General features: G+C 38.9%; 1 protein-coding gene and 3 pseudogenes across 1 annotated transcript; 2 read left to right on the top strand and 2 right to left on the bottom strand.

The window, feature by feature from the left end:
* Positions 1 to 19,241: 19,241 nt before the first annotated feature.
* Positions 19,242 to 20,343, bottom strand: LOC110543477 (melanoma-associated antigen B5-like). Its single transcript, XM_021629793.1, is given in 2 exon segments — positions 19,242 to 19,347; positions 19,349 to 20,343. Coding segments are annotated over 2 exon segments (1,101 nt in total).
* Positions 20,344 to 71,002: 50,659 nt separating this feature from the next.
* Positions 71,003 to 82,275, top strand: LOC110542367 (60 kDa heat shock protein, mitochondrial-like; annotated as a pseudogene).
* An 8,126-nt stretch (positions 82,276 to 90,401) lies between these two features.
* LOC110543449 (melanoma-associated antigen B4-like) lies at positions 90,402 to 126,429 on the bottom strand (annotated as a pseudogene).
* A 295-nt stretch (positions 126,430 to 126,724) lies between these two features.
* On the top strand, positions 126,725 to 237,924 carry LOC110543094 (60 kDa heat shock protein, mitochondrial-like; annotated as a pseudogene).
* Positions 237,925 to 288,358: the final 50,434 nt, after the last annotated feature.

Below are 288,358 nucleotides of genomic sequence, written 5' to 3'. Positions count from 1 at the left end.
TGTTTGGTGCAAAGACATGGAGAGTCATACAGAAAAAGAACATATGGCCTCCATACAGAGGTGTTCATAGGAGAAGACACACCTCCTCACCCTACCCCCAACACACACACACAAGTAAATGCTGTATATATACAAATTGGAGATTTATTCAATCATTAACAAAAGGAAATTTGGTCATTTACAGGAAAATAGAGGAAATAGAAGAAACTGAAAGTTTCTACTAATTAGATATTAAGCAAAATGAACAGACTCAGATATTTCAAGCAACCCCCTTAATCGTAAATATTTATACTGTAAATATTTATATCAGAGTGATATTAAGTAAAAAAGGCACTATTTGGAGAAATAAAATGAACTAGAAGAAAAGAAGAAAAAGAAGGACATAAGGAGGTAAATATGATCAATGAAAAAGTGTATGAATATATATATTCATATATATATTCATATACATAGTATAGTATATTTAAAATAAATATTTGTGTATGTACAATTTTTTGTAAAAGTTGTATTATATGCATTACATGTTACTTTCATAACTATACACACACAAATATTAATTATATTTATGTGTGCTTTTGATATTATTTAAGACAGAAATATCAAGAACAAAATATAAAAATCATTTAATTCCTCACTATCTCATGTATTAACTTTGTGACTTTAACAAATGCAAGCAGCATTTAGTAAGTTTCATAATTTTATATCACTATAAAATCATGGAATGTCCTACTTGACTGAATACTAACCATTAACAATTTCAGTGTACAATTTTTCTATTTTCTTCTTTATCTAATATGTGCATTCTGCCAAATTTTATTCTTAGGAAAGTACACTTTTGTCACTTTTATTCTATTCTTGGCATTGATGCTTGAAAAATTTTTCCTTCATAGTTTTAACAAATATTTCTTTTACTACACTTGTATGAAAATATAATGAAATCTTTCTTGTCTGATTATTTTAGACTCAGATTTCTTCTTATGAAGGGTTTTTTTCCATCATGGGTATATTCTCATCTGTGCCAGTGTTTATGCTGTTTTTTTTTTTCTCCTACAAGAATAACATTAATTTAGGTGATCATTTCTTTGAACTGTTCTCTTTTTTCTTTTTCTTTTTTTTTTTTTCTTTTTTTTTATTTTTTATTTTTTATTTTTTTTTTATCAGTTACATTTTATTAACTCTGTATCCCAGCCATGTCCTGATCCCTCATTCCCTCCCAGTCCCTCCCTCCCTCCCTCCCTCATCTCCACCGTGCCCCTTTCCAAGTCCACTGATAGGGGGGACCTCCTCCCCATTCATCTAATCCTGTTTTATCAGGTATCTTCAGGACTGGCTGCAAAGCCCTCCTCTGTGGCCTAACAGGACTGCTCCTCCCTTCGGGGGTGGGGAGACCAAAGAGCCAGTCATTGAGTTCCTGTTAGAAATTGTTCTCTTTTTTCTAAATTATTTATTTCAGCCATGTGTTTGATTATGTCCAGCCATCTACTCCTCTTGGGTGTGTCTGCTTTATTTTTTAATGCTTTCAGGTGTGTCATTAAGTTGTTTATATGAGATGTCTCAAATTTCTTTACGAAAACACTTAGTGCTATAAACTTTCATCTAAGCACTGCTTTCATTGTGTCCATTGTGTCCCATAAGTTAGACTACATTGTACTTTCATTTTCAATGAATTCTAGGATGTCTTTAATTGACTTCAATATTTCCTCCTGACCTAGCTTGTCATTGAGTAGAGAGATGTTCAGCTTCCTTGTATGTGTAGGTTTTTTGCTATTTCTGTTATTTTTGGTGTTCTGATATGCTACAGGTTTATCATTTCTATTTTCTTCTATCTGTTGAGGCTTGCTTTGTGCCTGACTATACGGTCAGTTTTGGAGAAGTTTCTATAAGTTGCTGAGAAGAAGGTAAATTCTTTTCTATTTGGATGAAAGTTTCTGTAGACATCTGTTAGATCCATTTGATTTAAGACCTCTGTGAGTATCATTATTTCTCTTTTTACCTTTGAGAGAGTGAGGCATTGAAATCTCCCCATATTAATGTGTTGAGATCAATGTGTGATTTAAGTCTTTAGTATTTCTTTGGCTAATTCATGAGCCCTTGCATGTGGTGCATACATGTTCAGGATTGTGACATCCTCCTGCTGGACTTTTCCTTTGATAAAAATCAAGTGTCCCTATCCATCTCTTTGATTAATTTTGGTTGAATGTATATTTTATTAGATATTAAGTTGGATCCAGCTTGCCTCTTGTATCTGTTTGCTTGGAAAAGCTTTTTCCAGCTCTTTTCTCTGAGGTAGTTTTTGACTTTGGGGCTGAGTTGTGTTTCTTGGAAGCAGCAGAAGGTTAGGTCCTATTTCTGCAACCATTCTGCCAGTCTTTGTCTTTTTATTGAAGATTTGAGACCCTTGATGTTGATAGATATTAGTGACCAATGATTGTTAGTTTCTTTTATTGTGACGTTGGTGGTAATTGTGTGTTCATGTGCTTGTATTATTTTATTATTTTTCTTTTGATGGTATCTTTATCTTGTATTTTCTTGAGTGTAGTTGATCTCATCAGGTTGGAGCTTTCCTTCTAGTATCTTCTATTGGGCTTGTTTATTGTTTATATATAGTTTAAATTTAGTTATGTCATGGAAAATTTTATTTTCTCCATCTATGTTTATTTAAAATTTTGCTGAGTATGGTAGTTTGGTCTCTTAGTGTCTGCATGATAGCTGTCCAGGACCTTCTGGCTCTCACAGTCTTTGTGGAGATTCTGGTATAATTCCGATAGGTCTGCCTTTATATGTTATTTGGCCTTTTCCCTTGTTTTTGTTATTTTTTCTTTATTCTGTAGATTTATTGTTTTGATTCATATGTGACAGGAGGAGTTTATTTTCTGGTCTGGTCTCTTTGATGTTTTGTGGGTCTCTAGTAAGGGTTGTCTTTCTTTAGGTTGGGGAATGTTATCATCTATGATTTTCTCAGAAATATTTTCTGGGTCTTGGAACATGGAACCTTTTTTATATATCTATTTCTATTAGTTTTACGTTTCTTCTTTTCGTGATGTCCTTGATTTCATGGATGTTTTGTGTCTGGAACTTTTCCAATTTTATCTTTTCTTTGAGAGATGTATCAATTTATGTAACTGTATTTTCAGTGCCTCAGATCCTCTCCTCTGTCTCTTGCATTCTGTTGATAATGCTCACCATTCCGTTTCCTGATCTTTTTTCTAAGTTCTCCAACTCCATGGTTTTCTATGTGTTTTCTTTATTAATTGTAATTCTTTTTTCATGTCTTGCATCATTTCCTTCAAGAGTTTGAATATGGATTTCTGTCTATACATGATGGCCTCTATTTTTTTCTTCTTTATGTGCCTCAAATAACTATATAATAATAGATATAAGATCATTTCCCCATGTTTCAGCTGCAATAGAATATCCCTTGATTTTTGGAGATTTTTTTGAAGCCATGATTTCCTGGGGCTTGTTGCCTGTATTCTTCCACTGGCCTCTATCTATCTGGTAGTCTGTAGCCTTGACTGATTGTTCCTGAAGCCTGAACTGCAGACTGAGTCCACCTTTTTCTGGAGTCTGGAGTATTCTCTGCTGGATTCACTCTCTGCTGGCTCACTGATTGTAACCCAAATATGCCAGGTAACTAGGACATAGGCAGAAAGATCTTCAAGCCTAGTGCTGCTCCAGTGACCCACAGGTCTCCTTAAGATTGTGGTAAATGGAATTTGGGCCCCATGCCTGGCTCAGCTCTGCTGGATTCTCTGGCTGTGGTGACCATGTTGTTTCTCACTCAGGTGGTCTAGGCTGTTGAGGAGCATGCAGAAAGATCTCAGAGCCTAGAGCTGCTACAGTGCCCTACAAGCTTCCTTGGGGAAGAGGACAATGGAACTTGGGTAAGGTGTTCTCTGTGCTGTGCTGTGCTGTGCTGGTTGATTCTGATCATGGTGATCCAGCTAGGTTGGGAGCAGGCAGAATGTAACTATGCCTACCCCACAGTACCAAAAGTTGTCCCCTTCACAGTGCAGTGAGAGTGAGTGCCACTAGCTGCTGTGACCAGGAAGGTATCTGCAGGATAGTGAGTATGTGCTCCTGAATTTGGAATCAGAATCCGCTGGTCCCAAGAAGGTGCCCACGGGACTGTGAAAGTGAGCACCTGAATTTGGAGCCTCACTCTCAGTACAGGCAATGATAGTGAGAGTCTAAGTTTTGAGCTGCCAAGTGCTGGTCCCAGGAAGATATCCACAGGAAGTGAGCTTGGGTGGGTGGCATAAGGCTGAGATTTAGAAACTACACCACTGCTGATGGTTCCAGGAAGTTATCCACAGATGGTGGGCTTGGGTTGTTGGCCTAAGGCTCTGGGTGGAGAAGCCATGCACAACATGCTTCTGGTTCAGGAGGGTATCCACAGATGTTGTGCTTGAGTGGTGGTCTAAGGCTACAGGGTAGGAACTGCAGGCACCATAGTTGCTGGTCAAAGGAGGGTATCTATAGATGCTGGGTTTTCGTGTGTAGCCTAAGGTTGCAGCAGTGCAGAGTGGGAGCCCATGAAATTTTTTCGGTATTAGTTGATTGGCCTGAAGACTTACCTTTGAGTATCCCTGTCAATTCTCCTCTCACCTGATAAACACAGACATCCGGGTTTGGAGATCTACAGTACAGCCTGCCAGTCACCTTGCTCTCATTGCCAAGCTGCCAAGCTGCTCTTCAGATACACTGTGTGGTCTGTGCTGCCATCTTAGACCTCTAAAAATGCTTAATTTTAATAGGATGATGTTTTCTGTAATGGTTTCTGCCTGTTGTAATGATAAGCTTTCTTGAGGAAGGGGTAAGGACTGCATTTATTTGTACATAAAAGACAGTATTTTGGATGTAATTAGGCATTTTGCTGGTGGTAGGTTCTCCTTCAAGATTCCTTATTTCATTAGATATTGGAAATTGGCTAGGTTTCCAGTAGCAGGCATGATTTCCTTCTTGTTGACTGGACCTGAAGACAAATGATGGAGCTGTTGCTTACCTCTAGGGTATGTATGCCACTTATTGTATCCAGAGGGTTCTTTTGTCTTGCTAGTTATTGTCGTTCAAAGGTATTACAACTGGTTAGATCTGTTGGTTGTTTCATTCCTTTCCAGAATGCACCATGAATGATAGTCCTCATGGAGGAGTATTTTAGTTCAGTTCCATCTCAGGGATCTGTAAGCTCTCTGTCTGAAGTGTATGGTGTTTTAAGCAATAGATACTTAAGGTCCACTTCTGGGAGAAAACCAAGGGAAATAACAATAAGCTCTAAGTTTTTGGAGTGTCTTTGAAACCACTGACCAACAACTCAAAAGAAGTATTTCTCATCTTTGGTAGGGTGTTTGTTGTTGTTATTTGGGGAGGGGGAGGGAGCTGTATGTGACTTCTGGTAGGTTAACCACAAACCAAGAAAAAAATCAAACCCTAGAATATTTGACCACAACAAACTGTACTAAATGATGAAAGATGGGGATGGGGTGGGAAAGAGGAGGGGGAGTAGGAAGTGAAAGAAGGACGATAGAGAGAATGAATGTATGAAATGGGGTTTGTAGTGAGGTGGGGGTAGATCTGAGAAAAATTGGATGAAGGAGAGTAAACAATCACAATTCTTTATGTGGAATTCACAAATTTTATCCTCAAACATTTTTTAATCAAACAAAACAATACTGGGTGCTGTATCAAATCTATGAAATCCAATATATACTTTTTAAAGTTGACATTCTTAAGTGAATACCAGCTGCACTGGTGTAACCTACAGATTACTAAGCATCTAATATGTGACAAACACAGAACCAGGTAGTTTTGCAGCCTAGAAAATAATTTAAAATACAATTGTTTCAAGAATTTCATCCTAACCAAATGATAGTTTCCAGGACTTAAAAGCAAAACATGGACATGGAAAACTGAATGGGGAGTTATTCATTTCCTACTGTGGCCAAGAAGCAGAAGCCAAGAAGATAAAGGTGGAAAAGAATATAAACAAAGAGTATAAAGATATTCAAACATATAATTTCAAGGATCTGTGAATATTAATTTCCTTAGGGAGCCACAACAACGTCATACAATGAGCTGAGGGTTAAAGGCACAGAAGCCTATGTTATTGTATTTTAGATAAGAGAAAATCAAACTCAAGTTGTCTAGTCTCAGTTATCCTCAAATGTCTCTTAGTAAGAAGTCCTTTAAATAATACTGCATATAATTGGTCCATCTCAATTAATACTTGGAATGAGCAAATAAATTAGTGTCTCTTCCAGAAGTATTTGTAATGACAATCATCTGAACATGTCTCAAAAATAAAAAGTCCTGAGTAATCAAAGTTGAAAAAAGTATTTATTAAACTCTGAATGGAATTTCCAGAGCTTATATAAAACAGGAGAATTCTGAGACTGTAATAACATAAATAATTAATCAATTTAAAATCAGTTCTTTCAGCAATAAATGTTTTACTGAGTACAAATTTTACATCAATTGCCATAAGCAGCTTACAGGAAAATGAATATATCAAAACATTCTCAGTGTGTCCACCAGCAAATATCAACCAACAAAATAAGAGAGATAGAATTAGTAAGTCATGGAAAATAGTTATTGGTTTGAAGTAGAGTGTTATCAGTTGAAGTTTATTTTTGAAAAAGTTTTATTGATATATTTTTTTAAAAGATTTGTTTATTATGTATACAGTATTCTGCCTGCATGTGCACCTATACAACAGAAGAGGGCACCAGATCTCATTATAGATGGTTGTGAGCCACCATGTGGTTGCTGGGAATTGAACTCAGAACGTCTGGAAGAACAGACAGTTCTCTTAACCTCTGAGCCATTTCTCCAGCCCTTTATTGATATATTTAATGTCTAATTGGTGATAGATAAGATTAGAATGTCACTTGAAAGTAGTTTCCCATGGAATTAAAAGAAAAACTAAGAAGTGGCAATGGGAAGGATGTACGGTCAATGCTGTGCAACAGCTTTTATTTTTTCATAAGATAAAGGAAGATACAAAAACAGACATAGAACAACAACTGTGAAGGAGTGCAAGACTCTGAGGATGTTAGAGACAGCATTAAAGTAATTTTTAATTAGATTTTTATTTCTTCTGCTTCTGGGATATCTCACTCAGGATGATCTTTTCTAGATCCCACCTTTTGCCTGCAGATTTCATGATTTCCTTGTTTTTAATTGCTGAGTAGTGTTCCGTTGTGAAAATGTACACAATTACTCTAACCATTCCTGAACTGAGGGGCATCTGGGTTGTTTACAGCTTATGACTATTACAAATAAAGCTGATACTAGTAATGGGAACAGACACTGTCTCTGACATAAGCTGATTGGTTTGCTCTTTGATAACCTCCCCCTCGGGAGGTACAGCTTAACAGGCCACAGAGAAAGGCAGTGTATCTGCTCCTGATGAAACCAGAAAGACTAGAATCAGATGGAAGTGGAGAAAGACCTCCCCTCTTAGTGGACTGGGAGAAGGGCATGGGTGGAGAAGAGGACAGGAGGGTAAGAATGGGAGGGGAAGAAGAAGAGAGCTACAGGTGAGATACAAAGGGAATAATTGTAATTAATAAAAATAAAATAAATTACAGCAAGAAACCCAGAAGCAGGGCAGCTGTCTCCAGGACTTCTCCAGGTAAGAGGAAAGTCCTCTTGACTAACAAGGATGACAGTTACCACTCAGGTCTGTACACCTGAGGTGAGCTGTGGCAATTCCTGAAACATATGGGCCATTCAGTGACCATACCCAAAAAGCTGAGGAGGCTTCCTTCAGGAAAAACCATCTTTCTGCCAAGGGGGTTCTCTCCACCACAGGATTCCAGGAATCACCAGAAACAAACACCCAACACCTAAGATAGCCCAATGGGTAGAGACCAGCGTAAAAGCTCAACCAACACAAGACAGAGCAATATGGCATCTCCAGAACCCAGTTATCCAGGGGCAAGCAGCCCTGGACACCCAAGCATAATTGAAATTCAAGAAGATGACCTAACATCTATGCTTATGAAAAGAATAATAGAGGAAACAAAATGTGTAAAGAACTAGAGGAAGATAAAGTCAAACAGATTATGACCATCCGTAAAGAAATACAGGAAGCTGCAGCCAAATAGTTTGTGGCCTTTAGAGAGGAAATACGTAAATCACAGAAAGAAGTAAAAGAAACAGAGGATTGTTCAAACAAACAGCTGAAGGAATTGAAGGAAAAACAGGAAAATACAGTCAGACAGAAGGAAATCAACAAAATGACTCAACATCTGAAGATAGAATTGGAAAAATTAAAGAAAACACAAATGGAGGAAATTGTGGAGAGAAACAACTTAGGGAAGAAAACAGGAAATACACAGGTAAGCATAACCAATAGACTACAAGAGATGGAAAAAAGAATCTCAGGTGTGGAAGATACAATTGAAAAATTCAATGTATCTGTCAAAAAATGTTAAATCTAAAAAATCCCTGACACAGACCATCCAAGAAATTCAAGACATCAAAAGACAAAACCCAAGAATAACAGGAATAGAGGAAAAAGAAGATTCCCTCCTCCAAGGCCCAGAAAACATTTTCAACAAAATCATTGAAGAAATTTTCCCCAACTTAAAGGAGAGGCCAATAACAATACAAGAGGCAGCTAGGGCAGAGCCAAGATGGTAACTAGGACACAAAGTTTCTGAGCTGCTGGAGAGCTGAACGTCTGAGTTGGTGAGTGGAAAAACATCTGAAGCAAGGCAAATGACGGTGAGGCTTTCTAAACAACAGGGAATATCTCACAAGGTGAGAACTTTGGTCTTGGGTCACCTGGGGACTTGTTTGGGAAAGGAGAGAATCCATTCTTTGATCTCCTGGCACTCTCCTTTCTCAGACCTCCCTTCGCCTCATCACAGCCGACTCACCGAGATTCTCAGCTCAGACCTAACTGCCTGGGGTCTGCAGCAGCTGAGGCAGAGCTCCTAGCTGCTTAGCGGCAACTGCCAGTGGTACTGGTCTTGGAGTCCCAGACCCACAGCACCATCCTCCCAGGGTTCCAGGTCTACTGGCTGCCATACTGGCTCCGAAGGGCCTCTCAGCAACTGACTGTATGGCCAGCCCAAACCATCAGTGACAGATAGTACGCTATATACCTCACCAAAGACAAGCAGAAATGCCATACAAGGTAGGCACACCAAGCGCTGGGACTCCCAGGCCTGGAGAGCACAGTGGAGGGCCCCCAGGACTTCCAGAAGGCATCTGGACCAACATCCCAGTCTCCAGCTTCAGCTGGACTTCCTAACCTGGCAGCTGCAGCAGCACTGAGCTGGTGGGGCATGTCAGTCCTCCTGCATAAGACCAAGCAGGGCCATCCAGAGAGCAGAGATCCCTGATACCCCTATCCCTGCCAATGTGTCCTGCTTGAGAGTGAATGCACACCTAAGTGTCTGCAGAGCCCCAGATCGAAGGTCCTTTTAAAATAGAAGCCAGACATTGGACCCCTCCCACCCACATACCCACTGTGGGTAAAAGAGGGTCACTTGGGATGTTGAAGCCCTGCTCTGCAGGTCCAACTGAGGAGTTAAGGTAGTTAAAGCCAGAAATTACACAGTGACCATCACCAGCACCTGCTTTATACAAATAAGCACCTAGAAGCCTGCAAAGCAGAGCTCCTCTCACATACTAAGGGTTCAACATTCTCTATCACTCTGTCCCTTGAGACACACCTTCACACACACTTCCACACACACACCTGCATTTGCCCTTTTGTGCTCACGTACTTCCCTCCCACAGGTACAGCTATTGCACCAACAAGCATGCTGAGGCACAGGACCTCTCTCAGCTTCCTGAAGAACTGACCAGATGCCTGAGAGAGACGGTACCAGTCTGAACTGCAGAATCCAGAAACAAACAGGGAAGGTTTCAGATAAGCCAATGGCCAGGGGTAGGCGAAAGAACACATCCAACATAAATCAGGACATTATTACTTCACCAGCAACCCCCAAATTGATGGATACTCCAATTCATCATAAGCACAGGAAAAGGACTTTAAAGCTATACTTACCCATTTATTTGAGGTTCATAAAGAGGAAGCAAACAATTCTCCCAGAGCAATAGCCATGCAAATTCAGACAGTTAAAAAAGATATGAACAAATCTATCAAAGATTTGGCCAGTCAATTGGAGGTAAAGAAAGAGGAAATAGACAAAATTCTTAAAGAAACACAGACAAACATAGCCAAATAGAAGCACAAGTAGAGATACAATTAGTGACATACAGAGAGGAAATGAACAAAAAAATAGAGAGCATCATAGAGAGACAGGAATCCACATTTAAACAGATGAAAGAAACAGTGCAAGGCATGAAAACAGAATTAGAATCAATAAAGAAAACACAAACTGAGAAAACCCTATAGCTGGAGAATTGGAGAAAAGATCAGGAACCACAAAGTTAAGCATCACCAACAGAATAAAAGAGATGGAAGAAAGAATCTCTGGTGCTGAAGATACACTCACAGAAATTGATACTTCTCTAAGAGAAAAAGCAAAATCAGAAAAGTCCCAAACACAAAATATCCAAGAAATCAAGGATGCCATGAAAACATGAAATCTAAGAATAATAGGAATAGAGTAAAAAGAAGATTTAAGATTTCAAGACCCAGAAAATATTTTCAAGAAAATCATAGAAGAAAACTTTCCCAACTTAACGAAAGAGATGTCCACAAATATACAAGAGGCTTACAGAACACCAAGTAGACTAGACCAGAAAAGAAATTCTTCATGTCACATCATAGTCAAAACACTGAACCTACAGAACAAAGAAAAAATTCTAAAAGCAGCAAGGGAAAAAGGCCAAGTAACATATGAAGGTAGACCTATCAGAATCACACCGGAATTCTCATTAGAAACTATGAAAGCCAGAAGGTCCTGGGTAGGTGTCATGCAGACTCTAAGAGACCACAGATACCAACCCAGACTAATATACCATGCAAAGCTTTCAATCAATAAAGATGGAGAAAACAAAACATTCCATGACAAAACTAAATTTATGCAATATCTATACAGCAAACTAGCTGTACAGAAGTTACTAGAAGGAAAACTCCAATCCAATGAAAACAACTTCACCCAAGAAAACATAGTCTACAGATAAAGTCACAACAAAAATTAAAATAAAACAAGTAATAAAAAACAGTAAGACCATCAACTCCAATAAAAAAAGAATGAACATTCATTGGTCACTATTATCTATCAACATCAATGGACTCAACTCTCCAATAAAGACACAGACTAACAGAATGGGTGCAAAAACAGGATCCAACATTCTGCTGCATCCAAGAAACTCACCTCTGCAACAAAAATAAACACTACCTCAGAGTAAAGGACTGGAAAAATGTCTTTCAAGCAAACAGACCCAAAAAAAAAGCTGGGGTAGCTATCCTAATATCCAATAAATAGACTTTCAACCAAAATTAATAAAAAACGATGCAGAGGGGCACTACATTCTCATAAAAGGAAAAATCCATCAAGAGGACATCACAGTTCTGAACATCTATGCCCCAAATAAAAGAGCGCATACATTATTAAACATTATGAAACATTATTAAAACTTAATTAACACATCGATCCCAACATCTTAATAGTGGGAGACTTCAACACCCCACTTTCACCAAGGGACAGATCATCTAGACAGTAACCTAATGAGAAAATAAAGGCACTTACAGAGTTTTTTTAAATCAAATGGACCTAATAGATGTCTACAGAACTTTCCACCCAAACTCAAAAGAGTATACCTTCTTTTCAGCACCTCATAGAAGCTTTTCCAAAATAGACCATATAGTTGGGCATAAAGTAAGCCTCAACAGATACAAGAAGATTGAAATAATCCCTTGCCACAGACCGGCCCAGTCGGGCTCCTGTTGTCCGAGGGAAAACAAGGGTTTGGACAGGAAGACATGGTTTCGGCAAAGAATTGACAGACAGAGACACCTTGATGGTTTTGACTCTGCTGCAACTTTACTGAAATCAAGCTAGTATTTTTATACAAAAGGCACCTTAAAATTGGCATACTTCCCAGAACATTCAGACTTTTTACCAAGAATACAAAGTTTACATTTTAACTCAAAATGCAGTCAAACAAAAAGCAGTACCCACAAGTAATCTTGGCCTAAAAACTTTTTGATCAGAGCAAACAAAGGAAAAGAAACCTCAAATATAGTTTCATTATTGCTAACCAGTGAAGTGGAAAGTCAGGAGCTAAGTCAGATGCCTGCCAAAGTCCCTCTCTATATAAAAATCTAACTACACCTTTGTTAACCCTCCTCCCATATGTCCTGCCCAAGATTTATGATCTTCCCTAGGAACAAGGCACTGAAGGGAGGGGGAAATTCCCGCCAGCTGCACCTCCCATGCTATTATTTCTTAAGAAGGAGCCTATTATTATTTCACTATTCTTAATGCCTATTAATATTAAATCTAATTCATTACCTTTCTTAAACTTGTAATTTTATTAAAGCCATTAACAATCTACTAATAATAAATTTCTTTATAAAACTAGTTGTGCTGTTTCAGGTGCCACAGAGAAAGATCAAAGAATTCATTATTCCAGCCCCAGAGACACAACTGAAGAAGTGTAGAAATCTCAGAACACGTCTCTTTTCTAAGTGGGATGAGTTTGCCAGGGACCTTCCAGGGGGTGAATTTCCAGAGAAATCATATCGCCCACCCTGTAGCTTATGCTACTATGGCGACACTGGCATGGGTGTTGGCAATCCCTGGTATTCTATCTGACTACAGAAGAAGAAAACAACAAGAAACAACCTAGAAACCGGCCACAGAGGGCCTCTGAAAGGCTCTGTCCTGCAGACTATCAAAGCAGACGCTGAGACCTATGGCCAACTGTTGGACAGAGTGCATGGAATCTTATGTAAGAAGTGGGAAATAGTAAGATCTGGAGAGGACAGGAACCCCACAAGGAGAAAAACAGAACCAGAAATTTTGAACACAGGGGTCTTCCCAGAGGCTCATACTCCAACCAAGTACCAGGCATGGAGATGACCTAGAACCTCTGCAGAGATGTAGCCCATGGAAGTTTAGTGTCCAAGTGGGTTACATAGTAATGGGAAGAGGGACTGCCTCTGACATAATCTGATTGGCCTGCTCTTTGATCACCTCCCTCTGAGGGGGGAGCAGCCTTACCAGGCCACAGAAGATGACAATACAGCCACTCCTGATGTGATCTGATAGACTAAGATCAGAAGGAAGAAGAGGAGGACCTCCCCTATCAGTGGACTTGGGGAGGGGCATGTGTGAAGAAGGGGGAGGGAGGGTGGGATTGGGAGGGGAAGAGGGAGGGGCTTATGGGAGGATACAAAGTGAATAAAGTGTAATTAATAAAATACAATTTAATTTAAGAAAAGAAGGTATATTCTTTTGAGTTTGGGTGAAAAGTTCTGTAGACATCTATTAGGTCCATTTGAATTAGGGCTTCTGTAAATGCCTTTATTTTCCTGGTTGGCTTCTGTCTAGATGATATGTCCCTTGGTGAAATTCGGGTGTTGAAGTCTCCCACTATTAAGGTTTTGGGATCGATGTGTAATTTAAGTTTTCATAATGTCTCATTTACGAATATGGGCACTCTTGTATTTGAGGCATAGATGTTCAGAATTGTGATGTACTCTTGGTGGATTTTTCCTTTTATGAGAATGTAGTGCCCCTCATCATCTTTTTTTGATTAATTTTGGTTGGAAGTCTATTTTCTTAGATATTAGGATAGCTATTCCAGCTTGTTTTCTCCGTCCATTTGCTTGAAAAAAAAATTACAGCCCTTTACTCTGAGGTAGTGTTTATTTTTGTTGCAGAGGTGAGTTTCTTGGATGCAGCAGAATGTTGGATACTGTTTCTGCACCCATTCTGTTAGTCTGTGTCTTTTTATTGGAGAGTTGAGTCCATTGATGTTGATAGATAATAGTGACCAATGAAAATTAGATCCTTTTATTGTGGAATTGGTGATCTTACTGTGTTTCATTGCTTCTTTTCTTTTAATTTTTGTTGGGAAATTATCTGTGTTCTATGTTTTCTTGGGTGTAGTTGTTTTCGTTGGATTGGAGTTTTCCTTCTATTATCTTCTGTAGGGCTAATTTGCTGTGGATATATTGTTTAAATTTAGGTTTGTCATGGAATATTTTTTTTCTCCATCTATGTTGATTGAAAGCTTTGCATGGTATAGTATTCTGGGTTGGCATCTGTTTTCCCTTAAAGTCTGCTTGAGATCTGCCCAGGCCCTTCTGGATTTCTGATGAGATGTCTGGTGTGATTCTGATAGGTATACGTTTATATGTTACTTGGCCTTTTTCCCTTGCTTCTTTTAATATCTTTTCTTTGTTCTGTAGATTTAGTGTTTTGACTATGATGTGACATGATGTGTTTCTTTTCTGGTCAAATTTATTTGGTGTTCTGTAGGCCTCCTGGAAATTTATGGACATCTCTTTCTTTAAGTTGGGAAATTTTTCTTCTATGATTTTCCTGAAAATATTTTCTGGACCTTGGAGCCTGGAATCTTCCTTTTCATCAATTCCTATAATTCTTAGATTTTGTCTTTTCATGGAGTCCTTGATTTTTTGTGTTTCGGACTTTTCCGATTTTAATTTTTCTTTGAGGTAAGTATCAATTTCTGCAAGTATATCTTCAGCACTAGAGATTCTCTCTCCCATCTCTTGTATTCTGTTGGTGGTGCTTACTTTCGTGGTTCCTGATCTTTTCTCTAAGTTCTCCAGCCCCAGGGTTTTCTCAGTTTGTGTTCTCTTTATTGATTCTAATTCTGTTTTCATGCCTTGCACCATTTCCTTCATGTGTTTGAATGTGGATTCCTGTCTCTCTATGATAGTCTCTTTTTTTTTGGGGGGGGGGTTTCTTCTTTACATTCCACTAATTATGCCTCTAATTGTTTGGCTATATTTACTTGTGTTTCTTTGAGAGCTTTGTTAATTTCCTCTTCATTTGTTTCTATTTGTGTTACTGTTTCTTTGAGAGATTTGTTTGTTTCCTCTTTTGTATCTCTACTAAATGGATAAGCATAGCTTTAAAATCATTTTTCTGTGTTTTTGATGAATTGGAGTATGTATTGTTTTGGGAGGCTGCTGGTGATGCTATGATGTCCTGATTTTTGTTGGATGTGTTCTTAAGCTGACCTATGCCTGTTTGCTTTTGTGTATCCTTCACTGTTTGTTCCTGGATTCTGCAGTTCAGACTGGTACTATCTTTCAATGTTGTCTGGAGAATTCTTCAGGAAGAGGGGAGAGGTCGAGTGGTTTGAAACTGCATTGGTGATTCAAGTTTACCTGCAGAAGGAAGAATCTTGGGTGCAGAAAGACAAATGCAGGATTGTGTGTGAGTGTGCATTTGTGTGTGAGTGAAAGGGTGCCTTGAAGGACAGGTATTAGAGAATGTAGGTGACTGAAGTATGTGGCAGTGACACTGTGAATGCACCAAAGAGATTGCAGATATTTGAAGTCTTTCCTTTTGCAATTCGCTTGTGTAGATTCCCTGAATACCTCAGTGACCTTCAGGCCACTGGTATTCATGTCTGTCTGAGTTCCAGGAGTTATTTGCCTGAACTCTACAGATAGAACCACAGAACAGGGGCTTCAATGTTGAGAACACTGTCCCTCTGTTTCCTACAGTGGGTGTGTAAGTGGGAGGGATCTGCTGTCTGGCTGCTAGCTTAGAAGGACCCTGTATTTGGGGCTCTGCAGGCACTTGAAGGGGCACTCACTCTCTAGCAGGTCAAATCCAAAAGCACAGTGGTTCCCCCTATTCTCTACTCTCAGTTTTGTCCCAGCTGGCTCATATACAGGTGTAGGAACTCCTTCAGTTCAGTTCAGTGTTGCTGCAGCCGCCTAACTTGACAGTCTAGCTGCAGCAGCAGGAACTAGGTGGCAGGTCCAGGTGCCTGCTTGGAAGTTCTTTGGAGCCCCAACAGTGGTCCACACACCTAGGTGGCCTGGTGCCTGGTGTACCTGGATGGTTTATTGAGTCTACTGGACTTTGGTGGCTGTACAAACAGCTGTCCGCCACTGAGGGATTGAGCGGCCCATACAGTCACTGGCTAGTAGGCCCTGCGGGGTCTGTACAGCTGCTCGCAGACCCCAGACCCGAAAGGATGGTACTGCAGATCTGGGTCTCAGAATACTGGTACAACTTGCAGGCACTGCTGAAGAGCTAGGAGACCCACCTCTGCTGTCTAGTTCCCTAGGCAGTAAGTTCTGTGCTAAGAGTCTCTGGAGTCTCTAAGAGTCTCTAAGAGTCTCTGTGGTCTGGCTCCGTGGAGGAAGAGGGAGCCTAAAGCTTCTCCTGTGCCCCACAGGCTTCCTTAGGATGGTGGAGATTGGGATCTTTGTCTCATGCCTGGCTCTGCTTCACTGAATTCACTGGCTATGATGGGCTCACTGTTTCTGACCCATGTGGGCGAGGCTGCTGGGGAGCAGGCAGAAAGATCTCTGAGCCTAGATCTTCCCCGGTGTCCCACAGGCTTCCTTTGGGAGGAGGACAATAGAAACTGAGTCCAATGCCTAAGCTTTGCTGTGTTCACTGTCTGTGTTGTGCCAGCTGATTCTGAACTGGGTGAGCCAGGCAGGTGGGGAGCTGGCAGAATAGAGCAGTGCCTCACCAACATTTCCCCTTCACAAGATGGTGAGGGTTACTGCCACTTGCTGCAACAACCATAAAGGTTTCCAAGAGATGGTGAGAGTGGGCTCCTGAGTTCGGAACCAGGAGCCATTAGTTCCCAGAAGGTGTAAACTGGACTGTGAGTGTGGGTACCAGATTTTTGAGCCTCACCTTCAGTACAGGAAAGAATTCATTCCACAGGCAGTGAGAGGGAGTGCCCAATGCAGAGCCACCAGCAACTGATCCCCTGAAGATATCCACAGAAAATGAGATTAGGTGGGTGGCCTAAGGCTGTGGAACCAGAGCTGTGTGAGGGGCTCTCAGCAAAGTGTCCACAGAAGGTGAGATTGGTCAGAGCCATACCCTGCTGGTCCCAGGAAGGTGTCCACAGACAGTGGTGTTGGGCAGGTGGCATAGGGCTGTGGCAGTGCTGGGTAGGAGCTCTGGATTTTTTTTTTTTTTTTTTGGTATTAGCTGGGTGGCCTGAAGATAGATCTTAGAGTATCCCCATGTATTCTCCTCTTACCTGAGAAACACAGATATTAGGGTTTGGGGGACCACAGTATGGCCCCCCTGGTCACCCTGCTCTCACTGCTATTCAGATACCCTGCGTGGTATCTGAACACCATCTTGAATTCACTCAATGTTCCATTTAAGGCTCTTTTCTCTCAACATTGGAATACATACCCCAGAAGTCTGTCCTCTTTTAACCAATCCCTTAGCCTCATATAGCTTACCACATATCATAATTTCAAATTATATCACAGCGTATTCCCTCAAAATTTCCCAAAATTGAAAATTCAAGCTTATTTGCTTTAAAAATTTAACATTATCACTATTCCTTCCCAATACCTTGAGGTTGTAGAGGAATATCCAATCCTTTTTCTCATAGCTCCTGCCCGTAATATTATATGGGTAGAAATTAGACTAGCTTGCCACTATATCAAAAAGAAGATACACTGTTGATACTTGAGCTTAAGAAACATAATGATTAAAAAACTTAATTTTCCTATTTTTAATTGCTGAGTAGTATTCCATTGTGAAAATGTACCACAATTTCTGCATCCATACATCCAGTTGAAGGACATCTGGGTTGTTTCCAAATTCTGGCTATTATGAATAAAGTTGCTATGAACATGGTTCAGCAAATGTTCTTGTTGTGTACTTGAGCATATTTTTTATATTCTTGAGGAAGCACTATTGCTAATTGTCTGAGAAAGCAACATATTGATTTCCAAAGTGGTTGTACAAGTTTACATTCCCACCATCAATGGAGGAATTTTCCCCTTTCTCTACATCCTCTACAGCATGTATTGTCTTTTGAGTTTTTGATCTTAGCCATTCTAATGGCTGTAAGGTGAAATCTCAGGATCGTTTTGATTGGCTTTTCCCTGATGCCTAAGGACATTGAGCATTTCTTTAAGTGTTTCTCTGCCAACCAATATTCCAAAAGGTAGAACTGAGAAAAGATCATCCTGAGTGAGCTATTCCAGAAGCAGAAAGACACATATGATATATACTCACTTATAAGTAGATAGTAGATATATAATATAGGCTAAACATACTAAAATTTGTATATCTAAAGAAGCTAAGCAAAACGGAAGACCCTGGGTAAAATGACCAATCCTAACTAAGAAAGGAAAATGTGGCAGACATTGGAAGAGGGAGAAAATGGGAAACAGAACAGGAGCCTACCACAGAGGGCCTTTGAAAGACTCTACCCATCAGCGCATCAAAGCAGATGCTGAGACTGTTAACCAAACTTTGGGCAGAGTGCAGGAAATCTTGTGAAAAGAGGTGGAGATAGTAAGACCTAGAGAGGACAGGAGCTCCACAAGAACAGCAACAGACCTGAAAATTCTGGGCACAGAGGTCATTTCTGAGACTGATACGCCAACCAAGGGCCATTCATGGAGATAACCTAGAACCCGTGCACAGGTGTAGCCCACACTCAGTGTCCAAGTGGGTTTCCTAGTAAGGGGAACTGTGACTGTCTCTGACATGAACTCAGTGGATGGCTCTTTTATCACCTCCCACTGATGGGGGTGGGGCAGCCTTACTAAGCCAATGCAACCAGTCCTGATGAGACCTGATAGGCTAGGGTCAGATGTAAGGGAAGTAGGACCTTCCCTTATCAGTGGACTTGGAGAGGGGCAAGGGAGGAGATGAGAGAGGGAGAATAGGTCTGGGAGGGAATGACAGAGTGAGCTACAGCTGAGATACAAAGTGAATAAATTGTAATTAATAAAAACAAATTAAAAAATAAAAAACTTAATTTCTTGCCAGGCAAAGTGGTATATTCCTATTATTCCAGTACTTTGTAGGCACTGGCAGGCAAATCTCTTTGAGTTCAAGGTCAGCCTAGTCCAAAATTAGTCCAAGACAACCAAGGCTGCCCAGAGAAAAATTTTGTCAGAAAACAAAAGCCTAATTTCTTAAAACTCAATGGCTCTTACATATTTAATAATTTAATCCTATCACTATGTAAAATATTTAATTTTATTTAACAAAAGACTAAAACAGATGATCAAAAATTGGTCATCCTTTATTACTTGATATTTAATTCTCTTGTTCTTTGTTATTTTTTTTCTTGCTTTGAAGAAAACCTCAATTATGACATCATGGTTTTTTTGCCAGAAGGCAAAGACTCATAATATACTGAGTTGTCAGCACCCTCTGGATGTGGTGATGGTTTTGGCCTGGCCACTGATTTAGTGCCAGGAGTGAATCCAGATTTTTCCTTGATCTTCTGATTTTCTTCTCTTAAAGCTTCTGCATATTGTACTGGGAAAGTAGTAGGTTCAGTGTCACTGCCTCTAGCCATAAATTCTAGGACTTTCATCTTAGTAGTTTCAGTGTAAGCTTGTGGACCCCATAGAAACTCATAGTGTGGAGGATCACTATTGGGTATCTGCCGGTATTCCAGGTACTTCAGTTTCACCAAATCTTGAGTGATGAGTTTCCGTGGCTCTCTATAGATGAAATGCTTCCTTCCTGGGAACACTTGCATAATTCTCAGGAATTTCCAGATCTCTTCCTCAGTAATAGAGTTACCTTTCATAAAAATCATAGCCAGGAGAGTCATAAGAAGACCAGTTTTTGGTAAACCCCGGCCAGCACTAATCCTTCCCTTGTTAGGGAGTTTTAGCTTGCTGACTAAGTCATAAAAGTGATTAGTTGAGTCAATTTCAATCACATTAACTGCAAACACAATTTCAATGTTCTCAAAAGCTCTCTTAAATATCTCATCAAATCTATATTGATATTTTGGGTCAATAACATTTAGCAAATCTTCTCTGGTAATGGGTTGTTTCATTTTAAATGTGTAGAGAACACATTGTTCCACTAAAACCACACACATATCTAGGCAATTTTTGCATGGATTTTCATGGCAGGTTCGAGATTCTGAGTAAAATGTGTTCCCTCCACAACGGCAGTAATTACTTTCATCAAATGCTATATGATCTTCAGAAACAGTGACGGCCGATGGTACACAGGTAGACCACTCAGTATCACTACTTGATTCAGAAGCAATTGGATTCTCAGGAATCTCCTCAAGCACAGAGGAGGAAGAGCAAAGAGCCATTTCTTCTACTGCTACACTATCCTCGGAGGCTTCCTTGTCATCCTGAGAACAGTCTCCTTCACAACAGCTTTTCTCTTGATTGTGATTCTTATTCTTTGCACGGTTGCGGTGCTTATTCCTTTGACGCCTAGGCATGCTGGCTGCAGTCAGACGGAGTTGATTGGAGAGGTAAGAGAACAAGGGATGAGTATCTGATATATGAGAGATATTGAAAGGATCTATAGACCTTTAGTATGTAAATTCTACCAGAGCATTAAGGAATATGGCATTTGCAGTTTCTGTGGTGAGTCTTAACCAATCTAGTATTCCTGTCCTCCCAATCACCCTGATGTGTTCAGAAACCTACAAAGGAATGCAAATTAGAGTGATGTGTGTAGGTACTGCCTCAGTCATTGGCTGACAGTAAAACATAGGAACTATTTATTCTTCTCTTGCTGACATGACAATTCTACTTGGATACCAAGACAAGGAAAGTAAAGGGACTCTTCAGTTTGTCATTCCCATTCTGAACTCTGCAGTGCTAGCTCAGGAGAAAAGAAATTTTTTCTTGGGCTCTCTGGGGTGACTAAAACTTTTCCATGGTCCCTATATGAGCATATAATTCTTGAGGACATATGTACCCTAATTTCAATTGTGGCTTCATATTTAGTTTAATGATATCACTTCACCTCACTTGCTATAATAAGTAGTAGTTAGGGGAGGAGCTTCACAACCCTGATCTGAGTCTTCACGTTTAGAACCGGGAGCAAGGTTAGATTGTTATACCATGTCTTTAGCTACTGTAAACACTCCCTTTAGTCATTCCTTTCGTGGCTGGTAGGGGTTTAAGCTCATTTTAAACACTTCTATCCTGTGGTCTATGTTCTCATAGTGAAGACAACACTACACTTAGCTTCCAAGACTGGGGTACTAAGAGGTCATTCACTAACTATTCCTTTCCCATCTCTCCTGAGGCTGAGAATAAAAGAGTCTGTGAAATACTCACTGTTAAGAAGTGTTTGATTCTCCTAATAGCCTTTAGTATATTTAGTGGTCTTTAGACAAACCTGGCAGTATGTCTAAGATGAATTGGTACCTTATATACATGTAACATACAGGAGGCCAAACTCTAAGTCCACTTTTGTCATAATAGGAGAAAGTATGTCACATCATGTAAATAATGCTCAGGAATTCTGAGACTGCTAGGAGCGGTGGGACTCTATGTGGTCCTATCAGTTCCTTTTATTAAAAAGGTATTTAATTGTTGCTTTGTTTCTCATTGATAAGAATCCTTTAACTATCCTCTTTGCCTTTCAGGATGAGTATTGAGCGTTTTAGTTAGGGTCCTCTCTCTTAATCAGTTTCTTTAGATGTACAGGTTTTAGTAGGTTTATCCTATGTTATATGTCTATATGAGTGAGTATATACTGTGTGTGTCCCTCTGCTTCTGGGATGGCTCACTCAGGATGCAGAAGAAGAAGAAGAAGAAGAAGAAGAAGAAGAAGAAGAAGAAGAAGAAGAAGAAGAAGAAGAAGAAGAAGAAGAAAACAGGAAACAACCTAGGAGCCTGTCACAGAGGGCCTCTGAAAACCTCTGCCCTACAAACTATCAAAGCAGACACTGAGACTTATGGCCAACTGTTGGGAAAAATGCAGGGAATCTTATGTAAGAAGTGGGAAATAGTAAGATCTGGAGAGGACAAGAACACCCAAAAGAGAGCAACAGAACCAGAAAATTTGAACACAGGGGTCTTCGCAGAGACTCATACTCCAACCAAGTACCATGCATGGAGATTTAATAGAACCAAGGATAAGTTTAATCTTGTGGACTGAACCTTAAATGTTAATATAAAGTGGTGGATTAGTTTCATTATATTCATGCCACTACTGAACTACTGGATATATCTTGCCAGGCCAATCATTATTCACATTCAGAGGGTTTATAGCTGGGGAAGACTGTTAATATTTTTGTCTCCCAGTAGCATACATAACACTTTCCAGTTCTCTGAAAGTTAGCAAGAAGAGATGAAGCTTCCAGGTCAGTGCCAGTTTGAATTTTCCATGTGCTACAACTTAAGTATGAGGTGTCTTCACAGTCTTACCAACAATTTCTGGAGGGCAACCAAGAATAATGGCAGTAGTTTGTAATGTTTAGAGAGGTCTATATGACCTAATTATCCAATAACATAGTACTCCATGCATGGCACTAGGCTTTTTATTTGTTGTCTGGGAAAGGCATTGTGATACTTTTCCTGATAAAGGCAGGTAAACTATATATGTGTGTACAACAATAATTACTAAGTTTCTGCACTGGTAGGTTTCCACATGACTTTTTAAAAGGTCTTTATTGTTAGTTATCCCTCACTACACTTCCTCATATACTCTGTCCACCCATCTCCACCTCATTTAAACCTTCCTGTTCTTTTATTTCCTTTTCCCGTTTATACCATTTGTGTTCTATTCCCCTTCCTTGATCTCCTCTACAAAGTCCCTTACTAGTTTTCCTGATTCTATGGTCACCCTAATTTAAACAAACATATTTAAGTTTCCAATCTCGCATCCATATCTGAGATAGAACATGTAGGGTTTGTATTCTGGGTCTGGGTTACATTATTCAGAATGCTTATATCTAGCTTCAATTTACCTGACAATTTCTTAATTTCAGTTTTTTTTTCTATATAGATGAATAAAATTCCATTTTCCATATGTGTGGCACTTTCATTTTCTATGTATCAGTTGGTATACATATAAACTGTTTCTATTTTTTTAATTTTTAATTTTTATATTAATTGCAGTTTATTCACATTGTATCCCACCTATAGCAACCTCTCTCATTCCCTCCCAATCACACCCTCCCTCCCTCATATTCTCCCATTCCCCTCTCCAAGTCCACTGATAGAGGGAGTTCTCCACCCCTTCCATCTGATTGTAGCCTTTTAGGTATCATCAGGACTGGCTATATTGTCTTCCTCTGTGACATAGTTGGGCTGCACCCCCCTCAGAGTGAGGTGATCAAAGAGCCATCCACTCAATGAGGACACCTTAATAGGGACACCACTTGGATACTGAACTGCCATGGGCTACATCTGAGCAGAGGTTCTAGGTTATCTCCATGAATGGTCCACAGTTGGAGTATCAGTCTCAGAAAAGTCCCCTGTGCCTAGCGTTGTAGGTTCTGTTGCTCTCCTTGTGGAGTTCCTGTACCCTGTAAGTCTAACTATCTCCCCTTTCTTTCATAAGATTCCCTGCACTCTGCCCTAAGTTTGGTTATGAGTCTTGGCATCTACTTTGATACACCGGTGGGTAGAATCTTTCAGAGGCCCTCTGTGGTAGGCTCCTGCCAGAGCCCACCAGCAGAGTCGAATGGTTCTTGAGTTGGGAGGGAGGATTAAAATTAATAAACTAACACACAACACATGAGACCTTTTCGAGAGGTTCTAGTGGAGACTAGACTCTACCAGCTGGCTGGCTTTATTGCAGAGAGCTTTTAAGCCAGAGTAAAAACAGCTCAGCACAATGGGTTAAATTCACAAGGAGGTGAAACAACAGGCTCCTGTCCTGTTTCCTGTTTTCACCTTCTTCCAATGTCCATCCCATTTGTCTTTCTGAATGAGGATTTTTCATCTTACCCAGGGTCTTCCTTCTTGCTTAGCTTCTTTAGACATAAAGATTTTAGTATGTTTATCCTATATTATATGTCTAATATCCACATATAAGTGAGTATATACCATGTGTGTCATTCTGCTTCTGGGAAACCTCACACAGGATCTTTTCTAGATCCCACCTTTGCCTGCAAATTCCATTATTTCCTTCTTTTAATTTCTGAACAATATTCCATTCTGTAAATGTAACACAAATTCTGTATCCATTTATTCTTCAGTTGAAGGACATCTGGGTTGTTTCCAGGTCCTGTCTATTACTAATAAAGCTGCTATGAACATGGTTGAGCAAATTTCCTTGTTGTGTACTTGAGCATATTTTGTATATATGCCTAAGAGTGATATAGCTGGATCTTGAGGAACCGCTATTCCTAATTATCCGAGACAGCACCAGACTTATTTCTAAAGTGGTTGTACAAGTTTACATTCCCACCAGCAATGGAGGAGTGTTCTCCTTTCTCCACATCCTCTCCAGCATGTACTGTCACTTGAGTTTTTGATCTTCACATTCTGGTCATCTATCAGCATTTAACAACAACAACAACAACAACAACAAACAGTGGACATTCTAAATTTCAAGGTTTTTTAATTAGTGTTTCCCTCATGGGTGAGCATGTTAATATTTTTTATTCTTCTCTCATATTACATCTCAACAACATTTTCCCATCTCTCTATTCCTCTTAGCCTCTCCTCACCTCACCTATACCCTGGATCCACTCTTTCTCCATTTCCCTTTAGAAAAAGTGCAGGTCTCTCAGGAATATCAATCAGACATGGTATAATAAGTTACAATAATATCAGGCACATACACTCATATCCTGAGAACGCAACCCAGGAGAAGGAAAACAATTCCAAAAAAAAAAAGGCAAAAGGGTCAGTCAGCCCCTGCTCCTATTGGTAGGAGTCCCACAAGAAGACAGAGCTAAACAACCATAAGATATGTGCAGAAGACCTAAGACATTCAAGTTCCCTGATTGTCAATTCAGTCTCTGTGAGGCCTTATCACCCCAGGTTATTTGATTCTGTGGGCCATTCTCTTGTGATGTCCTTGACTCCTCTGGATCCTTCTTACTCATTTTCTGCAGGATTCTATGAGCTCCACCTAATTTTGGGTTGAGGGTCTTTGCATTGGCTACCATCAATTTCTGAGTGAAACCTCTGTGATTATGATTATGCTAGGCTCTTATTTATAAGTATAGCATAGCATCATTAGGCCTCATTTCATATGTATATATTTTGCCCCACATGTTTGGTTCTACCCTAGATCTCTGGGCTATCCAGACTCTGGTACCTGATCTTCTAGGCAATGTCAGGGTTAGGCTAAAATATGTAGCTTGAGTCTAAAGCCAGACTACTCACTGGTTTCTCACTCTTACAATTTATGTTCCACCTTTACAAGCACAACTGGCAGGCAGGACAATTTGTAGGTAGAAGGTTTTATGGCTGAGTTGGTGTCCCAAACCATCCACTGGAAAACTAGCCTGGTTAGAGATGATGGTCTGTTCAGGTTCCTTATCGCTCATTACTAGGAGTTTTTACTAAGGTCACACTTATATATTCATGGGAGTTTCCATTGTACAAGGTTTCTACATTGCTCCTGAAAGGTACCACCCCCATTCCAGTTCTGTCTCCCTGTACTCTCTCCCTCCATCTTACTGTCGACCTGTTCCCTCTTGTTCCCATCCCAACTACCCCCAGTCCACCAGCAAAATCTCTTCTATTTCCCCTTCCCAGGGAGGTATGTTAAATATTTTAAAATATTTATTAGTATTATTTCTTTTGAGGATTTTGTTTAGGTTGCCTTCTCAACTAGCTTGCTTATTTTCTTGGTGTTTATTACAATTTATTTTCTAATATATTTTGAGTAATCAAATTCAAGTCAATTTCAATTAGCATTATATGAAAGAGTAAATTATAACTATTTTGAATAACTCTTATCACTTTTGTTTCACCACCAAGCAATTTCACATTTCTAGGAAAAATCACTGTTCCAATACCACATTAGTATTTTAAAGATTTCTCAGTTTGCTTCAAAACAGCCAAACTCATTCTCTTAAACATGAAAAACTGGCAGTAGATCCAAGATGGCAGCGTGGTGAGGAATCTTTGTCTGACTAGTAGGACAGCAGTGATTGCACAGTGACCAACAGACTAAACTGTGGGCCCTAAAACACCAGAAATTGTGTTTTCCAGGTGAGAGGAAAACCCATAGTGTTGGAAGCAATCAGGTACATTCTCAGGTCATCCAGTTAAACAACTGAAGAGTTCCTGGGTTCTAGCAGGCCTGCCTTCAGTCACCAGCCCAGAGACACATTTAGTGTGTTCTCTGATAACCATCCCAGACTGAACTGTGGGCCTACAACACCAGAACCTGGGTTTTTTTTTTTTTTTTTTTTTTTTTTTTTTTCAGTTCAGAGAAACCCCAATGGTGAAAGAAGCAACAAAGGCCAATAGACCTGAGGTCACCCAGACAATCTCTGGAAAAGATCCCAGGATCAACAGGCAATGATCCACCTGAGTGCCCAATAACACCATCCCAAACAGAACTATGCACTCCAAAACAACAGAAAGTGGGTTACCCTGTTGGGATGAAAATCCATGTTGAAGCACACATCAGGTCTGACCTCATGATACCCAGTCGAAATCCCACCCCCCAAAAGTTCTCAGGAAAAGTTCCCGGGTTCCTCAGTCATCAACAATGAGCCACTAACCAGGCCCTGCATGCTCTACTCACCATCACAGACTGAACTGTTGGACCCAAAACACCACAGACTAGGTCACCCTGTCAGGAGGAAACCCCACAGTGAGCAAAACATCAAGTCCAATCTCAGGAAACACAGCTAATCCCCCCAAAAGTTCCTGGGTTCTCCCAGGTTCCTGGTTCTAGCCTCCTGCCCAGTGCCTGAGTGCTGATCTCACCTTACTGGAGAACAGAGCTCCAATTTCACACCTACAGACACCTTGAACTCATAGGATCAGGCACCAGATGCTGCTCCAAAGCTCAACCTATGTTTGGAGCTAACCTGACCAAACCTTGTGGTTCTCTGGTTCTTCAAGAGGATTGTACCCAGAAAACACAGTGTAAGAACAGCAGCTGCAACAGGGCACTAAACTTAGAGGAAGAAACCCAGTGGCAGGGCAGCTTTCTCCAGGATGTCTCATGGCGAGAGGAGAGGCCCCTGACAACTAGCAACCACAGTTAATGCCACAGACCATACACCTGAGGTGAGCTGTGGCAATTCCCTGAGAAGCACCAGTCATTTGGTGTGACCACACCCAAAATGGTGAGGAGGTCCACTTCAGGAACAAACATCTTCCTGCCAAGTGGATTCTCCCCAGCCCAGGAATCCAGCAGGCCCCAGAAACAAACAACCACTCCTGAGACAGCCAGATGGGTAGAAGCCAGTGTAAAAGCATAACCGACAAGAGCCAAAGCGATATGGAATCTCAAGAGCCCTGTTATCTAAGGGCAAGTAGCCCTGGACACCCAAACATAAGTTAAATTCAAGAAGATGACCTTACATCTATGCTTATGAAGAGGATAGTGGAGGAAACAAAATGCGTAAAGAAATACAGGAAGATAATGTCAAACAGAGCATGGCCATCAGTAAAGAAATACAAGAAGATGCAGCCAAATAGTTTGTGGCCATCAGAGAGGAAATAATTAACTCCCTGAAAGAAATAAAGAAAGATGAATGTTCAAACAAACAAGTGAAGGAATTGAAGGAAAAGCAGGAAAATACAGTCAGACACGTGAAGGAAACCAACAAAATGGTTCAAGATCTGAAGATAGAATTGGAAAATTTAAAGAAAACATAAATGGCAGAAATGGAGATAGAGAACTTGGGGAGGAAAACAGGAGATGAAAGGAAGAATTTCAGTTTTCGAAGATACAACAGAAGAAATTGATGTATCTGACAAAGAAAATGTTAAATTAAAAAATTACTAACAAACCTCATCCACGAAATCCAAGAGAACATGAAAAGACAAAACCTAAAAATAATAGGAATAGAGGAAAAACAAGATTCCTTCCTCCAATGCACAGAAAATATTTTCAACAAAATCATTGAAAAAAATTTCCCCAACTTGAAAGAGAGGCCTATAAGAATACAAGAGTCCTGTAGGACACCTAATAAATTAGATCAGAAAAGAAAATCCTCCTGCCACAAAATAATCAAAACAGTAAGTATACAGAATAAAGAAAAAATTCTAAAAGTGGCAAGGGAAAAAGGCCATGTAATATACAGTGGCAAACCCATCAGAATCATACCTGACTTCTCAACAGAGACTATGAAAACCAGAAGGGCCTGGATGGATATCATGCAGACCCTAAGAGAACACAGATGTCATCCCAGGCTACTATACCCAGCAAAAGTCTCAGTCCTCATAGATGGGGAAAACAAGATATTCAAGGACAAAAATAAATTTAAACAATACCTACATACAATCCAGTCTTACATAATCTACTAGAAGAAAAAAATACAACCCAAGAAAGCTGACTACATTCAGAAAAACACAGGAAATAAATAAAGAGATGGTGAAGGTAACTTCATACTCATCAAAGGAAAATTCCACCTAGATTACATCACAGTTCTGAACATCTATGCCAAAAATACGAGGGCACCCACATTTGTAAAAGAAACATTAATAATACTTGAACCACACATGAAGTATAGGACTTTTATTGACATTTATACCTATTTATTGAGTGTGTATTAAATTTAGTTGCCAATTCATTTATTGCATTATTTATTCTTTGGAGACACTTTTTCTAACTCGTTATATACTTGGTATAGATATATAAATAACTGGAAATGTTTTCTCACATTTTGTATTGTTTTTATCCTTGTAATTTTTCCTTTGCTAGACAGAATCATTTTTATATCTTATGATCCGCCTTTGCTGATGCATGCTATTATTTCCACAGCTTTTAGACTTTTATTGAGAAATGTCTTCCCAAAACCTATTTCTTTAAATGTTTTTTTTTTTTTTTTCCTAAGACTTTTCTAGCAATTTCAATACAAGACGTATTTCCTTGTGGTCACTGACTTATTTGGAGTTTATTTTTGCCCAGTGTCTGAAATGGAAACCTAGTTTCAGTGTTCTACATGTGAACATCTGTATTTCCCAACACCAGTTTTTTCAATATGTTTTAATCAATTCTATAAAGAACCAGATGTTATATTGATTCTTTTATTTAAAGAATAACAAGGTCATATTACTATTAGTATTGCTTCTTTTCACTATACTAACCTCTTTACTTTTATATCCTGGCACTATTTGAGTACTAGTTATGCATTTTCTCTTACTATCGATGTTAAATTTGAAGTTACGCATGAATTAATTTTGACTCTATCCAAATATTTGTAGTGTCTAACTATTTTATTACATTCATTGTATATTTCTGAAATGAAAATTGCCTCCTAACAAAAGTTTGCTGAATATTTTATCATGAATTTTTTTCAGAGATTTTCAAATAATTTAAAAATATTTTACCATTGCACATTGTCAAGTGAATTTTCATAATTTTTATGGCACTCATGATCTGCTTTTTTCTAATATGTTGGCATAATTTTATTCTTGGACACTATCCATTTTTCATTAATGCGCTGATACATTGTACATATTATACACTTTTGGAAGGTATTTGACTCTATGTGTCAGTGTTTTTAAATCATTGTGCACTCATCCATTGTTTGCACGTATTAAAATGAACAAGTAATTTTTACTGCTTGTTTATGATTTGTAAGAATTTTCAGGAAATGATCATCCCTTTGTTCACATTGATTATAATGATCCATTAAACTTGCCTTGCTTAGGACATTTTTTTAAGTTCATAAAAAATTCTTTTCTTGATTATTCATAATTCAATTATCCAGGTGACATAGTACACATCTTATAAATCTTTCTCCTTTGTTGTAATTTCGTATATAATCTTTGCCCATCTGTCCCTCAGTAAATGCAATATGAGAATTCTGATTCTGAATTTTTTTTAGTTTATTATATGAAATTCTTTAGATAGATCCTTTATATTGACCATCATTTATTATTTTGATATATTAATTATATTTTAATACTTCCTAAGTAATGTTAAATCTTTTCTATGTTGAATACTTATGTATTTTATTTCTAGCATTATTTATTTATATTATAAAATTTACAAAAATCTTTTCAAATAGCTGGCTTCAACTATTTCTCTCTACTCTTTTGTAACTCACAAACATCTACTTATTTTATAATTTTCTGCCTGCTACTTTTATGTATTTTTTTTTTAAATTTTGATACCATAATATAATTGAACCATTTCCTCCTTCCCTTTTCTCCCTTCAAGCCTTCTCATATACCACTTTCTTTCAAATTCATGGTTCTCTTTTCATTAATTGTTATTATATGCACATATGCACATAGATATACAAATATATCTTCCTAAACTCAGCTTGTTCAGTCCTAAACTCAACTTGTTCAGGACTGATCATTTGGTCTTGGATAGCCAATAGGCATGGTTTTGCCTGGGGAAAACTATTCATTTCTTCCCCTCTTTGCATTCCTATTTGCTTATTGTTCTTTGTTTAAGGTTAAAGCCTTGTGATGTGAGGCTTTCCTTGTCCAATTTTTGTATTTATATGATATTTGCTCTCAAGATTCTTAATTGATTGGATATGCTAGACATTTTTTTTTCTTATATACACTTCTCAACTCCTTTAATTAATTAATTATTTTTACATCCTGGTCATAACTCCTCCCTTCTCTTCTCCCCTTCCCACTCTCCCTCACTATTTCCCTATCACCCCTCTCCTATTCCTCAGATAAGGGGAGGCCCCTCATCACTGACCCTAGTTTATTAATTCACATCAGACCTGGGAGCTTCCTCTTCCCCTGTGGCATGGCTAGGCAGCCCAGCCAAAGGAGAGTGATCAGAAAGCAGGCAAAAGAGTCCATGCTAGAGACAGTTCCCACTCTTCTTACTAGGCGACCCAAATGAATCCTGAACTGCCCATTGGCTACATCAATGTAGGGGGGCTTAGGTCCAGTTTATGCATGGTCTTTGGTGCTTCAGTCTTTATAAATCCTTTTGGGCCCTGGCTAGTTGGCTCTGTTAGACTGTTTGGATACAAGAGAGCTACTGAATTTTTTGAATTAATATTTTATCCAGCCACTTTGCTGAAAGTGTTTCTCAGCTGTAGGAGTTCCCTGGTAGAATTTTTTGTACTTATGTATGCTATCATATCAACTAGGAATAGTGATACTTTGACTTCTTCCTTTCCAATTTTTATCCCTTTTATCTCCAATAGATGACTTATTCCTCTAGCTAGAATTTCAAGTCCTATGATGCATAAATATGGAGTGAGTAGAGAGCCTTGTACTGTCCATTATTTTAGTGGAATTGCTTTAAGTTTCTATTCCTTTAATTTGTTGTTGGTCCTCAGCTTGTTGTGTGTTGCTTTTATTGTGTTTAGGTATGAGCCTTTTATCCCAAAGTCTCCAAGACTTTTAATATGAAGGAGTGCTGGGTTTGTCAAAGGCCTTTTTAGCATCTAATGAGATAATCATGTATTTTTTTTATTTCTTTCCATTTGCTTATATAGTGGAATATGTTGATGGATTTTTGTATATTGAAGCCTAATTGATCATGGGGATGTTTTTGATGTGTTCTTGAGTATCTTATTTTCTTTTTATTTATTTATTTTATTGATTATTACTATTTATTTACTTTGTATCCTAGTTGTAGCCCTCTCGATTTTCCCTTCCAGATTCCACTCTCCCTCTTTCTTCCTCTCCCATACATTTCTCCCAGTCCATTGACAGGGGAGGTACTCTTCCCCTTCTATCTAAACATAGCCTATCAGGTATCCTCAGGACTGGTTGCATTGTCTTCCTCTGTGGCCTGGTACAGCTGCACTCTCCCAAAGGGAGAGGTTATCAGAGAACCAACTACTGAGTTCATGTAAGAGAGAACCCCTGTTCCCCTTACTAGGGAACCTACTTAGAGGCAGAGCTGCCATAAGCTACATCTGAACAAGAGGTCCAGGTTATCTCCATGCATGGCCCTTGGTTGGAGGATCAGTCTTTACAAAGACCACTGGACCCAGATTTTTTTTTATTCCTTTGGTCTCCTTGTGGAGTTCTGTCCCCTACAGGTCTTTCTATCCGACCCCTTCTTTCATAAGATTCCAAGCACTCTTCATGAAGTTTGGCTATGAATTTCATCATCTGCTTTGATACTCTGCAGGGTAGAATCTTTCAGAGGCACTCTGTGGTAGGCTCCTGTCCTGTTCCTTGTTTTCTCCCATTTCCAAAGTCTATCCCATTTGTTTTCTGAGTAAGGACTGAACAACTTCCCTAAGGTCCTCCTTGTTTAACCTCCACATGAGCATAGATTTTAGTATGCATATCTATAGTATATGACTCATATCCATTTATAAGTGAATATACACCATGTGTGTCTTTCTGCTCCTGGGATATCTTACTTAGGATGACCTTTCTAGGCAATGTTGGGACATTTGCCTCCAAATTTCAAGATTTCCTTTTTTTAATTGCTGAGTAGTATTCAATTGGGTAAATATATATATGTAAGAAAAATTCTGTAATTCTGTATCCATTTCTCCACTGAAGAACATTTGGCTTGTTTCCAGATTCTGGCTATTACTAATAAAGCTGCTATGAACATAGCTGAGCAAATATCCTTGTTGTATCCTTGCACATACTTTGGATATATGCCTAGGAGTGGTATAGCTGGATCTTGAGGAAGCACTATTCCTAATTGTCTGAGAAAGTGCCAGGTTGATTTCCAAAGTGGTTGTATAAGTTTGCACTCCCAGCAGTAATGGAGGAGGGCTCCCCTTTCTGCACATCCTCTCCAGCATGTTTTGTCATGTTTTTTTTATCTTAGCCCTGATGGGTGTAAGGTAAAACCTCAGATTCATTTTGATTTGCATTTCCCTGATGACTAAAGCTGATGAACATTTCTTTATGTGTTTCTCTACTAGTCAATATTCCTCTATTGTGACCCTTTGTTTAGCTCTGTACACCACTTTTTAGTTGGATTACTTAATTTTTTAGTGTATAACTTTTTGAGTGCTTCATATATATTCCAGATATTAGCCTTCTATCAGATATAGGGTTGATGAAGATCATTTCCCATCTGTCATTTGGTTCTGATGACAGTGTCCTTTGCTTTACAGTAGCTTTTCAGTTTCATGATGTCCCATTTATTGATTGTTGATCTTAGAGCCTGTGCTGTTTGTGTTCTCTTCAGGAAGTTGTCTCCTGTGCCAGTGAGTTCAAGGCTCTTCCCCACTTTTTCTTCTAACCGATTTAATGTGTCTGGTTTTGTGTTGAGGTCTTTGATCCACTTGGACTTTAGTTTTGTGCAGGGTGATAAATATGGATCAATTTGCATTTTTCTATGTATAGATATCCAGTAAGACTGGGACCATTTGTTGAAGGTACTGTCTTATTTCCATTGTATTGTTTTGGCTTCTTTGTCTAAAATCCAGTATCCTTCTGGGTCTTCTATTCAATTCTATTGATCTACCATTCTGTTTCCATGCTAGTACCATGCAGATTTTATTAGTGTTGCTCTGTAATACAGCTTGAGATGAGGGATGGAGCTACCTCCAGATGATCTGTATTTGTACAGGACTGTTTTAGCAATTCTGGGTGGGTTTTTTTTTTTTTTTTTTTTTTTTTTCTTACCATTTGAAATTGAGAATTATTCTTTCAAGTTCTGTAAAGAGTTATGTTGTTATTTTCATAGGAATTGCATTGAATCTACAAATTGCTTTTGGTAAGACAGCCATTTTCCCTATGTGAATCCTATGGATCCATGAGCATGGAAGATCTATCAATTTTCAGATATCTTCAATTTCTTTCTTAGGAGACTTGAAATATTTCTTTTTTTCATACAGGTCTTTCACATGCTTGGTTAGAGTCACACCAAAATACTTTGTTATTTGTGGCTATTGTAAGGGTGTTGTTTTCTTAATATCTTGCTCAGGTACTTTTTTCTGTATACAGTAGGATTACTGATTTTTTTGAGTTAATTTTGTATCCAGTCACTTTGCTGAAGGTGTTTATCAGCTTAAGGAGCTCTCTACTAGAGAGTTTTGGGTCCCTCATGTAGTATTATCACGTTATCTGCCAACAGTAATACTTTGACTTCTTCTTTTCCAATATGTATTCCCTTTATCTCCTTTAGTTGTCTTATTGCTCTACCTAGGACTTCAAGTACTATGTTGAAGAGATATGGAGGGAGTGGGCAGCCTTTCTTGTCCCTGGTTACAGTGGGTTTGATTTAAGTTTCTCTCTGTTTAGTTTGTTGTTGGCTATAGCCTTGCTGTATATTGCTTTTACTATGTATAGGTATGTGCATTGTATGCCTGATCTCTCCAAAACTTTAAGTATGAATGGGTGTTGAATTTTGTCAAATGCTTTTATGTTGTCTAAGGAGATGTTCATGTGATTTTTTTCTTCTGTTTGTTTATGTAATGGATTGCATTGATGAATTACATTGAACCACCCTTACATGCCTGGGATGAAGCCTACTTGATCATGGAGGATCAAGTCTTTTATGTGTTCTTGGATTCAGTTTGGGAGTATTTTATTGAGTATTTCTGTGTTAATATTCATAACAGTCTGAAAGTCTGAAATTCTCCTTTTTGGAGGAGTCTTTGTGTGGTGTATGTATCAGGGTTACTGTGTCCTCATAGAATGAGTTTGGTAATATTCCTTCTGTTACTATTTTGTGGAATAGTTTGAAGAGTATTGGAGTCAGCTCTTCTTTGAAAGTCTGGTTGAATTCTGTGCTGAAACTGTCAAGCCCTGGGTTTTGGGTTGTTTTCTTTTTGTGGGGAGGGGAGAGACTTTTGATTACTGCTTCTATTTTCTTGGGGGATACAGGATTGCTTAATATATTTACATAATCTTTTGTAAATGGAATTTATCAAGAAAATTGTCCATTTCACTCTGATTTTCAAATTTTTTTCCGATACAGGCTTTTGAAGTAAGACCTAATGGTTCTATGAATTTCCTCAGTGTCTGTCATTATGTCTCCCTTTTCATTTCGAATTTTGCTGATTTGGATAGTTTCTGCTTTTTAGTTAGTTTGGCTGTTAGTGTATGTTGTTGATTTTCACAAAGAACTAGCACTTGGTTTCATTGATTCTTTGAGTTGTTTTATTTGTTTCAATTTTATGTTTTTATTTTTACATTTTTTTTCTTTATTAATTATACTTTATTCCCTTTGTATCCCCCTGTGGTTCCCTCCCTCCTCCCGTCCCAATCCCTCCCTTCCTCCACCCTCTGCATGCATGCCCCTCTCCAAGTCCACTGATAGGGGAGGTCTTCTTTTCCTTCTTTCTGATCCTAGTCAATTGATTTCAGCTTTGAGTATGATTACTTCAAATCATCTACTCCTCTCAGGTGTATCTGATTCTTTTTATTTTCCCTAGGGCTTTAAGTTGCTTGTTTGAGATCTCTCAAACTTCTTTCTGAAGTCAATTAGTGATATGAACGTTCCTCTTAGCACTTCTTTTATTGTGTCCCATAAGTTCGTATAAGTTGTGCCTTTATTTTCATTGAATTTTATGAAGCATCTAATTTCTTTTTTTTAATTTCTTCTCTGATCCTGCTGTCCTTGAATAGTGAATTGTTTAGTTTCCATGCATGTGTAAGCTTTTTGTTATTTATGTTGTTATTGAGGTCTAGTTTTAGGCCATGGGGATCTGATCAGATACAAGTTATTATTTCTATTTTCTTGTATCCATTGACACTTGCTTTGTGTCCAACTATATGGTCAATTTTGGAAAAGGTTCCTTGGGGTGCGGAGAAGTAGGCATACTTTTTCTAGTTTTGGGGAAAAATTCTTTCGATATCTATTAGGTTCATTTGATTTGGGACATTTGTAAGTGTCATTATTTCCCTATTTAGCTTCTGTATAGATGATCTGTCCCTTGGTGAGAGCGGAATGTTGAAGTGTCCTACTATTAAGGTGATAGGATCAGTGTGTGATTTAAGCTTTGATAATGTTTCATTTACTAATGTAGGTGCTCTTGTATTTGGGGAATAGATGTTCAGGATTGTGATCTACTCATGGTGGGTTTTTCCTTTGATGGGAATGAAGTGTCCCTCCTTTTAAAATTAATTTTGATTTAAATTTTATTTTATTTGCTATTAGGATAGCTACTCCAGCTTGTTTTCTAGGTCCATTTGCTTGAAAATCCTTTTTCATCCCTTTATTCTGAGGTAGTGTTTGTCATTGTTGCAGAGGTGTATTTCTTCCATGCAGCAAAATATAGATCCTGTTTCCACAACTGTTCTGTTAGAAATGATGTTGATAGATAATAGTGACCAATAAATGTTATCTCCTTTTATTGTGGAGTTGGTGGTGACTGTGTTTGTGTGCTTGTTTACTTTTGATTTTTTTTTGTTGTGAGGTTACCTATATCCTGTGTTGTCTTCCCTGTAAGTGATTTTGTTACACAGGAGTTTTCCTTCTCTTGTAGGGCTGTGTTGCTGTGCAGATTCTGATTAAGTTTAATTTTGTCATGGAATATTTTGTTTTTTCCATCTATGTTGATTGAAAGCTTTGCTGGTTATAGTAGTCTGGGTTGGCATCTGTGTTCTCTCAGAGTTCATCTGCATGACACCTGTCCAGGCCCTTCTGGCTTTCATGATTTCTATTGAGGAGTCTGGTGTGATTCTGATAGGTCTATCTTTGTCCATTACTTTGCATTTTTTACATTGCTGCTTTTCTTGGTTCTGTAGATTTAGTTTTTTGACTATTATGTGATGTGTGGAGTTTCTTTTCTGGTCTACTCTATTTGGTGTTATGTAGGCCTCATGTATGTTAATAGACATCTCTTATTTCAAGTTGGGAAAATTTTCTTCTACGATTTTCTTGAAAATATTTTCTGGACCTTAGAATCTGGAATCTTTTTTGTCGTTTATTCCTCTTATTTTAGATTTTTGTCTTTTCATGGCATCCTTGATTTCTTGGATGTTTTATGCTTGGGAGTTTTTTTGTTTTATTTTATTTTTTCTTTGAGAGATGTATCTCTCAATTGCATCTTCAGAGCCTGATAATCTTTCTTCTGTGTCTTATATTTTGTTGGTCATGCTTTCCTTTGTTGTGGTTACTGATCTTTTCTCTAAGTTTTCCAGCTCCAGGATTTTTTTTTTCTGTTTATCTCTTCTTTATTGATTCTAATTCTGTTTTCATGTCTCACACCATTTCTTTCATCTGTTTGAATGTGGATTCTTGTCTTTCCATGAGAACATCTATTTTTTTTAAATTTGTTAATTCTTTATGTGCCTCTATTTGTGTGGTTATTTCTTTGAGAGTTTTATTCATTTCCTCTTTATATGCCTTTAATATCTTGATTAGCATGGCTTTAAAATTATTTTCCTGTTTTTTGATGAATTAAAATATCCGTTGATTTTTGATTTGCTGGTGAAGCCATGATGACCTGATTTTTGTTGGATGTGTTCTAATGCCTGCCTCTAGACATCTGAAGGTCAGTAGCCTCTACTGTTTGTTCCTGGAGCCTGTATTGGAGACTGGGTCCATTTGTCTCTGGAGTGTGGAGTATTCTTAAGGAAGATGAGAGAGATCCACCAATGTGCAGGTGGGTTTGCAAAGTGCAGAGGGCCCACGAACTCATTTGAAAGCATATGCAGTAAGCTCAGAGTGCCATTAGTTTTCTACTCTCAGATTTGGGTCCCCTGTTTGGGCATTAGTATAAGGAGGCACCTTGAACCTGCGGTTATGCACTCTCTGCTGCTTATGTGCTGCTGGACCAAGAGGTGCAAGGGAAGGTACAGCTGAAAGTTTTGGAGGTCAATATTTCACCACTCTCATACCCCGGAGAAGTCCACGGGGTGCCTGAATCCATTCTGTCTCAGCACACAGGTTGTCTTCTCTAGCCCAGGAACAGCCAAAGTCAATGCTCTGGCATCAGTTTCCCATCCACTCACTGCTTTTGGAGTTTCATATCTTCTGCCCGTCAGAAATGGTGCACACTGGTTGCTACCATCTTGGCACTCTTCTTATCAAGCCACTTTGCTGAAGATGTTTATGAGCTGCAGGAGTTCTTTGGTTGAATTTTTGGGGTCACTCATGTATACTATCATATCATCTGTGAATAGTGATACTTTGACTTCTTCCTTTCTAATTTGTATCCCTATGATCTCCGTTAGTTCTCTTACTGCATTATATGAAGAGATACAGAGAGAGTGGGCAGCCTTTCCTTGTCCCTGATTGCAGTGGGGTTAATTTAAGTTCTCTTCTTTTACTTTGATGTTGGCTATAGGCTTGCTGTATATTGCCTTTACTGTGTTTAGGTAAGAATCTTGTATCTCTGATCTCTCCAAGACTTTAAACATGAACAGGTGTTGGATTTTGTCAAATGTTTTTTCAGCATCTAAGTAGATGACCATGTATTTTTTTTAAATTTTCTTTCAGTTTGTTTCTATGGTGGATTACATTGATGGATTAGAGTATAACTTCTTCTCATCACCTCAGCGAACCTTCTCCTACTTGACCATATAGTTGAGCACAAAGCAAGCCTCAACAGATACAAGAAGATTGAAATACTCCCTTGTATCATATCAGACCACCAAGGACTAAAACTACACCACCACAACAACAGAAAAAACAAAAAACCTACACACAGTGAAACTGAACATCTTCTTACTCAGTGACAGCTCGGTCAGGAAAGAAACAAAGGAAGAAATTAAAGACTTCCTATAATTCAATTAAAATGAAGGCACAACTTACCCAAACTTATGGGGCATAATCAAAACATTGCTAAATTCTTAATTTTCTTGTTAAAAATTATTTTCTTGTATGGATGTTCTAAACTGTGTCTTCGATTTTGAATTTTCAAAACATTTGTCTTTACTATAAAGAATATCTTGGTTTACTTCATGTTTTGACAGTTGGAATGAAGGTGCTATATTCATTTGTATGTAGTTGTTGTGGGGCTGTAATTTTCAACTCATTTAGCTAAATAGGAAAAAGTCTAATCAGTGGGTAAAGTGGTAAGCAAATGTAAAATTTTGTGATGGTGTAGCATTTTGTGTTCCTCTGACGATTAATTGGGAGTTCTACTGTTCAACAATTCTAACTGGCATTTGCTCCTGCCAGTATTTTGGAATTTGTCCATTCTTATAGATTTTAAATTATTTTTCATTTTAGTGATCTGTATTGTCCCAATGGCATGTGAAATTAACCATCTTTTCCTGTGATTGTTTGGTGACAACTAATATCACTCCTTTTTAGTATTTAGTAGAATTAATTATTGAGCTGCTTTGGGCAGTTGCTTTCTGTTTAGAATATATCACTGATTTAATTTCTTTTATGAATATAAAAGTATTTATACATACAAATACTTATGAATATAAATACATCTGTTCTACCTATTCGCATATTCATCCATATGTTTTTCAAGAAATGGGTTCTTTTCACCATTTCATCTACCAAATTTGTGGGAACACAGTTCTTCATAATAGTCTCTCATAAATTTAATTTTCATAGAAATATTATAGGTTCCCCTAAATAATTTTTCTTATCAGAAATTTGTGTTATCTCTTCTTAATGTATCTATAAGTTTATCAATTTAATTAATCATATTAAAATAATGTATTATATACTTACTGTTTATTGTATTGTTTTTAAGTTCACTAATTTTTACTCTAATATGTATTATTTTATTTATTTTTAATGAAATATTATGTTTAAAATAACAAAGTAGATTTGTTGTTTTTTTGGTTTCATGAGTTATAAAGAATTTTGTAACAATTGACTTTTGTTATATATAGTCAATGCTGTAAATTTCCCTTTAAACACTCCTTTCACTAAAATGTGGGTATTTGAATAATCTTTATTTTCATTTTCTTTAGTTTAAAGTACATTTACTCCATTCTTTGCTTTTGTGCTATGCTATTGAGAAATATTTAGTTAATTTCAAAATATTTAGTTATTTTCCTGTTATGATATATTTCTGGCAATTTCTATATTAGTTCCATTGTGTGGTTATAGCATAATTTGTAAGATTTCCTTTAAATTTTCTGATTATTCTACTTTTATTTCTGGTGCTGTGATAAAACACTCTGAAAAAGAGGTACTTAGGGGAGAAGGATGTTCACTTCAGCTTATACTCTATCATTGTAGAGAAATCAAGAGAGAAACTTTGAACAGCTAATCACTTCACTTTCACAGAAAGAAATGAATGCATATACATATTTGCTTGATTACTTGTCCTCCTGTTTTATCCCCACTTTTCCTATTTAGGTTTTTCATGACAGAGTTTCTCTGTGTGTCAAGCCCTAGCTGTCTTAGACTTGCTTTGTAGACTAGGCTGGTCTCAAACTCGCAGAGATCCACCTGGCTCCACCTCCCAAGTGCTGAGATTTACCACCATGCTTGGCTTATTCCTCCACTCTTAAATAGTTCAGGACCCCTTCCAAGGAAATGGTTCTTCACATAGTAATCTGAATCTTTTTACATCAATTATCTTAAGAGACTTATGCACTGACATATTCACAGAACAGTCTAGTGTAAACAATATGGAGACTCTCTTTTCAGATAATTCTAGGTTTTGTCAAATTAAGAATCAAAACTGACCATCACAAATAGAATCCATTAAATGTGATATAATATGGTGTATCTTTGTGTATCTATGCTCCATGTGAGTGAGAAAACATATCTTTAATTTTTATGATATATATTTTATAAGTCACAACAAATTAATGACATTTTGACTACATGCTTATTAATTTGCCATAGCGTGTGTTTACTACTCATAGAAGGATGTTGAATATTTCAACCCTAATGCTGAATTTGTCTCACCAATATTTTTCTTATACTCAAATTGATATTGCATTTTAGTTACTATACAACAAAATTCTGACTCTGGATCTCTTTCACATAGCTGGGCTGCCTTGTCTGGCCTCACTGAGAGAAAATGCACTTAGTCCTGCTGAGACCTGATGTACCATGGTGAGTTGTTACCTTGGGGAAACGCCTTTTCTCTGAGGAAATAATGATGGAGGAATGGGGGTTGGTGATAGTTAGACTAGAAGGAGAGGAGGGAAGAGGTTGTCAATCAGGCTGTAAAGTGAATAAAAAAGAAACAGAAAAATGTTAATTAGGTGAAGGTTTATATTTCCTGATTAGAACTTGGGTTATTTTATTATACTCGGGGATGACAGGGGCTAAAACTTATTAAGGTATTTTGTGAGATTAACAGTTCTGCCTACTGCATCCATTGTTGTTAAATTGGAGTCATTTTTTTGATGTGTTATGTTTGAAGTGTTTGATGTGATGTGTTCTACAATTTTATTATTAGGCTTCAACATGATAGTGGGCTTCTTCTACTTGACAATTTCATGAAAACTTCTAAACATCTTTACCCTTTAGATAAAAGAGAAATCCAAAAGGACTGTATAATATGGATTTTCACCTCCCTTGATTTGAAGCCAAAGGATCTGGACACTGGTATTTCCCTTCCTCAAATTGTTTTAGGCTCTGATGAAACCTGTATCTGTTGGACTAAGGTTGATAAATTGATGTCTATATTATTCATATTATTTTGTGATTGTAATATAATTACACCATTTACCTCTCTCTTTCCTCTCTTCAAACTCTCCCACATTCCTCTCCCTTCTTCTTTCAAATTCATGCCCTCTTAATGTATTCCTCATCTCTCATCAAGAAAACTTATGTTTGCAACAAAGATCATTACAGTATACTACAAGCAATCTAAATGAAGAGTTGTGTAAACATGTCCCAAAAGATACATCTACAAAACATTTCCACTGCTTAGGTTCATGGAACATTTTGAAAAACAGGGCAGAAAGATTATAGGAGTCATAGAATTAAGGAGCTTTTTGTAACACTGTATCTCCTAATAATGTCAGAAGCTGCCAATAAAGTCTCACAATATTAGCTGAACAAGAACAGAAAAAATAGACATCATATGGTGGACATGGGAAGGTTCATGAGACCTGAACCATAAAACAAGAAACTATATGCAATTAATGGATGCTGAGAATCGAAGTATTATTCCTCATGGGAGAGCACACTAATTGGTTATCCAATTGGTTATCCAAATGGTCAGCCATGAAAACATACATAAATGTAAAAGTATGCATAATAAAAAGGGTATATTTAGGAAAATTTATATACACTTACGCATGTATGAATGTAATATTCATTAAGTAATTTCCTTTTAGACACATTTTATTTGGAAGGACAGGTTTCTCTGTTCATATATCGTTATAGTTTGGGTCTCTTTCTCAGCTTGAAGGACATGAACATTTCTCTAAAATGTTCAATCCACATTTTGGGAGCCTGATAAATTTCCTGAAGGTAAAACTCTTCAGGGAAGAGCCCATAGCAGCATTCCTGAGTGATAATACCTGTGGATGACCTTAGGCAGGGTTTCCACAGCCTAGGAAGGTCATCAGTTCCCAGTAACAGCAATAGCAGTTAAAAATAACAGCAAAAGTTAAAATGAGGTTAAAAAAAACAAAACAAACAAACAAAAACTGTTGTTCCACTTTGCAGAAAAGACAAAAGGGAATTAATTCTGCCAATAGTTGCTCTGTATTTAGGCTCTTGTATTATACTGGACACCACTTGAGTCCTAGACTCTGAAGCAAGAGTACACTGAGAACTCACCATTTATCCAAGCACCAACTCATTTCTTTTAATTTTTATTTTTCTTCACAATTTATTCATTATATAACCCAATTGAATCCTCCTCCCTCAACTCACACAGTCCCATCCTCCCTCCTTCTTCCCCACAACCCCTTCCCCTAGTCCACTGAAACATGGAGTTCTCCACTATTGCCATCTACCCATAGCTTGTTAAATCTCATCAAGACTGCTTGGATCCTCTTCCTCCAAGGCCTGGCAAGGATGCATCATCAGGGGCTAGCGATAGCAAAGCAGCCAACAGAGTTCATGATAGAGGTAACCCCTGATCCCTTCACTCAGAGATCCACATGGAGACTGAGCTGCCAAATGACCAGATTTAAGCAGGGGGGTCTAGGTCCTCCCCATGCATAGTCTTCCATTGGTGCATCAGTCTCTGCAGGAACTGCTAAGCTCAGATCTTCTAGTTTTGTTGGTCACCTTGTGGGGCTCCTGTCCTCTCCATGTTGCTCTATTCCTACCCCTTTCTTCCTCCATTAGACTCCCTGTGCAATGCCCAAAGTTTGGCTATGAGTTTGAGCATCTGCTTTGATCCCCTGTTGGGTGAATCCTTTCATGGGACCCTCTATAGTAGATTCCCATCCTGTTTCCTCTCTTCCACTGCTTATAATGTCTATCCTGTTTCACATTCAGAATGAGATTTAAACATCCTCCTTGGGGTCCTCCATAGGATTTGGTTTCTTTAGGTCAGTAGATGGCTTTCCTATATCATACTGCTAATATCCACTTATTAGTGCATGAATTCCATGCCTGATCTTCCTTCTAGATCCATTCAGTTGCCTGCAGATGTCATTGTTTTTGATTGCCTTGTTTTTAATTTCTGAGTAGTATTCCATTGTGTAAATGTAGCAAAATTTCTCTATCCATTCCTCTGCTGATGGACATCTAGGTTGTTTCCAGGTTCTGGATATAATGAATAAAGATGCTACGAACATGGTTGAGCAAGTGTTATTGCTGTGTACTTGAGCATCTTTTGGATATATGCCTAGGAGTGATATAGCTGGTCTTGAGGAAGCACTATTCCTAATTGCCTGAGAAAGCATTAAACTGATTTCGAAAGTGGTTGTACAAGTTTACATTCCCACCAGCAATGGAGGAAGGTTCTCTTTTCTCCACAACCTCTCCAGCATGTGTTGTCACTTGAGTTTTTGATCTTAGCCATTCTGATGGGTGTAAGGTGAAATCTCAGGGTCGTTTTGATTTGCATCTCTCTGATGACTAAGAATGTTGAGCATGTGTTTAAGTGTTTCTATGCCATTGTGCTTAGCTCTATACACCATTTTTAATTAGATTATTTGGTTAGTTGGTGTTTAATTTCATTAGTTCATTATATATTCTGGATAATATCCCTCTATCGGATGTAGCGTTCATGAAGATAGTTTCCCACTGTGTAAGCTGTATTTTGGTTATACTGACAGTGTCCTTTGTTTTACAGAAACTTTTCAGTTTCATGAGGTCCCATTTATTAATTGTAGATCTTAGAACCTGAGCTGTTGGTGTTATATTCAGGAAATTGTCTCCTCTGCCAATGAGTTCAAGGCTCTTCCACAATTTTTCTTCTAACATATTTAGTTTGACTGGTTTTATGGTAATGTCTTTGATCCAACTCGACCTTAATTATATGCAGGGTGATATATATTGGTCTATTTGCATTTTCTAACATGTAGACTTTCAGTTAGACCAGAACCATTTGTTGAAGATGCTATCTTTTTTCCATTGTATGGTATTGACTCCTTTGTCAAAAACAGGTGTGCAAAGGTTTGTGAGTTTATTTCTGGACCTTCTATTTGATTCCATTGATCCACTCTTCTGTTTCTATGCCAATACCATGCAGTTTTTATTACTGTTGCTCTACCGTACACCTTGAGATCAAGGATGGAGATACCTCCAGAATATCTTTTATTGTAGAAAATTATTTTAGAGATTCTGGTTTTCTTGTTAATCCATATGAAGTTGAGAATTGAATTGTTCCTTCAAATTCTGTAAAGAATTGTGTTGGTAATTTGATGAGAATTGCATTGAATCTGTAGATTGCTTTTGCAAGAATGGCCATTTTTATGTTAATCCTGCTGAACCATAAGCATGGGAGGTCTATACATCTTCTGAGAGCTTCTTCTATTTTTTTCTTCAGAAATTCTTTGTTTTTTTTTCATACAAGTCTTTGAACTGCTTGGTTAGAGTTACACCAAGGTACTTTATATCCTTTGAGATTATTATGAAGGGTGTTGTTTCCCTAATTTCTTTCTCATCTCCTTTGTCTTTTGTATACAGGATAGCTACTGATTTTTTAGTTACTTTTGTATCCAGCCACTTTGCTGAAGATGTTTATCAGTTGTGAGCATTCTATGATAGAATTTTTGGGGTCACTTACATATACTGTCATATCATCTGCAAAGAGTGATACTTTGTCATCTTCTTCTCTGATTTGAATCCCCTTTATCTCTTGTAATGATCTTATTGCTCTAGCAAGGACTTCAGGAACTATGCTGAAGAGACAAGTAAAGAGTGGGCAGCTTGACTTATACCTGTTTTCATTGGGATTGATTTAGGCTTCTCTCCATTTAGTTACATGTTAGCTAAAGGGTTGCTGTATATTGCCTTTACTATGTTTAGATAAGTGTCATGTATCCCTGATCTCTCCAGGATTTTAAACATGAATGAGTGTTGGGTTTTTCAAATGTTTTTCAGCATCTAAGGAGATGATCATGAGGTTTCGTTTTTTCTTTCAGTTTTTTTTCATGTTTTATTTTATTTTATTAATTACACTTTATTCATTTTGTATCCCCCATAAACCCCTCCCTCCTCCCCTCCCGATCCCACCCTCCCTTCCCTTTCTGCATGCATGCCATTCCCCAAGTCCACTGATAGGGGAGGTTCTCCTCTCCTTTCTGATCTTAGTCTATCAGTTCACATCAAAAGTGGCTGCATTGTCCTCTACTGTGGCCTGGTAAGGCTGCTCCCCCCACAGGGGGAGGTGGTCAAAGAGCAGGACAATCAGATTATGTCAGAGGCAGTCCCTCTTCCCATTACTATGTAACCCACTTGGACACTGAACTGCCATGGGCTACATTTGTGCAGAGGTTCTAGGTTATCTCCATGAATAGTCCTTGGTTGGAGTATGAGTCTCTGGGAAGTTCCCTGTGTTCAAATTTTCATGTTCTGTTGCTCTCCTTGTGGAGACCTTGTACTCTCCAGCTCGTACTATTTACCACTTCTTACTTAAAATTCTATTGACTCTGCCCAACAGTTGGACATCAGGCTCAGCATCTGCTTTGATAGTCTGCAGGGCAGAGGCTTTCAGAGGCCCTCTGTGGCAGGTTCCTAGTTTGTTTCCTGTTTTATTCTTCTGGCTTTCAGAAGCCCTCTGTAGCAGGTTCCTAGGTTGTTTCCTGTTTTCTTCTTCTTCTGATGTCCATCCTCTTTACCTTTCCAGATGGGAATTGGACATTTTAGTTAGGGTCCTCTCTCTTGCTTAGTTTCTTTAGATGCACAGGTTTTAGTGGGTTTGTCCTATGTTGTATGTCTATATGAGTAAGTATATACCATGTATGTATTTTTGCTTCTGGGACAACTCACTCAGGATGATCCTTTTCAGGTCCCATCATTTACCTGCAAATTTCATGATTTCCTTATTTTTCATTGCTGAGTAATATTCCATTGTATAGATGTACCACAATTTCCGCATCCATTCTTCAGTTGAGGGACATCTGGGTTGTTTGCAGCTTCTGGCTATTACAAATAAAGCTGCTAGAGACATGGTTGAACAAATGTCCTTTTTGTGTACTTGAGCCTTTTTTGGATATATGCCTACCAGTTGTATGGCTGGATCTTTAGGAAGCACTATTCCAAATTGTCTGAGAATGCACCAGATTGATTTCCAGAGTGGTTGTACAAGTTTACATTCCCACCAGCAGTGGAGAAGGGTTCCCTTTCTCCACAACCTCTCCAGCATGTGTTGTCACTTGAGTTTTTGATCTTGGCCATTCTCATGGGTGTAAGGTGAAATCTCAGGGTTGTTTTGATTTGCATTTCCCTAATGGCTAATAAGGTTGAGCATTTCTTTAAGTGCTTCTCGGCCATTCGATATTCCTCTACAAAGAATTATCTGTTTAGCTCTGTTCCCCATTTTTTAAGTGGATTACTTGGTTTGCTGCTTTTCAGCTTCTGTAGTTCTTTATATATACTGGATATGAGTCATCTATCAGATAAAGGGTTGGTGAAGATTCTTCCCCAATCTGTAGGCAGTCACTTTGTTTTGATGACAGTGTCCTTTGCTTTGCAGAAGCTTTTCAGTTTCATGAGGTCCCATTTATTGATTGTTGTTCTTAGAGCCTATTCTGTTGGAGTTCTGTTCAGGAAGTTTTCTCCTGTGCCAATGAGTTCTAGGCTGTTCCCCAATTTTTCTTATAACTGATTTAATGTATCTGGTTTTATGTTGAGGTCTTTGATCCACTTGGACTTCAGTTTTGTGCAGGGTGATAAGTATGAGTCTATTTGCATTTTTCTACATGTAGACATCCAGTTGGACCAGCACCATTTGTTAAAGATGCTATCTTTTTTCCATTGAATGGTTTTGGCGTCTTTGTCAAAGATCAGGTGTCCATAAGTGTGTGGGTTTATTTCTGGGTCTTCTGTTCGGTTCCATTGATCCACCATTCTGTTTCTATGCCAGTACCATGCAGTTTTTAAAACTGTTGTTCTATAGTACAACTTAAGATCAGGAATGGAGATACCTCCAGAAGATCTTTTATTGTAGAGGATTGTTTTAGCAATTCTGGGTTTTTTGTTATTCCATATGAAGTTAAGAATTTTTTTTTCAGGTCTGTAAAGAATTGTGTTGGTAATTTGATGGGAATTGCATTGAATCTGGAGATTGTTTTTGGTAAGATGGCCACTTTTTACTATGTTAATCCTGCCAAGCCATGAGCATGGGAGATATTCCCATCGTCTGATATCTTCTTCTAATTCTTTCTTCAGAGACTTGAAATTTTTTTCATACAAGTCTTTGACTTGCTTGGTTAGGGTTACTCCGAGGTACCTTATGTCATTTGTGGCTATTGTGAAGGGTGTTGTTTCCCTAATTTCTTTCTCAGCCCTTTTGTCTTTTGTATACAGGAGTGCTATTGATTTTTTTGAGTTAATTTTGTATCCGGCCACTTTGCTGAAGGTGTTTATCAGCTCTAGAAGTTCCCTTGTAGAGTTTTTGGGGTCACTCATGTATACTATCATATCATCTACAAATAGTGATAATTTGACTTCTTCTTTTCCAATTTGTATCCCCTTGATGTCCTTCAACTGTCTTATTGCTCTAGCAAGGACTTCCAGCACTATGTTGAAGAGATATGGAGAGAGGGGGCAGCCTTGTCTTGTCCCTGATTTCAGTGGGATTGCTTTAAGTTTCTCTCTGTTCAGTTTGATGTTTGCTATAGGCTTGCTCTATATCGTCTTTACTATGTTTAGATATGTGCCTTGTATCCCTGATCTCTCCAATACTTTAAACATGAATGGCTGTTGGATTTTGTCAAATGCTTTTTCAGCATCTAGGGAGATTATCATGCGGTTTTTTTCTTTCAGTTTGTTAATATGGTGGATCACATTGATGGATTTCCATATATTGAACCACCCCTGCATACCTGGGATGAAGCCTACTTGGTCATGGTGGATGATATCTTTGATGTGTTCTTGCATTCAATTTGCGAGTATTTTGTTGTGTATTTTTGCATCAATGTTCATAAGGGAGATTGGACTGAAGTTCTCTTTTTTTTGTTGGGTCTTTGTGATATTTAGGTACCAAGGTGACTGTGGCTTCATAGAATGAGTTTGGTAATGTTCCTTCTGTTTCTATTTTGTGGAATAGTTTGAAGAGAACTGGAGTTAGCTCTTTTTTGAATGTCTGGTAGAATTCTGCACTGAAACCATCAGGTCCTGGGCTTTTTTTGGATGGGAGACTTTCGATGACTGCTTCTATTTCCTTGGGGGATATAGGACTATTTAATTGATTTACCTGGTCCTGATTCAGCTTTGGTAATTCAAATCAATTAAGAAAATTGTCCATTTCGTTTAGATTTTCAAATTTTGTGGCATATACACCTTTGAAGTAAGTCCTAATGTTTGTTTGGATTTCCTCCGTGTCTGTAGTTTTGTCCCCCTTTTCATTTCTGATTTTCCTGAAGGAAGCCTTCTCAGCTTTTTGGTTATAGTCAGTGGATGGCCAGTGTTTTTCAGGAGTTGCTACAGCTCACCTCAGGCATAGAGACCTGGATGGTAACTGTGGTCCTGATTAGTCAAGAGGGCTCTCCTCTCGCCGGGAGAAGTCCTGGAGACAGCTGCCCTCCTTCTGGTTTTCTTGCTATAAATTTAGTGATCAGCTGTGTGTCCCCTGGTTTGATCAGTTTTGATTGGGATAACTGGTTGCCCCTTGGAGCTGTTTCTGGGGGTTGATCTCAAGGTTCCCAGTCTTTTGTAGTTCTAAGGTTGGGGCTCTGTGCCCCAGAACCCAAGAGGTAATCTGTGGCGGGTGAGTACTGCTCTTCTGGTAATAGCAGGTTATCTGGGGTACAGCAGTCCCCTGGGTTGGGCCAATCTGTGGGACCTTTTCCGGGGATATACTGGGTTGCCTAAGTCAGTCCCCTTTGCTTCGTTCCTTGTTCCTTGTGAGGGTTTCTCCAGACAGTGACTCTAAGACTCTGGTGTCTTGGACCACACAGTTCTGTCTGTAAGTAGTAGTTCGTACAAAGCAGGCCTCTGGGCTGGTGGAGCATGCGTCTGCCTGCTATCCTGCGGGGGCTGGCTTCCCAATATCTCTGTGCTCTCTGCTTGTGCCCGGATCTGTGATGGCTGGGTGTACATGCCTGTTTGTGATCTGCGGTCTGCTAGACTTTCCCCAGGCACAGCCTAGGTGACCCCAGCAGCACGGTTTCTTCCTTTTCTGTGGGGCCCTCTCTGGGCATGGGTTCCCAGTCCCTGTTGCACTGGGGTGCTCCGCTCGTCTGTACTGGTGAGCTGGGAGTGCAGCTCTCAGTGCGGAGAAAGATCAGTTGCTATGGCGGCGGGTACCCGCAGTCTGTGAAACCTTCCAGGGAAAGACTGGGTGACCCGTGATCAGACTCATAACTTTGCTCCCTCATGAGGTTTTCTTGCGACTGGGACTCCCAGTCTCAGGCACCCTTGTGCCCACCGATCAGCCTGGGAAAGTGATCAGGCCACAGAGGCTTGTGGCTCCAGCCCAGAGACACAAAGCCCGCTGTACCCAAGATTTCTTCTGGGTTCTGGCTGGGCAGCTGAGAGTGGACCAGACCGATTCCCATGCCGTGGGAGCCTCCCCTCACCTGGGAAACATGATCGCTGTAGTTTCAGGGCCCAGAGTTCAGTCTCCTGGTCGCTGCACAAAGGGTGCTGTCCCGCTTCTCAGACGCAGTTTTTTTATATGGTGGATTACTTTGATGGATTTTCAAATATTGGACCATAACTGTATATGTTGGTCATAGTGAATGATATCATTTATATGTCCTGGAATTTGGTTTGCTAGTATTTTGTTGAGTATTTTTGTACCAATGTTCATAAAGGAGACTGGCCTAAAATTCTCTTTCTTTGTGGGGTCTTTGTGAGTTTTAGGTACAAGGTATCTACGGCTTTATAGAGTTAGTTAATTTAGTAATGTTCTTTCTGTTTCTATTTTATGGAATGGTCTTTCACTTGCTTGGTTAGAGTTACATCAAGGTATTTTATGTTATTTGTGGCAGTTGGGAATGGTGTTGTCTTCCCAGTTTCTCAGTCTATTTGTCATTTGTGTACAGGAGGGTTACTGCTTTTTTCTTAATTTTTATTTTTAATTAATTTATTTTTATTAAATACAGTTTATTCATTTTTGCATCCCAGCAGTAACCCCCTCCTAATACTACATTCCCTTCCTTTTCTCTTCCCTTTCCCATCCTCCATTCAATTTATAAGTCCTGTCCTCCTTCTTTTCCATCTCACCCCAGCCTATCAGATCTTATCAGGACTGGTACATTTTCTTCCTCTGTGGACTGGTAAGGTTGTTCCCCCTCAGTGGGAGGTAATGAAAGAGCCAGCCACTTAGTTCATGTTAGAGACAGCCCCTGATTCTTTTTTTTTTTTTTTTGAGTTAATTTTGCATCTAGTCATTTTGCTGAGAGTGTTTATCCAGGTGAATGTGTTCTCTGGTTGAATATTTGTGTCACTCATATTTACTATCATATCATCTGTGAATAGTGATACTTTGACTTCTTTCTTTCCAATTTGTATCATTTTGATCTCCTTTAGTTGCCTATTGCTCTAGCTAGGACTTCAAGAACTATGTTGAAGAGATACAGAAAGAGTTGTCAGCCTTGTCTTGTCCCTGATTTCAGTGAGATTGATTTAAGTTTCTCTCCATTTAATTTGATGTTGGCTATAGGCTTGCTGTATATTGCTTTTACCAGGTTTGGGTATGTGCCTTTTATCACTGATCTCTCCAAGGTTTTTAGTATGAATGGGTGTTGAATTTTGTCAAAAGTTTTTTAGCATCTATAGAGATGATCTTGTGTGTGTGTGTGTGTGTGTGTGTGTGTGTGTGTGTTTTAGTTTGTTCACATGGTGGATTATATTGGTGGATTTTTGTATGTTGAACCACCCTTGCATGCCTGTTATGAAGGTTACTTGGTCTTGATGGTGATATATTTAATGTTTTCTTGGATTCAGTTTGCAATTATTTTATTGAGTATTTTTGTGTCAATGTTCATAAGGGAGATTGCTCTGAAGTTCTCTTTCTTTTTAGGGTGTTTGTGTAGTTTAGGTATCAACATGACTGTGACCTTGAATAAGGTTTGTAATGTTCCTTCTGTTTGTAGTTTGTGGAATAATTTGAAGAGTATTGGTGTTAACTCTTCTTTGATGATCTGGTAGAATTCTCTGCTGAAATCATTCGGCCCTAGGCTATTTTGGATGTGAGATTTTGATGACAACTTCTATTTCCTTAGGGGATATAGGAGTGTTTAGTTTATTTCTCTAATCTTGATTGAACTTTGTTAAATGAAATATATCAAGAAGAATGTCCATTTCATTTACATTTTCAAATTTTGTTGCATATAGGGTTTTGAGGTAGGACCTAATGGTTCCTCGATTTCCTCAGTGTCTATTGTTATGTCCCCCTTTTCATTTCTGATTTCATTGATTTTATAGTGTCCCTCTGCCTTTTAGTTAGTTTGCCTATTGGTTTGTCTATTGTGTTGATTTTCTCAAAGAACCAGCTCTTGGTTGCGTTGATTCTTTGAATTATTTTTTGGTTTGTAATATATTGATTTCAGCGATGAGTTTGTTTATTTCCAGCCATCTATTCTTCTTGGGTTTGTCTGCCTTTTTTTTTCTATTGATTTCAGGTGTGACATTAAGTTGTTTGTATGTGATGTCTCTAATTTCTTTATGAAGGCACTTAGTGCTATGAACTTTCCTCTTAGCCCTGTTTTCATCATGTCTGATAAATTATAGTAAGTTGTACCTTCATTTTCATTAAGTTCTAGGAAGTCTTTGATTTCTTTATTTCCTCCCTGACCCAGATGTCATAAGTAGAGAGCTGTTTAATTTCCATATGTGTGATGGCTTTTTGTTATTTCTGTTACTGTTGAGGTGTAGTTTTAGACAATGGTGGTCTGTTATGATACAAGGGGTTATTTTAATATCCTTTTATCTGTTGAGGCTTGCTTTCTGTTCGACTATATGATCAATTTTGGAGAAGGTTCCATGAGGTCCTGAGAAGTAGGTATAATCTTTTGTGTTTGGGTTAAAGTTTCTGTAGACATCTATTAGATCTATTTGATTTGAGACCTCCGTAACTGTCATCATTTCTTTGCTTAGCTTCTGTCTCATCATCTATCCCTTGGCAAGAGTGTAGTCTTGATGTCTCCCACTATTAAAGTGTAGGGATCAATGTGTGATTTAAGCTTTTCTTTTTAAAGATTTATTTATTTTATGTATATGAGTGTTCTATCTATATTTACATCTGCCAGAAGAGGGAATCAGTTCACATTATAGATGGTTGTGAGCCACCATGTGGTTGCCAGGAATTGAATTCACATCCTCTTAACCGTTGAGCCATCACTGCAGCTTGTGATTTAAGCTTTAATAATGTTTCTTTAACAAATGCAGGAGCCCTTGTGTTTGGTGCATACATGAAGTGATGGCCTCCTGGCGGATTTTTTCTTTGATGAGAATGAAGTGTCCCTTTCTACCTCTTTTGATTAATTTAGGTTGAAAGTCTATTTTATTACATATTAGGATGGCTACTCCAGCTTGCTTCTTGTGTCCATTTGCATGGAAAACCTTTTTCCAGCTCTTTACTCTGAGGTAGTGTCTATCTTTGTTGCAGGGTTGTGTTTCTTGAATGCAGCAGAATTTTTGGACCTTGTTTCTATAATCACACTGAGTTTCTGTCTGACTAAGTAATAACATCTTGTGCTAAAACCAATACAAGGTGGTGGCACCAACCGTGTAGTTTCTGTATAGCGGCTCAGCACTGAGAGCAGGGTGACTGGCAGGCTGTACTGTAGACCCCAAAGCCCTGATATCTGTGTTTCTTAGGTGAGAGGAGAATCCATGGGGATACTTAAAGGTCCATCTTCAGCCCACCAGGCTAATACCTCCCAAAATTCCAAAATTCCAGGGCTCGGGCCCAGCACTGTTGCAGCCCTAGACTACCTGCTCAATCCCATCATTTTCAGATACCTTCCTGGGACCCAGCTCTCTGGGTCCTCACCCTGCATCTGTAGGCCACTTGCCCAAACTCAGCATATGCAGATATACTCATACTCCTGGGATCAGCAGTGACAGCTTATGCTGGGGGATGCAGTCTCCTACCCTGCAGCCTTAGATCACCCACTCTAACCCACCAGCACCAGCAGCATCACCATGGTTGGATCTGACCCCACAGCCCTAGGCTAACTGCCATCCACATCTCTATTGGCTGCTGACAACAGCAGATATTCTGAAAATATCTTTATTGAATGACCAAGAAATTTTACAGTCAAAATGACTACACAGAATGAAATACTTCCCATCTTTTCCTGATTTTCCTATTTTCTTTTCAAGTACATTATGTTCTTTACTTTCTTCATTTGTATTTTACTAAATTAATATGCATGTATTTTCTAATTCTCATTTGGTGCCCACTGTTTAATGAGATTTACTTAGTAATTTAGTTAGATTATGCAGAGCTATCAGTTTTATTGTTCTTTTTGTTGTTCTTCCCTCTCTTCTGTATCACTGGCCTGGGATTCATGAATTGTTTTTGTTTTATTTTTCTCCTAGAAGATCTTTATTCATCTTTTCATTCTGAAGAATAATGTTGTTAAAAAATAGTAAATTGCACATACACTTATTTTGTTTCACAACTTGAAATGTATCATTACTTTCAAACTGTAAATACCTTGGCTGGTATTATTATTATTATTATTATTATTATTATTATTATTTCCTTTCTTTATTGAGCACAATTTTCTTTCTCAACTTTCATTAATCTTCCTTGGTTCAGTTATTTTAATAGTTTAACTGTAATATTTTGTGTTGAGAGCCCAGTAATCCTTCCTGTGACGTTATACCCCTGTATTTCCTAATATTTGAGAAATTTTCTGTTGTCATCTGACTGAAAGTTTCTTACAATTTAACCTAATTCCTCTAATGCTTCACCAAGAAATATTATTTATATGTTTTATTTTTTAGTCATGTCTTCAACACTTTTATGTTGGAACATATTTATATTTTAGACATATTTATGTATTAAAATATTTAAAACAAATATATATATATGTTTTTTTTAGATATAATGTATTTATTTGAATCTATTTGAATCTGACCTTTTATCATGTCTTATCCTTAAGTAGAGCTAGAGTGCAACAAAAATTTTTACTTTATTTTTGGAATGTTTCATTTCCAAATGTTTTACTTGGTGGTTCATGAGAATACCAACCTGAAGTACTTTAAATACAGCCATGAATTCCTAGGAAGGACACTCATTGTTACTAGTAGATAACCTGTACTATTATTTTGCTAAATTGATACGATAGCATACTGCTTTTTAAATATCTATATCAACAGATTTTATCTCTATATCTATAGATCTTATCTCTATATCCATAGACTTAACCAACTCTCAGTCTTCATTATAGAGCTTTCATTTTGTTGTGAACAACAATAGATTATAGCCATCCATAAAGAAATAGACGAAGATATAGTCAGTTTGTGACCTTTAGAGATGAAATAATTAAATCATTTAAATAAAAAAATAGAGGAAAGTTCAAACAAACAGGTGAAGGAATTGAAGGAAAATACAAACACGCAGGTGAAGGAAATGAATAAGAGGGTTCAAGATCTGAAGATAGAAATGGAAAAATTACAGAAAACATAAATAATGAAATCATGCAGAGGTATAATCTAGGGAAGAAAACAGGAACTACAGAGGTAATCATAACCAACAGAATTCAAGAAATGAAAGAAAGAATTTAAGGTTTTGAAGATACAATGGAAGAAATTGATGTATCTGCCAAAGAAAATGTTAAATCTAAAAATTTCTTGACACAAAACATCAAGAAATCCAAGTCAACATGAAAAGACAAGACCTAAGAATAATAGGAATAGAGGAAAAGAAGATTCCTGTTTCGAAGGCCCAAAAAATATTTTCAACAAAACCTTTGAAGAAAATTTCCCCAATTTAAAGGACAAACTGATGAGCACACAATCGGCCTACAAAATACCTAATATATTAGATCAGAAAGGAAAGTCCTCCTGCCACATAATAATCAAAATAGTAAGTATGCAGAACAAAGAAAAAAATACTAGAAGCTGCAATGGAAAAAAAACAGGTAACATATAATGGCAAAACCATCAGAATCACGCCTGACTTCTCAACATGGACTATGAAAGCCAGAAGGGCCTGGATGGGTATCACACAGACTCTAAGAGAACACAGATGTCATCCCAGGCTACTACACCCAATAAAACTCTCAGTCATCATAGATGGAGAAAATAAGATATTAAACAACAAAACATTTTTTCAGTAGAACATTATTATTCTTTTCTTTTTTTGTATTAATTTTATTTTATTTTATTTTAATCACAGGTCATTCACTTGTATCTCAGCCATATCCACAAATCCAGCCTTACAGAAAATGCTAGAAGGAAAAAAATGCTAACTACATCTAGGAAAACACAGGAAAAAAATAATTCCACTACTGCAAAACTAAAAGTAGCTAAGCTCACAAACACACTACCACAACCAACATCCAAATCAAAGGATCTAAGAGCCACTGGTCATTAATGTCTCCCAACATCAATGGACTCAACTCTTCAATAAAAAGATACAGACTAACAGAATGGATGTGTAAACAAGACTATGGTTTTAATTTTTTAACACTGAAACTTATTCACTTCTCACAAATAAAGCAGATCTTCTGCCTTTGAAATGATTACTCTCATTATTACAAAATGATTCCCAAATAACAAAGAAGTGTTAGTAGTTAAAGTAGTAAAAACAAATCAATAAAGTTAAGGAAGATAATAAAAATAAATAAAAATCAAGTTGTTGCCCTTAAGATTTACTTTTTTTAAGAGCCTGCAACATCTAGGCCCATGGTACCAAAAAGTGAACAGGATGCAGGAGCTGGTACTCTGCCCACTGCATCTCTCTGGACCATTACAACACCCTTCTTCTGAGAATTCCTCAGTGTGCACTTCTTACAACCTTACCTGCAGGATGGATCTTCACTGCATGTTCCGGTCGAGCCTTCTTTCTGTTCTCATTGGGTCAGACAGCCCCTGCCATATATCCCTGATTGAGAACAACCTAACTCTATGGTGGTGTCTCTTTCCACAGATTCATATAATTTTTCCATTCTAGTATACATCACACATCATCTCTCCCTCTTTCTTTACATTCTGCACTCAGTATTTTCTTTTTTCAGTTATTTGCAAATCTATTAAACATCCTTTCCACTAGATTTTTTCAAGGGTACGGATTGATTTTATAACACTTCTGTTTTTCAATTTTCACTTGACTGTTTTTTTTATTACCACCACCCCCCCACACCGTGATGCGGCCTTGCCAGGCCACAGAGGAAGAGGATCCAGTCAGTTCTGATGAGACTTAACAAGCTATGGATTGATGGCAATGGTGGATAACTCCCCATTTCAGTGGACAAGGGGAAAGGGATGGGGGGGGGAAGAGAGGGAAGGTAGAACTAGGGGAGTGGTAGGAATGAGGCTTCAATTGGGATATAAAATGAATAAATTGTGAAAAATCCAAGTGCAAAAGTAAGAGTTCAAATGTTCTGAAATAAAATTTGAAGCTTGGATTCTAGTCTTTCAGTTTGGAACAGGATAAAGTGCTTAAAGTGCTATGGAAGTAATTGGGTTTTGCTAATATGGTGATAATCAATACTGAGAATACCAAATAGAAGAATAGACTCCTTCTTCTCTCTTCTCCTATCCTCTCCTTTCAATTTGTGCCTCTCTGCATGTCTCCTTCCTTCCTACTTTCCCTGTTTTCTTCCCCTATCCCTTTGCCATCTCATTCAAAGCAGTAAGAGTTACCCCAGTTCCTCAGGAACTGAATCCATATCCACCTTGATCTTGTACTTCCAAAGCTTCCAAACTGTGAAAATTAAATATCTTTAAGGTGATCCTCTGCAACTTCATGAATAATATTTTATGGGAGTAGCAGCATATAATTACAGGATTTTGTTTCTCAACCCTCAGGTACTCCATCTGAACACATGTCCTTACTCAATACTCTCATCTGTCCAACTATCTTCCTATCCAAGACAAATTACAAATAAAAATTACATCCCATGGGAATTGCTTTTTCATAAATGCCCAATCTGCTGTGATTAGAATATTTCCACTTAATCACTCTCTTTAGAAAAATACCCTCTTACCCAGTCCCTTTTTTATTTATTTTATTTTTTATTAATTACACTTTATTCATTTTGTATTCCCCCATAAGCCCCTCCCTCCTCCCCTCCCGATCCCACCCTCCCTCCCCTTTCAGTATGCATGTCCCACCCCAAGTACACTGATAGGGGAGGTTCTTTTTATGAGAACTGATAGACTAAGATCAGAAAGGAGAGGAGAGCTTCCCTTTTTAAATTAACATAACTTAGAGTAATTCAATATCTTACTGATATAACTTCTGCCCATATGCTAAAAATTATATTAGAAAGACCTATTGTTAGTACTTAGGCACCTGCTTGGGTTGCCTAGCATCCTATGATGTCATAACGTGTTGCTGGCCAGGTGGCCATACCTGGAAGACATTGTTACCTTGCCACTTAAAGGGACAACCTGCCAAGTGTTTTCTCTCTTACCTCTTGCTCTCTCTTGCCCTCTTGGCCTCTTTTGGCTCCCTGCCCTCTCCCCTTTCTCTGTCTGGGCACCCCTCTCTCTTTCCCCCCCATCATGTCCTGCTCTCCCTTGTCTGTCTCTCTTAACTTCCATCTAATAAACCTCTTTCATATAAAATCATTTGTGTGCCTGATTGTCATTATTTAATGTGTTCTATCATCTATGTCTTTATCTAAGCATCTTAGTATCACCACAAGGAATTGCAGTGCTCTGTGATATATGCTAAAAAATATTCAAGAAATACAAAGTTTAATTCATCAACATTTAATTTTTCTACATTCTTGTATAACTATGAAAAAGCAGCATTTCCCTAATCATATCCAAAATAGTTGGAATACAACTCTAGAAACATAGGTTTCAGTATGTGTTCCCTCTTCCACCTCTTCAGTGTACAATCACATTTATAGTGGGTCTAAGAATATAAGAATTCAGCAGGGATACAAAGTAAGTAAACTGTAATTAATATAAAAAAGGAGAAATCAGCTTCTGCTCATGCTTCTATACAAGATGCTGACAGGAACCTTACTGCTTGGACATTGTTTTTGAGCCCATTGCTAGCAGACTTCTCTGTACCAGAGTATACATAAAAGCGAGGATACAAAAGGTGAGCCATATTCTCTTTCTTTTTTCTTACTACAGAATGAGGAGCCTGGTTGCAGAGTTTCACTCTGAACTTTTCCCATCCCTTAAATATGTAAGAAATGGCTATCTCTTCTGCCACACAAGCCCTGAGCCCCTTTAGGGAGCTCACTATGCAGAGGCCCTGAACAACTTCTCAGAGACCATGCCCTACTTTTGATCTTCTATCTGCATGATCATCCATTCATTAATTCTTCTTCTAATACACTCCTTGGTGCCCAGTGTCCTCATGAGACACCCAGTCCCATCAAATACCTCATATTAGTAGGTTTTTGTTTATGTAGTTTTGGAATTTTGTTTCTTTTGTTTTAGAGAAAAGAAAACACACTTTGTGGTGTTCTAATTCTTATGCACATGGTGGAGAAAGCCTCAGGTGTCAACAAAAGTGGGAGAAGCCTGACAAAATCATTCTAGCTAGATAGCAAACTGCAGGAGTTTGCCAGTAGCATCAGCATTCCTACTTCCATTCATATTACTTCAAAGCTAAGGAAGTGCAGCACTGTGAAGTCAAGAGGAATTCAGAGCCAAAATCTAGCCCTACCTTATTATATACAAGGTTTTCACATCTGGGGTCATTGCAAGTTCCCCATGTTTGAAGTAAACTTGATAAGGCTTATCTTGTATGATGTAGCTACAGTAAGGAAGAACATCAGCTGACACACCATAGAGGGAAAGAATGTTTGTCTTAAATAAATTGCAGTTTTTACTAGTGATATTTTAACTGAAGATAAAGGCTTCTTGCACAGATTTTTATTTGCAGAATATATTTGAGAACATTCAAGCCTGAAAAATTAGACATTCAAAGAACTGCTCAACAAATAAAAATAAATAATGTTTCACAGCTAGGTAATGATATTTAATTTGAAGATTTTTCTTTCTTCAGTTTGAAGCAATTCATTATTCCTGTTTTGAATCAAGGGCCAACACCTTCCTGCACAAGTGCTTGTATTGGTATGACTCTTTTAGGGATTGATTAGATGATTGAGCAATAGGAAAAGCATTTGACTCCAAGTATGATGACCTCACTAGAACACATGTAATAGAAATGTAATGTTGTAGGACATTAAATAATAACGATTAGGCATACAGCAGATCTTTTATATGAAAGAGATTTATTAGGTAGATATGAAGAGAGGGAGAGAAAGGAGAGCAGGACATGACAGGAAGAAAGAGAGAGGGGGAAGAGAGAGCGAGATGGTGCACTTTGATAATGAAAGGGGAGAGGGCCAAGAGAGGCCAAGAGAAGGGGCCAGGAGCAAGAGAGACCAAGAGGGGCCAAGAAAGAGACCACTTGTTGGCTGGTCCCTTTAAGGGGAAAGATAACCACGCCTTCCAAGAGTGTCCACCTGGCAAGTGACACATAATGACATCATAGGTTACTAGGCAACCCAGAAGCTGGTATAGTTCCAAAATCCTAACATTCCTCCCTTTTTCTATAATTAAAAAATGAGGAACTTGGGCTGCCTCTCATGTAAGGCAAGTTAAAGTATATAAATTTAGGTTCATTGGAAGCAGCTCTTGGTTGCCATTCAAGGGGTTAAGGGAGAGAGAAGAAATAATAGCAACAAAATGGTCAGATTACATGGTCAAGAGAAGGAAGGGAAGCCTCTGCCCTGGAAAATTTAGGGTAGAGGGTTGCCAGTAGAGAGTTTCAAGCCATGTAAGGCAGCAGGTAGGGACTGGGGAATGCTGGGAGAACATGGAGCTGTTTGTCCTGGTCCTGAAGCACACCATTCCAGCCTTTTGTTAATAATAAGTCAATAACAGGCTTAGATTCTCTTCTGGCTACTTATGGCTGACACTGGGAGGGGGGAGGCTGTAGGGAAGTCAAAAGGCTGAAATGCTGGCTGCTTTGATGCTGTCCAGGGTCTGCAAGAACATCCATGGCAGGGAGGGAAGGTGCAGGTCCAGCTTAATGGAAGTCTGTGAGGTCAGAGTTGAACACCTATAGCTGCTTTGGTGCTGTTGTGGCTAGAGGAAACATCTGTGTCTGGCAGGACACTGAAACATATATATAAACAGAAGATAAAGTGAAATAGGTTATGGAGAAAATCCTTTAGGTGTACATTGAAAACTTTTGGGAGAGCAAACAGAGGTGGAATTTTTGAATCAATGAGACTTAAACATTGAAACCTCTGTTTACCTGGGGGGACCTTTATTTACCCAATCACTGGCAGTAATTAAAAAGACTTTGCCCTGGATCTGTAATTGAGGTGAGGTTTGGTTACAGAAGTGTGTAAACTTAGAGGCCCTAGTGCTGGCAGGCACTAGGTATAGAAACGTGAAATTCTTCAGAAGATGTCCCAGAGGAGAATCTGGAGGAACAGGCATCTGGGCATTTCCCACTGGGAAGCAGAGAAGCCAGTGACCTTCATGCCAAAGGCAAGGTATGACTCAGTAGAGATGGTCCTGCCTGATCCAATAGCTCAGAGATCAGAGGCACAGTTGCCAGAGAGAGCACAGTCCACCTTGTGCTAGGATTTTCCTGTGCGAGTGGGGAGGGGGGGACTGTGCGTGGGAGGCTCTCCAAAGTGAAAAGTAGCCCTAAATGGAGGTCACCAGAGGGTCAACCATAGGCAGTGAAGAGTATGTTTAGGGGGTCCTTACATCTCAAAAGATAATGGGAAGTTGCTGGATGTCAAACAGTCAAGCTTTCCCTACCAAGAGAGGCATTTTATGCTGATAAATGAGTTGAACTCACCAATCCAGTGGCTGGTCAATGAGGAAAACTCACCAGTTCAGCCTGTGTTGCATTCAGCAAATAGCAATCTGGTAGCCAGGAAAGAGAAGTCCCAAAACCAGGAAAAGGGAGGAGTCCCACCTTCTGAGATAGGCAATAAGTATAGTACTTATCTGGAGCCCAATTGACCTAAGAGATAGATTCAAGTAGACGTCCTGAAGCTTACAAGAATTATTTTTAAGTTTTAAAAAGGAGATAATACTTTAGACATGTTAACATTATTACTGTAATCTGCACTGAAATATACATTGTAGAAAAAGCAGTGGAAATGCACATTTGTGTTAATAGCATAAGCATTCTTTAAGATGAGCTCTGAAAAGGCAGAAGCTTTTCATGAATTAGAAGTGGAAGCTCAGGTGGAAGCTTAACTTTTAGTATAAGTAAGTACATATTATGGAGTCTTACAATCTTGAGCTTAGAACCATAATAGTATGTGATATATAGTAGAATGTTTTGTATTAGAGTTAGATTAATAAATTAGAGCTCTATTCATAAAGGTCAGAGTTCTAGACAGTCAATATTACAGCAGCATAGAAACAGGAAGAACTAGTAAGCATTTTTATCTATTTAGGATATCCTAAATCACCTTACACCTTGCAACATTTATAATTTGTATTTACCAACCTTAAAACATTTTTTAGACATTTAAATATTTATAACTTGCATTTGCCAACCTTAAGATGCTTTCTTAGACTCTCAGTTATGCATAACTTATGTTTACCAATCATAAGGCATTTTTTAGATTCTCAAGCATGTATAACTGGTGTTTATCAATCTTAAGACACTTTCTTAGACTCTCAAATAATATATTTTTTGAGGGGAGCCTTTGTATCTAGTTATTTACCATGAGACATAGGTGAGACTCTTATGAACATTTATTGTCCTTTAGCTAAATAAAGGGATGGTAAAAGGTTACAGTTAGGCCTGTTTTTTTGAGTCTGGCAACAAGGCATACTGTATCTAGGCCTGACAATAGCTACTTCAGGATTTAGGCATAAGGCCTGGTCTCCTGCATATGAAGAGAATGGGGAAGGCATCTGAAGTCTCCCAGCACAGAAGTTGGCAATATGTCCGTGGGACTCCACTGTGAGGCTAAAATAGACCTGTAATGTTACTCTGGGCTAGGCGAGAGTGGTGGAGGTTGCTGAACCAAGGAGCCATATATTTGTCCTGCACCAAGCCAAAGAGTTAGAAGGCTGGAAGTGTCTATAGCTCTTGTGCTGGTTGAACCTCCATGTCTGGGCACAGAAGACAAACCTGCATGGGAGCATTTTGACTTCTAGAGGCCAGTCTGCCAGCAGGCAGTGTGTGGCTTGCTGAGGCAGCAGCAGTACCAGTGTCTCCTTTGGCTACATTTGAAGCAATCACCTCACAGTGTTGACTTTTGGCTATACCCCAGAGGGATGGGACACTGCAGACCTCTTGTCTTTTGTGCTGGAAGGCCAGCAGCCTCAGAGTAGCAGCTAAGGTCTGGATCACAGTTATTGCTCTGGATGAGCCTGTGGAGAAGGTTTTTTTTTCTTTCTTTTTTTTTTTTTTTTTTTTTTTTTTTTTTTTACGGGCTCCCATATGATGATTCAAGGATCATTCCCAGCTGTTTATTAAAGATTGCAATGAGATCATGTTTGCATTTGTAGAACTATAAATATATATTCAGACATCTATGAGATAACTATTAACTTGCATTTGTTAACAATTAAATATTAGGACTTTAGGTTTTATCCCTGCTAAGTTGGAGCCTTTAAAAGTCATAAATGTATATGACTTTAAAGTGAGAGCACAAGAGTTTTTTGTATGGTTTCATATATAAAAAGTTTATAGCTTATAAAAGTGTAAGGCTGTACTATAGATTAATAATAATACCATTAAAAAATAAGACCATATTTTAATCTTTTGATAGTAGAGATACAGCAAAATGACCAAGTTTTAACATAAATACATCTAAAATTAATGGATCTTAATTTAGAATATTGGTAGAAACCTGTATTTAGTAACCCCTGAGTTATGAGTTTTAAAACCAACAATATAGCAGAACAGTATAAAGCAATTTTAAAAGTACATTTGAATTTATTACAGCAAATTTATTAGCCAGAAAGCCTAGTTGTGAATCTCCATCATAGGCAGCACAAAGCAGGAGAAACGGCAACAGCATTTATTAACCCAGGAATTGAAAGGACATAGGCATTTCAATGCACATTTTAAAGCAACTTAATTTGAATAGATATATATGTAACTTTTAAATTTTGTTATTTTAAAATTTATTTTGAAGCAGGGTTGAATCATAGATAGTAAAACGTAACTTTGAATTTTTATAAAAATCCATACCAATTTAAAATGAGGCTTGTTGTTGAGCTCTAGTCTAAAAGATAAAATAAACAGTTAGTTATGATTAAGGAAGTCTTACAAATGTAAACCCAATGAGAAAATTATATATATCATTAGATAAGGAATTGAGAGCATTTTAAATATATAAATATGTATTTTTTTAGGAGCAGAATGTACAGAAATTAGGAAGAACAGATTTTTTTAAAGCTTGGAAATAGCCTCTTAAAGTAGTCAGATTTTTTTTCTTTTTTTATTTTATTAATTACATTTTTATTCATTTTGTATCCCCCCATAAGCTCTTCCCTCCTCCCCCCTCACTCCCACCCTACCTCCCCTTTCTGCATGCATGCTCCTCCCCACATCCACTGATAGGGGAGGTCCTCCTCTCCTTCCTTCTGATCTTAGTCTATCAGATCATATCAGGATTGGCTGCATTGTCTTCTTCTGTGGCCTGGTAAGGCTGCTCCCCCCTCAGGGTGAGGTGATAAAAGAGCAGGCCAATCAGTTTATGTCAGAAGCAGTCCCTCTTCCCATCGCTATGTAACCCTCTTGGACACTAAACTGCCATGGGAGTTCTAGGTTATCTCCATGAATAGTCCTTGGTTGGAGTATGAGTCTTTGGGAAGTTCCCTGTGTTCAAATTTTCTTGTTCTGTTGCTCTCCTTGTGGAGTTTCTGTCCTCTCCAGCTCTTGCTATTTCCCACTTCTTACATAAAATTCCATTCACTCTCCCTGTCAGTGGGCCATCAGGTTCAGCATCTGTTTTGATAGTCTGCAGGGTAGAGGCTTTCAGATGCCCTCTGTGGCAGGTTCCTAGGTTGTTTCCTGTTTTCTTCTTCTGGCTTTCAGAGGCCCTCTGTAGCAGGTTCCTAGGTTGTTTCCTATTTTCTTCTTCTTCTGATGTCCATCTTCTTTGCCTTTCAGGATGGGGATTGAGTGTTTTAGTTAGGGTCCTCTCTTTTGCTTAGTTTCTTTAGATGTACCAATTTTAGTGGGTTTATCCTATGTTGTATGTTTATATGACTGAGTATATACCGTGTGTGTCTTTTTGCTTCTGGGAGAACTCACTCAGGATGATCGTTTCCAGGTCCCAACATTTACTTGCAAATTTCATGATTTCCTTATTTTTCATTGCTGAGTAATACTCCATTGTATAGATGTACCACAACTTCTGCATCCATTCTTCAGTTGAGGGGCATCTGGGCTGTTTCCAGCTTACTGCTATTACAAATAAAGCAGCTACAAACATGGTTGAGCAAATGTCCTTTTTGTGTACTTGAGCCTCTTTTGGATATATGCCTATGAGTGGTATGGCTGGATCTTGAGGAAGCCCTATTCCTAGTTGTCTGAGAAAGCACCAGATTGATTTCCAGAGTGGTTGTACAAGTTTACATTCCCACCAGCAGTGGAGAAGGTTTCCCCTTTCTCCACAACCTCTCCAGCATGTGTTGTCACTTGAGTTTTTGATCTTGGCCATTCTGATGGGTGTAAGGTGAAATGCTCTGTTCCCCATTTTTTAAGTGGATTAATTGGTTTGCTGCTTTTCAGCTTCTTTAGTTCTTTATATATACTGGATATGAGTCCTCTCTCAGATAAAGGGTAAGTGATGATTCTTTCCCAATCTGTAGGCAGTCGCTTTGTTTTGATGACGGTATCCTTTGCTTTACCAAAGCTTTTCAGTTTCATGAGGTCCCATTTATTGATTGTTGCTCTTAGAGCCTGTGCTGTTGGTGTTCTGTTCAGGAAGTTTTCTCCTGTACCAATGAGTTCTAGGGTATTCCCCACTTTTTTTTCTAGCCAATTTAATGTGTCTGGTTTTATGTTGAGGTCTTTGATCCACTTGGACTTCAGTTTTGTGCAGGGTGAGAAGTATGGATCTATTTTCATTTTTCTACATGTAGACATCCAGTTAGACCAGCACCATTTGTTGAAGATGCTATCTTTTTTCCATTGTATGGTTTTGGCATCTTTGTCAAAGATCAGGTGTCCATAAGTATGTGGGTTTATTTCTGGGTCTTCTGTTCGGTTCCATTGATCCACCATTCTGTTTCTATGCCAGTACCATGCAGTTTTTATAACTATTGCTCTATAGTACAGCTTAAGATCAGGGATAGAGATACCTCCAGAAGATCTTTTATTGTAGAGGATTGTTTTAGCAATTCTGGGTTTCTTGTTATTCCATACGAAGTTGAGAATTTTTCTTTCCATGTCTGTAAAGAATTGTGTTGGCAATTTGATGGGAATTGCATTGAATCTGTAGATTGCTTTTGGTAAGATGGCCATTTTTACTATGTTAATCCTACCAAGCCATGAGCATGGGAGATCTTTCCATCTTCTCATATCTTCTTCTAATTCTTTCTTCAGAGACTTGAAATTTTTTTCATACAAGTCTTTGACTTGCTTGGGTAGTGTTACACCAAGGTACTTTATGTCATTTGTGCTATTGTGAAGGGTGTTGTTTCCCTAATTTCTTTATCAGCCCTTCTGTCTTTCGTATACAGGAGGGCTACTGATATTTTTGAGTTAATTTTATATCCAGGTACTTTGCTGAAGGTGTTTATCAGCTGTAGGAGTTCCCTGGTAGAGTTTTTGGGGTCACTCATGTATACTATCATATCATCTACAAATAGTGATAATTTGACTTCTTCTTCTCCAATCTGTATCCCCTTGATCTCCATCAACTGTCTTATTGCTCTAGAAAGGACTTCCAGCACTATGTTGAAGAGATATGGAGAGAGGGGGCAGCCTTGTCTTGTCCCTTATTTTAGTGGGATTGCTTTAAGTTTCTCTCTGTTCAGTTTGATGTTGGCTATAGGCTTGCTGTATATCGCCTTTACTATGTTTACATATGTGCCTTGTACCCCTGATCTCTCCAATACTTTAAACATGAATGGATGTTGGATTTTGTCAAATGCTTTTTCAGCATCTAGGGAGATTATCATGCGATTTTTTTCTTTATGTTTGTTAATATGGTGGATCACATTAATGGATTTCCGTATACTGAACCACCCCGCATACCTGGGATGAAGCCTACTTGGTCATAGTGGATAATATCTTTGATGTGTTCTTGTATTCGGTTTGCAAATATTTTATTAAGTATTTTTGCATCAATGTTCATAAGGAAGATTGGCCTGAAATTCTCTTTCTTTGTTGAATCTTTGTGAGGTTTAGGTACCAAGGTGACTGTGGCTTCATAGAATGAGTTTGGTAATGTTCCTTCTGTTTCTATTTTGTGGAATAGTTTGAAGAGAATTGGTGTTAGCTCTTCTTTGAAGGTCTGGTAGAATTCTGCACTGAAGCCATCTGGTCCTGGGTGTTTTTTTTGGATGGGAGACTTTTGATGACTGCTTCTATTTCTTTGGGGGATATCGGACTATTTTGTTGATTTACCTGGTCCTTATTCAGCTTTGGTAAGTCAAATCAATCAAGAAAATTGTCCATTTTGTTTAGATTTTCAAATTTTGTGGCATATAAACTTTTGAATTAAGTCCTAATGATTGTTTGGATTTCCTCAGTATCTGTAGTTATATCCCCCTTTTGATTTCTGATTTTGTTGATATGGGTGGTGTCTCTCTGCCTTTTAGTTAGCTTGGCTAAGGGTTTGTCGATCTTGTTGTTTTTTCTCAAAGAACCAGCTCTTGGTTTCATTGATTCTTTGAAGTGTTTTGTTTCCAATTGATTGATTTCAGCCCTGAGTTTGATTGTTTCCAGCTGTCTACTCCTTCTTAGTGTGTCTTGTTTTTCTTGTTTTTCTATGGTTTTTAAGTGAGCCATTAAGTGGCTTGAATGAGCTGTCTCAAATTTCTTCTTGAAGGCACTTAGTGCTATGAACTTTCCTCTTAGCACTGCTTTCATTGTGTCCCACAAGTTTGGGTATGTTGTGTCTTCATTTTTCATTGATTTCTAGAAAGACTTTAATTTCTTTATTTCTTCCCTTACCCTGCTGTCTTTTAGTAGCAAGTTGTTCAGTTTCCATATGTGTGTAGGATTTTTGCTATTTCTGTTATTGTTGAGGTCCAGCTTTATTCCATGGTGATCAGACAAGATACAAGGGACTATTCCAATCTTCTTGTATCTGTTGAGGCTTGCTTTGTGACACACTATATGGTCTATTTTGGAGACGGTTCCATGAGGTGCTGAGAAGAAGGTAAATTCTTTTGTGTTTGGTTGTAAAGTTCTGTAAATGTCTGTTAGGTCCATTTGATTCCTGACCTCTGTCAGAGACATTGTTTCTTTGTTTAATTTCTGTTTTGTTGACCTGTTCTTTGTTGAGAGTGAGGTGTTGAAGTCTCCCACTATTAATGTGTGTGGATCTATATGTGCTTTAAATTTTATCAATGTTTCTTTCACAAATGTGGGTGCCCTTGTATTTGGGGCATAGATGTTCAGGATTGTGATGTCTTCCTGGTGGAATTTTCCCTTGATGAGTATGAAGTGTCCTTCCCGATCTCTTTTGATTAATTTTGGTTGAAAGTCTATTTTATCAGATATTAGAATGCCTACTCCTGCTTGCTTCTTGGGTCCGTTTGCTTGGAAAGTCGTCTTCCAACCCTTTACCCTCAGGTAATGTCTATCTTTGTGTCTTAGGTGTGTTTCTTGTATGCAACAGATAGCTGGGTTTTGTTTATGCATCCATTCTGTTAGTCTGTGTCTTTTTACTGGAGAGTTGAGTCCATTGATGTTGAGAGAGATTAATGACCAGTGGCTGTTAGATCCCTCGATTTTGATGTTGGCTCTGGTCATCAGGTTGTGTTCTTGGTTGCTTTTTGGTTTACTGAATTGAGGTTACTTATTTCCTGTGTTTTCTTGAATGTAGCTAGTTTTCCTGGGTTGTATTTTCCCTTCCAGTGTCTTCTGTAATGTTGGATTTGTTTGTAGGTATTGTTGAAATTTGTTTTTGTCATTGAATATCTTGTTTTCTCCATCTATGAGGACTGATAGCTTTGCAGGGTATAGTAGCCTGAGCTGACATCTGTGTTCTCTTAGGGTCTGCATGATATCTGTCCAGGCCCTTCTGGCTTTCATAGTCTCTGTTGAAAAGTCAGGTGTGATTCTAATGGGTTTGCCATATGGCCTTTTTCCCTTGCAGCTTTTAGTATTTTTTCTTTGTTCTGTATGCTTACTGTTTTGATTATTATGTGGCGGTAGGATTTTCTTTTCTGGTCAAATTTGTTGGGTGTTCTGTAGGCCTCATGTATTCTAATTGACCTCTCCTTTAGCTTAGGGAAATTTTCTTCAATGATTTTGTTGAAAATATTTTCTGGGCTTTGGAGAAGGGAGTCTTCTTTTTCCTCTATACCTATTATTCTTAGGTTTTGTCTTTTCATATTGTCTTGGATTTCTTGGACGGTCTGTGTCAGGAATTTTTCGGATTTAACATTTTCTTTGACAGATACATCAATTTCTTCCATTGTATCTTCTACACCTGAGATTCTTTCTTCCATCTCTTGTAGTGTGTTGGTTATGCTTACCTCTGTAGTTTCTGTTTTCTTCCCTAGATTCTTCCTTTCCATTATTTCCTCCATCTGTGTTTTCTTTAATTTTTCCAATTCTATCTTCAGGTCTTGAGTTGTTTTGTTTACTTCCTTCACCTGTCTGATTGTACTTTCCTGTTTTTCTTTTAATTCCTTCAACTCTGTTCCTTTTATTTCATTCAGTGCTTTAAGCATTTCCTTTCTGAAGGCCGTAAATTATTTGGCTGCAGCTTCCTCTATTTGTTTACGGATGGCAATATTCTGTTTGAGTATATCTTCCTCTATGTCTTTAAATATCTTATTGGTTTCTCTGTTATCATCTTCTTGAGCATAGTTGTTAGGTCATCTTCTTGGATTTCAGTTATGGTGGGGTATCCAGGGCTACTTGCCCCTGGGTAGCAGGGTTCTGGAGATGCCATATTGCTCTGTCTTTTGTTGCTTGAGCTTTTACGCTGGTCTCTACCCATTGTGCTATCTCAGGTGTTTGGGGTTATTTTCTGGTGGTTCCTGTGGATCCTGTGGTGGAGAGAATCCCCTTTGCAGAAAGCTGGTTTTTCCTGAAGGATGCCTTCTCAGCTTTTTGGGTATAGTCCCTGGATGGCTGGCGTTTTTTCAGGAGCTGCTGCTGCTCACCTCAGGAATAGAGACCTGAGTGGTAACTGTGGTCTTTGTTAGTCGAGAGGGTTCTCCTCTCACCCAGAGAAGTCCTGAGGCCAGCTGCCCTGTTTCTGGGTTTCTTGTTGTAAATTTAATGATCAGCTGCTGTGACCCAGTTGGACATCAGGCACACAGCAACTGTTTGTGACTGTGTCTGGAGCACAGCTGAGTGATGGCGCCTCAGCCCCACTGGTCTGCTAGACTTTTTTCTAGGGAAGGATTGGGTGATTTAAGTCAGTACAGGTTCTTTCTTTCCCTTTGGATTCTCTGGAGACATGGACTCCCAGTGTCTTTTTTTGCCCTGGTGCACACTGCTCAGTGTCTGCCAGCTGGCTGGCCGCAAAAACTGCCTGTGCCTGGAGCACAGCTGAGTAATGGCGGCTCAGTTCCCGCCAGCTGTCTGGTGCTCAGAAACTGCCTGTGTCTGCCTTTCCGGCCTTTGGGAGCCTGGGTGCCTCCCTAAGCTGGGTAATTTTTCCGAGGACCTTTTCAGGCTTTGGGTGTTGGCTGAGTGCTCTGAGATCAGACCAGCCATTTCCCTCCCTGTGTGTTTGCACCAGACAGTGACATTCACTGGTGCCCTGGTGCCCACAGTTCTATCTCAGGCGGCGAATCAGGCGCACAGGCAGGCAGGGCTTTGTATCAGAGCCTGGATCCCTGGCTCTGGCTCTGGGCTGGCTCCTGGGGCGCCCGTGGAACCCGAGTCTTTTCAGGGGATGTCTGGTGACCTAAGGTCGGTCCCAATCGTTTCCTGCACCGTGGGGTTATCTCTCAACTGAAAATTCCAGTCTCTGATAGTGTGGTACCATGGTTCAGTCTGGGACCATGACCAGAGCACTGGCTTGTGGCTCTGGGCTGGGGCTGGGGCTGGCGGCCAGCAGCCAAGCGTCTGGCGGAACTGGGATCTCTTCTGAGGTTTAGCTGGGTGAGTTAAAAGCTGATTGAATCCCCCACCTTGGGGTATCCTCTCACCTGGGAAACACAATGACTGTGTTTTATGGCCGTGAGTTCTGATTGCTGTCGCTGTGCTGATCCTGCTGTCCTGCTGCTCAGAATGAGAGTCCTCCCGGCGCCACCATCTTGCCCCTCAAAAGTAGTCAGATTTTTGAAAAACACAGGAGTGGGGGTTGGGTAAACACATGCCAAGGCTTGGAGTTCTGCATGAGTGAGGGAGGGCAAGCACATAGCAAGGCAGAGCCAAATTTCCCTGAGTCAAAATGGCGGCAAAACAAAGAAGCAACATGGAGTCGATAGTGAAGCTATGGTTCTGCTCATTTCCTCCCAAAACCAACATGGCGGCCATAGTGGAAGATTCAAAATCTCTTTCAAGGAAGCTCAGGCAGCTGTGCAAATCTATGTATGAGTGTCCCAGTGATATTTTACCGAAAGCAGTGACCCAAGCAGATTTTTCTCAAGCCAATTTTGGCTGTCCCCAGGGTCTGGAATGTTGGCACTGAACAAGTCCACAGGTACCGCCTGTGGGACTGCCTAGGGTCCATGGTCCAGGTGGTGCAGTAGCCACCGCAGGGAGCCAGTACCTCTGCTGCTGCAGATGGACCATGGCAGGCCTCGGGACCACTGCAGGCTGCATGCAAATGTGCCCTGCACAATAAGATAGTTGAATAAAAGTAAAGATTTTTAGGCATAGATAGAGCAGAAAATATTCTGTTGTAGCCATTGGAGTCCAAGAAGGGTTTTTTGGCTAGGCCAAGATAACCCATCTGAGTCACAGCACCAATGTAATGTTATGGGACATATTACATAATAACGATTAGGCATACAATAAATCTTTTATATGAAAGAGGTTCATTAGACTGATATGAAGAGAGGGAGAGAAGGGATAGCAGGACATGATGGGGAGAAAGAGAGAGGGGAGGAAAAGAGAGACAGGGGACACTCTGATAGCGAAAGGGGAGAGGGCCAAGAGAGGCCAAGAGAAGGGGCCAGGAGCAAGAGAGACCAAGAGGGGCCAAGAGAGAGACCACGTGCCGACTGGTCTCTTTAAGGGGGAAGGTAACCACGCCTTCCAGGTATGGCCACCTGGCAGGCAACACATGATGACATCATAGGTTACTAGGCAACCCAGAAGCAGGTTTGGTTCCAAAATCCTAACAAGAAATGATTCCTGAAAGTTGTCCTCTGAAATCTATATATACACTGTGATGTGTTTATATGAATGTGTGAGTACTAGTATGCAGTGTGCAAATACACACAAATAAATGCATGATTCTATATTAATTTTTATTTCATTTTTTAAGATTGTAATATAATTACATCATTCCTGCCTTCCATTTCCTCCCTCTGAACACCTATGTGCCCTCATTTCTGGCTCTCTTTCAGTTTCAACACACACATGTACATGCACACATACAGATAAAGACACAGACACACACAATTTGTATTTCTAATACATAATCACTTCCTGATAAGTCAGTATGGTGTTTCCTAGACTATATAATTTCAGGTCTGACCATTCGGCATAAATAAACAATTTGTGTGTTCTTTCCTGTGGAAGGCTATGTCTCCCATTTTGAGCATTCTTTGGTTTACATGTAGTTCTTTTTATAGGGCTGAGGCTTCTTGGGATTTCCCCCATTCTCCTTAACATCTTAGCATATCTATAATTGCTGTTCTTTTTCTGTTAAACCTTGGGCTGCCATTTTGATGACACCATGTTGTATAGCTTCAGACATTACTAAGAGTCACAGTCCTACAACAAACTTCCTATTCCTCTCACTCTTACAGTCTTATGACTGATCCCCTCTTCCACAATGATCCAGGATCCTTAGGTGTAGGAGTTGTACTGTAGATGTACCCATTGGGACTGGGCACCACAACTCTACATGTGGATTGGTTGTAGTTCTCTGTAATAGTCTCCTTCTGGTGAAAAAGTAATTTCCTTGACAAGGAACAAAGGTTACACTTATGGAAAAAGTAAGAGATAGAAACAACTGGAAGGGATAGGAGCTCCACAGTGTGACAAACAGAGTGAAGAAATCTGGTCCCAGGGGCCCTGAAGAGACTAATGGATCAACCAAGGACCATGCATGGAGAGGATCTAGACCTCCTGCTCAGATATAGCCCATAAGGTGTTTCTAATAAAGGGATCAGGGACAGTCTCTGGCATGAACTTAGTTGCCTGCTCTTTGGTCACCTTCCACTGGTGAGGTGGCCTAACTAGGCCACAGAGAAAGAAGATCCAGGCAGTCCTGATGAGAACTGGTAGACTAGGGTCAGATAGTAGGGGAAGAGAACTTACCCTAACAGTGGACTAGGGGAAAGGGATAGAAGAAGAAGGAGGGAAGGAAGGTGGGACTGGGAGGAGATGATGGAGGGGCCACAATTGGGATACAAAGTGAATAAACTGTAAAAAGTAATTCTAACAAAAGAGATTATAGACATGAGATTGGAAAGAAAAAGAAAAGATTACACTTATCTGTGAATATACGAATACAAATTTAGAATGTAGTTAGTAATGATGCTGATTTAATAAAATGACAGTTTTAAGTTCTCCTCTAAGATATATGAGTTCACTAGACTTTGGTAGTTGGATAGATTTCCAGTACCAGACTTGATTTCCCCCATTTTGAGAAGGTCTTAAGTCCGACTGGAGGGATGTCAGTTACTGCCAAACTTTGTATTCTACTCCTGTACCCTTAGGATTATTGTGTCATTCTGGTTATTGTTGAAGTCCATAGACGTAAAAGTTGGTTAAAACTTTTGTTTGGGGAATCTAAGATGGCGGCTACCAGCGCGCACTGTATCTGAGAGACAGAGGATCTGAAACTCCGAAATTGGTGAGTGGAGGGACAGCTGAAGCCAGAAAACCAACACTGAGGTTTCCTGAAAGAGAGGGGCCATCACATGAGCTAAGACCATTTAGATTCAGGCCACCCACTGACTTCTCTGTGGATGGAGAGTGGTGAATGCTTGAACCTGTTGCACTTCTCTTTTTCAGGTCTCCCTCTTCCTCAGCAGAGCCTGCTCACAGTGCCAAAGACTCTTAGCACAGAACTCACTGCCTGGTGACTGAGACAACTGAGGTGGGGCTCCTAGATTCCCTGCAGCAGCTGCTAGCTGTACCAGCCTTCTGAGTCCCAGATACGCAATGCCATCCTTTCCGGTCCTGAGTCTGTGAGTAACTGTATGGACTCCACAGGACCTCCCAGACAGTAAATGTAAGGGCAGTCCAATCTCTTAGTAGCGGACAGCTGGCTATACAGCCACCAAAGTCCAGTAGACCTGCCAAATTACCCTGATACACAGGACCGGCTGAGTTACCTAGATCTGTTTTCCTCATTGGGGTGTTTCCTCCTGATGGAGAAACCCTGCAGCCCACAGTTCTGTCTAGGATGTTGAGTTTAGCATGCAGGCAGTTCTCTTGGCTGGCATCTGAATGCCTGCAGGACACTAGGACCTTTTCCAGGGATTGTCTTGGTGACCTGAGGATGGTACTGATTGCTTCCTTCAGTGTGGGGTTTTCTTTCAACTGAAAATTCCAGAATCTGAAGTTGTGGGGCCCACTGTTCTGTTTTGGATGTTTATCAGAGCACACATGTGTGTGGCTCTTGGCTGGAGACCAAGTGCCTGCCAGGATCCAGGAACTCTTTCAGAGTTTATCTAGGTAAACTGAGAACAGATAACATTGCATCCCACACCATGGGGGTTCTTCTCTCAGGGGGAACACAATTGCTGGTGTTTTAGGGGCCAGAGTTCCATTTGCTGGTTGTTGTGCAGTCACTGTTATCCTGCTCATCAGACACAGTGTCCTCCCAGCACCAGCATCTTGGATCTCTGAAAAACAAGGTATTTCAAAAGAACTGTTCTAATAATGGAATCTAATTTCCCCAGTCTAAGATGGAGAGGAGCACACAGTAGTTTCTGGGCATGACATTTTTACCATATTTCTCAGATTCTACTGAATACTAATATGCATAGATTACCTGTTTTGAAAGCTGTATTGTGATCAGTTTTGTTTTTTTTTTTTTTTTTTCTTTTTTTTTTCAGTTTTGTTGGTTTCCTGATAGAGCACTTACCCCTCAGGGTTCTTCTACCATCCCATCCCTTCTTCCATAATTCTGCCTGTGCTCTTCCCAATGTTTGGCCATGAGTCTCAGCATCTGCTTGAATCCCGTATTGTGTGGAGCCTTTCAGAGAAACCTCTATAATAGGCTTCCTTCCTATTCCCTCTTTTCCACAACTTCTGGTGTCTATCCAGTTTGCCATTCTGAATGAGATTTGATACTCCCTAGGGTATTCCTTAGTGTTTAGCTTCTTTAGGTTTGTAGTTGGATATCCTATATTATGGATAATATTTGCTTATAAGTGAATATATACCACGAGTGTCTTCCTGCTTCTGGGTTACCTCACTCAGGATGATCCTCTCTAGCTTCATGTTTTCTCCTGAAAATGTTATGATTTCCTTGTTTTTAATAGCTGAAAATCGGAACCCTGGGGTACTGCACCAACCAAGGAGAGGACCTAGACCCCCTGCTGAGATGTAGCCAATTGGCAGCTCAGTCTCCCCATACAGGTGTCCTAGTAAAGAGAGCAGGAGTTGCCTCTGTCATGAACTTGGTTGCTTGATCTTTTATTACTTCCCCCTGGTGATGTGGTCTTGCTAGGCCACAGCGAAAATGGATGCAAACAGTCCTAAAATGTTTTGATAAGCTAGGGGTAGATGGCAGGAGAGGATTCCCCCTTTCAGTGGATTAGGGGGACTGGATAGGAGGGAAAAAGGAGGGAGGGTGGTACTGTGAGGAGTTCAGGGGGGAAGCTACAATTGGGTATAAAATGAATAAATTGTAAAAAATAAATAAATAGCTAATTCAATAATAAAGAAAAAAGAAAAAGAAAGCTGTATTATGTACAACAGTGGAAGAAGAACTGACAACTATATCCCTACCTTTCTAGGTAGAGAGTTCTCTCTCACAGTCTCCATTTGTCAGAGTAATTGACACATGGACTAGAATGAGTTTCCCTGCTCATTAATGATGAAAATCTATTCCATAATGTGATGGGATTAGTAGAAAGACTTTGAAAGTAATTAGAGTCTAATGATTATAAGAGTATGGACTCCCACTTTGAGAATATTGTGTATATAAGAAAAGAGAAAATGCAGCTGTCTCACCCATTCACTCACTCTCTAATCTCTCATCCTCTTCCTCTCCCTCTCATTTTCTCTGTTGCACTTCATCCCACCCTCTCTCCTTCTCTCTTTTTTGTTGTTTTTTGTTTCCATGTCCTCTTCCCCTTTAAATATCTCCAAACCTGAATATTACCCTTCTTAAAAACTGAATCTGTTTCTACCCTCATCTTGTACTTCTAGAACTGTGAAAATGAAATATTATTCAAGTGATGCTCCTGTAATTCATCATTTATTATAGTTTGCAGTAGCAGTCAACACTGTCTTAAAATATTTTGTGTCACAATTCTGGCACACCCTGAATGTAAGGAATTTACTTGCCATATCCAGAAGTTCCATTGGTTCATCACCCACAATAAATGAAAATTTTCAACCACTAGGGAATTGTTGCTTCCTAAGATGCCTCCCCTGACTTGCTCATATTCTGTGAAATTTTCTGGATAGAGGTGCACAAATATCTATAAACTTCAAACAGGACACCTACAATACACTGAAAAGTTTTCACTCTAGTACAGCTTACTGAACCAATAAGTTTATTAAGAATACTTACAGATCAGCATATTTGGTGGGTTGGGGACAATATCGTGGATGACTCAAGGGCAGAATACCACCAAAGCATGAGTAAGACTGCTTAAATGAACATGCTGGGAGTTCCCTGCACTACTCCAAAGCTGCTCAAATGGCAGAATGATCCCCTCCACCACTAAATGTTACTGCTTATTTAACTGTGGTGAATGACCTTGTAAATCTTGTAAGTTTCAGTTTTCTGAAACATGCAAATTTTGTTACTGATATTTATGACTTTTTTTCCTCCCACTTGGAAGAAATATTTTTTTTTTGAAAAAAATTACACTACATGGAACAGGTAGAGCTAAGAATGGGTAGTGGAGAAATTGATGTAATTATATCATAATAAAATTATTATGATATCTATGAAAAATGATATTTAATTTGAGGGTAAGGTTTTGTTCTCCTCTAGGTGTAGGCAGCTAAGTTTCTGCTGTTTCAAAGTTCGACAACATTAATCCGTCCAAATTAAGCTTTGGCATTGCTTTTATCACCAGCAAATTAAGACTGTCCTTGAAATTTAACAAAGCATGTTGTAAGAAACCTGGTGTAAATACACTTTAATGAAAGAGAATTTGGCTCTATCAGTCCATTCTGTCTGATAGAAAAATGTATTCTTGGAACCTCTTCTCAAGTGATTATCATCCATTTTTTTACAGAAGATTCCTGCACCTCACTGGCTTGTGCATGGTATTCATGTGATGAATACAAGGTGTGTTTCAGGGATCCATAGCCAAGCTCAGGGAGTTTTGTGGAATAGTTGGAGGAAAGGTAAAGGGTGTCAGAGGGGTTAAGGATATCATGATGAGTAAACTTACAGAGTAAACTAAACAGGGCCCATGACAGCTCTTGGAGCTTGAAACACCAACCTAAAAGCAAGCAAGGACTGGACCTAGGCCCCCTACACATATGTAGCTGATGTGCATCTCGGGAAACATATAGGTCCCCTAACAATTGGAGTAGGGTCTGTCTCTGGATCTGCTACTTGCCTCTGGATCCCTTTCTCCTAGGTGGATTGCCTTGTCTGGCGTCAGTGGGAGAGGATGTGTTAAGTCCTGCTGCAACTTTAGATGTCAGGCTATCTTGGTACCTTTGGGAGCTTCCTTCCCCCTTATCTGAGAAGAAAGAGAAAGGAGAATGGAAGTAGGTGTGGTGTAAGGGTTGGACTGGCAGGAGGGAGGGCTGGGATCAGGCTGTGAACTGATTAAAAAAAATAAGTAAATAAAAACAAAAACAAAGAAACCCCCTCCCCTCAAATTATAACCTATCTTTACAGACAAATATTGAAAATTTCTTGCATTGAAACCTTGGTATCTCGACTTTCAGAAGGTACAACAGAAGGGGATTACACAACAAACACTTTTTAATTATAACACAGGAAAAGTGATGGCATAGGGATTTTTAAGGGATGAAAAAGGTCTAGAGTGAAAGGTAACTTAGTATGGTGTAGTGGAAAGTATTTTACCATGGTAATTAGAAACGATAAATATAGATTCCAGCTTATACATGATATTCATGTTGTATTACCTTTTCACCTGATCTCTAAAATTAGTAAGGAAGATTAAGATTTGGACATTTAAATATGCATAGGATAGGTATGATTGTGTTCTTCTTAGATGTTCTACTCTCCTGAGGGAATTTATCCAGTTTGATATTTTGGTAGGCTATATCTTCCTTTTTCTCTTTTTTAATTTATTTTTAAATTTTTACAATTTATTCACTTTGTATCCTAACTGTAGCCTCTCTTTCATTCCACCCCAATCCCAACCTCCCTCATCTCCTCCTATTTCCCTCTCCAAGTCCACTGATAGCAGAGGCCCTCATCCCCTTCCATCTGAATTTAGCCTACAAGGTCTCATCAGGGCTGTCTACATTGTCTTCCTCTGTGGCCTGTAAGGCTGTTCCACCACCTCACGGGTAGGTGAGCAAAGAACCAGCCACTGAGTTCTAGCAGAGACAGCCCCTCTTCCCCATACTACAAAACTTGGAGACTGATCAGCCATGGGTTATATCTGTGCAGGGGTTCTAGGTTATCTCCATGAATTGCACTCGGTTGGACTATCAGTCTCAGAAAGGACCAGTATGCTCGGACATTTGGTTCTGTTGCTCTTCTTGTAGAGCTCCTGTCTTCTCCAGGTCTTTCTATCTCTCCCTTCTTTCATAAGATTCCTTGCACTCTGCACTATGAGTCTCAGCATCTGCTTTAATATCCTGCTGGGTAGAGTCTTTCAGAGGCCCTCTGTGGTAGGCTCCGGTCTTGTTCCCTGTTTTCTCCATCTTCCAATGTCCATCCCGTTTGCCATTCTGAATGAGGATTGAATATCTTACCCAGGTCCTACTTCTTGATTAGCTTCTTTAGGTGTACAGATTTTAGTATGTTTATCCTATATTATATGTCTACTATCCACCTACAAGTGATTATACACCCTGGGTGTCTTTCTGATGCTGAGATACCTCACTCAGGATGATCTTTTCTAGTTCCCACCATTTGTCTCCAAATTTCATGATTTCCTTGTTTTTAATTGTTGAGTAGTATCCTTTGTGGAAATGTACCACAATTTTTTCTATCCATTCCTCAGTTGAGGGACATTTGGGTTGTTTCCAGATTATGGCTATTAAAAATAAAACTGCTATGAACATGGTGTAGCAAATTTCCTTGTATTTTCAGTATATTTTGGATATAGTCTTAGGAATGGTATAGCTGGAACTTGAGGCAGCACTATTCCTAATTGTTTGATAAAGGACCAGATTGATTTCCAAAGTGGATGTACAAGTTTACATTCCCACCAGCAATGGAGGAGGGTTCTCTTTTCTCCACTCCAGCATGTGTTGTCACTTGAGTTTTTGATCTTAGCCATTCCGATGTGTAAAGTGAAATCTCAGCATCATTTTGATTTGCATTTTCCTGATGACTAAGTACTTTCAGCAGATATTTATGTGTTTCTTTGCCATTCGATATTCTTCTGTTGAGAATTCTTTTTAGCTCTGTACCCCATTTTTCTAAAATGGATTACTTAATTTGTTGCTATTTAGTTTCTTTGGTTCTTTATATATTCTGGATATTAGTCCTCTTTGTTTGAGGGACACCTGGGTTGTTTCCAGTTCCTGGCAATTTTGAATAAGTCTTGGAGAGCTCAGGAATACAAGAGACATACTTAAATACAATAAAGGCGATATACACCAAGCCTATAGCCAACATAACATTATAGGAAGAGAAACTTAAAGTAATCACACTGAAATCAGTGACAAGACAAGGCTGCTGACTCCCTCCAAATGTCCACAATATGGTACATGAAGTCCTAGCTAGAGCAATAAAATAACTTTGGAGAACAAGTAGATATAAATTAGAAAGGAAGACGTTAAAGTAACGCTATTCACAAATAGTATCATAGTAGACTTAAGTGACTCCAAAAGTTCTATCAGAGAACTCTTACAGATGTTAAACACCTTCAGCAAAGTGGATCAATATAAAATTAACTAAAAAATTCAGTAGCCCTCCTGTACACAAATGAAAAACTGGCTGAGAATGAAATTAGAGAAACAACACACTTTACAATAGCCTCGGGTAATATAAAGTATATTGGCATAATGCTAACAAAGCAAGTCAAATACCTGTAGGACAAGAACTTCAAGTCTCTGAAGAAATAAATTGAAGAATATATCAGTTCTACTTCCATTGTGCAGCAACAAACATTTTTTAAGCAGCCTTTTTGGACCAATGTGGAGGTGACATGAGCTCTGGGTTAGCCAACCATCCCACTGTTACTAAAAGGAGGTGCCAGGCCTGCCAACACTTGCTGAAACTTCCATGTAGACATGGAAAGCAGCCTCTGCCCTGTTCTATGCCCAATTGGGGGCTCTACCAGTTTTTAGAGGTCCTCCATTTGTGTCATGTGGCTTGCCAGTAGACATGGAAACTTGTACTATTAAGTGGTATGGAAGCCTCCCTCACAGTCCACTAGGGCCCACAAGGGGACCAGACCACCCATCCAAACCTAAAATGGAGGACAGTGAATTGTGAAGTGGAGGTCAACCTGGATTATATAACAAACTCTGTATTAAATAGAAATAAATGACCTCCCTCTCTTAGGGTCCACCTCTCTGAGCCTATATTTCCACCACCCACCCATGCCCCTCAGAAACACTTCAACTAACAGAATTTTTAGCCACAAAAGACCATTCTTCATCTCATTCAGACTCATGCCTGGGGTATAAACTTTGGTGTGAATGCCCAAGCCTTAATCTTTCAAGATGTGGATCATTTTGCTAATGTTAAAGCTGTTACAATGGGGCCAAAGAGAATAACACTGGTAATAGAACAAATTGTGGAAGTACAGAAGTAACAAAAGATAGGGTGACTGTTGCAAATCAATTGATTTAAAGTACAAATATAAAAATCTGAGCGTTAATTGTGTTAAGTATGTTGCCAGTAACACAAATGAAGAGGCTTGCAGTGGCACTACCACTGCTCCTATTCTGGCATGTTCTATTTCCAAGTAGGACTTTTACTAGATCAGCAAAGGTGCTAGCCTGGTGGGAGGTAGGGAGGTGTGATGTTACCTGTTGATGTTGACTGTTGTTACTGTAATTGCTGAACTTATAAACAGTCTAAACCTGTGGCAAACCCTGAAGTAATTGCTCAGCTTTTTGTACTTTGTATAAGTGTCTACAAATGTAGACAAAGACATTATATTTCTGATGTATTAAAAATGAGTGGAAGAAAGTCCCTTACCACAGTGAGGTATGGAAAATCCATGAATGATGAATTATAAATTATTGAAGGAATGCAATTTGATGCAGGATATATTTTCCCATATTTGACTAACACATCAAAGTGTCAAAAAGGTGAGGCATACATTCTGTAGAGTTAAAAGAAAATTTCTAGTATTGACTCTATTGTACCTACTTGTGAAATTGCCAGTGCTCACTGGAAACCCTTGGATATAATCTCTGAATCTGCTGATGGAGAAGCTCTAAATTCAGTATTACTGAATGGGCTAAAAGTTGGTCTTTAGGTTGTAGCATCCAAAACTCCAGGGTTTTGAAACAATGAGAAGAACCAGCATAAAGATGTGACTATTGCTTTGTATGGTACAATATTTAAAGAAGAGTGATGTGATCTAAATTTTGAAAATGTTCAAGCTCATGACTTAGCAAAGTTAGGAGATGTCATTGACATCACCAAAGACAATGCCATATTTTGGAAGGAAATTAAAATTGAAAAACATGTTCAAGAAATCACTAAGAAGTTGCAGATGACAACTAGTGACTCTGGAAGGGGAAAGATGAATGAGAAGCTCTTTAAAACTTCAGATGAAGTAGCTATTGTCATGTCTGGAGAAACAAGTGTTGTTGAAATAAAAGTGAAAATGAAGTTACAAATGTCCTCAATTCTACAAGAGCAGCTGTTTAAGAAGGCATTGTTCTAGGAGGGCATTTTCTGCTTCAATGTATTCCAGCCTTTGATTCAGTAAACACCTCTAGTGAAGATCAGAAAATAGGTATAGAAGTTATTTAAAGGGCACTCAAATTTCCTGCAATGACTATTGCTAAAAATGCAGGTGTTGAACAATCTTTGATAGCTGAGAAAATTCTGCAAAGCTCCTAAGAAGCTGGTTATAATTCTTGGTTTGGAGATTATGTAAAGACAATTATGTAGACAAGGGAATTGTTGATCCCATAGTGTTTGGAAGAACTGCTTTATTGGATGCTGCTGAGGTAGCTTAACTGTTATGTATAGTGGAAGCTGTAGTGACAGAAATCCCTGCAGAAGAGTAGGACGAATGGTAACAATGAGTGCAATGAAAGAGGGCATGGGAGATAATATGATCTAAGTCCTAAAATAGTGTTTTGTCACTATTAATGAATTGTGACTGAAATTTCAAGATATATGCCTCACCAATAACTTCAGAGAAGTCTCCTGAAGAGAATGACTGAAGAAAATATTTCCTAATGACTATAACTATCAGTTACTGTTTTCAGTTGACAATTTACATTATTTACTACTGTCACTGTGCATACATAAATATAATTTGTTTTATATTTTTGAATGAAGAAATGTAAATAACCCTAAATGAGTAACAAATGAAATAAAAACTAAACATAGAAAATGTAAGTTATTAAAAGATAAGTAATAAGACTAATAAGGACAAATGAAATAATTCTCCTTCTTATCATGTTTGGGTTTAAGAAATGTCTTTCCAGGTCACAGTATACTAGATAGGTCAGGAATTGTTCTTAAGAAGAGACTAGTGTAATTTTTGTCTGTTTCTACTAAAATACACATACAAGCTAAGCCTCAGGCCCAATCCAAAATGTAATGCCAGTGATAAGGCAGCATTCACTCAAAATACTTAACTTTCTGGAAAACTAGTAACTACGTATGGTGTTAATTAGCTTTCGAGGTTTTGAGCTAAACATGGTTGTACTTACTGCAGAGATTCCCAAGCTGTGCTCCCCTTGGTATATCAATTGTCAGTTCTAAGGTTTATTCTCAATATGTGTTGAAGAATTAAGGGTATAAAAGAATCACTCTTTTTACTCCTTAGAGTGAGAGTTTTCATTAAACAAAACAAAACAAAAAGAAAAGAAAGCAAACACAACTTGTTGGCCTATGGCTCTAGGCTAAGAAGCCTTATTTTAACTAAATCAAAGGTGGGTAGTCTTTTTTTACCACAGAGGTTATAGGCCAGCAACATTAATGTACTTTACAATAAAATTCCTTACTGTGTAACTCCTTAAGTGGGTTTATATCAGAGACTCCCCATCTCTATGAGTGTATTTTATTTCAGGCTTCCACAGAGACACTTTGACAAAATGTTCTTGAGTTCTGTGACTAGTGATTATTGTGATTATTCCATATATTTATGTGTACAGAGTGGCTTATATTTGAACGTTAAGCTCTGTTTCAAGATTTCCACTCGTTATAGCACTCCCAGATATTGGAAATATTAGGCTGTAAGCCTTCAATGCAAGAAACAGTATGTCACTACCACATTAACTACATGTGCTGAATGTAAGACCTAAAAGTGGCATGGGTTTCTTTTATGACCAGGACCAGCAATCTATTGTCACTAGGGTTGGCTGACTATCTCCAGGTTTTATGCATGAGACTTTGCAGCCCCTTTCTCCACGAGGAGCTTTCAGTCTAAGTATTAAGTATGAACTGTTTTCTGCTTCTTTCTGGCCTGCCTTTAAGATTTTCCATGAATTTGAATTTCCTTGCCTCTTCTACCTGAGTTCCTGATATTATTTTTCTTTTTTTCCTTTAAATTATTATTTTTTTACAATTCATTCATTTTAAATCCCTCATCTCTTCCCCTAGTCCATTTAAAGGGGTAACCCTCCCCCCCACACCCTGCCATCTGACCCTAGATCATTAAGTCTCATCAAGACTGCCTGGATCCTCTTCTGTGGCCTGCCAAGGCTGCCACACCAGGAGGAAGTGATGAAAGAGCAGTCAACAGCTTTATCATCTTTCAGAATGTACTTTCTTTGAGTATACTCATTGGTAGACTCAAATGGAAAAATCAGGTAATTTCCCATCTTACCTACGATTCCAAGGACTGGTGGCTTAAAAAAGAAAAACCTTGAGCTTTGATCATCTCTTCTGATCAATCCAAGGAAGTCAGAAGTGGGTGATACTTAATGTCCTGTGAAAATGTCTGGGCAGATTATGTTTCCTGATCCTAACAAAGTGAGCTATTTAAAGCTATGGAAGAATATAAGCCTTAATTTCTTCAAATTTCCTTAATCCTCACTGAAAAACCTGCCTGCTCTTATGCACACAATGTGTTTAAATCACTTATGTATATACAAGTAATCCATTCCCCAACTGATCCTACTTCCCCAAGCCTTTAGATCTCTTTAAATAAAAAGTCTTCGAAATAATGCAAATTTGTATGAATATATAAGCACTTTTGTAGAAGATTTTTAATTCAGACCATAGCTGCTCTTGGCAAGAGATCACATCCAAAGAACTTTTAGTTCTGTGTGATCTGGCAGACAGGCTGGATGGTGATGGTGAATGCCTTTAATTCCAGGAGACAGGGGCAAGCAGATTTCTGAGTTTAAGGCCAGCCTGGTACAGTGCAAGTTTCCTGGTGCAACATGACTGTGTTCCTGGGTACAAGTTTAGACAAAGTAGACAAAGAAGTGGACAAGTTGAGACAGACCCACCCTGGTGCAGAAAAGTAACCAGACTTGAGCTTGAGAGATACCATTGCCTGGCAATCCACCCAGATAGCCCTTAGCTAGTGACCAAGATCACATAATCCTCCTAATAAGAAAACAACAACAAAAAAAAAAAAAAAAAAAAAAAAAAAACAAGATGTGCTAATCATTCTCCCTCCCTAACAGGAGCATATACTCTCCAGATGGATGGGCCAAGACTTTTATGTCTAAAATAAACCAAGGCTTGGAAAAGGCTTGGAAATTCCTTGCTTGCGGTTTTGCCCTTTAAGAACCCTGTTCCCCCAGACCTCAGGACTATATACTTCTCTGTTTTCACAGGGAACTTGCTGCCCAAGCTTGAACTTGTATCAAATGAACCCTCATGTATTTGCAGTGGAGTCAGTTACTGGTGCTTTTTTTTTTTGGGGGGGGGTGTCTCAAGAAGTGGGCATAACAATATCATTTCCTCCTTAAAATACAGATATTTATTTCATGGTTTTTATATAACATAACAGAGAATTTTGTCCTGTGAGAGTTTATATTTTATTGTAAAGAATTATTTGTACTGCCAGAAAAATACTGGGAAACCAGAAACTTTATTATGCTCTTATGCTCGGTATCTTGTATGTTTGGATTCTGAGATAGATGTGGACATATTCCATTGGAAAAAGATAAGTCATTTGATTTCTTTTCATTATGATTTTTTAAATATAGTATCTTCTTAAGTTTCGTTTTCTCATACTTTCTGTCTTTCATTAGAAAGAAGCTTCTAAGTTATAAAAATAAAATAAAATAAATTATAATAAGGTAAAACAAAAACTAACACACTGGATTTGAACAAAACAAACAGAAGGAAAAGAAGAAAAAGAACCAAAGAAAATGCATAATAGATTGGAAAATATACATTATATAATTTACATATAATACATATAAATTGTGTGTGTGTGTGTGTGTGTGTGTGTGTGTGTGTGTGTGTGTGTGTGTGTGCAGAGGACCCATTCAGGCTTGTGCTTGCTGCATCAGTCTCTGTAAGTGCTTAGGGGCTTTGATCATGTTAATATAGAAGGCTTTGCTTTCTTGGTGTCCTCCATCCCCTCTTGCTCCTATTGTCTTTTGAAATTGGCTTCCACAGGATTCTCTGAGTCTTGAGGAGAGATTTAATAGAGACAACCCATTTAGGGCTGAGTGTTTCAAGGTCTCTCATTCTCTGCAAATACTTCTGGCTGTGGGTCTCTATACTTGTTTTCAACAGAAAGAAGCTTCTCTTTCTGAAGAGCAGAGCACTACTCTATGAATAAAGCAGAATTTTATGAGGTATCATTGCTACTTCTTTTGGCAGTAGTATTTTCTTTTGCATTATTTCCTTGGGATACCTAGTTTCTGGTTCTTGGTTAGATAATCAGTGCTGTATTTTGGTGTTGATGTTTCTCTTTTGGTAGCCGTTAGGGTACCTTCCCATACCAAAGAAACTACAAATTTAGGGTAAAGGGTCTATTTAGGCACACACTCATCTTCTCTATGTTTTATGGTTTGTATAGGTATTGTCTTCAGCAATTGTGCCTTGCCATCAGTTTGTGGAGAACAACCAAACAGTCTTGGGAACAGCCTGAGTCATTTGAGGAACCCTTTTAGAAACTTTTGAGCAACAATTCACCTAGATGTAAACCAATTCAAGTAGTGGATCCTTCATTTGTGACAAAAGAGACTCTGTATCCCCATTATTTGGTGAATTCCTTTGGTTTACCTTTATATATGTATATATTTTATGAGCTTCTACTGCACTTAGTTTTCCTACTACTCCTCATATGGCCCATAATTTTGTCTATTCATATATTCACTTCCTCTTTCACATCCCCCCTTCATTTGTTCCACCTCATGTGATGCTAAAGTTATAGTTACCACTTTGATACGTAACTATTCTATTTCCCCTTTTTAATAAGATTTATCTATCCAATAATCTCTTAGTTTATAACTAACTTCTATACCACAGATTGTATTTTTGTTATATTCACCAGACAGGCCAAACTATACCATATATTGATTTTTAGTTCTGGTACACCTAGTTCCATCCATTTACCTGAAAGTTTTAAAGTTTCACTCTTTTTAATGGCTGAGTACAAAATATCTCATTGAGTAATTTTACCACATTTACTTTATCCATTCTTCTGTTGAGAGACATCTAGTTTGTTTCCAATTTATGGATATTATTAAGAGAACAGCAGTGAGCATGGTTGAACAAATGTCTCTGTGGTAGAATAATGTATCTTTGATTATAAGACCAAGAGTGGGATAGCTGTATCTTGGTGTGCATAGATTGCCTTCTTCTTGAGGAACTAACACAGTAATTGGTATAATGGCTGTACAAATTTGTACTTCCACCAGCATCCTTGCCCATGTGAACTGTTACTTTTTTATTGATCTTAGCCATTCTGACTGGTGTAAGATAAAAACCCAAAGTTGTTTTGATTTTCATTTGTTAAGATATGTGAGCTATTTTAATTTGATTATTTGTTTTCTAAATATTTAATTTTGAACTTTTTGTAATTTTTGGATATTGTCCCTCCATTGGATTCGTTCCTGGTCATTTCTTTTCATATTATATAAGCTGCCACTTTGCCCAAATGATGAAGAAGAATCTTTTCAGGTTTATGAGGACTCCTTTAATGATATATTCTGATTGGTGTAAGATGGAATCTCAGAATCATTTTGATTTTCATTTCTCAGATAACTAAGGATGTTGAACATTTCTTTAAGTGTTTTTCCACCATTTGATATTCCTCTGTTGAGAATTCTCTGGTTAGCTGTGTACCCCATTTTTAATTGAATCATTTGGTTTGTTGGTGTCTTATTTCTTGAGTTATTGATATATTCTGTATATTAAGAACAAGGAAAGGACAGGAGCCCCACAAGGAGACCAAAAAGAAGCTAAAAAATCTGATCCCAGGGTGTTCTGAAGAATTGATGCACCAACCAAGGAATATGCATGGAGAGGACCTGGAACCCCTGTTCAGATGTAGCAAATGGCAGCTCAGTCTCCATGTGGGTTCTCAAGTAAAGAAAACAGAGGCTGCCTCTGTCATGAACTAGATTGCCTGTTCTTTGTTTTTAAAGAACCTGTTATTCATTTCATTACCCTGTCTACTGTATATTTTTATTTGTTTCTATTTTATGGATTTCAGACCTTGTTTTGATTATTTCTTGCTGCCTACTTATTTTTAAAAGTGATTTCTTTTTGTTTTAAAGATCGGATATGTGCTGTTAAATTATTAGTATGAGATCTCTCCATTGTTTTCAAATGTAGACAGTATTATGAAAGTTCCTCTTAGAACTGAACTGCCTCCATTGTACCCTGCTTTTTGTTGGGCATGATTTTCTCAAAAGTCTTTAATTTATTTCTTAATTTTTATCTTGACCCTTTGTTCATTCAGTAGAGAGTTATTCAGTTTCCATGAGTTTGTTGAAACAGCCTTCTGTTGTTTCTGTTGGTGGCAGTGTCCAGCTTTAATCTGTAGCAGTTCAGAAAACTGAAGTTTACATTGTTAGGTATTATAATGTCTACACCAGCTTGCTTCTTAGCTCCATTTCCATGGAATATCTTTTTCCAACCTTTTACCCTGAGGTGATATCTATCTTTGATGTTAAGGTGCCTGTGTCTTATTATTGAAGAATTAGGATAATCATCTTGAAAGTTATCAATAACTTTTTTGTTGTTGTTTTTAAAATTTCTCTTATTGTGATGTTGTTGTTGGTAGTGGAGTGTGTTTGTGTGTGTGTGTGTGTGTGTGTATACATGTGCGTGTACTTCCCTTTACTGCTCTGGGGTTATTTATTACCTATGTTTTCTTGGATATGATTAACTTTCTTAGGTTTACTTTCTAGTGCCCTCTATAGGGATGAATTTCAGATAGATATTGCCTAAATTTTATTGTGTAATTTCTCTGTCTGTTGTGATTGAAATATTACTAGGTGTTGTAGTCTAGGCTAGCTGGCATCTTTGGTCTCTTATAGTTTGTAGCTCATCAATCTAGTCCCTACTGGCTTTTAAAGTCTTCGTTGAGAAGTCATGTGTAATTCTACTAGGGCTGCTTTTATAAATTCCTTGCTCTTTTTTCCTTTCAGCTTTTAATAGTGTTTTGTTCTGTATATTTAGAGTTTGGATTGTTATTTGTAGAGGGGACTTTTTGGGGGTCATTCTATTTGGTGTTTTGTAAACTTCTTGTACATTAGAGGCATGTCCTTTTTTAAGTTAGGAAATTTTTCTTCTATGACTTTGTTGAAAATATTTTTGAGCCTTTCATTTGGGATTCTTCTCTTTCCTCCTTTCTTATTATTCTTATATTTTTTCTTAGTTATTCCAATTTCCTGTATATTTTGTACCGGGAAATTTTTAGATTTAACAGTTTCTTTGAATGAGGTATTCATTTGTTTTATTGTTTCTTCAATGCCTGAAATTCTCTCCTCCATCTCTTGTATTCTGTTGGTGAGGCTTGCATGTGTAATTTCTGGTTGCATTCTTAAATTTTTCACTTATAAAATTTCCTCAGTTTGTGTTTTCATTTTATTTTCACCTTTTGGTCTTAATATGTTTTACTTATTTTTCTGCACTGTTATCTTGTGTTTTCATAGATTTCTCTAAGAAATTAATTTATATCTTCCTAAATGACCTCTATTACATTCACAAAGGCTATTTAATATCTTTTTCTTGTGCCTTAGTATATTGCAATTCTCAGGGCCTATTGTGGTAGACTTGCTGGCTCTAGGGTGCACTCCTTACACATCAGCAGGTGGGCTATGTATATTCTCTCCAAAACTTTTCTAAGAAATAGGGAGAAAGATACTTCATTTAAGATTAGAAATAGAAAAGTTACTACATTGGATTTTTTTTTTGTCTTGGACTGAAAAGTAAATTTGAGTACATTAAAAGGGTACATAAAAAGAGGTTATTTTGCTTGTAGTTTTGCAAACTTTAACTTTAACTTTATGGGCAAATTATCAGTTAAGGTGATGCATATATCCCATTTATTGCATATTTGTTGTAGAAGCCATCACATGCTTGCACAGTTCTGCTCCTTGACTCTGAAGCACATCACTTGAGGTTATCTATTTACTCAAAATTTTGATTAGAGCACCATCCACATAATGGAAATTATATTTCTTCTTATGTTACTTAATCTTCCCCCAATATCCCATGTTCTTTACTCAGTGTATTTCCACTTAATAACTTTCAAAAGAAACACCCTCATCCATATCCCTTCTTTTCACTCTATCTTAACCAATAAAAGAGAATTCAACATCATAGTGATTGAGCTACACTTCATATACTTAACAATCTAAAAGCAGAAGATAATGGTTTATCTTAACATCCCAGTTAGACCATTGACTTATAAAGAATATTTGGTGAATGACAGTTAAGAAGAACAAATTCTAAGTCATAAACATTTAATATTTTTACTTTCTTGTACAATGAATAAAATTCAATTGCATGTAACTTTACCAAACCACATAGTAAAAAGAGTGAGAGAAAACTAAGTTTGACCATTTTTAATCCTTTTAATGGTAAAATTATTTTATATAGTCAAGAAAATTCCTTTTCTGATGTTCTGTCTTTTTATCTGGATGAAAAGAAAAGTTCAAGTGTAAACAGGGATGGAAGAAGCTGCTAGTAACTTTACTGGAGAATCTTCACTAGCTTGGTCAGTAGCACTGCTATTGTTTTCACCTATGGTTTCAGCTCACTCTTGCTCCTCTTTTAAAGCCTCTTTGAAAAGACTGAGATGACAAGAAGTCCTGTTTTGTTGATCTTGGCCAAAGATTCCAGGACTTTCATTTTTATTGTTTCAGCATGGGCCTGGGGACCTCATAGGAACTCATAGCGTAGAGGATCGCTGTTGGCTATCTGCCACTACTCCAAGTATTTCAGCTTCACCAAATATGGGGTCAGGAGTTTCTGAGGCTCATCAAGGATGGGGTGTGTCTTCTCTGGATAGACTTGTTTGTTCTTCAGGATTTCCCACATGTCTTCTTCAATGACTCAATTGACCTGAATGAAGATGATCCCCAGGGTCTTCATCAGGGAACCAGTCTTGGGTAAGCCTTTGCCAACACTAATCCTCTCATTGTTTGGGAGCTTCAGCTTGCTGATGAGGTCTTATGAGGGATTACTGGAGTTCATTTCCCTCACTTCCACTGCACAAGCATCTTTGAGCTTCTTGAAGGCATTGTTGAGGGTCTCAGGAAAATCTTTTTCAAACTTCTTGGTGATAACCCTCAGCTTTTCTTCCTTGATAGTAAGCTGCTTCAAATTGTAGTTGGGGAGTACATACTCTAAGAGCTCTACTACCTTTCTTGTTATCAGTTCTCTGTGCGGAACGATAGTGTATAGGTTGGCCTCTGGAGGTCCCTTTTGCATAATTTGCTCACTTTCCTCACAGGTACTTTCATCTGTATCAGAGGAAGAAATACTCAGTGTAATTTTGGAAGATGGTGTTGCACCTTGGGAGTGCTGGAAGACTCAGCTCCAGGCTGGATCTGAGAGACAGCAGAGGACTCTGGTACTGCCTCTGGTGTTTCTTCTGCTGTCCCTGAACATTTCAACAATCCGGAGCCTCACCTCAGGTCTGGCAGAATTTCTTGCAGGTATGGAGCTTACTCTTCTGACCTCGAGGCATTATTATCTGGCTAAGGTCAAGAACAGAAAGTTTGGAAGTGTGCTGGGACTGCAAACACATGTAAGAAACAGAAGGACAGTGTGATGCAGCCATGATCATTCAGGCCTTTACAGCCATTGAAGCAGGACATTCTCCCCTAGCATGGTTGGATACCATAAAAAGCTAAAATGATACGCTCAGGATGCGAGGCTAAGCACTGCACTCAGGGTCAGCCGCTTTCGACCCAGAGAAGAGCATGTCTGATTGCATGCGGGTTGATGCCCCAGGTCCCGCCTCTGAGAAAAAGGTATTGGACGGGTCTGATGCTCTTTGGGTGGATGACACCTAAATGAACATCTGTACAAAGTCCCAATTTATTTCTAATATCAGAGATCAGACCTCTACTCTTGCCTGATGCATCTAAAACAAAAAGGGGGAACTGTAGAGAGCTGCGGAATGCTATGCCTTAAAGATGGAGCTGGTTTCCGCCTTCCACCTTCCCGATGGTGAGTGCTCTCTGTCACGAACAACTCCACATTTGGCTAAGGCCGAGGATCTGGCTTGCTTCCATGTATGTGGACCTATCTGCATTGCCCACGTGGCATGCCTGGGTTGGCTACCCAGAGGCTATTTAAGCTGTGGGCTGGCTTTCCCCAGGGTCCGAGGATTGTTCAAGGTTCCTGAATAAAAGAAACAGAAGGAGATGATATGAACATTTAATCAGAAAGAGAAAACCTTGTTTTTAACTAAAGTTGCTGCTTCAAGTTTCTGTAAGTGCAGTGCTTTAGGAATCCAACATGCCGCTGTTATAAAAAAGCATATTCCCTGAGTAAAACAGTATATGTTTTTTTTGTTTGTTTGTTTATTTTTGTTTTTGTTTTTTTAGTGGGACTTCTCTATCTTGCTTGTATTGTACTTGTGTAATGAGTAGCAGCAGTGGAGGAGTTCTGTTATGAGATTCTGGGAACCTCTGATTTCCTCTCAGTTAATATCAGCAGCTGAAAAATATTGAGGCTATTTCCTTTTCTACTCTGAGGCTGCCATTCCTATGAAATTCTAGCCACTGTTTAGAAAGTATTCTCCATCTTAGCTTCCTGAAACACCTGGAAATAATTCTACTGTATGTTTAGTACATGTGCTTTAAAACACACACACACACACACACACACACACACACACACACACACACACTGTGGAGAACACTTGGATAAAGAACTGCCCTAGGCTACCTATGTGCAGGGGTTCCAGGCCATCTCCATGAGTGGTCCTTGGCTGGAGTATCAGTTTCAGAAAAGACCCCTGTGTCTAGACTTTTAGGATCTGTAGCTTTCCTTGTGGAGCTCCTGGCCTCTCCAAGTCTTACTATCTCCCACTTCTTTCATAAGATTCCTTGTACTCTGCCCAAAGTTTGGCTGTAGTTATGGGGACAGGGACTGTCTCTGACAGGAACATCCGCCTGCACTTCTGTCACCTCCCACCAAGGGAGGAGCAGCCTTACTAGGCTATAGAAGAAGACAATGCAGCCACTCCTGATGAGACATGATAGACTAGGAACAGAGGGAAGGGGAGGAGGACCTCCCCTCTAAGTGGGCTTTGGGAGGGACATGGGTGGAAAAGTAGGAAGGAGGGAAGGAGCTACAGGGGGGGATACAAAGTGAATAAACTGTAATTAATAAAAATAAAAAATAAAACACTCGCACACAAGGGGCAGAGCCAAGATGGCGACTAGCACACACAGTTTCTGAGCTGTGGAAGAGGTAAACGTCTGAGTTGGTGAGTGGAAGGACCTCTAACCCAGAAAAACAACGGTGAGGCTTTCTAAACAACAGGGAACATCACAGGAGGTGAAAACTTTGGTCTTGGGTCACCTGGGGACTTGTTTGGGGAAGGTGAGAAACGATCCTTTGATCTCACAGCACTCCCCTCCCCCAGACCTCCCTCCTGCTAGGCACAGCAGACTCATCCTTCTCAGTACAGATCTAACTGCCTGGGGTCTGCAGCTGCTGAGGTGGAGCTCCAAGTCTTTTATTGGCAAAAGTCAGCAGTACCTGTCTCAGAGTCCCAGATTCGCTTGGTGGCTGCACCATCCTCCCAGGGCCCGAGTATGCTAGACGCCATACTAGCTCCACAGGATCGCAATCACTGGCAGTACAACCTGCCCAATCCCACAGTGAAAGAGAATAAACTATATACTCACCAAAACCAGGCAGAAACGCCATACAAGCTAGGCACACCAGGCGCTGGGCCTCCCAAGCTTGGAGAGCACAGTGAAGAGACCCCAGGACTTCCCAGAAATCATCTGGACTAGCAACACAGTCTCCAGTTACAGCGGGACTTCCTAACCTGGTGGTGGAGCAGCACTGAACTGACAGGGCACATCAGCCCTCCAGTTTAAGACTAACCAGGGCCAAACCAGAGAACAGAGAGCCTGGTTACCTCGGTCCCTACTGACATGACCACCTTGAAATCTCCAGCTGCAGCAAGACCTCATAACCTGGCAGTTACAGCAGCACGGAGCTGGTGAAGCACATCAAAGAAGCAGGGCCAAACCAGAGAGCAGAGAGCTTGGATACCCCGATCTCTGCCAAGTGACCTGCCTGTACAGCTAGTCCTCATCACATGCTGAGGACAAGGAACCTCTCTCAGCTTCCTGAAGAACTCTCCAGACGCCAGAGGGAGACATTACCAGTCTGATCTGCAGAATCCAAAAACAAACAGGGAAGGTTTCAGATAAGCCAATGGCCAGGGGTAGGCGAAAGAACACTTCCAACATAAATCAGGACATCATGACTTCACCAGCAAACCCCAAAATTGATGGATACTCCAATTCATCAGAAGCACAGGAAAATGACTTTAAAGCCATGCTTACCCAATTATTTGAGGCTCATAAGGAGGAAATGAACAAATCTTTCAAAGAGTTGGCCAGTCAATTGGAGGTAAAGAAAGAAGAAATAGACAAAATCCTTAAAGAAACACAGGCAAACATAGCCAAACAAATAGAGGCACAAGTAGAGATAAAATTAGTGGCATATAGACAGGACATGAACAAAAAAATAGAGACCATCGTAGAAAGACAGGAATCAGAATTCAAACAAATGAAATAAATGGTGCAAGGCATGAAAACAGAATTAGAATCAATAAAGAAAACACAAATTGGGAAAATTCTTGAGCTGGAGAAATTGGAGAAAAGATTAGGAACCAAAAAAGTAAGCATCACCAACAGAATTCAAGAGATGGAAGAGAGATTATCTGGAGCTGAAGACACACTTGCAGAAATTGATACTTCTCTCAAAGAAAAAGTAAAATCAGAAAAGTTCTAAATACAAAATATCCAAGAAATCAAGGATGTTATGAAAAGACAAAATCTAAGAATAATAGGAATTCATGAAAAAGAAGACTCCAGGCTCCAAGGTCCAGAAAATGTTTTCAAGAAAATCATAGAAGAAAATTTTCCCAACTTAAAGAAAAAGATGTCCATAAATATACAAGAGGCCTAAAGAACAGCAAATAGACTAAACCAGAAAAGAAACACATCACATCACATCATAGTCAAAACACTAAATCTACAGAACAAAGATAAGATATTAAAAGCAGCAAGGGAAAAAAGGCCAAGTAACATATGAAGGTAGACCTATCAGAATCACACCGGACTTCTCATCAGAAACTATGAAAGCCAGAAGGGCCTGGGCAAGTATCATGTCGACTCTAAGAGATCAAAAATTTCAACCCAGACTACTATAACCTGCAAAGCTTTCAATCAACATAGATGGAGAAAACGAAATATTCCCTGACAAAACTAAATTTACACAATATCTATATAGCAAGCCAACCCTACAGAAGATACTAGAAGGTAAACTCCAATCCACCGAAAACAACTTTACCCAAGAAAACAGGGCATACAGATAATATCCCAACAAAAATGAAAAGAAAACAAGCAATGAAACAGGGTAAGATCACCGACTCCATTACAAAAGAAACTAACATGCATTGGTCACTATTATCTATCAATATCAATGGACTCAACTCTCCAATAAAAAGACACAGGATAACAGAATGGTTGCGGAAATAGGATCCAACATTCTGTTGCATCCAATAAACACACCTATGCAACAAAGATAAACACTACCTCAGAGTAAAGGGCTGGAAAACTGTTTTTCAAGCATATGGTTCCAGAAAACAAGCTGGAGTAGCCATCTTAATATCTATTAAAATAGTCTTTCATCCAAAGTTAATCAAAAAAGATAAGGAGGGCCACTATATTCTCATCAAAGGAAAAGTCCACCAAGAGGACATCACAATCTTGAATATCTATGCCCCAAATACAAGAGCACCTACATTTGTAAATGAAACATTATTAAAGCTTAAATCATACATTGATCCAAATACCTTAATAGTGGGAGACTTCAACACCCCACTCTCATCAAGGGACAGATCAACTAGACAGACACCAAATAGGGAAATAAAAGCACTCACAGAATCACTAAATCAAATGGACCTAATAGAAGTCTACATATCTTTTCGCCCAAACTCAAAAGAGTATACCTTCTTTTCAGCACCTCATGGAACCTTCTCCAAAATAGACCATATAGTGGGTCACAAAACAAGCCTCAACAGATACAAAAGGATTGAAATAATCCCTTGTATACTATCTGACTATCATGGACTAAACCTGGACATCAACAACAACAGAAACAACAAAAAGCCGACACACACATGGAAACTGAACAACTTACTACTCAAGCTGGGTTAAGTAAGAAATAAAGAAAGAAATTAAAGACTTCCTAGAATTTGATGAAAATAAAGTCCCAATTTGATGGGACACATTGAAAGCAGTGCTCAGAGGAAAATTTATAGCACTAAGTGCCTACAAGAAGAAATTTGTAGCATCACATACAAACAACTTAATGGCCCAACTGAAAACCCTAGAAAAAAAAGAAGCAGATACACCCAAGAGGAGTAGACGGCTGGAAATAATCAAACTAAGGGCTGAAATCAATCAATTAGAAACTAATAAAACTATTCAAAGAATCAATGAAACCAAAAGCTGGCTCTTTGAGAAAATCAACAAGATAGACAAACCCTTAGCCAAACTAACTAAAAAGCAGAGAGAAACTATCCAAATCAGCGAAATCAGAAATGAAAATGGGGACATAACTAGAGACACTGAGGAAATCCAAACAATTACTAGGTTGTACTACAAAAGCCTATATGCCACAAAATTTGAAAATCTAAATGAAATGGATCATTTTCTCGACAGATTCCATCTACCAAAATTAAGTCAAGATCAGGTAGAAAGACTGAATAGCCCTATATCTCCCAAGGAAATTGAAGCAGTCATTAACAGTCTCCCCTCCAAAAAAAGCCCTGGGCCAGATGGCTTCAGTTCAGAATTCTATAAGACCTTCAAAGAAGTGCTAACACCAATTCTCTTCAAACTATTCCACAAAATAGAAACAGAAGGAACACTACCAAACTCATTCTATGAAGCCACAGTCACCTTTATACATAAAGCACACAAAGATCCAACAAAAAATCATAACTTTAGACCTATCTCTCTTATGAACATTGATGAAAAAATACTCAATAGAATACTTGCAAACTGAATCCAAGAACCACATCAAAGATATCATCCACCATGACCAAGTAGGCTTCATCCCAGGCATGCAAGGGTGGTTCAGTATCCCGAAATCCATCAATGTAATCCATCACATAAACAAACTGAAGGAGATAATCCACATGATCATCTCCTTAGATGCCGAAAAAGCATTCAACAATGTCCAACACCCATTCATGTTTAAAGTCTTGGAGAGATCAGAGATACAAGGCACATACCTAAAGATAGTAAAGGCAATATACAGCAAGCCTATAGCCAACATCAAACTCAATGGAGAGAAACTTAAATCAATCCCACTGAAACCAGGGACAATACAAGGCTGCCCATTGTCTCCATATCTCTTCAACATAGTACTTGAAGTCCTACACAGAGCAATAAGACAACTAAAGGAGATCAAGGGGATACAAATTGGAAAGGAATTGGTCAAAGTGTCACTATTTGCAGATGATATGATAGTATACATGAGCGACCCCAAAAATTCACCCAGAGACCTCCTTCAGCTGATAAACACCTTCAGCAAAGTGGCAGGATACAAAATCAACTCAAAAAAATCAGAAGCCCTCCTATATACCAAAGACAAAAAGGCTGAGAAAGAAATTAGGGAAACAACACCCTTCACAATAGCCACTAATAACAGAAAGTACCTTGTGTGACTCTAACCAAGCAAGTGAAAGACCTGTTTGAGAAAAACTTCAAGTCTCTGAAGAAAGAAATTGAAGAAGATATCAGAAGACTGAAAGATCTCCCGTGCTCATGGATTGGTAGGATTAACATTGTGAAAATGGCCATCCTGCAAAAAGCAATTTACAGATTCAGTGCAATTCCCATCAAAATACCAACTCAAATCTTTACAGACCTTGAAAAAAAGATTCTCAGCGTCATATGGAGAAACAGAAAACCCAGAATCTCCAAAACAATCCTGTACAACAACAGATCATTTGGAGGTATCTCCATCCCCGATGTCAAGCTGTACCAAAGGGCAACAGTAATAAAAACTGCATGGTATTGGCATAGAAACAGAAAGGAGGATCAATGGAACCACATAGAAGACCCAGAAATAAACCCACACACTTATGATTACTTGATATTTGACAAAGAAGCCAAATCCATTCAATGGAAAAAAGACAGCATCTTCAACAAATGGTGCTGGAGAAACTGGATGTCTACATGCAGAAAAATGAAAATAGATCCATATTTATCACCCTGCACAAAACTAATGTCAAAGTGGATCAAGGACCTCAACATAAAACCAGAGACTCTAAATCAGTTGGAAAAAACAGTGGGGAACAACCTAGAACTCATTGGCACAGGAGACAAATTTCTGAACAGAATATCAACATCACAGGCTCTAAGAGCAACAATCAATAAATGGGACCTCATAAAACTGAAAAGCTTCTGTAAAGCAAAAGACACTATCATCAAAACAAAATGACTGCCTACAGATTGGGAAAGAATCTTCACCAACCCTTTATCTGACAGAGAACTAATATCCAGTATATATAAAGAACTAAAGAAGCTGAAAAGCAGCAAACCAAGTATTCCACTTAAAAAACGGGGAACGGAGCTAAACAGAGAATTCTCGATACAGGAACATCGAATGGCAGAGAAACACGTAAAGAAATGCTCAACCTCATTAGCCATTAGGGAAATGCAAATCAAAATGACACTGAGATTTCACCTTACACCCATCAGAATGGCCGAGATCAAAAACTCAAGTGACAACACATGCTGGAGAGGTTGTAGTGAAAGGGGAACCCTTCTCCACTGCTGGTGGGAAAGTAAACTGGTACAACCACTTTGGAAGTCAATCTGAAGCTTTCTCAGACAATTGGAAGTAGTGCTACCTCAAGACCCAGCTATACCACTCCTAGGTATATACCCAAAATTTGCTCAAGTACACAACAAGAACATTTGTTCAACCATGTTTGTAGCAGCTTTATTTGTAATAGCCAGAACCTGGAATCAACCCAGATGTCCATCATCGGAGGAATGGATATAGAAATTGTGGTATTTTTACACAATGGAATACTACTCAGCAATCAAAAAGGAAGAAATCATAAAATTTGAAGGCAAATGGTGGGATCTAGAAAAGATAATTCTGAGTGAAATATCCCAGAAGGAGAAAGACAAACATGGTATATACTCGCTTATATAGACCTACAAGATATGATAAATATAATGAAATCTACACACCTAAAGAAGATAATCAAGAAAGTGGACATGGGAGAAGATGATCAATCCTTATTTAGAAAGACAAATGGGATGTGCATTGAACGTATGACAGGAGTCTATCGCATAAGACTTCTGTAAGACTCTACTTAGCAGTGTTTCAAAGCAGACACTAAGACTCATAACCAAACCCTCTGCAGAGTGCAGGGAATCATATGAAAGAAGGGGAGTTAGTATGATATGGAAAGGAAAGGAGCTCTACAAGGACCAAATATATCTGGGCACAGGTTCTTTTCTGAGACTGACACTCAACCAAGGACCATCTGTGAATATAACCTAGAACTTCTGCTCAGATATGGCCCGTGGTAGCTCAGTAACCATGTAGTTTTCCCAAGTAAGGAGAACAAGAACTATTTCTAACAGGATCTCAAGGGCAGGCTCTTTGACCTCCCCCCCCCCCCACCAGAGGCCACAGAGGCCACAGAGGAGGACTTTGCAGCCAGCCCTGAAGATATCTGATAAAACAGGGTCAAATGAAAGGGGAGGAGGTCCTCCCATATCAGTGGACTTGGAAAGGGGCAGGGAGGAGACCAGGGAGGGAGTGTGGGGTTGGGGAGGGAATGAGGGAGCTGGATACAGCTGGGATACAGAGTTAACAAAATGTAACTAATAAGAAAAATAAAATTAAAAACACACACACACAAAACAAAAGAGCAACAACAAACTGTCCTTTCTATTACTATAACCACCAGGCACCTAATAGCATCAAAACTGCCTAGTCAATGAAGCTGCCATTAATGGAGGGCTTACATAAGTTCACCTGCATCCTTACCTTGATTTCTGGTGAAATTTAAGGTTCTTCACTATGCTGATTTGAGGGCAGTTTACCCACATTGAGTTCCTAATACCCCCATGTAGAAGTAGGCCAATAGATTTTCTTGGGGACTCTCAGGATTGATGGCAGAGATAGGACTTTCGCTAAGGATGGAGTCTCTCTAGGATGGGAGGTTCCTTCAGAACACAATGTTTTGCCTTTTAATTTCCTATAGAACATAGTACTCCTTTTGCTTAATAGAGACAGCTCTAATTTGTGGTTAAGCTCCATATCCAAGCCACATGTTTGGGATTCTCAACTACACATATCTTATCTTCACTGGTATCTCCAACTCAGTTAAATTTCTTTGCATTTTCTGTTCTTTAACATGGGGTTTTCCTAGCTCTGCTCCCAAGTTTTATTTACTGTCTCATTCCAGAGACCATAGAAGGAAAATGAGTGTGGATCTCTAATGGCACACTCTCCTCAGGACTTCTTAGTACCTAGGACAATGTAGCTCATAATCTTCACTAACTCGAGCTCCAGGTTATTTAGCACCCTCTTCTGGCTTCTGCCACCAGCTGCACTCATGTGCATATACCCATACAAAGATATAAAGAAAAATAAAATAAATTAAAAAAAAAAAAAACGTGTACATTGATGGAACTGGTGGTAGTTGCTTTTTTATGAGGAGTCCTTCAGCTGAGAGTGAATACAAAGCTTTCTGGAATGGAAGATTCAACATCCTACCATGACCAAAACAGAGAAAATGACCGACCAACACTCTACCCACCCCCCCTCCATTCCACTCCCGACTGCCACTGCTGCTCTGCCCCACTCTCGTTTGCGGAGATAGGGCTGTCTTCTAAAGCTGGCAGAAGTGGGAAAAGGTCACTTAAACAAGGGTGTAGCTTCTGGGGTTGAAGGAAACAGAGCAGGGGCACTATTCTCTGACACTGGCCATGGGTAAAACAATGGCATGGGTAGGGATGAAGGAGAGGTGCAGCACAGTGAACAGGATGTCTTCTGAGGTAAATCTATGAGAACCGGTTGCCTCTTAATTGTTGAGAATGCAAGGCTCTTTTCAGTAGGCACAGATCGATAATTAAATCAAAGACAGTGTGTCTATGGCAGAGTGTTTTCATCTAAGGTCATCCAAGCCTAATACCAACACTGCAGCTGAATCATGTGAGGACTGAGGAAACCGAGATCACCCCCTTTGTTCCCTCATTGAACTCTTGGGAGCATGAGCACTCTTTTCAGCTGACTGAGAAAGAAAAATAAAGCTTTAGGGGTCTCTGGTCTATGCTGGGCGTTTCTCAGTCTCCTTCACCTCCTCTCCTAGCTGAACTTAGACCTGTTTCCTGTTGCTTCTACTGAAGGAGGGGTTATCTTTGGCTAGCCCTCTAGAAAGGAATATGTATTCTCCAGCCTCGCACTAGGTTTTAAAGCTCTGAGGAGGAAGTGACTTCTGTCATTGAGGAAAGAAAGCAAAAGGAAGAGAGTCTCATTGTGGTGTGAGTGGGTTTCCTCCGCCTTATCAAAGTCTGAATATTTGATACTTCGTAGTGCTTTAGGTTGACTCGGTTGCCACTCATGCTAGGAAGACTTCAAGACATTTATTTCTGCAATCCTCAGTAGGGAAGTCTACTTGATAAATGAAACTTGTTCCTTTTGGACTAAGTGCTGGTAATAGAAAATGTCTGTGTGAACCTTTATGATTTACTATTCTTACAAATTATCTCAGTCAGCCAGGTGTGGTGAAACATGCCTGTTCCAGCACTCAGGGAGGCAGAAGCAGGCAGATCTGTGTGAGTTTATGGCCAGCATGTTCTATGAAACTAGTCCAGGACAGCCAAAGCTACATAGAGAAACTCTGTCTCAAAAAAACCAAAATCCAAAACAGAAAAAAAGTTCTGCACATCATGGGTCTTTTGAATTATTATTTAATTTTAATTTTTTAAATAAATGGTTTCTTCACAAACAGAAAATACCTGCAGCATACTCTTTAAAAAACTGGAGTAAGGTTTTTTATCAAGAGTCCTGGGTTATATGGAAGCTAAAGAATACAGTGTTGAGCTTGGTGCAGAAAATGTCATTCAGCATACATAATGATTATTTCATTTTCTCTATCATGCACTCTCAATTTTTTAAACTTCTGTTGTTAAACTTCATTTACTGCAGGAAAATGATGAGTTATTTTATTAAATTCTGTTTTTTATGATAATCAATATATTTTATTATTATTTTGATTTGATCCATTGGAAAAAGAGGAGCATTTCAAATGAAACAGTGTTTTCTGCAGGATCATCACTGAATTAAATTCTGACCAAAAAGAACACATGAATAAAGTGGCTTATGGAATAAATCCTGGCTGAGATTAGAGTATAGATCTTTATATGTTTTTAAAAGATATGACAAATTGAATCCAGTTATTGTATTATGTAAATATATTCATGCTTTCATGTTTGAGAAGATAGAACTATACATAAAATGTTCAAAAAATTTATTTTTAATTTAAATTTAATTTTAGAATTTAATAGCATAAATAACATATTTATGTTATTTCCACCTCTGCATCTCCTTAATCCTTTGAAACAAATTAACATCAACTTGGATATTAATTTTTATTATGAAATATTTTATGAAATAATATTGCTCATTATTTACTTACCTTGTTTATTTTGCTTCTCTTTTTCTCTACTATGGATCCAATTTCAATACTTTCAGCAAAAATATTCCTAATGAATCATTGAAATATACTGAACAGGACAGCAGGAAACATACTTAGAAGAAATATACTTATATTTGGGCAGAGGAAGAAAATGAAAAAGATCAGTATCTACATTTATCTCTGGATGTAGTGGAATAACAAAACACTTATTTATCAGATGATATTTATCAGATGTTATTTTCTGATTAGTAATGTATTCTTGCTTCGTCCTCCCTCACTACCATACTAACATGAGAATCTTGTGATTTATAATTTACTTATCATCCAATTGATTTTGATGAACCTTTTTATACCATCAGCATTTACTTTCCTTAAAACTCACATATTGGGATGTGTTTTCCTTCTTTACTCTTTTTGTTTCCTCATGGTACTGGGGATTCAACCCAAGGAAATCTCACATTTATTCTCCAGATACACATATTTGACAATTAGAAGCTGAGATCGACATAGAGAGAACATATAATATTAGTCCTTCTTAATTTGTGTTATACCACGCAGTATGTTTGCCAGTCCCATCTTTTGGCCTGTAAATTTCATTTTTTAATTAAATCACTAGATTTATTTTCTGTGTTTCTGTGTGTATGTATGTTTGTATGTGTGTGCATGTGTGTGTACATGTTCCTGTGCATGTGTGTGTGAGTATGTGTGTGCGTTCACTGCAAATGTATCTGCACCATGTGCACACCTGGTGCCTATGGAGGTCAAGAGATAGCATTGGATCCTGTGGAACTGAAGATAAAGATGGTTGTGAGCTGCCATGTGGATGCCAAGACTCACACACAGGTTGTTTGCAAGAGCACCAAATGCTCTTAACTGCTGAGCCAACTTTCCAGCGCCAGTAATTTTAATTTTTATACATTAATAAAATTCTGTTATATATATTAATCATATTTTCATTATCCCTTCATCTGTTGATGGATATCTAAACTGATTCTATTTCTTTGTTATTGAGAATACAGCAACTATAAATCTGAATGCATGAGTATTTATTTAGATGTAGAATCTTTGGGGTACATGATTAGGAGTAATGCAACTTAGTCATCTTTTCCAGTAGTACTTTTGTGGCCTAAGTTTCTCAAGCTGATCTTTAATTCATTAGGTACTCAAAACACCCCACAAATGTATGGTTTTATTGACTTAGCCTCTTATGCAGATTGAATTACATTCTTGCACCAGCATTTTCTACGTTCATAAATTGAATATTGATTGTAATTTGGCGGTATTAGGAAATAGAGACTTTGACAGATAATTGTGCAAGTTGAAATAATGTGGGTAGGATTTCTATAAAGTTATTATAGTGTCCTTATAATAACAGGCCAGAAAAGTTTTACTTTTCCTATTGCCACCATATGAGGATAAAAATTTACATTTGTCTGAAAAGGAGATCTCACCAGATACCAATTCTGCCAATCACATTAGTCATGCATAGCCTCCAGACTAACAGGAAAATATTGTTTTTAAACCCAAATAGGATAAGATGTTCTGCTATAAAAAGCTTTATTATATCCAGTAGTGTAAGATCATTGGAATATACATCCTGTAGTAAATCCTTGTCATTATGAAGGCCAGATATTTTGTGTTTCATTAATTTAAAGTGTGAATATTTTTCTACTCAGATAATATCACCATCATGTCTGAGAATTTATTTTTTGAATCAGAGAAAAGTAACAAAAATTAAATAATCTGAGGTAATGCTAAAAGAGCCAAAATATGTTTTTACTTTTCAGGAACTCCAGTTGAGAGTACACATAGTACAGCTCTTTGGTTATGTTATACTACATTTACACTACTAATTCTTGACTATTGAGTACTGAATTGTAACTCTCTCTCTCTCTCTCTCTCTCTCTCTCTCTCTCAACTTCATCCTGTAGAATATTCAAACTCATTAAGTCAGAGACAACTGTATTGTGCACACAAGATATTAGTGCACACAAGAAGGCACAGAGATGATGCACTATTTGAAGAGACAAGAAAAAAAGATGAAGATAGAGGTCTCATAAGAAGTCTATAATGATGACACCTTGATCTTGATATGTTAGCTTCCTCATCTGTGAGAAAACAAATTTGGGCCTTTAAGCCACTGAGTCTGTGGTATTTTTATGATAGGCTAAACAAGTGAATAATTTATCCTTTATAGAGGTTTATTTCTAGATTATGTCAGATCTTAAAACAATTCATAGGAACTCACTTTAATGACCTACTCCATTTATGAAACAGAAAATTTCACAGAATTTTTTTTGTGGCAGTCAAAAAAAAGACACTCTATACATAAAATCAGTGGTTACTATTTCACCATGACTGACAGCTGTGGTGAAAATCATTCTAGCTCCCACCATAGGGCCCCATCAGGATTGGTAAAAATGAATAGACAAGGTCTAATGGGAGGCAGGATTTACAGATCGTGGCATAGTTACATTTAATTCCAATGAAAGGATGACTTGCTTGTTTCAGTAATTGTAAAGGGTGGTGGAATAGAGAGGCCCAATGTATAGGAATAAACAAGATGGGTTCTTGGTCCTCCAGATAAAGACCATTGTTTATCAAGGAGCACTTACTTGTAATTAAAGTATAGGAAAGACTTATAATTATTTCATTTGCAGTTTTCAATTATATTAAATGCTCAGCATTGCATAATATTTCAGCTTAATTTTAGGCTCTCCATTACAGTGTGGCTCCCCATTCAAATTTCTCCTTCAACACTGCTTCTGCATGACTTCTGCTCAAGAGTCCTATGCCTCATATAGCTCACATGTAACTTACTTCCAATTGCATCCATATTGACTTGACATTTTCTTAAGTTCTTTGTTTTTAGGTTTCCAATTTTTTGTTTATTTTGTTTTGACAGCATTTCTCCATGTAGTCTTAGTTATCCTGGACTTGATTTGTAGACCAAGCTGCCCTAGAAATCAAAGAGATCTCCCTGCCACTGCCTTCTGAGTGCTCTGATCACAGGTGTGCATACAGTGTTGGCTACATTTCCTTAAGTTCTAACTAATTTTTCTGAGAAAATACACTGTGCTTCTTACTGATTTTCCCTATTTTCCTGTAACCCACAGGAATTATCTTAACATTTGCCTCATATTATAGCAGACTCTAGATTCTAAAATTCTATGAGAAGAATATGGACAATTGAATATTTTCATCTTCATCTGATATGAACAAATAAATGCCTGTAGAACAAGAATTTAATGTTTTGGACTAGATGGACCTTGAAGAAGAAGTCTGAGATATTAAAACATAATGTCCTCAAATCATTACAGCAGTCTTAGCAGATGACATTATAAATCATTTAGTTTTCCTGGTATTGTGGCAAACACCTTTAAACCCAGTACTTGCGGAGGCAGAGCCAGGTGGATCTCTGTTAGTTTGGAGCCAACATAGTCTACAAAGAACATCCAGGATAGCCATGGCTACACATGGAAACTCTGTCTTGAAAAACAAACAAACAAACAAAAAAAAACAAATTAGTTTTATGTAACAAAACGTGAAGAAAAATAATGTTACGGAGAAAGAACGACTCCCCCATTTCCTCCGAGTGGTGGTATTTTTTGTGTTGACATCAGAGGAGCAGAGGCTGTTGAGGAGGAGGAGCTTACTGAAAATGTGAACGGTAGAAATGTTAACCAAGAGGATTCGGACTCATGTGCTGACAGGGTGGTCATTAAATAATTTGGAAGATGAAATACTCAAAGTCTAAGACACAAAAATTTTATTTTCCGTTATTTTTCTTAGCTTCTTGATTTGACTATAGGCCGCATTCATACATATATGAATGTGTATATATGTGTATATATGAATGTGTATATATGAATCTAGGGTGAGCTGAGCTGAGCTGAGGTGGGGTAAGCTGGGGTGAGCTGAGCTGAGCTGGGGTGAGCTGATATATATATATATATATATATATATATATATATATATATGTGTGTGTGTGTGTGTATGAATGTATATTCCAACTTTATTCATATTACATGAATATCTACTTATGGAAAGACAGATATTATTAATGTATTGTTTTATTTTGTAATTATTCCAATAATTGATTTCAATCATAGTAAACAATAGAGTTTATTTGTCATCTTTGTAACCGCATGTAAGGAAATATATCTATAAAGTATTAAGTGTAAGTGTCTTAGTTATGCTTCTATTGCATGATGAAAACCAAAAATAACTTGGTAAGGAAAGGGTTCATATTGCTTATGCTTTCACATGACAGTCTGTCACCTAAGGAAATCAGGGCAGGAAATCAAAGTACAAGCCTGGAGGCAGGAGCTGATGCAGACACCATGGAAGAACCGTGTGAAAACTCTGCTTACTGCTTTGCTCCTCCTACATTGTTCAGTTTCTTTTCTTATACTGCAGGACCACCTGCCTAGGGGAAGCACCACACATAAGGGCCTGGGCATTTCCATACTAATTATTGGAAAAGGATCCCCACAGGCTTGCCTACACTTTTGATATTATGGTGATATTATCTCAGTTTAGTTTCCCTCCTCTCAGATGAGTCTGGTGTGTATCATGTCAAATAGTACAATATCCAGCAAAATATCTTTAAAGATTTTTCTTCTGTGGTGAATAAATGGTATATGTTTCTATTTGTGAATCATTGTAATCTGTATAAATTTTTACAGTTGTCTTAAAAATGTATACATTTCTCTTTTTTCTTTTTATTTATTCGTCTATTATATATTACATCCCAAGCACAGGTTCCTCTCTCATCCACAGATCCACCTCCTGTGTTTTCTTTCAGTAAAGGGGAAGATTCACACATTTATCAACCAATCACAGGATAACAAAATGCAGTAAGACTAGACAAAAACCCTCAAAACAATGTTGGGTGAGGCAACCCAGGAGGAGGAAATAAATCCCAAGATCATGTAAAAGAATTAGAGAGACCCACAGTCCCACTTCCACTGATAGGAGTGCCCACCCCATAAAAAAAAAAAAAACAATCTAAACAACCACATCATATATGCAAAGTACCTAGCACAGATCCATGCTGATAGTAGCTGCAGTCTCTGTGAGTCTCTATGAACCCTGTTTAGCTGATTCTATGGATCTTGCTATTGTGTTGTTCTCTCTGGTTCCTAGTATCATTCCTCTTCCTCTTCTTCAGGGTTCCCTGAGTGCTGCCTAATGTTTGGCTGTGGGTTTCTGCATCTGTTCCCATCAACTGCTGGAGGAAGCCTCTCTGATGAAAATTGGGCTAGGCTATGATCTATGAGTAAAACAAAGTATCATCAAGAATCATTTCATTGACTTTTTTTTTTACCCAGTCATGTTTGGTTCTACCTAAGGATTATGGGCCATCCAGACTCTGAGTTATACCACTAATTGTTTGCCCACTGCCACAAGTATTTCAATATCCTTATCCTAGCACATCTTGTAGGCAGGACAGGTTGTGGTAAAATTTTGTGGCAGGGTTTCTCTTCAAACACCACAACTGGACGCTTGCTTGGCTATGGAAGATGGCCAGTTCAGGCTCCATTTCCTCCATTCCAAGGACACCTGCTTATGTTCACCCTCAGAGATTCCAGGAAGATTTTACTGCACTAGGTTTCCACAGCACTCCCAAATGTCCCTCATTCCAGTCATCTCTACCTGTACTGTCTCTCTCTTTCCTCAACCTCAATCCCTCCTGTTCCCATCTCCACTTGACCCCAGTACACCCACATAATCTGTCTATTTTCCTTCCCATGGAGATCCTTATACACTCCATGCAACCACTCAAAGCCTTCCTTGCTGGCCTCTCTGGGTCTGTGAATTGCAATGAGATTATCACTTACTCAACAGCTAATATCCAGTTATAATTGAATACTTATGTATTTCTTTCTTGGTCTGGGTTATTTTTCTCAGAATGATTTTTTCTAGTTCTTTCCATTTGGTTGTAAATGCCATGATGTCATTGTTTTAAGAGCTGAGTAATACTCTATTATTTAAATATTCCACATTTTATTTATCCATTCTTCATTTCAGGTACATCTAGGTTGTTTCCAGTTTCTGGCTATTATGAATAAAGCTCCCATGAACATACTTGTGCAAGTGTTCTTCTGGTAAGATGGAACATCCTTTTGGTATTTGCCCAGGAGTGGTATAGCTGGGTTTTAAGTAGAATGATTCACAGTTTTCTGACAAAATAATCTATTGATTCCCATAGTGGCTGTACAAGTTTATACTCCCACCATCAATAAATGAGTATTCCTCTTCCTCCACATCCTCACCAGAATGAGCTGTCAACTGTGTTATTAATCTTAGTCATTCTGGCAGGTGTAAGATGGAATCTCAAAGTAGGTTTGATTTGTGTTTCCCTGATGACTATGGATGTTGAACATTTTTTTCAGACTCCAACAATTTTATTTTATTTTCTCCCACAGCTTATTTATCCTAGAAAAATCTTTCAAGCATTACAAAAATCAAAATGAGGTTACATTCTATTTTTCTTTAAGTGAACGATAAAAACAAAACAAAACAACAACAAAAAAAACATGTTCCCCAATACCCTCACATGATCAAACGTTTTATGTATTATGGCTGATAAACAAATGTGAAAAAAAAGTTATTCACAAGAACCCACATACATTTGCAAGTATGCAACTTGGTGTAAATTAACAAAGTGTAAGCAAGCAAGGTGACTTTTCCCAGCCAGTTTCATTTTATTGGCAGGGTGCAATTTATGGTTACAAAGACTCAATTATCTTAAAAAGTGATATTATAAAAATCTTAAAAGAATCACAACTCTAAACTTTCATATAGGAACAATCAGCCATTTCTATTTTAAATCCGCAAGGACTATTCATTAGTAATTTTTATTAAATTATACCAGGAGGCTGAGGGCAAAATGGATATGAGAAATAAATCACCTTGAAGCTCAGCTTCAGCAAGAGAGTCATATCAGCTGGTGCTAACTGGGATATTGTTCTCACTCCCTAACCTCAACAAGTTCATAGCTCAGCTATTAAGAGTGGACTTTTCTGAACTTCAAATTGTTCCCTAAGATTTTCTACATGAAATCCACTAGTAAAAACATCTTAAACCTGACCTTACTCAAAAAAATCTATTTTTCCAATTCTTTCTACAGGTGATGATCATTGCTAATAATCTACATCTCTATGTTCTTTCCAAGGGTGCTGACTGAATCATCAATCTGCTTCACCAGCAATGCTTCAAGTGATCAGGCATTATTATTGTGAGTGCCAGTGATACTGTGCAATGAAGAACTGGAAGCCCCAGAGAGTGTTCATACAACTCATGTATTCTGAGGGATGTAGTGACCACAAGGGCAACAAGCAGAGCTATGCTTCATAACAGTGTGAAGTCCTCAGGACAGGGAGTCCTCAGGGATATGCCTCCTGACATACACCCATGTTGGTTGTGCTAACCAGTGAGCCACATTCCATGAATTCTAAAGCTGTTTTGCACAGCCCTTGACAACCCTTGCTTATTATATTCTGAATTTCTTTTTTTAATTTTTTAACTTTTTTTAATAATTACACATTATTTAATTTGTATCCCCCCCTGTAGTTCCCTCCCTTAGACCATCCCAATCCCTGCCTTCCTTCCCGTTCCCCACATATGCCCCTCCCCAAGTCCACTGGTAGGGGAGGTCTTCTTTTCCTTCCTTCTGATCCTAGTCTGTTAGGTCTCATCAGGAGTGGCTGCAGTGTGGCCTAGTAAGGCTGCTCCCCCATCAGATGGAGGTGATTAAACAGCAGACCAATCAGCTCATGTCAGAAGCAGTCCTGTTCCCATTACCATGGAACACACCTGGAGACTGAACTGCCATGGGCTACATCTGTGCAGGGGTTCTAGGTTATCTCCATGTGTGCTACTTGATTGGAGTATCAATCTCAGGAAAGACCCCTGTACTCAGATTTTTTGGTTATGTTGCTCCCCTTGTGGGGCTTCTGTCCTCTCCAGACCTTACTATTTCCCACTTCTTTCATAGGATTCCCTGCATTCTGCCGAAAGGTTGACCATAAGTCTCAGCATCTGCTTTGATAGTCTGCAGGGCAGAGCCTTTCAGAGGCCCTCTGTGGCAGGCTCCTGACTTATTCCCTATTTTCTTCTTCTTCTGATGTCCATCCTCTTCGCCTTTCTGGATGGGGACTGAGCATTTTAGCTAGAGTCCTCCCTCTTGATTAGTTTCTTTAGGTATACAATTTTAGTAGGTTTACCCTATATTATATGTCTATATGAGTGGGTATATACGATGTGTGTCTTTCTGCTTCCAGGATAGCTCACTCAAGATGATCTTTTCCTGTTCCCACCATTTACCTGCAAATTTCATGATTTCCTTATTTTTTATTGCTAAGTAGTATTTCATTGTGTAGATGTACCATACTTTCTGTATCCATTCTTCAGTTGAGGGGCATCTTGACTGTTTCCAGCTTCTGGCTATTACAAATAAAGCTGCTACAATCATGGTTGAGCAAATATCCTTGTTGTGTACCTGAGCCTCTTTTGGATATATGCCTGGAAGTGGTATAGCTGGATCTTGAGGAAGCACTATTCCTAATTCTCTGAGAAAGCGCCAGATTGATTTCCAAAGTGGTTGTACAAGTTTACATTCCCACCAGCAATGGAGGAGGGTTCCCTTTTCTCCACAACTGTTCCAGCATGTGCTGTCACTTGAGTTTTTGATCTTAGCCTTTCTGATGGGTGTAAGGTGAAATCTCAGGGTCCTTTTGATTTACATTTCCCTGATGACTAATGACGTTGAGCATTCATTTAAGTGTTTCTCTGCCATTTGATATTCCTTTACAGAGAATTCTCTGTTTAGTTATGTTTCCCATTTTTTAATTGGGTTACTTAATTTGTTGCTTTTTAACTTCTGTAGTTCTTAATATATACTGGATATTAGTTCTCTGTCAGAGACAGGGTTGGTGAAGATCCTTTCCCAATCTGTAGGTAGTCGTTTTGTTCTGACTACAGTGTCCTCTGTTTTACAGAAGCTTTTTAGTTTCATTAGGTCCCATTTATTGATTGTTGATCTTAGAGCCTGTGCTGTTGATGTTTTGTTCAGGATGTTGTCTCGTGTGCCAATAAGTTCCAGGCTCTTCCCCACTTTTTCTTCTCACAAGTTTATTGTGTCTGGTTTTATGTTGAGGTCTTTTCTTCTCACAAGTTTATTGTGTCTGGTTTTATGTTGAGGTCTTTGATCCACTTGGACTTTAGTGCGCAGGGTGATAAGTATGGATCTATTTGTAGTTTTCTACATGTAGCCATCAGTTAGACCAGCACCATTTATTGAAGATGCTATCTTTTTTCCATTTTAAGGTTTTGGCATCTTTGTCAAAAATCAGGCGTCCATAAGTGTGTGGGTTTATTTCTGGGTCTTCTGTTTGGTTCCATTGATCCACCAGTCTGTTTCTATACCAGTACCATGCCATTTTTATTACTGTTGCTCTATAATACAGCTTTAGATCAGGGATGCAGATACCTCCAGAAGATCTTTTATTGTAGAGGACTGTTTTAGTAATTCTGAGTTTCTTGTTATTCCATATGAAGTTGAGAAGTTTTCTTTCCAGGTCTGTAAAGAATTGTGTTGGTAATTTGATGGGAATTGCATTGAATCTGTAGATTGCTTTCGGTAAGATTGCCATTTTTACTATGTTAATCCTGCCAAGCCATGAGCATGAGAGATCTTTCCATTTTCTGATATCTTCTTCTAATGCTTTCTTCAGAGACTTGAATTTTTTTTTCGCTATTGTGAAGGGTAGGAATCTATGTGTGGTTTCAGTTTTATTAATGTTCTTTTTACAAATGTGCGTGCTCTTGTATTTGGGGCATAGTTGTTCAGAATTGTAGTGTCTTATTGGTGGAGTTTATTTTGATGACTATGAAATGACTTTCCCCACATCTTTTGATTAATTTTGGCTGAAAGTCTATTTTATTACATATTGGAATGGCTACTCCTGCTTCCTTCTTGGGTCCTTTTGCTCAGAAAACTGTCTTTCAGCCCTTTACCCTCAGGTAATGTCTATTTTTGTGACTTAGGTGTGTTTCTTGTGATTGCTGGGTTTTGTTTATGTATCCATTCTGTTAGTCTGTTTCTTTTTAGTGGAGAGTTGAATCCATTGACATTAAGGGAGATTAATGACCAGTAGCTGTTAGATGCTTTAATTTTGCTGTTGTTTGTGGTAGTGTGTTTGTGTGCTTGGCTACTTTTGGTTTTGCTATAGTGAGGTTATTTTTTTCCTGTGTTTTCCTGAATGTAGTTAGTTTTTGTTGGTTCTATTTTTCCTTGTAGTACTTTCTGTAATGCTGGATTTGTGGGTAGCTTTGTTGAAATTTGTTTTTGTCATTGAATATCTTGTTTTCTCCATCTATGAGGACTGAGAGTTTTGCTGGGAATAGTAGCCTGGGCTGACATCTGTGTTCTCTTAGGGTCTGCATGCTATCTGTCCAGGCCCTTCTGACTTTCATAGTCTCTGTTGAAAAGTCAGGTGTGATTCTAATGGGTTTGCCATTATATATTACTTGACCATTTTCCCTTGCAGCTTTTAGTATTTTTTCTTTGTTCTGTATACTTACTGTTTTGATTATTATGTGGCGGGAGGATTTTCTTTTCTGGTCTAATTTATTAGGTATTCTCTAGGCCTGTATTATACTTCTCGGATTCTCTTTGAAATTGGGGAAATTTTCTTCTATGATTTTGTTGAAATATTTTTGGGACCTTGGAGACAAGAATCTTCTTTTTCCTCTATGCCAATTATTCCAGATCCAAAAAGTCTAGGCACAGTATTCTTTTCTAAGAATGATATTCCAATCAAGGACCATTCATGGATATATCCTAGAACGCTTGCACAGATGTAGCCCATGGCAGCTCAGTCTCCATGTGCGTTCCACAGTAATGGGAACAGGGACTGTCTCTGACATGAACTGATTGGTCTGCTCTTTGAACACCTCCCCCTGAGGGGGGAGCAGCCATACCAGGACACAGAGAAAGACAATGCAGCCACTCCTGATGAGACCTGATAGACTAGGATCATAATTTAAAAGAAGAGGACCTCCCCTATATGTGGACTTTTGGAGGGACATAGGTGGATAAGTGGGAAGAAAGGTGGAAATGTGAGGGAAGGAGGGAGGGAGCAACAGGGGGATACAAAGTGAATAAACTGTAATTAATAAAAATTAAAATTAAATTAATTAAAAAATAAAATAAATATGAATTAAAAAAATAATTAGAGCCTGAAGAATACTTTCCCTAGCTATGCTGGAATTTTGTGGGGCTTTATCTTGTACAACTATTGTGTAGGCAACCATAGCTGCTGTAAGTTCAGGGTGAGATAGTCATCTTATGACCATAAGACAATATTTCACAGCACTCTCAGCATCATGCAGCTCTTTCAGCTTTTCTAATTCTTCTTTCATTGTGTTTCCAGAGTCTTGGTTTGGGATTGGTCACATTCAGGGATGAGCATTCAGTTTCTTACTGTCAGTACTTTTTCCAGTTGTTTGTCTGTGCACTGACTGCTGTCCATTGCAACAAAACCTTTTCTGAAGAAAGAAGGTGAAAACTTTCAATCTATTGGCATAAACATAAATATTTGGAAGGCACTTTGAGAGCATGCCCATTTATCAAAAGTAATAATAGTAGGTTCTACCTAGGACTACAATATTGCCACACATAAGCTTTTGGCCACTATTACATTACCAGACAATTGCCTGCTCTTGCAGAGGATTTAGGTTTAATTCCCAACATACACAGGCTGCTTACAACCGTCTGTAAGTTGCAAGCCATGAGATTCATAACCTTTTTTTGGCCTCAGTAGTTGTAAGGCTTGCATATGGTGCACATAGATACATGCAGGCAAAATACACATTCATATACAATAAAAATAAAGATTTTTAAAAAGACATAGAAACTGTGGCACTTAAGTAGTGTGATTTATTCTTATTTTAACATTAGGTGATGCTGCCAGCAACCATGTCTTTTTAATTATTTTTTTTATTTTTATATTAATTACAGTTCATTCACTTTGTATCCCAGCTGTCATCCCCTCCTTCATTTACTCCCAATCCAACCCTACCTCCCTCATCTCCTCCCATGCCTCTCTCCATGTCAATGGAGAAGGGAGGTCCTCCTCCCTTTCCATCTGACCTTAGCTTATCAAGTCTCAACAGGATTGGCTGCATTGTCTTCCTCTGTGGAATGCCAAGATTGCTCGCCACTCAGGGGTAGATGTTCCAAGAGCCCCTCATTGAGTTCATGTCAGAGATAGACCCTGTTGCCCTGACTAGGCAACCCACTTGAGTTACTGAGCTGCCATGGTCTATATCTGAGCAGGGATTCTAGGATATATCCATGAATGGTTCTTGGTTGAAATATCAGTCTCAGAAAAGACCCCTGTGTCCAGATATTTTGGTTGTGTTGCTCTCTTTGTGGAGCTCCTGTCCTCTCCAGTTCTTACTCTTTCCCTCTTTTTTCATAGAATTCCCTTCACCTTGCCCAAAGTTTGGTTATGAGTCTCAGCATCTTCTGTGATATACTGCGGGGTAGAGTCTTTCAGAGGCCCTCTGTGGTAGGCTCCTGTCCTGTTTCCTGTGTTTCCCTTCCAATGTCTATCCTGTTTGTCTTTCTGATGGAGGATTGATCATCTTACCCAGGGTCCTCCTTTTCTCTTAGCTTCTTTGGGTATACAGATTTTAGTATGTTTAACCTATATTATATGTCTAGTATCCACTAATAAGTGAGTATATGCCGTGTGTGTCTTTCTGCTTCTGGAATACTTCACTCAGGATGATCTTTTCCAGATCCCAACATTTGCCTGCAAATTTCATGATTTCCTTGTTTTGAATTGTTGAGTAGTATTTCATTGTAAAAATGTAAAATTTCTATATCCATTCTTCTGTTGATGGACATCTGGGTTGTTTCCAAGTTCTAGCTACTACAAATAAAGCTGCTACAAACATAGCTGAAGAAATGTCCTTGTTGTGTACTTGAGCATAATTTGGATATATGCCTAGGAGTGGTATAGCTGGATCTTGAGGAAGCGCTATTCCTAGTTGTCTGAGAAAGCCCCAGATTGATTTCCAAAGTGGTTGTACAAGATAACGTTCCCACCAGCAATTGAGGAGAGTTCCCCTTTCTCCACATCCTCTCCAGCATGTATTGTCGCTAGAGTTTTTTATTTTAGCCATTCTGATGGGTGTAAGGTTATATTTCAGAGTCATTTTGATTTGTATCACCCTGGATTAAATACATTGATAATTTATTTATTTGTTTCTCTGCCACTTTATATTCCTCTACAGAGAATTCTCTGTTTAGATCTGTACCCCCTTTTTTCAATTGGATTACTTGATTTGTTGCTTTTTAACTTCTTTAGTTCTTTATACATTCTGGATATTAACCCTCTGTCAGATATAGGATTGATGGAGATCCTTTTCCAGTCTGCAGGTTGTCATTTTGTTCTGAAGACAGGCATTTGCTTTACAGAAGCTTTTCAGTTTCATGAGGTTCTATTTATTGATTGTTGATCTTAGAGCCTTTGCTGCTGGTGTTCTACTCAGGAAGTTTTCTCCTGTGCCAACAAGTTCTATTCTCTTTCCTACTTTTTCTTCCAACTGATATAGTGTGTATGGTTTTATGTTGAGGTCTTTGATCACCTTGGACTTTAGTTTTGTGCAGGTTGATAAATATGGATCTATATGCATTTTTCTACATGTAGATATCCAGTTAGACCAACACCATTTGTTGAAGATGCTGTCATTTTTCCATTGTGTGGTTCTGGCTTTGTCAAAAATCAAGTATCCTTAAGTGTGTGTTTATTTCTGGGTCTTAGATTTGGTTCTATTTATCCACCTTTCTGTTTCTATGCCAATACCATGCCATTTTTATTAATATTGCTCTGTAGAACAGCTTGAGATCTGGGATGGTGATACCTCTAGACAATCTGTTGTTGTACAGGATTGTCTTGACATTTCTGGTTTTTGTTTTGTTTTGTTTTATTTTTCCATATGAAGTTGAGAATTTTTCTTTCAAGGTCTGTAAAGAATTGTGTTGGTATTTTGATGGGAATGGCATTTAATCTGGTAGATTGCTTTTGGCAGAATAGGCATTTTTATTATGTTAATCCTACCGATCCATGAGCATGGGAGATCTTTCCATCTTCTTATTTCTACTTCAATTTCTTTCTTCAGAGACTTGAAGTTGTGTTTTCTTTTTCTTTTTTTTTTTTTCAAACAGGTCTTTCACTTGCTTAGATAGTGTCACACCAATGTACTTTACGTTATTAGTGGTTATTCTAAGGGTGGGTGTTGCCTCCCTAATTTCTTTCTCAGAACTTTGGTATACAAGAGGGCTTCAGATTTTTTGAGTTAATTTTGTATCCACCACTTTGCTGCAAGTGTTTATCAGCTGGGTCACTCATGTATACTGTCATATCTGCGAATTATGATACTTTGATTTTTTCCTTTCTCCACCATGACAAATAGGCTTCTTCCCAGGCATGCAGGAGTGGTTCAGTATATGGAAATCCATCAATGTAATCCACCATATAAACAAACTAAAGGAGAAAACCACATGATCATCTCCTTAGATGATAAAATAGCATTTGACAAAATACAACACCCATTCATATTTAACATCTTGGAGACTTTAAAGACACATACTTAAACATAGTAAAGACAATATACAACAAGCCTATAGCTAACATCAAACTAAATGAAGAGAAACTTAATCATACTGAAATCAGGGACAACACAAGTCTGCCCACTCTCTACGTATCTCTTCAACATAGTACTTGAAGTCCTATCTAAAGCCATAAGACAACTAAAAGATATCAAAGGGATACAACCTTGTCTTTTTTTTTTTTTAATGACAGTATAGATAAAAATTTTCAACACTTGGCAAAAATAAAAGAGTTGAAAATATGTCTACTGTAATTTGTGTTGTGTAAGTCTGTTATTTCACAAATTTTGGAGACAATCTACACACTTAAAAAAAAAACACCTCAAAAGTTATATTTTTACATCAAGATACTAAAACTTACCACCCAGATACCTGGAGACATCCAGGTGGTAATCATATGATTACCACCAAAATAAAGTTCTTCCTTAGACTTCAGCATGTTGTGCCCAAGGTAATCTAATCATTAACATGCCCTTTTCATGAAATAGGCTCTAACCTCTGTGTCCAGTGCAGAGTACAATCATCACGGCTTTGTGGCTTCTCTCATAGGAAATTATCACACTTCTTTCAGAAACATCTTGCGCTGTGATACCCTTTTCCTGCTCTGCACACTTGTTTATGAGGACTAGAAAACTCATATTCTTTGCCCAAGTGGATATGCCCTCTGGTTTACCCACACATCAGGCATTGGAAGTAGGGAGGTTAGGAGGGGATGATTTGTAAGAACCACAGGAGATGTGAGCTGGGTTGAGAGAAGATTGAAGCTGGTGTTCTGTTGCAGTGCTATGGGAAAGACTGGAGTATTGTTTCTGGGAGGACAGAGAGAAGGTCTGAGAGCATCCCACATTTTAGGGGGGAGGAATGGGGCCTGTGGTTCAGCAGGTGTGTCTGTTGGAGTTGCAGTCTGGAACAAAACATCCAGTTGGGGAGAGAGGTTAGAAGAGGATTATCAGTGGGATCCACTTATGTTGTAAGAGTTGGAGTAAGACCACAGCTTGTGCTGTCTTGCAATACTTGGGATGAGACTGGGGGATTGAATCTTTGGCAAGAGAAAGGGGAGTTCTTCTGCAGACAGCCTACTAAGTTTCCTCTAGTCTTCTTCTTTTTTTTTAAATAATCCACTTAGTCCAATTAATTTTGTCCAGATATGCATAGGTATAGGTGTTAGGTTTTAAAATGGGAAAAATAGCTGAGATGCTTATTTAACTCCTCTCTCTTCCCCACTTCCCATCACATCACATGGCACAGCTCAGTCTAGTCATGTCTGCTTTAGGCTCTTCCAGATATCTCTGCCTCTATCTCTGCTCTTCCTATTATCTATAATAAAATTTCCCCGACAACATACCTAAGAGCAGTCGTATCCTTTACTTTCTATTTCTTTTCTTTTTCATTCACTATTACCATCCAGTGAAGCATGGTCAACCTACCAAGGGATACAGCCATGAAGAAAACTGACTCTCTCTCCCTCGGTACCATCAGTTGCCAATAGTTCTTCACCTGGGAATGAGACCTTGTGAGTCTCTCTGTCATCTCTACTCGAATGTTCATGTAGGAAAACTTAATCTGTGTCCTATTTTTTAATTGCCTGCATCTCCTGAATCTTTGTATTACTCTAACCTTTTCTATCAAACCCCATTGTACCAGCCTTTCCCAGTTTGTTCCAGTGCACATGGTTGAATCAGGTTCTATACCAACTTAGATTGCTGGAGCTCAACATGCTACAATTCTTCCTGGAAAGACAGTGAGAAGTTCTCTCCACAAGGGTGAGTGACATCAAATTCAGGCTTCTTGCAGTTCTTTCCTATCTACCTTTAGTCCTCCCTCAAGTCCCTAACCTTAAATGTTTAGAGACTCAGGCTTTCATCTTTACATGTTATATTTATTTTACCTTTTAAAAAAGATTAAGCATATTACTATGGTACAATGTTGTGGGTGCTGTGGCTCCTAGGTGGGGCCCCGTGGATGGTGAAGAAGGCTTCCATACCACTCAGTTAATAGTATGAGTGCCCATGTCTGGTGGCAAACTGAATAACAGAAAAGGATGATCTCATCAACTGGTAGAGCCTCAGATTTGGCACAAAGTAGTGTGGTGGCCTCTTTTCCCATCTGCACAAAAGTTCCCTAAAGTGCTGGCAGGTCAGGCACTTCTCCATAGTAAACATGGAATGGTTGGCAAACTTATGTCAATTCCCCATTTGTCCAAATGCTGTATAAAATGATTGCTTCTGCACAATAAAAGTAGATCTGCACTCAGTACTGTCTCTGGAGTCTGTTTCCCAAATTGGTGACTATCTTCCTCATCCCATCTGCCTGCGAATACCCACACCATATGATATTTCATTATATGTGTACATTGTGTAATGTTAAAGTTTGACTAACTGTTTCCTAAGCATCATTTCTCTGTAGTGAAAATATTAATCTTTTCTACTAGCATTTTGAAATTACAGAATATTGTCAGTAGGAGTTACCGAATGGAGCGAGAGCATGAGGTATTTGTCTTCCAACTGTAGCTTAATATACAGCCACCAACTTTTCCCAACACTTCCCTTCCCTTCTGCTCCTGAGCCTTGAACTCTTAGCATTCAGCTTTCATCTCGTTAGATCTCAAGTGTTTTACACTAGTTATATGAGTAAGATCACACAATCCTTAAGGGAAATATGCCACATGTAGAAAGACTCTTCCTCTCAGGTCACCTATGTAAAACATTGTTCTTCTGTAATTTGGACAACCAGGCATGGAGAGATTAAATATCAGCCATAAAACTCATCTCAGTATTGTAGGTCTGAGAGCAGATCCCCAGCTGGTATCTCTGTGATTCCTTATGTTGAGCAGCATTTGTCTCTTGGAATGCTTCTAGGCAATAGCTCCATCACTCCAAGCCCTCAGTTATTTCCCTTCTGCAGACCATATAGGGGAAAGACATGCTCCAAAAATGATAATCATGGCCAAGCTGAAGTAGTATATAGTGAGCCCAAGACAATTGTTGTGTTGTTATACATGAAGAATGGTGAACTATGCCTACTTTTTTCATCCAGCTATGACCTGTTGTGTCTTTCTGTATATGGAAACTTACTTTCTACAGGAAAGCTTAAAGTTGGGATTTGTGAACCTCTTATCTTTTGAGGTTATTTTTATTGAGCTTTAGGCAAATATCACTAAGTATTCATTTCTTATGGGTCTTGCTATGCATTCCAGGAGGTCCTGCAGGCTGACCTCAAGCTCCCAATTCTCCCCCATTAGTCTCTTACATTCATCATTCTTCACTTTTTTTTTCTATTTAATTGCAATTTCCATGGACTAGTACTGCAAAATAATACTTTGGGTTAACAATACATTTATTACAAAAAATATAATTTTGAAATGATAGATAAAAAAATGTGTCAGTGATACAAGGTCTGCCATTGGCCTGGCGAAATGCAATGCTGTATTCCTTCAGAAGTATTCAGAGCAAGGTACTAGTCTAACAGTTCATTGTACTATTCTTGTTAACTTCAGAAACTGTAAGTTCTCTGACTGCATTTTGTATCTGATAAAGGTCACAAAGAACAGTGTAAGGCAAACACTGTGTTTTTAAACAAATGGTAGTTATCATTAAGCGTATTTATTTGTATTGTTATGTGTATGACTGTTTTGCCTGAAAGTATATCTGTGCCTCACATGTAAGCAGTACTCACGGAGGCCAAAAGGCATTGGATCCTCTAAAGATAAAGCTACAGATGTTTGTGAGCCACCACATGGGTAGTGGGAGTTGAACCTCAGGCTTTGAAACTCAGTGTTCTTAGCCAATGAACCTCTCTTCATCCTCGCTGAATTTGTTTGGATTGAAGGTGATAACTAAAATTCCTTCTTAATGAAAGAGAATCTGGCTTTATCTGTGTATACTCAAAGTGAGCATTTGGTGGCTTCTTGGTACCTTTTCTCAAGTATCACCTGTACTTTTCAGAAAATCTCTATAGATATTTATATATATTGTGTATTGTATAGTGTATTCATCTGTACTGGGGCAGTGAACTGACTGTCCACTCTTGCACTAGGTAGAAATCATTTTAGTGGCACACTCAAATTCCAAAAGAACATTCAAAGTTTATTCCTTGATTTAGGCCTGGTCTCTTTGCCCTCAGCTATATCATGAGTCTCGTCCTAATCACTCTGGCTGCTCATCCAGACCACCACACAGACACACTCAAATTACTGAACATTGATGAAATTGCAGTTACCAAATGTCTTGGATTATAATTTGTGACACTCTAAAGGAGGGCTCAATATCTAGTTGGTAAAAATATTAAAAATCCTAATTTGGATAGTTATCATTTAGTGAGGCTTTTAGCACTTGACTCAAAACACAAACTTTGTCTACTTACAGACAATGCCAGATGCAGATTAAAAATTACACAATTAGTAAATCATAGCAACGCCAACATAGCATTTTGGTTCATGTATGCCCTTTGAATTGCCTATTACAATATATTCCATAGTGATTTATATATAGCTTTCACGAAAATTTCCAGTTTCTCATATCATCTTTCTATATGCCCTTTCAATAGTATGTTACCCTCTTTCTTATATGTAGCTGCTGCTACGCTCTGACAGTGCATTGTTCGTGGCTATACTATGTTTTTCTAACTAGATTCAGTGCTCTTAGAGGGAAGGGGGAACTTCCAGAGAAGCCATGCTTAATTAATACTTGACCAAAAAAAGTAATAAACACTTACAGTTTACTTTGTAATGAATTTGAATAAAGTCATCAAATCCAACTTTATTTCACTTAGCATAATACCAGAAGAAAAAAGTATACAGCTAAGAAATGACACTCATATATAACATTTTCAAAAATGACTTTCAAAAATGACTTTTACTGTTGTTTCAACATTGTATGGTATAACATCTCCATGAAAATCTCTTTTCCACTGTAATGTTACCTAACGTTTTATTAAAAACAGAATACAGTTTTCCAGTTTGTTTCAATGGATTGAAACAAGTCCTAAACTGACAAGTGGTTACAATCCCTTTATGCAGTTAACAAAGAGTATGGCACAAATGACTGCTTAGTTAAACATTCAAAAAGTAACAAAACTACCTACATTTTACTAATGTATAACAGGTCAAAAATGCATTCATTTTTCCTCTGGTATTCTATGAACTCTCCACTAATTTGGAGGCTGACTGTTTTTCAAATACAAGGTAGAGACCATAAAAAGACTCATTACATGTGAGAGGACTTGTAAGCTAGGACCGTGGAATGAACAATGGCTTTGGACACACTGCCAGCCCTACCTTGAGCTCTTCTTCTTGGTACCCTTGCTTGATCTCTAAGAGCAATCTGCTAGAGATTAGGGAAGACACTAGGGAAAGTGCCATTGACCTTAGCTAAAACTTCCATGACTTCATTCTTGGTGGTTTCAACATGCACTCTGGGACCTCACGTTTCTCCTTCAGGAAGATCACACCTAGGATGGACATCAAAAGACATGTTCTGGGCAATCCCCAATTGCAACTCAGACTTCCCTCAGTAGAGAGACCCAGTTTTCCCACCAGCAAATAGGAGTTGGCATCTATTTCCTTCAACTCAAGAACAAAGACTAGTCCTGGGTATGCAGAAATTCTCAAGATTATCTCAGGGAACTGTTCCCTATACTTCTTGTTGACGATTGCCAGCATTTTACTGCTTATAACCATCCCTTTCATATTAAACAGTAATTCTATCAGCACATTAACCCTCCTCATGGAAGGATCTTTAAGTGTGTGCTGAATGGAGGTCCCTGCCTGAGTAGCAACTAAACTTTTCTTATCAGCAAGAACAGTAGCTCCCTTAACAACTACACTAGAGCCTGAGCAGGACACACCCACACCAAGGATTACAGGGCTTTTAACTTCCTGAGGAGAAGAACCACCAGGAAACCTGGATCCATCACTCTGGTCAACAGGAGGAAATGCTGCTTCCTCTGCAGTGGGCTGAACTGCTGGGAGACCCTTGCCCTCAGTGCTTGTCTGTTGTTGTTTAGCTCTGGAGAGGCTCTTACTCTTGGGCTTAGGGCTGAATCAGGAGCCCTGACAGGAAGAAATCTGGAAGAATCAGAATGATAGCCTGTAAGAGCCACAATACTACAGGGTACAGAATACCATGGATTTAATGAAGATCTGTTTTTGCAGCTTTCCACGACATATTTCTAGGAACATACCAGGACTCCTGTATTGAGAATCAACCTCTTTTAGGCAAACCATGTGGAGAAAATGAAAACTTGTCAGACCTCTGCATGAAAGTCTAATTTCAGGTTTCTAATTTTAGGTCTTTCACTAGGTTTCCTTGCAAGGGCTGTGCAGATGGACCCACTTAAGCCACCATACAGGTGCAGAGGCATATAAACGAATATCCACTCAGGACTGCCATACATTAGCACAGATCTGTGCCCTTACAACCCTACTTAGGCCTAGGACACAGGAAACAGGTGGAGACCTTTGCACATTCAGATTCACTTAGGCTGCCAGGTAGGTGCAAAGGCCTGTGCAGACAGACCCACTTAGGCCACCACACATGCGTAGAGACCTGTGTCCACACAAATCCACTGATCCTGACAAAAAGGCATGGCGGCTTGAACAGACAGACCCACTTATCCTGCCAGAAAGGCGAGGAAGCTTGTACAGACAGACTCACTTAAGCTCTTATACAGAATTGAGGTCAGTATAGGCTGACCCACTTAGGTGACAATACAGCATCAGAGGTCTGTTTATGTCCACCCCAGCCTCAGACCATGTAATCTTAAAGACTGCCTTCTCTAGAGCCTGTTAAAGCCTCACATTTACATTTCTGTTGTTTAAGTCAAACAGCATCCCACCAAGGTCCTCATTCCATGAGACCATCAGTAAAGCACATAGGCTTTGTTTATAACTGGCACTTCCACTGGCTGAAGGCCTATAGGGGCCTTTCTGTGTTAAAGAACTCTCACAGGAGTGACAAGAAGGGTAGGGAAAGTTGAAGTTGTGACCATTTTAAGGGAGTTTACCCAACCAAAACACCCAGCAATATCTAAGATTGATCTCTGTGCTAACTGGATTCCAAGCCTCTTCTTCCTGAAACTGCAGGTGCAAACTTCCAGAAAGTGAAATGACCTTCAACTTTTGGCCCTCCCACTGTGTTCCTGTAGTTTTCTAAATAGAACTCTCCATGGGTTCCTGTGGTCTATTAAACAGAACTCCTCACCGGTGGATTCCCATCTCTTTTCTCTTGTTCCAGAGGAAGAGGTTCCCTGGTATGAGTGTTTGTCTTTCTGAGCTTGGTCTTATTCATTTATTAGGCCTTGTCCCACCTTCACTTTTCATGCCTCTCCTTATGCTCTTAGATTTTCTTCTGCCATCACCACTCCTGCTTTCCCTTCCCATTTCTCCCTCCCCTACTGTTTTCCCCAGTCCAGTGATCTCATCTCTCCCTCCTATTACTAACTTCCAGTCACCTCCCTTCTCTCTCCTATCCTGATCCCCACCTTCTTACCTCCTTTAGCATAGAATATCCTCACCCTCCCACCCTCTTCCCTTCTTTCTCACCCCTCTTAACCTTTCTCCTCCTCTCCTTTAAAATCCCCTCCCTTTCCTACTTCTCTCCATTCTTTTTTTCTAATCTCCCCTCATCATCTCACTCCCCACCTTCTCCACTCTCCCCATTTGATTAAACTCTACCCTTATTTTGCCTTTTCCTCTCTTCCCTACTCCACATCTCTCCAGTTTCCTTTTCCTCCTCTTTTCTTCTTTCTGACACTATTTCCTCTCTCCTCCCTTCCCCACCTATCCTCATTTCTCTTATTTTTTCCACTCTCCTTCCATCTCCACCCACTGCTCCTCTCACTTTTACTGCTTTCCTCACCTTTCTTCCAATCTTGCCCCTTCCTATCTTCTCCTCCCCACCTACCTTCCCCTCCATTCCTTTTTTTCTCCTCTCCTCTCTTTCTCTTCCCCAACTCTTCCCTCACCCTCCCTTCCACTCCAGTCCTTTGAATCAGTGTGCTCTGGCTGCCCTAAAAATATTTTTGTACAGTTGGGCTTCAACTCTCAAGTCTCTGGATTGCTGGGAGTACAAGTGTACAACCATTCTTGTTTGTTCCCATAGAATCAGAAACTGCCTTTCTCAGGGGTGATATTTCTCAGGCAGTAGTTTGGTTGTAGCATATATTAGACAAACTGACAATCAGCCTGCCTCAGCTTCATGACTTCTGAGATTACATGTCTGTGCCATCATACTAAAATCTCATTAAGCTTTTCATCTTCATTGTTTGTAGGTACTCAGCCACTTCCTTTCCAAATGATTTGTGGCAAACCCTCAAACTAAAGACATTAATCACTGTGAGTGCTAATATAAAGTACTAGTATGCATCATCCAGCCACTTCTGCCTGATCTGGTTGAGAAAGGTAGGTGATGGTAGAGAAAGGACAGGAGAGTGAGGTCTTGCATAATTTGAAATACAGCTCTACTCTGTCCTCCCTTCACTTCTTTATGCTGCTGTCTAGGACTGGAAATAAAACCTTTTCTCATATGAAATCATGCCCTTCCTCCAACCGTGGCCTGGCAGTGTCTCTAAGGGGAAAGAGAGGGAGCTCTTTAGCTAGACAGCTATGGCTGGATCCTTTGCTGGCAAATATAATGCCATGTTCAAAAATTTTAGGGTGAACTTGTATCCTTTGCAGATGTTAGTACTGATTATATTTGCTGTTACATTTTGATCCTCATAGGCATTTTCTTTTAGTATCATAATGAATTTCTGACTAGATCTCTTCCACTAAACTGATTTCAAGTAGTTTGCTACTATCATTGGACTCAAAAACTCAAATATTTATGCTACTTAATGTCTCCATGTACAATAGCAGGTGCAGTTGCTTCCATACATTCCTTCACTAAGAAAGTTAGTGAAACAGGCCAAAGTTGAAAATATTCATTTCAGTTAATTTTGCCATCTTATACCACAGTCTACACACCTGCTTCTGTGGTTCCACGTCTCTAGCCCTGTTTCCCTATCGCTGCTGCTGCTGTTTCTGTTTCTGTTGTGCACACTGATGGAATTGCACCCTTCTCTGGCAGAAATATGAGCACTATAAGCTGCTGCTGCTGCTGCTGCTGCTGCATGCAGTACCAAGAGAATACATTTCTCTGGCAGAAGTCTGAGCATTTTGAGTGATAAGAACCTCACAGGTTACCCTGTTTAGCTGGAAGTGTGGAAGGCAGATTTTCTTTACAAGTTTTACTGCTCTTTTTAAACAGCCTCTAGCATCAAAGGTTACAGCTCTTTTTGTAAAGTAGTATTTGTGGCAGATGGCAGATGAATAACTGCGCTTGATCAGGTTACAGACTGAATGCTGATTCCAGAGTTTAAGGCTTCAAGACAGAGTTAGACATCTGCTTCATGAACAGCCAGTAGTGTGAACACCCCCAGTGATGGGCTCTGTGACATGACTCACCGATAAATGGTGGCCAGCAGCATACTCTCACAGATAATGGGGCAAACTTCAGCTGTAGCTGCGGTGATTCCACTGTGGCTGCTGCACCAGCAGTCAAGCCCAGGAGTCCTATGGTGAATTCTTCAAAGAGGAGGGCACCCCTTCTTACCCCAGAATAAACAGTGAGTCTCAGATGGTTATTGATGAAAGAGATGGTGCTAGCCTGTTTATTTCATGTGAAACAGGGACTTATAAACCTTGAGCAGTAGGAGGGACTTGAGGATGAATGCATGCCATTGGCAGGGACAGGGTGCTGGAAATGTTGTATTTGCATAGGGAAAGAAAATAGGAGATAAGGCCATGTGACTGACCACCTGTAACCTTGAGGATGTTTCCCGTGCTCCTGAGGCAGGCACAGAAAACAGAAAGGGAGCTTTGCTCCACAGTTTCTGTTCTCAGGATGAGATTTTTAAGTCTCAAATGTGAGATTTCTAGGGTTTGAACATTTTCTGTCTCAGCATTTCCTTGCCATTTCTCCTGGAGGCATGGGCCCTGAGCCCCACAGCTTCCGTTTTATGCCTCATTTCTTCATAGATTCTAGTTCCACACAGAATGAGAATTTGAGAGGTTCTTCTCCTTTATTCCTTTAATTGTTCCATGATTGATTTCAATGATGAAGGGAGCAGGCTGAGCTTTGTTAGCATCTCCACAGCCAAAAGTAAGGCAAAAAGTAACAAAAATGTAAGGTTAATTGATATATTTTCTTTGGTGACTAAACGGTAATTCTACTGAAGATTAAGTTATCATATTTTTGCATTGACTAATAATTCCTTTTTATTACAAAACTTTATTAGCCTTTCAATTTGTTGTAAAAAATTTATCTGGGAGAAAACACATGATACTCTTCCTTTTGGATGTTCCTGACTCCTTTTGCTTTACATTATGATAATCTAGTTACACCCATTTTCCAGCAAATAACATAGCTTTGTTCTTGAAAGTTGAGTAACACTTTATTGTGTATGGTTATATATATATGTATGCACATTTTATTCCTGTGCATCTGCTGATTACCTAAACTTATAACTTGGTCATTGTTGAAGTGTCATGATAAACATAAAGATGTAGCTTTATGATAAGCTTGCTTAAATTTTTTATTATATATGTAGAATTCACATAAGTGTATCATACAATACCTCCATTTTATGGATATGTTAATCTGCTTTTGTGATTTTCGTTGTGCTTAGACTAACTTACATCCCCATCAGCATTGTATCAGTTTTATGTTTTTCTCATATATTTGCCAGGATTTCTTGATAAGATTCTCACTGAGCTAAGATAAATAATAAATATGGTATATTTATTTGTGCTTTCCTGATAGGTAAAAATATTCAAATTGTTTCACGTTTTTATTGCATTTGCATTTCTTTATTCAATTGCCCTCTTACTAGTAAAATTGTTTGTATTTTGGCATGTGTACTTTTTAGTTTTTAAAGTATTTTCCATTCTACTCGACTGTAATATGAATTATTGGCAATAAAAATACTCCTAACATTTTGTGATAATGGCATTCTAGTAGTCCAATAAAGATAAAATTTTCTACTAAAAAATTCTATACAACTAAAAATTTCTTTGCTTGTTGATCACTAGTTGTGTTCTGCAGTTAGCTCTGTGGAGTCCTTTACGAAGTACCATCTTGTCTCGTTCATTTTGATGTTGGCAGCCTTCACCTTTATCAGTTAATTTTTTAGGGTGGACAGTATTATAATTCTTTAATTTTAAAACTTCTTTGGTGCTTAATTGTTGAAATTATTTAAGTCAACTATTTTCATTATCCTTTTTAAATATTTTTTTTGCTTACTATCTTGACAAATGATAATATCCATAATATTTTCTTATTAATGTGAACTTCCTTCTGGATGTAAGACTTGTGCATTTTATTTTCTTAGTATTATTTATTTTTTTATTTCTTTACCTGTTATTTAAAAATATTTATGAAAATGTTTGTCTTTAAAGAACTGTTTTTTACATCTCTTCTTTTATAAAATTATTTTTACACTTATTTTCTAGTTGCTCCTTCTCTCTGCTTAATTTGTCATTCAATCTCCAATATTGAAAATGGCTGACTCTATCAAATATACTACTCAGCAATTACAAACAAGGAAATCATGAAATTTGCAGGCAAATGCTGAGATAAAAGATCACTCTGAGTGAGGTTTCCCAGAAGCAGAAAGACAAACATGGCATATACTCACATACAAGTGTATATTAGACATATAATATAGGATAAACATACTAAAATCTATACACCTAAAGAAGCTAAAGAAGAAGGAGGACCATGGGTTATATGAACAATCCTCACTCAGAAAGGCAAACAGGATGGACATTGGAAGGGAAACACAGGGAACATGACAGGAGCCTACCACAGAGGGCTTCTGAAAGACTCTACCCAGCAGTGTATCAAAGCAGACACTGAGCCTCATAACCCTTGGGCCCAGATAGATTGGCTCTGTTGTTCTCCATGTAGAGTTCCTGTCCCCTCCAGGTATTGCTATCTCCCTCTTCTTCCATAAGGATTCTGGCACTCTGCCCAAAGTTTGGCTATGATATATATTATCTTCTTAAATACCCTGGTGGGTAGAGTCTTTCAGAGGTCCTCTGTGGAAGGACCCTGTCCTGTTACTTGTCTTCTCCTACTTTAGAAGTCTATCCTAGTTGCCCTTCTGAATGAGGATTAAGCATCTTCCCTAGGGTGCTCCATGTTGTTGAGCTTCTTTAGGTCTATAGTTTTAGTATATTTATCCTATATTACATGACTAATACCCACTTACAAGTGAGTATACATCATATGTGTATTTCTGATCCTGGGTTACCTCACTCAGGAGGATCTTTCCTAGTTCCCACCATTTGCCTACAAATTTCATGATTTCCTTGTTTTAAATTGCTGAATAGTATTCCCTTGTGTAAATATACCACAATCTCTGTATCCATTCCTCCAATGAGAGACATCTAGGTTGTTTCCAGATTCTGGTTATTACGAATAGGGCTGCTATGAACATAGTTGAACAAATGTCCTTGTTTAATGTTGGAGCGTATTTTGGGTATATGCCTAAGAGTGGTATAACAGGATCTTGAGGTAGCACCATTCTGAACTGTCTGAAAATGTGCCAGATTGATTTCCAAAGTGGTTATACAAGGTTACAAGCAATGGATCGGGTCCCCTTTCTCCACATCCTCCCCAGCATGCATCATCCCTTGAGTTTTTGATCTTATTCATTCTGATGGGTGTGAGATGAAATCTCAGGGTCTTTTTCATTTCCTGAATGACTAAGGATGTTCATAATTTCTTTAAGTGTTTCTGTGCCATTCGATATTCTTCTGTTGAGAATTCCCTGTTTAACTCTGTAACCTATTTTTTAATTGGATTACTAGGTTTGTTGGTGTTTAACTTCTTCACTTTTTTATATACTCTGGAAATTAGCCCTCTGTCAGATGAAGGGATGGTGAATAATTTTTCCCAGTCTATAGGTTGTCATTTTGTTCTGATGACAGTGTTCTTTGCTTTACAGAAGCTTTTCAGTTTCATGAGATTCCATTTATTAATTGTTGATCTAAGAACCTGTGCTATTTGTGTTCTGTTCAGAAAGTTGTCTCCACTGCCAATGAGGTCAAGTCTCTTCCCTGGTTTTTCTTCTAATAGATTTAAAGTGTTTTGTTTTATGTTGGGTTTGTGGATCCACTTGGACTTTAAATTCTTCCAGGGTAATAAATATGGGTCCATTTGCACTTTTCTACATGTAGACATCTAGTTAGACCAACACCATTTGTTAAGATGTTGTAATTTTTCTGTTGTATGGTTTTGGCTTCTGGGTAAAAAAGTTATGTTTCCATAGGTTTGTAGGTTTATTTCTGGGTTTTCAATTCTACTCCATTGGTCCAACAGTCTGTTTCTATGCCATTACTACGCCATTTTTATTATTGTTCCTCTATTACACATCTTAAGATTTGGGCTGACAATACCTCCAGAAGATCTTTTATTTACAGGATTGTTTTAGTTATTCTTGGTATTTGGTTTTTCCATGTGAAATTGAGAATTGTTCTTTCAATGTCCATAAAAAATGTGTTGGTATTTTGATGGGAATTGCATGGAATCTGTAGATTGCTTTTGGTAGGATAGTCATTTTCACTATGTTAATCTTACCAGTCCATGAGCATGGGATACCACTCCATCTTCTGATATATTCTACAATTTTTTTCTTCAGAGACTTGCAGTTATTTTTCATATACATCTTTCATTTTCTTGGTTAGAGTTACAACAACATTCTTTATGCTACTTTTGGCTGTTGTGGATGGTGTTGTTTCCCTAAAAAGTCTCTGGTAGAATTTTTGGTGTCATTCATGTATACTATCATATCATCCACAAATAATGATACTTTTATTTTTCCTTTCCTATTTTAATCCATTTGATCTCCTTTAGTTGTCTTATTGCCCTAGCTAGTACTTCAAGCACTATGTTGAAAAGATAAGGAGAGAGTGGGCAGCCTTGCCTTGTTCCTGATTTCAGTGGGACTGCTTTAAGTTTCTCTCCATTTAGTATGATATTGGCTATTGGCTTGATGTATACTGCTTTTAATATGTTTAGGTATGTGCCTTGTGTCCCCAATCTCTCCAAGGCTTCAAACATGAAAAGGTGTTGAATTTTTTCAAAGGATTTTTGGCATCTAAGCACATTATCGTGTGTGGGTTTTTTTTTTTTTTCTTTTTACATTGATGGATTTTCATATGTTGAATCAACCATGCATGCCTGGGATGAAGCCTACTTATTCATGTTGGCTGATATCTTTTATGTGTTCTTGGATTCGGTTTATGAGTATTTTATTGAGTATTTTGTGTTAATCTTCATAAGCAAGATTGATCCAAAGTTCTCTCTCTTTGTAGGGTCTATGTGCAGTTTAGGTGTCAATATGACTGTGCCCTTATGGAATGTATATTTATGGGCATCTGTTTATCTTTTAATTTTAATTTTTATATTAATTACAGTTTATTCACTTTGTATTCCAGCTGTATCCCCCTACCTCATTGTCCTAGTCTGTGGCCTGGTAAGGCTGATCCCCCTCAGGGGGAGGTGATCAAAGAACCAACCACTGAGTTCATGTCAGAGACGGTCCCTGTTCCCCTTACTAGGGTATCCACTTGGATACTGAGACGAAATGGGTTACAGCTCTGTAGGGGTTCTAGGTTATCTCCATGAAATGGTCTTTTTTCAGAAAAAAACCTTCGGCCCAGAATTTTTGGTTCTATTGCTCTCCTTGTGGAGCTCCTTTCTCCTCTAGGTCTTACTATTTCCCCATCTTTCATAAGATTCTCTACACTCTGCACAAAGTTTGGTTATAAGTCTCAGCAGCTGCTTTGATACACTGCTGGTGGAGTATTTGAGAGGCCTTATGTTGTAGGCTCCTGACCTGTTTCCTGTTTTTCCCTGCCAATGTCCATCCTGTGTATCTTTCTGAGTGAGGATTGATCATCTTACCCAGGGTCCTCCTTCTTGCTTAGCTTCTTTAGGTGTACAGTTTTTAGTATGTTTGTCCTATATTATTTGTCTAGTATCCATTTATAAATGAGTATATACCGTGTGTGTCTTTCTGCTTCTGGAATACCTCACTCAGGATGATCTTTTCTAGATCCCACCATTTGCCTGCAAATTTCATGATTTCTTTGTTTTTAATTGCTTGTGTCTGGTGTATTCTTCAGGAAGTTGAGAGAAGTCCTCTGGTTTGAGATTGGATGTTGGTGTTTCAGCTGTAGCTAAGGGAGGAAGGTGGCAGGCTCAAGTGAGAGCGAGCAAGTGCAGGGATATGATTGGAAGTATGCCCTTGGGATAGGGTGTTAGAGCTTGTAAATGTCTGGAATGTGGAGTTTAAGCACAGAAGGGGGTGTGGTTGCTCTTCATGGGTGCACTGTGCATGTGCAGTTTCCATGAATTCCTCAGTGGCCTTCAGGCCTGTTTTTCTGTCCTCTTGGTATTCAAATCTATCTGGGCTCAAGGAATTGTTTGCCTGGACTCCACTGGTAGAACCACAGAACAGGGGCTTGAATGTTTAGAACACTGTCCCAAGAACCCCTGGGTTAGCCACATTAAGTGTGTGGATGGGAGTGATCTGATGACTGGCTACTAGCGTAGACGGTTCCTGATCTGGGTCTCTGTATGCATTCACATGAAGGTGCACTCACTTGCTAGAAGGCCTGCTTGGAAGCACAAGGGTTCCCCCTGTTCTCTGCTCTCAGATTTGGGCCTGCAGGGCAAATTAGAGTGTAGGAGATCCATCAGCTCAATGGTGTTCACTGTTTGTCTACTGGGCAAGGAGACCCTTACTTGTGGTGGTCACTTTGGTTGTCTAAGTCACAGAGCATGGAGGCTCCTGTTAGGGCTGTCTGCCACTATGCTGTCATCAATTGAGTCCTGGGAGGCCTATACAGTCGTTCATTGGGAGGCCCTGGGAAGCCTGTACAGCAGCCTGCATAACTGGGAGTTTGGTACAGCTGCCCATTTTGGCGACCACACAACAGCCCTCCACAGCTCTAGAACTGGGAGACCGATACAAATGCCCTGTAGGAGACTCTGGGGAGCCTATACAGCTACCAGTGGACCTTAGAGCCCTGTACAGCAGCCATGCTGCTGCCTGCCCCTGCTGTATCAGTTACCAAGCCTGGCTTGGAGCAGTGGGCACTGCAGGCCACCTCCAAGGAGAGAGAAAGGAAGCAAGTCAAGGAGAAGAGCAGGGGGGTTGAATATTCTCTCTCAGTCGGTGGAGATGTTCCAGTGACCTGAGTCCAAAAGGTCTCAGGTCATGGGTTGTCCCCCTCACTTAGGAAGCCTCAATGTCGATGTTCTGGCTTAAGCTGCCCCTCCACTCACTAATTTCAGAGTTTTGAATCCTGTGCCCTTAGATATGGTGCACGAAGGTAGCTGCCATCTTGGATCCTCCAGGTACCTCTTTCTTTATTTCTCTACTTCAAAGCTTCAAATTTTATTCAAGGTGAAAGAACACTTACATTACAATTCTGAGTCCTAAAGAAGTATTTTTAAATGTATTTTTTATTTATTACAATTTATTCAGTTTTTATCCCAGCTATAGCCGCACCCTTGTTCCTTCCCAATCCTGCCCTCCCTTTCAGTTCCCATACCCCTTCCCCAGCCCACTGATAATGGAAGACCTCCTCCCCTTCCATCTCACCCTAGCTTATCAGATCTCATCAGGACTGACTTTCATAGTCTTCCTCTGTGGGCTGGTCAGGCTGCTCCCCCCTCAGGGGGTGGTCATCAAAGAGCCAGCCACTAAGTTCACATCAGAGACAACCCCTGCACCCATTATTAGGGATCCCATTGGGAGACAGAGTTGCCACGGGCTACCTCTGTCCCTCTGAAAGACACTACCTATCAGGGTATTTTTTATTAATTTATTTATTTTTTATATTACTCACAGGTTATTTACTTTGTATCCCAGCTGTAACCCCCTCCCTCCTTCCCTCCCAATGCCACCCTCCCTCCCTCATCTTCTCCCTGCCCTTTTTCAAGTTGACTAATAGGGGAGGACCTCCTCCCCTTCCATCTGACCCTAGTTTATCAAGTCTCCTCAGACCTGGCTGCAATGTCTTCTTCTGTGGCCTAGCAAGGCTGCTCCTCCCTTGGAGGGGGTGGAAGAGCTTGCCATTGAGTTCATGTCAGGAATAGTCCCTGTTCTCCTTATTAGAGAACACATTTGGACATTGAGCTAACATGGGCTATATTTGATCAGGGGTTCTAGGTTATATCCATACATGGTCCTTGGTTGGAGAAACAGTCTCATGAAAGACCCCTGTGTCCTGATATATTTGGTCCTTGTGGTGCTCCTGTACTCTCCAGGTCTTACTAACTCCCCCTTCTTTCATATGATTCCCTGCGCTCTGTGGAAGGTTTGGTTTTGAGTCTTAACATCTGCTTTGATATACGGCTAGGTAGAGTCTTTCAGAGGCCCTGTGCTATAGCCACCTGTCCTGTTACTTGTTTTCTCTAACATCCCATTTCCATCCCATTTGTCTTTCTAAGTGAGGATTGATCAACTTACTCCAAGTCCTCTTTCTTGTTTATCTTCTTTAGGTGTATAAATTTCAGTATATTTATCCTATCTTATAGGTCTATGTAATTGAGCATATACCATGTGTGCTTCCAGCCGGGTATTACAGCAGATTCTGAGACTCATAGCCAAACTTTGGGCAGAATACAGGGGATCTTATGAAAGGAGAGGGAGATAGAAAGACCTGGAAGGGTCTGGAGCTCCACAAGGAGAACAACACAGCCAAAAATTCTGGGGCTAGGGGTCTTTTCTGAGACTGATACTCCAACCAAGGACCTTTCATGTCACCTTTTTCTTAAGGCTGTGAAAATTTTCTATGATCCTCTCAAAAATATTTTCTTGACCTTGGAGTCTGGAATCTTCTTTTTCATCTATTCCTATTATTCTTTGGTTTCATGGTGTCCTTTATTTCTTGGTTGGTTTGTATTTGTAACTTTTCTGAATTTATTTTTTTCTTTGAGAGATGTATCAATTTCTACAATTGTTTCTTCAGCACCTGAGATTCTCTATTCCATCTCTTGTATTCTGTTGATGATGCTTAACTTTGTGGTTCTTAATCTTTTCTCTAAGTTCTTCAATTCTAGGTTTTCTCTGTTTATTTTTTCTTTATTAATTCTAATTTTCTTTTAATACCTTGCACCATTTCCTTCATCTGTTTGAATGTAGATTCCTTTTTGTCCATGATGGCCTCTATTTTTGTTCATTTTCTCTTTATTTACCTCTATATGTGCCTTCATTTTTTTTTTTTTTGTTCATCTCCTCTTTGTGTGCTTCAAATAACTTCACAGTTATAGATCATTTTCCTGTGTTTTGTTGCAACATAATATCCAATGATTTTTGGAGATTCTGGTGAAAACATGATGTCCTGGTTTTTGTTGCCTGTATTCTTTTGCTGGCCTCCAGCCACGTGGTTATCTGCAGCTCTAACTGATTATTCTTGGAGCCTATACCCCAAAGTGGATCCACCTATGTCTGGAGTCTTGAGTATTCTCTCATGGTTTCTTCACTGTGTCAGCTGGCTCATTCTTTGTGAGATGAGTAGCTGAGGCACAGGCAGAAAGGTCTCTGGATCTACAGCTGCTCCAGTGTCCCAAAGGCTTCCTTAAGAAGGTAGAGGATGGGATTTGTTTTCCAGGGCTAGCTCAGGGTTCACTGGCTGTGCTGGTCTTGTTTTTGTTTTTTGTTTTTTTTCCGAACTGTGCAGGCTAGGGTGCTGGGTAGCAGGCAGAAAGATCTCAGAGTTTACAGCTGCTTCAATGTCCCACAGTTCTTCTTGGGGAGGAGGACAATGGAACTTGGGTCGGGTGAGTAGCTCCTCTCCACTGGGTTCTCTGTCTATGCTGGGCTCACTGATTCTGGGCTATGTAAGCCAGGCTGCTGGGTCACTGGAGGATAGATCTCTTGGTATAGAGTTGCTCCACTGTCCCACAGGTTTCCCTTAGATGGTGGGGAATGGAACTTGGGTCCCAAGCTTAGCTCAACTCCACTGTGTTCCCTGTATGTGCTGACCTGGGTGAGCCAAGCTGATGCGGAGCAGGCAGAATGGAGTCTGAACCTCCCTACCCTGTTCCCAGAATGTATCCTCTCCACTGGGCAGTGAGAGTGAGTGCCATTAGTGGCAGTGACCAAGAACATATCCACAGGATGTTGAATGTGATCTCCCTGGTTTGTAAACAGGAGTCTCTAGTAGCAGAAGGTATCCCCAGGACTATGAGAGTGGGCCTCCAGGTTTCAGAGTCTCACCCACAGTATAGGAAGTTATTCACTCCACAGGCAGTGAGAGTGAGCACCCAAGGTCAGAACTGCCTTTCTCTGGTTCCAGGAAGTTATTCACAGAAATTGATCTGGGGTAGTGGGTGGCCTACGGCTTAGGGGTCAGAACCTTTCAAACCCTGCATCTGCCTTCCCAGGAAGATATCCATAGATGGTGTGCTTGGGCTGGTTTGTGGCCTAAGGCTGCAGAGTAGGAGCCCCATGTGCAAAATACAACCCCCAGGAAAGTATCCACTGATAGATAGCCTAGGGCTTCAAGGTCAGAGCTGAGAGAGCTGCTGCCATTGGTCCTGGTGGGTTCTGGCAGGTAGTCTAAGGCTGCAGGGTAGGAGCCTCCTCCTGTGTGCATCATTTTGCTGGTCCCAGGAATATTATCACAGATGGTGATTTTGGATGGTTTTCCACCATTTTCACAGATGGTGAAGTGGCCTAGGGCTGCAGGGTCAGAGCCCAGAGAGTTGCTGCCAGTCTCAGGAAGTTATAGGCAGATGGTGGGGTTGGCAGGTATCCTAGGGCTGTGGCAGCGCTGGCAGGAGCCCAGGAATTTTTCCTGGTATTAGCAGGTTTGCCTGAAGATGGACCTACAAGTGTCCCTATGGACTCTCCTCTCACCTGAGAAACACAGACATCTGCGATTAGGGGTCCACAGTATGGCATGAAGATCACTCTGTTCTCACTCACTGCTGAGCTGCTGTTTAGATAACCTTTATGGTCAGAGCTGCTGTCATGGATCCTAAAAACTAAATTTATGAAGTCTGTATATGCAAAAACTTCTAGGGAATATTGAATTACTTTTTAGGTCAGAAGATTTTTTTTTAAATAAGTTTTGAAATGGATGGGTTGTTTTCATATTATATTGTGTTTTCTAATAATATTAGAGTTGAACACATTTAACTTCTAGAGACAGATAATTTTTTTTCCTTTGGTTAAATCAAATGAGTTTACTTGAGATAAAGCAATAAAAACAAGTGGACAACTCTAAGAATAAATACAATACACAAGAAAATAGAATCCCTTTTTCACAGCTATCTCATAACTATTCCATTTTCTTCTCTCATTCTATACCATCCAGCCACATCCTCCCTTCCTTCCCCTCCTTTCAGCACCCCCCACCTCCACTTTCCTTGAGATCTATTGCTCCTCTGGTTGCCTTCAGGAAAGAACAGGTTTCCCAGGAATATCATCCAAACATGGCATGACAGTAAGAATAGGCACAGACCAATCAAGGATGGATGAGGACACCCAGGAACAAGAAAAATAGTCATAGACATCCCCACTCCCAGTCTTAGGTGTCCCATAGGAATAACAAGTTACACAACCATAACATATATGCAGATGACCTTGCAAGGACCCATGCAGGTAATGCTTAGGTGATTCTATGGTACTCTTGGTGTTCTTGACACCTCTGAATCCTACACTCATTTATCTCCCTCTTCTGCAGGGTTCCCTGAGCTTTGCATAATGTTAGTCTGTGGGTCTCTGAATCTGCTACCATCTATGATGATGATTGAGTTAGGCATTGGTCTATTGGAATAGCAGAATATCATTGGGAATCATTTCATTGACTTTTTTCTCAATCGTATTTGGTTATATCCTAGGTCTCTGAGATATCCAGCTTCCAGATTCTGGTCACACAGGCAGTGTTGAGTAAGGGCTCCTCCCTGTTGTAGTATGGGCTTCAAGTTAGAGCAGCCATTGGCTGGCTGCTCCCATAAGTTCTGAGCTACCATTGTCCCAGCACATCTTGCAGGCATGTCAAGTTGTGGATTGTAGGTTTTGTACCTGGGATGGTTCCCCTGTCTGACCAATGGGAGCCTTACATGGTTGCACAAAATGGATAGTTCAGGCTCTTTATCCTCCATTATGAGGAGTCATTGTTTAAGTCATACTCATAAGTTCTAGGAAGTTTCCACTGCAGTAGATTTCCACATTGTACCCTAAGTACCCATGTATTCAAGTTGGCTCTCCCTATACTCTCTCCCTCTGTTCTTTCTCCTCTCTACACGATCCCTCCTGTTCTCCCATACCACCATGAACAAACCTAGTGCTGTTTGATCTCAGATGGACTTTTAATTAATAGATACATTCACAGTCATTTCACATTTATTAAAATGTTAGGAGAAATTGTCAGGTAGTCTTTACAGATTGTTACAACTCTTTCTACATAGTCATTTTTGATACTGATTCCTTTTATTAGGATAGCATTTATGTTAAAATAAATGAGCTAATATTGATGCATTGCTATTAAGTAGAATGTGTGATTATATTTAATTATTCTGTTATATATATATGTGTGTGTGTGTGTGTGTGTGTGTGTGTGTGTGTGTGTGTGTGTATGATAGGGCTGGAAAGATAATTTAAAGTATTTGATCTACTGCAGAATAGCTGGATTTTGTTCCCAGCACCTGGAAGCTCAAAACCACCTGTAATTCCAGTTCTAGAGAATCCAGAGCCCTGCATTTTCAACATATAGTAGATTTATATGAATGGAGCCAAATCACTCATACGACTGAAATGAGAACAAGAAAACATCTTTTAGAAAAATACTGTGGGATATGAATGTTGCTGTAAAGAATGCCTTTAGTACACTAAGATTCCTCTTTATTGACCTGTTCACCCCTATCTGCATACCATTGAATACTTTGTCTTTCTAAATGGCTTTAATAATAGTTTTGCTTTTTCTAGAAAGTCATATACTGTGAAACATCTATCATTCAGCCTCTTTTTTCTCTCATTTTTATTTTTTATATGAATTACAGTTTATTTACTTTGTATCCCAGCTGTAGCCCCCTCCTTCATTGCTTCCCAAACCCACCCTACCTCCTTCATCTCCTCCCATGCTCCTCTCCAATATCACTGATAGGGGAAGTCCTCTTCCCCTTCCATCTGACCCTAGCCTATCAGGTCTCATCAGGACTGGCTGCATTGTCTTCCTCAGTGGCCTTGTAAGGCTGCATTTAGCCCCTTTTAAGTAGGCTACTTTCACTTCTCTATATGCATAGCTTAGCAGCTTGTTTCTTTTTATCACTAAATATTATTAATTTTTATGGATGTTACAGACATTGCTTATTCATTCATCTGTTGAAGAACATCTTGATGCATTCTATAATTTAACAACTATGAATAAAATTGCTATCATCATGGAACTCATGTTTTTATGACTATTTTATGTTTTAAATTTCATTTAATTCCAAATGTTTCTCTTTTAATTTTCTTCTGAGTAATTGTTCGATCTATGTACACTTTCATAGTATTTTAGCTAATCTCAATGTATTTTAAGATTTCCTTCCTTCCACATTTATCATTTAATATTTAAATTCCAATGTGTCCTTGTAGCATATTTTCTATGATTTAACATCTTTAAGTTTTATGATATGTATGTAATGGGACAGTATGTTATCTATCTTTGTATATATGTAAGTCATATATATACATTTTAATACAGCTGTTATTTTTAATTTTTAAATCAAGTAATTTACAGACACACATAGAGTTTTTTAAAAAAATATTTTTTCATAGAGTATATTCTGATTATGTTTTCCTCTCCCCCAACTTCTCCAAGATTTTCCCACTTCCCCTTGCATTGAATCCACACCTCCTTTTCTCTTTTGAACATACATAGGTATCAAAATAAAAATAATAAAGTACAATGAACTAAAGATAAAAAACAAACAAATTGTAATAGGACAAACATATACATCAACAGAAAAAAGAGCCAAAATAAAAGCACATGAAAAACATGTAAGTACAGGTAGACACACATTTGCACACACAAAAATTCCAGAAAGAGATATCAGAAACCATAATGTATATTGGAAAAACCTGGAAGGTGTGAGGGAAACTCAGAATAAGTACAATGAGACCAACACACACACACACACACACACACACACACACACACACTCACACACCATCAATAAAATACCACTGAGCATATTTTCTGTTGGTTTTCCACTGCTGGGCATGGGGTCTACCCTTAAGTATAGTTGTAGACCCAATGAAACTCCTTTGGTGAAAACTCAATTTTCCTTTGCAAGCAGTTATCAATGGGAGATAGTTTCTTGTTTAGTAATAGGGGTCTTGTGTCCATTTTTCTCTCTCAGAAATGAGACCCCATCTGATTATACATGCTGCTACAGTCTCTAAGTTCACTTATGCATCAATGTTAAGTCTAGAAGGCTTTGCTTCCTGGTTGCCTTGGTGAGCCAATGGTAATGAAACACTGAGAAAACAAGGCCTTTTAAATACACATATAGATCAAAATAGTCAATGGTAGTTTCTGTTCAGCAGTAATGTGGTCATTTTAGATTTTTTAATAACATCTTTGAGATTATAAGTACACCATTTTCCCCTTTCTTCTTTTTAACCCTCTATGTATTCATTACCCATTTTCTGTCTTTCAATTTTTAATTATTGTTACATTTGTTTGTATATATGTGCTTGGAGATGCTAGTCTGCCAGCTTGTTTTAATATTTAGATCTCAATGGAAAGACTACTTTCACCCTGGCCTTCACTGGAGTCAGTGATAAATTTCCAAGTCTATCTCATTTTTTTGAGACAGCAGGTGGGATGTCTTGTCAAAGGTACACCTTTAGCTTGACTTCCTTGTGAATTTACTCACTGTGTGGAGTGAGAGACCAAAAGATTAAAAGCAGCTATTAATTAAGGCCTGAACTAGGTGGGTGGAGAAGTCCAATAAAGCCCTGAGGGGAAGGACTGCCTTACTGCATTCTATCCCCACCCACTAGAGATACAGTTGCTAGGAAACTGGTCCATCCCCCTAGGGAGGGACACCAGGTCATTATGGTCTGGGGACCTTCTTATAGCCAATCAATGCAAAATGTAACATTTTGACCAATAGATGCTTGCCAGGCAGGAATTGCCCTGCCTTGGGCATGCTGGGATGGACCAGAATCTTAAAATCACCCAACTAACCTGGGCACGGAGCACTCGGTTCCCACCATTTCAGCGGTGGGGGTGTGGGCCCAAGCTGCAGCTTGTAATTTACAATAAAAAGAATCTCATGTATTTACAGTGGAGTCTGTTTATTCCTGGTCTTTTGGGGTTCGTGAACTGGGCAGAACACTGAGGTGCTTTTGCTCTGGCCTAAAAGGATTCTGGAATAAAGCAAGACTTCCACTAGAGCCTCTTGGAAAGGTCCCATGTTTTGTGTGTTGGTTTATGAATTTCAGTCCTCACTCCCGACTCAAGAACAGTTTGACTCTGCAGGCCGGCACCATCATATATGTATATATATGTACATACATATGTACATGTCCCCACAAACATAAATACAATTTGCTCAGTGTAAATAGCATTGTGTGTATATGTTTTCAGTGATGACCACTTGATGTATATGTTTTTAGGGATGACCACTTTGTTATGATTGACTTGTGTACCACAGTGTGCCTGCACAGATAATATGACAGTCTGTGGGAGTTGGTTGTCTCCTTCCCACATGTTGTTTCCAGGAATTGAACTCAGGTTCACATTTGTGATATAATTGCCTTTACACTGAGAGCTATCTTACTGGCCCCATTCTTTTATTATTATTATTTTCCAGATAGAGCAAGACAGCACTCACCTAGTGGATTAGTGACAATTCCATTTCAGTATCAGCTCAAAATTCAAGTTTCATTATTTAGTGAAATGTCTGCCAAATTAAGATGTCCTAGGGGTGATGGTGTAATAATGAATACCTACAGTGCCTGCTATACCTCTATATCCTTTCTATATGGATTTGAGAAAGGAAAGGTCATCTATCCCACATTCAAAGTTCACCACTAAGATAATTCTATGCTAAAGGTTGTGGAGAGCTGCTTGTTTATCAGGATGCTTTATTATTGAGCGCTCAGTAAAAAACATGTTTTCACCCTGGCCTTCACCTAGAGATAAGGATAGACAGGATGTTTTGACAAGTTCACTTTCTTTTATTTGTGACAGTATGCAGGATACTTTTGTGAAAATTAACTTCCTTTTGTTTGTGTGAGGATCACACAGACAGGTGGTAGTGGTAACCATCTTTGACTTTTCTTTTTTTAATATTAATTTTTATTTTTTAAATATTAATCACAGGTTATTTACTTTGTATCCCAGCTGTAGCCCCCTCCATCATTCCTTCCCAATCCCACCCTCCCTCCCTCATCTCCTCCCTGTCCCTTTCCAAGTCCACTGCTAGGAGAGGTCCTCCTCCCCTTCCATCTGACCCTAGCCTATCAGGTACCTTCAAGACTGGCTGCAATGTCTTCCTCTGTGGCCAAGCAAAACTGTTCCTCCCTCTGGGAGCGGGGGTATCTTTGACTTTTCAATGAACTTCATTCTATAAAAGTGCTTTTCTCTGACTATAAAAAGTGACTGTGAAATAAACTGAGTGCCTAGTTTCTACTAGAAACCTTCTCAAACAGATCCCATGTGGAGTGTCTTGGCATTTTTAACTTTCTTTCAATCCTCACTCCCCACTCAAGTACTGTTCAACATTGCCAGCAGGATCTGGCAAATGGCTATGATTGAATATATAATATCTGTTGGAAAACCAGACAATATTAGTTCTTAAATCCTTTTAATTAGTGTAGACAGTTCCTTGGTAAGATTTCATAGCCTAAAAGCAATTATGACTAATGGTTCCATTATGTTGTGTAGATCAATACTGATTTTCCACTGGGTAGAATTTAGAATCATCTAGGAGACAGCCTTACAGAAGGAGAAAAGTAAGCCTCTCAGATGTCTCTAATGAATTATCTGGATAACTGAAGGTTAATTGTAGTGGAGTAACCAAGCTTACCTATGGCATCATCATTCCACTGGCTTGGGTCCTGGATTACATAAAAAGGAGAAAGCAGACTGAACATTAGCATCCACTACTTTTTGTTTTCTGAGTGCACATGCAATGTGAGCATCTGGCCTCTTGCTTCTTCCATCATGTTTTTCTCACTTACTGATAAGCCTCTCCAGTCTCCTCAAACTGTAAGCTAGTATAAATCTTTTCCTCCCTTAAATTAATTCTTGTTATGTTTTTAATCACAGAAATGAGAAAAATTACAAATCAATTGTCTTTTCTTGTTCATGGAAAGTAATACAGTTTTGCAGTGACAGATACAAAAAGATCACTTATAAACACTAACCAAAATGAACCAACTCCAGTACATGGGAGTGCTGTCTTGCTTTCCATGGTAGAAAGATTTACTTCAGAGAATCGTGCTGTCTTGCTTTCCATGGTAGAAAGATTTACTTCAGAGAATCTGGGATTTAATAATAACAGTTAATATCCTTATTTTGTTCTTGCATTGGTTCTTTAATACAAGTTGTGAGGCTCTGGTGCCATTTTACTGCTTTACAGTGTTCCCTCTGAAAACCTCAGTTGTCTTGAATATTATTATTCCTAAAAATTTCATCTTCCAGATGGCCAATATATATATATATATATATATATATATATATATATATCAGGACATTTACATTTTACACAGACTTACTTTGTCATACCTTTCAAATGATAGCTCTAAATGCCCACAAAACCCCAATAACTTCCAAATCTTAGAATTACAAGACTAGAATTTTATTTTCCCCTCAAAAATGTCAAATATCCAGTCAGAGCTTATAGATAAAAGGAACAAAGGCAAAATGGTATTGACTCGGCAGCAATGGGAACAAATGCAGAGACTCACTGCCAGTCATTCAACAGAGAGAACGAGACCTTGGAACACTCATTCCTAAATGGGATGTCTTCATAAAATCCCTCCCCTCAGCACTCAGGATTCCAGATGGAAGAGGAGGCAGACAGAATGTAAGAGCCAAAAGGGGTGGTGGACACCACGAGAACAAGGCTCACTGAGTCAACTAAGCAATGTGCATATGTACTCACAGAGCAAGCAAAAGGCCTACACCAATCTTGCTCACCATCCCATCTAATCTAAAAATCATCTCTATTGTAGATATAGTGCAGTACCTCAGTTCTTCAAGCAGCCTGGCTTCAGGTTACTTACATTTGACAGGTTATGTCACGGGATTTCTTAGGCTATCCCCATCACATCTTTTTTTTTTTAATTTAATTTTATATTTTTAGCTTTCTTTTTTTATTTTATTTTTTCTTATCAGTTACATTTTATTAACTCTGTATCCCAGCTGTATCCTGCTCCCTCATTCCCTCCCAATCCCACCCTCCCTCCCTCATCTCCACCCTGCCCCTTACCAAGTCCACTGATTCCCCATCACTTCTTTATACACACTTGTCATTTACTGAAATTTAGATCTTCACTATTTTTCTGTAATTTTTTTTTATTTTTCTTTCAGAAGACACTAGAAACCTATTCTATGATCAGTGGCTTGGGATTTTGTTGTTATCATCCTTCCAAAACAGATGCTAACTTATTGTGTAAAACCTAAGAAAGAGAGACAATAAGTAGTTAATTTAATTCATTAAAATGTAGTTCTTTATTAATTCTTAAATTACCTGACAAAGTCTGTTACACACACATTTGCAAATACTAAGGAATTAATAGAATGAATGCAAAAGGAATTAAAAAACAATTTACTGTTGTGTAATTTTCTGTTTTCACATATTTTTATCCCTATCGCTATACTTTTGGGTTCTGCATCATTAAAAATAACCACATATTTCTATGTTTCTTTTGGGAATTATCAAAACTGTCATGGAAAAATGCAATACATAGCAACAACTAGGTGACCTATATGATTTACCTACTTAGCCTTTTTAATCTAGTAAATATTTAAAGAAAAATTAGGAGAAAATAAGGAAAAACATTTTAGCTGCCATAGCCTATTTTAGACCAGAAAAACACCTGAGTGGTGCTCCAGATGCAGCACCAACCATTCTAAATTAAAATTCAGTAGGCATAGAGAAAGGGAGTTTGAGCATGAAGGTGGATGGGTAAGGGGACAGGGAGGATTTAGGAGAATTGGAAGGAATGGGAGGAGGAGAGAAAATATAAACAAAGTATATTGTACTAAAAATATAAAACTATGTAAAAAATTTATACTCCATTAAATAAAATATAAAGGGCCACCAGAACCAGGGGTGAGTGTGAAAATTCGAAAATAAATGACTCTTATGGCCTAACATTTAGAAATAGGCAGTTGGATTTAATATTCAATATTTCTAGATTCTTAGGCACTCCAACACTTCCTCATAAGGGAACATGGCAATGTATTAATTGTGATACTAATTGCCCTATACATTCCTGTTCATGGGTATAAATGTAGGCACTTCAATTCCTTGAGAATGTTGAGTTAACACACTGTCTCTGTGGTTTTCCTCCCCTTAGTATCTGATTTCTTCCCTCCTAGTTTTACCTATTTACCAAATATGATTCATTCACTCAGCTGAAAGGCATCATTTTTCCTCATAATCTTAAAGATCTCTCTGCCTGTGCCCCAGTTACATAGCATACCTGGGTCAGAAACAGTAAGCCAGCAAAGACAGTGAATCCAGAAGAGACTACTCCAGACTCCAGAAACAGGTGGATCCAGTCAGCAGTACAGGCTCCAGGAACAATTAGTCAAGGCTACAGCATGCAACAAACCGCAGGACAACATGACTTCACTAGAATCTGCTAAAATCAACAGATAATGTGTTGCATCTGAAACACAGGAAAATGATCCTAAATACATGATTATGCAGTTATTTGAGACACATAAAGAAGAAACAAACAAAAAATAGAGACACTTAAAGAGGAGACCATCAAAAAATAGAGGCTATCCTGGACAGACAGGCATTCACTTTGAAGGTAATGGTGCAAACCATGAAAATGGAATTAGAATCAATAGAGAAATCCCTGGTGCTTGAGAACTTAGAGAAAAGTTCTCCTTTGTGAAGGAGAGGATCACCAACAAAATACAAGAGATGGAGGAGAAAATCTCATGCACTGCAGATATACTTGCAGAAACTGATACATGTTTCAGGGAAAAAAATAAAACTGGAAATGTTACAGACTCAAAACATCCAAGAAATCAAGGACTCCATGAAAAGATGAAGCCTAAAAATTATAGCAATAGACACAAATCATCCAGGAAATCAAGGACACTATGAAAAAAATAAAACCTAAGAATAACAGGAATAGAAGAAACAGAAGATTCCAGGCTCCAAGACCCAGAAAATATTTTCAAAACAAATCATAGAAGAACATTTCCCCAACCTTAGGAATGAAATGCCCTTAAACGTACAAGAGGCCTACAAAATACCATATAGGCTAGACCAGAAAAAAATTTTTCCTGCCACATAATAATCGAAAGAGTAAATCTAGAGAACAAAGAAAAATATTAAAAGCAGTAAGGAAAAATGCCAAGTAACATATAAACGTAGACCTATTAGAATCATACCGGACATCTCAACAGAGACTATCAAAGCCAGAAAATCCTGGGCAAATAGCATGCAGATATTAAGAGACCACAGATATCAATTCAAACTACTATACCCAGCAAAACTTTCAATAAACATAGTGGGGAAAACAAATTATTCTCTGTCATAACTAAATTGAAACAGTATATACTCAGCAAACCAGCCCTACAGAAGATACTAGAAGGAAAACTCCAACTCAAGGAGATCAACTACATCCAAGAAAACAAAGGATAAAGATACCAACACAACAAAAAAGTAACAGAACACAAGCATAAAAACATAAAATCACCACCAACTGCAAAATAAAATTAATTTATCATCATTCGTCACTAACATCTATCAACATCAATGGACTCAACTCTCCAATAATAAGACATAAAATAACAGAATGGTTGTGGAGAAAGGTCCCAACATTCTGCTGCATTCAAGAAACAAACCTCTGCAACAAAGATAGAAACTACTTCATAGTAAAGGGCTGGAATAAAGTTTTCCAAAAAATGGACACAAGAAAGAAGCTGGAGTAGCCATTCTAATAGCTAATAAAATAGACTTTCAACCAAAATTAATTGAAAGAGGTAGAAAGGGACATTTCATTTTCATCAAAGGAAACATCCACTGAGAGAATATCACAATCTTGAATATCTATGCACCAAACACAAGGATTCCTATGTTTGTCAAAGACCTTATTAAAGCTTAAATCACACATCATGCACAACACAATAACAGTGGGAGAATTCAACATCCCACTCTCACCAAGGGAAAGATCACTGAGACAGAAGCTAAATAGATGAATAATAACAGTTATGGAGGTCTTAGATCAAATGGACCTAATAGGTGTCTACAGAACTTTTCACCCAAACACAAGAGAGTATAAATTATTCTGAGCACCTCATGAAACCATCAACAAAACTGACCATATAGTGGAGCACAAAGCAAGCATCATGACTGAAATAATTCATTGTATCATATCAGACCACTATAGCTTAAAACTAGACCTCAATAATAACAGAAAGCACAAAAAGCCTACACACACATGGAAAGTGAAAACCTCTCTATTCAATACTAAGTGGGTCAAGGAAGAAGTAATGAAAGCAATCAAACACTTCCTAGAATTCAATGTAAATGAAAGTACAACCTACCCAAACTTAAGGGACACAGGTAAAGCAGTGCTAAGATAAAAGTTTGTAGCACTAAGTGTATTCATAAAGAAATATGAGACATCTCATATGAGGTATTTAACAGCACACCTGAAGCATAGAGAAAACAGAAGCAGACACACACAAGAGGAGTAGATGGCTGGAATAATCAAACTTAGGGCTGAAATAAATAAATTAGAACCAAAGAGAATAGTTCAAAGAATCAAAAAAAATATCTAGTTCTTTGAGAAACTCAACAAGATTAGACAAACCCTTAGCCAAACTAACTAAAAAGCAGAGAGAAACTATCCAAATCAACAAAATCAGAAATAAAAGGGGGGACATAATGACAGACACTGGAAAAAAAAAAAGAGTACTTAGGTCCTACGTCAAAAGCTGTTACAAAACAAAATTTGAAAATCTAAATGAAATGGAAAAGATTCCATTACCAAAGCTGAATCAAGATCAGGTAAATTAATTTAATAGTCTTATATTCCCTAAGGATATAGAAGTTATCATCAAAAGTCACCAATCCAAAAAAAGCCCACTGTCAGAAGGCTTCAGCACAGAATTCTACCAGTCCTTCAAAGAAGCACTAATACAAGTACCTCTCAAACTATTCCACCTAATAGAAATAGAAGGAACAGTAACAACATCATTCTATGAGGCCACAGTTACTTTGATACCTAAACCACATAAAGACCCTACAAAGAAAGAGAACTTCAGATCATTTTACCTTATGAACATTGATGCAAAGACACTCAATAAAATACTCGCAAACCAAATCCAAGAACACATTAAAGACATCATCCACCATGACCAAGTAGGCTTAATCCCAAGCAATATATGGAAATGCATCAACGTAATCCACTATATAAAGAAACTGAAAGAAAAATAAAATGATCATTTACTTAGACATTGAAAAAATATTTGACAAAATTCAACACTCATTCATCTTTATAATTTTGGAGAAATCAGGGATAAAAGGCATATACCTAAACATAGTAAAAGCAATATACAGCAAGCCTATAGCCAACATCAAACTAAATGGAGAGAAACTTAAATCAATCCAACTGAAACTGGGAACAATGCAAGGCTGCCAACTCTATCTCTTTACCATAGTACTTGAATTCCTAGTTAGAGCAATAAGACAAATAAAGGAGAGGAATTGGAAAGGAAGAATTCAAACTATCACCATTTCGAGATGACATGATAGTATATATGAATGATCCCAAAAAATTATCTTCAGCTGATAAACACCTTCACAAACTGGCTTGCTATTATATTAACTCAAAAAGTTTGAAGCCCTCCTATATACAAAAGTCAAATGGGCTAAGAAGGAAATTAGGGTAACAGCACCCTTCACAATAGCCACAATTAACATAAAGTAACTTGGTGTGACTTTATGCAAGCAAGTGAAAGACCTATATATAAAAAAAATTGACTAATAAAAAAACATAGTAAGACTAAAAATAAGTAAACAGCACACTGGTCACTTTGACATTTTAAAAGAAATATTTTAAACAGTTTCATAATGATACGATTTATAATAAAATTATGTATGTTCAAAACACTTTATATTTTCAAATAACAAAATATTTTTGTGTGTAATTTCTGCATCTGTTTTATTTGTTCCTTCACAAGTAATGTCTCCAAACACCATCAGATTTTAAAGATATGATAAATTGTGCTAAGAATCTCTATTGAAATCTTTCATGAATGTGAAGAGAAATGCATCTGACAATTGCAAAATCAGTTAACTGACTGAAATACAAGCTACATTTCCAAGACTTTCCTCTTTATCTTAGAATTTTCTTTGTTTTTATTTTTTATTTATTTTTTATTTTTTTTATCAGTTACATTTTATTAACTCTGTATCCCAGCCGTGTCCCGATCCCTCATTCCCTCCCAGTCCCTCCCTCACTTCCTCATCTCCACCATGCCCCTTTCAAAGTCCACTGATAGGGGGGACCTCCTCCCCATTCATCTGATCCTGTTTTATCAGGTATTGTCAGGACTGGCTGCAAAGCCCCCCTCTGTGGCCTAACAGGACAGCTCCTCCCTTCTGGGGTGGGGAGACCAAAGAGCCAGTCATTGAGTTCCTGTTAGAAATAGTCCCTGTTTCCCTCACTTTGGGAAACCAATTGGTTACTGAGCTACCACAGGCTACATCTGAGTGGAGGTTCTAGGTTATATCCATACATGGTCCTTGGTTGAATGTCAGTCTCAGAAACGACCCTGTGCCCAGATATATTTGGTCCTTGTGGAGCTCCTATCCTTTCCCCATCAGACTAACTCCCCTTCTTTCTTATGATTCCCTGTACTCTGCCAAAGGTTTGGTCATGAGTCTTTGCTTTGAAAACACTGCTAGTTAGAGTCTTTCAGATGCGCTCAGTAGACTCCTGTCATACATTCAATGCACATCCCATCTGTCTTTCTAAAAGAGGATTGATCATCTTACCCCATGTCCGCTCAATTGATTATCTTTTTTAGGTGTATAGATTTCATTATGTTTATCATATCTTATAGGTCTATATAAGTGAGTATATCCCATGTTTGTCTTTCTCTTTCTGGGATATTTCACTCAGAATGATCTTTTCTAGATCTCACCATTTGCCTGCAAATTTCATGATTTCCTCCTTTTTGATTGCTGAATAGTATTCCATTGTATAAAAATACCACAATTTCTGTACCCATTCCACCGTTGATGGACATCTGGGTTGTTTCCAGGTTCTGGCTATTACAAATAGAGCTGCTATAAACATGGTTGAGCGAGTGTCCTTTTTGTGTACTTGAAAAAACTTTGGGTATATACCTAGCAGTGGTATAGCTGGGTCTGCAGGAAGCACTATTCCTATTTGTCTTAGAAAGCGCCAGATAGCTTTCCAGAGTGGTTGTACCAGTTTACATTCCCACCAGCAGTGGAGGAGGCTTCCCCTTTCTCCACAACCTCTCCAGCATGTGTTATCGCTTGAGCTTTTCATCTTGGCCATTCTGATGTGTGTAAGGTGATATCTCAGGGTCGTTTTGATTTGCATTTCCCTGATGGCTAATAAGGATGAGCATTTCTTTAAGTGTTTTTCTGCCATTCGATATTCCTCTGTCGAGAATTTTCTGTTTAGCTCTGTTCCCCATTTTTTAATTGGATTACTTGGATTGCTGCTTTTCAGCTTCTTTAGTTCTTTGTATATACTGGATATTAGCCCTCTGTCAGATAAAGGGTTAGTGAAGATTCTTTCCCAATCTGTAGGCAGTCGTTTTGTTTTGATGACGGTATCCTTTGCTTTACAGAAACTTTTCAGTTTCATGAGGTCCCATTTATTGATTGTTGCTCTTAGAGCCTGTGCTGTTGGTGTTCTGTTCAGGAAGTTGTCTCCTGTGCCAATGAGTTCTAGGCTGTTCCCCACTTTTTTCCCAATTGATTTAGGGTATCCGGTTTTATGTTGAGGTCCTTGATCTACTTTGACTTTAGTTTTGTGCAGGGTGATAAATATGGATCTATTTTCATTTTTTCTGCATGTAGACATCCAGTTGGTCCAGCACCATTTGTTGAAGATGCTGTCTTTTTTCCATTGAATGGAATTGGCTTCTTTGTCGAATATCGAGTATGCATAGGTGTGTGGATTTATTTCTCGGTCTTCTATGCGGTTCCATTGATCCTCCTTTCTGTTTCTATGCCAATACCATGCAGTTTTTATTACTGTTGCCCTGTAGTACAGCTTGAGAAAGGAATGGAGATACCTCCAGCTGATCTGTTGTCGTACAGGATCGTTTTGGAGATTCTGGGTTTTTTGTTTCTCCATATGGAGCTGAGAATCTTTTTTTCAAGGTCTGTAAAGAATTGAGTTGGTATTTTGATGGGAATTGCATTGAATCTGTAGATTGCTTTTGGCAGTATGGCCATTTTCACAATGTTAATCCTACCAATCCATGAGCACGGGAGATCTTTCCATCTTCTGATATCTTCTTCGATTTCTTTCTTCAGAGACTTGAAGTTTTTCTCAAACAGGTCTTTCACTTGCTTGGTTAGAGTCACACCAAGGTACTTTATGTTATTAGTGGCTATTGTGAAGGGTGTTGTTTCCCTAATTTCTTTCTCAGCCTTTTTGTCTTTGGTATATAGGAGGGCTTCTGATTTTTTTGAGTTGATTTTGTATCCTGCCACTTTGCTGAAGGTATTTATCAGCTGAAGGAGTTCTCTGGTTGAATTTTTGGGGTCGCTCATGTGTGCTATCATATCATCTGCAAATAGTGACACTTTGACCTCTTCCTTTCTGATTTGTATCCCCTTGATCTCCTTTAGTTGTCTTATTGCTGTGGCTAGGATTTCAAGTACTATGTTGAAGAGATATGGGGACAATGGACAGCCTTGTCTTGTCCCCGATTTCAGTGGGATTGATTTAAGTTTCTCTCCATTGAGTTTGATGTTAGCTATAGGCTTGCTACATATTGCCTTTACTATGTTTAGGTATGTGCCTTGTATCCCTGATCTCTCCAAGACTTTAAACTTGAATGGGTGTTGGACTTTGTCAAATGCTTTTTCGGTGTCTAAGGAGATGATCATGTGGTTTTTCTCCTTCAGTTTGTTTATGTAGTGGATTACATTGATGGATTTCCCTATGTTGAACCACCCTTGCATGCCTGGAATGAAGCCTCCTTGGTCATGGTGGATGATATCTTTGATGTGTTCTTGGATTCGGTTTGCAAGGATTTTATTGAGTATTTTTGCGTCAATGTTCATAAGAGAGATAGGCCTAAAGTTCTCTTTTTTTGTTGGGTCTTTGTGTGGTTTAGGTATTAAGGTGACTGTGGCTTCATAGAATCAGTTTGGTAGTGTTCCTTCTGTTTCTATTTTGTGGAATATCTTGAGGAGAATTGGAGTTAGCACTTCTTTGAAGGTCTTGTAGAATTCTGTGCTGAAGCCATCTGGTCCAGGGCTTTTTTTGGAGGGGAGACTGTTAATGCCTGCTTTGATTTCCTTGGGAGATATAGGGCTATTCAGTCTTTCTACCTGATCTTGACTTAGTTTTGGTAGATGGAATCTTTCAAGAAAATTATCCATTTCATTTAGATTCTCAAATTTTGTGGCATATAGGCTTTTGTAGTATGACCTAATAATTGTTTGGATTTCCTCAATGTCTGTGGTTATGTCCCCATTTTCATTTCTGATTTTGCTGATCTAGATAGTTTCTCTCTGCTTTTTAGTTAGTTTGGCTAAGGGTTTGTCTATCTTGTTGATTTTCTCAAAGAACCAGCTTTTTGTTTCATTGATTCTTTGGATAGTTTTATTTGTTTCTAGTTGATTGATTTCAGCCCTTAGTTTGATTATTTCCAGCTGTCTGCTCCTCTTGGGTGTATCTGCTTCTTTTTTTTCTAGGGTTTTCAGTTGGGCCATTAAGTTGTTTGTATGTGATGTTACAAATTTCTTCTTGCAGGCATTTAGTGCTATAAATTTTCCTCTGAGCACTGCTTTCAATGTGTCCCATCAATTTGGGTATGTTGTGCCTTCCTTTTTATTGAATTCTAGGAAGTCTTTAATTTCTTTCTTTATTTCTTCCTTAACCCAGCTGTCATTGAGTAGTAAGTTGTTCAGTTTCCATGTGCGTGTCGACTTTTTGTTGTTTCTGTTGTTGAGGTCGAGCTTTAGTCCATGGTGGTCAGATAGTATACAAGGGATTATTTCAATCCTTTTGTATCTGTTGAGGCTTGCTTTGTGGCCCACTATATGGTCTATTTTGGAAAAGGTTCCATGCGGTGCTGAAAAGAAGGTGTACTCTTTTGAGTTTGGGTGAAATGATCTGTAGACTTCTATTAGGTCCATTTGATTTAGGGATTCTGTGAGTGCTTTTAATTCCCTATTTGGTGTCTGTCTAGTTGATCTGTCCCTTGGTGAGAGTGGAGTGTTGAAGTCTCCCACTATTAAGGTATTAGGATCAATGTATGATTTAAGCTTTAATAATGTTTCATTTACGAATGTCGGTGCTCTTGTATTTGGGGCATAGATATTCAAGATTGTGATGTCCTCTTGGTGGATTTTTCCTTTGATGAGAATATAGTGGCCCTCCTTATCTTTTTTGATTAACTTGGGTTGAAAGTCTATTTTATTAGATATTAGGATGGCTACTCCAGCTTGTTTTCTGGAACCATTTGCTTGAAAAACAATTTTCCAGCCCTGTACTCTGAGGTAGTGTTTGTCTTTGTTGCATAGGTGTGTTTCTTGGATGCAACAGAATGTTGGATCCTGTTTCCTTAACCATTCTGTTAGCCTGTGTCTTTTTATTGGTGAGTTGAGTCCATTGATATTGATAGATAATAGTGACCAATGCATGTTAGTTCCTTTTGTAATAGCGTCGATGATCTAACCCTGTTTCTTTGCTTGTTTTCTTTTCATTTTTGTTGGGACATTATCTGTATGCCCTGTTTTCTTGGGTGAATTTGTTTTCATTGGATTGGAGTTTTCCTTCTAGTATCTTCTGTAGGGATGGTTTGCTGTGTAGATATTGTATAAATTTAGTTTTGTCATGGAATATTTTGTTTTCTCCATCTATGTTGATTGAACGCTTTGCAGGGTATAGTAGTCTGGGTTGATATTTGTGATCTCTTAGAGTCTCCATGATACTTGCCCAGGCCCTTCTGGCTTTCATAGTTTCTGATGAGAAGTCCGGTGTGATTCTGATAGGTCTACCTTCATATGTTACTTGGCCTTTTTCCCTTGTTGCTTTTAATATCTTTTCTTTGTTCTGTAGATGTAGTGTTTTGACTATGATGTGACGTGATGTGTTTCTTTTCTGGTCTAGTCTATTTGGAGTTCTGTAGGCCTCTTGTATATTTATGGACATCCCTTTCTTTAAGTTGGGAAAATTTTCTTCTATGATTTTCTTGAAAATGTTTTCTGGACCTTGGAGTCTGGAGTCTTCTTTTTCATGAATTCCTATTATTCTTAGATTTTATCTTTTCATAGCATCCTTGATTCCTTGGATATTTTGTGATTGGAACTTTTCTGATTTTACTTTTTCTTTGAGAGAAGTATCCATTTCTGCAAGTGTGTCTTCAGCTCCAGAGCATCTCTCTTCCATCTCTTGTATTCTGTTGGTGATGCTTACTTTTGTGGTTCCTGATCTTTTCTCCAAGTTCTCCAGCTCAAGGGTTTTCTCATTTTGTGTTTTCTTTATTGATTCTAATTCTGTTTTCATGCCTTGCACCATTTCTTTCATGTGTTTGAATTTGGATTCCTGTCTCTCTACGATGGCCTCTATTTCTTTTTTCATTTCCTTCTTATATGCCACTAATTTTTCCTCTACTTGTGTATCTATTTGTTTGGCTAGGTTTGCCTGTGTTTCTTTAAGGATATTGTCTATTTCTTCTTTCTTTGCCTCCAATTGACTGGCCATCTCTTTGAAAGACTTGTTCATTTCCTCCTTATGAGCCTCAAATAATTGGGCAAGCATGGCTTTAAAATCATTTTTCTTGTGCTTCTGCTGAATTTGTGAATCCATCGATTTTGGGGTTTGCTGGTGAAGTCATGATGTCCTGATTTATGTTGGAAGTTTTCTTTTACCTACCCCTGGCCATTGGCTTATCTGAAACCTTCCCTGTTTGTTTTTGGATTCTGCAGATCAGACTGGTGCTGTCTCTCTCTGGTGTCTGGAGAGTTCTTCAGGAAGCTGAGCACTCTCAGCGTGTGCTGAGGACTCGCTGTATCTGTGGGAGGAAAGTATGCAGGCGCAAATGGGGCAAATGCAAGCGTGTGTGTGCGCGCGCGTGTGTGTAAGTGTGCGTGGATGAGTTTCTCGAGGGACAGAGTGATGGCTAATGTTGAACCCTTGAGTGTGTGGGAGGGGCTCTGCACTGTATATGTCGCAGGCGCTAATGATGATTGCAGCGCAATTTCTGGCATTAACTGTCTTAGCTCCTCAATCAGGCCCACAGGGCAGGAACTTCATGTCCCTAGTGCCCCTCTGTTTCCCAAAGTGGGTATGTGGGTGGGAGGGGGGTTCGATGCCTGGCTTCTGATTTAGAAGGACCCAGGATCTGGGGAACTGCAGATTCTCAGGGGTACACTCACTTACAGGCAGGTCTCTTGGCAGAGATCGTGGTATCAGGGGCTCTCTGCTCTCTGGTTTGGCCCTGCTTCTTTGATGTGTTCCGCCAGTTCTGTGCTGCTGTCACTGCCAGGTTCTGAGGTCTTGCTGCAGCTGGAGATTTCAGGGTGGTCACTTCAGCAGGGATGGGGTAACCAGGCTCTCTGTTCTCTGGTTTGGCCCTGGTTAGTCTTAAACTGGAGGGCTGTGGTGCCCTGCCAGTTCAGTGCTGCTCTGCTGCCAAGTCCCGCTGTAACTGGAGACTGGGTTGGTAGTCCCAATGCTTTCTGGGAAGTCCTGGGATCTCTTTGTTGTGCTCTCCAAGCTTGGGAGGCCCAGCGCCTGGTGTGTCCAGGTTGTATGACGTTTCTGCCTGGTTTTGGTGAGTATATAGCATATTCTCTGTCACTGTGGGATTGGGCGGGCCGTACCATCAGTGATGGCGATCCTGTGGAGCTAGTATGGTGTCTAGCAGATTCGCGCCCTGGGAGGATGGTGCAGCCGCTGCGCGAATCTGGGACTCCAGGGCACGTACTGCTGGCTTTTGTCTGCAGCTAAAGTGCTTGGGGCTCCATCTCAGCGGCTGTATACCCCAGGCAGTTAGGTCTGCGCTGAGAAAGATGAGTCTGCTGTGCCGCTGTGCCGAGGAGGAACGTGGTCTGGGGGAAGGGAGTGCTGCAAGAACAAAAGATCGTTTCTCTCCTTCCCCAAGCAAGTCTCCGGGTGACTGAAGGCCAAAGTTTTCACCTCCTGAGATGTTCTCTGGTGTTCAGAAAGCCTCGCTGTGGTTTTCCTGGGTTGGGGGTCCTTCCATTCAACTCAGAAGATCAGGTATCCCACCGCTCAGAAACTGTGTGTGCTAGTCGCCATCTTCTATCTTAGAATTTTCAATCCCAAAAGAATATCAGTCTTCAATAAAAATGGTCTAAGAAAAAACAAAAAAACACCTTCACGACTCTGGAGAAAGAAATTGAAGAATAAGACGATAGAAAGATCTCCCATGCTCATGAATTGGTAGAATTAACAAAGTAAAAATGGCCATCTTATTAAAAGCAATCTACAGATTCAATGCAACTCCTATCAAAATACTAACACAGTCCTTGAAATAACAATTCACAATTACAAATGGAAAAAAATGATACCAGAATTGCTAAAACAATCCTATACAATAAAAGAATTCTGGACCATTTCCATCCTTAATCTCAAAAATGGACTAAAGAGCAACAGTACTTGAGCATATTTTGGATATATACAAAGGAGTGGTATAGCAGGATCTTGAGGAAGCACTATTTCTAATTATCTGAGAAAGCACCAGATTGATTTCCAAAGTGGTTGTACAAGTTTAAACTCCCACCAGCAATGGAGGAGGGTTCCACTTTCTCCACAACCTCTCCAGCATGTATTGTCATTTGAGTTTTTGATCTTAACCATTCTGATGGGTATAATGTGAAATCTCAGGGTTATTTTTATTTGCATCTCCCTGATGTCTAAGGACATTGAGCATTTCTTTAAGTGTTCCTCTGCCATTCTCTATTCGTCTACAGAGAATTCTGTGTTTAGCGCCATACCCCATTTTTTAAATGGATTGCTTAATTTGTTGCTTTATAACTTCTTTATTTTTTTATTTTATTTTATTTTTATTTTTTTACTATTAATTACACTTTATTCATTTTGTATTCTCCCATAAGCCCCTCCCTCTTCCCCTCCCAATCTCACCATCCCTCCCCCTTCCTCATGCATGCCCCTCCCCAAGTCCATTGACAGGGGAGGTCCTCTTCTCCTTCCCTCTAATCTTAGTCTATCAGATCACTTCAGGAGTGGCTGCATTGTCATCTTCTGTGGCCTGGTAAGGCTGCTCCCCCCTAGGGGGAGGTGATAAAAGAGCAGGCCAATCAGATTATGTCAGAGGCAGTCCCTCTTCCCTTTACTATGTAACCCACTTGGACACTGAACTATCATGTGCTACATCTGTGCAGGGATTCTAGGTTATCACCATGAATAGTCCTTGGTTGGAGTATGAGTCTCTGGGAAGTTCCCTGTGTTCAAGTTTTCTGGTTCTGTTGCTCAACTTGTGTGGTTCCCTTCCTCTCCAGCTCTCGATATTTCCCACTTTTTACATAAGATTCCATGCACTCTGCCCAAAAGTTGGCCATAAGTCTCAGCGTCTGCTTTGATTGTCTGCAGGGCAGAGGCTTTCAGAGGCTCTATGTGGCAGGTTCCTAGGTTGTTTCCTGTTTTCTTCATCTTCTGATGTCCAGCCTCTTTGTCTTTTAGGATGGAGATTGAGCATTTTAGTCAGGGTCCTCTCTCTTGCTTAGTTTCTTTAGATGTACAGTTTTTAGTAGGTGTATACTATGTTATGTCTATTTGATAAAGGACTAATATCCAGTATATATAAAGAACTAAAGAAGCTGAAAAGCAGCAAACCAAGTAATACAATTAAAAAACGGGGAACAGAGCTAAACAGAGAATTCTCTGTAGAGGAATATCGAATGGCAGAGAAGCACTTAAAGAAATGCTCAGCCTCATTAACCATTAGGGAAATGCAAATCAAAACAACCCTGAGATTTCACCTTACACCCATCAGAATGGCCAAGATGAAAAACTCAAGTGACAACACATGCTGAAGAGGTTGTAGAGAAAAGGGAGCCCTCCTCCACTGCTGGTGGGAATGTAAACTTGTACAAGCACTCTGGAAATCAATCTGGCACTTTCTCAGACAACTAGGAATAGCGCTTCCTCAAGACCCAGCCATACCACTCCTAGGCATATATCCAAAAGAGGCTCAAGTACACAATAAGGACATTTGCTCAACCATGTTTGTAGCAGCTTTATTTGTAATAGCCAGAAGCTGGAAACAGCCCAGATGCCCCTCAACTGAAGAATGGATGCAGAAATTGTGGTACATCTACACAATGGAGCATTACTCAGCAATGAAAAATAAGGAAATCATGAAATTTGTAGGTAAATGGTATGACCTAGAAAGGATCATCCTGAGTGAGCTGTCCCAGAAGCAGAAAGACACACATGGTATATACTCACTCACATAGGGTTGTTTTTTTTTTTTTATGTATTCTAGATACGAGCCCTCTGTTAGATATAGGGTTGAAGATTCTTTCCCAGTCTGTAGGGTTTTGTTTTGTTTTGACAACAGTGGTCCTTTGCTTTACAGAAGCTTTTTAGTTTCATAAGGTCCCATTTATTGATTGTTGCTCTTAGAGCCTGTGCTGTTGGTGTACTGTTCAGGAAGTTGTATCTTCTGCCAATGACTTCTAGGCTCTCCCCCACTTTTTCTTTTAGCAAATTTAGTGTGTCTAGTTTTATATTGAAGTCTTTGATTCACTTGGACTTTAGTTTTCTGCAGGTTGATAAATATAGATCTATGCTCAGGTATACAACAAGGACATTTGTTCAACCATGTTTGTAGAAGCTTTATGCATAATAGCCAGAACCTAGAAACAACCCAGATGTCCCTCAGATGAGAAATGGATACAGAAATTGTGGTATTTTTACACAATGGAATACTACTCAGCAATCAAAAAGAAGAAATCATGAAATTTGAAGGCAAATGGTGGGATCTAGAAAAGATCATCCTGTGTGAGGTATCCCAGAAGCAAAAAGACACATACAGTATATACTCACTTATAAGTGGATACTAGACCTATAAGATAGGGTAAACATACTAAAATCTGTACATCTAAAGAAGCTAAACAAGAAGAAGTACCCGGGGTAAAATGCTCAATCCTCCATTAGAAAGACAAATGGGATGGACACTGGAAGTAGAAGAAAACAAGAAACAGGATAGGAGCCTACCATAGAGGACCTCTGAAAGATTCTACCTAGCAGTGTATCAAAGCAAATGTGGAGACTCATAACTAAACCTTGGGCAGAATGCAGGAAATCATATGAGAGAAGGGGGAATTAATAAAACCTGGAGAGGACAGGAGCACCACAAGGAGCAAATATATCTGGACACAGAGACTGATTCTCCAACTAAGGACCATACTTGGAAATAACCTAGAATCAATGCTCAGACTTAGTCCATGGCTGCTCAGTATACAGGTGGGTTTCCCTAGTAAGGGGTACAGGGACTCTCTCTGACATGAACTCAGTAGCTGGCTCTTTGACCTCCTCCACTTCCCGAGGGAGGAGCAGCCTTGCTAGGCCACAGCAGAAGACAATGCAGCCAGCCCTGATGAGACCTGATAAACTGTGGTCAGATGGAATGGGAGGAGGACCTCCCCTATCAGTGGACATAGAAAGGGGCAGGGAGGAGATGAGGGATGCTTGGTGGAGATGAGGAGGGAATGAGGGAAGGGCTACAGCTGGGATACAAAGTGAATAAACTGTAATTAATATAAAAAATAAACCATTGGGAAGGGATACATAGTGAATACACTGTAATTAATATAAAAAATAAACCATTGGGAAAAAAGAGCAAAAATAAAACAAAAAACGGCATAGTACTGGCATAGAAACATACCAATGGATCAATGAAATTCACTCAAAATCCCAGAAATAAACCCACAAACCTATGGAAAGTCAATTTTTGAGAAAGAAAATACAACTATACAATGGAAAAAAGATAGCATCGTCAACAAATGGTGCTGGTCTAACTGGATGTCTACATGTTCAAAAATGTAAAAAGATCCATGGTTTGCACCCTGTACAAAAGTAAACTCAAAGTGTATCAAAGACTGCAACATAAAAGAAGACACACTTAATTTGCTAGAGAATAAGTGGGGAACAGCCTTCACCTCATTGATACATCAAACATCTTCCTGAAAAGAACACTGATATCACAGGCTCTTAAATACACATTCAATAAATGAGACTTCATGAAACTGAAAAACTTCTATAAAGCAAAGGACACTGTCATCAGAACAAAACAACAGTCACACACAGGAAAATGATCTTCAATAAACATCTGACAGAGGCCTAATATCCAAAGCATATAAAGAACTCAAGAAGTTAAACATCTGCTAACCAAGTAATCCAATTAAAAAATGGGGTACAGAGCTAAACAGAGAATTCTCAAGAGGAATAATGAATGACACCGAAACACTGAAAGAAATGCACAATGTCCTCAATCATCCAGGAAATGCAAATCAAAACCACCCTGAAATTTCACCTTATTCCCTTCAGAATGGCTAAGATCAAACACAAGGGATGACACATGCTGGAGAGGATGTAGAGAAAGGGAAACGAACCCTCTTTCTTTGCTGGTGGGAATGTAAACTTGAACATCCACTTTCGAAATCAATATGGCTCTTTCTCAGACAGCGGTGGAACAGCGGTGCCTCAAGATCCAGCTATACCACTTCTGGGCATATAACCATCATATACTCAACCATACAACAAGTACATTTGCTCAGTTGTGTTCATAGCAGCTTTTATTCAAAGTAGCCATAATCTGGAAACAATGTAGATGTTCCTAAGCTGAAGAATGGATAAAGAATCAGTAGTACATTTTCACAATGGACTACATCTCAGCAATTAAAAGCAAGGGAATCATGAAATTTGCAGGCAAATGGTAGAAAGACACATGTGGTATATACTCACTTCTAAGTGGATAAATATTCTCAAATCCATAGTCCAAAAGAAGGTAAAAAGCAAGGAGTAATCTTGAGAGGAGGCTTAATCCTCCTTCAGAAGAGGAAACAGGATAGACATCAGAAGTAGGAGAAGAAGAAAACAGGACAGGAGCCTTCCACAGAGATCCTTTGAAAACACCTACCCATGAGGGTATAGAAGCAGATGCTGAGACTCATGGCCAAACTTTGGGTACAGTGCAAGTAATCTTATGGAAGTAGGGCCAGATAGAAAGAACTGGAGGGGTCAGGAGTTCCACAAGAAGACCAACAGGGCCAAAAATATGGGCTCATGGAATTTTGCAGAGATTGATGAATCAACCAAGCACCATTCTTAGAGAGGACTTAGACCTCCTGCTCTGATTATTTTACATTAATAACTCAATATAAAAAATTATATCATTGAATTCAATAAGCTCTTTCAAATTTCTAAGACCTTGCATCATACCTTTCCTTGGATTAATTGTCCATTCCTATAAACTGAAATACAGGAAATATTATCCTATATGTTTAGTTGGGAGCAAATCAGCTGCTACTATATATAACAGAATCCTGAATTTAAGGATAGACAACAAAAGAGGGAGAAAACAGGGAACAGGACAGGAGCCTACCACAGAAGGCCTCTGAAAGACTCTACCCTACAGGGTATGAAAGCAGATGTTGAGACTTATAGCCAAACTTTGGGCAGATCACAGGGAATTTTGTGAAACAAGTGGGTAAGACCTGGAAAGGACAGGAGTTCCACAAGGAGAGCAACATAACTAAATAGTCTGGGCACAGGGGTCTTTTCTGAGACTAGTATTCCAACCAAGGACCATTCATGGAGATTACCTAGTACACCTGCATAGATGTAGCCCATGGCAGTTCAGTGTCCAAGTGGGTTACATAGTAATGGGAACAGGGACTGTCTCTGATATGAACTGATTGGCCTGCTCTTTGATCGTCTCCCCCAAAGGGGGGGCAGTCTTACCAGGCCACAGAAGAAGACAATGCAGCCATTCCTGATGAGACATCATAGACTAGGATCAGAAGGAAGGGGAGGAGGACTTCCCCTATCAGTGGACTGGGCAAGGGGCATGGGTGGAGAAGTGGGAGGCAGGGTGGGATTGGGAAGGGAGGAGGGAGGGAGCTTCAGGTGGAAAACAAATTGAATAAACTATAATTATTAAAAATATAAATAAAAAAGAAAACAGAAAAAGAAGAATAACCCCCCAAAAAATAACAATGCTAGAAAAAATTCTAAGAAAATAACAGAAGAATATTCTGTTGACAAAACCAAGGTCTGTAAAAGTGAGAAGAGATTAGGATAGGACTTGAAAAATGAATAAAATGATTTATATATAAAAAGAAATACAAATAAAAATTAAAATGTAGCTGGCTATTTTGGTACACATTTTTTAAATATTTCTTGATTTAATCATTTATTATTTTGTATGTGTGAGGGGCATGATTGCAGATATTTGCTTATGTATAGAGGTAAAAAGCACAAGTGGAAGGAATGAAATTTTCCTTCCACCATGTGCATCTTGGGGATACCCATTGAGTCATATTACTGGTCATATATTTAAGCTTATTTAAGGATTTCCATGATAGCTAAAAAAATATAAGATCTCACCGCATTTGTTTATTTCACTTTTTTGCCCAAATTCACTCAAGAAATTGTTAATCTTGTTAATTGTTAATCCTTGATCTGAGTTATTTTAACTGGTGTAAAGTAAGTTCTCAAAGTTCTGTTTTTCTTTTTTTCCCATTTACTAGGTATTTGTACTTCTCCACTTGCAAATTATTAGCACTGTTTACCTGTCTATTTATCTATTGGATTTTTCAGATTTTAATCTTTTAGTGTTCAGGTTTTTTTTTTTAACCTCTCTATTCTCTGTAATAGCTTGATATCAGATTAGATGAAAGGGGAGGAGGTCCTCCCCTATCAATGGACTTGGAAAGGGGCAGGGAGGAGATGAGGGAGGGAGAATGGGATTAGGAGGGAATGAGGGAGCGGGTTACAGCTGTGATACAGAGTTAATAAAATTAAACTAATAGTAAAAATAAATAAAGAAAAAATTAAAATGAATGTAATAGAAGTACTTGTAAAAAACAGCTTATAAAAATTTCCTACTACTTCTCTCTCTCTCTTTCATTTGTTCTTTCTTTTTTTACTGTGTAGAAGTGAAAGGTTTAGACTAACTTTGTAACCTGTATGTCTTCTAAAGCCTATAGTTTTGAGTTTTAGGTTCAGGTTAAGCTAAAGCCTCTTAGTATCTTTCCAGAGAATAGAAAAATGTGATCCTATCTATGAGGACAGATAGAAAAAAGGCAAGCAAGCAATGACCTTCACTCAGCAAAAAGAAGGACCAGACCCTTGTCTTTGAGGTAGTGTTTCTTAGCAAAGAACCCAGACTTTTTCTGAGTAGCTTTTGACCTCCAGCCAAAAGTCTGCAGCCCCTAATCTTCAAGGATGAGCTAACAACCCCCACCTTAAATTGCAGCTGCATCCACACTTGGCAAGACTGGCCAAGTTTGAGCACCTAAGACTAACCAATTATCTTACTTTATAGCTTTCTCATCCAAACCTAAGTTGCCAAAACTGCAACTTCAAATTTCCAGCAATTTTTCTTTTAAAAACCTAAAGGCCTTTGTCTCCCGGTGCTACTCTTTGCTGACCAGCAGGGGTGACCCCATTGCGCAATGGTTAATAAGCCTCTTGCTTTTGCAATGAGTTTTGGTCTGGGGGAGTTTCTGGGAAGGGCGCGATCTTAAACTCCTGAGCTGTGAGACCCCAGGTCTTGTTACAGAAGCTTTTTGGTTTCATTTTGATCTTTCAATGTCTGTAAATTTTTCAATTGAACTTTTCTTTAAACAATTTATTTCTAAGTTTATGTCTTGAGTTGCTGCCACTATATTTTCCTTTAATGGCTTCAAAGTAGTCTTACTACTAATAAACTGTTGATTTATTTTGAGTTGATTTTTGTGCATATTGTGAAACACAAATGTAGTTTTCATTTTCTTACTTTCCTTTCCCCTCATCTCCTCCAGGACCTGCCCTCCTACAGTCTTCCCCATTTCCTTCTCCCCTTATTCTCAGGAAAGGGGAGTTTCCCACCACCACCAACTTTCCCAAGCTCATCAAGTTGCATCAGGTATAATTTCTTCCTCTTCCATTGAAGCCCAACAAGACAGCAAACTAGCTTAACTATCCTATGAGAGGCTTTACCCAGCAGTGGAAAGCAGCTGATGCAGAGATCATTATTCAAACATTAGACTGACCTCAGAGAGTCTTGTGGAAGAATTGGAGGAAGAATAGAGGAACCCAGAGGGGTCAAGAACTCCACAAAGAAAGGTACAGAATTAACTAATCAAGGATCATGGGAGTTCAGTTTTCTTTTTTCTTTTATTTTCTTGGTGTTTTCTAACTTTGTCTTTTATTTTTTCATTATCATCATCACCATCAGTAGTAATAATTACAATGTATTCAGTTAACATCCCAGCTATAGGCCCTTCCTTCATCTCCTCTCAGTCCCACACTCCTACACTCTTTTCCCCACATGCCCCTCCCCTAGTCCATTGATAGGAGAAGTCCTCCTCCCCTACTATCTGACTCTAGGCAATCAGGTCTCATCAGGACTGGATGAATCCTTTTTCTCTGTGCAGTTAAGGCCATGTCACCAGGGGAAGGTGATGAAAGAGCAAGCAACCAGTTCACGACAGTGAATTACCATGCCCTGCTTACTTAGGAACCCCAACATAGAGACTGAGCTGCCCAAGCTGTATATCTAACAAGGGGATCTAGGTCCTGTCCATGCATTGTCCTTGGTTGATTCATCTGTCTCAGCAGGATTGGAGGGAAATTGATGGATCTCGAAAAGATCATTTTGAGTGATGTAACCCAGAAGCAGAAAGACACACATGGTATATACTTTCTTATAAGTGGACATTACACATATAATATAGTATGATCATACTAAACTCTATAGTCTTAAAGAAGATGAACAAGAAGGAGGACTTTAGGCAAGACGCTTAATCCTCATTCAAAAGGGTAGACAGGATAGATATCAGAAGTAGGAGAAGACTGGGAACAGGACTGGGGCCTTTGACAGGGAGCCTCTGAATAAATCTACCCAGCAGTGTATCGAAGCAGATGCTGTGAATCAGAGTTCAGTTTTCTTTATGTGGATGTCCTATTTTTTTATTCCCAGATCTGTTTGTTAAAGAAACTCTCTTTCGTCCAATAAACACTTTTGATGTCTGTAAAGGGTCACATAGCTTTAGCTGTATTTCTTCATTTATTGTTCTCCTCTGTATTCCACTCCATTGTCCTACCTTTTCTAGTATATAATATTAATATGCTGCTTTGGTATGTCTATTTCTAAAATATATCTTGAAGCGACCCCAAAAATTCAACCAGAGAACTCCTCCAGCTGATAAACACCTTCAGCAAAGTGGCAGGATACAAAATCAACTCAAAAAAAAAAAAAATCAGAAGCCCTCCTGTATACCAAAGACAAAAGGGCCGAGAAAGAAATTAGGGAAACAACACCCTTCACAATAGCCACTAATAACATGAAGTAACTGGGGGTGACACTAACCAAGCAAGTGAAAGACCTGTTTGAGAAAAACTTCAAGTCTCTGAAGAAAGAAATTGAAGAAGATATCAGAAGAAGGAAAGATCTCCCATGCTCATGGATTGGTAGGATTAACATTGTGAAAATGGACATCCTGCCAAAAGCAATCTACAGATTCAAGGCAAATACCATCAAAATACCAAATCAATTCTTTACAGACCTTGAAAAAAAGATTCTCAGCTTCATATGGAGAAACAAAAAACCCAGCATCTCCAAAACGATCCTGTACAACAACAGATCATCTGGAGGTATCTCCATCCCTGATCTCAAGTTGTACTACAAAGCAATAGTAATAAAAACTGCATGGTATTGGCATAAAAACAGAAAGGAGAATCAATGGAACCGCATAGAAGACCCAGAAATAAATCCACACACCTATGAATACTCGATTTTTGACAAAGAAGCCAAAACATTCAATGGAAAAAAGACAGCATCTTCAACAAATGGTGCTGGTCCAACTGGATATCCACATGCAGAAAAATGAAAATAGATGTATATTTATCACCTTGCGCAAAACTAAAGTCCAAGTGGATCAAAGAGCTCAACATAAAACCAGATATTCTAAAGCTGTTAGAAGAAAAAGTGGGGAACAGCTTAGAACTCATTGTCACAGGAGACAACTTCCTGAACAGAACACCAACAGCACAGGCTCTAAGAGCAACAATCAATAAATGGGACCTCATAAAACTGAAAAGCTTCTGTAAAGCAAAGGACACTGTCATCAAAACAAAATGACTGCCTACAGATTGGGAAAGAATCTTCACTAACCCTTTATCTGACAGAGGACTAATATCCAGTATATACAAAGAACTAAAGAAGCTGAAAAGCAGTAAACCAAGTAATCCACTTAAAAAATCGGGAACAGAGCTAAACAGAGAATTTTCTGTAGAAGACTCTAGAATGGCAGAGAAACACTTAAAGAAATGCTCATCCTCATTAGCCATCAGGGAAATGCAAATCAAAATGACCCTGAGATATCACCTTACACCCATCAGAATGGCCAAGATGAAAAAATCAAGTGACAACACATGCTGGAGAGGTCGTGGAGAAAGGGGAACCCTTCTCCACTGCTGGTGGGACTGTAAACTGGTACAACCACTCTGGAGAGCTATCTGGCACTTTCTAAGACAATTAGGAATAATGCTTCCTCAAGACCCAGCTATACCACTGCTAGGTATACCCAAAGTTTGCTCAAGTACACAAAAGGGATACTTGCTCAACCATGTTTATAGCAGCTTTATTTGTAATAGCCAGAACCTGGAAATAACCCAGATGTCCATCAATGGAGGAATGGGTACAGAAATTGTGGTATGTTTACACAATGGAATACTACTCAGCAATCAAAAAGGAGGAAATCATGAAATTTGCAGGCAAATGGTGGGATCTAGAAAAGATCATTCTGAGTGAAATATCCCAGAAAGAGAAAGACAAACATGGGATATACTCACTTATATAGACCTATAAGATATGATAAACATAATGAAATCTATACACCTAAAAATGATAATCAAGAGAGCAGACATGGGGTAAGATGATCAATCCTCTTTTAGAAAGACAGATGGGATGTGCATTGAACATATGACAGGAGTCTACTGAGCGCATCTGAAAGACTCTAACTAGCAGTGTTTTCAAAGCAAAGACTCATGACCAAACCTTTGGCAGAGTACAGGGAATCATAAGAAAGAAGGGGAGTTAGTCTGATGGGGAAAGGATAGGAGCTCCACAAGGACCAAATATATCTGGGCACAGGGTCGTTTCTGAGACTGACATTCAACCAAGGACCATGTATGGATATAACCTGGAACCTCCACTCAGATGTAGCCTGTGGTAGCTCAGTAACCAATTGGTTTCCCAAAGTGAGGGAAACAGGGACTATTTCTAACAGGAACTCAATGACTGGCTCTTTGGCCTCCCCACCCCCCCAAGGGAGGAGCAGTCCTGTTAGGCCACAGAGGAGGGCTTTGCAGCCAGTCTTGAAGATACCTGATAAAACAGGATCAGATGAATGGGGAGGAGGTCCCCCCCTTATCAGTGGACTTGGAAAGGTGCATGGTGGAGATGAGGGAGGGAGGGAGGGACTGGGAGAGAATGAGGGATCATGAGGGATTGGGACACGGCTGGGATACAGAGTTAATAAAATGTAACTGATAAGAAAAAAATAAAATTAAAAAAAAAGAGAAGAACAACAACAACAACAAAAAATCAGAAAGGAGAGGAGGACCTCCCCTATCAGTGAACTTGGGGAGAGGCATGTATGCAGAAAGGGGGGGAGGGTGGGACCGGAAGGGGAGGAGGGAGGGGCTTATAGGGAGATACAAAAGGAATAAAGTGTAATTAATAAAAGTTAAATAAAAAATTTAAAAAGATTATCAAAATTAGAAATAGTTGTCTTATTATTGATTTTGGAGAATATAACTTTTGTTTTTAACCAAGCAATATGATGTTGACTATTGATTTGTCACATTTAATCTTTATTTTATTTATTCATGTTCATTACAGTACTATTTTACGCAAAGACCTCAACATGAAGCAATGTATTTTTTTTCCCAGAGCATTTTTCTAGTTTGTTTAAATGACTGTGAGTTTGATTCTTGGTTATGTTTATGTGATGGGTATGGTTCAATATAAGTTAAATGATTTGATCACACTGAACAAGGACTTTTGCATGTTACCATAAAGAATCCTTTATTTCTTATTCTGTCTTCATCTGATTAATGCATTATAATGATTATGCCTTCAAAGAATAAGTCTGTGGTTGTTCCCTTTCTATTACTTGGTATACTTTAAGGAGCAATCATATTTTATTTGCAGTGTCAATTTATTAGTACTTCAATCACGTTGCTTGATAGAGATCTGTTTAGGTTATTTGTATCCTCACATTTCAATTTTCAATTTTGACAGGTCATATGCGTCTAGAAATGTTTCTATTTATTTTTCTATTTCACTGTATTAGAATATGAGTTTTAAAATATGTCCTAATAGGTGCCTGGATTTCAGTGGTTTTTCTTGTTGCAAATCCATTATATAATCCTTAATTTTATTAATTTGGAAGTATTTCTCTCTTTTGTATGATTCCTTAATAATTTCTAAATATTGTTTTTTTATTTAAGAAACCTAAATTTATATTATTTATTATATGTAATAATAAATTATAAATATGAATAAATTATAAAGAAAGCTCTAATAATTTCTTTTTATTGTTTTCTATGTCTCCAGGATACACAACTAGGTTCTTTATTCAGGTTCTTCTGAGTTTTTTTAGATGTAACCCTTCATCATCTCTCTAAGAAATTTCTTCTCACATCTGTCTTAATTATATTCAGCACATCCTGATATATTGTTTTTATTTTCATTTTATTCTAAGAATGTTAACAGTTTTCTCTATGATTTCTTTAAGGGTCAGCAGGTTTATAAAAAATAGCAGTTTTTGAGTTTGTATAATTTTTGTACTTTCAGCATTGATTTCTAGTTTCATTCCATCCTGATCTTAAATAATGCAATGAACCCTTTTAATCTCTTTATACTTGTGACATGTTGGTTGGTGATATAGCATTCTCTTTTTATAAAACATTTCTTGTTTTCTTGAGAAGAATATGTATTCTTAAACTGTTTGCTGGACTGGACAGTGAATCAAATGACTGGACAGTTCATTTGCTCTACCATGTACTTAAAATCTTTTTTTTTTAATGTTTATTTGGACTTCTTATGTATTTGTAAAAATGGAGTATTTGACACTATTTAGTATTGGTTTTTATTGGAGGTTATATCTGGCTTTATGATGAATAGTGCTACTGTTATGAAATTAGATGCCAATTATATTTATAAATATTGTCTTACTGCTGGATTGTTATCTTCATCAGTATATAGTAAGCATCTTTTTTTGCTGATTAAATTTGGCTTGAAATCTATTTTTTTTTTCAGACACAAGTCTGTTTGGTCTTATTTGCTGCAAGATTCCATTTGCTTGGAATATCACTGTTGCCAAATTTTCAGACTGTATTTTTTTTCAGAAAGGAAAACCTGGTAAATATTTTTCTTTCTAACTAGGCAATCTATATCTTTGAATGAGAGAAACTATGATTGTTTACATTCAAGATTACTACTGAAAAAAAAGCATCAATCCCTGTTGTTTTGTTCATTTCTTTATTCTATAACACTATTTGAAATTTGATGACTTATAGGGCTAAAGTTTGAATCTCTTCTTATTTTCACTTATGTCTATTCTTCAAGTCAGATTTCTATTTTGTGATAATGAATGACACTGTTTTTTTTTTCTTTTTATCTCTTCCGTGTGTAAGATGAATTTGTTATTTTATAATTGGTTTTCATTTGACTTTTAATTCTGAGTAGAAGGTTTGATCTAAATAGTACCCTTGTTTGGCACATACTTACTTTACCTGAAATACAGCATTATTATAGTCTTCAATATTTCATATTTTCTGCTGAGAATTCTCACGTTCTGTCATGGCTTCCCCTCAGAATTCATTTTGTGTTTTTCCCTAATTGCTATCAACATTGTATCTTTGTTCTGTAGCTGTCACATGATATGTAGAGGTTTCTTTCTGATTATGTCTGTTTAGATTTCTAAATGCTTCCTATTACTTAATGTTTATTAACATTTATAAGACTTGAGAAATTATCCTTTCATATTTTACTGAATAAAATTTTTGTGCCTTCACATAATATAAATTAGTCTTAACCTCGATTTGTTCTCTTAATATGTCTCAATTGTTGTATATTCTGGTCCCATGGTCCCATGGTTCTTTAGAGTCTCAAAATGAATTCTTTTTTTTTTTTTTCAATGCAGTTTATTCAGGAACATTGAACAATCCTCGGACCCCGGCGAAAGCCAGCCCACAGCTTAAATAGCCTCTGGGTAGCCAACCCAGGCGTGCCACGGGGGCAATGCAAATAGGTCCACATGGAAGCAAGCCAGATCCTCAGCCTGAGCCAAATGTGGAATTGTTCATGACAGAGAGCACTCACCATCGGGAAGGTGGAAGGCGGAAACCAATGAAAGTATGCGGGACTTTGTGTCACTAGCATACAACATGAGAATTTTTCCTGTGCTGCAAATCTGTCTAAACAATTGTCGAGCTATATTTTAGGTAATTGGACTGGAGAATTCGATACTACGATGGAGCAGCTGAGAGTGGCCATTGTCACAGTAAATTCTACCTGAGTGGACGCAGGACTAGCCACAGGATTATCAACATGGATTGCTGCAGCCATGAATCAAAATGAATTCTTGGTAGTCTTCTTCTCATAATAGTAAAAGCCAGTAATGATTTCAGGAAAACTTTTACTTCATTTATTCAGATTTTAATTTCTGTTATTATAATCTCTGCTTGTTCTTTTTTTAAAAAATAATTTTACTCTCAAATGTCTTTGTTGCATCTTTAAATTACTTAGATGTTTAGTTATATCCACTTTGATGTTAAATACATATTTCATACTGTATTTTTGTTATCCTTTTCTGCTATTCAATGTACTTGAATACCTCTGAAATGAATTTCTGAAGATTTATGGACTTTTCAATGAGGTATACTGCTTCATCACATATGTTAAGTAAAATTCAGTATTACCTTTTCTTCATTTATTAGGATAGATATCCCTCTCTTTAGTTTCATATTTTTTACATTTTCTTGTTTATTTGTGTGTGTGTATGTCTAGAAATCAGAGGACCACCTGTAAGAGTTCCACCATGTGAATTCTAAGGGTTGAACTCAGTTTCTTAAGCTTGGCAGCAAGTGTCTTTACTTACTAAGCCATTTTACTGCCTCGTTTCTCTGGTCGTTCTCACTGGCTCATCTCTTTTTCATACTTGTTAAGCAACTTATATAACCTTGAATTCCCAATCTTTCAACCTTGCTGCCACTACCTCCCAACTCTTAGAGTTCAGGTATGTGGCACTACACATACCTGACTCTGTTAAATTTTTATATACTCTTCTTCCTAGCAAGTACCCTTTTCCTGTGTGCTCATCTTTTAATGCTACACATAGGAAAGAGTACAGAGTAAAAATAATAAACACAAAGCAAATTAAGCATTGTAATACAATTTAAAAGTTGTGGAGAACTACAACATAAATAATGACCATGAAAGTGAAAGATAATATAAGATAAAATTAAGTAAAATTTATTCAAAGTGAAGGTCAACAAAGTAAAGATTGATAAGGAATGTGGAAAAGTATGAACAAAAAGGTTAAAGTATACAGAGAAATGGGAAAGATTAAGAAAAATGGTAAGATATGAGGTCAAATCCAATTAAAACCTAAAGAAGCCAAACATACTAGTGCAGAGTTCTAAGACAAGTCCTCCAGAGACAGGGGAAATTATAGTTTCTTTAAGTCCCAGTAAGTGTTGCTGGCTCCAATGAGCTTTGAAGATTATAACAGGACAGGCAGTAATTACTCCAGAGATTCCAAGTCTGTGCACACACAGAGAGTAGGCAAAGATTAACCTCACATGCGTTGGAAAACTGAAGTGAAAGCATCTCTGAATTTTGTGTTGTAGGTGACAACTTTGAGAACCAAAAACCTGACTTGCCTTGGAATCCAGGTTATCAACCTTCATCTTATCAAAACACTAGAAGTGGACATTCTCTCTTCTCACTATAGAGTATGGACCACTGACAGTAATGCCATATATAATTAGATTTCCTAATGGCTAGCCCATTTAGAAGGTTTGCATCAAAATTTCACCCTCCCTATGATTACACTTTGTGTTACTTTTTATTTTATATTTAACTTTTATTAATTACACTTTATTCATTTTGTATCCTCCCCATTAGCCCCTCCCTCCTACCCTCCCAGTCCCCTCTCCCCCCCCCTTTCTGTATGCATGCCTCTCCCCAAGTCCACTGATAGTGAGGTCCTCCTCTCCTTTCTGATCTTAGTCTATCAGTTCTCATCAGAAGTGGCTGCATTGTCAGGGTTCTAGGTTATCTCCATGAATAGTCCTTGGTTGGAATATGAGTCTCTGGGAAGTTCCTTGTGTTCAAATTTTCTTGTTCTGTTGCTCTCCTTGTGGAGTTCCTGTCCTCTCCAGCTCTTACTATTTCCCACTTCTTACATAAAATTCCATTCACTCTGCCCGACAGTTGGCCATCAGGCTCAGCATCTGCTTTGACAGTCTGCACGGCATAGTAGAAAAATGAAAATAGATCCATACTTATCACCCTGCACAAAACTGAAGTCCAAGTGGATCAAAGACTTCAACATAAAACCAGACACATTAAATAGGCTAGAAAAAAAAGTGGGGAATACCCTAGAACTCATTGGTACAGGAGAAAATTTCCTGAACAGAACACCAACAGCACAGGCTCTAAGAGCAACAATCAATAAATGGGACCTCATGAAGCTGAAAAGTTTCTGTAAAGCAAAGGATATCGTCATCAAAACAAAGCGACTGCCTACAGATTGGGAAAGAATCATCACCAACCCTTTATCTGACAGAGGACTCATATCCAGTATATATAAAGAACTAAAGAAGCTGAAAAGCAGCAAACCAAGTAATACACTTAAAAAAATGGGGAACAGAGCTAAACAGAGAATTCTCTGTAGAGGAATATCGAATGGCAGAGAAGCACTTAAAGAAATACTCAACCTCATTAGCCATTAGGGAAATGCAAATCAAAACAACCTTGAGATTTCACCTTACACCCATCAGAATGACCAAGATGAAAAACTCAAGTGACAACACATGCTGGAGAGGTTGTGGAGAAAGGAGAACCCTTCTCCACTGCTGGTGGGAATGTAAACTTGTACAACCACTCTGGAAATCAATCTGGCGCTTTCTCAGACAACTAGGAATAGCGCTTACTCAAGATCCAGCCATACCACTCCTAGGTATATATCCAAAAGAGGCTCAAGTACACAGAAAGGACATTTGCTCAACCATGTTTGTAGCAGCTTTATTTGTAATAGCCAGAAGCTAGAAACAGCCCAGATGCCCCTCAACTGAAGAATGGATGCAGAAACTGTGGTACATCTATACAATGAAGTATTACTCAGTAATGAAAAATAAGGAAATCATGAAATTTGCAGGTAAATGGTGGGGCCTGGAAAGGATCATCCTGAGTGAGTTGTCCCAGAAGCAAAAAGACACATGCGGTATATACTCACTCATATAAACATACAACATAGTATAAACCCACTAAAATTCGCACATCTAAACAAACTAAGCAAAAGAGAGGACCCTAACTAAAATGTTCAATCCCCACCCTGAAAAGCAAAGAGGATGGACATCAGAAGAAAAAGAAAACAGGAAACAACCTAGGAACCTGCTACAGAGGGCCTCTGAAAGCCAGAAGAAGAAAACAGGAAACAACCTCGGAACCTTTGTGTTACTTTTACAGAAATGCTATGAGAGGGTGTTACATGTCTCCGTGAATTGTGATAATTCCAAGGATTAAGGTCCCCAAGATATCTTACTTTTAAAAGCTAGGCTCCTACAGAAGCCCCTTGATCAAAGCACTGTCAGATAGAGTAGATGAAGTAAGAAAATTCTCCCATGTTTTTCTTTCATTCAATAGGATTCACTATCACATAAAAAACCTACATTGAATTTTGGACATAGGAAAGCCATGGTTTTCAGCTCTGGATAGAACCACCAATCTTTTGTCATGAACTTTACTTGTTCCTCCCAAGCTTTTGTGCAGGAGACACTTTTTTGCTCCCCCAAAAGGAGATGCAATACTGCATGTAGTCTGTGATTTACTTTTCTAAGGTGCCTGCCTATTTCTCCATATCTTTTAGCTTTCTTTTTTCCACTATCATTGTTCCTGATGTGTTGCCTTCCTGTTGTTCATCAGAATCTAATTTCTCTCAGCACATTGACTATCCTCACTGACAGACTCACATGAAGCATTCTTCTAAACTTCCATTTTATCCTGAGATCAAAGGACCAATATTTCATTTTGTTTTGTTTGAAGTCTGGCTCTCTATGGATTCTTCAGCTCAATATGGATAATTGAATGAAGTTATAAAGTAACTGATCTGCCCCCTTGTACACCAACTTGATATGATCCAGTCATTGTATGAATACAAAAAACCCAATCTCCAAATAATACTCCTTTCTACAATCCAAACCTTCTTTAAATGAAAGTTTTATACAAAATATAAGTCTTTCTCGCGATCCCTCTTCTTTACTGAACATCCTCTTTTGCACAACAGGACCTTGGAATAAATATATATCTCATTTTCCACTCTGATACATGTCTCTTTGTGATATTTTTATATTCAAAAGAGTACTTTATCTGATAAAATTCCATGGCTAAACCCAACAAGATTCTTACACTAAGCTTATCTAAAAGGAATCACCAAATAATAGGGGAGAGTCAGCCCTAGGTGGTCAACACTTTTGGCCAAATGAAGAATCTAGTTCCATGAATGGGTTACATTTAATCAAGTTGTTGGTGAAAAATACCCCATAGAAACACCCAAAGAACCCAAGCTATTGAGAGAGCTATTTGTTGTTCTTGACAACGTAATGAGAGGCTCTGTTGCTGAAGACAATACCCATGCAAATTATTGAACATGCAGAAGTTGATCTGGTGTCGACCTACAGCCTTCATCACTACCAAATTCTTTTCAGGGTACCAGAAGGTGCTCGAAATATGACCAAGAAGAACAGTAACTATCACCTAGCTACAAACCCTTCTGTGTTCAATGATGATCCACATGCAAGATCCATGTACAAGAGCAACAGTGGCCTAAATCTTGTGGGAATAGCCAACCAATACTTGCTTGGATTTAAGATCTACTCCATGAGAAGAAACTCATCCTGTATACCCCTTAGGTAGCTAAGAGGAAGAAGCTATATTGGACATGGCCATAAGGGAAAGCCAAATAATGTTGTCTTATAACACAGTGGTTTTCAAGCTGTTGGTTGTGACCCTTGAACCCTGTCTTAGTTTGAGATATATTGTTGTGATGAGACACCATGACAATGGCAACTCTTATAAAAGAAAACTTTAATTGGGATTGGCATATAGTTCGTAAGTTTAGTTCATTATTGTCAGAATGAAAAGTATGGTGGCATGCAGGCTGACATGGTGCTGAAAAAGAGACTAAGAGTTCTACATCTTGATCTGCAGAAATCAGAAAGAGACTGTGCGTCACACTGGGTGTAGCTTCAACATAGGAGACCTGAAAGCCCACCTCCACGATCACACACATATTCCAACAAGGCTAACCCAACTCCAACATAGCCATGTCTCCTAGTTGTCCTACTCCCTATGGCCAAACATTCAAACACATGAGTCTATGGGGGCCATAACTAGTCAAACAACCACAAAGTCACATATCAGATATCCTGTATACCTTATATTTATATTATGATTCACAAAGGTAGCTTCATTCAGCAATAGATGGAAATAAATACAGACATATTTCCTCCTCTCTTATTTCAGCAATTTTTCTGAGATAGGTGAAGCCATTTGTCTAAAACAAAATACTACTAATAACAGAAAATGGAAAAATGCACTCTAACAAGAATGTTTATAATCTTTATGTCTGCCCCCAGCAGTGTATTTCTTCCAGCAGGGCTGCACTATCTAAACTTGTCCACATACTACTACCAACTATGAATCAAGTGTTGGAATATTCAAGCCTATGGGGAACATTTCTAATTCAAACAACCACATTCCTTTCCCTGGACAATATGAACTTGTTCCCATAAAATGATATAAATTGATATTAGCCTAGCTGTCTATTTCTGTTCCGTGTCTAACTTAAAGGCAAAAATTTTTATCTATTTTCCTCATGGTTTGAGTCCAAGAATCTGTCAACTATGTGCCTAGAAGTGAGAAAAATAGATGTCTCTCACATGTGAAATTAATGTGTTTTTTTTTTTTATTTTAAGTAATACTTAAAACTTATACTTATTTTTTTTCTCTTCAATGTTAATAAAATTGGCCTTGAGCTTCCTTCTGGGTCTGTTTCTAAATTCTTTACTTGAGGAGATTAAGGACCTCTCCCCAGGTGTGAACTCCACCCTTTTAATTCTCTACTCCCTCACCTACCTGGTTCCATCTCTTCAGCCACTACATCTATTTTATTTCTCCCTCCAGGTGGCATTTATGCACCTGCCCTTGAATCTTCCTTGTTACTTCTCTTACGTCTGTGCTTTGTAGTATGCTTACCTTATACTTTATGGCTAAAATTCTCTCATAAGTGAGTACATATCATGTGTCTGTCAACTGAAGAATGCATAAAGAAACTGTGGCACATTTAGAGAATGAAATAATTCTCAGCCATTGAAAACAAGGAAATCATAAAATTTGCTGGCAATTGGACTAAATTTGAAAAGATCATCCTCAGTGAGGTACCCCAGACTAAGAAAGACTATGTGCTTTAAGTGCTACTTGGCCATTCAAGATTCTTCTGTGTAGCCCAGGCTGGCCTCGAACTCGTGATCCTCCTGCCTCTGCCTCCTTCAGCAAATCCTACCGGTGTGCGTATAGATGGCTGTGAACCACCATGTGGGTGCTAGGGATTGAACTCAGGACCTCTGGAAGAGCAACTCGTGCCCTTAACCTCTGAGCCATCTCTCCAGCCCCTCACGCTATGACTCTCTTCAGACAGAAAAGGGATCTTGGAACTACAGCCACCATTGTTACTACCATCTCATTGACGGCTGTTGGAGCTACCACCAGGGCATTAGCCATGAGTCATACTGGGCAGACTGCTCAGACCCTGAATAATCATTTAGCCAATGTAGCTCATGCCTTAGTTGTACATAAAGGAATTAATGCTCAACTAAAAGGAAGCTTGATGGTGTTCAATCAGAGGATTGACCTCTTGCAGGAGCAAATTGATACCCTATGGCAAATCGCTCAACCTGGCTGTCAATGGAAGTATGCTGGAGTTTGTGTCACTAGCATACAACATGAGAATTTTTCCTGTGCTGCAAATCTGTCTAAACAATTGTCGAGCTATATTTTAGGTAATTGGACTGGAGAATTCGATACTACGATGGAGCAGCTGAGAGTGGCCATTGTCACAGTAAATTCTACCGGAGTGGACGCAGGACTAGCCACAGGATTATCAACATGGATTGCTGCAGCCATGAATCATCTGAAGGAATGGGCGGGCATGGGAGTATTAGCAGGCCTTCTGGTGTTGGTCTCCTTGGTTTGCCTGTGGTATATATGCAAGATTAGAGTCTCACAAGAGTGTGATGCAGCCATGATCATTCAGGCCTTTACAGCCATTGAAGCAGGACATTCTCCCCAAGCATGGTTGGATACCATAAAAAGCTAAAATGATACGCTCAGGATGCGAGGCTAAGCACTGCACTCAGGGTCAGCCGCTTTGGACCCAGAGAAGAGCATGTGTGATTGCATGCGTGTTGATGCCCCAGGTCTCGCCTCTGAGAAAAAGGTATCAGACAGGTCTGATGCTCTTTGGGTGGATGACACCTAAATGAACATCAGTACAAAGTCCCAATTTATTTCTAATATCAGAGATCAGACCTCTACTCTTGCCTGATGCGTCTAAAACAAAAAGGGGGAACTGTAGAGAGCTGCGGAATGCTATGCCTTAAAGATGGAGCTGGTTTCCGCCTTCCACCTTCCCGATGGTGAGTGCTCTCTGTCACGAACAACTCCACATTTGGCTAAGGCCGAGGATCTGGCTTGCTTCCATGTATGTGGACCTATCTGCATTGCCCCCGTGGCACGCCTGGGTTGGCTACCCAGAGGCTATTTAAGCTGTGGGCTGGCTTTCCCCGGGGTCCGAGGATTGTTCAATGTTCCTGAATAAACTGCATTGAAAAAAAAAAAATGGGGGGAGAGAGTCATTTCTCCAGAAATTTCAAAAAAAAAAAAAAAAAAAGATTCTTCTGTTGAAAATTCTGTTTAGTCTTGTGTCCTCCTTTTTAAAATTGGGTTATTTTGTTTATTGGTGTTTGATTTCTTGTATTCATTATATTTATATCTTTTCAATATTGGCTCTTTGATAGATGTAGAATTTGTGAAGATCCTTTCCAAATCTGTAGACTGTCATTTCATTCTATTGATAGTGTCTTTTGCCTTAGAGCAGCTTTTAAGTTTCAAGAGGTCCCATATATTAATTGTTGATCTTAGAACCTGAGCTGTTAATGTGCTGATCACTCTGTCTAGTCCTCTACCCTCTTCCTGAGGCCTATAGTGTTTTTTCTTTTTTTTAATTTTATTTTTTTCTTATCAGTTACATTTTATTAACTCTGTATCCCAGCCGTGTCCCAATCCCTCATGATCCCTCATTCCCTCCCAGTCCCTCCCTCCCTCCCTCATCTCCACCATGCACCTTTCCAAGTCCACTGATAAGGGGGGGACCTCCTCCCCATTCATCTGATCCTGTTTTATCAGGTATCTTCAAGACTGGCTGCAAAGCCCTCCTCTGTGGCCTAACAGGACTGCTCCTCCCTTGGGGGGTGGGGAGGCCAAAGAGCCAGTCATTGAGTTCCTGTTAGAAATAGTCCTTCTTTCCCTCACTTTGGGAAACCAATTGGTTACTGAGCTACCACAGGCTACATCTGAGTGGAGGTTCTAGGTTATATCCATACATGGTCCTTGGTTGAATGTCAGTCTCAGAAATGACCCTGTGCCCAGATATATTTGGTCCTTGTAGAGCTCCTATCCTTTCCCCATCAGACTAACTCCCCTTCTTTCTTATGATTGCCTGCACTCTGCCAAAGGTTTGGTCATGAGTCTTTGCTTTGAAAACACTGCTAGTTAGAGTCTTTCAGATGCGCTCAGTAGACTCCTGTCATATGTTCAATGCACATCCCATCTGTCTTTCTAAAAGAGGACTGATCATCTCACCCCATGTCTGCTCTCTTGATTATCTTTTTTAGGTGTATAGATTTCTTTATGTTTATCATATCTTATAAGTCTATATAAGTGAGTATATACCGTGTTTGTCTTTCTCCTTCTGGGATATTTCACTCAAAATGATCTTTTCTAGATCTCACCATTTGCCTGCAAATTTCATGATTTCCTCTTTTTTGATTGCTGAGTAGTATTCCATTGTGTAAAAGTATCACAATTTCTGTACCCAATCCTCTGTTGATGGACATCTGGGTTGTTTCCAGGTTCTGGCTATTACAAATAAAGCTGCTTTATTTGTAATGATTGAGCAAATGTCCTTGTTGTGTACTTGAGCAAAGTTTGGGTATATACCTAGCAATGGTATAGCTGGGTCTTGAGGAAGCACTATTCCTAATTGTCTTAGAAAGCGCCAGATAGATTTCCGGAGTGTACCAGTTTACATTCCCACCAGCAGTGGAAGAGGGTTCCCCTTTCTCCACAACCTCTCCAGAATGTGATATCTCTTGAGTTTTTCATCTTGGCCATTCTGATGGGTGTAAGGTGATATCTCAGGGTCGTTTTGATTTGCATTTCCCTGATGGCTAATGAGGATAAGCATTTCTTTAAGTGTTTCTCTGCCATCTGATATTCCTCTGTCAAGAATTCTCTGTTTAGCTCTGTTCCCCATTTTTTAAGTGGATTACTTGGTTTACTGCTTTTCAGCTTCTTTAGTTCTTTGTTTTTTTCATAGAGATGAAATTCTGGTCTTTCCTTAACACCTACACTTAAAAGCATTTGTCTTTATGAAAGCCTTTGAACTTTCTTTGTCTTTCTTTCATACAGTTGTGTATTTTCATTTTTGATATTTTAATTTAATTGCATTTTTCCCTTCCCTTCCTTCACTCTAGATCCTGAAAAGAAAATTCAAACATCTGTAAATAATTCAACAGATTCCCTGATGCAAACGTTTTAGAGACTGGCTTCTCATCTCATGGGAGATGGACAAGTAATAGTAAAAGTCAGGCAGTTTAGTCCAGATGATTATGCTATCAAAAAAGCAAAATAAAACAAAAACCTGTTGGCCATTTCATTTGCCTCTCTAATTTAAGCTAGTTTATTATAAGATTTTGAGTAGCTTTGCTTTCCTCCAGGATAAGGCATCACAGTATGTGTCTTATAGCACTTTTGATATTTTCACAATATCTAGTATTACAAATGTAGATGGTTATATTGCCACTAATATTTTTTATTTTTATTAATTACAGTTTATTCACTTTGTATACCCCCTGTACGTCCCTCCTTCCTCCCCTCCCAATCCCACTCTCCTTCCCCCTTCTCCACCCATGTCCCTCCCTAAGTCCACTGATAGGAGAGGAAGCTCTTTGATCACCTCCCCCTGAGGAAGGAGCAGCCTTACCAGGCCACAGAGGAAGATAATGCAGCCACTCCTGATGAGACCTGATACACTTCCACTAATATTTTTATATCATGCAAATTTCACATTTATTCAGTATTATTTCAGCTTCAGGCATGTATCTATAATGAGTTCGTATTCCTATCTGTTGAGATGTATATTGAAGTTATTAAAAGATAAATGTACTACAAGCTGGAGAACTTAAAGACTAAAGTGTCAAGACAAACCCAGTTGAAGAATGTATCAACTATGTGCCTAGAAACCTGAGAGACATGCAAGTTATTCTTCTGTGAAGTGAATCTTTATAACTTATGTGCCTTATATACATTTATACCTTCAGTAACTCTAGAATGTGTGTACTAAATTCAAATTGCATGGGATACAGATTATGATGTACGCATTACATAGAGTTTATTTAATCCATCATCCTTACCAAAAAAAAAATGCCTTTTATTTTGACTTTAATTTTCTTAATGATATAATTACATTTCTTAATATTAACTTAAAGTGAGGCCACTCATCTTTCTACTCAGATTTTTCTATTTATTTTTATATTTTGGTTTATAGCTTTTGTGTTTGGGTAGACAGTTACTACTATAGTATATGCATTATGTGAGAGTAATACACTTAACTGAACTAAATAAATGCAAGTATCTTTCACTTATAATACAGGAAATATGACAAACAACAATGATAACTATGACTTCAACACATTTCCCATTTTATTTTTACTTTTTACCCTTTATTTATTTTATAGTGGGTTTATATCACACTGTCTTTCCACTACTATGTTACCAGTTCTGGATTGTAAAAGAAATGTATTTTGTGAACTTTTTAGTAAGTGCTGAAAATGTAACTTGCAAATTCTCTCAAATAGCAATGCATGTGATACAAAGTAAATCTTCACCTAAAAGGAAAACAAAAAACCTAAAACTCAAAACTTAGAATGGATACCACTGTGACTTAAAAGGAAAAAAAAGAAAGACATACATTTTTGTTTCTCTGTCTCATTGACTCCATTTCTGAAAAAAAGCTGAATGTACTCTGCAAATACACCTCAAATAAACATGGAGGGATTTATTAATATGCATGATACAATTTTCATTTGATACTTTATTTCCTTTAAAATTTAATTTTGACAGTTCATACATGTATACCATATATTAATGATTACTTGACCACCCAGAATCACTGGACTTTCATCTCATCCATTAGCACTTAAAATCTTCCCCCCACTTTTCTGTGATATGCACTGACTCTTTAAGGATCTGACATAGATGGCTCATTTATTTGTAGCATTTTGAGAAGTTGTAATTTTCTCTTTTAACCATCACTAACTGAAAAAAAAAAGCTTTTCTAGTTAAGGTGGATAAGGTGGAGAGATGCATCAACATGAAAGTAAACATATAACTATTTCAAAGGCAGTTTGGCTACATTTCTATTTAGGTTAATATAAGTATTAAGTTATATTCTAGAGCCTGTGACATCCCCCAATCATAGATTTTTGCTCAGACATACAGTACCAGGTATATATCTCTTCCTAGAAAATCTTAATTAGACTTCCTCAAGTCCAATTAAGAAGCAATTCATTAACCTGAAAATAGTGGTGCCATTATTGCACCAGTAGGAATATCTTGCCAGACATATCAATATGGTAGTACCAACGTCCACAGCTTATTAGACACTTGAGGTCTTTTCTCACCCAAGCAGCATGTATACACTTTCTAGCACTGCTATTTTTTTTTTTTTAAGATTTGTTTCCTTTTCCAGATTTCCTCTCTTAACTTTAATATACACCACCTGATTGGTCCTTGCTAACCATTTTTTTTTCACTAATCTCACCTTGCAGCCTAAATGAAATAGCCTCCAACTGATAGAATTGTACAGTTAAAAGTAAATTAATGCATGCATGTTACCTTAATCAGAAGTTTTACAATCATATCTGAAATTATTGTCTTCCTTATCTCACCTTATTCTTATTTATTTTTCCTGTTCAAGATAGCATATCATTGTTTTTCTTACTTGCAGCTGCTGCCAAACTGTAAAATTCCTATAAGCAATGGCTGGACCGTCTTTTGCTTAGTCATCTTTAGTATCCTTAAGTGGGAGGGGGAAGGAGGCTTCCAAAGAACAGATAAACAGTCCATAGTGGCAGAAAATAATGTAGTGACTAAAAGAATGAATTTCTGGTTTAATTAGTTAAAGTTTACTTTTTTGATACACTGTGAGTAATCAATAAAATAGTTCATAGAAAAGGAAATCTGTGGGGGCGGTGAGAGAGAGTTTTTCCCTGGTACACATAGCTATGTTTACAGATATTGTCATTATGCAGATCTTGTTTAGGTAACTTTATTGCTGAAAGTTCATTGGTGCAGCATCCCTGACATGTTTAGAAGACATTGACTTACAGCAATCCTTCTGGTATATGTTTTCATTTTACTTTACATGTATATACCATATAAATAGAAATTCCTTTGAAAGTAATGAATGTTGTACAACACTTTAATTTTTATTTTTATGTAGGTGAATGTTTTCCTTGAATATATGCTTGTGCACCATGTGTGTTCAGTGCCCAAAGGGATCAGAAGAGGGGAGGATATCAGATCCCCTGGAACTGGAGTTACAGATGTTTATGAGTTACTGTATGGGCGGTGAGGATAAAACCTAGATTCTCCAGAAGAGCAGCAAGTGCTCTTACCCACTGAGCCATCATTTTAGCCTTTATGATTTGTTTAAAAAATTTTTCATCATAAATTTGACAATAAGTCATAAATTTACTAGACTTCATGGTAGTGAAGGAGAGGCAACTGTGAAGACCTGTGTTTATTGTGAAGTGAGAATCCCATCTGTGCTCATTTAATTTCTCTTCAAAGACTATAAATACAGCTTTTTACAGGAAATCATCCCCACCTCCAGTTGTAGCTGAAAATCTTACTTTCTCTGCATCCATTGATTATCTGTAGGCTATTACCTAGAGTTCAGGCACTGTGAAATTTGCCTTTTACACATTGTTATGTTAATTGATCTCATTAAGCAGGCCTAGCTTAGGCAAAATTATTGTTGAGATTTCATGAGTGCAGAATCCTTAACAAGTGTAGAAGACACTGTTTAACAAATGTAATTCCGGTTCTCTGGTTTGGTCTTAGTCAGTGTTCAAATGCTATGAAGAGACACCATGACTGCAGCAACTCTTAAGAAGAAAAGCATTTATAAATGAGTATATACCATGTGTGTCTTTCTGTTTCTGGGTTACCTCACTCAGGTTGGATGTTCTTTTCTAGTGTCCACCATTTGCCTGCAAATTTCATGATTTCCTGTTTTTAAAATTTCTGAGTAGTATTCCATTGTGGAAATGTACCAAAATTTCTGCATCTATTCTTCAGTTGAGGGATATCTGCATTCTTTCCAGATTCTGGCATTACGAATAAAGCTGTTGTGAACATCGTTGAGCAGCTACCCTTGTTGTATGATTTACAACATACATTTACAACATCTTTCTGATATATGTTTAGGAGTGGATATTAGCCATATAGTACCGAATAAACACACTAAAATCTATAGCCCTAAAGAAGCTAAATAACAAAAGGTCCTCTAGAGAAGAGCTTAATCCTTATTCACAAGGGCAAACAGTATAAATATGTGAAGAAGGAAAGGACAGGGCACAGAGCAGGAATCTACCACAGAGTTCCTCTGAAAGAACATTCTCAATAGGGTATTGAAACAGATGCTGAGTCTCATAACCAAAGCTTGGGCATAGTTCAGGGAATCTTATGGAAGAAGGGGAATGTAGAAAGACCTGGAGTTGACAGGAGCTCCACAAGGAAATCAACAGAGCCAAAAATTCTGGGCTCAGGGGGTCTTGCAGAGACTGATGCTCCAACCAAGGATCATGCATGGTGAAGACCTAGAACCCTTGCTCAGATGTAGCCCTTAGGCAGCTCAGTCTCAATGTTAATTCCCAATAAGGGGAGCAGGGACTGCCTCTGTCTTAGAATCAGTGACAGGCTCTTTGATCACATCCCCCTGGAGAACAGGGGAAGCCTTGTTAGACCACAGAGGAAGACAATGCATCCAGTCCTGATGAGACCTGATAGGCCAGGATAAGATGGTAGGGGAGGTGGACCTCTGCTATCAGTGGACTAGGTGAGCACCATAGTGGAAAAGGAAGGAGGGCTGGTGGGACTGGGAGGAAATACGAGAGGGGGTTAAAGCCAGGATACAAAGTGAATAAACTGTAATAAATAATAAAAAGTAAAAGTAAAGCACTACATTGGAGCTTGCTTGCAGTTTCAGAGGTTTAGTCTATTGTCACTATGGCAGGGAGCTTAGCCACATGTCGACATAGTGCAGGAGAAGTAGCCGAGAGGAATTCAATATCCAGACCCAGAGGAAGCAACAGAAAGAGAGAGAGAAAGAGAGAGAGAGAGAGAGAGAGAGAGAGAGAGAGAGAGAGAGAGAGAAAGAGCAGGCTTGAGCTTTTGAAACCATAACCCACTTCTTCCAACAAACCCACATCTAGTCCAAGAGGGCCACACTTCCTAATCCTTTCAGATAGTGTCACTCCCTGCTGACCAAGAATTTATATCTATGAGCCTTTGGGGGCCATTCTTATTCCAACTACTAAAGGCTCTTAATAACTTTTTTCCACCTGAGCCTTAGATGTGGAGATTGTGTTGCAGATGTATCAACTGTGGCTAGACAAACCAATGTTAGTTATTCTCTGTATTTTGACCAGTTCTTTGTTGTAGCAGCCTTAATCTGTTGAAAAACAAACGTTTTTATGAGGGGTGAGAACTACACTTACCTGTTGGTAAGCTTTATGGATTTAGGAAAATAGCAATAGAACTCTCCATTCATAGATCCTTGGGTGGTTTTATAGTACATGACATGAATTCATGCTTACAGAGTGGCCTGTAAGTCCAATTAGACAGCTGTTGTTCATTTCCAAAATGTGTTATTATCCACTCCATATTGGCCATTGTTGTGTTTCACAGGCTTTACAGGCAAATAGTATTGTTGATAATTTTTCTTACTTGGCAATGTCCTATTACCTACTGATATTATGGAAACAAGAACTGAAGAAGGAGGCTTCCAGTAAGCACCATCATGATTCTTCCAAGTTGTGACCAAGGTAAAAGTACAAATATATTGAGATTTCAAATTACCCAAGTAAAAAGGTTTAGCAACAAATACATTCTGGTGAATGCACAAGAAAAACATGAACAAAAATATTTTCCCCAAGAATATGAGTTAGTCTAGCTACTATAGACCCCTGAACCATAGCATCTCTAAAACATACAAAGAGAAATAGCCTGCGATGCATTTATACAGGTTTGGGGTATAAAAACTTACATAAAAAATTAAAGTCACGTTATGCTAGAGATACTTGCATACTCATATTTATTGTGCCACTATTCACAATAACCAACTAATAAAATCAGCTTTACTATCCATCAACTGATATATTGATTTTTAAATATAAGTTATGTATATACCTACAATGGAATTTTATTCAGTATTAAAAAGAGGAGCAAAATAATATAATTTTCAGGAAATTGAATGCAAGTAGGGGTAAGCATGCTAAGAAAATTAAAGTCAGATTAAAAAGAATAAGTAATACATACTTCTACTTAGGTAGAAATGTTCTTAAAATATATGAAAATAAAAGTATACTACTAGCTATCAGAAAGGAAATAAGATATTAGATGTTATTAGAGGGAATGAATATGATCAAAATATATTCAAAGATGAATATTTCACATTGAAAGCTATTGCAGTGCATAGTTAATATGTTTTACATGTTATGCTTACAAAAAATAATTGGCACAAAAATATGTAAGCATGTAAGGCAATTTGGAGAATGGACACATAGAAGGACACTGTAGTAAAATCAGGAAAACAGTCAAATTAAAGAAGTGACTAATTGGAGTATTTATACACAGCATACTTTAAAAACAACAACAACATTCAAAATATACCAAACAGAAAAACAAAAGAAATACACAATTTCTTTATAAAAACAATTTCTGATAGACTCAAGAAAAATAAGTATCCCATAGAGATGTGCACTGTTTACACATTGAAAAGAAAAATTTAGGAAGATGTCAAAGATTTTCATATTCTTTAAAAGAATTTCTTTGCACATGACTGTGAAGATGAGAGTGACACTCAAGTTGATATTTTTTGTGGCTTAACTCAACTGTTAAATAACATAAAGGTAAATAATGACATTGTAAATATGAAAAAAACAGAGTTTAATCTGTATGGAACTAGAACCTATATATATTTCCTGAACTGAATGCAGATCTGTAGAGCACAACATAATGAAATAGGAGAATTGGATAAAGACAAACTGTTGTTGAATATTAATATTTACTATTGATTTATCTTTTAGTTAATCAGCAGTTATTCCTAAACCAGCTGTATAACCAAATCACCACACAGAGACTAGGATTTATTTAATTAACCTAGAGCACAATGCTGGACAATAGTTTCTCCATCCTAAACCTCCAAGCCCGCATAGTTTCTTACCACTCAGATATCACCCATGATACTTGCTTTTAGCCATACCATATCATAGGTCTGGTTCATCTCTCCCCATGGTTCCAAGTCCTGTCCTGTCAATCTCAGCTCTCCGACACCCCCCAGACTTGTTTCCTTCTCTCCCCCTCCAGACAAGATGTCCCACCCTTTTCTCTCCATTGCATAGCAGTGGCTGGTTGTTTTATTGACAACACAGAGAACAAATGGTAGCATGTTTACACATACTTGAGACAGGTGATACTTAGAATAAGCACCACAATACAATGTACAGATTGAAACTAGATACCGAGGTTGAGAAATGAGCATTTGAATGAACAAGGATAAATTGTATGCATTCCACAAGAATGTTACACAAACATTTTCCCCTTTAAGTCCAATAAAAGGCTTCTTTTATTTCAATACAATATTATAAAATTATGAAAACTATTAGGTAAAATTTGCATGTGCAATGTCCAGTCCTTGAGTATTTAGCAACTTAGGAGAAAGTATCTGATTATCCTATCTTGACAAGTTTTGAGGTCTATACGTAAATTACCTTTTTTTTTTTTTCAATGCAGTTTATTAAGCCAGCCCACAGCTTATATAGCCTCTGGGTAGCCAACCCCAGCGTGTCACGTGGGCAATGCAGATAGGTCCACATACATGGAAGCAAGCCAGATCCTCAGCCTTAGCCAAATGTGGAGTTGTTTGTGACAGAGAGCACTCACCATCGGGAAGGTGGAAGGCGGAAACCAGCTCCATCTTTAAGGTGCAGCATTACGCAGCTCTCTACAGTTCCCCCTTTTTGTTTTAGACGCATCAGGCAAGAGTAGAGGTCTGATCTCTGATATTAGAAATAAATTGGGACTTTGTACCGATGTTCATTTAGGTGTCATCCACCCAAAGAGCATCAGACCTGTCTGATACCTTTTTCTCAGAGGCGGGACCTGGGGCATCAACCCGCATGCAATCAGACTTGCTCTTCTCTGGGTCCAAAGCGGCTGACCCTGAGTGCAGTGCTTAGCCTCACATCCTGAGCATAACATTTTAGCTTTTTATGGTAGCCAACCATGCTTGGGGAGACTGTCCTGCTTCAATGGCTGTAAAGGCCTGAATGATCATGGCTGCATTACCTATAAGCCCACACCTGTTTGTTTATATCCCCCATTTTTATTCATTATTAGCCAGATAGAGCCAAGTAATTGTGGTGATGATACTTGCTTTTTTGCCCAATGCAGGAATGCTAGTGAATTTAGGTATGCCCTGGTTACTCACATGCCTTGCTGGGTGCCTATGCCCGTTGATGCCCCTCACGCTATGACTCTCTTCAGACAGAAATGGGATCTTGGAACTACAGCCGCCATTGTTACTGCCATCTCATTGGCGGCTGTTGGAGCTACCACTGTGGCATTAGCCATGCGTCATACTGTGAAGACTGCTCAGACCCTAAATTACCTTTTTTTTTAAATTTTTATATTAATCACAGGTTGTTTACTTTGTATCCCAACCATAGCTCCCTCTCTCATTCCTTCCCAATCCCACCTCCCCTTCCTTATCTCCTCCCTGCCCTTTTCCAAGTCCACTGTTAGGGGAGGTCCTCCTCCCCTTCCATCTGACCCTAGCTTATCAGTTATCTCCAGAACTGGCTGCCATATCCTCCTCTGTGGCCTAGCAAGACTATTCCTTCCTCAGGGTGAGAGAAGGTAAAGGAGCCAGTCATTGAGTTCATGTCAGAAATAGTTCCTGTTCCACTTACTAGAGAAACCTACTTAGTTTGAGCTACCATGGGCTACATCGGAGCAGGGGTTCTAGGCTATACCCATACATGGTCCTTGGTTGGAGAAAGAGTCTCAGAGAGGGCCCCCATGCCCTGATATGTTTTCTCCTTGTGGAGCTCCTGTCCTCTCCAGGTCATACTAACTCCCCCTTCTTTCATATGATTCTCTGCACTCTGCCCAAGGTGTGGTTATGAGTCTCAGCATCTACTTTGATACACTGCTAGGTGAGCCTTTCAGAGGACCGAAATTAACTTTTATCTTTATTGATATTACCAATATGAAAACATTTCCTTAAATCCTAAACAACTTAAGCTTAATTGTGGAACTATAACTATTTGGTCTTCAACCCCATCAGAAACTTGAGACGAAAAAAAACAAGTTACTTGAGTAAATAAAAAATGCATGTTAGCAGCTTCCAAAAAAAAAAAAATGACAGAGACAGATTGCTGTCTGAACAGTCACTATAACTTTCTATAGTGTTGCAGCATCATCTTTAGGCTTCTGGCTCAGTATATTTTGATAGACATATATATGAAGCAGGAACTATTTAGGACTTGCTTACCCAGTCTTGGCAGAGTTCAGCAGTCAACTTGTCCTGCATTTAAGCTTGCCCATTTTTGGCAGATTCTGACAGAGAATTGAGAGCCATGCAAGAGGGTATTTTCTTTACCTGAGTGGCTCATTTGCCATATTTGAAGCCATTTCCATATGGATGTTACCTTTAGGGTTACTTCCTGCAAGTAGTGGAGTTTGGGTATATAAAGAACAAGTGGGACATTTTCTCACAATTTCTTTGGCTTGTTGCCAAGTGATAGAAAAATCTCTTTTTAAACCTTTGTTGTTAACATGCTGGGTTTTTGTTTGTGTGTGAAATTCTGAGGCCTCTAGCATACTTCCTATCAATAGCTGATCAATTTCATCCTTGCCTTGTGCTGAAGGACCTGGTAGACCCGTAAGAGATCCTGATATGTGTTATATACAATGTATTATTTCTATTTTTGATCACTTGTTGTAATTAAAGAAACAGTAAAGTTAAGTCCGAATTATCCTGAATTAGATCAGCAGTTTCTATATGCAGAACAATTCTTTCTACATATTGCGAGTCAGTGACTATATTAAGAGATTATTGAAAATCTGATAACACCAATAGAATTGCATATAATTCTGATTTTTTTTACTGAATCATAAGGACTCTCCACCACTTTACTCACATTTTCTGACTTAAAACCTGCCCTTTTTGATTTATGGCATCCATATAAAGTGTAGGAACTCCAGAAATTGGAGTTCCTTTTATTATACCAGGGAGAATCTAATCGGTTCTTTTGATAAACTGAAGTCACTTGCTTTTTGAGTATCTGTTGTTGATTTCTCCCAAAAATTCACAGCAAAGAGCTCTTTGTCTGCCCATAATGATGCAATCTCAGCAGTAGTAAAAGACACCACAATTTCAGCTGGATCTATTCCAGCTAATTGACGAAGTCTCATTTTTCCTTTTAGGGTCAGTTCAGAAAGTTTTTCTATATAGGTTTTTAACTTTTAATTTTGTTTGTGTCCCAAAAATATCCATTCTAAGGCACAGTCCTAGCTCTGCATAAGAATTCCCGTGGGAGAATGAGTGGAGGGCAAGATAACTAAAATACAGGCCCTCTTTGAATCAATGCAGTCTACATATGTATTTCCTTTCTACCAGAGCCAATTCCTTTTCAGATTCAGTTGATAACATTCTTGGACTGTTTAAGTCCTTATTACCCTGTAAGGTTTGAAATAAGTTACTTAGCTCTTGAGTAGCTAAACCAGTAGTAGGCCGTAGCCAGTTAATATCTCCCAGCAATTTTCGAAAATCAAGAGTTCTTAGTGGGTTTCTTCTAATTTGTACCTTTTATGGTCAAATTTTCTGAAGACATGTTTTTTATCCTATGAAAGTAAAAGAATCTCCTCTTTGTATTTTTTTTGGAGAGCAATCTGTAATCCCCAACAAGGCAAAGTTCTACTTATTTCATCAAAAATTTTTCTAATGCTTTCATATCTGAATCAGCCTGTAAGATATTATCCATATAGTGGTAAATTATAGACTGAGGAAATTGCTTACAAATTGTCTCCAATGGCTATTGTACAAAATATTGGCACAAAGTAGGACTGTTTAAAATTCCCTGTAATAAAACCCTCCAGTGGTATCTCTCTTTACTGGAGAGCTTCTATTCAAAGTGGGTACTGAGAAAGCAAACCTTCCCTATCATGTTCATGTAAAGGAATTGTGAAAAAACAATTCTTTAGATCAATCACAATAATAGGCCATTCCTTAGGTAACAAGGAAGGCAATGGTATTCTGGATTGTAACCTTCCCATTGGCTGAATAATTTTGTTAATTGCTCTGAGCTCTATTAACATCCTTCATTTATCAGATTTCTTTTTGATGACAATACAGGAGAATTCCAAGGGCTGTTGGACTCTTCTATACGTTGAGCCTTCATCTGTTCCAGGACTAGCTGTTTTAGTGACAGTAATTTTTCTTTACTCATAGACCATTGTTCAATCCAAATAGGTTGGTCAGCCAACCACCTTAGTGGTAACACTGTGGAGGTTTTATTAGCAGTGGCTTCCAAACACGACGTTGAAAAGACTATTCCTGCTCTATTTTGTTTATTGACAGTCTAGACTGTCTGTAACTGTTTTTGATGGCATTTTAAAATAATTTTAACTTCGTTATCAAAAGTATTACCTGTTTGTTGGCTTGCCTTTGAAATTGGGGGTGGGTATTAATCTGGGCTTTCCATTGTTGTAACAGAGCTCTTCCCTATAAGTTTATTTCAGCCACATATTGTTAGGATCAACTAATGAATGGTCAGGAGCACAGCAGATTTTATATGAAAGATGTTTATTAGATGGAGATGAAGAGAGAGAGAAGAGAGGGAGACATGATGCGGATAAGAGAGGAGGTCAGCGCCCCGACAAAGTAGTGGGTTGATCCTTTTAAGGAGCAAAGTAACCATACCTGCCAGGTGTGGCCACCTGGCCGTGACACATGATGATATCATAGGTTGCTAGGCAACCCAGAACCAGGTGCCTAAATACTAACATTCCTCCCTTTTTCTTTAAGAAATGAGGAACTTGGGCTGCTTCTCACATAAGGCAAGTTAAAGTATATAAATTTAGGTTCATTGGAAGCAGCTCATGGCTGCCATGCAAGGGGTTAAGAGAGAAAGAAGAAATAATAGCAATAAAAGGAACAGATTACATGGTCAAGAGGAGAAGGGGAAGCCTCTGCCTTGGAAAAATGAGGGGAGGGGGTTGCCAGTAGAGAATTGAGAGCCATGCAAGCCAGCAAGTAGAGACTGAGAAGTGCTGAAAGAACCTGGAGCTACTTGTCCTGGTCCTGAAGCACACCATTCCAGCCTCTTGTTAATAGTAAGTGAATAATCGGCTTAAATTTTCTTCTGGTTACTTCTTTCTGACATTTGGGATGCTGTAGAGAGGTCAAAAGGCTGAAATGCTGGCCAAATCCAGGAAAAATAGGCTGTTATGATGTTGTCCAGGGTCTGTAAGATCATCGGTGGCTGGGAGGGAAAATGCAGGTCCAGCTTCGTAAAAGTCTGAGGTCAGACTGGAATACTTGTGGTAGCTGTTTTGGCGCTGTTGTGGATATAGTAAACACCTGGGTCTGGCAAGATACTGAAACATATACATATAGAGAAGACTAAGTTAAGTATGTTATGGAAAAAATTCTTTAGGTGTACATTTAAAACTTTTGGGAGAGTGAACAGAGGTGCAAGGTTTGGATCAAAGAGACTTGAACATGGGAACCTACACTTACCTGAGGGAACCTTCATTTACCCAATCATTGGCAGTGAATAAAAAGGCTTTGCTTTGGATCTGTCATCTAAGGAAATTGAGGCCAAGTCTGGTTACAGAAGCCTGTAAACTTAGAGGCCCTTAAAGCAGGCACTAGGTGTAAAACCTAAAATTCTCCAGAAGACATCCCAGAGGATAATCTGGAGGAACAGACGAATGGACTACCATTGGAAGGGTAGGAGTCAGTGACGTGTCAAGGCATCCTAAGAGCAAAGTTTAACCCAATAGAAATGGTCCTACCCAATCCGACAGCTCATCAGCTTTGGCCAGAGACCAAGAGCACAGCTGTCCGTAGGAGGCACAGTTTACCTACCGAGCGCCAGGATTTCCGTAGGCAAGTGTGAGGGAGAGAAACTGTGCATGTAGATCATAATTTAGAATCTTGATAAAAACCTATACATAGTAACCCCTGAGTTATGAGTTTTAAAAACAACAATATTATAGAAGAGTATAAAGTATTTTTTTAATTTTTTAAATTTTTTTACTATTAACTACACTTTATTCATTTTGTATTCCCCCATAAGCCCCTCCCTCCTCCCCTCTCAATTCCACCCTCCCTCCTCCTTCCTCACGCATGCCCCTCCCCAAGTCCACTGATAGGGGAGGTCCTCTTCTCCTTCCTTCTGATCTTATTCTATCAGATCACCTCAGGAGTGGCTGCATTGTCAACTTCTGTGGCCTGGTAAGGCTGCTCCCCCCTCAGGGGGAGGTGATCAAAGAGCAGGCCAATCAGATTATGTCAGAGGCAGTTCCTCTTCCCATTGCTATGGAACCCACTTGGAGACTGAACTATCATGTGCTACATCTCTGCAGGGGTTCTAGGTTATCTCCATGAATAGTCCTTGGTTGGAGTATGAGTCTCTGGGAAGTTCCCTGTGTTCAAGTTTTCTGGTTCTGTTGTTCTCCTGGTGTGGTTCCTGTCCTCTCCAGCTCTTACTATTTCCCACTTCTTACATAAGATTCCATGCACTCTGCCCAACAGTTGGCCATAAGTCTCAGCGTCTGCTTTGATTGTCTGCAGGGCAGAGGCTTTCAGAGGCCCTCTATGGCAGGTTCCTAGGTTGTTTCCTGTTTTCTTCTTCTTCTGATGTCCAGCCTCTTTGCCTTTCAGGATGGGGATTGATCATTTTAGTCAGGGTCCTCTCTCTTGCTTAGTTTCTTTAGATGTACAGTTTTTAGTAGGTGTAAATGATGTTATGTCTATATGAGTGAGTATATACCATGTGTGTCTTTCTGCTTCTGGGACAGCTCACTCAGGATGATCCTTTCCAGGTCCCACCATTTACCTGCAAATTTCATGATTTCCTTATTTTTCATTGCTGAGTAATACTCCATTGTACAGATGTACCACAATTTCTGCATCCATTCTTCAGTTGAGGGGCATCTAGGCTGTTTCCAGCTTCTGGCTATTACAAATAAAGCTGCTACAAACATGGTTGAGCAAATGTCCTTTCTGTGTACTTGAGCCTCTTTTGGATATATGCCTAAGAATGCTATGGCTGGATCTTGAGGAAGCGCTATTCCTAGTTGTCTGAGAAAGCGCCAGATTGATTTCCAGAGTGGTTGTACAAGTTTATATTCCCACCAGTAGTGAAGGAAGGTTCTCCTTTTTCCACAACCTCTCCAGCATGTGTTGTCACTTGAGTTTTTGATCTTGGCCATTCTGATGGGTGTAAGGTGAAATCTCAGAGTCATTTTGATTTGCATTTCCCTAATGGCTAATGAGGTTGAGCATTTCTTTAAGTGTTTCTCTGCCATTCTATATTTTTCTACAGAGAATTCTCTGTTTAGCTCTGTTCCCCATTTTTTTAATTGTATTACTTGGTTTGCTACTTTTCAGCTTCTTTAGTTCTTTATATATACTGAATATTAGCCCTCTGTCAGATAAAGGGTTGGTGAAGATTCATTTCCAATCTCTAGGCAGTCATTTTGTTTTGATGAGGTGTCCTTTGCTTTACAGAACCTTTTCAGTTTCCTGAGGTCCCATTTATTGATTGTTTCTCTTAGAGCCTGTGCTGTTGGTGTTCTGTTGTTTCCTGTACCATTGAGTTCTAGGGTCTTCCCCACCTTTTCTTCTAATCGATTTAATGTGTCAGGTTTTATGTTGAGGTCTTTGATCCACTTGGACTTTTGTTTTGTGCAGGGTGATGAGTATGGATCTATTTGCATCTACATGTAGACATCCAGTTTCTCCAGCACCATTTGTTGAAGATGCTATCTTTTTTCCATTGTATGGTTTTGGCATCTGTGTCAAAGATCAGGTGTCCATATGTGTGTGGGTTTATTTCTCTGTCTTCTGTTCGGTTCCATTGATCCACCATTCTGCTTCTATGCCAGTACCATGCAGTTTTTATTACTGTTGCTGTATAGTACAGCTTAAGATCAGGGATGCAGATACCTCCAGAAGATCTTTTATTGTAGAGGATTGTTTTAGGAATTCTGGGTTTCTTGTTATTGCATATGAAGTTGAGAATTTTTCTTTCCAGGTCTGTAAAAATTGTATTGGTAATTTGATGGGAATTGCATTGAATCTGTAGGTTGCTTTTGGTAAGATGGCCATTTTTACTATGTTAATCCTGCCAAGCCATGAGCATGGGAGATCTTTCCATCCTCTGATAGCTTCTTCTAATTCTTTCTTCAGAGAATTCAAATTTTTTTCATACAAGTCTTTGACTTGCTTAGTTAGGGTTATACCAAGGTACTTTATGTCATTTGTGGCTATTGTGAAGGGTGTTGTTTCCTTAATTTCTTTCTCAGCCCCTTTATCTTTTGTATTTCTTTACAGATCGCCATACTCTATTTGACTTTAGCTTTCTCTATTTCTTTATTCATTTTATTTGTTTCCTCCATTATCCTCTTCATGAGCAAAGATGTAAGGTCATCTTCTTGAATTTCACTTATGTTAGGGTGTCAAGGTTATTTACCCCTGGATAACTGGGTATCAAAGCAGACGCTGAGACTCATAGCTCAACTTTGGGCAGAGTACAGGGAATCTTATGAAAGAAGGGGGAAATAGGAATACCTGGAGGGGACAAGAGATCCACAAAGAGAGTAATAGAACCAAAAAGTCTGAACACAGGGGTATTTTCTGAGATGGACATGCCAAACAAGGACCATTCATGGAGATACCCTAGAACCCCTGCACAGATATAGGCAATGGCAGCTCAGTGTCCAAGTGGGTCCCTAGTAATGGGGGGACTGTGTCTGACATGAACTAATTGTCCTGCTCTTTGATCACCTCCTTCTCAGGGGAGGTGCAGCCTTACTAAGCCACAGAGGAAGACAATGCCGCCACTCCTGATGAGACCTGATAGACTAGGATCAGAAAGAAAGCAATGAGGACCTCCCCTATCAGTGGACTGGGGGAGGGGCATGGGTGGAGAAGAGGGAGGAAGGGATTGGGAAGGGAAAAGAGAGGGAGCTACAGGAGAGATACAATGTGAATAATGTTTTTAAAGATTTATTTATTATTTATACAACATTCTGCCTATACACCAGATCTTTCTATAGATGGTTATGAGCCACCATGTGGTTCTTGGGAATTGAACTCAGGACCTTTGGAAGAAGAGTGAGTGTTCTTAAGCTCTGAGCCATCTCTCCAGCCGGAATAAATTTTAATTAATAAAATAAATATTTTTTTTAAAGTAGAAAAGTCTTTGAGAGAGCTCAGTGATTAGACCAGCATGTAAAGAGGCTCAGTAATGTGGGAAATCAACTTAGAAAAGAGAATGAAAATGGCAAGGCCGGTATATGTGGGTATTAGCCAATACATAAATGATAATCAAGCAACAATCCCAAGACCAAGAGATATAAGTATAGAAGAAGGGGTACATATAGTTTTCTGTAGTTGTGGGAAAGAATAGACTTCACGGGTGGACTGGTGACCTGGTTTATGAGAACATTAGAATCAGGTGAGAAAGTTAGAGATAATGAGTTTGAGGGAGAGAGAATATGGGTAGAAAGACCTAGAATTGAGGGGCATTTGAAGTATGGTATGGAAACCTAGTGCAGTAGAAAATCCCTAAAATAAATGAAGGTGATCATAATGAAGTCTCCAAATAATGAGGAAGACTGAGTCTCAACTTTTGATCTCATATCACCAAACACAGCTTCCAGTATTCCAGTACTGGATTACATCTTATTGAATTGTAGGTGAATTTTTAATTCTCTGGCCACTCACTAGGCTAGACCTTGGAAGGTTATATGGAAATAGGAAGTCCTAGGTGGGCTGGTTGAAGCCTAACAGAAAAAGCTGGTGATGGTGAGAGACCAAAAGAATTAGAAACTAGGCTTTTGGGATACTGAACCAAAATGTTTAAAACATATCTGGCCAGCTGACAAAATAAGAGATGTTTAAAATTGTTATTCTTCTAGCATGTAGGACTCTTCACAGCCCTCAAAGAAGAATGTTGTTTTTACACTGACTTCTCTGGAATAGTCAGGGATAGAGATTCCTTGGTTAAGGTTAGAGAAAACCTGGCTAACCAAGAAAGAGAATACAAAGCAAAAAAAAAAAAAAAAAAAAAAAAAAGATGTTTTGAATCTTGGTTTAGTGCTTCCCCTTGGTTTACTATTTTGTTGTCTGCCTTAATGAGACCCTTGCTGATATTGTTACTTATGCTTTCCCTATACTCCTGCATATTAAATAGATTGAGTGCCTTTATTAAACAAAGATTGGGAGCAATCCAGATAATGGTCATGAGGACTCAATATCAGGCCCTCTATCAGATCACTAAGAATTCAAAATTAGTTTTTTGGGGTACTGAGCTAAAAAGTTTAAAACATATCAGGCCAGTTGACCTTGCTGTTTCTAGGCAGATCCAGCCAACCACAGCAATATCACTTCTTTCTGCAGTATTGTTGCCAGGAAACTGGCCTAGATGGCCTTGCTCCTGGAAATAATCACTGTCTCTCCCCTAGCAGAAGTCTAACAGTCCTGGACAGGACTGAAACCCAAGGTCATCACAGGACAGTACTGAGGCCAAGGCCAGCCATTTCCCCTCCACACGCCACCCCTGCAAAAGGGGACAAAGAAAGCTGGAACTGTTCATGGTCCTGGCACTTTCCCATAGCAAACAGTTTATGAAATGTAGCATCCGTTTTTTGTTGTTTTTTTTTTTTTTTTTTTTTTTTTTTTTTTTTTTTTTTTTTTCTCTATTAACCAATAGAAGCTTGCCAGGCTACAATCCTTTACTTTGGGCTCACTGGGAAGGACTGGGACATATAAATCACCCACAATCCTGAGCTCAAGGCTCTCAGATGCATGCTAATGTCTTGGTGTCTATGAGAGTCCAGCTAGAGTTGTAAATAAAGATCCTCATGTGTTTTGCTGTGGACTCAACTCCTGGTGGTCTTTTGGGGATCTCACAAATTGGGTGCAACAATGATTTTAGGTAGGGCATGTCTTGGTAGACCTAGAGGTTATGTGCAGGCATTGGTGGTAAGACTAGGCTGGGCAAAGGATGTAGGATGATGTAGAAGCCAAGAGGCTGCCTGTGGAGCAGGTCAGGGTATAATACTAAGCCAGGCCACTGCTTCTGTGACCCAGCATACATATTGTTGGTTGGGGAAAACGAGTAGATGGGGAAATCCAGTTACTTACCAGGTTTTACTCTGGAAAAAGATGTGGTAAATCTGGGTATTTAGTGGAGTGGGGGTAGTAGAGGCAACACTGAAGGGACCTATTGGTGGTTGTTTTTAGGGTCGGTCCTGGGGGAAGTCAATATTTTGGTGGCAGGACAGATGAGAGTGGACAAATTGGGTAGGTGGTGATAAGCTGTGAATGAAGATGTCCAGAAGACTCATGCACCGTACTTGATCCTGGAGGAGTGCATAGGATGTTTGGGTACTTAGGGGGTTGTTAGATGCTGTAATGAAGGGATCTGTAGATGGTTTCAGGAAAGATAGGTCCTGGCTGATACCTAGAACTTAGCTGCATCAAAGGTATAGGTATTTGGCCTAGGACAATGCAATTGATGTGGGACACTGAAGAGGCCTAGAGTTTGGCTGTGGCATAGGGAAGAGTGGGCAGAATAATCAGCTGCACAGGTTGTGCATCTGGACAGCATATGGCAGGTATTGGAAAAGATGATGATGAGGAAATCAGATGAACTCACTATGTAAGATCCTGGGGGAAGACTAGAGTAATCTGGGTATCAAATGGGGTAGATGGAATTAGTGTAGAAAGGACATACTGGTGATTGCACATAGAGCAAACCATAGAAAAGGCCTAGAGGTTTGCTTCACCACAGAGAGAATGATCAGACCATGCCAGGACAATGGATGTGGGACCCTGGGTTGAAGTGTAAGACATAGTGGATAAACTCAGCCTGGGCAGTGCTTGTGAAGCCTGGGCTACACAGGTCAGGTTACTGAAAAGGTATTGATGGGAGCTCAGGGAAACTCTCTAGGCTAGACCCTTGAGAAGGAAGTGATAAATATGAGTAAATGAAGGTTTGGAAGAAGCAATTTAGAAATGGGACCTGTGAGTAGTTTCATATGGGCAGAACCTGGAGGAAATCTAGGGCTTGGTAGAGGGGCAGGAGATTGTGGACAAACTAGTCAGAGACAAGGAACATGGGACCTTCTGGAAGTTTAATAATTGGCTGTAGTACATGTTGGTGCTAGCTAGAGTAGGTTGGGGCACAAGCTGTATGGCAAGGGCTACATCTTGCACATTGAGGAAAATAGGAGTTCCAGGAAGTAATTACCAGACTAGAACCTAGAGGAAGTTATGAGCAATCTGTGTTCTGAATGGGATGATGGAAGCAATGGAAAAGGGACCTGTTGGTGGTTGCAAGGCAATAGTTTAAACAGTGGCCACAGTGATGGCAGGGCTGGTCAGGCTATACCAGGGTAAAGGCTTCTTAGGAAGTCAAGAGCCTGGCTGTTTGAGCATAGGAGGCTGGCTAAACCTCTGTTTTGGGACCAGAGCTTGGTGGGTTAGAATTGGAAGTCAGTGTGCTTATCAGGTTATTGCTGGAGGTATACATTAAAAGTCTGGGTACCTACTTCATGCTGTACAGGAAGCAAAGGGGTTATAGTTAGGACAGGTTGTGGTGGAAGTCTAAATGTTCTCAGTGGAATAGACAGTGATGGTAAGACTAGGACAAGGCGGGGGATATGGGAACACGGAGAAGCGAAAATGTTTGCTGGAAGGCAGGTAGGGATGGTAGACTAGGGCAGGGCACTGGTTGTAGGATGAATATTAGTTCTGCCAGGTTGCAAAATCCTGTGGATGGGAAAAACAAGTGTACTCACCAGACTAGATCCTACAGGAAGTTGTCAAAATTATTTATTCTAATTAGGGGTGGTCGATATGGGGCAGAAGGAAACTAGAGGTGGTTGTAAGTAGGGTAGGTACTTTCAGAAATGTAGAGGTTACCTGCATTGCAACTTCTAGTGTTCAGACTGTGCCAGAGGGAGAGATGTGGTACCCTGTGGAAACCAAGAGTTCAGCTGTGTTGTGTGGATGAGTGGTCAGATTAGACTGGGACAGACTGTGAGATCTGTTCACTACATCTGACTGGTTCTGGCAAAGGTGTGGATGGGGATGTCTTGGCCCTTGCAGAAACTGTGAGGTCGCTGTGGAACCAGGAAAAAACAGGAAGGTTGTTGCAAAGGCATGGACCTAGAGATCAGGTGTAATTACCAGGCTAGACTCTGGTGGAGGTAAGTCTAGGTAAGGAGTTGTTAGGTAATGGAGGGGAAACAGAATATTCCTGTAGGTGTTTTCAAATAGTGAAAGTTCTATCTGGAGCTGAGGGTCTGTTAGCTGCTGGGCAGACTGGTGTGACCAGAATAGGCCATGGCAAGAGGTATGGGACCCTATGGAAGCCAAGAAATTTGCTATGGTTCAAATGGGTATACTCAGACTATTCCTGCTTGTGGGACCCTGAAGAGATCTGGCCAATTTTGGGAAAGACATCAATGGGTAGATAAGTTTTATTTTCTAGGCTGGGTGCTAGGCAAGGATGTGAGAAGTCTAGATACCAGCTGTGGTTGGAGGAGGATTAAAAGGCTCTTGAGATGGTTTTAGAGTAGGCAGGTCGTGGTGGAAGCCTAGGATCATTTTTTTTTCTTTTAATGGTTTAATTCAATGACACCAGAAAGAATAATAAAACATATATCTTATTCATATTAGTCGTGAACTAATCACTGTTGTTTAAAATCCTATCATTTGTTATGTCATATTTTAAAACCTTTTTCCTTAAGCCAACTATGTTGGAAATTTTTCCACTCCTATTTTAAAATTTTGATTTGGTACACATGTTCAGAAGCATTGCACAATTAAAGCAGCTAATGTCATTTCTTTTTTTTTTTTTTTTAGGAAGAATGGGTTTATTTGGCTCAAAACTCTAGGTTACAACTGATCATTGTGTGGAAGTCAAATTGACATTAATTTGAAGCATATGGTCACACTGAAATCCACAGCAGATAACAGAGACTGAGAAATTAATGCATTTATTCTTGTGGTGGGCTCACTTTCTCCACTTGTAAAATCTATGATGTTGTCCAGGGAATGATATCACCCATGGTGGCAGTACATGTATCTTTGTACTAATCAAGATAATACTTCAGGAAGCCCATAGGCCTGCCTAAACCTACACAATTCCCCATTGTTCCTACCTAAGTGATTAATTTCCAATGAAAGCTAATCACCGCAATTAAAAAGATACCTCTATGCTCAATCTTTAGTTGCCTATTTTTTTTATTTTATTCAACTCTTAATGAAGTACATTAATTAGTAATTTAGGTTATTTTTGCGGTTTTAGGCATTTAACCTAAGCCCCCACACATGCAAAGCAAACACTATACTACCAAGGTACATCTCCAGTCTTTTTTTAAATTTATTTTTGTATTAATTATAGTTTATTCACTTTCTATCCCAGCTGTAGCCCACTCCCTCACCCTCTAACCAATCACAACCTCCCTCATTTCTTCACATGTCACTCCCCAAGTTCCCTGATAGGGGAGGTCCTCCTCCCCTTCCCTCTGACCCTAGGCCATCAGGTCTCATCCAGACTGGCTGCATTGTCTTCCTCTGTGGCCTGGTAAGGCTGCTACACAATCAGGGGGATGTGATCAAAGAGCCAGCCACTGAGTTCATGTCAGAGACAACCCCTGTTCTCATTACTAGAAAACCCACGTAGACACTGAACTGCCATGGGCTACATATGTGCAAGGTTTCTATGTTATCTTCATGCATGATCCTTGGTGGCATATCAGTCTCAGAAAAGACCCCTTGGGCCCAGATTTTTTGGCTGTGTTGGAAATGTTGTGGAGCTCCTATCCCCTGCCGGTCTTTCTATCTTCCCTTTCTTTCATAAGATTCCCTGCTAATTCTTTCTTCAGAGACTAGAATTTTTTTTCCAAACAAGTCTTTGACATCCTTGGTTAGGGTCACATCAATAGCCAGAAGCTGGAAACAACCCAGATGCCCCTCAGTTGAGGAACAGATACAAAAATTGTGGTACATCTACACAATGGAATATTATCAGAAATAAAAAACAAGGAAATCATGAAATTTGCAGGCAAATGGTGGGAACTGGAAAAGATCATCATGAGTGAGCTATCCCAGAAGCAGAAAGACCCACAGGGTATATACTCACTCAAAAGTGGATATTAGATCTACAATATAGGATAAATGTACTAAAGTCTGTACACCTAAAGAATCTAATCAACAAAGAGGACTCTGGCTAAGATGCTCAATCCCCATCCAGAAAGGCAAAGAGGATGGACATCAGAAGAGGAGCCTAGCACAGAGGGCCTCTGAAAGGCTCTACCCTGCAGTCGATCAGAGCAGATGCTGAGACTTATAGCCAAGCTTTGAGCAAAGTGCAGGGAATCTTTTGAAAGAAGGTGTAGATAGTAAGATCTGGAAAGGACAAGAATACCACAAGGAGAGCAACAGAAACAAAACATCTGGGCACAGGTGTCTTTTCTGAGATTGATACTCCAACCAAGGACCATTCATGGAGATAACCTAGAACCCCTGCACAGATGTAGCCCATAGGCAGTTCAGTGTCCAAGTGGGTTCCATAGTAATGGGAACAAGGACTGTTCCTGACATGAACTGATTGCCCTACTCTTTGATCACCTCCCTCTGAGGGGGGAGCAGCCTTACCAGGCCACAGAGGAAGACAATTAGCCACTCCTGATGAGACCTGATAGATTAGGATGAGAAGGAAGGGGAGGAGGACCTCCTCTATCAGTGGACTTGGGGAGGAACATAGGTGGAGAAGGCAGAGGGAGGGTGGGATTAGGAGAGGAAGAGAGAAGGAGCTGCAGGGGTGATACAAAGTGAATAAACTGTAATTAATAAAAATAAAAATAAAAAAGAATAAAAAAATGATTCCCTGCACTCTACCCGAAGTTTGGCTATGATTCTCAGCATCAGCTTTGATACCTTGCTGTGGAGAGCCTTTCAAAGGCCCTCTGTGGTAGGATCCTGTACTGTTCCCTGTTTTCTCCCTCTTCCTATGTCCATCACATTTGCCTTTCTGAGTGATTATTGATCATCTTACCCAGGGTCCTCCTTCTTGCTTAGCGTTTTTAGGTGTACAGATTTTAGTATGTTTATCCTATATTATATGTCTAATATCCAATTATAAGTGAGTATAGTCCATGTGTATCTTCCTGCTCCTGGGATAGCTCACTCAGGATGATATTTTCTAGATCCCACCATTTCCCTGTAAATTTCATGATTTCCTTGTTTTTAATTACAGAGTAGTATTCCATTGTGTAAATGTACCACAATTTCTGTATCCATTCCTCAACTGAGGGACATCTGGGTTGTTTCCAGATTCTGGCTGTTAACAAATAAAGCTACCACAAACATAGTTGAGGAATTGTCCTTGCTGTGTACTTGAGCTTACTTTAGATATATGCCTAGGAGTGGTATAGCTGGATCTTGAGGAAGCACTATTCCTATTTGTCTAAGAATGTGCCAGACTGATTTCCAAAGTGGTTGTACAAGTTTACATTCCCACCAGCAAAGGAGTAGGGTTCTCCTTTCTCCACATTCTCTCCAGCAAGTGTTGTCATGTGAGTATTTGATAGTAGCCATTCTGATGGGTATAAGGTGAAACCTAAGGATTGTTTTGATTTGCATCTCCCTGATGGCTAAGGATGTTGAACATTTCTTTAAGTGTTTCTCTGCCATTTGATATTCCTCTATTGAAAATTCTATGTTTAGCTCTGTACCCCATTTTTAAATAGGATTATTTGGTTTGTTGGTGATTAACTTCTTAAGTTCTTTATAAATATTTCAGATATTAACCCTTTGTCATGTATAGGGTTGGTGAAGATCCTTTCCCATTCTGTAGGCTGTCGTTTTGTTCCAATGACAGGGTCCTTTGCTTTACAGAAACTTTTCAGTTTCATGGGTCCCATTTATTGATTATTGATTTTAGGCCTTCTGCTGTGGGTATTATGTTCAGGAAGTTGTCTCCTGTGCCAATGAGTTCAAGGCTCTTCTCCACTTTTTCTTCTAACAGGTTTAGTGTGTGTGATTTTACATTAAGCTCTTTGATTCACATGGACTTTAGTTTTGAGCAGTGTGATAAATATGGATCTATTTGCATTTTTCTACATGTAGACATCCAGGTAGAACAGCACCATTTGTTGAAGATGCTTTCTTTTTTCCATTGTAAGCGTTTGGCTTCTTTGTCAAAAATCAAGTATCCGTAGGTGTGTGTGTGTGTGTGTGTGTGTGTGTGTGTGTGTGTTTATTTCTGTGTCTTATATCCTTTTTCTTTGATCCACCATGCTGTTTCTATGCCAGTACAATTCAGGTTTTATTACTATTGCTCTGTAGTACAGCTTGATATCAGCTATGGAGATACCTCTAGAAGATCTGTTTTTGTACAGGATTGTTTTAGTAATTCTAGGTTTTTTGTTTTATTTTGATTTTCCATTTGAAATTCAGACTTGTTCTTTCAAGTTATGTAAAGAATTATGTTAATATTTTGATGGGAATTGGATTGAATCTGTAGATTGCTTTTGGCAGGATGGCCATATTCACTATGTTAATCCTTCAGAACCATGAGTATAGAAGATCTTTCCATATTCTGGAATATTTTTCTATTTTTTTTTGTCAGGGACGTGATTTTTTTTTCAAACAGGTCTTTCACTTGCTTTTTTAGAGTCAGACCAAGGTACTATATTTTATTAGTGGCCATTGTGAAGGGTGTTGTTTGTGTAATTTCTTTCTCAACCCTTTTTTCTTTTGTATAAAGGAGGGCTACTGATTTCTTTTTTGAGTTAATTTTTATCCAGCCACATTGTTGAAGGTGTTTATCAGCTGAATGTGTTCTCTGGTTGAATTTTTGGGGTCACGCATGTATACTCTCATATCATCTGTGAATAGTGATACTTTGATTTCTTCTTTTCCAATTTTTATGGCTTGATCTCCTTTAGTGGTCTTATTGCTCTAAGTAGGACCTTAAGTACTATGTTGAAGAGACATGGAGACACTGGGCAGCCTTGCATTGTCCCTGAGTTTGGTGGGTTTGATTTGAGTTTTTCTCCATCGAGTTTGATGTTCACTGTAGGCTTGCTCTATATTGCCTTTGGTATGTATAGGTTTGTGCCTTGTATCCCTGATCTCTCTAAGACTTTAAACAGGAATGGGTGTTGGACTTTGTCAAATCCTTTTTCAGCATCTAAGGAGATGATCATATGGTTTTTCTCCTTCAGTTTGTTTATGTGGTGGATTACATTGATGGATTTTCATATACTGAACCACCCTTGCATGCCTGGGATGGGGATGATATCTTTGATGTTTTCTTGGATTCAGGTTTGCAAGTATTTTATTGAGTATTTTTGTGTCAATGTTCATAAGAGAGATAGGTCTGAGGTTTTCTTTTTTTGTTGGATCTCTGTACAGTTCAGGTATCAAAGTTACTGTGGCCTCATTTGAGATTGTTAACATTTCTTCTGTTTCTATCTGGAATAGCTTGAAGAGTATTGGTATTAGCTCTTTGATGGTATGGTAGAGTTCTGCACTGAAACCATCTTGCCCTGGGCTTTTTTTGGAAGGTAGACTTTTGATGACTGCTTCCATTTCTTTGGAAGAATTATTTAATTTATTTAACTGATCTTGATTTAATTTTGATTAAGTTGAATCTAACATGAAAAATGGCCACTTCATTTAGATTTTCAAATTTTGTGGCATACAGGCTTCTGTACCAAGGCCCAATGATTTTCTGTATTTCCTCAGTGTCTGTCAGTATGCCCCGCTTTTCATTTTGGATTTTACTGACTTGGATAGTTTTTCTCTGCCTTTTAATTAGTTTGGCTAAGGGTTTGTCAATCTTGTTGATTTTCTCAAAGAACCAGCTCTTAGTCTCAATGATTCTTTGAATTGTTTTCTTTCTTTCTAATTCATTGATTTGATTATTTCCAGTTTTCTACTCATCATGATTGTGTCTGCTTCTTTCTTTTTTTTTCCCCTAGGGCTTTCTGGTGTGCCGTTAAGTTGCTTGTATGCGATGTCTCAAACTTCTTTTGTGGGGCACTTATTGCTATGATCTTTCCTCTTAGCATTGGTTTCATTGTGTCCCATAAGCTTACATAAATTCTACCTTCATTTTAGGAAGTGTCTAATTTTTCATTTCTTCCATGACCAAGCTGTCATTGAGTAGGGGGTTGTTTAGTTTCCATGTGTATGTAGGCTTTTTGTTATTTCTATTGTTGAGGTCTGGTTTTAGGCCATGGTCTTCTGATAGGATAGAAGGGATTATTTTGATCTTGTATCTGTTGAGGCTTACTTTGTGCCCGACTATGTGAGGGCTATTTGTATGGACTCTTTTTGAAGAAGGTACATGAGGTGCTGAAAAGAGTTTATACACTTTTAACTTTTTGCGAAAAGTTCTGTAACCATCTATTAGGTCTAGTTGATATAGGACCTGTGTGTCATTGTTTCCTTATTTAGCTGTCTAGATAATCTGTCTTTTGTTGGGAGTGGAGTGTTGAAGTCTCCCACCGTTAAGGTATTGGGATCGATATATGTTTTCAATCTTTAATAATGTTTCGTTTATAAATACACGTGCTCTTGTATTTGGAGCATAGATGTTCAGGATTGTGATATCCTCCTGGTAGATTTTTCCTTTGATGAGAATGAAGTGTCCTTCCTCATCTTTTTTGATTAATTTTGGTTGAAAGTCTCTTTTATTAGATATAAGGATAGCTTCCCCAGCTTGTTTTCTTGTCCATTCGCTTGAAAAATATTTTTACATCCCTTCACTCTGAGGTAGTGTTCATCTTTGTTGCAGAGGTGTGTTTCTTGGATGCACCAGAATGTTGGATCCTGTTTCTGTAATCATTCTGTTATTCTGTGTCTTTTTCTTGGAGAGTTGAGTCCATTGATGTTGGTAATAGTGACCAATGAATATCAGTTCCTTTTATTGTGGAGTTGGTGGTGTTACTGTATTTCAATGTTTGTTTTCTTTTAATTTTTTGTTGTTGTTGTTGTGAAGTTATCTACATCCTGTATTTTCTTGGTTGTAGTTGATTTCGTTGGATTTGAGTTTTTTGGTTTTTTTTGTTTTTTTTTTCTAGTATCTTCTGTAGGACTGGGTTGCTGTGTAGATATTGCTTAAGTTTCGTTTTGTCATGAAATATTTTGTTTTCTCCATCTATGTTGATTGAAAGCTTTCATTCTGTCCCATAAGTTTGGGTAAGTTATGATGTTATTTTCATTGAATAGTCTAGATTCACATCTATGGTCTCTTTTAATCTGCAGGACATAGGTCCAGGACCTTCTGGCTTTCATAGTTTCTGTTGAGAAGTCTGGTATGATTCTGATAGTTCTACCTTTACATGTTACTTGGCCATTTTCCCTTGCTGATTTTAATATTTTTTCTTTGTTTTGTAGGTTTAATGTTTTGACTATTATGTGACATGAAGAGTTTCTTTTCTGGTCTAGTCTATTTGGTGTTCTGTATGCCTCTCGTATGTTTATAGACGTCTCTTTCTTTAAGTTGGGAAATTTTTCTTCTACAATTTTCTTGAAAATATTTTCCGGATCTAGGATCCTGGAACCTTTTTTTTTCTGTCTAATCTTATTATTCTTAGATTTTGTCTTTTCATGCCATCCTTGATTTCCTGGCTGATTTGTGTTTGGAACTTTTCTGATTTCACCTTTTTTTGTGTGTGAGATATATCAATTTCTATAATTGTATCTTCAGTGTCTGATATTCTCTCCTCCATCTCTTATACTCTGTTGGTGATGCTTAATTTTATGATTCCCGATATTTTCTCTCAGTTCTCTAGCTCCGGGGTTTTCTCTGTTTGTGTTTTCTTTGTTGTTTCTAATTCTGTTTTCATGTCTTGCACCATTTCCTTCATCTGTTTTAAGGTGGATTACTCTCTTTCCATGATGGCCTCTACTTTTTGTTGTTGTTCATTTTCTCTCTATATGCCACTACTTGTGCCTCTACTTGTGTCACTATTTGTTTGGCTGAATTTGCCTATATTTCTTTGATTGCTTTGTTTGTTTCCTCTCTAGATGCCTCTACTTGTGCCTCTACATGTGCCTCTATTTGTTTGACTGTATTTGCCTGTATTTCTTTGAGAACTTTGTTCCTTTCCTTTTTATATGCCTCTAATATCTGGATAAGCATAGATTTGAGATCATTTTCCTGTGTTTCTGATGAATTAGTATATCCATTGATTTTGGGGGCTGATGGTGAAGCTATGATATCTTGATTTTGTCTATCCATAGCCTTTGTTGTTTTTTTCCTGGAGACTATACTTTAGACTGGGTCTGCCTTTCTCTGATGTCTGGAGTGTTTTTCAGGAAGATGACAGAGGTCCACTGGTTTGAGAATGGATGTAGGTGTTTCAGCTGTAGCTAAAGGAGGAAGGTTGCAGGAGCATATGCTCAAGCGGGGGCATGTGCTTGGCAGTTTGCCTTGAGGGAGAGGGTGCTAGTACATGTAGATACCTGGAAGCTTGGAGCTTAATCATTGGAGAGGCAAGTGTGCTGGTGCTGTGCATGGACTCCATGAACATGTACAGGTGCCCTGAATCCCTCATTGTTCTACAGGCCTGTCATACCGTCCTCCTTGTATTCAGGTCTGTCTGAACTCCAGAAATTTTTTGCCTGGATTCTACTGGTAGAACCACAAAACAGGGGCATCAATGTTGAGAATGCTGACCCAAGGATCCCTATGTTGCCCACAGTGAGAGTGTTGGTGTGAGGGATCCAGTGTCTGGTTGGTAGTGTAGAGGGACCCTGGACCTGCATGCATTCACTTGAAGGTACACTCATTCTTTAACAAGCCTACTTGGAAAGCAAAGAGTTTCCCCTGTTCTCTTCTTTCAGATTTGGGCCCGCAGGGGCAACTGAAAGTGTAGGAGAACCATTAGCTCAGTGGTATCATTGTTTGGCCTCTGAGCTGGGAGGCCTATACTTTGGGTCACTACTGTTTAAGTCACTGAGCACAGAGGCTCCTGCTTGGGCTAGCTGCTGCCCCTCTGCAACCACAGCACTGGGCCCGTGCCATTTCAATCATGGAGCATAGAGGAACTTGTTTGCTGAAACCATTTTAGCCTCTGCAGTGCAGGGAGGCTCATGCTTGGGACAAGGAGAAGGGCAGGGAGTTTGAATATTCGCAACTCTCAGTCCCCAGAGACACCCATGCTTGACCTGGATCCAAACTGTTCAACCTCACAGGGTGTCCACTCTTGCCCATGAAGCCTTAATATCGATGTTCCCTCAAATAGGAACTTATGTCATTTCTGTACAAAAATAATTTGCTAGAGTAGAATCTGAGGAAATTTTACGTTTTTCCAAAAGTATGTTAACTTGAAAAAATTGCCCTTGTTTTCTCATTAGAATAGAACCATCTCCCCATAACTTAGATAAATTTAATCTCAGTCTTACTACTGAACTTGGCCATTTGCCAAATTCAAGTACATTTTGGAATTTATATTTTACTGCCAATCTTTTTGGAAAAAAATGTGTGACATCTTGTTAGGGACAATCATGTTTAAAGTCCCACTCTAATGCACCATATATTACTGTGTTCCTTCTGATTTTATGGTTTTCACAAACGAAATAACATCATTCTTTTTGTTATTGTGTTGTTCATTTAGTTGGTTGTTTTTCTTTTTTCTTCAGTGGGACCAATGCCACAAAAAAAAAAAGTAAGGAAATCACCTATCTAGTGTAATGCATTCTATTGTAGATTGCAAAATTAGAGTTAAACCTTCCTAATGTATTATACCAATATAAAATCTCATATTTATACAGATATACAGCAATGAACATGTGAATAAATGATTCATATAAAGGATATCATTGAATGATCTAATAAAATGACTAATTGGAAAACAAGTGAAATGGGAGAGAATTGATAGACTCACACTGTCAGGGAAGAAGAGGAAGAGGGAGGCATGATGTGTGATGTAAACTAGAATGCGCATCTGTAGAAAGAGACAGCTTGATAGAGCTAGTGTTCTCAGTCAGGGATACCTGGCAAGGGCTGGCTGATCCACAGAGAACAGAGGGAAACCTCCAAAGGAACATGCAGTGAAGAGCATGTAATGGTAGTGTAGGGAATGTACACTGAGGAAGTCTCAGAGGAAGTATGTTTTAATGGTTCAGAGAGATAGAGTGAGCAGAGTACCAACTCCTGCATCTGTTCACTTTTTGGTACCATGAACTTACCCGTATGTAGCAGACTCCTCGGAAAGCAAATCTGAAAAACAATTACTTAATTTGTATTGTTTATTTCATATATACATATGAAATTATATATATATATATATATATATATATATATATATATATATATATATAACTGTAGGGCCTGTTGATTGCCTGAGAATCATGTTGTAATAATGATTAAAATATTTTTAAAGACAAGTTCTGCCTCAGCTGGGACAATCATGATTATATGAGTGCTAGACATAAAAAAGTAGAGCTGTTAGCATTTTGTCCTTGAGAAATTTTCAAGTTTAGTGTTTGATAAGTTATGCTTTATAGAAATAGATGAATTACATACACAACAATAAAGAAATTGACTAGAAAACAATCTCCACCATATTTTGAATTGAGTTATTATTTTGGACACTGATGAAGCTTCTATCCACACAAGGGAAATTCTTAATCTAACGTATGTCCTACAAAGCATGGTGAATCAACCAAAATTTCTCCATAGTAAATTTTGCCTCAGGACAAAATTTTCCTCAGGACAGGAATGACTTAAGTATTTGTTGGTTTTCTCTTGCTAGGTGGACTTGTTGTCAAGACACAAATACTTTCATCACTTCTACATTCCGTCCCATCCACCTGGTCTCTATTTATATTCATGATTGTCATAACAAAATGTACTTCTCAATTAATGCTGGCCATTGAAAAACAACATATTTTAAAAGGACTGTTCTTATAATAGAATATAATTTTCCCAGTCTAAGATTGAGAGGAGCAGCATAGTAGCTTCTGGGCATAACAGCTTTTACTGTTCTTCTCAGTTACTCCTGAGCAAGAATATGCACAGATTACCTGATTTGAAACCTCTATTGTGCTCAAAATTTTTAGCTTTGTTGGTCTCCTGGTTGAGCTCCTGTCCCATCAAGGTCATTCTTCTCCCCCACCCCTTCTTCCACAAAACTCCCTGTACTCTGCCCAAATGTTGCGCATGAGCCTCAGCATCTGCTTCTATCACTTGTTGTGTGGAGCCTTTCAGAAGATTGTCTATAGCAGGATCCCATCCTCTCCCTTCTTTTCCACCACTTCTGTTGTCTATCCAGTTTGCCATTCTGAATGAGATTTAAAGATCCTCCCTAGGGTGCTCCTTAGTGTTTAGCTTCTTTAGGTCTGAAGGTGGCTATCCTATCTTACATGGCTAATATTCTCTTATAAGTTAATATATACCACAAGTGTCTTTCTGCTTCTGTATTACCTAACTCAGGATGATATTTTCTAGTTCCATCCATTTCCCTGTAAATTTTTATTATTTCCTTGTTTTTAATGACTGGAAATCTGTGCCAAGGGGATTCTGTATCAACCAAGGACTATACATGGAGAGGACCTAGACCCCCTGCTCATATACAGCCAATAGGCAGCTCATTCTCCTTGTGGATGTATTAGTAAAGGGAGAAAGATCTGCCTCTGTCATAAACTTGGTTGTCTGATCTTTTATCATTTCCCACTGGAGATGTGGCCTTGCTAGGCCACAAAAGAAAAGGATCCGGGCAGCCCTGAAGATACTAGATAAGCTAGGAGCAGATGGCAGGAGAAAACTCTTCTTTTTAGTAGACTGGGGAAAGGAGAAATGGGGGGAAATGGAGGAAGGATGTTACTGGGATGAGTTGACAGAGGAAGCTACAATTGGATATAAAATGAATAAACTGTAAAAATTAAAATATAAACAGCTAATTCAATAATAAAGAAAAAAAGCTGTGTTGTGTACAACAGTGGAAGGAGAATTAGTGAATATATTTCTAACTTTTTAGGTGAAGATTTCTCTCTCACTTACAGTCTCCAGATGTCAGAGTCATTGACACATGGGCTAGAATGAGTTTCCATGCTCATTAATGGTGAATATCTATCCCATATTGTGATGGAATTAGCAGGAGGACTTTGAAATTTAATAGATTCCAATGATAATATGGGTACTGACTCCCACTTTGAGAATATTGCATATATAAGAAAAGAGAAAATACAATGATATCAGCCATTCACTCACTCTCTAATCTCTTTTCCTCTTCTTCTCCCTCTCACATTCTGTGTACCACTTCATCCCTCCTTTTCTCCTTCTCTTTCTTTGTTGCTTTTTCCATGTCCTCTTCCTCCTTAAATATCTCCAAACCTGAATATTACCCTTCTTAAAAACTGAATCTGTTTCTACTTTCGTCTTGTACTTCTATAACTGTGAAAATGAAATATTATTCAAATGATGCTCCTGTAATTCATCATTTATTATAGCTTGTAATAGCAGACAACACAGCCTTAACATATTTTGTCTCTCAATTATGGCACACCCTGAACATATAGAATTTAATTGCAATATACAGAAGTCCCATTATTTCATCATCCAGAATAAAAGAAAAATATCAGTCAGGGGTGAATTATTGCTTCCTAAAATTCCTCCACAGCCTTTTTCATATTCTGTGAAAATTCCTGGATAGAGGTGAGCAGATATCTATAAATTTCGAACAGGAAACCTACAAATCACTGAAATTTTTTCATTCTAATCCAGCTTACTGAACCAATAAGTTTATTAGGAATACTTATAGAGGGGTTAGGGACAATATCATGGAAGACTCAAGGTCAGAAAAATAACTGAAAATCCCACCCAAGCCTGAGTAATGACTGCTTAAATAAGCATGCCTTGAGTTCCTTGCATGAACCAAGCTACTCAGATGGCAGGATGATCTCCTTCACCACCAACTGTTACTGCTTATTTAACTTATTTAATTAATTTGACCTTCTAGATAATCTAAGATTGAATTTTCTGAAACATGCAAATATTGTTACTGATTTTTATTAATTTTCTTCCTCCCACTTAGAAGAAATATTTCATTACGTAAAAAGTTGCTCTACACACACAAACACACACATCATATTTTGTCTATATAATGTTGCCTGTGTAAATATGAACACCAGTTTTTTAAAAAATAAAAAGAGGCTAAGAATTTTAGAGAGGGGGTAAGTGAATGGGAGGGGTAGATCCCAGGACAGGGAACTAGAGAAATTGATGTAATTATATCATTATAAAAATCATTGTTTTCTATGGAAAATTATATTTAATTTGGGGGTAAGTTTTTTTTTTTCTCCTTAAGGTATGGCAGCTAAGTTTCTGCTGTTTCAAGTTTTGGCAACATTAATCTAAAGCACCTTCCGTCCAAATTAGGCTTCAGCATTGCTTTTATCACCAGCAAATTAAGACCTTGTCCTTGCAGTTCAACAAAGTATATTCTAAGAAACTCATTTAAATACATTTTAATGAAAGATAATTTGTCTCTATCAGGCCATTCTGCCTGATAGACAATTGTCTTCTTAGAACCTCTTCTCAAGGGATTATCATCCATTTTCACAGAACATCCCTGCACCCCACTTGTGCACTGTATTCATGTGATGAATACAGGGAGTGTTGCAGTGATCCACAGCCAAGCAGAGGTAGTTTTTTTGGAAGAGTGAGAGGAAAGATAAATTGGAGTCAGAGGGGGTAGGGACACCACAAATACACTTACAGAGTAAACTAACCTGGGCCCATGACAGCTCACGGAGCCTGGTACACCAACCTAAAAGCAAGTATAGAATAGACCCCTACAAATATGTAGCTGATGTGCAGCTTGGGCAACATATAGGTCCTCTAACAATTGGAGTAGGGTCTGTCTCTGAATCTGCTACTTGCCTCTGGATCCCTTTCTCCTAGGTGGGTTGCCTTGTTTGCCCTCAGTGGGATAGGATGTGCTAAGTTCTGCTGGAACTTTAGATGTCAGTGTGGCTTTGTACCTTTTGGGAGCTTCCCCACTTCTTTGAAAAGAAAGAAGATCAAACGGGTGGATGGGGTGTAAGGGTGGGACTGTCAGGAGGGTGACTGGGATCAGGCTATAAACTGATTAAATAAATAAGTAAATAAAAAAAAACTAAGAAAAACCCTCCCACCAAAATTATAACCTACCTTTACAACCAAATGTGTGAAAAGTTCTTCAATGAAACCTTGGCATCTCAAGATTCAGAAGAAGGTACAGCAGAAGGGGGTTTATACACACACACACACACACACACACAAACTTTTTAAGTATAACACAGGAAAATTGATGGCATTTTTTACAGGATAAAAAAGTTCTAGAGTAAAAGGTAGCTTGGTATGGTGTAGAGGAAAGTATTTCACCCTGGTAATTCTAAATGATAAATATAGTTTCCAGCTTATACATGACATTCATGTTTTGTTACCTTTTTTCCTGATCTCTAAAATGAGTTAGGAAGATTAAGATTTGGACATTAAAATCTATATAGGATATGTGTAACTGTATTCTTCTTAAAAGATCTACTCTCCTTAAGGAATTTATCCAGTTTGATGATTTGGTAGGATATATCTTTCGATTTGACTGTATACTATTAGAGTTCATTACATCTGTTTTTCCAAATTTTGCGTTCTTTCATAAATTTCTTTGTTTCCAATGGCATACTTTCTCAGCCTTCCAAATTTAATACCAATTTTGACTACTGACTAATCCTATTACTAGAAAACAAAACAAAACAAAACAAAACAAAACAAAACAAAAAACAACAAGTTTGCCTAAACCAATGCAGTGGTTTGCATTGAAGCATGATTGTAAGGACGAGGTCACAGAGCTCATGACTATTTGAAGATGGAAAGTGTTTCACAGACTGATGGAACTAATTCTGAGTTGTCATTGCTAAGAGAATTCAAATATGGGGATACATGACTAGGCCTAAATCACTCAAAGACCCTAAATTTCATTTTACAGGATCATTTCAAAACATGTCTCTGTTGTTATTGTTTCATTTGCTTTTAATCGTAGTATTTTTAGCTTTGTGTGGTTTTAAAAGTGCTAATATAGAGCTGGAAAGATGACTTAGGGGTTAATAGAACTGGCTACTCTTCCAGGGGCCCCTTTTTCAATTCCTAACACTTAACATGGTAGCTCATAACCATCTGTACCTTTAATCACAAGGGACTAAGGGGACTTGACATGCATTACATGCGTATGGTGCATAAACAAAGAAACAAGCAAAGCACCCATGCACATTAAAGAAAAGTACTAATGGCTATCTGTAGAATGATTTGCTTTCAGTAAGTCAAATGTAGTTTGACATTCAAGGAAAGAATGAAAATGTCAACAATATAGCCCATGGCCCCTAAATGTACATATCTACAATTTGTGCTTTTAATATTTTAGTTATACCCTTAGGATTTAACCTCATGTAAGCGAGATTCTGTAGAAAGCCTTTCATCGTTTAGTTGTAAAATGTAGTCGAACTTTCACACATTGCTGATCAAATATCAGACCTTTGGCCATCTTTGTGGGTGTGTGTCTGTGTTTGTGTGTGTTTGCATGTGCTGTGTGTATGATTGCCTTGAGAACATTTAAGGACTGCTAGTCAGGAGTGGAAACATTAGATTGTCCCCAGAAGAAATGCTTAAACAAATTTTTTGGTTTCTTCTTTTTTTTACCCTTCAGCCCCAACTAACCACGACATTTATTTTATTTACTTATCTTCATGCTTGCCAAAATGCCTATAGAGACAGTTTTGCTGAAAGTTGCTCTCTACATGTGAAGCAACTATACCAGACAGTTTGCACAGGAAAAAAAATAAATGGATGCTAAATGTGCAATTGTAACAACTGTCTTGCCTTTTTATTCTTCCTATGTGCAATATAAGATCATTTCAAGGAATCTTTCTTTTTTGCACTCCATATTTTTTTATTGTTCTTTCAAGAGGCATTACCTGTACTTAATATTTTTTGTTTTCAATATAGCAAGATCTCAGGAAGTCCTATTTCCATCCCAGTGTCACTGATTTGAATATATTTCCATGTTGACATTGGCATCCTGGAGTTGAATATTTAAAATTGCTTTAACTCCTTTAAACAGATGCTGCAGCTGAATTCTAGCATAAGAAAACCAAACCAAGACAGCATGAACACTCTTTGCCTCTAACGGCTGATTATTATATCAGATGCACTGATTTATAAGTTCAGTCTGACTATACCTAAATGTCTAGCTATTTAACAGCTGTCATGAATCAGACAGAGAGAGAATTAATGGGGGCGGGTGGAGGTAAGTAGGTGAAAAAATAACAGTTTAATCTTGCTCTTCAATGGAGGAACAAGTTAATTTGGGCCTCCTAAGGTGATTTTGGTGTTCTTATGCTTTTTAAATGGGAGCATTGTTTAAATGGAGGTGAAGTAGATTTCCTAGACCACTGGCCTTTGTTGGTGTTCACCCTGTCAATGAAGAAGGAAGTGCTGGGTATATGTTAGAAAACAGCACATCAGAATACACTGAATATTGATCAAAAGAATTTAAATTATCTTAAATAGTTCTCTGGAGAAGTTTAGGTGAGAACATGAAAATTTATGAACATGTACATGATAGCACATAGGTGCCATACAGAAATTCAGGCAGTATTTGGTTGAAACAGTTACTACACAAAATACATGTACCATCAAAACCTGTTAAAAATCATCCTGCCACCTGAGAGAATATTTGTTAGGACTATCTTGGCTGTGAATGACATAAACCAACATCAGCTCGTTTTAGAATAAGAAGATACAAGCTATCATAGGGAATGTGTTTGCATAGATGTGGTACCTATGGCAGCAAAGCCTAGAAGGTCATTGACAATCTGCACTTCATTTCTTTCCAAGTCTACACAATCTTTCATATTGCTCCCTATTAATTTGTTCCCTTCATGTATCAGACATTTCTGGTTTAGCAAATCCATTTTGCTTTGCATATGGGAGATATGAAGACATATTGGGATCACATGTCCTACTAAGGTAAACATGCAGTTACATTCTGGCTTATACTACTTCAAGGCCTGGTTCAGAAGCACATAGTACCCCTCCCCACTTCTACCTGCACTTTCCATTTGCTGCCATGATGATGAAGACTGAGACCTTGAAAGACGTTGCCTGGAAAACAAAATCTCAATTCTATACAGTGCAACCCCTACCAGGAAGCTCCTCCCTCTTCAGCATACTACCATTAAGCTCCTCCCCCTCAGAATATACCAGTAATTTCCTCACTCTTCAGACTCTACCAGGAAACTCCTCCCATTTAACCATGTACGTGATGTGAATGAGAAGTCATGTATCATAACTTATCCCCTTAAGATATTAAAAATTAATGTTCACCCTTAAAAAATAGCAAGATCGAGACAGGAGAGAAGACAGAGCAGTGAAAAGCACTGTCTCCTCTTTCTCAGTTCCTGAATTCAATTCTCAGCTACCACATGGCTGCTGAAAACCATCTGTATTGACATCTGATTCCCTATTCTGGCATGCAGTTGTATATGCAGATAGAACCCGCATCTAAATAAACAAACAAACAAACACAATTTAAGATCATGTTCTAAAATTCAAAAAATATCAGTTAAAAATGCAGTCAATTTCTTTAAGTGCTTCTCTGCCATTCGGTATTCCTCTACAGAGAATTCTCTGTTTAGCTCTGTTCCCCATTTTTTAAGTGGATTACTTGGTTCGCTGCTTTTCAGCTTCTTTAGTTCTTTATATATACTGGATATGAGTCCTCTGTCAGATAAAGGGTTGGTGAAGATTCTTTCCCAATCTGTAAGTGGTCGCTTTGTTTTGATGATGGTGTCCTTTGCTTTACAGAAGCTTTTCAGTTTCATGAGGTCCCATTTATTGACTGTTGCTCTTAGAGCCTGTGCTGTTGGTGTTCTGTTCAGGAAGTTTTCCCCTGTACCAATGAGTTCTAGGGTATTTCCCACTTTTTTTTCAAGCAGATTTAATGTGTCTGGTTTTATGTTGAGGTCTTTGATGGCAGAGAAGCACTTAAAGAAATGCTCAACCTCACTAGCCATTAGGGAAATGCAAATCAAAACAACCCTGAGATTTCACCTTACACCCATGAGAATGGCCAAGATCAAAAACTCAAGTGACAACACATGCTGGAGAGGTTGTGGAGAAAGGGGAACCCTTCTCCACTGCTGGTGGGAATGTAAACTTGTACAACCACTCTGGAAATCAATCTGGCGCTTTCTCAGACAACTAGGAATAGCGCTTCCTCAAGATCCAGCCATACCACTACTGGGCATATATCCAAAAGAGGCTCAAGTACACAAAAAGGACATTTGCTCAACCATGTTTGTAGCAGCTTTATTTGTAATAGCCAGAAGCTGGAAACAACCCAGATGCCCCTCAACTGAAGAATGGATGCAGAAATTGTGGTACATCTACACAATGGAATATTACTCAGCAATGAAAAATAAAGAAATCATGAAATTTGCAGGTAAATGGTGGGATCTGGAAAGGATCATCCTGAGTGAGTTGTCCCAGAAGCAAAAAGACACACATGGTATATACTCACTCATATAGACATACAACACAGGACAAACCCACTAAAACCTGTGCACCTAAAGAAACTAAGCAAGAGAGAGGACCCTAACTAAAATGTCCAATCCCCGTCCGGAAAGGCAAAGAGGATGGACATCAGAAGAAGGAGAAAACAGGAAACAACCTAGGAACCTATCACAGAGGGCCTCTGAAAGCCTCTGCCCTTCAGACTATCAAAGCAGATGCTGAGCCTGATGGGCAACTGTTGGGCAGAGTGAATGGAATTTTAGGTAAGAACTGGGAAATAGTAAGAGCTGGAGAGGACAGGGTCTCCACAAGGAGAGCAACAGAACAAGAAAATTTGAACACAGGGAACTTCCCAGAGACTCATACTCCAACCAAGGACTATTCATGGAGATAACCCAGAACCCCTGTACAGATGTAGCCCAGGGCAGTTCAGAGTCCAATTGGGTTACATAGTAATGTGAAGAGGGACTGCCTCTGACATCATCTGATTGGCCTGCTCTTTGATCACCTCCCTCTGGGGGGGAGCAGCCTTACCAGGCCATAGTAGAGGACAATGCAGCCACTTTTGATGTGAACTGACAGACTAAGATCAGAAAGGAGAGGAGAACCTCCCCTATCAGTGGACTTGGTGAGTGGCATGCAAGCAGAGGGAGGAGGGAGGAGGGAGGGTGGGATTGGGAGGGGAGGAGGGAGGGGCTTATGGGGGGATGCAGAATGAATAAAGTGTAATTTAAAAAAAAAGAAGTAAAAAAAAATGCAGTCAATTAAAAAAAAAAAAAAACAGCAGTCAGTAAAAAATGCTGTCAAAGTTATTTGCCCAAGAAAATACAGTAAAAATGAAAATCATTTCCAGGGGTTTTGATGGACATGTGTTCCCAGAACTCTGTATATTGTCCTTCTGGAAATGTTCTTACAGCTTTTTTCTAATTCTAATGCACAGGACTCCACTTAACATTTTCCATATGCTCAGTTGGCTACCTGTTATGCCTGGGTCATTATGATTTTTATTTCAACCTCATCTGAAAAAAATTATACTCAATTATGAGAAATCTGCTTTGGCATTTCGTAGGACTTATCATAATTACTAATAGGCACTACTACTACGTTCCCTAATGACTATACATTTGTTGCTTGTTACTGAATTATGGGATTAACATGTTCCACATTGTTTTCCAAAGGGCTGAAAATTGTTCTTGGTAAGTCCATTATTTCCAGTTGGTTTCAAAATGCAATTCTTTCTTTTCCCAGGGTTCACCATTAATTTCCCTGCCTCTTCACCCACTTCCACTGTCTTATACTTCATTTTGCAGCATTTTTCCTGTTAACATTTTTCACAGAATACATTTTGATTATGTTTTCCATCCCCCACCTCCAGATTATCTTCACCACCCAATCTACCCAAATTTATTTTCTGTCTCTCTAAAACAAGCATAAATTAACATAAATAAAATTAAAAACAAGACAATGCAGCCACTCTTGATGAGACCTAACAGACTAGGATCAGAAGGAAGAAAAAGAAACCCTCCTCTACTAGTGGACTTGGGGAGAAGGGGGAGGAAGGGAGAGATTAGGAGGGAAAAAAAGAGAGAGAAAAAAATTAAAAACAAAAAAGTGCCAAAAAAAAAAACCAAAATGAAACAAAAAGCACACACACAGAAAAAAAAAACAAACTTGGTTTTATTGTTGTTGGCCTGCCCTAGTGTGTGGATAATATACCCAGTGAAAACTGCACTGAAGAAAACTTCTTTTCCTTTTCTAGCAGGCATCAATTGCAACACAGTTCCTTGCTTAGAAGATGCAGTGTCTACTTCCTCATCTCACTGTTGGGAACCTGCCTGGTTTTAATCTATGAAGGTTCTGTGCATGCTGCCACTGTCCCTGAGAGTTCATATGTACACTAGTTATGATGTGCCTGGAAGACACTGTTTCATTGGAGTTGTTCACTGCCTCTGGTAGTAAGATTTAATGTTTGTCATCTTCCTAAATTTAAAGAAAACAATTTCAGTTTTCCTATAATCAGTATGTTTACTTGCCATATTTAGTGTTTTATTTTGTTTAAGCATGTTTCTACTATTTCTAATTCCTTTAGGATTTTTATTATGAAGGCAAGTTGAATTTTCTTGATTTTTCCTGCAGCTGTTGAAACAATCATATGATTCTTATTTTTTCTGTTTATGTGTTTATATGATTACAGATTTCCCTACAATGTGCAATTTACATATTCCTGCAATGGAACCAACTTGATCATGCTGTATGATCTTTCTAAATCATTGCTGCATTCAATTTTCAATAACTTCATTAAGGATGTTTGCTTCTATAATCATCACATGTGTTCGTGAATAGTTTTCTCCTTGCCCATGTCTGTATCTAGTTTGGTTACCAGAATAATTATGGCTTCATGTGGGGTCTGCTTAAATCCAACGATTTAATAATTTCAGAAGTGTTTCTTCCCTTTCTGTTATATGGCACAGTTTTTGGAGCATTAATGCTAGGTTATATTTAAAGGTCTGTTATAACTCAACAGAGAATTCATTAATTTTCCTAGGATTTTCTTCATTTGAACCAAAGCAACATTCTGTGCTTTATATAGAACTACTCATATTTTTATATTCTCTGTGTTCAATTTTGGCAAGAATTAATATAGATAGAAAATTTTCAATTTAGATTCTTCCACCATACTTGGATATAAGTTTAATATATGTATACATGTTTATGTTTATATCTAAATTAACACACACACATATAGAAAATATTCAGCTAAAAATAAAAAAAATTTCAGATAATAATATGATATACCTGTGGTAGATAATTTTAATTGTCTATTTCACATACCTTGATACCTTGCATTATATGGCACTTTCCTTCAAAATGAAACATTCTTTCTGAAATGAAACTTTTTTTTTTTCTAGGAGGGAGGCCTGTGACACTCAGGAGGTAAATAAAATGTTACCAGTTAAGGAAGAGAACCATGGAAGATTCTTCAGAACCTGGTATATAAAGGAATGCTGAGGGAGAAGATTATGGCCATCCAAGTTAAAAAAAAAAAAAAGTAGATATTCAGACTATCAATTTGCCTGCAAACTCTGCAGAGACTGCACTGTTGCAGCATTCCTGAATCTTCACCCCAGTGGAAGTGGATTGTGTGTGTGTGAAAGCTGCTTGTGAGTAATTCTTGCTTCTTTTGACTAACTCCTGCCCTATACTTCTGTTACTAACCCTAGTAAAAATTTGTTGATTCAACAAGTTGAATATTACTGAAATTGTTACTTTAGTACATCATGGGTTCTTTTTGTATAGAGACATGGGTTGTTTTCTTTGATGTGTTTGTGTGTTCTTTTGCTCTAGGAAAAAAAGTATGGTACAACATCTGGGAATAAGGAACTAAGGTTGGGGAATTGCCATATTGGATTGGCCTGAAGAGGCATTCTTGTTGGCTAATTGATACAGGGAGGCTCCCACATGCACTGTAGTCAGTTGTATCCTTATGTAGGGTGGACCTGAGCTATATACCAAAGGCATCTAAACATGAGTCTGGAAGCATGTCAGTAAGCAGTATTAATTACTTCATGGTCTCTGCTGGAGTTCCTGCCTCCAAGTTCTTTCTTGAGCTCCTGACCTGGCTTCTATTAGCTACTTCCCCAAGTTGCTTTTGACCATGATGATTTTCATTCAAAAGCAAATAAAGAGAGTAGTATCACATGTTCATTATTGATTTTCAATTGGTAGACATATTGGCTGCTTCCATTTCCTGGCTATTGTGATCAGAGTAGCAATAAGTATAGAGAAGCAAGAATCTCTGTAGTAAGATATAGATTCCTTTAGAAATATGTCTAGGAGTGATGGAGCTATTTCTAGCTTTTTGATGAAACTTCACACTGATTTCTATTGTAGCTGAATCAGTTTGCTCTTCACTAACAACTAATCGGTTTGTCTCTTCCCACAACCATGCCAGCACTTGTTTTTCTTTGTGTTGTTGCTGTTGTTGTTTTATCTTAACCATTTTGACTATGGTAAGAGGAATCTCAAAGTAGTTTTAATTTGTATTTCTTTTTATCATAGCTCTGTTTATTTCTGTAACCAATTTAATTAGATGGTTTGTTTTCTTGGTGTTCAGCTTTTTGAAATTTTTTTTTATATATAGCCTAGACACAAGCCCTCTGTCAAAAGTATATTTGGTAAAGATTTTTTTCCTATTCTGTGGGCTGCCTTTTCACCCAAATGATGGCATATTTTGCTATATAGAAAATGTATGCTTGAAATTCTCAAACTATAAAATAATAAATGTTTTATATTCTGCTTTGGGGAAAGTTTCATTAGCTTTTAAGAAAAAAAATTTTTTTTTCTGTAGCTTTTCTGTAGAATTTTTTTAGTCTGATTGGTTCATAGCATAACTAAAATTTGATGCTTCTTTTTTTAGTTTTTCTCTGGATGGCCTATCAATTGGTGAAAGTTAGATGTTGACATGACCCTGAATTATTGTATTAAGACCTATATGCTCGAGGGGGTGGAGCCAAGATGGCGACTAGCAGACACAGTTTCTGAGTGGTGGAATACCTAAACTTCTGAGTTGGTGAATGGAAGGACCTCTAACCCAGGAAAACAACAGTGAGGCTTTCTAAACAACAGGGAACATCTCAGGAGGTGAAAACTTTGGTCTCTGGTCACCCGGGGACTTGTTTGGGGAAGAAGAGAAATTATCCTTTGATCTCGCAGCACTCCCCTCCCCCAGACGTCCCTCCTCCTCCACACAGCAGGCACAGCGGACTCATCTTTCTCAGCACAGACCTAACTGCCTGGGGTATACAGCCACTGAGGTGGAGTTCCAAGCCCTTTGGTGGCAGGCAAAGGCCAGCAGTACGTGTCCCAGAGTCCCAGATTTGCGCGGCAGCTGCACCACCCTCCCAGGGCCCGAGTATGCTAGACGCCATACTAGCTCCACAGGATCGCTATCACTGCCAGTACGGCCCGCCCAATCCCACAGTGACAGAGAATATGATATATACTCAGCAAAACCAGGCAGAAACATCATACAACCTAGACACACCAGGCGCTGGGCCTCCGAAGCTTGTAAAGCACAGTGAAGAGACCCCAGGACTTCCCAGAAAGCAGTGGGACTAGCAACCTAGTCTCCAGTTACAGCGGGACTTTCTAACCTGGCAGTGGAGCAGCACTGAGCTGGCAGGGCACAACAGCCCTCCAGTTTAAGACTAACCAGGGCCAAACCAGAGAACAGAGAGCCTGGTTACCCCAATCCCTACTGCCGTGACTACCCTGAAATCTCCAGCTGCAGCAAGACCTCAGAACCTGGCAGTGACAGCAGCACGGAGCTGGTGAAGCACATCAAAGAAGCAGGGCCAAACCAGAGAGCAGAGAGCTCGGATATCCCGATGTCTGCTAAGTGACCTGCCTGTAAGTGACTGCACCCTTTAGAATGTGCAGATCCCCAGATCGTAGGTCCTTCTAAAACAGAAGCCAGGCATTGAACCCCCTCCCACCCACATACCCACTTTGGGAAACAGAGGGGCACTAGGGACATTGAAGTTCCTGCTATGTGGGTATAATTGAGGAGTTAAGGCAGTTAATGCCAGAAATTGCGCTGCAATCATCACTAGAGCCTGCGACATATACAGTGCAGAGCCCCTCCCACACACCCAAGGGTTCAACATTAGCCATCACTCTGTCCCTCAAGACACACGTCCACGCACACTTACACACACGCACAAACTCTCTTCCATTTGCCCCATTTGTGCCTGCGTACTTTTCTCCCACAGGTACAGCTAGTCCTCAGCACACACTGAGAGTTCTCAGCTTCCTGAATAACTCTCCAGATGCCAGAGAGAGAGAGTACAAGTCTGATCTGCAGAATCCAAAAACAAACAGGGAAGGTTTCAGATAAGCCAATGGCCAGGGGTAGGCGAAAGAGCACTTCCAACATAAATCAGGACATCATAACTTCACCAGCAAACCCCAAAATTGATGGATACTCCAATTCAGCAGAAGCACAGGAAAATGATTTTAAAGCCATGCTTGCCCAATTATTTGAGGCTCATAAGGAGGAAATGAACAAATCTTTCAAAGAGTTGGACAGTCAATTGGAGGTAAAGAAAGAAGAAATAGACAAAATCCTTAAAGAAACACAGGCAAACATAGACAAACAAATAGATACACAAGTAGAGGAAAAATTAGTGACATATAAAAAGAAAATGAACAAAGAAATAGAGGCCATCGTAGAGAGACAGGAATCCAAATTCAAACACATGAAAGAAATGGTGCAAGGCATGAAAACAGAATTAGAATCAATAAAGAAAACACAAAATGAGAAAATCCTTGAGCTGGAGAACTTGGAGAAAAGATCAGGAACCACAAAAGTAAGCATCACCAACAGAATACAAGAGATGGAAGAGAAAATCACTGGAGCTGAAGACACACTTGCAGAAATGGATACTTCTCTCAAAGAAAAAGTAAAATCAGAAAAGTTCCAATCACAAAATATCCAAGGAATCAAGGATGCTATGAAAAGACAAAATCTAAGAATAATAGGAATTCATGAAAAAGAAGACTCCAGACTCCAAGGTCCAGAAAACATTTTCAAGAAAATCATAGAAGAAAATTTTCCCAACTTGAAGAAAGAGATGTCCATAAATATACAAGAGGCCTACAGAACTCCAAATAGACTAGACCAGAAAAGAAACACATCACGTCACATCATAGTCAAAACACTAAATCTACAGAACAAAGAAAAGATATTAAAAGCATCAAGGGAAAAAGGCCAAGTAACATATGAAGGTAGACCTATCAGAATCACACCGGACTTCTCATCAGAAACTATGAAAGCCAGAAGGGCCTGGGCAAGTATCATGGAGACTCTAAGAGATCACAAATGTCAACCCAGACTACTATACCCTGCAAAGCGTTCAATCAACATAGATGGAGAAAACAAAATATTCCATGACAAAACTAAATTTACACAATATCTACAAAGCAAACCATCCCTACAGAAGATACTAGAATGAAAACTCCAACCCAATGAAAACAAATTCACCCAAGAAAACAGGGCATACAGATAAGATCCCAACAAAAATGAAAAGAAAACAAGCAATGAAACAGGGTTAGATCACCAACTCCATTACAAAAGGAACTAACATGCATTGGTCACTATTATCTATCAATATCAATGGACTCAACTCACCAATAAAAAGACACAGGCTAACAGAATGGTTAAGGAAACAGGATCCAACATTCTGTTGCATCCAAGAAACACACCTATGCAACAAAGATAAACACTACCTCAGAGTAAAGGGCTGGAAAACTGTTTTTCAAGCAAATGGTTCCAGAAAACAAGCTGGAGTAGCCATCCTAATATCTAATATAATAGACTTTCAACCCAAGTTAATCAAAAAAGATAAGGAGGGCCACTATATTCTCATCAAAGGAAAAATCCACCAAGAGGACATCACAATCTTGAATATCTATGCCCCAAATACAAGAGCACTGACATTCGTAAATGAAACATTATTAAAGCGTAAATCATACATTGATCCTAATACCTTAATAGTGGGAGATTTCAACACTCCACTCTCACCAAGGGACAGATCAACTAGACAGACACCAAATAGGGAAATAAAAGCACTCACAGAATCCCTAAATCAAATGGACCTAATAGACGTCAACAGATCGTTTCACACAAACTCAAAAGAGTACACCTTCTTTTCAGCACCGCATGGAACCTTTTCCAAAATAGACCATATAGTGGGTCACAAAGCAAGCCTCAAGAGATACAAAAGGATTGAAATAATCCCTTGTATACTATCTGACCAACATGGACTAAAGCTAGACATCAACAACAACAGAAACAACAAAAAGCTGACACACACAGGGAAACTGAACAACTTACTACTCAATGACAGCTGGGTTAAGGAAGAAATAAAGAAAGAAATTAAAGACTTCCTAGAATTCAATGAAAATGAAGGCACAACATACCCAAATTTATGGGACACATTGAAAGCAGTGCTCAGAGGAAAATTTATAGCACTAAGTGCCTGCACGAAGAAATTCGTAACATCACATACAAACAACTTAATGGCCCAATTGAAAAACATAGAAAAAAAAAAAGAAGCAGATACACCCAAGAGGAGCAGACAGCTGGAAATAACCAAACTAAGGGCTGAAATCAATCAATTAGAAACAAATAAAACTATCCAACGAATCAATGAAACAAAAAGCTGGTTCTTTGAGAAAATCAACAAGATAGACAAACCTTAGCCAAACTAACTAAAAAGCAGAGAGAAACTATCCAAATCAGCGAAATCAGAAATGAAAATGGGGACATAACCATAGATACTGAGGAAATCCAAACAATTATTAGGTCATACTACAAAAGCCTATATGCCACAAAATTTGAAAATTTAAATGAAATGGATAATTTTGACAGATTCCATCTACCAAAACTAATTGAAGATCAGGTAGAAAGACTGATTAGCCTTATATCTCCCAAGGAAATTGAAGCAGTCATTAATAGTCTCCCCTCCAAAAAAAGCCCTGGGCCAGATGGCTTCAGCGCAGAATTATACAAGACCTTCAAAGAAATGCTAACTCCAATTCTCCTCAAGCTATTCCACAAAATAGAAACAGAAGGAACACTACCAAACTCATTCTATGAAGCCACAGTTTCCTTGATACCTAAACCATACAAAGATCCAACAAAAAAACAGAACTTCAGAACTGTCTCTCTTATGAACATTGACGCAAAAATAGTCAATAAAATACTTACAAACCAAATGCAAGAACATATCAAAGATATCATCCACCATGACCAAGTAGGCTTCATCCCAGGCATGCAAGGGTGGTTCAACATACAGAAATCCATCAATGTAATCCACTACATAAACAAACTGAAGGAGAAAAACCACATGATCACTTCCTTACATGCTGAAAAAGCATTTGACAAAGTCCAACACCCATTCATGTTAAAAGTCTTGGAGAGATCAGGGATACAAGGCACATACCTAAAGATAGTAAAGGCAATATACAGCAAGCCTATAGCTAACATCAGACTCAATGGAGAGAAACTTAAATCAATCCCACTGAAATTAGGGACAAGACAAGGCTGCCCATTGTCTCCATATCTCTTCAACATAGTACTTGAAGTCCTAGCCAGAGCTATAAGACAACTAAAGGAGATCCAGTGGATACAAATCGGGAAGGAAGAGGTCAAAGTGTCACTATTCGCAGATGATAGGATAGTATATATGTGCGAACCCAAAAATTCAACCAGAGAATTCCTCCAGCTGATAAACACCATCAGCAAAGTGGCAGGATACAAACTCAACTCAAAAAAATCAGAAGCCTTCCTGTATACCAAAGACAAAAAGGCTGAGAAAGAAATAAGGGAAACAACACCCTTCACAATAGCCACTAATAACATAAAGTACCTTGGTGTGACTCTAACCAAGCAAGTGAAAGACCTGTTTGAGAAAAACTTCAAGTCTCTGAAGAAAGAAATCTAAGATGATATCAGAAGATGGAAAGATCTCCAATGCTCATGGATTGGTAGGATTAACATTGTGAAAATGGCCATCCTGCCAAAAGCAATCTACAGATTCAATGCAATTCCCATCAAAATACCAACTCAATTCTTTACAGACCTTGAAAAAAAGATTCTCAGCTTCATATGGAGAAACAAAAAACACAGAATCTCCAAACACAGATGATCTACTGTTCAACAATAGATCATCTGGAGGTATCTCCATCCCTGATCTCAAGCTGTACTACAGGGCAACAGTAATAAAAACTGCATGGTATTGGCATAGAAACAGAAAAGAGGATCAATGTAACCGCATAGAATACCCAGAAATAAACCCACACACCTATGAATACTCGATATTTGACAAAGAAGCCAAATCCATTCAATGGAAAAAAGACAGCATCTTCAACAAATGGTGCTGGACCAACTGCATGTCTACATGCAGAAAAATAAAAATAGATCCATATTTATCATCCTGCACAAAACTAAAGTCCAAGTGGATCAAGGACCTCAACATAAAACCAGAGACTCTAAATCAGTTGGAAAAAAAGGGGGAACAGCCTAGAACTCATTGGCACAGGAGACAACTTCCTGAACAGAACATCAACAGCACAGGCTCTAAGAGCAACAATCAATAAATGGGACCTCATGAAACTGAAAAGCTTCTGTAAAGCAATGGACACTAGCATCAAAACAAAATGCCTGCCTATAGATTGGGAAAGAATCTTCACCAACCTTTTATCTGACAGAGGGCTAATATCCAGTATATATAAAGAACTAAAGTAGCAGAAAAGCAACAAACCAAGTAATCCAATTAAAAAATGGGGAATGGAGCTAAACAGAATTCTCAATAGAGGAACATCGAATGGCAGAGAAACACTTAAAGAATGCTCAACCTCATTAGCCATTAGGGAAATGCAAATCAAAACGACCCTGAGATTTCACCTTATACCCATCAGAATGGCCAAGATGAAAAACTCAAGTGACAACACATGCTGGAGAGGTTGTGGAGAAAAGGGAACCCTCCTCCATTGCTGGTGGGAATATAAACTGGTACAACCACTCTGGCAATCAATCTGGTGCTTTCTCGGACAACTAGGAATAGTGCTTCCCCAAGATCCAGCCATATCACTCCTAGGCATATATCCAAAAGAGGCTCAAGTACACAAAAAGGACATTTGCTCAACCATGGTTGTAGCAGCTTTATTTGTAATAGCCAGAACCTGGAAACAACCCAGATGTCCAGCAATGGAGGAATGGATACAGAAATTGTGGTATTTTTACACAATGGAATACTACTCAGCAATCAAAAAGGAGGAAATAATGAAATTTGCTGGCAAGTGGTGGGATCTAGAAAAGATCATTCTGAGTGAAATATCCCAGAAGGAGAAAGACAAACATGGTATATACTCGCTTATATAGACCTACAAAATATGATAAACATAATGAAATCTACACACCTAAAGAAGATATTCAAGAAAGTGGACACTTGTGAAGATGATCAATCCTCATTTAGAAAGACAAATGGGATGTGCATTGAACGTATGACAGGAATCTACCGCAAAAGGCATCTGAAATACTCTACCTAGGAGTGTTTCAAAGCAGACACTAAGACTCATAACCAAATCCTAGGCAGACTGCAGGGAATCATATGAAAAAAAGGGACTTAGTATGATGTGGAAAGGTTAGGAGCTCTACAAGGACCAACTAAATCCGGGCACAGAGTCTTTTCTGAGACTGACACTCAACCAAGGACCATCTATGGATATAACCTAGAACTTCTGCTCAGATGTGTCCCGTGGTAGCTCAGTAACCAAGTAGTTTTCCAAAGTAAGGGGAACAAGGACTATTTCTAACAGGATGTCAAGGGCAGGCTACTTGACTCCCCCCCCCACCCAGGGGAGGAGCAGTCCTGTTAGGCCACAGAGGAGGACTCTACAGCCAGCCCTGAAGATACCTGATAAAACAGTGTCAAATGAAAGGGGAGGAGGTCCTCCCCTATCAGTGGACTTGGAAAGGGGCAGGGAGGAGACCAGGGAGGGAGGGAGTGTGGGGTTGGGGAGGGAATGAGGGAGTGGGATACCGCTGGGACACAGAGTTAATAAAATGTAACTAAAAAGAAAAATAAAATTAAAAAAACAATAAAAAGACCTATATGCTCCTTTATGAATAATAGAGTTACTTTTATGAAATTGAATAGACCAACATTCAGTCTTTATATATTTAAAAGAATTGTTTCTTTTTTGTAAATTGTCACCTTTATTCATAAACACCTTTATTTATTACGACAGCATTTTTACTAAACTTGATTTGGATTCTGCTTTGTCAGGTAAGAATAAAGCTAGTTTTGTTTTTCCTTTGATTCTGTTTGATTAAATGTACTTTTCCATTTTTCCATTCCTGGTCTTTATCCAATTTTGTAGAAAAGGTGAGTTTCTAATACTTATGATTTTCTTTCTAATCAGACAGAATATGTCCTTGTGAGAGTTCCAAGGTTTAAATATTAGAATTTTAGGGCAACATGGATAAAGTCCCCTGTACAAGTTTAGGCAAAGGACCTTGTTAAGACAGACACACCCTCCCTGCCCTGAGAGATACCATTGTTTGGTAACCAGACCAGATGGCCAGTAGTCTCCCACCCAGATAGCCCCTATCTCTGCTTCTCAGAAAAACCATGAGATGTATTAATCACTTTCCCCTTCCCTAACTGCAGCCTAATCAGCATGTAACAGGACATTCCGGACATTGCTCACGAGTAGATATCCTCCAAATTGCTGAGCCATGGCCGTTATGAACTTGGCACCTAAAATAGACTAAGGCTTGGAAATTGCCTGCTTGAGATTTTTCCATTTAAGAACCCTGTTCTCCTAGAGCTGGGGGATACATTTCTCTCCTGGTAAGCCAGAGAGGTTTGCTGCCCAAGCTCAAGCATGTATTTTATAAACCCTTGTGTGCTTGCATCAGAGTTGATTCCTGGTGGTGTTTGGAGTCTTATGAACTGAGCACAACACTTGAATGTGTGAAAATTAACACCATTTATACTCTAAGGGTTATCTCAAACAAGATACTTATTTTGGAGGGTTTTATGTTTTTGTTTTGTTTTCTGTGTTTTCGAATACATGGTATTCTTTCTTTCTCATAAGTGTGATAGCTATTGGATTAATAATGTTTGCATGTCTTAATTAGCCTTCTGTATTTAATCTTCAAGTAAGATTTATGTTTTTCTGAGCTCTCATGATTGTGCTTTATATTCTTCCTCATTTACCTGTGTATAACATTACCATGAGCATTTTCTGTAATGTTAGTATAGTTTTCATGAATTTCTTAGTTTGTGCTTATCTTGAAAGATTAATTTTTATTTGATTTTGAGGGCCAAATATGCAGGAAATAATAAACCTTGTAGGCAGTTATAGTCTTACAACACATAGAAACACTACTTCAAGATTTCCTAAGGTTTTATAGTTTCTACCTCGAAATCCAAAGTTACCAGGGTTTCCCTTCATAATTGAGTTGGCATGTCTCTTTGACAGCTAGCAACATTTTGTTTTTTGAAATCTTGGCAGTATAAATGAGATATCATGTGGATATTTTTTTTCTGGTTATGTCTGTTTTGGATTCTAAATGGTCCCAGTACTTGATGTTCATAACTCGTTAGAATTTGAGTTTTATTTTTTTCAAGTATTTCACTTAATAGGTTTTATACAATTTCAGTATATGTGTATCTTCAATCAACTGCTTTGATCTTAAGATTGATCTCTTAGTGTTATTTCAAAGATCTTCCTTCTTATAGAGATAAGTTATTTTTGTTTTCAGACTTACTGTCAGATGAAAATTTATCAACATTATGATAAATGTTTGTAGTCTTTCTCCTTGATTTAGAATTCTGGTCATATTATCAGTTGATTTTTTACTTGAATTATTTAAGTTCTAATTCTAAAAAATATTGTTTGTAATCTGAGAAGACCTAAAACAGAAGCAGGTGCATTGTAAATTAAAGGCCAATCTGGGCTATATCACAAACACTGTGTCAAAGAGAAACAAATAACATGAAAAATGAACAAAGAAGATTTAGGTGATAAAGCAAAAAAGAAATTAACATTATCAGATATAGATGTGTTTTCTGAATACATTTTACAGCTTCTTATCTTTGCTTAATTCATCATGTTTGGAATCTGGATTTCAGGACCAGATGAGGGAGCGTCACCAACTGGGTAACAAACTTTGGAGAATAGCATGAAGTACAGATCTATATTTGCTTGTCTGTCTGTCTGTTTGTTTGTTTGTTCATTCACTCTACACTGTGATTGTAGGCTCTTCCCCTGTCTCCTCCTGTTCCCACCTTCCCTCCAATTCCCCATATTCCCCTACCTTACCTTTCAGGAAAAAGGGAGCCCTATCCCCTACCAACACACCCCAGCACATCAAGTAGCATCACAATTAAGCTCTTCCACTGAGGCCAGGCAAGGTAGCCCTACCAGGGAGAAGTGATCAAAAGTAGGCAGCAGAGTCCAAGTCAGAATCAGCCCCCATTAAACTTACTTGGGAATCTCTATGAGGATCAAGCTGACAATTAACTGCATCTGTTTATTAACTGGAGGTGTAGGTCCAGTCCATGAATGGTCCTTGGTTGGTGCTTCAGTCTTCACAGGCACACCTGTGCCCTGGTTAGTTGGCTCTGTTGATTTTCTTATGGATCTCCTGTCCCCTAAAGGTCTTTCTATCCTTGCCCCTACATTTCCACATGATTCCTGCCCTTTGTTCAATGTTTGGCTGTGAATCTCTGCATCTGGTTCAATCCACTACTGGGTGGAGCCTCTCAGAGGACAGCAATGATAGGCTCCTGTCTGCAAGCATAGCAGAGTGTCATTAGTAATATCATTGGTTGGATATTCCCTCAACCTCTGCTTTATGTTTGTCCTTGCCTATAGGCAAGATAAATTTTGAGCCAATATTTTTGTGGGTGTGTTAGTGTCCCCCTCCTTTCACTAATAGTGGTATCTAGTTAGATGGTAGCCTCTTCAATGTCCATGACCCTTGCTACTAGGAGTCTCAGCTAGAGTCACCCCCATGTCCTAAAAGGCGGCTACTCTGTCTTAGGTCTCCAACTTGTCTCAGAGATGCCCAACCCACAGTTTCTTTTCTTTCTGTAAGCCTTTTGTCCTCCAAACCCCTGTTCTCTCCAGGTCTGATCTCCACCATCATTTCTCTCAACACTCCCTCTCCTATTCGGTTCTCTCTCTTCAACAGCTTCTGCTGTCTATTCTATTTCCCCTTCTGAGTCAGATGTAAACATCCTCCCTTGGGTCTTCCTTGTTACTTATCTCTTTTGGGTCTGTGAATTGTAGTAGGTTATCCTGTGCTATATGGCTAAAATCTGTTTATAAGAGAGTATACATACCATTTGTATCTTTCTAGGTCTGGTTTATTTCATTCAGTATGATCTTTTCTAGGTTCAATCCATTTCCCTGCAAATTGCATGATGTCCTTGTTTTTGATAGCTGAGTAGTGTATTCCATTGTGTAAATGTGTCACAGTTTCTTTATCCATTCTTGGGTTGAAGGAGACTTGAGTTATTTCCAGTTTCTGACTTTTATGACTAAGTCTTGGAAGAATCAGGGATACAAGACACATACTTAAATACAATAAAAGCAATATACAGTAACAACAAACTAAAGAAAGAGAAACTTTAAGTAATCCCACTGAAATCAAGAACAAGACAAGGCTGCCCACTCTCTCCATATCTCTACAATATAATACTTGAAGTCCTAACCAGAGTAATAAGACAACTATGAAGATCAAGTGGATACAAATTGGAAAGGAAGAAGTTAAAGAATCACTATTCACAAATGATATCATAGTATACTTAAGTGAATCTAAAAATCTTATCAGAGAACTCCTATAGCTGATAAATACTTTTAACAGAGTGGCTGGATACAAAATTAACTCAAAAAATCAGTAGCCCTCCTGTATACAAATGACAAACTGGCTGACAAAGAAATTAAGGAAACAACACCCTTCACAATATAAAGTAATATAATGAGTAATATAAAGTATCTTGGCATAACTCTAACAAAGCAAGTCAAAGAACTGTAAGAAAAGAACTTCAAGTCACTGAAGAAAGAAATTGAAGAAGATATCAGTTCTATTTTTATTTTGCAGAGACAAGCATTTTTATACAGCCTTTGGACCAATGTAGAGGTGACATGAGCTCTGGGTTAGCTAATCATCCCACGGTTACTAAGAGGAGGTACCAGTACTGACAGCCCCAGAGGGAACTTCTCTGTAGACATGGAAAACAGCCTCTGTCTTGTTCCATGCCAAATCTGTGGCCCTACCAGTTTGTATGGATCCTCCTTTAGTGTCACGTAGTTTGCAAACAGACATGGGCATTTGTACTAAGGAGTGGTATAGGAGCCTCCCTCACAGTTCACTAGGCCCCACAAGGGGACAAGAGCACCTATCCAAACCTAAAATGAAAGTCAGTGACTTGTGAAGTAAAGGCCAACCAGGATTATATAACAAACACTGAATCAAATAGAAACAAATGACCTTCCTCTCTCACAGCCCATGGCCAACGCCTCTGAGCCTGTACACCCACCACCCACCCATGGCCATCAGAAATACTTCAACTACCAGAATCTTTAGCCACAAAAGACATTCTTCATCTCATTCAGGCCCATGCCTGAGGTATAAACTTTGGTGTGAATGCCCAAGCCTTAATCTATCAAGATGTAGATGAAGATCTTTTTGCTAATGCTAAAGCTGTTACAATGGAGTCAAAGAGAATAACACTGGTAACAAAACAAATTGGGGGAGTACAGAATTAACAAAAGATAGGGTGACTGTTGCAAAATCAATTGATTTCAGGGCAAATATGAAAATCTGAGAGCTAATTGTGTTAAGGATGTTGCCAGTAACACAAATGAAGAGGCTAGCAGTGGCACTCCCACTGCTCCTATTCTGGCATGTTCTATTTCCAAGTAGGACTTTTACTAGATCAGCAAAGGTGCTAGCCTGGTGGGAGTTAGGGAGGTGTGATGTTACCTATTGATGTTGAATGTTGTTACTGTAATTGCTGAACTTATAAACAGTCTAAACCTGTGACAAACCCTGAAAAATTGCTTAGATTTCTGCACTTTCTACAAATGTAGACAAAGACATTATATTTCTGATGTATTAAAAATGACTGGAAGAAAGTCTCTCATTACAATGAGGTATTGAAAAACACTGAATTATAAATTATTGAAGGAATGAAATTTGATGCAGGATATATCTCCCCATATTTGACTAGCACATCAAAGTGTCAAAAAGGTGAGGCTTACATTCTGTGGAGTTAAAAGAAAATTTCTAGTTTTGAGTCTATTGTATCTACTTTTGAAATTGCCAGTGCTCACTGGAAACCCTTGGATATAATCTCTGAATCTGCTGATGGAGAAGCTCTAAATTCAGTATTACTGAATGGGCTAAAAGTTGATCTTTAGGTTGTAGCAACCAAAACTCCAAGGTTTTGAAACAATGAGAAGAATCAGCATAAAGATGTGGCTATTGCTTTGTATGGTACCATATTTAAAGAGTGATGTGATCTAAATTTTGAAAATGTTTAAGCTAATGACTTAGCAAAGTTAGGAGATGTCATTGACATCACCAAAGACAATGCCATATTTTGGAAGGAAATTGAAATTAAAAAGATATGTTCAAGAAATCACTGAGAAGATACACATGACAACTAGTGAAAATGGAAAGGAAAAGCAGAATGAGAAGCTGGTTAAACCTTCTGATGAGACCTGATAAGCGAAGGTCAGATGGAAGGGGAGGAGGACCTCCTCTATTACTGGACTTAGAGAGGGGCATGGGATGAGATGAAGGAAGGTGGTTGGAATTGGGAGAGAATGAGGGAGGGGCCTACAGGTGGGATACAAAGTGAATAAACTGTAATTAATATAAAAAATTTAAATAAAAAAACAGACGAAGTAGCTATTGTTAAGTTGGGAAACACAGGTGATGTTGAAATGAAAGAGAAAATGAAGTTACAAATGTCCTTAATTCTACAAGAGCAGCTGTTTAAGAAGGCATTGTTGGGGGGGGGGGGGGAATCCAAGATGGCGGTAACCAACATGAACCCTATCTGAGAGGCAGAGGTTCTGCAACTCTGAAATTGGTGAGTGGAGGGGCAGCTGAAGCCAGAAAATTGAAATTAAAGCTTCATGAACGAGAGGGGACATCACATAAGCTGAGAACATTTAGATTCAGGTCACCCACAGACTTCTCTGGGGACACAAAATGGAAAACCTTTGGTCCCCCTTCACTTCCCCATTTAGGACCCCGCTTGTCCACAACAGAGCCAGCTCACTGTGCCTGAGACTCTTAGCATAGAACCCACTGCCTGGGGACTGAGACAGCAGAAGAGGGACTCCTAGCTCCGAAGCAGCAGCTGCCAGCTATAAGAGCCTTCAGGGTCCTCATTCCACGATACCAGCCTTTTGGGTCCCAGGTTCACGTTACCAGCCTTCCGAATCCAGGGTCTTCGCTACCAGCCTTCCAAGTCCCGGATCCATGGAACCAGCCTTCTTGTTTCTGGATCTGCGCTACCAGCTTTCTGGAGCCCAGATTCACAGTACCAGCCTTCTCAGTCTCTGTTCTACTAGCAGATGTATGGACCTTGGAGGGACTCCCAGCCAGTAACTGTTTGGGCAGCCCAATCCCTCAGTAGTGGGCACCCAGTGGTACAACCACCGAAGTCAGCCAGACTCTCCAAAACACCCTGGTATACAAGGCCCGCCGGGACACCTAGGTCCGTGGACCACTGTTGTGGCTCCCTAGGACTTCCCAGCAGGCAATTGTGCCAACCTCCCAATTCCACTGCTGCAGCTGGACTCCCAAGTTTGGCCGCTGCAGCACCAGTGATCTGACAGAAAAACTTCAAGTGTCAACACGGGTGGGAGGAGCTGCTGGGGAATCTTCACTAGCTTGGTCAGTAGTATGACTATTATTTTGGTTTCTGGCTTCTGATTGCTCTTGATACTCTTTTAAAGTCTCTTTATAAAAGACTGAGAAAACACAAGGGTTGTTTTGTTGATCTTGGCCAAATATTCGAGGACTTTCATTTTCCTTGTTTCAGCATGGGCTAGGGGAACCCACAGGAACTCATAGTGTGGAGGATTACTTTTGGCCACTTCCTGGTACCCCAGGTACTTCAGTTTCACCAAATACTGGATCAGGAGCTTTCGAGGCTCACCAAGGATGGGGTGCTTCTTCCCTGGATAGACTTGTTTGTTCTTCAAGAATTCCCACAAGGCTTCTTCAGTGACAAAATTGCCCCTAACAAAGATGATGCCCAGGGTACTCATCAGGAAACCAGTCTTGGGTAAGCCTTTGCCAGCATGAATCCTCCCATTGTTTGGGAGCTTCAGCTTATGGATGCGGTCATATGAGGGTTTACTGTAGTTGACTTCTCTCATTTCCACTGCAATGGTATCTTCCAGCTTTTGGAGGCTTTCCTGAAGATCTCAGGAAAGTTGTTTTCCAACTGCTTGGTGATAACCCTCAGCATTTCTTCCTTGGTAGTAAGCTGCTTCAAATTGTAGTTGTGGAGCAGGTACTGTAAGAGCTCCACCACATTTCTTTTCATCAGTACTTGGTACAGAATGGTAGGGGAGTGTATAGGTTGGCTTCTGGAGGGCATTCCTTTTGCTTGCTTTGCTCACTTTCCTCACAGGAACTTTCATCTGAATCAGAGGAAGAAAGAGTGTAATTCTGGCAATGCTGTTTCTTTCTGTGGCACCTTGGGAGTGCAGGAAGTCTCAGACCCAGGCAGGATCTGTGAGGCAACAGAAGACGCTTCTACTGACTCTGGTATTTTTCTACTGTTTCCTGAGCAACTCCACAAGTCTGAGGCTCACCTCAGGTCTGGTGGTTTTTCTCCTAGGCATGGAACTAACTTTTCTGACCTCGAGGCATGATGATTCTGGCTAAGGTCAAGAAGAGAAAGTGAAAAATTGCATAGTCCTATTGCCCCCAAGGAAATAGAAGCAGTCATCAACAGTCTCCTTTCCAAAAAAAAAGTCCTGGGCCAGATGGATTCAGTGCAGAATTCTACCAGACCTTCAAAGATGTGCTAACTCCAATTATCTCCAAACGATTCCACAAAATAGAAACAGAAGGAACATTACCAAATTCATTCTATGAAGCCACAGTCACCTTAATATCTAAACCACAAAAGGACCCAACAAAAAAGAGAACTTCAGACCTATCTCTCTAATGAACATTGATTAAAAAAAATACTCAATAAAATACTTGCAAACCGTATCCAAGAACACATCAAAGATATCATCCACCATGACCAAGGAGGCTTCATCCCAGGCATGCAAGGGTGGTTCAACATACAGAAATCCATCAAAGTAATCCACCACATAAACAAACTGAAGGAGAAAAACTACATGATCATCTCCTTAGATGCCGAAAAAGCATTTGTCCAACACCCATTCATGTTTAAAGTCTTGGAGAGACCAGGGATACAAGGCAAATATCTAAACATAGTAAAGGCAATATACAGAAAACCTATAGCCAACATCAAACTCAATGGAGAGAAACTTAAATCAATCCCACTGAAATCAGGGACAAGAAAAGGCTGCCTACTCTCTCCATTCCTCTTCAACATAGTACTTGAAGTACTAGCCAGAGCAATAAGACAACTAAAGGAGATCAAGTGGATACAAATTGGGAAGGAAGAGGTCAAAGTGTCACTATTCGCAGATAATAGTACATATGAGTGAACCCAAAAATTCAACCAGAGAACTCCTCCAGCTGATAAACACCATCAGCAAAGTGGCAGGATACAAACTCAACTCAAAAAAAATCAGAAGCCCTCCTCTCCTGTATATCAAAAACAAAAGGGCCGAGAAAGAAATAAGGGAATCAACACCCTTCACAATAGCCACTAACCACAAAAAGTACCTTGGGGTGACACTAACCAAGCAAGTGAAAGACCTCTTTGAGAAAAACTTCAAGTCTCTGAAGAAAGAAATTGAAGAAGATATCAGAAGATGGAAAGATCTCCCATGTTCATGAATTGGTAGGATTAACATTGTGAAAATGGCCATCCTGCCAAAAGCAATCTACAGATTCAATGCAATTCCCATCAAAATACCAACTCAATTCTTTACAGACATTGAAAAAAAGATTCTCAGCTTCATATGGAGAAACAAAAAACCCAGAATCGCCAAAACAATCCTGTATAACAACATGTCATCTGGAGGTATCTCCATCCCTGATCTCAAGCTATACTACAGAGCAATAGTAATAAAAACTGTATGGTATTGGCATAGAAACAGAAAAGAGGATCAATGGAATCAAATAGAAGATCCAGAAATAAATCCACACACCTCTGAATACTTGATTTTTGACAAAGCAGCCAAATCCATTCAATGGAAAAAAGACAGCATCTTCAACAAATGGTGCTGGTCCAACTGGATGTCTCCATGCGGGAAAATGAAAATAGATCCATATTCATCACCCTGCACAAAACTAAAGTCCAAGTGGATCAAAGACCTCAACATTAAACCAGATACTCTAAATCAGTTAGAAAAAAAAGTGGGGAACAGCCTAGAACTCATTGGCACAGGAGACAACTTCCTGAACAGAACAGCAACAGCACAGGCTCTAAGAGCAACAATCAATAAATGGGACCACATGAAGCTGAAAAGCTTCTGTAAAGCAAAGGACACCATCATCAAAACAAAATGACTGCCTACAGATTGGGAAAGAATCTTCACCAACCCTTTATCTGACAGAAGGCTAATATCCAGTATATATAAAGAACTAAAGAAGCTGACATAATCTGATTCGCCTGCTCTTTGATCACCTCCCTCTGGGGGGGAGCAGCCTTACCAGGCCACAGTAGAGGACAATACAGCCACTTTTGATGTGAACTGACAGATTAAGATCAGAAAGGAGAGGAGAACCTCCCCTATTAGTGGACTTGGGGAGTGGCATGCAAGCAGAGGGAGGAGGGAGGGTGGGATTGGGAGGGGAGGGAGGGGCTTATGGGGGGATGCAGAATGAATGAAGTGTAATTGATGAAAAATTTAAGAAAAAAGGGAAAAAATAATTTAAGAACCTTAAATGACTTTCAAAATTGGAGGAAAACATGGAGTTAGTCAATTGGCATGGAGCACGTCTCGCCCCTGGGGGCAATGGTCTCCTGAACCTACTCAGACCTCGGACACCACCACTGCTAGTTCTAGAACTGACGCAGGATGTTCCAACGAGGGGTTAAGGCTTCTCATAATATTTCCTATAAGCCCACACCTGTTTGTCTATATCCCCCATTTTTATTCATTATTAGCCAAGTAATTGTGGTAATGATACTTGCTTTTTTGCCCAATGCTGGAATGCTAGTAAATTTAGGTATGCCCTGGTTACTCGCATGCCTCACTGGGTGCCTGTGCCCATTGATGCCCCTCATGCTATGACTCTCTTCAGACAGAAAAGGGATCTTGGAACTACAGCCACCATTGTTACTACCATCTCATTGACGGCTGTTGGAGCTACCACCAGGGCATTAGCCATGAGTCATACTGGGCAGACTGCTCAGACCCTGAATAATCATTTAGCCAATGTAGCTCATGCCTTAGTTGTACATAAAGGAATTAATGCTCAACTAAAAGGAAGCTTGATGGTGTTCAATCAGAGGATTGACCTCGTGCAGGAGCAAATTGATACCCTATGGCAAATCGCTCAACCTGGCTGTCAATGAAAGTATGCTGGACTTTGTGTCACTAGCATACAACATGAGAATTTTTCCTGTGCTGCAAATCTGTCTAAACAATTGTCGAGCTATATTTTAGGTAATTGGACTGGAGAATTCGATACTACGATGGAGCAGCTGAGAGTGGCCATTGTCACAGTAAATTCTACCGGAGTGGACGCAGGACTAGCCACAGGATTATCAACATGGATTGCTGCAGCCATGAATCATCTGAAGGAATGGGCGGGCATGGGAGCGTTAGCAGGCCTTCTGGTGTTGGTCTCCTTGGTTTGCCTGTGGTGTATATGCAAGATTAGAGTCTCACAACAGTGTGATGCAGCCATGATCATTCAGGCCTTTACAGCCATTGAAGCAGGACATTCTCCCCAAGCATGGTTGGATACCATAAAAAGCTAAAATGATACGCTCAGGATGCAAGGCTAAGCACTGCACTCAGGGTCAGCCGCTTTCGACCCAGAGAAGAGCATGTCTGATTGCATGCGGGTTGATGCCCCAGGTCCCACCTCTGAGAAAAAGGTATTGGATGGGTCTGATGCTCTTTGGGTGGATGACACCAAAATGAACATCGGTACAAAGTCCCAATTTATTTCTAATATCAGAGATCAGACCTCTACTCTTGCCAGATGCGTCTAAAACAAAAAGGGGGAACTGTAGAGAGCTGCGGAATGCTATGCCTTAAAGATGGAGCTGGTTTCCGCCTTCCACCTTCCCGATGGTGAGTGCTCTCTGTCATGAACAATTCCACATTTGGCTAAGGCTGAGGATCTGGCTTGCTTCCATGTATGTGGACCTATCTGCATTGCCCCCGTGGCACACCTGGGTTGGCTACCCAGAGGCTATTTAAGCTGTGGGCTGGCTTTCCCCGGGGTCCGAGGATTGTTCAAGGTTCCTGAATAAACTGCATTGAAAAAAAAAAAAAAAGAAGCTGAAAAGCAACAAACCAAGTAATCCAATTAAAAAATGGGGAACAGAACTAAATAGAGAATTCTCTGTAGAGGAATATCGAATGGCAGAGAAACACCTAAAGAAATGTTCAACGTCATTAGCCATTAGGGAAATGCAAATCAAAACTACCCTGAGATTTCACCTTACACCCATCAGAATGGCCAAGATGAAAAACTCAAGTGACAACACATGCTGGAGAGGTTGTGGAGAAAGGGGAGACCCCTCCATTGCTCGTGGGAATGTAAACTGGTACAACCACTTTGGAAGTCAATCTGGCGCTTACTCAGAGAATTAGGAGTAGTGCTACCTCAAGACCCAGCTATACCACTCCTAGGTATATACCCAAAATTTGCTCAAGTACACAACAAGGACATTTGCTCAACCATGTTTGTGGCAGCTTTATTTGTAATAGCCAGAACCTGGAAACAACCCAGATGTCCATCAATGGAGGAATGGATACAGAAATTGTGGTATTTTTACACAATGGAATACTACTCAGCAATCAAAAATGAGAAAATCATGAAATTTGCAGGCAAATGGTGGGATCTAAAAAAGATCATTCTGAGTGAAGTATCCCAGAAGGAGAAAGACAAACATGGTATATACTTACTTATATAGACCTACAAAGATACAATAAACATAATGAAGTCTATACACCTAAAGGAGATAAACAACAAAGCAGACACGAGGTAAGATGATCAATCCTTACTTAGAAAGACAAATGAGACATCCATTGGACATATGACAGGAGTCTACAGCAGAAGGCATCTGAAAGATCCTACCAAGCAGCGTTTCAAAACAGATACTAAGACTCACAACCAAACCTTTGGCAGAAGGGGAGTTAGTATGACAGGGAAAGGATTGGAGCCCCACAAGGACCAAATATATATGGGCACAGGATTTTTTTCTGAAACTGTTTCTCCAACCAAGGACCATGTATGGATATAATCTAGAACCTTTACTTGGACGAAGCTCGTGGTAGCTCAATAACCAATTGGTTTTCCATAGTAGGGGAAACAGGGCCTATCGCTGACAGGAACTCAATGGCAGGCTCTTTGACTCCCCACCCCCAAGGGAGGAGCAGTCATACTAGGCCACAGAGGAGGACTTTGCAGCCAGCCCTGAAGATACCTGATAAAACAAGGTCCTCCCCAGTTCATGGACATGGGAAGGGACAGAGAGAAGCTGAGGGACAGAGGGTAGGATTGGGAGGGAATTGGGGAGTGGCATGCAGCTGGGATGCAGAGTTGATAAAATATAAATAATAATAACAAACAATAAAAACGAGGAAAATAATACACACCACAGCCATTATTCTCATGAGCACATATGGCTTTAGCATTTATAAACTCTCTAAATAAGAAAAAAGAAAGAAAGAAAGAAAGAAAGAAAGAAAGAAAGAAAGAAAGAAAGAAAGAAAGAAAGAAAGAAAGAAAGAAGAGAAAGTGTTGGAAGTTTGCTGGGGATGAAAGCATCTCTAAGAAACAGAAGGAGATGTTATAAAATTTTAATCAGAAAGAGAATACTTTGTAACTAAGGCGACACCTTCATTTTTTGATAACTCCAGTGTTTAAGAATCCAACATGCAGCTGTTGTAAAAAATCATATCCTCTGAGTAAAAAGGTATATGGTTTCTCGGTCTCAGACTTCTGTATCTTGCATGCATTGTACTTGCCTAATGAGTAGGGGTGACAGTGGAGAAGTAATGTTATGAGATTTGAGGAATCTTTGATTTCCTCTTAGTGCACTTCTCCAGCTGAAAACCTTTGAGCCTTTCTCTTTTTCTACTCTGAGGGTGCCATTTCTATGAAATTCTAGCCCCTGTTTAGACAATATTCTCCATCTTAGCTCCCTGAAATACCTGGAAATCACTCTAGTGTGGATTTAATCCATCTCCTTTAAAAAAAAAAAACTGTCCTTACAGTTATTATACCCACCAGGCACCTCATAGCATCAAAACTGCCCAGTCAATGAAGCTGTCGTTAATGGAGGGCTTACATAAGTTCACCCGCATCCTTACCTTGATTTCTGATCATATTTATGATTCTTCACGATGATGATTTGAGGCCCTTCTACCCACATTGAGTTCCAATATCCCCATGCATGCCAAAAGATTTTCTTGGGAACTGTCAGGATTGATGGCAGGGATAGGTCTCTCACTAGGGATAGACTCTCTCTAGGTTGGGTGATTCCTTCAGAACTCAACATTCTGCCTTTTCATTTCCTAAAGAACATAGTACTTCTTTTGCTTAATGGAGGCAGCTCTAACTTGAGGTTAAGCTCCACATCCAGTTCATATATTTGAGATTCTCAAATATGGATATGTTATATTCACTGTTATCTCCACCTCTGTTAAATTCCTTTGCATTTTCTGTTGTTAACATGGGCTTTTCCTACCTCTGCTCAAGGAAAATGAGTGCAGATCTCTACTGGCACACTCTCCTCAGGATTTCTCAAGACTGAGGTCAATGGCACTAATTATCTCCACTAACTGGAGCTCCAGGACAGGCACTGGTAGGGCTGAAGGACATGAACAGGACATCGGAGGTAAATTTATGAAAACTGGTTGCCTCTTGCTTGTTGCGAAAGAGAGGCTCTTTTTCAGTAGGCACAGAATCAATAGTCAAGTCAAAGATAGTGTTGCTACAGCAGAGTGTTCTCATCTGAATGTTTGATACTTTGTAGTGCTTTAGGTTGACTCAGTTTCCACTCATGCTAGGAAGACTTCACAACATTTGTTTCTAAGATCTTCAGTAGGGAAGTCTATCTGAAGAATGAAACTTGTCCCTCTTGGTCTAAGTATAGGTAATAGAAAATGTCAGTGTGAACCTTTATGATTGGCTGTTCTTAAAAATTATCTTGATCAGCCTGGTGTGGTGGCACATACATGTTCCATCACTCAGGAAGGCAGTAGCAGGCAGATCTCTCTGAGTTTAAGGCCAGCATGGTCTACAAAGTGTGTCCAGGACAGCCAAAGCTACACAGAGAAACTCTCTCTCTCGAAACACCAAAAAATAAAAAACAAAAATAAAAAGTTTGCCATATCATGGGTGATTTTTTTTTTGAAATGGTTTCTTCACAAAGATCAAATACCTGCAGCATAGTCTTGTGAATACTGGAGCAAATCTGTTTATCAAGAGTCTGGGTGATATGGATGCCAAAAAGTAAGGTGTTGGGCTTGGTGCAGAAAATGTCTTTCAGGATACATAGTGATCTTTTCATTTTCTCTATCATGCACTCTTAGTTTTTTTTAAGCTTCTATTATTAAATGTCAGTCACTACAGGAAAATGATGTTATTTTATTAGATGCTGTTTTTATGATAATCAGGATATTTTGCTATTCTTTTGATATGATCCATTGAAAAAAGTGCACGATTTCAATGAAACTGTTTTCTGCAGGATCATTACTTAAGTAAATTCTGACCAAATAACACACATATTAATAAGTGGCTTATGGAATAAATCCTGGCTGATATTAGAGTATAGATCTGTATATGTTTTTAAAAGATATGACAAATTGAATCCAGTTATTGTATTATGTAAATATATTCATGATTTGATGCTTAGGCAAATAGAACTGTATGTAAGTGTTCAAAAATTTATTCACTTTATTTTTAATTTAAATTTAATACCATAAATAATATATTTGTTATTTCCATCTCTGCATCTTCTTAATCCTTTGAAACAAATTAACATCAACATGGATATTAATTTTATTATGAAATAATATTGCTCATTATTTACTCCATTTGTTTATTTTGCTGCTCTTTTTCTCTACTATGGATCCAATCACAACACTTTCAGCAAAAAATATTTTTGATAAACCATCTAAAATATACTGAGGAGGAAATATATTTAAAAGAAATATACTTATATTTTGGAGGAGGAGGAATGAATAAAGAGCAGCATATATATTTAACTGTGTCCTTAGTGGAATAACAGAACACTTGTTTATTAAATGATTTTATCAGACGTTATTATCTGATTAGTGATATAGCCTTGCTTCTTCCTCCATCACTACCATAATAACATGAGAATCTTATGGTTTATAATTAACATCATCCAATTGACTTTGATGAGCCTTTTTATAACATCAGAAATTACTTTCCCTAAAACTCACATGTTGGGAAGTGTTTTTCTTCTTTACTCTTTCTGTTTTCTCATGATACTGAAGATTCAACCTAAGGAAAACTCACATTTATTTTCCAGATACCATATTTAACAATTAGAAGCTAAGATCCACATAGAGAGATCTTATTAGTCCTTCTTAGTTTGTGTTATACCATACAACATGCTTACCAGTCCCACCTTTTTCCTGCAAATTTTATTTTTCATTAAAATTATTATATTTACTGTATGTGTGTTTGCATGTAGATGTGTGCATGCATGCATGTAAATGTGCAAGTGTGTGTGCATGCGTGCGCATGTGTATTTGTGTATCTGCAAATATATCTGCACCATGTGCACACCTGGTGCCTATGGAGGTCAAGAGATAGCATTGGATCCTGTGGAACTGAAGATAAAGATGGTTGTGATCTGCCATGTGGATGCCAAGACTCACACACAGGTTGTTTGCAAGAGCACCAAATGTTCTTAACTGCTGAGCCAACTTTCCAGTACCAGTAATTTTAATTTTTATACATTAATAAAATTCTGTTATATATATATTAATCATATTTTCATTATCCCTTTATCTGTTTATGGATATCTAAACTGATTCTATTTCTTTGTTATTGAGAATACAGCAACAATAAATCTGAATGCATGAGTATTTATTTAGATGTAGAATCTTTGGGGTACATGATTAGGAGTAATGCAACTTAGTCATCTTTTCCAGTGGTACTTTTGTGGCCTAAGTTTCTCAAGCTGATCTTTAATTCATTAGGTACTCAAAACACCCCACAAATGTATGGTTTTATTGACTTAGCCTCTTATGCAGATTGAATTACATTCTTGCACCAGCATTTTCTACATTCATAAATTGAATATTGATTGTAATTTGGCGGTATTAGGAAAAAGAGACTTTGACAGATAATTGTGCAAGTTGAAATAATGTGGGTAGGATTTCTATAAAGTTATTATAGTGTCCTTATAATAACAGGCCAGAAAAGTTTTACTTTTCCTATTGCCACCATTTGAGGCTAAAAATTTACATTTGTCTGAAAAGGATATCTCACCAGATACCAATTCTGTCAATCACATTAGTCATGCATAGCCTCCAGACTAACAAGAAAATATTGTTTTTAAACCCAAATAGGATAAGATGTTCTGCTATAAAAAGCTTTATTATATCCAGTAGTGTAAGATCATTGGAATATACATCCTGTAGTAAATCCTTGTCATTATGAAGGCCAGATATTTTGTGTTTCATTAATTTAAAGTGTGAATATTTTTCTACTCAGATAATATCACCATCATGTCTGTGAATTTATTTTTTGAATCAGAGAAAAGTAACAAAAATTAAATAATCTGAGGTAATGCTAAAAGAGCCAAAATATGTTTTTACTTTTCAGGAACTCCAGTTGAGAGTACACATAGTACAGCTCTTTGGTTATGTTATACTACATTTACACTACTAATTCTTGACTATTGAGTACTGAATTGTAACTCTCTCTCTCTCTGTCTCTCTCTCTCTCTCTCTCTCTCTCTCAACTTCATCCTGTAGAATATTCAAACTCATTAAGTCAGAGACAACTGTATTGTGCACACAAGATATTAGTGCACACAAGAAGGCACAGAGATGATGCACTATTTGAAGAGACAAGAAAAAAAGATGAAGATAGAGGTCTCATAAGAAGTCTATAATGATGACACCTTGATCTTGATATGTTAGCTTCCACATCTGTGAGAAAACAAATTTGGGCCTTTAAGCCACTGAGTCTGTGGTATTTTTATGATAGGCTAAACAAGTGAATAATTTATCCTTTATAGAGGTTTATTTCTAGATTATGTCAGATCTTAAAACAATTCATAGGAACTCACTTTAATGACCTAATCCATTTATGAAACAGAAAATTTCACAGAATTTTTTTGTGGCAGTCAAACAAAAGACATACATAAAATCAGTGGTTACTATTTCACCATGGCTGACAGCTGTGGTGAACATCATCCTAGCTCCCACCATAGGGCCAGATCAGGATTGGTAAAAATAAACAAACAAGGTCTAATGGGAGGCAGGATTTGTAGATCATGGCACAGTAGTTTTTAATTCCAATGAAAGGATGATTTGCCTTTTTCTGTAATTGTAAAGGGTGGTTGATTAGAGAGGTCCAATGTATAGGAATAAACAAGATGGGTTCTTGGTCCCCCAGATGAATACCGTTGTTTATCAAGGAGAAGTTACTCTTATATTTATGGTTGTGAGCCTAGTCTTTAAGAGCTGTGCCATCTCTCCATCCCAAAGGGACAGGGACTGTCTCTGACATGAACTCATTGGCTGGTTCTTTGATCACCTCCCCCTTCGTGGGGAGCAGACTTGACACAGAGGAAGACAATGCAGCCAGTCTTGAAGAGGCTTGATAGGCTAGGGTCAGATGGAAGGGGATGAGGTCCTCCCCTATCAGTGGATGTTGAGAGGGGCATGGGAGGAGATGAAGGTGAGTGGGTGGGATAGGGAGGGAATGAGGGAGGAGGCTACAGCTGGGATACAAGCTGATTAAACTATAATTAATATAAAAATAAAAATTAAATTTTCAAAAAAGAATAAAAAAGGTGAAGTTTCTTTTAATTAAAATGTAGTTAGGACTTATACTTAGTTAATTTACAGTTTCTAATTCTACAAAATACTCAGCATTGTATAATACTACAGCTTAATTTTAATTCTCCTTCAACACTATTTCTGCATGGCTTCTGTTCAACAGTCTTATCCCTCACATAGCTCACATGTAACTTACTTCCAATAGCATCCCATATTGACTTGACATTTTTTAAAGTTCTTTTTTTTCTGTTTTTCTTTTTTCTTGTTGTCGTTGTTTTCTTTTGTTTTGACAGAGTTTCTCTGTGTAGCCTGGGTTGTCCTGCATTTGCTTTGTAGACCAAGCTGGCCTCAAACTCACAGATCTGCCTGCCTCTGCCTTCGTAAGTGCTGTGATCACAGCTGTGTACCACAGTGCTGGTTACATTTCCTTAAGTTCTAAATAATTTGTCTGAGAAAATTTGCTCTGTTCTTTACTGATTTTTCCCTTTTTTAAAAATATAACCCACAGGGTTTATATTAACATTTGCCTCATATTATTACAGACTCTAGATTCTAAAATTCTACAAGAAAAATATGTAAAAATTATCATCCTGATATGAACAAAGAAATGTCTATAGAACAAGAAGTTAATGTTTGTGAATAGATGGACATTGAAGATGAAGCCTGAGTTAATAAAACTTAATGTCCTCAATGCATGACAGCAGTCTTAGCATATCACATTATAAATTATTTAGTTATCCAGGTATGGTAGCACACACCTGTAAACCCATCAGTTAGGGAAGCAGAGGCAGGTGGATCTCTGTGATTTGGAAGCCAGACTGGTGTACAAAGTGAGTCCAGGATAGCCACGGATACACTTAGAAACCCTGTCTTGAAAAACAAACAAAGAAATAAATTAGGTTTATGTAACAAAAAATAAAGAGAAATAATGTTATGAAGAAAGAAAGACTCCCCCATCTCCTCTGAGTGATGGTATTTGTTGTGTTGACATCAGAAGAGCAGATGCTGATGGGGAGGAGGAGCTTACTGAAAATGTGAATGGTAGAAATGTAAGGCAAGAGGATTCGGACTCATGTCCAGACGAGGTGTTCATTAAATAATTTGGAGGATGAAATACTCAAAGTCTGAGACACATAAAATGTTGTTTTCCCTTATTTTTCTTCACTTTTTGATTCCACTGTAGGCCACATTCATACACACACACACACACACACACACACTCACTCACATATATATGTGTATGTGTGTATATATATATATGTATATATATATATTCCAATATATGTGTTGTAACATATATTCACATTATATGAATATCTACTCATAGAAAGATAGATATTATTAACGTATTGTTTTATTTTTAATTGTTCCAATAATTGATTTCAATCATAGTAAACAATAAAGTTTATTTGTCATCTTTGGAACCACATGTAAGGAAATATATCTACAAAGTATTAAGTGTAAGTGTCTTGGTTATGCTTCTATTGCATGGTGAAACACAAGAACCAAAAATAACTTGGTAAGGAAAGGGTTCATTTGGCTTATGCTTTCACATGACAGTCTGTCACCTAATGAAATCAGGGCAGGAAATCAAAGTACAAGCCTGGAGGCAAGAGCTGATGCAGACACCATGGAAGAACTGTGGGAAAATTCTTCTTACTGCTTTGTTGCTCTTAGATTGCTCAGTTTCTTTTCTTATAAACTGTAGGACCACCTGCCTAGGGGAAGCACCACACATAAGGGCCTGGGCATTTTCACACTAATTATTGGAAAAGAATCCCCCACAGGCTTGCCTACACTGGTGATATTACAGTGATATTTTCTCAATTTAGGTTCCCTCCTTTCAGATGAGTCTGGTGTGTATCATGTCAAATAAAACCATCTTCAGCACAATATCTTTAAAGTTTTTTCTTCTCTGGTGAGTAAATGGTGTATGTTTCTATTGGTGAATTGTTGTTATTATCTGTGTAAGTTTTTACAGTTTTCTTTAAAATGTATGCATTTCTCTTTTTATTTATCCTTTTCTCATACATTACATCCCAAACACAGTTTCCTCTCTCTTCCATAGATCCACTCCCCCTCTGTTTTCCTTCAGTAAAGGGAGGTTTGCTAGGGTTATCAACCAAACACAGGAAAACTAAACGCAGTAAGACTTGACACAAACCCTCATTTCAAACCTGGATGAGGCAACCCAGGAGGAGAAAACGGATCCCAAGAGCATGTGAAAGAATCAGTCATCCACACTCCCATTGATAGGAGTACCACAAAAACAAAACAAAACAAGCTAAACAACCACACCATATATGCAGAACACCTGGCACAGACCCATGCAGGCTCCGTGATTGTAGCTGCAGTCTCTGAGTCTCTATGAGCCCTCGTTAGTTGATTCTGTGGGTCATGCTATGTGGTGTTCCCTCCAGTTCCTAGAATCATTCCTCCTCCTCTTCTTCAGAGTGCTGCCTAATGTTTGGCTGTGGGTTTCTGCATCTGTTCCCATCAGCTGCTGGAGGAAGCCTCTCTGATGAAAATTGGGGAAGGCTATGATCTACGAGTAAAGCAAAGTATCATCAGCAATCATTTCTTTGACTTTATTTTACCCAGTCATGTTTCGTTCTACCTAAGGATTATGGGCCATCCAGCTGATGAATTACACACTAATAGTTTGCCCACTGCCACAAGTTCTTCAATGTCAGTATCCTAGCATATCTTGTAGGCAGGATAGGTTGTGGTAAGATTTTGTGGCTAGGTTGGTGTTCTAACCACACCACTGGATGCTTGCTTAGTTATAGAAGATGGTCTGTTCAGGTTCCATCTCCTCCACTAGTAGTTGACCTGCCTATGGTCACCCTCATAGGTTCTAGGAAGTTTCCACTGCACTCCCAAATGCTCTTCATTCCAGTCATCTCTACCTCTACTGTCTTCCTCCTTTCCCCTTTCCCCACTTAATCCTTCCTATTTCCATCTCCATCTGGCCCGGTTCCACCCACCCAGAGGAAGGCTCTCCGGTGAAGGCTGGATAAGGCACTGAACTATGAGTCTAGCTGAATGTCATTAGGAATCATTTCATTGAGTTTTTTGGTCAGTTCTGATTGGTTCTACCCAAGGTCTCTGGAATATCCATTCTCAAGCTGCTGTCCATCTAGACATAGCAGAAAATGGGATCCCTTTCATGGCATGGGCCTCAAGTTAAACCAGCAATTCATTGGCCACTCCCACAAGTCCTGTACCACCATTTCCAGAGCAAAAGTTTCAGATAGGGGAGATTGTAGAGGAGGGTTTTGTGAGTAGGCTAGGGTACATATTTATCTTTCTGTAGCCTGAAGAGTACCTTCTTATGCGAAAGAAACTAGAATGAAGGGGTAAAGGCCTCATTCAAGCACCAGCTCATCTTCTATGCATGCAATGAGCTGTGTGGATGTTGGGCTCTGCAATAAGGTCCCTCTGTTGGTTTTTGGAGAGTGACTCTTTGTCCTAGCATCAGCTTGGGTTGTTTACAGAGATTTCCATGGGACTCTCCTCAACCAATAAATAAATGAAATGTAATCCAGTCACACAGTCTAGCAATTTGTTTATTGTTCTCTAAAAAGCAAGAGTAAGACTTGTGTGGTAAAAAATTGCAAATCTTCCTCTGGCAGCAGATGGTAGGAGATGTCAAAATTATGTGGAGGGAACATTTAAATTGGAAGCCTCCATCAGGTCCCACCCCTAAGAGCTCAGGGAGACAAGAGAAGAGGAGGAGGAAAGACTGTAGGAGACAGAGTGGATAAAGTACACCAGAAGAACATGGCCCACTGAATTAACTAAGCCAGTACATATGGGCTCACAGAGATGGAAACTGCAAGCACAAGGACTGCAAGGGTCTGAACCTGGTCCTCTGCATATATGTATGGCTGTTAGCTGGGTGGCTTTGTGGTACTCCTAACAATGGGATCAGGTGTACCTCTGACTCCTTTGCCTTCTCTTGTGCATCTTTCCTCTTATTGGGTTGCCTTGTCCAGCCTTGATCTAAGGGCTTTTGCCTAGTTTTATTTTATTCTGTTTTATTAAATTCGGTTCTTCTCTTCTGAATGCTTGTTATTTTCTGAAGAGGAAATAGAGGGGGAGTGGATGTGGAGTAGAGGGGAAGTAGGGATGTAGCTGGAGGGAGGGGAGAGAGGAGAAACAGTGGCCTAGATGTGTTGTATGGGAGAAGAATCTATTTTTAATAAAAACACCTGCTTAACAAGAAGGAAATTATTCCTGATCATGGAAATCCAGCCTACTTCCCCATGCTAGTGAAGTCATGGATCTTGGAGGAGAAACAATGACTGTCCATTTACTAAACAAACAATTAATTACTATACACTAATAACTAATCTTATGCCCAAAGATAAGTTATTTCCTCTCCCTTCATCAAGGACACTTTTCTGTGTAACAGAGTAGGCCTTTACAGAAACCTACAACCTGCCAAAATGAGAAGTTGGGGAGCACAGTCACAATGGATATTTCAAAATACAACTCCAACACAAAAAGCCAGGTGACATTGTAGAATAGGATAGAAAGATTGTAAGAACAAGAAAATCTGGGAGTTTGCTGTGTGATTATGTTTTATGACAGTGTCAGAAGCTACATACATAAAGTCACACCAACATGGCTACCTAAACCATGAGTTGAACAATGACAACAGGAGACATGCTAATATGAAAGGAGGAAAGCCTGCAAGGGTGTAATTATATTCGCAAACAAACAAATAAGAAAAAGAAATAATACAAAGTTAACAAACTGTAACTAATATTAAAAAATAAAAATTAAAAAAAGAAAAAGAAATAAATGATCTAGTAATTTCTAATTATTTAGTATGATTTGAAAAGTTCATATGATTTTATGTAGAGGTCTTTGATCCACTTGGACTTTCACTTTTTGCATGGTGATAAATATGGGTCTATTTGCATTTTTCAATATGTGGATATCCAGATATAATAGCAACATTTGTTGAAGATGCTGTCTTTTTTACATTGTAAGGTTTTGGTTTCTTTGTCAAAATTATTAAAATTTATTTATTAGAATTTATTCACTTTGTATCCCCATTGCAGCCCTCTAGTCCCCTGATAGGGGAGGACTTCCTCCCTTTCTATCTGAACCTAGCTTATTGGGTCTAATCAAGGCTGGCTATACCATTTTCTTGTGGCCTGGCAAGGCTGCACCCCCTAGGGGGAGGTGATCAAAGAGCCAGCCACTGAGTTCATATCAGAGATAGCCCCTGTACCCCTTACTAGGGAAACTACCTGGAACCTGAGCAGTCTATAAGCTTCCTCTGAGCAGGGGTTCTAGGTCCTCTCCATGCACAGTCCTTGGTTGGATTCCATCAGTGGAGATACAGAAAGTGTGGTACATTTACACAATGAAATACTACTCAACAATTAAAAACAAGAAAATCATGGTAGGAACTAGAAAAGATGATACTGAGTGAGGTAACCCAGAAGCAGAAATATACAAATGGTATATACTCATTTATAAGTGGATATTAGCACTATAATATAGAGTAAACATACTAAAATCTATAGTCCTAAGGAATCTAAACAACATGGAGAACCCTAGGGAAGATGCTTAATTGTCATTAAGAATGGCAAAAGGGATAGACATCTGAAGTAGCAGAAGGCAGGGAACAGGACAGGAACCTTTGACAGAGGAACTCTGAAAGGTTCTACCCACCAGGGTATGGAAGGAGATACTGATATTCATAGCAAAACTTTGGTCAGAGTGCTGGAATCCTTATGGAAAAAGAGGGAAATAGAAAGACTTGGAAGGGAAAGGAACTGCACAAGGAGAACAACAGAGCTAAAATACCTGGGCTCAGGGGGCCTGCAGAGACAGATACTCCAACCAAGGACCATATATGGAGAGGACCTAGAACCCCTGTTCAAAGGAAGCCCATAGGCTGCTCAGTTTCCAAGTGGGTTCCCTAGTAAGGGGTACAGGGCCTGACTCTGACATGATCTCAGTGGCTGGCTTTTTTTGTCACCTCCCCCTGGAGGGGGGGGGGGGGAGTGCATCCTTGCCAGGCCACAGAGGAAGATGATGCAGCCAACCTTGATGAGACCTGATGAGCTGTGGTCAGATAGAAGGGGAGGTTGTTCTCCCCTATCAGTGGACTAGAGAAAGGGCATATGGAGGGAAGAGTGAGGGTGGGTAGGACTGGCAGGATTCAAGGATGCTACAACAGGGATATAAAGTAAACAAACTATAATAAGTAAATAAATTAAATTAAAAAGAAAAGTTTATATGAAATGATAATTTCTTGGCTTCTTTATATTTACTGTAAGGGACTTTTCAATCTGCCTTCCTGTGGGTATGTTGATAATACCTTGGTTTTGGTCATATTGTGAATTTCTATTATGTAGTCAAAGCCTTATATTTCTCTCTAGACTTATCTACTAATTTATATATTTCCAAGATTTGATCGTTTTGCCTTAGATTTAATATTTAGAGATGTAATATATGGTAACATATATTCAAAAGCAAATATACACTATGTGAAATGGTAGAAAATAGAAATAGCTGTTGGGAGTAGAAGTTGATGTCCTCTACAAGAACTATCTTTCCAGCCCATGCTTTCTAATTTTTAATTCATATATGACATCTAAATTTTAAGACTTAATTTGACCTAAATTCCTTAATAATCTCAGTACATCAAACTATATAGGTTTATTTAATTTATTATTTATTTATTCAAAACACATTTTAATATTTAGGGAATATAATATTTGAACAACTTTACATTTATATGTCCAAATTTATTGAAGCCAACCATTTTATTGGTGAGTAACATCCTATTTCCCATTAAATACATAATAAACACATTAGTGCAAATCCTAACTAAATAGGAACACTCCCCAATTTACTTTGCAGAAAATAGTATGGGTTTTACCATAGCAATACATATATAATTAATATTGTGATTTATAAATTTAGAGTCATAAACCATGTAAACTCTTTATTTACAAGCACAAGACTTAGAAATTAACTAAAGAATAGGGGAAGGAAGAAAAAGTGGGAGTACTAGAGGAATAAAGCAAGCACAGAAATAAAGAAGCAAAATGAAAGGAACATGAAAGAAAATGAGAACATTTTGCAGTATATGGCACTACAATTAGAACACAAAATGTGACAGGCAGTATTTTTCTTTGTGCCCAATATTAGTCCAGCAAAACATGAAAAGTTAGTTACCCTGATCAAATAGAACAAGAAACACCTCTCTGGGCCTTGAATAACAGTAAAGAAAAAAAGGAGCTGTTAACAGCAGCACAGGGGCACTGGAACACTTCCAGGCTGGAGCAATAATTTCATCCATGGTTTAAGCTCAAGCTCAAGCTTTTTCTCACCTCATTTATACTTTTTCTTAAGGGAAAGAAAGGACCAGAAGAGAACCTATCATTGAATTTACCCAAATAATTTAGGCCTCTCAGTCTTCCATGTTTCTATGTAAAGTATAGAACCAAAAGAAATTAACAACTGATGTGATCACTTTTAGGAACTTGCTGATATTCTTTTCTTCTTAAAATTTCTGTTGATAGTTTTTCACTAAGCATGTATCCATCAATGTTTGAGCTTAACTGTACATACCCCAAGCAAGTCAATATGAGCAAGGGAATACCATTATAATGAGTAGAATAAAGAATTCATTTTCCAGTATAATTTTTAGAATCTGAAAACATATCTTTAGTACGTGAAGACACATCATTAAATTAAAAATTTGTGTAATGCCATTGATAATGCCCAATTCTCAAGTTTGAAAATATGTATTAAAATTTTAAGAAAATTAAATTGAAGTTAGGTTTTGTTTTGTAGAGACTATAGAAATTTACAGGTAGCTTTGGCCTTTCATGATCATAAAATGCACACATATAGTGGATTAATTTCTGCATGTAGGAAAGGACCAGAAAAGACCCCATCACTGAATTTAGCCAAATAATTTAGGCCTCCCAAGTTGCTAATAACAAGGAACCAAACTGCAATTGAAAAAATTAGGTCACTTTTCTTATCCTTTTTACTTCCCAGGATTATTTTGGACAATTGGTACTAATTTACTCCTTACTGTGTTTAACAATTTTAATCAAGTAATATTTTTAAAACAATTTCTGAAAAATGTATAAAAATATTTTTATTATGTACATTAAGGAGCAGAGCATGGCATGTGGTAAAATATGTTTATAATAAAATGGTCAATAAAATTCTTTCCTAAGGTCCTTCTTGCTGTCTAGATTCTTTAGGTCTATAGATTTTAGTATATTTATCCTATATGGCTAATTTTATTCTTAGCCATTTTGATGGATACAAGATAGAATCTCTGAGTTGTTTTGATTTGCATTTCGCTAATGACTTAAGGGCATTGAGCATTTCTTTCTGTGTTACTCTGCTATTAGATATTCCTCTGTTGACAATTCTCAGTTTAACACTGTACCCCATTTTTTAATTAGATTACTTGGACTGTTGTTTTTTAACTTCTTGAGTTCTTTATATATTGTAGATATTGGCCTTCCGCCAGATGAAGGGTTGGTGAAGAGCCTTTCCTAGTTTGTAGTTTGTTGTTTTGTTCTGATGACAATCTCTTTTTTACAGAAGCTTTTCAATATCATGAGGCCCCATTTATTGATTCCTGATCTTAGAACCTATGTTGTTGTTGCTCTGTTCAGGAAGTTGTCTCCTGTGCCAATGAGTTCAAGGCTCTTCCCCAATTTGTCTTCTAAGAGATTTAGTGTGTCTTATTTTATGTTGAGGTCTTTGATCCACTTAAAATTTACTTTTGTGCAGGGTGATAAATATGGGCTTATTTGCATTTATCTACATATAGACATCCAGTTAGACAAGCACAATTTGTAGAAGATGCTGTTTGCACGAAAATGTTCAGAACTAGAAAAGATCATCCTGATTGAGGTAAACCAGAAGCAAAAAGACATATATGGTATAAACTCACCTATACGTATATATTAGCCATATAATATAGGATAAACATTCTAAAATTTAAAGTCCTAAAGAAGCTAAACAACAAGGGGGCCCTAGGGAAGAGGCAGAAACCTTACTCAGAAGGGCAAACAGGATAGATATTGGAAGTAGGAGAAGACAAGGAATAGGACAAGAGTTTTCACAGAGGCCCTCTGAAAGTCTCTACTCATCAGGTTATCAAAAGAGATGCTAAGACTCATAGCCAAATTTTGGGCAGAGTCCAGGGGACCTTATGGATGAAGAGGGACAGAGAAAGGCCTGGAGATCTTTTCTATGTCCTACCATTTGCCTGAAAATTTTATGAATTCCTTGTTTTTTAATTGCTGAGTAGCATTCCATTGTGTAAAAGTGCCACAATTTCTGTATCTATTCCTCAACTGAGGGACATCTGGGTTGTTTCCAGGTTCTGGCTATTACAAATAAACTTGCTACAAACATGGTTGAACAAATGTCCTTGTTGTGTACTTGAGGATCTTTTGGACATATGTCTAAGAGTGGTATAGCTGGATCTTGAGGAAGCACTATTCTTAATTGTCTGAAAAAGTGGCAGATTGATTTCCAAAGTGGTTGTACAAGTTTAGATTCCCACCAGCAATGGAGGAAGGTTCCTCTTTCTCCACATCCTCTCCAGTATGTGTTGTCACTTGAGTTTTTGATCTTAGCCATTCTAATGAGTGTAAACTGAAATCTCAGGGTCGTTTTGATTTGCATCTTTCTGATGGCTAAGGACATTGAGCATTTCTTTAAGTGTTTCTTTGCTATTCTGTTTTCCTCTACTAAGAATTCTCTGCTTAGCTCTGTACCCCATGTTTTAATTGGATTACTTGATTTGATGCTTTTTAACTTCTAGAAAAGATTATCTTGAGTGAGTGTCCCAAAAGCAAAAAGACACACATAGTATTTACTCACTTATATAGACCTATAAGATAGGATAAACATACTGAAATCTATACACCTAAAGAAGATAAACATGAAAGAGGACCTGTGGAAAGACAATTAATCCTCACTTAGAAAGACAAATGGGATGGATATTGGAAGTAGGAGAAAACAAGTAATAGGACAGGAGCCTACTACAGAGTGCCTCTGAAAGACTCTACCTAGCAGTGTATCAAAGCAGATGCTGAGATTCATAACCAAACCTTCAGCAGAGTTCAGGGAATCATTTGAAAGAAGGGGGAGTTAATATGACCTGGAGAGGACAGAAGCTCCACAAGGACCACATATATTTGGGCACAGAGGTCTTTTATTAGACTGCTTCTCTAATCAAGAACCATGTATGGATATAACTTAGAACCTCTGCTCGGATATAGTCCATGGTAGCTCAGTATCCAATCGGTTACCCTAGTAAGGGGAACAGGGACTATTTCTGACATGAACTCAATGAAAGGCGCTTAGAACCCCCCACACACACACACACCAAGGGAGGAACAACCCTGCTAGGCCACAGAGGAGGATTTTGCAGCCAATCCTGAAGATACCTGATAAACCAAGGTCAGATGAAAGGGGCGGAGGTCATCCCTTATCAGTGAACTTGGAAAGGGGCAGGGAGGAGATGAGGGAGTGAAGGTGGGATTGGAAGGGAATGAGGGAGGAGGCTACAGCTGGGATACAAAGTTAATAAATTGTAACTAATATTAAAATAAATAAGTAAATAAAAAGGAAAGACCTGGAAAGGAGGGATCCAAGATGGAAACAACCAGTGTGCACAATTTCGGAGAGGCAAAGGATTTGAAACTCTGAAATTGGTGAGTGGAGGGGCAACTGAAGCCAAAAAATCGATGTGTGGCTTCCTGAAAGAAAGAGGACATCACAGGATCAGAGAACATTTAGATTCAGGTCAGGCACAGACTTCTCTGGGAACAGAGACAGGCACTGCCCTTGTTCAGGCCTTCCTCTTCCTCGGGGGAGCTGACCAACAGTGCCAGTGATACTGAGCCCAGAACTCACGGCCTGGGGACCTAGACAGCACAGGCAGAGCTCCTAGCTACTCAGCCGAGGTTGCCAACTGTATCTGCCTGTCGAGTACCTGCCTCCTGAGTCCCAGATATTTGGAACAATCTTTCCCGGGTCCCATGTCTGCGAATAGCAGCACAGACTCCACAGGGTCTCCCAGACAGTGACTATACTGGTTGCCCAATACCTCAGTGGTGGGCAGCCAGCTATACAGCCACCAAAGTCCAGCAGACCTGCAAAACCACCCAACTACACCATGTGTCAGGTCATCCAGGTCTGTGGACCACTTTTGAGGCTCCCCAGGTCTTCCCAACAGGCACCTGGACACTCCAGTTCTGCAGCAGCAGCAGGACTCCCTAGTTAAATGACTGCAGCACCACTGAGCTGACTGGGCTCAACCTGCCACATTTGACTCAGCAGATCCAAACTGGGCAGTAGAGAACAGGAGGAACCCCTGTGCTTTACGATTTGACCTGCTAGAGACTGTGTCCACAAGTGCCTACAGAGACTCAGTTCCAGGTTGCTTCTAAGCTAACAGCCAGACATCATATCCCTCCCACCCAACCATCTACTGTGGGAAACAGAGGGTTTCTTCGGACATTGAAGCCCCTGCTCTGTGGATCTACCAGTGGAGTTTAGGCAAATAACTCCTGGAGCTCAGTTAGAGATGAATAAGAGTAGCCTGTAGGTCACTGAAGTACTCAGGGAATTTGGACCAGCAATCTTCACCAATGTTTTGATACCTTTATTGCCTGTAACCCCTTCGGTGTCTGCAAGGCTCCTCTCCCTCACACTGAAGGCCTCTACATTCTCTAGCACCTTATCCCTCAAGGCACATTTTCACACACACACACACACACACACACACACACACACACACACACACAAGCTTGCCCGCATTTGTCCTTATGCACCCAAGGACTTTCCTCCCACAGGTACAGGTAAAACAGCAATGCACACACTGAAAACACTGGACCTCTCTCATCTTCCTGAGGAATTCTCCACACACCAGAGAAAGACAATACCAGTCTGAACTGCAGGATCTAAGAACAAACAGTGAAGTTTGGAGATAAGCAAATAGCCACAGGATGGCGAAAGAAAACATCCAACAAAAATCAGGAAATCATGGCTTCACCAGCAACCTCCAAAATTGATGGATACTTCATTTCATCAGGAAAATGACTTTAAAGATATGCTTATCCAATTATTAGAGGCAAATAAAGAGGAAACAAACAAATCTCTCACAGAATTTGTCACAAGATAGAAGGAAATAAAGAGGAAATGAACAAAGCTCTCAAAGAAACAAAGGCAAATGTAGCCAAAGAAATAGAGACTCAAGTAGAGGCACAATTAGTGGCATATAGAGAACAAAGAAACAAAAATAGATGCCATCATACAGAGACAGGAACCCACACTAAACAGATGAAGGAAATGGTGCAAGGCATAAAAATAGAATTAGAATCAATAAAGAAAACACAGAGAAAACCCTGGAGCTGGAGAACTTTGAGAAAAGATGAGGAACCACAAAGGTAAGCATCACCACCTGAATACAAGAGACAGAATAGAGCATCTCTGGTGCTGAAGATATACTCACAGAAATTGATACTTCTCTCAAAGGAAAAGTAAAATAGGAAGTTCCAAACACAAAACATCCAAGAAATCAAAAACACCATGAAAAGGAGAAATCTAAGAATAACAGGAATTGATGAAAAGGAAGATTCAGGGCTCCAAGGTCCAGAAAAAATGTCTTCAAGAAAATCATAGAAGAAATTTTTCCCAACTTAAAGAAAGAGACATCCATAAACACACAAGAGGCCTACAGAACACCAAATAGACTAGACCAGAAAAGAAACTCCTCACACCATATGGTAGTCAAAAGAGTAAATCTACAGGGCAAAGAAAAGATATTAAAAGCAGCAAGGGAAAAGGCCCAAGCAAAATATAAAGGTAGACCTATCAAAATCACACCAGACTTCTCATCAGAAACTGTGAAAGCCAGAAGGGCCTGAGAAGATGTCATGTGGACTTTAGGGGAACACAGATGCCAACCCAGAATATTATACCCAGCAAAGCTTTCAATCAACATAGATGGAGAAAACAAAATATACCATGACAAAACTAATTTTAAGCAATTTCTAAAGAGCAAACCAGCCTTACAGAAGGCACTAGAAGAAAAACTAGAATCCAACAAAAACAACTATACCCAAGAAAACATAGGATACAGATAATTTCCCTACAAAAATTAAAAGATAACAAGCAATGAATCACAGTAAGACCACCAATTCTACAATAAAAGAAAATAACGTTCATTGGTCACTATTAGTTATCAATATCAATGGACTCAACTGTCCAATAAAAAGACACAGACAGACAGAATGGCTGCAGAAACAGGATCTAGCATTCTGCTGTATCCAAGAAACACATCTCTGCAACAAAGATAAATACTACCTAAGAGTAAAGAGCTGGAAAAATGTTTTCCACCCAAATGGACCCAGAAACCAAGCAGAGGTAGCTATAGTAATATTTAATAAAATAGACTTCCAAGCAAAATTATTCAAAAAAGATGAGGAGGGGCACTACATTCTCAGAGGACATCACAATTATGAACATCTATGCCCCAAATACAAGAGTGCCTACATTTGTAAATGAAACATTATTAAATCTGAAATCACACATCGATCCCAACACCTTAATAGTGGGAGACTTCAACACCCCACTCTCACCAAGGGACAGATCTTCTAGACAGAAGCCAAAGAGGGAAATAAAGGCACTTACAGAAGCCCTAATTAAAATGGAACTTTGACTCCCCTCCCAATCCCACCCTCCCTCCTCCCTCTGCTTGCATGCCACTCCCCAAGTCCACTAATAGGGGAGGTTCTCCTCTCCTTTCTGATCTTAGTCCATCAGTTCACATCAAAAGTGGCTGCATTGTCCTCTACTATGGCCTGGTAAGGCTGCTCCCCCCCAGAGGGAGGTGATCAAAGAGCAGGCCAATCAGATTATGTCAGAGGCAGTCCCTCTTCACATTACTATGTAACCCAATTGGACTCTGAACTGCCCTGGGCTACATCTGTGCAGGGGTTCTGGGTTATCTCCATGAATAGTCCTTTGTTGGAGTATGAGTCTCTGGGAAGTTCCCTGTGTTCAAATTTTCTTGTTCTGTTGCTCTCCTTGTGGAGACCCTGTCCTCTCCAGCTCTTACTATTTCCCAGTTCTTACATAAAATTCCATTCACTCTGCCCAACAGTTGCCCATCAGGCTCAGCATCTGCTTTGATAGTCTGAAGGGCAGAGGCTTTCAGAGGCCCTCTGTGGTAGGTTCCTAGGTTGTTTCCTGTTTTCTTCTTCTTCTGATGTCCATCCTCTTTGCCTTTCCGGATGGGGATTGGACATTTTAGTTAGGGTCCTCTCTCTTGCTTAGTTTCTTTAGATGCACAGGTTTTAGTGGGTTTGTCCTATGTTGTATGTCTATATGAGTGAGTATATACCATGTGTGTCTTTTTGCTTCTGGGACAACTCACTGAGGATGATCCTTTCCAGATCCCACCATTTACCTGCAAATTTCATGATTTCCTTATTTTTCATTGCTGAGTAATATTCCATTGTGTAGATATACCACAATTTCTGCATCCATTCTTCAGTTGAGGGGCATCTGGGTTGTTTCCAGCTTCTGGCTAATACAAATAAAGCTGCTACAAACATGGTTGAGCAAATGTCCTTTTTGTGTACTTGAGCCTCTTTTGGATATATGTCCAGTAGTGGTATGGCTGGATCTTGAGGAAGCAATATTCCTAGTTGTCTGAGAAAGCGCCAGATTGATTTATGGGGGGATGCAGAATGAATAAAGTGTAATTGATGAAAAATTAAAAAAAAACAGCTATAAATTTTTATCTTTTCCCATTTTTGCCTATTTAGTTGCCTGTGTCCCTGCTACCTGTATAAAACTCATTGTATTGTACATTACTGTGGGTGCTAGTGATGTTAGCTGCGCTGTAGTTGTCTAAAATGTATAGAGTCTGAAGTCATAAACCCCAGTAGTTTTCATAGGACTTTAGAGAAAGTGGTGAAGTTTATTATAAGCAACTTATCATAGACACTTAACCAATATAACTGATGTCTTTAGAAAGAGGAAACTGAGTTGCAGATGAAGCTTAAATATGGGAAGACGGTGGCCATTTGCCCATCAGTGACAGAGGTTTCAGAAGAAAGTAACCCAGTCCACACTAGATAGGGATTCACGGACAGGCCAAAGGAACTGTCACTTCAGAATCAAACTTTGCAAATTAATGAGTTCATGAGATTTTACAGGAGTAGAACTGAGTGGTTACTTACAGAAGCAGGGATGACCCAAAGACAGCCGACTCATTGAGAAATCACACACTACTGTAGGTGATGACTCATGAAGGCTGCCTCCTTAGAATTCTTGGCATCAAGGTGCGGTACAGACCCTGGTGCTGGTTGGAGAATCTCTTCCCCAGCACTGTTTACTGCTCTGCAGCCTTTGTCAATTCGGCTTCAGCATTCTCACACATAATAATTCTGTTGACTTTCTGCACCTTATGATCCTCCCACCTCTTCCTGGACGGAATGTTTCAACTTGGAACTTCTTAACTCTCAAATAAGCCACCCTCCAGGATGGAATGCTTCAGCTCTGAAGAAATTGTTGCACCACATCAGAAAATGAAGAAAGGGCTAGTTGGGGATTGTTGAACAATTGAGAAGAGACCAGCATGCAGAATGTTTTTAATTGCTTTTGTTAATATATAATTTATCCTATAGCGATACTGCTGAAGTGTCAACAATACTTTTTTATGCCAATCACTGACAATGAGAGATCCTACTTCTAAATGTGTATCATAGTCCCGAATGGGCTTTGCAGCTAAGTAGAAAATTTGCCATTGACAAAAGTAACCAAGTACCAGGCATGGAGATGGCCTAGGGCCCCTGCGCAGATGTGATCCATGGCAGTTTAGTGTCTAAGTGGGTTACATGGTGATGGGAGGAGGGACTGCCTCTGGCATAGTCTGGTTGACCTGCTCTTTGATCACCTCCCCCTGAGGGGAGGGCAGCCTTACCGGGCAATGGAGGATGACAATGCGGCCACTCCTGATGTGATCTGGTGGACTGGGATCAGAGGGAAGGGGAGGAGGGCCTTCCCTATTGGTGGACTTGGGGTGGGGTTTCATGAGGGGGGAAGAGGGTGGGACTGGGAGGGGAGGGGGGAGGGGCTTATGGGGGGATGCAGGGTGGATACAGTGTAATTAATAAAAAATTTTAAAAAACTGGAAAAAAAATGGAACTTTTCACCCAAACTCTAAAGAGTATACCTTCTTTTCAGCACTTCATGGTACCTTCTCCAAAATAGACCATATAGTTGGTCACATAGCAAGCCTCAACAGATACAAGAAGATTGAAATAATCAACAGAATTCTATCTGAGCACAATGGACTAAACCTGGACCTCAACAACAATGGAAATAGCAAAAAGCCTACATGCACATGGAAACTTATCACCTTGATACTTAATGATAGGTGGATTAAGGAAGAAATAAAGAAATTAAACACTTCACAGAATTCAATGAGAAAGAAGTTAAAACATACCCAAATTTATGGGACACAATGACAGCAGTGCACAGAGGAAAATTCATAGCACTAAGTGCCTTCAAGAAGAAATGTGTAACATCTCATACCAGCAACTGAATGGCCCAATTGAAAGCCCTAGGGAAAAATAAAAGAAGCAGATACACCCAAGAGGAGCAGACAGCTGGAAATAATCAAACTCAGGGCAGAAATCAATTAGAAACAAATAAAACAATTCAAAGAATCAATGAAACCAAGAGCTAGTTCTTTGAGGAAACCAACAAGATAGACAAATCCTTAGCCAAACTAACTAAAAGGCAGGGAGAAACTATCCAAATCAGCAAAATCAGAAATGAAAAGGGGGACATAACTACAAACACTGAGGAAATCTAAAAAATCATTAGGTCATATATGCCACAAAATTTGAAAATCTGAGAGAAATGGACAATTTTTTTGAGATATTTCATTCATAAAAATTAAGTTAAGATCAGGTAGAAAAAATGAATAGTCCTATATCCCCCAAGGATATTGAGGCAGTCATCAACAATCTCCCTTCCAATGAAAGCCCAGGTCCAAATGGTTTGAGCAAGCCCAGTTTTCTACCACACTTCACAGAAGTACTAATGCCAATTCCTTCAAACTATTCCACAAAAAAAAAAACAAGAAAAATTACCAAAGTCATTCTATATAGCCACAGTCACCTTGATACCTAAACCACACAAAGACCCAACAAAAAAAAGAGAACTTCAGACATATCTCTCTTATGAACATTGATGCAAAAATACTCAATAAAATACTTGCAAACCTAATTCAAGAACACATAAAAGATATCATATACCATGACCACGTAGGGTTCATTCCTGGCATGTCAGGGTGGTTCAATATATAGAAATCCATCAATGAAATCCACCACAAAAAAAAAACAAAAAAACTGAAGGACAAAAACCACATGATCATATCTTTAGATGCTGAGAAACCATTTGACAAAATCCAACATCCATTCATGTTTAAAGTCTTGGAAAGATCAGGAATGCAAGGCACATACCTAAACATAGTAAAGACAATATACAACAAGGCTATACCCAACATCAAACTCAATGGAGAGTAGCTAAAATCAATCCCATTGAAATCAGGGACAGGGCATGGCTGTTCACTTTCTCTGTATCTCTTCAACACAAAACTTGAAGTCCTAGCTAGAGCAATAAGACAACTAAAGTAGATCAAGGGGATACAAATTGTCATTATTAGCCAGATAAAGCCAAGTAATTGTGGTAATGATACTTGCTTTTTTGCCCAATGCTGGAATGCTAGTGAATTTAGGTATGCCCTAGTTACTCGCATGCCTCGCTAGGTGCCTGTGCCCGTTGATGCCCCTCACGCTATGACTCTCTTCAGACAGAAAAGGGATCTTGGAACTACAGCTGCCACTGTTGCTGCCATCTCATTGGCGGCTGTTGGAGCTACCACCGTGGCATTAGCCATGAGTCATACTGTGCAGACTGCTCAGACCCTGAATAATCTCTTAGCCAATGTAGCTCATGCCTTAGATGTACAAAAAGGAATTAATGCTCAACTAAAAGGAGGCTTGATGGTGTTCAATCAGAGGATTGACCTCTTGCAGGAGCAAATTGATACCCTATGGCAAATGGCTCAACCGAGCTGTCAATGAAAGTATGCTGGACTTTGTGTCACTAGCATACAACATGAGAATTTTTCCTGTGCTGCAAATCTGTCTAAGCAATTGTCTAGCTATATTTTAGGTAATTGGACTGGAGAATTCGATACTACGAGAAAGCAGCTGAGAGTGGCCATTATCACAGTAAATTCTACCAGAGTGGACGCAGGACTAGCCACAGGATTATCACCATGGATTGCTGCAGCCATGAATCATCTGAAGGAATGGGCAGGCATGGGAGCGTTAGCAGGCCTTCTGGTGTTGGTCTCCTTGGTTTGCCTGTGGTGTATATGCAAGATTAGAGTCTCATAACAGCGTAATGCAGCCATGATCATTCAGGCCTTTACAGCCATTGAAGCAGGACAGTCTCCCCAAGCATGGTTGGCTACCATAAAAAGCCAAAATGTTATGCTCAGGATGCGAGGCTAAGCAATGCACTCAGGGTCAGCTGCTTTCGACCCAGAGAAGAGCAAGTCTGATTGCATGCGGGTTGATGCCCCAGGTCCCGCCTCTGAGAAAAAGGTATCAGACAGGTCTGATGCTCTTTGGGTGGATGACACCTAAATGAACATCAGTACAAAGTCCCAATTTATTTCTAATATCAGAGATCAGACCTCTACTCTTGCCTGATGCGTCTAAAATAAAAAGGGGGAACTGTAGAGAGCTGCGTAATGCCGCGCCTTAAAGATGGAGCTGGTTTCCGCCTTCCACCTTCCCGAAGGTGAGTGCTCTCTGTCACAAACAACTCCACAATTGGCTAAGGCTGAGGATCTGGCTTGCTTTCATGTATGTGGACCTATCTGCATTGCCCACGTGGCACGCTGGGGTTGGCTACCCAGAGGCTATTTAAGCTGTGGGCTGGCTTTCCCCAGGGTCAGATGATTGTTCAAGGTTCCTGAATAAACTGCATTGAAAAAAAAAAAAAAAGATGCTGAAGTTCCTAAGCCATGAAAGAGATGTAAATCAAAACGACCCTGAGATTTCACTTTACACTCATCAGAATGGCTAAAATAAAAAACTCAAGTGACAACACGTGCTGGAGTGGTTGTGGAGAAATGGGAACCCTTCTCCATTGCTGGTGGGAATGTAAACTGGTACAACCACTTTGGAAATCAATCTGGTGCTTTCTTAGACAATTAGGAATAGTGCTTTGTCATGATCCAGCTATACCACTCCTAGGCATATATCTAAAAGATGCTCAAGTACACAACAAGGACATTTGTTCAACCATGATTTTAGCTGCTTTATCTGTAATATCCAGAACCTGGAAACAACTCAGATGTCCATCAGAGGAAGAATGGACACAGAAATCATGGTACTTTCACACAATGGAATATTACTCAGCAATTAAAAACAAGGAAATCAGGAAATTTGCAAGCAAATGGTGGGATCTAGAAAAGATCATCCTAAATGAGGTATCCCAATAGCAGAAAGACACATGGTATATACTCACTTATAAGTTTATACTAGATAGGATAAACATAGTAAAATCTGTGCACCTAAAGAAGCTAATCAAGAAGAAGGACCCAGGTTAAGATGATCAAACTTCACTCAGAAAGACAGATGGGATGGACATTGGAAGTAGGAGAAAACAAGTAACAGGACAGTAGCCTACTGCAGAGGGCCACTGAAAGACTACCTAGCAGTGTATCAAAGCAGATGTTGAGACTCATAACCAAACTTTTGACAGAGTGCAGGGAAGCATATGAAAGAAATGGAGTTAGTATGACCTGGAGAGGACAGGAGCCCCACAAGAACCAAACATATCTGGACATAGAGGTCTTCTATGAGAATGTTTCTCCAACCAAGGACCATGTATTGATATAACCTAGAAACTCTGCTCTGATGTAGCCCATGATAGCTCAGTATCCAAGTGGGTACCTTAGTAAGGAGAACAATGACTCTTTCTGACATGAACTCAATTGCTGGCTCTTTGGCATCCCCCCCCTCCGAGGGAGGTGCAGACTAGTTAGACCATAGAGGAGGACATTGCAGCAAATCCTGAAGATACCTGATTAACTAGAGTCTGATGGAAGAGGAGGAAGACCTCCCCTATCAGTGGACTTGGAAAGGGTCAGGGAGCGGATGAGGGAGGGAGGGTAGGATTTGGAAAGAATGAGTGAAGGGGCTACAGCTGGGATACAAAGTAAATAACCTGTGATTAATATAAAAAATAAAATTTATTTTCAAAAAAGAAAGTCCTGGAGAGGACAGGAACTCCACAAGTAGACCAACAGAGCCTTCAGAGAGTGATACTCGAACCAAAGACCATGCATGGAGAGGACCTAGACCCTCTGTTTAGGGAAGCCCATAGGTTGCTTAGTCTCCATTTGGGTACCCTATTAAGGGGGGCAGCGATAGTCTCTGACATGAACTCAGTGACTGGCTCTTTGATCACCTTTGCTTGGGGGGTGTAGCCATGCCAGGACACAGAGGAAGGTGATACAAACAGCCCAGATGAAACTTAATAGGCTAGGGCTAGTTAGAAGAGGAGGAGGTCCTCCCCTATCAGTAGACTAAGAAAGCTATAAAGGGAGAAGAGGAGGATTGGTGGGTCCTGGAGGATAAGAGAGTGGGAGATACAGGCAGGATACAAACTAAATAACTTATAATAAAAATAAATAAATAAATGAATAAATTTAAATAAAAATAACATGAATGTAAATTTAGATTATATTATTTTCATTATTATTTAATCTTAGGTATCCTATTTTGTGTGCATCCATAAAACAATCTTCATCCATAACAAACAAACAAAAAAGATGTATATAATTTGTGTTTGGCTAATTTTGTGTGTGATATCTTCTTGTTTACAATTTTTCTTATTTATACTAATGTTAATAAAAATCAATTGGTTGTGATATTGGAACTCACTGACATCACTTCAGAAAATATTTTAAATCTATAATCTATATAAAAATGTACTTCAATGAAATTTAATTGAACACTTGTGTCATATGAATCAGAAGGAGACATAGGTAAACTTTCAATATAACTTTCTACTGGGAGCCAAGGCTATTTACTGAAGACAAAGTCAAATTGTGAGCCAAAGCTATTTAGTGGAGACAAAACTATTTACTGAAGCCAAAGCCAAGTAGTGAGAAAAGGCCATTTAGTGGAGACCTAAAGCTATTTAGTTGAAGAGTTACCTAGGACCCGAAATCATGGGTGATAGCTTACGAGGACATCCGTCTGTTAGTTTTAGAGCATCCGTGAGATAGCTTAAGAAAACATCCTTACAGTATCTTGCAGGTGCGATATTTAACCCATGAAAGCACTCTTCCTATCTCCTGCAGCAGTAAATTAACCTTCCTCCCTTTCCTGACTTCTTCCTATATAAGTTGGGTAAAAAATTTTAATAAACAAGGCTTTGATCAGATGAACATACTTGGCCTTCATTTCTCGTGCTTCTCGCCCCCCCCCCCCGATTCCTTCCATTCTCCTACTTTAGGAACCCCATTGAAGTCCTGTGGGTCAGGACAATTTTTCATTGAAGAAATTAATTTTGAGATGTCCCTAGAAAACTACTATAATGAGTATTATAAAAAATATCTTGATACCAATTGTTAATGTGCAGAGGGATTTTTCTCAGATTAATTAATTTTTTTTTATCCAGAATTCAGCCTGCACACTAGAAGAGGGCATGTGATCTCACTACAGTTGATTACAAGCCACCATGTAGCTGCAGGGAATTGAACTCAGAATGTTTGGAAGAAGAGCCAGTGTTCTAAATCTTTGAGTCCTTTCTCCAGTACACGTAGAGTGAATTTAATGCAGCAACATGGTTGCTCTGACAAGAGATCAAATCCAAACACATTCTAGAACTATGTTATCTGCATGGAATGCAGATATGCCCAAGATTACAGTATCATCTGACTGGAATATAGACATGCCCTTACTACAAACCATCATTCTCAAACAATAACCTTTAATTGAGAAAGGCTTGAGAGAATGAGTCAGAGATAGGATATTCCCAAATCTCAGAAGAGACAGGAAAGAGAGGCTACTTAAGAGCAGTACAAGGAAGGAGCAGGTATGCTCACAGAGACAGTAGAATTTGTAGAGACAGTGCAGTTGGGCATGCTACAGTTCAGTTGAATGTACATTGAGTAAAGTTGAGTTCCATTCAGTTTCTCTGTTCAGTGAAGTTCAGTTTGTGGAGTCCAGAGGCACAATTTCTATGCAGAGCAATTCAGTAAGAACTGAGTTTGATGGAGTCATCTTGGAGGGTAGTTTTGAGCCAGAACAGCTGTGTTGAACACGCCAGCCAATGTTCAGAAAGAACTAGAAAGGGTGAGCTTATTCAGCAATAAGCTCAGAGGCTGAAAACATTCTAGGCCTAGGTTAGCAGATGGAGGCTGGAAGCTGAAGCCTTCAAGGTCCAGACTTGCAGAACATTAGATTGTACGGGGACTAGAAACTTCCAGGCCACAAACATGGTTGAGCAAATGTCCTTGTTTTGTACTTAAACATCTTTTGGATATATGCCTAGGAGTATTATATTTGCAGCTTGAGGAAGCAATATTCTTGATTGTCTGAGAAAGTTCCAGGTTGATTTCCAAAGTGGTTTTACAAGTTTACATTCCCACCAGCAACGGAAGAGGGTTCCCCTTTCTCCACAACCTCTCCAGCATGTTTTGTCACTTGAGTTTTTTTATTTTAGCCATTCTGATGGGTGTAGGGTGAAATCTCAGGGTTGTTTTGATTTGCATCTCTCTGATGGGTAAGGATGTTGAGCATGTCTTTAAGTGTTTCTCTGCCATTCTATATTCTTCCACAGAGAATTCTCTGTTTAGCTCAGTACCCCATTTTTTTTTTATTTGGATTGTTCGATTTATTTCCTTTTAACTTCTTTAGTTCTTTAAATATTCTGGGTATCATCCCTGACACACATGGTATATACTCACTTATAAGTGGGTACTAGACCTATAGGAGAGGATAAACATACTAAAATCTGCACACCTAAAGAAGATAAACAAGAAAGATGACCAGGGGTAAGATGTTCAATCCTTACCTAGAAAGACAAAGGGGATCGACATTGGAAGTAGGAGAAAACAAGTAACAAGACAGGAGCCTACCACTGAGGGCATCTGAAAGTGTACCTACCAGTGTATCAAAGCAGATGTTGAGACTCATAACCAAACTTTCACCAGAGTGCAGGGAATCATATGAAAGAAGGGAAAGTTAGTATGACCCAGAGAGGACAGGAGCCCCACAAGAACCAAATATACCACGGCAAAGGGGTCTTCTATGAGACTATTTCTCCCATCAAAGACCATATATGGATATAACCTAGACCCTCTGCTTGGATGTAGCCCATGGTAGATCAGTATCCAAGTGGGTACCCTTCTAAGGGGAACAGGGACTATTTCTGACATGATCTCAATGGCTGGCTTTTTACGCTCCCCATCCTCAAGGGTGGAGCAGCCTTTTTAGGCCAAAGAGGAGGACATTGCAGCCAGTACTGAAGATACCTGATAAGCTAGGGTCAGATGGAAGGGCAGGAGGACCTTCCTTATCAGTGCACTTGGAAAGGGGCAGGGAGGAGATAAGGGAGGGAAGGTGGGATCTGAAGGAAATGAGTGAAGGGGCTGTGGCTGGGATGCAAAGTAAATAACCTGTGATTAATATAAAAAATAAAAAGTATATTGAAAAATAAAAGGAAAAAGTAATTGACAGGCTTAGGCCTAGGGATAGTTAGATAGAAATACCCCGTGATCAGACCAAGCTATGTATTAGTAAAGCTGTGTATAGCTATTATCTCATTCCCTCATCTGTGTAAATAAAAATGTCATTTACATTCATGAATGTATAACATCCCTGAATCATCCATGAATCAATAATTGGACAACAAAATGTTCAAACTTAAACCCACCTATTCATATTATGAAGCCAGACTGTCTTGTTAATTTATTGAAAACACACACACACAGACACACACACAGCTCCACAAGTAAATGAATGTAGAAGCTTGTATTAGGATGCTACAACAATCCTCAAAAAATGAATAGGCAAGGAGAAGCTGCCCAATCTCTTCATATCTCTTCAACATAGTACTTAAATTCCTAGCTAGAACAATAAGACAATTAAAGATCAAGGGAATACAAATCAGAAAGGAAGAAGTCCAAGTGTCACTATTTAGGATGATAAGATAGTATATATGAGTGACCCCAAAATTTCAGTCAGAGGATTCCTTCAGCTGATAAACAACATCAGCAAATTACCTGGATAAAAAATTAAATCAAAGAATTAATTTGCCCTCCTGTATACGAAAGATTAAAGAGCAGAGAAAGAAATTCAGGAAACTATAACCTTCACAATAGCCACTAATAACATAAAGTACCATAGTGAGACTCTAAGCAAACAAGTGAAAAAACTTTTTGAAAAAAAAATTCAAGTCACTGAAGAAAGAAATCGAAGTTATCAAAAGATGGAAAGATCTCCCATATTCCCTGATTGATAGGATTAACATACTGAAAATGGCCATCCTGCCAAAAGTAATTTACAGATTCAATGTATTCCTATCAAAATATTAACACAGGTCTTCACATACATTAAAAGAACATTCAACTTCATTGGAAAAAAAAGAGAATTGCTAAAACAGTCCTGTACAAAAGATCATCTGGAGGTATCACCATCCCTGATCTCAAGCTGTCCTACAGGGCGATAGTAATAAAAACTGCATGCTACTGGCATAGAAACAGGATGATGGATCAATGGAATAGAAAAGAAGAACCATATATAAACCCACACACCTAGTGAAACTTGATTTTTGACAAAGAAGCCAAACTATGAAATGGAAAAAAGACAGCATCTTCAACAAATGGTGCTGGTCCAACTGGATGTAGAAAAATACAAGCAGACAAATATTTATCACCCTGCACAAAACTAAAAGGCCAAGTAGATCAAAGACCACAACATAAAACCAGACACACAAAATCTGTTAGAAGAAAAATTAGAAAAGAGCCTTGAACTCATTGGCATACGAGACACCTTCCTAAACAGAACACCAACAGCATAGGCTCGAAGATCAACATTAAATAAATGGGACCTTATGAAACTAAAAAGCTTCTGTAAAGCAAAGGATAATGTCATCAGAACAAAATTACAAGCTACAGGCTGGGAAAAGATCTTCACCAACCCTATATCTGACAGAGGGCTAATATCCAAAATATATAAAGAACTCAAGAAGTTAAAAAGCAACAATTCATTAATGGACCTTGGTTGGAATATCAGTCTCAGAAAATACCCCTGGGCCCAGATATTTTGGTTCTGTTTCTCTCCTTGTGGAGCTCCTGTACTCTCCAGGTCTTATTAACTACCTCATCTTTCGTATGATTCCCTGTACTCTGCCAGACATTGGTTATGAGTTTCAGCATCTGCTTTGATGCAGTGCTCCACCGAAGGCCCATTGATGGATATAACCTAGAACCCCTGATCACATGTATCCCCTGGCAGCTCAGTCTCCAAGTGGGTTCCCTAGTAAAGGGCACAGGGATGGTCTCTGACATGAACTCAATGGCTGGCTCTTTGACACCCCACCCGAGAGAGGAGTAGCCTTGCCAGGCCACAAAGGAGGACATTGGAGCCATTCCTGATGAGACCTGATAAGCTAGGGTCAGATGGAAGGGGAAGTGGACCTTCCCAATCAATGGATTTAAAGAGGGGCATGGGAGGAGATGAGGGAGGGAGGGTGTGATTGGGAGGGAATGAAGGAGGGGGCTACAGCTGGGATACAAAGAGAATAAAATATAATTAATGTAAAAAATAAAATTTTAATTATAAATAAATAAATAAATAAAAGAAGCAGAAAAAAACAACAATTCAAATAATCTAATTTAAAAAATGGGGCACAGAGTTAAACAGAATCATCCACAGAGGAACACTGAACTGCAGAGAACACTTAATGAAATGTTCAAGGTCCTTAGTCATCAGAGAAATGCAAATCAAAATGACCCTGGATTTCACCTTACACCCATCAGAATAGCTAAGATATAAAATGTAAATAACAACACATACTGGAAAGGATGTGGAGAAAAGGGAAGTATCCTCCATTGCTGGTATGTATGTGAACTTGTACAATCACTTTGGCAACCAATCTGGTGCTTTCTCAGACAATTATGAATAGTGATTCCTAAAGATCCAGCTATACTACTCCTAAGCATATATCCAAAATATTCTCAAGTATACAACAAAGACATTTGCTCAACCATGGTTGTAGCAGCTTTCTTTCTAATAGCCAGAATCTGGAAACAACTCAATTGTCTCTCAATGGAGGAATGGATACAGAAATTGTGGTACATTCACACAAGGCATACTTCAAAAACAAGGAAATCATGAAATTTGCAGGCAAATGGTGGGAACTAGAAAAGATCATCCTAAGTGAGGTATCCCAGAAGCTGAAAAACACACATGGTATATACTCACTTGTAAGACGATATTAGACACATGATATAGGATAATGATTATAAAATCTGTAACCTAAAGGAGCTAAGCAAGAGGGAGGGCCCAGGGTAATACAATCAATCCTCATTTAGAAAGGAAAGGGGATGGATATTGGAAGAGGGTGAAAACAGGGAACAGGACAGGAGCTTAAAACAGAGGGGCTCTGAAAGACTCTGCACAGAAGGATATCAAAGCAGATGCTGAGACTCATAGCCAAACTTTGGGCAGAGTGTATGGAATATTATGAAATAAGTGGGAGATAGACAGACCTGGAGAGGACAGGAGCTCCACAAGGACCAAATATATCTGTGCCCAGGGGTCTTTTCTGAGACTGTTTCTCCAGCCAAGGACCATGAATGGATATAACCTAGAACCTCTGCCCAGTTATAGCCCATCACAGCTCAGTGTGCAAGTGGGTTCCCTAGTTAGGGGAACAGGGACTCTCTCAGACATGAACTCAATGGCTGGCTCTTTGACCTACCCCCAGAGTTGGGAGCAGCCTTGCTAGGCCAGAGAAGAGGAGAGGACATTATAACAAGCCCTAAAGAGATCTAATAAGCTAGGATCAGATGGAAGGGGAGGAGGACCTTCCCCACCAGTGGACTTAGAGAGGGGCAGGAAGGAGATGAAAGTGGGAGGGTGAGATTGGGAGGGAAGAAGAGAGGGCTCTACAGCTAGGATACAAAGTAAATAAACTGTAATTACTACATAAAAAAATTGACTCCTAATGATTTCCTGCTATACTCATAGGTAGGTATCTTTTTCACCCATCATCAAAGAAGCTTCCTCCTGCAGCAAAATAAGAACAAATACAGAAGCCCACAGAGAGACTTTGTCCAGAATATGGGAAACCTTGTGACACTCAGCTGTAAAGGTGAAATTTCCATCAAATGCCTTCGCTTAGCTCAAAGAGCCCCACATAAATTATTTGGAAAGAATGTAAGAAGCAGAGTGTCTAGAAGACACCAAGAAAACAAGACCCAGTAAATCAACATGGATCAAGCTCATATGAACTCAGAGACTAAGGCAGCATATACAGGGTATGCATGGATCTATATCAGGTCCTCTGTGTATATGTTAGGGCTTCCACTTTAATGTTTTGGTTTTTTTTTTTTTTTTTTTGGTTTTTTTTTTTTTTTTTGTAATGGAATTCCTGAGTGTAAGAATGAGTCTCTGATTCTTGTGCCTTTCTCTTAGGCTCTTTTCCTTCTATAGGTTTTTCTTACCCAAATTTGATGTGATAATTTTATTTTATGCTATTATATTTTATTCTGTAATATATTTTGAATGAAAACCTAGCCAGGAAGGTAAATTTTGGTAAGTCAACTGTTATTAATATGGGCTGGGAGAGGAAAGAATCAGTGTTCTTCAATAGACTGACACTGAATATATCAACTACTTCAGGCAGGCCTGCTTTATGTGCAGGAGTAGTTGACCAATGTATAATAGATGTCACAATTTTTAGTGTGCTTTTATTTGGTTAGTTTTTTAATCCTTGTTCATTATATATCTCTTTATACTAGTCATATGCTCTTGAATCAAGTTAATACATCATACATACCACTAAACATAACTGCTTTTCTTGCTAATCACTTCTATATTCATTGCATTTATGTGTTATAAAATATAAACAATTATTCTCTCCTTCATTGTTATTACTTGATTTAAATTCTAGTTAGAGTAATTTTCCTAAAAATCTAAGAAAATAAATATATTCTGTGAATATACAATTTGTCAATTCCATTTGATTAATAGTGTAGTTAAACTGTGATGCCTGTGAAGTTTTTGCTAACTTTTATTGCACTGGGAAATTTATGTTCCTTTATTTCTAGGAGTATTCCATGAACTTGGATGCACCAGATGTCAGTGTATATTTATTTAAAATTCTTATACTTTTTTTTTCCTTTTAGATTTTTATTTTTTTTCCAGTTTTTTGGGCATTTTTGTTTTTTTTTTTATTTTGTTAATTTTATTATTATTTTTTTATCAGTTACATTTTACTAACTCTGTATCCCATCCGTGTCCCGATCCCTCATTCTCTCCCAGTCCCTCCCTCCCTCCCTCATCTCCACCGTGCCCCTTTCCAAGTCCACTGATAGGGGGGACCTCCTCCCCATTCATCTGATCCTGTTTTATCAGGTATCTTCAGGACTGGCTGCAAAGCCCTCCTCTGTGGCCTAACAGGACTGCTCCTCCCTTCGGGGGTGGGGAGACCAAAGAGACAGTCATTGAGTTCCTGTTAGAAATAGTCCTTGTTCCCCTCACTTTGGGAAACCACTTGGTTACTGAGCTACCACAGGCTACATCTGAGTGGAGGTTCTAGGTTATAACCATACATGGTCCTTGGTTAAATGTCAGTCTCAGAAAAGACCCTGTGCCCAGATATATTTGGTCCTTGTGGAGCTCCTATCCTTTCCCCAAAAGACTAACTCCCCTTCTTTCTTATGATTCCCTGTACTCTGCCAAAGGTTTGGTCATGAGTCTTTGCTTTGAAAACACTGCTAGTTAGAGTCTTTCAGATGCGCTCAGTAGACGCCTGTCATACGATCAATGCACATCCCATCTGTCTTTCTAAACGAGGATTGATCATCTTACCCCATGTCTGCTCAATTGATTATCTTTTTTAGGTGTATAGATTTCATTATGTTTGTCATATATTATAGGTACATATAAGTGAGTATATCCCGTGTTTGTCTTTCTCCTTCTGGGATATTTCACTCAGAATGATCTTTTCTAGATCTCACCATTTGCCTGCAAATTTCATGATTTCCTCCTTTTTGATTGCTGAGTAGTATTCCATTGTGTAAAAATACCACAATTTTCTGTACCCATTCCTCCGTTGATGGACATCTGGGTTGTTTCCAGGTTCTGGCTATTACAAATAAAGCTTCTATAAACATGGTTGAGCAAGTATCCCTTTTGTGTACTTGAACGAACTTTGGGTATATACCTAGCAGTGGTATAGCTGGGTCTTGAGGAAGCACTATCCCTAATTGTCTTAGAAAGCGCCAGATAGCTTTCCAGAGTGGTTGTACCAGTTTACATTCCCACCAGCAGTGGAGGAGGGTTCCCCTTTCTCCACAACCTCTCCAGCATGTGTTATCGCTTGAGTTTTTCCTCTTGGCCATTCTGATGGGTGTAAGGTGATATCTCAGTGTCGTTTTGATTTGCATTTCCCTGATGGCTAATGAGGATAAGCATTTCTTTAAGTGTTTCTCTGCCATCCGATATTCCTCTGTTGAGAATTCTCTCTTTAGCTCTGTTCCCCATTTTTTAATTGGATTACTTGGTTTGCTGCTTTTCAGCTTCTTTAGTTCTTTGTATATACTGGATATTAGTCCTCTGTCAGATAAAGGGTTAATGAAGATTCTTTCCCAATCTGTAGGCAGTCGTTTTGTTTTGATGACAGTGTCCTTTGCTTTACAGAAACTTTTCATTTTCATGAGGTCCCATTTACTGATTGTTGCTCTTAGAGTCTGTGCTGCTGGTGTTCTGTTCAGGAAGTTGTCTCCTGTGCCAATGAGTTCTAGGCTGTTCCCCACTTTTTTTTTCCAATTGACTTAGGGTATCTGGTTTTATGTTGAGGTCCTTGATCCACTTTGACTTTAGTTTTGTGCAGGGTGATAAATATGGATCTATTTTCATTTTTCTGCATGTAGACATCCAGTTGGTCCAGCACCATTTGTTGAAGATGCTCTCTTTTTTCCATTGAATGGATTTGGCTTCTTTGTCAAATATCGAGTATTCATAGGTGTGTGGATTTATTTCTGGGTCTTCAATGCGGTTCCATTGATCCTCCTTTCTGTTTCTATGCCAATACCATGCAGTTTTTATTACTGTTGCCCTGTAGTACAGCTTGGGATCCGGGATGGAGATACCTCCAGATGATCTGTTGTTGTACAGGATCATTTTGGAGATTCTGGGTTTTTTGTTTCTCCATATGAAGCTGAGAATCTTTTTTTCAAGGTCTGTGAAGAACTGAGTTGGTATTTTGATGGGAATTGCATTGAATCTGTGGATTGCTTTTGGCAGTATGGCCATTTTAAAATGTTAATCCTACCAATACATGAGCACGGAAGATCTTTCCATCTTCTGATATCTTCTTCGATTTCTTTCTTCAGAGATTTGAAGTTTTTCTCAAACAGATCTTTCACTTGCTTGGTTAGAGTTACACCAAGGTACTTTATGTTATTAGTGGCTATTGTGAAGGGTGTTGTTTCCCTAATTTCTTTCTCAGCCTTTTTGTCTTTGGTATATAGGAGGGCTTCTGATTTTTTTGAGTTGATTTTGTATCCTGCCACTTTGCTGAAGGTGTTTATCAGCTGAAGGAGTTCTCTGGTTGAATTTTTGGGGTCGCTCATGTATACTATCATATCATCTGCAAATAGTGACACTTTGACCTCTTCCTTTCTGATTTGCATCCCCTTGATCTCCATTAGTTGTCTTACTGCTCTGGCTAGGACTTCAAGTACTAAATTGAAGAGATATGGGGACAATGTACAGCCTTGTCTTGTCCCTGATTTCAGTGGGATTGATTTAAGTTTCTCTCCATTGAGTTTGATGTTAGCTATAGGCTTGCTGTATATTGCCTTTACTATCTTTAGGTATGTGCCTTGTATCCCTGATCTCTCCAAGACTTTAAACATGAATGGGTGTTGGACTTTGTCAAATGCTTTTTCAGCATCTAAGGAGATGATCATGTGGTTTTTCTCCTTCAGTGTTTACGTAGTGGATTACATTGATGGATTTCCATATGTTGAACCACCCTTGCATGCCTGGGATGAAGCCTACTTGGTCATGGTGGATGATATCTTTGATATGTTCTTGGATTCGGTTTGCAAGTATTTTATTGAGTATTTTTGCGTAAATGTTCATAAGAGAGATAGGCCTGAAGTTCTCTTTTTTTGTTGGGTCTTTGTGTGGTTTAGGTATTAAGGTGACTGTATCTTCATAGAATGAGTTTGGTAGTGTTCCTACTGTTTCTATTTTGTGGAATAGCTTGAGGAGAATTGGAGTTAGCACTTCTTTGAAGATCTTGTAGAATTCTGCACTGAAGCCATCTGGTCCAGGGCTTTTTTTGGAGGGGAGACTGTTAATGCCTGCTTCGATTTCCTTGGGAGATATAGGGCTATTCAGTCTTTCTACCTGATTTTGACTTAGTTTTGGTAGATGGAATCTTTCAAAAAATTATCCATTTCATTTAGATTGTCAAATTTTGTGGCATATAGGCTTTTGTAGTATGACCTAATAATTGTTTGGATATCCTCAGTGTCTGTGGTTATGTCCCCATTTTCATTTCTGATTTTGCTGATCTGGATAGTTTCTCTCTGCTTTTTAGTTAGTTTGGCTAAGGGTTTGTCTATCTTGTTGATTTTCTCAAAGAACCAGCTTTTTGTTTCATTGATTCATTGGATAGTTTTATTTGTTTCTAGTTGATTGATTTCAGCGCTTAGTTTGATTATTTCCAGCTGTCTGCTCCTCTTGGGTGTATCTGCTTCTTTTTTTTCTATGTTTTTCAGTTGGGCCATTAAGTTGTTTGTATGTGATGTTACGAATTTCTTCTTGCAGGCACTTAGTGCTATAAATTTTCCTCAGAGCACTGCTTTCAATGTGTCCCATAAATTTGGGTATGTTGTGCCTTCATTTTCATTGAATTCTAGGAAGTCTTTAATTTCTTTCTTTATTTCTTCCTTAACCCAGCTGTCATTGAGTAGTAAGTTGTTCAGTTTCTATGTGCGTGTCGGCTTTTTGTTGTTTCTGTTGTTGTTGAGGTCGAGCTTTAGTCCATGGTGGTCAGATAGTATACAAGGGATTATTTCAATCCTTTTGTATCTTTTGAGGCTTGCTTTGTGACCCACTATATGGTCTATTTTGGAAAAGGTTCCATGCGGTGCTGAAAAGGTGTACTCTTTTGAGTTTGTATGAAACGATCTGTTGACGTCTATTAGGTCCATTCGATTTAGGGATTCTGTGAGTGCTTTTATTTCCCTATTTGGTGTCTGTCTAGTTGATCTGTCCCTTGGTGAGAGTGGAGTATTGAAATCTCCCACTCTTAAGGTATTAGGATCAATGTATGATTTAAGCTTTAATAATGTTTCATTTACGAATGTAGGTGCTCTTGTATTTGGGGCATAGATATTCAAGATTGTGATGTCCTCTTGGTGGATTTTTCCTTTGATGAGAATATAGTGGGCCTCCTTATCTTTTTTGATTAACTTGGGTTGAAAGTCTATTTTATTAGATATTAGGATGGCTACTCCAGCTTGTTTTCTGGAACCATTTGCTTGAAAAACAGTTTTCCAGCCCTTTACTCTGAGATAGTGTTTATCTTTGTTGCATAGGTGTGTTTCTTGGATGCAACAGAATGTTGGATCCTGTTTCCTTAACCATTCTGTTAGCCTGTGTCTTTTTATTGGTGAGTTGAGTCCATTGATATTGATAGATAATAGTGACCAATGCATGTTAGTTCCTTTTGTAATGGAGTTGGTGATCTAACCCTGTTTCATTGCTTGTTTTCTTTTCATTTTTGTTGGGATCTTATCTGTATGCCCTGTTTTCTTGGGTGAATTTGTTTTCATTGGGTTGGAGTTTTCATTCTAGTATCTTCTGTAGGGATGGTTTGCTGTGTAGATATTGTGTAAATTTAGTTTTGTCATGGAATATTTTTTTTCTCCATCTATGTTGATTGAAAGCTTTGCAGGGTATAGTAGTCTGGGTTGACATTTGTGATCTCTTAGAGTCTCCATGATACTTGCCCAGGCCCTTCTGGCTTTCATAGTTTCTGATGAGAAGTCCGGTGTGATTCTGATAGGTCTACCTTCATATGTTACTTGGCCTTTTTCCCTTGATGCTTTTAATATCTTTTCTTTGTTCTGTAGATTTAGTGTTTTGACTATGATGTGACGTGATGTGTTTCTTTTCTGGTCTAGTCTATTTGGAGTTCTGTAGGCCTCTTGTATATTTATGGACATCTCTTTCTTCAAGTTGGGAAAATTTTCTTCTATGATTTTCTTGAAAATGTTTTCTGGACCTTGGAGTCTGGAGTCTTCTTTTTCATGAATTCCTATTATTCTTAGATTTTGTCTTTTCATAGCATCCTTGATTCCTTGGATATTTTGTGATTGGAACTTTTCTGATTTTACTTTTTCTTTGAGAGAAGTATCCATTTCTGCAAGTGTGTCTTCAGCTCCAGTGATTTTCTCTTCCATCTCTTGTATTCTGTTGGTGATGCTTACTTTTGTGGTTCCTGATCTTTTCTCCAAGTTCTCCAGCTCAAGGATTTTCTCATTTTGTGTTTTCTTTATTGATTCTAATTCTGTTTTCATGCCTTGCACCATTTCTTTCATGTGTTTGAATTTGGATTCCTGTCTCTCTACGATGGCCTCTATTTCTTTGTTCATTTTCTTTTTATATGTCACTAATTTTTCCTCTACTTGTGTATCTATTTGTTTGTCTATGTTTGCCTGTGTTTCTTTAAGGATTTTGTCTATTTCTTCTTTCTTTACCTCCAATTGACTGTCCAACTCTTTGAAAGATTTGTTCATTTCCTCCTTATGAGCCTCAAATAATTGGGCAAGCATGGCTTTAAAATCATTTTCCTGTGCTTCTGCTGAATTGGAGTATCCATCAATTTTGGGGTTTGCTGGTGAAGTTATGATGTCCTGATTTATGTTGGAAGTGCTCTTTCGCCTACCCCTGGCCATTGGCTTATCTGAAACCTTCCCTGTTTGTTTTTGGATTCTGCAGATCAGACTTGTACTCTCTCTCTCTGGCATCTGGAGAGTTATTCAGGAAGCTGAGAACTCTCAGTGTGTGCTGAGGACTAGCTGTACCTGTGGGAGAAAAGTACGCAGGCACAAATGGGGCAAATGGAAGAGAGTTTGTGCGTGTGTGTAAGTGTGCGTGGACGTGTGTCTTGAGGGACAGAGTGATGGCTAATGTTGAACCCTTGGGTGTGTGGGAGGGGCTCTGCACTGTATATGTTGCAGGCTCTAGTGATGATTGCAGCGCAATTTCTGGCATTAACTGCCTAACTCCTCAATTAGGCCCACAGGGCAGGAACTTCATGTCCCTAGTGCCCCTCTGTTTCCCAAAGTGGGTATGTGGGTGGGAGGGGGGTTCGATGCCTGGCTTCTGATTTAGAAGGACCCAGGATCTGGGGAACTGCAGATTCTCAAGGGTGCACTCACTTACAGGCAGGTCTCTTGGCAGAGATCATGGTATCCGGGGCTCTCTGCTCTCTGGTTTGGCCCTGCTTCTTTGATGTGTTCCGCCAGTTCTGTGCTGCTGTCACTGCCAGGTTCTGAGGTCTTGCTGCAGCTGGAGATTTCAGGGTGGTCACTTCAGCAGGGATGGGGTAACCAGGCTCTCTGTTCTCTGGTTTGGCCCTGGTTAGTCTTAAACTGGAGGGCTGTGGTGCCCCGCCAGTTCAGTGCTGTGCTGCCTTCACGTCCCACTGTAACTGGAGACTGGGTCGCTACTCCGGATGCTTTCTGGGAAGTCCTGGGGTCTCTTCGTTGTGCTCTCCAAGCTTGGGAAGCCCATGTCCAGGTTGTATGACGTTTCTGCCTGGTTTTGGTGAGTAAATAGTGTATTCTCTGTCACTGTGGGTTTGGGCGGGCTGTACTGTCAGTGATGGAGATCCTGTGGAGCTAGTATGGCGTCTAGCAGATTCGCGCCCTGGGAGGATGGTGCAGCCACTGCACGAATCTGGGACTCCGGGACAGGGGACAGGTACTGCTGGCTTTTGTCTGCCGCTAAAGTGCTTGGGGCACCGTCTCAGTGGCTGTATACCCCAGGCAGTTAGGTCTGCACTGAGAAAGATGAGTCAGCTGAGCTGCTGTGCTGAGGAGGAAGGAGGTCTGGGGGAAGGGAGTGCTGCAAGATCAAGGGATCGTTTCTCTCCTTCCCCAAACAAATCCCAGGGTGACCAGAGACCAAAGTTTTCACCTCCTGCGATGTTCCCTGTTGTTCAGAAAGCCTCACTGTGGTTTTCCTGGGTTAGGGGTCCTTCCATTCACCAACTCAGAAGATCAGGTATCCCACCGCTCAGAGACTGTGTGTACTAGTCGCCATCTTGGCTCCGACCTTATACTTTCTTTATAGTTCTCTTTTTCAATATATAGCAACCTTGGAAGAGGTTTAAAGTTGACACTGTCAGGTAGTCTAACATTCTTTTAGATTTCTTTTAATAGAAATATCATTTTGCTTCATGCAGCCATATCTTTATTGGCTGCTAACAATATCAAATATTCTGAAAATATCTTTATTGTATGACCCAGACAATTTACACTAAAAATTACTACTCAGCATGAACTACTTCCCATCTTTTGCTGATTTTCCTGTTTTGTTTTCCAATACACTATCTTCTTACTTTCCTCACTTATATTTTACTAAATTAATATTCAAGTGTTTTCTAATTCTCATTTGGTATCCACTGTTCAGTAAGATTTAGCTAGTTATTTAGTCAGACTTTTCTGAGATATCAGTTTTATTCTCTTTCTTGCTCTTCCGTATCTTCTATAACACTGGTCTTGTATTCAACAATTATTTTTTTCTTTTCTTTTTTGTTTCTTTTATTCATTCTGCATCCCCCCATAAGCCCCTCCCTCCTCCCCTTCCAACCCCACCCTCTCTCCTCCCTCTGCATGCATGTTCATTAGGTGTCACCCTCCCTCCCCAAGTCCACTGATAAGGGAGGTTCTCCTCTCCTTTCTGAACTTAGTCTATCAGTTCACATCAAAAGTGGCTGCATTGTCCTCTACTATGGCTTGTAAGGCTGCTCCCCCCCGAGGGGGAGGTGATCAAAGAGCAGGCCGCTCAGATTATGTCAGAGGCAGTCCCTCTTCACATTACTATGTAACCCAATTGGACTCTGAACTGCCCTGGGCTACATCTGTACAGGGGTTCTGGGTTATCTCTATGAATAGTCCTTGGTTGGATTATGAGTCTCTGGGAAGTTCCCTGTGTTCAAATTTTCTTGTTCTGTTGCTCTCCTTGTGGAGACCTTGTCCTCTCCTGCTCTTACTATTTCCCAGTTCTTACCTAAAATTCCATTCACTCTGCCCAACAGTTGCCCATCAGGCTCAGCATCTGCTTTGATAGTCTGAAGGGCAGAGGCTTTCAGAGGCCCTCTGTGGTAGGTTCCTAGGTTGTTTCCTGTTTTCTTCTTCTTCTGATGTCCATCCTCTTTGTCTTTCCGGATGGGGATTGGACATTTTAGTTAGGGTCCTCTCTCTTGCTTAGTTTCTTTAGATGTACAGGTTTTAGTGGGTTTGTCCTATGTTGTATGTCTATATGAGTGAGTATATACCATGTGTGTCTTTTTGCTTCTGGGACAACTCACTCAGGATGATCCTTTCCAGGTCCCACCATTTACCTGCAAATTTCAGGATTTCCTTATTTTTCATTGCTGAGTAATATTCCATTGTGTAGATGTACCACAATTTCTGCATCCATTCTCCGAACAGAGGACCCAGAAATAAACCCACACACTTATGGACACCTGATATTTGACAAAGACGCCAAAACCATTCAATGGAAAAAAGATAGCATCTTCAACAAATGGTGCTGGTCCAAATGAATATCTACATGTAGAAAAATGAAAACAGATCCATACTTATCACCCTGCACAAAACTGAAGTCCAAGTGGATCAAAAACCTCAACATAAAACCAGGCACATTAAATCGGCTTGAAAAAAAAAGTGGGAAATACCCTAGAACTCATTGGTACAGGAGAAAACTTCCTGAACAAAACACCAACAGCACACGCATTAAGAGCATCAATCAATAAATGGGACCTCATGAAACTGAAAAGCTTCTGCAAAGCAAAGGACACCATCACCAAAACAAAGCGACTGCCTACAGATTGGGAAAGAATCTTCACCAACCCTTTATCTGACAGAGGACTCATATCCGGTATATATAAAGAACTAAAGAAGCTGAAAAACAGCAAACCAAGTAATCCACTTAAAAAATGGGGAACAGAGCTAAACAGAGAATTCTCTGTAGAGGAATACCGAATGGCAGAGAAGCACTTAAAGAAATGCTCAACCTCATTAGCCATTAGGGAAATGCAAATCAAAACAACCCTGAGATTTCACCTTACACCCATGAGAATGGCCAAGATCAAAAACTCAAGTGACAACACATGTTGGAGAGGTTGTGGAGAAAGGAGAACCCTTCTCCACTGCTGGTGGGAATGTAAACTTGTACAACTACTCTGGAAATCAATCTGGCGCTTTCTCAGACAACTAGGAATAGCGCTTCCTCAAGATCCAGCCATACCACTCCTAGGCATATATCCACAAGAGGCTCAAGTACACAAAAAGGACATTTGCTCAACCATGTTTGTAGCAGCTTTATTTGTAATAGCCAGAAGCTGGAAACAACCCAGATGCCCCTCAACTGAAGAATGGATGCAGAAATTGTGGTACATCAACAATTATTTTTATTTCATTTTTCTCTTAGAAGATTTTTTATTCCTCTTTTCATTCTGAATAATAACGTTGCTAAAAATAGTAAATTGCATAAACATTTATTTTTTCGTGACTTGAAATGCATCATTTCTTTCAAAATGTTAAGAAATCTGCTGACTTTTTTATGATTTCCCTTCTTAACTGAGTTGGATTTTCTTTCTCAGCTTTCATTAATCTTCCTTGGTTCAGTTATGTTGGTAGTTTACTGTAATATTCAGTATAGACATCCCGGTCCTGTCTATTCTGTGTTGATAATCCTCCTGTGACCTTATGTTCACCTTATAACCTTCCTGTGACCAAATATTTCACAATATTTTAGGAATTTTCTGTTGTTATCTTACTGAATGTTTCTTATGCTATTAACTTAATTCCTCTAATGCTTCAACCAGAAATATTACTCATATGTTTGATTTTTTTTAGTCATGCTTCCAACAACTTTATGTTGGAACATATTTATATTTTAGACATATTTATATATTAAAATATTTAAAACATTTGTTTTAGACATAATTTAATTATTTTCATTATAACTATTTGAATCTGACACTTTGTCACATCTTA

This window comes from Meriones unguiculatus, assembly GCF_030254825.1.
Source record: "Meriones unguiculatus strain TT.TT164.6M chromosome X unlocalized genomic scaffold, Bangor_MerUng_6.1 ChrX_unordered_Scaffold_30, whole genome shotgun sequence".
In the NCBI taxonomy this organism is placed as follows: Eukaryota; Metazoa; Chordata; class Mammalia; order Rodentia; family Muridae; genus Meriones; species Meriones unguiculatus.
The sequence above is the reverse complement of the archived record's forward strand: the minus strand, read 5'-3'. Positions and strand labels throughout refer to the sequence as shown.